This window comes from Chroicocephalus ridibundus, chromosome 7, assembly GCF_963924245.1.
Source record: "Chroicocephalus ridibundus chromosome 7, bChrRid1.1, whole genome shotgun sequence".
Classification (NCBI taxonomy): domain Eukaryota; kingdom Metazoa; phylum Chordata; class Aves; order Charadriiformes; family Laridae; genus Chroicocephalus; species Chroicocephalus ridibundus.
Genome location: NC_086290.1, coordinates 46,595,692 through 46,866,025, shown reverse-complemented (window position 1 = coordinate 46,866,025; position 270,334 = coordinate 46,595,692). Strand labels below are relative to the sequence as shown.

The following is a 270,334-nucleotide window of genomic DNA, read 5'->3' as shown; positions in this document are numbered from 1 at the left end:
ATCTGTGGGTTTGGAGCCTCAGTGTTTTGTTAGATCTGAGCTGACTGTCTCTTCGTGGTGAGTTGGGAATGGCATAATTTTTATTATCTCTTTATGTCCTCGCCTCTTCCCATACTCATCAGAGATACTTACCAGCTGTTGAAAGGCCCAAATAACCCTTAGTCTAGCTTCAAACTCTTGCTTAATCTGGTGTCTTCTTGAGAGCGTGTCTGTCCTCAGTGCGCTGTGTGTGTGGAGTAACCTTTCTGCATGAAGCAGCTCAGCAATGCCCAGCTGGTGTTGGTTATTCCCCAGTTTGGTGGTGCCATGGAGAAGCGCTCCTCTCATAAACTGGCCGTGCAAGGATCTAACAGATCCATCACGCTTGTAAATCTGCTTATGTGGGTCCTTCTCTGATTATGTTTTGTTTTGACCACATGGAGATGACCATTTGTGCTGGAGACATGTTTCCGTCTTTCCCTCAGGCTCAGGATCTTGTGTTCTTGTAGAACACCTGTATTTTAGGGTTGCTGTGGTCCTTTGGGTAAGTCATTGACTTGATACAGCTTAGTACCTGTTTGGTAGTACACTGTATACTGAGGGAACATGATTTCCTTACAGCCTTGATAGAACCATTTGTAAATTACTGTCCATGACTTAAAAATCAAGCTCTTCACTGATTCGTGATGAGTTCCTATTTGCACACTTCCCTGTCCCTGGACATTCTGGATGAGTTTTCATGTGCAGAGTTGTGTAAGACGTTCCTCTCGCTTTAGGAGCCTGACAACAGCAGGCTTGATTTGAAAGCTACGGCTGCCCTTGCAGCTTTTTTCCGTGTCGTGGTTTAACTCCAGTCAGCAGCTAGGACCACTCACTCCCCCCAGCTGTGATGGGGAAGAGAATCAGGAGAGTAAAGTGAGGAAAACCTCATGGGTTGAGATAAAGACAGTTGAATAAGTAAAGCAAAAGCCGCACACACAAGCAAAGCAAAACAAGGAATTCATTTGCCACTTCCCGTGGGCAGGAAGGTGTTGGGCTGTCTCCAGGAAAGCCGGGCTCCATCATGTGTAACGGTGACTTGGGAAGACAAACGCCATCACTCCAAGTGTTCCCCCCCTTCCTCCTTCTTCCCCAGCTTTATACACTGAGTATAACATCCCATGGCATGGAGCATCCTTCTGGTCAGTTGGGGTCAGCTGTCCCGGACGCATCCCCTCCCAACTCCTGGTGCCCCCCAGCCCGCTCACTGGTGGGGTGGGCTGAGGAGCAGAAAAGGCCTTGAGAGCTCAGCAACAACTAAAACCACCTGTGCGCTACCAACAGTATTTCTCATCCCAAATCCAAAATGCAGCACTGTACCAGCTGCTGATAAAAACGTTAACTCTATCCCAACTGAAGCCACAAAACACTGGCATTACATTTTAGGAACCTCTCCCCTGGTAGGTCCAGATGAACCAGTTGCATGTCAAATCAACCTCCACCCAACTGTGGAAGGCCATAATTGATGTTGGTGCGATATTAAGAAGGTAAATAGGCATTAAGAAAGTAACTGTTTGCTGGATCAGACCTTGGATAAGCACAAAGCAGCCAGGACTAGTCTCTATGAACCGGCTCCGAAAGGGAGCTCGTCTCTGCAGTGCAGAGGGGTCAGTACAGAGGGGTCACAGTGCCCGGGTCCAATGCGCGCACACGAGGTGCTTATCTTTTCCACGTGCCAGTGCAGGGACAGTGGCTGTGGACGAAGCTTTGGCTGCCTCTCCTGTGGTTGCAGGGAAGCCTTGGGAGAGCGGAGCAGCAGGGTGTGCAGTCACTTCTCTACAGTTTTCCCATGAAAGACAGGAGAAGATGAGTCCCTGGCTAAGCCAAGGGAGCAGAGAGCACAGCCAATGCCTTTATTATCATGCCTTTCCTCAGTTTCTTATTAGATTTTGCTGAGTCTTGTCCATTTTACTGCCCTTGGGGTTTTGATCTTGTTCTTTATGTTGCAGGCAACAATCAATGTGGTTTTATGGGTCCTCAGACCTCCCTGTTCCCTTTTGAGAACCTGCAGCTTTCAGTCCTGGCTGGAATTTAATATTGTTACTCCTCTTAAGTGATAGCTGCTTGAGCAAGGCCTGTCTTGCAGATGACGAAACTTGAAACTTTTGTTTTTCAGCCTAGTCATTGTACTTGTTGCAAAGATCCTTTTCATGCAGTGGCTTTAGGAGATGAAATGCAGCTGGAGCACTCCCAGGTTACACTTGCATTTTCATGATTTACTTCTTACGTATGCAGATGCTGTCTAAACATGTGCCTGCTTCTGGCCATGAAAACATCAGGAGTAGCTGCTGCTCTTGCTTTGTTTATCTTTTTGTCTAGACATGTGGCACTTTTTCCACTTTTCCCATTCTACTTGAGAAATGTCCAGCTGCTCAACTTCGTCCATCTAATGCCTAGATGTATGGGGCAGGAGCTGGCTGCTTGGATCACTGGTTCTATCTTTCTCTCCTCCTTAATACTAACTTCTGACTTCCTGGACATCTTGCAGCCAGCTCTCTTGTTGGTGAAGTTCAATGTTTGCACAGAGAATGAGATAGCCTGGTGTCTATGCTGTCTGACACGACCTGCTCCCTCCCATTAAAGATTTTCTTAGAAGGTCTCAAGGTTCTGATGCACAGAGCCCCTCCAAAGCGGGTCTGTGTCTCCAAGCAGTCATGGCTCTACCAGCCCAGAGCCACACACCCCCTTCATGTAGGCAGCCTTGCTATTGCGTGTTTGCCCCTGCTTGCCAGCCAGCTCCTACACACAGTGCTGCTGGAGATCCCTTGCTAAACCGGCTTTCCATGGTTAGTTTAGCTCTGAGCAGCAAACACTGCCTTTCTGAAGCATTGTTCCCAAATCTTGTCCCAGCTTTGCGCCACCCACATGTAGCTGATCAAGGGAGTCTAAACTCTGCTCCACAACATCGGGTGCTCGTGACTCAGTTACTGCTCTGTGCAACACTCCTCTGGTTAACTCTGAGCTGGAAGGATGGAGCTTTTGCTCCTTCACTACCCTTTTACTTTTCTGTTCGTCATGTTTCTAGTCCTTTACCAGGTGAATCCTGCATTCAGATACTTCTGCAAGATGACCTTCTACAAGTTGTGGCTCTTCACCCTAAGCATTCTGGTTATTATGTTGAGTATTCCTCGCGGACGTAACGTGGAAAACATGAAGTAAGTTGTCTGGCTTCTTTCTGCTCTGGGCATGGTTAGAGTCAACGCGAGCTCTGTTTTGGAGGGTCCTGGGAGTTGCACTGCAGTGGGGAGGAATTATTCGTGTATTGGTGTGGAGAGCTGCCAGGCTCTGCAACTCAGAGAAGGGACGTGGGTTTCAGCATCGAATGTGAGTGGATAGAAAGAATAACAAATGATGGAAGGAAACGATGTAAAATATAACAGAAATTTAACAGACTAGGTAATGCCAACAAACTGGATGTAATGCATAGGTAAAATAACTTACACATATCTGGTCCCCAGAGCTGTATTTCTCTCCTCCATGTAGCTGTTTGTTTCCTTCCTAAGTTGTGCTGGGAAAGCCTCTAAAGGTGCTCTTCCCTTTCTCAACTTTATTCGGAGCCAGTGCCCACTTGAACATGCATTTGGGCAGACATTACCATGGTGCAGTGCTGGCGCCTGTGTGGCCACTGGTGTCCCCAAGACTGCAATCACAGCCCGGTGCCCCCAGGTCTGGCAGTCTGTAAGCCCGTCCCCTTGCAGCACATCTGTTACTGCCCCTGCAACGAGCTGCCGGACTCACCTGGGGGCTGCGTGGCTGGGTGTACATGTGGGATTAGCAGCGGTGGACATTCGTAACTTGGGAGGTGGGTTGAGTAGGGGCCAGAAGCTGACCCTTCATTAGTCAGCAGCATAGTGCTTGTAGCCTCCTGAAGTGCTGCAGAGGCAGGATTGACTACCTCATCGTTGTATGCTGCAGTGGGAGTTCGTATCTCTTAATTGAGCACCAGCCTTTCACTTTAAGATATTCAGTTTTTTACTTTTGTGCCTGGCTTTTATTATTTTCTTTATTTTTCCAGTATCTGTTAAAATATGGCTACCAGAATTGCAGTCTAATGTCACCCAGAGGCAAAATCATCTCTCTTTCCACAGCGTGGGCAATAGAGGAGTTAGGTGCATGGCATGTTCACGGCAGCCTGTGTTCGCTATTCAGCAAGGCGGGCAGAGAGGTAGATTACAGGTGCACTATGAATTTGGGCATTATCTAATATTTGGCTGATCCACAGAATTGCTGTAGCTGCAGTTGTTTGGCCATTGGTCCAACCTGGCTTGAAGAAAACCTACCAGCTGTATTTGTCTTCTCTAATGAAGTGATGAGCCGAAGAGATGTACTAGTTGCTCTTCTCCGAGTCATGCGTCAAATCCAGGAGTGCAGAGCAACAGGCTGCTCTGCAGAGGCAGTCTCTGTGAGATGAGCTGGTTTGGAAGAATGGTGTTTGGTTCCTTTATCCAATTTCACCATCTCTTTTTGGCTTATGTCTGCTCCCCTTTGCCACAGGTATTTACGCATGACATTGCTGCCTCTCAAATACATCTTTGGAATCAAGATAGTGGTGAAGGGCAAGGAGAACCTCAGGACTAAGAAACCTTTTGTCCTCGTGTTGAATCACCAGACCTCCCTTGACATTATGGGTATGTGGTGATCCTGCTTCCGGCCCCAGTTGTCTGTAGGGGAGGGTAGTACAAAATCCCTAGTACCTGCAGGGTAGGAGCAGCTGCTACATGGTCCATTACCAGATAAGCCCAAGCCAGGGATGCTTTTCAGAGTATTAGAGCCCAATAGGTATTTTCAACCTAAATCAGCTTCATCCTTCCCAAGAGAATGGGAATGAGAGTATCGTTTGACCACAGATGTGTCATAACTGCTCTCATTTGGTGTCAGCAATAGTCCTCCTCTGAATGGTTGGTCCGGAGACCCCCAGAATCCCTGTGCCACCATGTTTCTGATCCGATGAAGCTGCATAAGTGCTGTAGGCATGGCATCTCCCAGAGCAGAGGGCTGTAGCCCAGAATCTGGAGGAAACCTTCGTGCAGATGACAACTTGTTCTGTTCTTCTTGTCCCCTTCCAGTGATGATGGAGATATTACCAAGTCGTTGTGTGCCCATTGCAAAGAAGGAAATCCTATATATGGGCACTTTTGGCCTAGCGTGCTGGCTCTCAGGACTCATCTTCATTGACCGCAAGAAGAGGGATGAGTCCATCTCTACCTTGACAGAGGTGGCATACTCTCTGCACAAAGAAAATGTGAGTGGGGAGGACTCTTTGGCGAGGAGCCACTGAAAAACATGAACCTTGATGCGGCTGGAAATGGATCTTTGTCTCTGGGCTGGGCACTGGGCAGAACAGAGTAAGAGCATCTCCGGTGGGTTCAGTGTGTTGTGTATCCTTAAAGTGCCTGAAGCAGAGGAATTGGGTGTCTCTGCATAGTCAGGAGCAGCCAGATCAGTCCCAGGGGAGTACATCCATGCAGTGGTTTAGAATAGTAACTGGAGGCCCCTCTATCTCAATGTCTTCTCTCTCCTGCAGTTCCGCGTCTTGGTCTTCCCTGAAGGAACTCGCAATCATGGTGGCTCCATGTTGCCCTTCAAACGTGGGGCCTTCCAGCTGGCCGTGAAAGCCCAGGTGAGAGCCACCTTCCTCCTGACCCTTGGGGCATGGTTTCCCTACCATGGTCCACCTGCAACCAGGGCTACGTGGCTTCTGGTCCCTGGCTTCCCTTTGGATCAAGCATGTGTCCAAGAGCCCAGCAGGAGCTTGTGGATGGCACAGGAGGGGGCTGTTCTGGGGACAGGGGAAAAATCTCATGACTCAGCTTGGGAAAAAAATAGGGGGACCTTGACAAGCGCCCTAGACCTGCCCAGGAGAGTTTCTGCTGAACAGGCCTCTGTACATCCTGATTTGGCAATCCATGCATTGTTGGCCTAAATACAGAGATGAAAGTGCAAAAACGAACAGTGAGGACATTGGGTGATACAGTTAAATGATCTAAAAGTGATCTGAGTGCCTACCATGAGGCTGACTGGGATAATTATGAGCAAGGTGCAGGTCTCACCTAAGAGCACCAGTTCTATTTCAGGGGAGGAATGGGGAAATGTGTAGATTCACTGTTGATTGCCTCCCTTCCAGGTTCCCGTTATTCCTGTAGTGATCTCTTCCTACCAGGACTTCTACAACCAGAAGGAGAAGAGATTTACACCAGGTAAGGATGACATGGTGCAGAGAGGGGGCTGGGGGTTGGTGCAAGCCCAGTCCTTGGAGGGAACCATAAGGTGGGCAGAGGACCATGTGCGATGTGGAGATAGCAGCAGGAAAATTTCAGTTTTTCTCTTTTCAGGAGGGCAGGAAGGGAGGGATTGGAGGATTTCAGGCACCACTTTTGCCTCTCCCCTTGGATTTCAATCATAGAATCATAAAATATCAGGTTGGAAGGGACATCAGGGATCATCTGGTCCAACCTTTCTTGGCAAAAACACAGTCTAGACTGTTCTCACAGCTTGTCCAATACCCATATGAGGGAACCTGGAGAAGAAGCAGAGTCCTAGTGCAGGTCCTGCCCTGGTCCCACCATGCTGTTCTTGGATCTGCAGGTGCATGGAGAGTTGGGGACCAAAAGCAAACACGGAGTTCTCAGCAAAAGTCATGCTGAGAACGTGTGTCCTCTCAGTTACCCTGTTCTTCCCATGCTTCATCCATTTATGTTGACAAACACTTCTGCTGGTAGCTGATAAAATTTTATGGGGAAAAAAGACGTAAGTCATGGGCTTCAGAAGGAAAATGCACAAAAACATCTTTCAAATTCCAACAGAGAAAAATAACCCACTCTGTTCCTCCACTTTCTTCCCTGACGCCACCCCAAAATGGGATTCTGCCACTTCCCACCCTCCCCCAGGCCAGCACTGCTCTTTCCCGAGGGGACGATTTACCCGTGAAATTCTCATTCCTCACATTGTTTGTACCTGGGTGCAGCCATTCCTTGCAGGCAGACACCTGGAATAGAGAGTCAGTGAAAACATGTAACACCACGTTTTCTGTTTCTACTCATCTTTCGCCTGCTGGGTCTGTCCTGTCTCTGTTGGCCACACACCAAAGGCTTTTGGTAGTGGAAGCATTGCCCCACGCAGGGGTTGGTAGGAGCGTGAGCAGGGGTGTCAGCCCTGCTCTGCTAGCCTGCTCCCTCCCCATCACACCCCTGCTCAGTTGGGCAACCGAGATAGGACACTCCTCTGGGAAATAGGAAAATGACGCAGTGGGGAGGGATCTCCGGAGCAGCTGAACCTTCTGCTTTAAGCAAGGCCAACTCCAAAGACAGACGAGTTTGCTCTTGTCCAGCCAAGTTTGGAGTAACTCCAAGGAAGGAGATTCCACAACCTCCCTGAGCTTTTTGTGAGAGACTGTTTGCAATTGCACATACATTTGCCTTTATAATAACCTCACCCTGGGAGTTTGTGGTTAGCTGACCCCTGAGCCCTTTTCCTAATTGCTGTTAAACAAGTAGGACCTTCACTGCTGGAGGAAGAAACACATTTAGCTTTTCCTGAACCTCCCCACTTTTCCCACCTGCAAGTTTCGCTGTGGCTGATTCTGAAGATGTGCTACACATGGCCAAGATTTCTGCACACCGAGAGGCGGCTCCTCAGGTCAGGACAGCTCATCAGGTCCACAGTGGCTCTGGGCATGCTGATGAGCTGCTGGAAAGCTCAACTCTGTGCCCAGTGTGTGCACACTGTCATGGATGGAGGAAGTCTGGTGCTTGCTGGAAGTCGTTACACCCCAACAGAGCTGTCTTTTCACACAGCCCTGTCATCACTCAGCTTCTTCTGCAGGACCAAGTGAAGCATAGTAGACTCCTCAGACACCAGACCTAGCTTTGTATGTAAGATATGCAGGCAGGGAGCATGCCCGCTTCTTTTGTGAAGCTCTTCTCTACGCTTCTGCTTTGCCTCCCTTGCATGGCTCCTCTAGCAACATTTCTGGATCTCATTTCCTAGAACACATGTAAAGGCATGCAAGGCAGTTAACAAATAACACAGACACTCCCCAGATACTTAGGTGGGTGTCTGCGCAGGCACTGTCTTGCCTCCATTAGCCAGAAAAAGGGCTACTGGGTGCAAGGGCAGAAGAGCATGTTGATAGCTCCCCAGTCCGTTGCTCAGGTGCTTCCCAAGAGGACTATTGACTCGCCTTGGCTAAACAGGGAGTCTTGGGTGCAATTTCTCTCATTCCAAAGCATGTATCTGGAAGGAGAAACTCTGCTGAATTTCGTATGCCTAGATCAGAGCATGGTCAGTTTGGATGTCTTGTATTGCAGATTGTATCACACCTGTATACAGATGTATCTCATTCTCTTGGCTGTGATCCACACAGATCCTGAGGTCTTTCCACTGCGAAAATTTATTCAATATGAATCATTGAGTTAAATGTACTTGGGGAGATATTCACCAGTTTCTGTACTTAGGATGTTTGTGGCCTCTGTGGACGGCAAAAGTCTGGTTTGGGTTTTTGCTCTGTGCATCTGGGACGTGGCTGGGTTGCTGCCCAGCTGTTGGTGTATGAAAGAGGGCATCTCCCTTTATTTCCGTCTTGTTCCTTTTTTTCGTACCAGTCAGTCTGCTACATCTTCTCTTGATCTTCTACCCCATGCATATATTTCCTTCCTCCCTCTCTGACCCTCCTGTCTTGCTCTTCCAGGGAAAAGCATCATCCAGATCTTGCCAGAAGTGGAGACCATTGGCCTGGGCCCAGACGATGTTCCCAAGCTCACCGAGCAGGTCCGTGACTCCATGCTCACTGCCTACCAGGGGATATCAGGAATGACGAATGGGACTTCCCATTAGCGATCCTACCTTCCAGCTCCAGCTGTGTGTAGCAGCTGAGGGGGAGGGCACAGCAACCACAAGAAGATCTGGAAGCAGAGTCAACCATGTGTTGCAACCTTGACATACCAGAGACAGGCAAAACATCCACGGAGGAAGAAAAGCTTGTAAGTGGAGGTGGTGAAATGGTTGCCATGTTCCTTCCAGAGAACTTTGCCACCTGTGCGGACAGACACACAGTGGGTAGCTGGACATTTCTTTGTAATCATAACCCTGAGAACTTTTCTCCAGCTGGACCCGAGGCACAGCTGGACCCTTCCTGTGAGCTTCTTATAATCAACTTTTGCTATTCCAAACCAACAAGGTGGAGGCATTTATCCCTGAGCCCATGACCATCCTGCCTGGGGAAGTGGCTGTCCTGGGGCTTGAGGGCTGCCACGTTCCCCCGGAAGCACACTCAGGAAAAGGCAATGTCTCCTGCCTCTTTCTGTGTGGTGGACTTTGGAGGTACCTCTGCCATGAGAGGGGAATTAAAGACCTTTCATGTGTCTCCAGGTGTTGGTGGTTTCTTCACTTTTCTTAGCCTTCCTTTTAAGCAAAGCAAGATTTTGCTTTCAGTGGTTGGGCAGATCTTGAAAGTCTAAGAGGAACATGCCTGGGGACTCAGAAACCAGAGGCAAACAGCAGAAATGTGTTGCTTAACAACGTTGCCATGCCCTGATAATCTTGTGATTTTTAACATAACCTATAAATATGTATATATATATATTTCAGTCCAAATTACACTCTGGGAACTGCAGCTCCAGATTTCTGAATATTGCCTGGTTTTGCCCTGTCTTCTATGTGTCTGAGAATGGCATCTTGCTTTCCTCTTCCCATGGTCACCACAGCCTTTCCCTGTTCCCAGCATGCTGGGGGCTGATGGATCGGCATGGTCCCCTTGCTCCATCGCTCACCTGAGGCCCTGGCAGCCCTGCGGGCCTCCTGTGGGCTCCCCAGCACAGGGCACTGGACTGAGACGGGCAGGACTTGTCATCACACACTCCCACAGCAAAACATGCATCTGATGCTGTAGCCATGGGGTTTTGCCAAGCCTCACCTTCATTAGTCCTCATAAGAGAGGCACCTACTCTACCCAGAAGCTTTACTCCTGGCTCTACCTTAGTCTGCCGCCTTCTTGCTCTCAGTTGCCTCCTTCCCTCCCGGTTGTGCCAAGGACAGATGGAAACTTAAAAAGATGTTTGGTAGGGTCTTGGGAGCGATCATCCCAGCCAGATGATTAATTTTTAGCCCTAATGCCTGTGGTTTACATGCCAGCCAGCTTTTGGTTTGCTTTTTTATGCTGATACGTTTAGCTATGAACCATAGTCAAAATGCTTTGGACATGTTTGACATACCAGAATTGATGCCAAATGTAGATGAGTGCATATAATGTATTTTATTACTGCCCAGCACACCCAAACACACACACTCGCTATAGGATTTAAATACAAGATGTCTCTAGGCTTCAAGACGCAGCTGCCGTTCTCCGGTGTCTCCAAAGGCTGAAATTTCACTGTTAATTAGAAACAGCCTAAACAGTTTACGCTCTTGTGCAAAACGAGGAGATAAGAAAAGTTTTGATAAAGATTACATGAACGTGTTAATTTCTGAGGAGGTACAAGGGATAAGGAATTTTATTTTGAAATGCAAACACACCAACCTCCAGGTTTGACATCCATTGGGGACAGGGACTAAAAGATTTGTCCTGATTGTGCCTTCAGAGAGTCATAAAGCATCCAGCACCTAACCAAGTCTTGCACACCTCTGAACTTTTTTTTTAGGGCAACAGACAATAAAATGTCACTACCCTTCTGTCTGAAATGTTACGTCATTGGAGGCTTTTACAAATGAATGAATGAAAATCACCGTACAGCAAATAAAAGAGTGGACGCGGTCTTAAGCGCCTCCAGGGAATCGCGTGCCGAGGTTTGGTGGAGAGCAGTCAGCTGAGCATCATGTACTGGCAGCAGTTTCCCAAGAGCGGCTCAGACGCTGGTCTGACGAGCAGAATTGGAAACTGTCAGTGAAGCAGAAAAAGCTACTGAGAGGCAGAAAGTCTTTCCAGGACACAATATTTCTCCCCACGTTTATATTTGACTCCATAGCCTAAAATAGTCCCTGATGAATGCGTAACTGAGTACCAGGTCACCCCTGTATCCTTCCACCTCTGAGCCGCTGCGGCACTTCCAGCCGTGTCCAAAGGTACCTCCGGTGACCTAACATCAGGCAGCTCTTTGGACAAGTGCTTCTGGGGCAATTTCTTGGCACTTGAAAAGGTTAAATTTTTAGCAGTTGCTTTTTAACACCCTGGGATTTCACCATCTCTGGGTTATGCAAAAGCAGCTCAGCTTCCTCTCAGCCTGGTGATAAAAAATCTGCAGGAAGCAGCTCAGCAGTTTTCAGTGACCATGAGACTAAGTTAATAAAAGGAATCAGGAAACCTCCATTTGTTTAGAGAGAAGGTGAACATAAACTGGGCTCCGTTCCTAAAGAATGGGGTGAGGTCATCATAATTTATCCTTTATAGCAAGTGCAAATATCTTTCTTAAATGGCAGTATTTGTCTCAAACAGTTTATCAAACTCTAGAGGAGCTGCATGGAGATGTGTTGTGGTCTGTGCCTTGCAGGACAGAGTAGGTGATCCCCAGGTATTGTTGGGTACTGGGTTGCCAGAAGGAAAATTTCAACCTTGTCCATTCTGCTCAGGCCATACCTGTCTTCTGCAAGTCTCTGTTCTCCCTACATCATTTTCAACTGGAAGAGCCCCTGCCAAAAGCGTATCAGTAGAAAGACACAGCTAGTGTCCACACCTCTTATATGAAGACGTTGTTTTACTGTCTTTCAGGATGTGGCACATCATAATCTCCAACTACGTGTGTTAAACCACTGGTGTGACAGGCCAGTTAAACTACTGGTGTGTCAAAGCAACTCCAGATGTGCCTTAAAATGCTTTAAAGCCTTAGGGAAGGCAAGGGGAGAGCAGGGGCTTGGAGCAGCCAAGAAAAATATTTGGGGCATGTTGGCTAATTCTGATTCATTTCTCTGTGGACACTCTTTCTGTGAAGGAAGATTTCCGTTGTCCTGGAATAAGGCGCTTAGAGAAGGATACGTCCACAAGGACCAGAACAGACTGGATTTTCAGGAATTTCCCTCCTAGTTGAAAGAGGAAGAGGCAGGCTAGTAAGGGATGATGAAGGTGATGGACTGCAAGAAGGGTAGGCTAACAGAACCTCAGTGGTGTCTGAGTGGGGCTGAATGTATGGTCAAAGTCATTTTGGGGGGCAGAGTCACTGTGATGACCTCAATTCTTTTATTTCTTTAGGTATGGAAGAGCCAGACCTTGTAGGGCATTTATTATTTTTGACAGACCTCAGACAACTGCTTACCTTTTGTGCCACACTCAGGCTCATCTTTCCAGGGTGAGAGGTCGAGCACGTCGATCTCATGGCAGTCAACGAAGTTCTCAGGATAACTGTTAGCCTTGAACACATCCCTGGGTATCTTTTTGATGTGAGTGTTGTCACAAATCACCCTCGACAGTGAGATTTTTCTTAGTGCATGCAACTGCTGCAGAGTGAAAACCCCCGGATTCTCCCACCAGAATCTGCAATGATATTTTCAGAAGCAGCTTTGAGCCTCCTTGAAGGCGTTTCGTTCCGGTTACCTGCCAAGATGGGAGTCTGACCAAGGTGAGTCTCTGCTCAGATCCACCTTGAGTCATCAGGCAGCAAGCACACCCCTTTGAGAAGAGGTTTCGCCAGTGTGGCCAGGTCTGGATTCTGCCACTCATCTGCCAGGCTTCTGTGATGGGGTGACTGATCCTCCCCTTCTGTACTCTGAGAGCAGATGTTACCCCAGGCAAAGATTACTGCAGACCACCCATGGCCTGCAGCTGGTGCTCCTCAACCCCATGCGTCTGTAGGAATGGGCTGCAAAATAGAGCCGTTTGGCAACTGAGCTAGAATAAAGGTGTGAGCCTTGCTGGGAGCACTCACCAGCATGTTGGAGATGGGCTGGATTAGTGTGTTGCATAAAATGTTGGCATTTTTTCCCATAATAAATGCCACCGGGAAGGTTTGCTCTCAGAGCTACCTACCTGTCCCCATCACGTAGGTTCCTGAACTGGGTGCCAATGATGCAGGCCAGGAGGGGTCCAACTCTGCCCTGGGGAACAAAGGGTTCTGCAATTGCTCCAATCCAGAGGTCAATATTGTCCGGTGTCCCATACAATTCCATGAACTTCTTAGCCAGTTTGGAATTGCCTAGCACCTCAGAGAATTCATCTAGGTTTTGAGGCTGGGAGAGCCCACAGAAGCGCCTCCAGGCATTGTAACCTTCAAAAGCAGGAACAGCAGCTCATCAGGAACGATGTCTCCCCACCATCTGCCTCGGCTCAGGGGCTAAACAGACCCCTTGGCCCATGAGCAATGTCTGCTTCTTCCCATGGCACTAAAGGATCTGGAAGACATTATTGTCTGGACAGCCACAGCAAATGCCATATTTTCAAAAGTCCTTTTTGTATGCACACACTAAACTAACAATTTGGGTTGTCTTTGCATGTGACTACAGGTTCATCGCATCCCATCGGTTAGAGCTACCTAGTGCTGAGGGTGAAAATTTCTAGGATCAAAGTCGTAGAAAAGACCAATAACTGGTTGTGCTTAACCCAAGAGCACCAGGTCTTCTCCAGCACCCCGGGGCAATCATACCTGTGGGTACAAGCCACTTCCGCTCAGAGCTCTGTGTTGTTTGAAGGCACAAAATAGGCACTGATGGGCAAAGAACAAAGTACAGATGGTCTGTCTGGCCCACGTGAAAGCTGAACTTTGTTCCTTGCATCTGTACCTTCTGTACCCCGCACGCTCTCCCATTGCAATACACCCTTGTTTCTACCCCTCTGCTACATTATCCCAACCAGCATCTTTGCTTTCCAAGCCTTTTGTCCTTGTCTTAAATCCCACGGAAAAAGATCTTTGTGATACAGAGACCTTTTCTCCCCTGAGCTTGACGTCTATCCATCCTTCACCCATAAATCAAGGTACTGTTTCTTCCCATTGGTATGGAAAAATTTTAGTACCTTCGTGGAACTACCATAAACAGCAGAATAAAAAAGAGTATTGTTCACAGGAAGTGTGGACTTATGTCTCCTTACCTGGAAGGCCATGGTCTCTTCCCCTTTGCAGGTTCAGGGCTCCTAGATCCAGACCTATTACCTCTGTCTGTTCAAAAAGGTGGTTCTGGAGCTCCTCAACAAGCAGCTGATTCTGTTTCATGAGTTTTGCGTGATCAACGACCATGCCCCGTATCAGTGGGTCAATGCCACCTGCATTCATTGCAAATCAAGAAAAGGCTTTTTATACCAGGTTCCAGCTTTGATGGTCCATTTTTTGCGGCTGAAACTGTGCTGCATTAGATGTCTTTTCTACTCTGGGCTGTGTGGGGTTCACCTAGCTCTATATTTCCATTTCAATGTATACTAGTGTGTATGAACATACCCGCGTATGCCAGTAGATGAGGCCTCCCCTTGGTAACTAGACTCCCTTCCCCATCTCCATCCCTCAACCTTCTGTTCCACAGCCCTAAATCCACTTGTTGCCCACCTGGACCTCCAGGTCACTTTCTGCAGAACTTCTCCTGAGCAGTCCCCAGCATGTACCGATACATGGGCTTCTCTACAAGGTTTAGGTTTTGCAATTGATTTTGTTTATGATTAGCTACTAAGTGACATATATTTGTTAAAACATTAAACAGAATGATAGAATCAATCCATGTCTGTTTGTCTATGTCTTTTTCATAGCTATTAAGGAGACAGTATTAGTAAAACACAGGAAAATTGGCTGCACATGTGTATTTTGGCATGTTTTCCATAATTAGTTAAATAACTCATTATGGAAGAGACATTTGTCTTTCTCGGAGACATTCTTGCCTGCAGATATCGGCTGTATAAGTGCAGAATCCCATAACTCCCTTTAGATTCATGAAGAGAGATGGCCACCACCAAGAAGAAATTATGCTGTCTTATCTCAGTTAGACTGGATGCATCACCCTCTGGCAATGCCTACTAATTGTAGGGGGCTATAACAGCTTAGACGGATGTGAATTTTGGTTGACTGACATTTTAGTCTCATGCCTCCTGGAACAGCACGAGCAGTTGTGCTGTTTGAGTGGACGTGCAATGCTCACGCTGTCAGGTCTCGCTGAGCTGAGAGATGCACGGCAACCCGAGAAGGAGGTTTTTGCCTGTGACGTATTCTGGTTATTTACTGACACGTTCAGAGTATGAACGCAATTATGGTGCGACGAACTGAGGAAGGCAACACTGAAAAACTGTGCAAAAGAAGCTACAGAACTAAATGATCTGAAGCAAAATCCCGCCCCAGTGTGTCTCCTTCTTCAGGAGCCGGTGCTTGATAATGTTCAATAACTGGGGTATAACAGCACATAATTTTTGGCGGGGGTCCTTTACCTGGGTACAATGCAGAACCAGCATTAGGCTGCGCTTGGTGACAATTCTGGAGGACTGTCCCACTGCCCCATATTTGGCAGACCACCGGTTTTACGGCCCCTTGGGTAAACGTGTCGTGAGCCCCCCCCGAGCTGAAAGGCACTGTAATTTGTGTGAGGCCAGTTAAATAAACGGAGCTAAAGCAGTATTTGAAGTCTCGGCTCATACGTCTTACCAGCTGACCTCCATCTGAGTGTCTGCTTAGGACCTGACCAGGACTGCTGGCTGCCCCATGTTCTTACCTTCCGTTATAATTCTCCACGTCGCGCAAAAGGTCAAATGAAGAGGGACATGGGAGACTGGACCCAAAGGCTGAAAACTGTCATCCAAGCGGGATACAAAAGGCTGCACTGCTGTATGACCAAATCGGAAAGCCAGGGAAAACACATTTGAGACTCTGGGATCCACTTTCTCCTTGTAGCCACTGTACAAAGGGATCCACTTGCTGGTCTCCTGCGCAAGCAGAAGTGGGAGGTAATCTCTGTATGTTATTATCTGAAAAAGCACAAAAGCAGAGGAAGTTGTCAGCAGCTGTAGCAGAAATGCCACCAACGTCAAGGGAAGAGCGTGAACCTGAACTTTCCGTCCAGTGGCAGTGAGTTCACAAGGTCCTCAGAATAAAGAGCTGTAGCAATGTTTGGCATAATATATTAAAACTATTTAATATAACAAATAATTAATAAATAGGTAAAATAATGGATAAAAAATGCTCTGGGTACTTGTGCTGTCTCAGATGGACCATCCCGATTCACAATTTTCGACTCCCGTAAATAACTCCACTAGATCTGCAAAGAATGTTTTTTCTGCTTTTCCTGGAGGAAAAACCATTCCTAAGCATGCGGATGATAATCGGTAAGCAGTGACCAGTACCTGGATTAGAGCAATGACAATCTTCCGACTCTCTTGGTAGAGCTTTTCTCCGTCCCAGTGAGGATTTAATTTCCTCAGCTCCGTAACCAGGCGGTTGTGTTCTCGTAGAAAGACAGTGTGCAGTGAGGAAAGGCCCAGGTTCTCAGTTACCCGTTTGTCACCTACAAATGAAAATATTTTAAGAATTTTGTAAACTGTTTTTTATTTCAGCAGCAGGTTTTGTATTAGGACAGATGAGTAACAGCTGACAGTGTCACTGGCATTAATGCTCATGGTTAAGCTTCCTGGCAGTCATCATTCCTACCAGGTATTTCTTCCCAACACAGACAAACCATTCTCTGTCCAAACCATTTAGCCAAAACCATTGGAGAAGAGGCTTTGGGCAATTTACACTGTATCACACATGTTTGTGAACCAGCTGTAAAGGTCTCATTTTGTGAAAATCTAATGTCTGCCTTCCTTTTGTACCTCAAGGATACCATCTCCTCTTATACCGGCACTGTGAATGTTTGGTTTTGAAAACTTGTCTCAGTTCACCCAAGTTGTAAACACCTGTGGGAGGTCTGTGAACGTGCCTTCAGCAGAGATGCGGCGAGAAAACCAGAGGGGATGCAGCGAAGACGCTCCGACAGCTGACGGAAGAAGCACCGAGTAACTCCTCACTCAGCAAGGAGCTCTTCTCGTGCGCAGGGAACGAGAAAATAATGTGCAACGGGAACACCTCGTATACTTATGATTGACTTTGCAAGCTTCACATTTATAATTTTTTTTGTTTATGTTGTGCCTATGACGGACCACTTCCGGTTTTAAAAAGATCTGCATTTTGAGTCATCAGTTTGTTTAAATTTCAGACAAACTTCTAGACTTGTCTTCTGATGTAGGTTGGGATATTTGAAATATTAAAAATTTAGAATGTGGCACCAGGGAGAGTTAACTACATTGATTAAGAGTGTTTAATTGTCAGTATTGATTGAGTTGAAAACTGAATGGTGAATTCTAGGTAGCAGAGGGGAAAACGTCACTGAGAAGTTTTAAACGCTGGTGGTTATTCGAGTGAAAATTTCTCCTACCTTTGAAAAGGCTTTTTAAAGGGAGGATGATATGCTGTAACTCTTTGGGGAAATTAAAATAAAATATTGTTTGTGTTTAATTAAACAATTGTTATTCAATTACTGTTCTTTTTTAATTTGGGGGAAGGTCCCCTGTCTTTCACCTTGCACGATCATGTCTTGTAGCACCTCATACACATATGAAGAGACATCAGACACCTGACCATAATGATCCTTTTTGAGTTTATGGGCCACTGAAAGCTCCACAGATGCAACTTACCTGCTTTAAAGCAGGGGATGTTCAGGCTCTTGTTGGTGAGAACACAAACACTACTCGTTGTGTTCTCAAAGGGCAATAATTCCAACCCTGCATCAGTAAAATTCTGGTTCACAGCCATCAAACCCAGCGGGTTTGTCTGATTTCTAATACTCTTTGCCACAGAGTCTTCACTGCCGTACACTGTGCTGGCATCAATGAAGGAGCTGACAGCGTTGATCTGCTCGCGAGTAAAGGTCCTGGGATTGCACACAGATGCCGACTGGATGAACGGCATGCAGGAGTTTGACCTCAGCATCCGTGGGTCATCGGGGGGAAACTAAAGCAAACAAACATAAGTGATGCCTCAAAAGTCATGTGGTTTTATTTTTACTGTTTTAAGATAGTGTGGGATGGAATGAAAGTCATTCCAAACCAGGACGCATCCCAAACCTGTCCTGGTTTGAGAGACACGGGACTAATTTCTCTTCTAATGCTTGGGAAAACCACACTTTTGGAAGACTCTAGTGTCTGAATTCTTGAAACTATTTACTTCATAGCCAGCTAGGCTATGTGGGATTCAAGGTCTCGGTGATTTCAGGCCTTGTCAGGTATGGGCATGAGGAGGAGTGAGAGCAGGGCACTTGACCCAAGCTGCCAACGGGATTATTTCATACCATGAATGGCACATTCAATAGAAATTAGAAAGTTTGCTGAGGAGTTTTCTCTCTGTCCCTTGATGTCTGGGATACTGAGCACTCCTCACCCCGGTGCCGGAGCCCTGAGCCCTTCCCTTCCTCTCGCAGCCACTGTGCTCGCAGGGTCCCACATTGGCTGTCCCTGCGGGGAGTGCGGAGATTCCTGCTGATATAATTCTTGTATATTTTATATTAGTATTGGGATCAATACTGGTTGTTTAGTATTATTAATGTGAATTATTTAGTCTCATTCTATTAAATCTGTTTATATTTCAGCCTTCACGTTTCCTTTTTTCCTGATTCCCCTTCCTGGGTGGGGAGGGGTCATCAGGTGAGAGAATAATTGTCTAAACGATAGTAAATTGTCGTGGGTTCCTCAAACCATGACAGTACCTTGATTGGAAAGCAAGGGGGCTTGAACGCACAATCGCAGTGAAGCTCCGGGCTCGCTCCTGCACCGCTGGAAGGGGCTAAGCCTATGTCGTGGTCGACCCACTGGCCCCACTGCGTGAAGACAAGAGAGAGTTCTTGATCTTGGGTGATATTCTCGTTGGCCGTGTGAGCAATTTCATTTGACACTTTTCGAACCTGCAGAAAATCAGAACGAAAATGTGTATGACTCTCTCCACCTCTCAATATAACACCTACTATGAGACCATGCATAAGATGATCTTAGATAAGCTCATAAGGGTTAATTATGGCACTAAATGGACCCGTGCCATGCCCCAGCTCTATCGAAACAGGTGTAATAAGTAGCACCCTCTTGACTCCACTGTTGCTCAGCCAAGCCCAGCTTCATGGAAAGTCTTTTATGGCTGAAAATGATGTATGTGCACACATTCAGAAAGTCAAGAAGATGGCTGAGGAACACCCAAGCCTTATGGTCTGTATAAACATCCTGGTGTATCTGAGCACACTGTCTGCACCAGACCTCGGGATGCACACTTCTGAAAAGGTTACCTTGTCCATGCTTTGCTAAGTGAATTTCTCACAACCTTTTTGTCTCCAACAAAAAAATATCATCCCAAGCCATAGCTCAGTTGTAGAAAACAAGCCTCCGACTAGCACCTGAGAGGAAAGGATCAAGTAATTTACACTCTAGATGTTGCCACTGTTTCATTTCTGACGGATGCAAGGAGAGCAGTGTCCACTACTGCTATCTGGACAAGAATAACAGTTCTCACCAGCGGGAGTGGAAATCCATTGTACAGCTTTCCTTCACTTGCTCCTCTGGGAACAGACACTCCATCTTCATATGCTGCTGGCAGCCAGCGAGCAAAGGCACGGTTCGAGGACCCCAGGTAAGAACGCTCCCTGGAGCATCACAAGAAGAAAAGCAAACACCGGTATTATTTCAGAAATTAACAGGCTTGTAGAGGCTAACATTTTGCAGCCCTTCAATCCATGTGTGATTACTCTGGTAAAAGAGGCGATAGCCAGAAAACACTGAGAGGTAAATAATACCAAGATTATTACTGCAGAGAAAAATGATAATTTTTTTTTTTTTTTACATTAAGAAAACATTCCTTGTGCTATTATATTAATTTTGTTTGGGATTTAAATCTCTGTAGCACCTCTGTCCCCACTGCTGTTCCACACAGAATCAGTCTCGCAGTAGGGCCATCACCAGTGATGAGGGTGGCCATGCTTTCGTCCAGCTGAGGGCTGGAAGCTTCCAAGGATGAAGATCCTCCACCTCTGCAGGGACCCGTACTGAGGCTACACTTTCAGCAAGTTTTTTTCCCCATGTCCAACACAGAACCTCACAAACTGCAACCTGCAGCCGTGGGCACTTGTTTATGTTGTCTCATACTGCCCAAAAGAATTTGAATCGGTAAACTCAGCAATGCTTGTTGGGAATAACAATGATGCTGGTTGAGCCAATGATCTGTGGCCCTAGGGACACAGAAACACAGGTTATTTGCAGGAAACCAGTTACTGAGTATCAGCTGGTGCACAGCAACTTTCTGTGTTTAAACTCTTAAACCCATAAAACCTGGACCCATAAAACCACCTGCCCCTACTGAAAAAGGAGTGTTATACCCAGAAATTACAGCAGTGTGCTGTGAAGTACGATCATGCCCTAGAACAATTGTCACACCACAGCTGAAGCAATTCCATCAAATATTAAGAGCTCAGTTTCACTGTGGCTCTTGTTTTGATTGCAATTACTGTCCTCGTCGGCAGATTTTTGCAAAACGTTCAAGTGCTATCTCACGGTCCTTGTCTCAAGCTGAGCAAGATCCTTGGAAAAATGTTGATATACCACAGAGTCCCCTCGCTTCTGAGTGCCTCGTTATCTAACTGACAGACCACACAATTAGGAAGCCCAAGGACAACCCTACCCTGAGTCTAAAAGTCAGCCTGAACACTGTGTCCTTGGGGACTGAAGGCTCCGGGGTCTGTGGGCAAAGGCACAGACCAGCACCGCGAGCGCGAGCTCCTGCGGTGCAGAGTTGTGCTATTTCCTCACATCTGGCACATCTGTTTCATGCCAGATGCACACGAGATGCAAGTCCTGCTCAGACTCGGGGGCTGGAGTCCGCCACTCGCCAGGCAGCAACTCTGTGGCAGAACAGGACAGCGAGCCTTGACTTCCAGGTATTAGGCAAGAAATTTTGCCATCTCCTGGTCAAAAAAAAAAAAAAAAAGCTAACAAGGAAATAAATAAGTATATATAAATATATGATCCTGGCTTGGAACCAGGAGGGAAGCTACACACAAAAAGCTGAAGAACTCATTTATTTCACATCAAGGATACACACTACTAGAGGAGCCAAGAATTAAACTCTTGTTTACTTCCCTTCCTTATGCATCAAAACACAGTGTGTATTTGGGTAGTCACTCAGGTGTGCTGAGCGCTGAATATTTTACATTAAATGAGCACCAAATCTAGTCCCCTGTGACATAACGCTTAGTAGGATAGGGTGAACCTATCCTACGTATATTCACAGTGCTTGTGAAACCTATGTTTTTAAAAATCTTGCTTGTGTAGTCAGCCCAAGACAACGGAAGTTCGAAATTTGACAGTCAATGCCCTTATCACATTCGAAGCACAGCGACTCCCTAAACCCAGAGGAATTAGAGGAGGGGTGATTCCCTGGAGCCTCACGCTGAGTGGGAAGCTGGCCGTCACAGCCCCCAAATCTGCTCCTCTCAACCTTTCACCTTCCTCCACCCGAGACGTCCTCTCCTTCATACAAAACAGCATAGGGAGGGCAATGGGCTCAAATCTGAAATTTGCAAGAAATTACATCTTTTTCCCACCAGGCATAGGTAGAAACGAAACATCTGTTCTAGGCACTACTAAAATGAGCATTTCATTCTGCTTGCCCTGTTGAAAGGTACTTACACAAGCGACCTTAAGCCATCTATCCTGGGCCAATGTACAGACTGGAGACACTCCTTGCCCACACACAAACCCTACCTGTTGTTGCACTCTCCGGTGATGGTTCGGTAGATGTCACACTTTGGGCATTTAATGGAACGAATCTGGTAGTCACAGCCGGTTTCTTTGGAAATCACCTCCTTCTGTTCTCTGTCTAGTAGGTCTGCAAAAGAAACCGTGCAAAATAACATCTGCTCTTACTCCTTTTCATTTAGCTTCTCAGTATCCTCGGTCAATGTTTGAGTCATCTGAGTCAGAGCTCAGTGGATATATCAGTGGATATACAACACCTGGAATTGTTAGTTTGGTGCCTAAAGCCTTTTTTAGATCAGCTCTCACCTCTGGGTTAGGGAAATGGGGTTAGCATGGAAAGGCTTTCCAGGGGAATATTGGGGAGCATCACCACCAGCAACCTTCTGCCCTAAGCTGGGAACAAAACTGTGAGCAGGCGGTGGTACAACCTGGGCAGGAGGGTGTGAGGACCAGGAGTGGGAGATGGGCTTCTGTTCTCAGGGGTCAGAGTCTCCTGGCATTCGGTGTGTTTTGTCCCAGGTTTACCACACTTACTGTTAGGCTGGTTTTATCATCAAAGATATGAGACGGGCACCCCCAAAGGCGGTGGTTAAACCACCAAGTGGTCTGGTCTGCCCCTGAGCATGCTTAAAGGGGGAGGGCTTTATCACCAGCTATTCGGATCACGGCAGAGCTGCTCTCTGGCACTCTGCTGTGATAGATTTCCCGCTCTTAGCTGTTTGTAAACCTTTTTGGTCTAAACCACACTACCTGTAACATTGAATCTCCATTTCCCAGAGAGATGCAGCTTTATTTTGAGGAGTTTCAAAGTAGTTTCCAAGTAATCGGCAGCGCGGACTGCAGATCTGGTTCTTCCTACTGGGTCCTTTAAGTGCTTCAGGAAATCCACTGGGTTAACAACCTTTTCCTCTAGTTTTCTCTTTAAGCTGAAACACAAAACAATCCCATGAAGCGCCTGCTCAGAAGTCAGACTGCCTCTGTCATGCTGGGCTGGGTGTGCTGAGGCGTGACAGTGCTGCTGGGTTCCCAGCAGGCTCTGCTCGCCTGGGACAAGCTGCTGCCCACCAGCTCTGCACATTACCTCAGGCAGATTTTTGGCAAACAAGTCATTATGATCCCCTGCTTCAAGTTTGCATTACGTCCTTGTCACAATGAATGTTTTATATCACATGAAAAGCTTATATCAGTGGAAAACTGAGTTATTCTGTGACTGGATAAAATTGTACGTTTCGTATGTCACAAGATACGTACTGTGAACAGAGAGACAATCTTGGTCCCATCACATCTCTTCCGGGTCCCACGGCTCTTTCTTACACAATGAAAAATCTTCCATAGGGTGGGTGGAGAGAAACTCCTCCCCAAAGCATCCTGCTGCCTGGAACGAGCCTTGTGGGACAATACATGGAGGGACACCTGGGGTTTGGCTTCCCCTGAGGCTTATTCATGACAGAGTGCTCATCTGCGCAACTGCCTCATGACTGTGGTCCTTCCAGGGAGAGGCAGAACTTCAGCAGCCAGGAGAGGACTCAACACGTGCCTGGTGTGCCCGTACCACCACGGGCTACCGAGAGGTGCCCATGTGGCAGTGTGGGTGAGGAGGCAATAGCTGCGTGTGGCAGAGGGTGGCCCTGGGGCTGAGACAGGACACCAAAACCCAGCCAAACTGGGCAAAAGAATCTCTCCAACTATGACAGGGAGAGTTCTTGAACATAGGCGTCACCGTAATAAATATGCACTGGAAAACAGAAGAAACAAGGGTATATTTTCTCTTATTTCCTTATAATCCTGGGGCCCTCGTGCAAAAAGGACTCACCTTTTTCGGGCAAATAAATATGCTGTGTCTACCAGCTGCTTGGCTTCACTAATGCTGCTCAGAAGAGATGAGTCGGATAGCACTTTTGAGTCCTCTACTGAAAAAAAGAAAAAGCAGAAACTGAGGGTCCTGCATAATGTACACCAGGAGCTACTTATCCCACCCCATCGCTGGGTGCAAAGGTGCACTGATTCACCTCACACGCAGTTCCCACTGCGTGTTTAGTGCTGCCTGGACACCTTTATCTGTGCTTCTCTTGCTCATCTGCTTCACCCCATTGCTGAGGTCCTGAAAGTCACAGGACAAGAAGTGTAAAGCAGTAGCTTATTATCCATTTCACAGAACTGGCTCTGACAGCTTTGGGAGGCTTTCAGGGAATTATTTTTCACCCTTCTTTTTGAAGCTATTCTTCCTTGTTAAGAGAACATTTCTCTTCTTGTGTTAAGAGAAATGCATAGAAGTCAAAGATATGGTCTTTGACCCAGTTTCCTTGTCATAAAATGATGATCTTGTGCTTGGAAGACCTGTTGGTTAAACAGGCAATTTCCTTAGACAAGTTTCTTAGGAATTGACTTCATTGTTAGTGGGTCAGTCTACAGGTTATTTCAAATTTATATTGGAACTATGTCTAACTAGGAACTCAGACTGAGTTTTGACTCGCGCCCTTTCAAGCACAGGAGTGGCTGAAGGAGAAACAGAAACTTACTATTTAATGAGGAGTCCATTGGCCCGACAAAGCAGAGAGTGATGATGGATCCTAAGAGAGTAATTCTTGGTTTTACGCCTAGAGAGAAATGCAACATAAATCTTCTGAATGGGCAGGGCTTCACTAAAGCATCAGAAGAGATTGACAGGTTTGCTTTGAATATTTATTTCAGGATCCAGGAATAAAATACAGCACACCTCTGATCAGGACCACAAGTGGGGCTCTGGCTGGGGAGGGCTGTAGCTGTATGTATTGGCAGGACACAGGGATGTCCCTGTGGTATGGGACATTCAGTAAACTGGGCTGAGTAACTGCCAAGGAGGAGGCAGCCACCCACAGTCCAGGCTTTAGTGATGGGGACTCTTGGGAAGGCGCTTTGGAAGAGGGCTGGTTCCTGGTGTCCTGCTTTTGTGGGGGTCCTTCTCAGAAGGTCCTTCTCAGTTAGACCGCACATGTCCCTCTCTGTCTTGTTACTGAGCAAAACTAGCAGCTACGCCTAGCGCTGGTCCTCCAGCCTTTGACCATCTCCGTTAGTCTTCTTGATGCTCCCTGAAATTTGTCTCTATTCCTTTTTCACATTAGCACTAAAAATGTCTATCATCTGTTCTCATTGGTGTTATATACACCGAGGAGATCTTCAGTCAAAAGGTTACACATAGATATGTTTTAGGTAATTCAGTCAAAGTTTTAACAGTTTAGAACAGGAAAGATTGACAAAATTTGGAAGAACTAACAAACTTCTCACAGCGGGGCGGGTTATCTTACATTTACAATCTGGAAATTCTTCAACCACCTTCACAGGGATCGAAGGCTGCTTATTCCTTGCAATCTTACATTACACGAGGCAGGAAAGCTTTCTTTTCTCGCTTCTCAAAATAAATGTATTTCACATACCAGGAGCGAAGTAACCATGAAAGACCACCAGCTCCTAACACCCTTCTCTGTCTCCTTATCTCCTTGGGCTCATCCATGGAGTGCACCAATACCCGCGCCAGAAGTATCAAATCATCCAAATACAGATATAAAATTAAAAAGCACTGATCTTACCTGCCATCTCTGCAGAGCTGGTAGGACTGGGAAACAAGCCAGTCCTTTATAGCACTTTCACCAGAGTAGAAATTAGCCAGGTCTGACCTGGGTGTGGCCAAAAAGGGAGAAACTGGGACCAGATTGATCCAAGAGGAAATACCGGCTGGTTTGCTTTCCCAGATTAAGCAGAGAGGTGCACGACTCTCCATTCCTTCTGAGTAAATGCTGGCTTCCTTTTTGACAAATCAATTAAAAGGGAAAAAGAATAAAGGCACACATTTCGGTTCTGCAAATGAAAGAGATCAGCTTAATTTTATGATGGTAAAAGTCGATGGTGGAATTTGTCCTCTTTTTCCCTGTTGATTGACATCTCTGATGGTTTGGGAAGCCAGAAATGGGTTATTTTGCCAACATGCATTTGTGGAGTATTCCCAGATCCAAACACAGCATGTCTGAATGGGGGACCTGCCAACATTTGTATCCAGGAAAACTGAATTTGTGTCCCATTTAAAATCGCTTAGTGAGGTGGTTTGTGTAATTAAACAGTAGCCAGATCATCAGTGATTTGGAAATACACATAAAATAGCTGCTGATAATTGTAGGTGACAAAAACTGGACAACGAACAAAGCAGTGGCCGAGAGCAAGCTCGAGCTGTCTCCAGTAAAATCATACGCATGGTAATACAAACAATCACAAGGTTACACCCGTGCAAAGAAGAACGGGCCAGAGGTGCAAAACAGGAGATTCCATCCTGAAATGTCTAGAAAGGAACAAAGTATTGGGCCAGCTGAGCACTCCAACGTGGATTACGAAAGCTATACAGTAGGAAAAAGGGCTGTAGTTCAGCGGGCAAACAGGAAGGTGGCAGAAATAATTCATGTCTTGGAACATTAATCAGGCTGATCACAGAAGACAATGCTGAATTCTTACCGACAATCAGTCATGTAAATCTCACAAGATTAGGTAGCCAACCCTTCCTGCTGTTTAAATATTTTCACAGTTTTTCTTAAGCCAACATAAATAAAAAGAAAAGATGAAAAAGGAAACGGCTAACAAACATGTATCATTTTAAATCAAAAAAAAAAAAAAAAAAAATTTGCAAAGGTAAGGTTTTCAGAAGCTGAAAATACAATGTCAATATTTCTCCCTTAAAGACAAATTAAAAATCAAAAGCAGAAGCTGGCCCCTAGTACCAGAGGCACGCTGGTCACCCTGGCAGGCACTCTACCTTCTCCGTCCAGCTTTCTGCGTACAAAATGTACGTAAGCAGAAGTGCAGGTACCTGAACTGGGGGTTTTGCTATTTCTTTTGTGGTTTTGACATGTATCATTGCAATTGCATTAGTGCCTCAGTGACAGTCTGGGAACCCTTGGTACAGGGACACCGTCTGCCTTCGAGGGTGTGGGCCGGCCGGTCACTGGCCGGTGGCCCGGTGCCTGCTCCTGGCTGGAGTCACCTGCCATGCAAACGCTGCATGAACACTACCCGTGTCCTAGCAGTAACTCGAGCCCGGGCGTAAGTGCAGTACCCAGGGCTTTCACGTGCAAGCTGTCCTATGTCACCTCCCACTAGGATTTACGGCGTTTTGGTGCAATCTTTTGGGCTTCAAGAGAAACCAAAGTATCCTGCCCACGAAGGCTGATGTTCATTCAGCGCAGCATGTAAGACATCTGGGCAGCCAGGGCATCAATTACACATTAATTAGCTGACCAAGCAGAAGATTCCTCCATCAGATCTCCTCTCTGTCTTGAGTGTTTAGAAGCTGCATACTTCTTCTCTTTCAGGCTCTCGGTATTACTATCATTACTTGTCGGTTTTACTATTCAGGCTGCAGATCTTCACCTGTAAATCCTAGTGTAAATCTGGCAGCCTGTAGCTATGTGACCGCTGAATCGCTAAATATATAATAAGCATTAGCTGTATCAACAAGATGATTAAACTTAAGCCCCACAAAAAAGAAAGAGCCCATTATTACAATCCTTATTTCCCATCCTAACGGCAAAAAGCAGCATCCACCCCTTTCCCGTTCGACACACCTCTGATTTTCCTGCAAGCTCTTCCAGCGCCCATTTTCATGACACAGACACATTTATGCTAGTAAAGCCCAGGTGTGAACCACGATGTCTCAAGGTTAACAGCAGTTAAGGGCTTCATTTAGGTACAACTTCAAACATACGAAGCTCCTTCTTCACCTGCCAATGGCATATTTTTCCTGTATTTCAAACCATGGATTTATTTACGTACTACTGAGAGCCAACAGCCCAATACAAGCCAAGCCTGTACTTGTCCAGGGCACGGTGGCATGGAAGAGCCACTACAGATTTACAAAACCATGTCCGGTCCATCTGCTGCTCCAACAGATGAAGGGCAGAGTTTGTACAGAGATGGAGCAAAAACGATAAAGCAGAAAAAAGGAAGAAGTGGTAGGTTAGCAGCAGAGAAGTCGTAGGGCAAGTGGAGGAGGAAAAGTTCCCAGCAGTTCAGGGGTGACATTTAAAATAAAATCATTTTGTCCATCTTTAAAAACATCAAGGCTGCAGCACTAAAAAGTGACTTTAACTGTTTATGGAGAAGGCCATCTGTCCTGGTTCCGGTGGGGATAGCGTTAATTTTCCCTGGTATTCCATGCCATGTGAGCCACGCCCACCCTGAGCTGCCGGGGGAGGGGGCAGGAAGTTGCTGCTTAAAAGCGGGCTGGGGCGTCCCGGGTCCGGCCGGTCGGCGAGCAGCGGGGAGCGGTGGTTCCGTAATCGCGTTTGTATATTCCCCTATCCGTGTTGTTGTTGTTGTTTGTTGTTGTTGTTGTTGTTGTTGTTTGCCTGTTCCCTTTGCTGTTCTGTTAAACTGCCTTTGTCCCAACCCAAGAGTCTTGCCTTTTCTTACGATCCTTCCTGTATTAGGAAGGCACGTGCGAGCGGCACGTGGTTCTTTGTTGCCATCTGAGGCTAAACCACGACACCATCTGGGTCTATGCTCAAGGCCAAATACAAGTAGAGGAGCTTCAGAAGATGGTGCACAGGGGAAAGCTGGTGATGAGAATACTCTGCCCAGCTCATAGTCCAGCTTCCTGGAACAGCTCTTATGGACTCAAAGGTTCATCCAGGGCCTGGACGCAGTCTTGCTACCGGATGCTCCCTGGGAATATGTAAGGGGTGAACCCCAGAGCAGCAACGTGGATGGAAAGCACATGAAAAACTGAGAAGTTGTGAGCTAAGAGATTACTTCCTCTTTGCTTCATCACAATGTAGAGCTGTAGCTCTCCCAATCAGAACACTTTGCCTCTGACCATGGTTCGACCAATCTACTCCCACCAGCCAGCAGCTCTGGAGGAGGGGAATTGGCACACCAGGAGGGTCTCACTCTCCAGCCTGGGATGGTAACCGGTGAGGTTTGCGAAGAAAAAATCCTCAGTCCCCCAGCAGGAGCTGGTACCTATCTTGCAGTAGCTGCACATGTGCTTGAGGACCCATGACCATGGTATGGTCAGCTCACTCCTGATTCCTCTCAGTGGGAGCTTTCACAGTATTGGTGCAGGAGTGACAGCAGCAGCAAGGGATGCTTGGGAGGTGCCACCACAGGTCTTTCTAGCATCACTGATGTATTCGCTTCAGGGGTTTCTCCAGCTGGATGGTGTCCACGGGTGAGATTATTACCTCTCTTTTAAGTCCTCCTTTAAAGGCTCACTACTCATCAACACCCAAGGCTATGGAAGCCTTCTTAGTGCAGCCCTCCATCAGCCACAGAGGCTACCTCATTGCCACCACAGGGTACTCCAGGCAAGCGCACAGTGGCTTTGCCTGCCGTGCAAAAATAGGTGAGCCCAACAGACTGGGCAGTGCCATCAGTGAGTACAGACTGCTTGGGGCCTCTTTCCAGAAGTGACACCCATGGGGTGACCATCTGTGGCCTTCTTGGGCTGTAGTCTGTGCTCTGCCTGAGCACTCTTTCTGCCCATGTCGCTCGCGGTGTCCTCGATGGTCATGGGGGCTATGTCAGCTCAACATGACTCAGCAGGGTAGGGCATTCAGACCTAACTCTGCCCTGAGCAGCAGGCACAGCTCCCAGAGCAGGAAAGCCGTGGAAGGCCGTCTGTGACTTTCTAACACAGTGGTAGGAACCACCGCACCCACCAGGACAAGATACTGCGAGGCTGAATACATAAGTAGATATAACACACAAATCTAGATTAGCACGAATGTTGCGGTTTGATTCAATGCTTATCCATGTGAAGGAACGTCTGCATGGACAGAGCTTGCAGGGGTCCATTAGTATTCCCAACGCACAAGTAGTAGTCTCCTCTCGAACATCACATGCCGTCATATTACAACCAGTAAGCACTGGTTAATGGTCAGGACAGCATGTGTTATTGCACCAAGTAATGGGACACAGCAGTGAATGGTGACCACTGCGTGCTGGGGCCAGCAAAGCCAGCACTCGAGCAAGGCAGTCACTATTTTCTGAAACTTGGAAGATCAAAGGGTGAAAACTTGCAAGCAGAAGTAGAGTCTGAACATTTCTCTGAAGAAGAAAAAGGTCTGCCTCGTGACAGATCTTGTGGTTTTCTATATTGCATCATACTGAAAAGTGCCATTTATTACAAGAGAAGGGCTGTCAGTTCTGTGTTGAACTCAGACTTTTTTACAAACACATCCTGTTCTTTCTACTAGGTGAGATTGTTTTGTCTGTAAATATCACAAGAATTGTAGATGAAAATAGGTGTTCACTGCGGATGACACCAGATTAGATAAGAAAAAAGGTCAACAACAAAATCCCAAACCAATGCTGAGAAATATTGTGAGAATTCTGGCCAGTGCAATGAAAGTCTGAGTTCAGCCATGCTGCAAGAACAAGTTGGAGGATATGGTATTCTCCAGACCCTTCTGTTTGGGCTCTGGAGCTCTCCAGACCACACCTTTTGCCCTCCTTGACCCCTTCAGGTCTCTCTTTCAAGCTCTGGTCCCCTCCAAGCACCTCCATTAGGGTACCACTACTCTCCAGGCCCCTCTGATCTCCCTCTGGTCCTCTGCAGGTCCCTCTTGCAGGTCCCCAGGCCCCAATGGTCTGGACCACCCCCATCCTTTCCTTATGCACTGTGAACCCCTCCAGACCCCTCCTTTTGGTCTCCAGTAATGTGCAGGTCTATGTGCTTTGGTCTGGTTCCTCCAGGTTCCTCAGTTTGCCACCTGAAGGATGTTCGAAACCTTACCCGGAAATGAAACCTCACCTCAACAGACCTCTTTGGATGCCAGATGCACAGTACTTCATCCTCAAAACGAGTAAGGAGAAATAGCTCGTTCCAGACCATAGACTTCATCTTTGCTAACTGCGCCCATCAGGACGTTGGTGGCTTTCTGGCTCTGAAGGCTCTCCACTCTCGTGCCGTACCCTAACCTGAACCCCACAGGCACTTCAGGAGATCCAGGGAATGTATCCCCCAGCTCTGAATGTCAACATGGTGCCTAGAAGAGGATATCACCTGGATAACTGAAAGGGATGAGTTTGAGTTTAAGTTCAGCCTCTCTCCTGAGTTTCTTCCTGAGTCTCATTTGCTGGCCTTACTCTACTCACTATCTCATGCGTCCAGTGATGGAGCTGGTTTGAGCACCTGGTTCCCAACACATCAGTGCATCCAAGCAGGTGGTCACCCATGCCTGGGCACTCATCCATGCCCATGGGACTGTGCCACTGTGTCAGGACTATAGGATGGAAATCAAACCACCCAGCAAGGCAGAGGCCGGGGAGTGTGACCATGCAGAAAGACCCCACTTTGGTCTGGGAGCTGAGCATGGAGGAGCAGTTCCTACACAGTGAGGATTCCATCCAAACTGCTCCCTTCTTATAAATGCCCAAGGGAGAGGCGTGGGGTGGCAGTGACATAGTAAAGTGCTTGCACAGCTCTTGGGCACAATTCCTGGGAACCCAGAGAGGGCTTTGGATATCTCAGGATGGGTTCCCAGAGCCAGTTCCCACCCAAACCAGGGATAGGCAGTCCTTCTAGGACTGTCCTCCAAATAGGATATTTGTGCTCCAAAGGAGAGGCCATGGTCACTACCAGATGTTGCTCAGCATGGATTTCTTCTTGACAGTCACCTTTTCTTCCTTTCTACAAATCCCCGCTTCCAAAAGCCAAAGGCAAGCAGCAACCTGGTGAAAACCACACAAGTCCACAACATCATCCTGCCAGCTACAGGGCAAAACGCTGCCTGGACTGTGCATCAGACTGCCGCAGTTAGCGAATCTGGACCTGTTTTCACAGAGGCAAACGTACCAATAGTTGGGGGAAAGGGGGCTGGAGGAGGCTGGGATGTTCCCAGACTAGGAAAGGAGGCTGGGGATGGTCATCCAAGGACAAGTTTCCTCTTGGATACAGGGAGACAAGATGGGACGTGGACTTCCCACCAAGTCCGTCTCCCACGTCACAGCACTGGTGGTGTGACTGGTGCCCAGTTCCCTTTCCCAGCACTGCTGGGATGCTGATGTCCTTACCAGCATCAGCTGATTTCCTTATCAGCATCCTTATCAGCTCTATGCAGGGCAGGTGGTAGCAGTAACAGTAGTACTGGTGCTGGGTGTGCAGCAGGGACCAGGACAGCAGAACCCACACTCAGGGTGGGATCAGGTCCTCTTGTGGCCCCTGGGGCAGGGTGACAGCCCTGGGCTCCTGCTGAGACCCTCAGTGCAAGCTGCTGTGATGGCCGAGCGGTGAAGGCGTTGGACTTGAAATCCAATGGGGTTTCCCTGCGCAGGTTCAAATCCTGCTCACAGCGGGAGCTTTTACTGTCTGGCAGACCCTGCCTCATTAAGGGACCCGGATTCACCACCTTGGCCCTCGCCCTGATTCCCCAGGGACCCCTTACCTTTAGGAGAGGGCCAAGGGAGTCCCCGGTCAGGAGGGCAGCCCTGCCACCACCACCTCTTGTTGTTACAAGAAATCTTGCAATATATGTCCACCCCACATACTCAGCCTGCTCCCTACAACCCATCACAGGCTCATGGCTGCCCTCCACCTGGGGTATTTTTCTGCTGGGGGCGTGCAGCCTGATGGCAGTTGGAGGAGAAGAGGCTGCTGCCGCCTCCCAAAATACATCCAACCCTGGCTCAGCCCCACACACCGGGTGTGAGAGCTCCCGAAACTGTGCTGAACCCCAGGAAAAGGCTGGTACCTGCAGGAACCCCCTTCCCTGGCTGGGAATCGAACCCAGGCCGCGGCAGTGAGAGTGCCAAATCCTGACCACTAGACCACCAGGGATGAGGTGGTGATGGGGGTGGACCTGTTGGTGGCCACCAACCAAGCCCTGAAGGGACAGGGACACTTGGGCCCCACAGCCCAAGGAGAGGACTGGATGGGATGGATGCCACAGCCTTTCTGGGGGACTTTGCAGGGATGCCTGCTCCTCTCTGAGAGCTGTGGCATTGGGAAGACCCTCTGCGCAAGAGGACCCCATCTCTGCCAGGCCTGGGAAGCTGGAGGTGGCTATGCCAGGACTTTGATCATCACCGAAGGCAGGTTTCGGGATGATGACGGTGGCCAATGGTTCAAGAAAAGACTTAGCAGTCCCCTGAGGTTTCACCAGGGAGGTTCAGTTCTGCTGATGATGGAGCATGGACCCCATTTGTGCTGCTATCCATTGCTGGGCTCACGTGACAGACATCACACTGGGCGCAGGCGATCCAGCTTCATGGACACAACAACCCTGACTCCCAGTGGGTGCACAGCCAGGGTTTCCCCGTGGTCACCTCAGGAGAAGCAGAACAGTGTAGGTGCAGGCTGATAGTTGTCAGCAGAGCCTTCTCTGTTCAGGGGAAACCGCGTTCTCAGCCTTTGTGCTGGTAGAGGGACTGTCTGCAGTCCCCATTCCTACTGGTTTTACCGTAACATTTGCACCTTGTTTTTCTAGGGGAAAACAGCCAGTTGGGGCCAGCTTTTGAGACTTCATCTGGAGCTGCGAAGAGTAGGTGAACCCAGTTTGCAGCGAGACCTTCTGAGGGAGCAGACACTTTCGCCTTTGTTGACCCCTCAGAAGGAAGCGGGCCCTGGTTGGGCAGCGTGCCCGGGGAGCTGCACTGCCGGGGGCGCTGGGTGGGAGTCACGGGCGGCAGCGATGTGCAGGTATCGCCCAGGCATCCTGCAGCAGTGGCACCTGTGATCCCCCCAGCCTTGCTCTGCATACCACACATGGCCTGTTTCCTTGGCCCCATACATTTCATTTAAGAAAATAAGACTTAAGGATACACTGCACTTAAGAGAAAAAAAAAATATAAAAGAGGCTAAGTCACGCTGGGGCAAAACCAAAAGCAGACTACTCCCCTACCACCTGCGCTCCCCTCCTATAAAAGAGGCTTTCTGCTGAATAGGAAGATGGAGAGGGACTTGAAATGGGCCCCCACTCCCCAGGTGGTTGCTACCAGCATGAGCAGGACAACAGGGGAGAGCCCAGGGCTCAAGGCGACAGTACAGCACCCAGCACAGCAGAGATGTCCTGGTTTGAGGGTTGCCCAAACCACAACAGGGGTTCAGACCCCAGGGGAATGAATGCTGACAGAGAGGATGACACCCATAGGGGTGCCCAGGGGTCCTGCCTGCCCCAGGCTGTGTGCACCCCGACCCGTGCACTTGGGCAGGCAGCAGGAAGCACTGCAGGGCTTCTCAGCAGATGGACCAGCCTGCGTGAGATGGAGATGAATGAAAGGGCTCCAGGAACATTTCCCACAGACGACGGCAGAGGGCCTGGTGCTCCTTGGATGCTCATGTGTGGTTGGGAGGAGAAGTAAATGGACAGAGAGAAAAATATCTCTGACTTGCAGGGGTCAGTGCACACAGAGTGGGGAAACCTCCTCGTGGCTTGTCTGGTACTGTGCAGCTCCCTAAAATGGCCAGAGCAGCTCCCCTCTCCATCTGAGGCCGAACCCCAGCACGGTCCACATGGTCCCTGCTGCGGCCCTTCCATGACATGGTCTGGGGTGACCGTGGGACATCTGGCAGCCAGCTCCCTTGTCCCCACGGTGCCCCAATCTCTGCCCAGGTTTCTCTGCAATGCCTGGTAGATCCCAGCTGCTGGCCACAGCCTTTGCCACCACCTGGGGAGCCGCATTGCAGTGAGCAGAAGAGGGCAGAGGGAGGCAGCGGGTAGCTTTGGAGGAGTGCAGAGCAGGACCAGGAGGAGAGCAGGGAGGAGTGTCACCCTCCTGCAAGAGCTGACGTGGAGTAAGGATGGAGCCACCATGAATGGTCTGGCATCTTTCCAACACCTTTCTAGTGGGAGGTGTCCCTGCCCCTGGCAGGGGGTTGGAACTAGATGATCTTTAAGGTCCCTTCCAACCCAAACCATTCTGCGATTCTGCAACACTCTGGCATCTCTGCCGTGATGGTCAGGGCTGAAGAATACGCCTCCAAAAACCTGCATAGGGCCAAACCCCCCGTGTGAGGGGCAAAGCTGGGCTGTGCAATGGTCACAGGGGACTGTGCCATCCTTGGGCACGTCAGGTCGGGGAACAGGGAGCTGTGCTGGGCTGAGGCACAGTCACCCTGCGCTTTCAGAAAGATATGCAGATGTTATGGTTTCGGTTGACTTTACAAGCTCTAACAGAGCACGAGCTCCGGCAGCCTTGCGGTTGGGGAAGCGTCAGTATGACTCTGTGGTTTCTTAGATCTTTATCTGGACCTGTCAGATATTTTGCCATAAACAGTAACAGTTCTTTTCTCTGCCAGCAGATCTGGGCACACCAAACCAGGTTCACTTGCATGTCCCATAGCAGGATGGTCTCAGTTGGTGATGGCAGAGGAAGGGGAGATGAGTGACCCCACCAAATGGCACAAGGAAGCCACGCAGCCCAGGAGCTCCATGTTGGAGTCCAGGAGCGTGCGGGGCCATGTGGTGAGGCAGGTGGTGGGGATATAAAAACTTACTTTCTACAGACACTGCTCCTCCAAAAAGAGAAGTCTCAGCCCCAGGATCAGCCTTGGGGCAGCAGAGACAGGTCAAGCCTCAGTACAAAATGCAATTGCTGTTAAAGGGAGGAGACGAGGCTGAGACACATTGCCCTGCTGTGCACCCCTACGTGGATCTGGGCACAAGCAGTACATAAATAAATTAGCCAGAAGAGTGGGATAATTGCAGTACTGGAATACATGCAACACAGCAGTAGCAACAAATAATCCCTCTCCCCATCTGTGAGAGTAGGATGTCCCTTGGAAAATTCCAGCTGAGATTTTGTCCCTTGCAAAGCCTGAGTACCTGCTAGCACTTTGCTGTGCTGCCCCAAAATGAATCCAGCTCGTGTTTGTGACAACCCCATGGTGTCAGTCACAGAATGACAGAATCACAGAATGGTCGGGGTGGGAAGGGACCTCTGGAGATCATCCGGTCCAACCCCCTGCCAGAGCAGGGTCACCCAGAGCAGGTGGCACAGGAACGCGTCCAGGCGGGTTTGGAATGTCTCCAGAGACGGAGACTCCACCACCTCTCTGGGCAGCCTGTGCCAGGGCTCTACCACCGTCAAAATAAAGAAGTTTTTCCTCAAGTTCAGACAGAATTTCCAGTGTTCTAGCTTGTGTCCACTGCCCCTTGTCCTGTCACCGGGCACCACAGAGTCTAGCCCCATCCTCTTGCCACCCTCCCTTTAGATAGAAGACAATCACCTGGTTCAGCTCCAGGTTCTTCACATGCTTTTGAACATCCACAGCGTCCTCAGGACACCAGAACCCCCAGCCCCATGAGGATGGCTCCTGGGAGGACTTGGGAAAGACATGGGCTCCTGCCCACCCCAGCAGGATCCCTGGCACAGCCCATGGGGACCCTCCTACAGTACTGGTCCCCACCTGTGGGGACACTGCGGTGGAGGAGACACTGGAGAGGCAGCCCAAATAGACCCAGACACAAGGAGGTCTCCAAGGGCCTCGCACAGACCCATGCAGTGTGGTGGGTGAGAGGGAGAGCGGGAGCAGAGCAGCGCTGCCCTGTGGTCCCCGCTGCATTACTGGGGCCGCGGGGCAGTGAGGAAATCCCGGGGAGAGGAGCGCGTGGTGCCTCGTGAACAGCAGATGTCACTTGGAGCCGGGCATGAAAATACCCGGAGTAACCACAATGCTGTGAGCTGGCAAATTTAGTGCCTGTTGCAGAGAAAAGGCAGGTGGAGAAAGGGGAAATGCTCCCTGGGGCATCCTGGGGAGCCCATCGCCTCATGGCAAGGGCAGTTCCGGGGGGCTCTGGGCAGCTCCATGACCGTGAGCGAGCACAAGGGGATGGGGGCGTGCATTTGGACGAGAGCTGGTCCCCCTCCATTCCCCGGGCAGGGGAACCTCCTGCTCTGTCTTTTGCATCCCACCTCATACCAAACCCATGCTGGCACTTGTGTTTGCCCCGTGTCTCTGGGAAAAAGATGGTATTTGTAGGGTCAGACCACCGAATTGGGCTTCCCAGGCAAGCACTCCCCTTCCCGGCTGATGCTGGGGTGTGTTAGGAAGGGTTCAGAGGTCCTGAGCTCCATACTGGAAGCACAGCATTGAGGATTTAGTTTTTTATGGTGCCAAGACTGCCAGCCCAGATCTACAACCAATCTCCAGGGTGCCATCCATCCTTGCTGCCTGCACAGGCAGCAGAGGTCAGAGCACGCCTGCTGCCCCCATTGCCCCCCTGCATGTCCCAAACCCACCACGGGAGCAAGGCCCCCCCATCTGGACCTGCACTGTCCCCAAGCGATTTTGAAGGCCTGAGCACCTTGATCCTCAAGGATAAGGTGATCCTCAGGGAAAAGGAGACTGAGCTGAGGTCCTCCTGGTCCTTCAGGGAGGATGCTGAGATGAGTTTGCTGAGTACTGCTGTCGTGTAGGTGAATCGAAGTGCGAAGGGTGGTTTCATATCCTGTCTTGGTCAGTATAGCCCTCATGTGGGTGCCGATTTGCTCAGACTTACTGCACCTCGCACTAAAGGCTATTCTGGTATTTCCTAGACCTGCTGCTTCCTTTTTTTCAGACGTTTCTGAGGCAAAGGTGCCATGACATCAGCTCTGTTACGCTTCGGAAACTCCGGGAGTTTGCCTTGAAACTGACTGACGGGGCCGGCCATCGTCCTTATAAAAAGCCAGCACCTCACCTCAGACACAGGAGGAATCTGCCCTGGTCCTGCCTCTGTCCTCACAGCTCATCCCCGTCCACAATGAAGGTCTCCGCAGCGTGTATCTCCATCATCCTCATCGTTGCCCTCTTTTCTCAGGCCTCTCCTGCTCCATGTGAGTACGGCATCTCTCTCTGCTCTCTTGGGGTGGGTTTTTACTCTGACCAGCAGTAATTTTGAAGTAGAACTGGAAAAGGTTAGCTGCAATGGTTGGAAACCCATGTGAATAGCTTCTCCTGTTTTCTGGTCTTCCTTTCCAGCATCCTTTTATCTTAGGGGTGAATTTTACTGATAAGTATCAAAGTTTTCAGGTTTCGCCTCCCCTGATTTTGTTGCTGAGCTTTAGGAGTGGTCCCGGTGTGGCTGAAGGGATTTTTACCATTGGAAGCAAGTGCAAAACATTTAACAAGCAATCCTAGCGATGGCTTTAATTAAGCTTTGGTGTTCACAGCAATTTCTTGATGACTTTCTGGGGAAACAGGAAGAGAAGAGGCCTCCACAGCTGACTAAGGGGATAGTTGCCCATGCTCTCAGCTGGGAAATGGTCAGTTTATCGAGTGATAGACTCATGCTGGCTTTTCTGATCTCTTCCAGTTGGAGCTGATGCAACTGTGTGCTGCTTCAGCTACACTTTGCGAAAGCTGCCCCAGAGTCATGTGAAGGATTATTTCTACACCAGCAGCAAGTGTTCACAGCCAGCAGTTGTGTAAGTACCAGCTTCTGCTCTGGGCTCTGAGGAGAGGCTCTGCCAGCCTGTGGGCTCTTTGCTTCGCATCCAATGGGGCCAAGAGCATGAGGGTCCGTACCTGGAGTAAGGGAAGGGGGCAGCCACCATGGGTCCCATGTGCAGCACGTGAGCACTCATCCTCCTCAGCTGAGAAACTGGTGGTCTCCTTCGTCTCCTTGAACTATACAGGTGCTGGGAATAAGGTGTGGGAAGGAGGTCCCTGTGTAGCCAGCAGGACCTCCCAGTGGTCAGGAGCCCAATGCACATAATGTGCCACCTGCAAGACTTGCACCCGGTATGCCAACCACCCCCACCCTGCATCCAGACTCACTTCCGCACTGAACATGGCCAAGAACATCTGAGCATGGAGGGGTTCTTCCAGGGAACCTTGCTCTCTCCCTGCCCTCTGGGTTTTAGCAGGCTCTGCAGCCCCCTGATGCTTGAGGGTTTGTGGGATGGGAGCCTGGAGGGGAGATGATCCCCTTGAGAGCTAGCCCTGGTCACAGGGCAGGTCAGCATGTGCCCAGGAGGCGACCCAAGGCCCTCATGTCCCTATCCCCCTCCGGGGCTGTAACAACTCCCTGCCTGATTTGACAGGTTCATCACCAGGAAGGAGCGGCAGGTGTGTGCTAACCCTGATGCCAGATGGGTGAAGGAATATGTGAATGCCCTGGAGCTGCAGTGAGCGCTGGGAGCTGAGAGGTCTCTGCCCTGGAGAAGTCCTGCAAGACCATCCAGCAGAATCTCGGCACAGACCTAGAAATCCTGCTGCTGAGCGCCAGGACCTGCTGAGCCACCTTGGGACTCCTGAAGTTCCTCTTGTCTTGCAAAGGTGTCATTTTTCCACCGTCATTTAGCCACCCTTACGGGCAACTGTGATGCTGGGGACCTCCTGGCCTTGCAGACCCATCTTGGCGTAGTCTGCTGCGTGACATGTGGCTAAACTGTCCCCTCCTTGTGCCTCTGCTGCTAGAATGGGAGGGGGATTTTACCCCCAGAGCTATTTGTGGGAAGCGGTCTGTCAAAACTGGGTATAAGTGCTGTCATGTAAAGCCAGGTTGACTTCCAAGTCGGATGGCTGAATTTTGCCATGGTACGGTGGATGCTGTGAGTCAAATCTGTCTCCTTAGCCAAGGAAGTGGTACGCCGGTTACTTACACGATGCTTATTGTGGAACCACATTGTTCAGCCTTGTTCTCAAAACGCTGTCTCTTGCTGGTGCCAAAGAATAAAGATTTTTTCTCTCTGTGTCAGCTCTGGAAGAGGCTTCTCCCTTTTTCTCCTCCTGCCTGAAAAAATGGGGCCAATAGGACCCCGCTACAACTATTCTGGGAGAGGCATGGGAAGAGTCCCAACTTCCTGGCTGTAAATGCCTCAGCCTCCTTAGCCCTAAAAGCCTTCCCCTTCCGCATCACCTCCCTGCTCCCACCACCGCGGCAGCAGTGGCCCCATCACGACTCCAGCACCTCCCAGGGCTGCTCCCTCCCAGCCTCTCCCCAGCCCTCTTCCCCCAGCCCTTTCTCCCCATCATATCAGGAGCTGGTGGAGCTGGACCCACTGGAAATCACAGGGTAGGGGTGCAGTGGCGTCTCGAGTGGCTCAGGGCTGGCCAGCCGGGACCACGTCCCCAGCACAGGCTCCTCTGGGGATGCAGCCTGAGCTGTGCTCAGCTCTGGGTACGCTGTTAGCGCTCTCCTGCAAAAGACACACGCCAGTTATCTGCTTTTCTTCAGCTGCTTTGGGAAGAAAACACCAATTTGGTTTAAAAAAGCACAAGAGATCTTTTGCACCAAGTAAAACCGACAAAAGTATCAGCCTATGGTTTGATGGTTTTGATGACAAAACTATCAGCCTATGGTTTGCATTTAAAACTAGTTGATATTTTTGTGGCTAGAGAATGAAACTGCCGGGTCTGCTGCTGAAGCTCTGTGGGGGTGACGGAGACCTTTGCTCTCTGTGCTGTCATCTTCAGAGCTGTCTGAAGCAAAAGCTCAGAAGCTTTTGCATCACCCCTCGGCCAAGAGTATCCCCACCTGGCAGCTCGTGCATGTCAGAACTTCACCTCCCAGAACATTTTCCACCACAAAACGAGCTACTCATCACCCCTGGGAATAATTTCTCAGCTCCCCCCCTCATTGCTAGCAACAAATGATTCTCCATAATTCGGGGCTAGCAAACCAGTGTGAGATATAGAGTCCGTAAAACACCCCCAAGCCCACTGGTACCACAACGGTCTGCAAATGCTCCGGTTGTCTCCTGTTCTCCCCTTGCTCATCACCACCTCTCCACAGGCCTCCCTGTTTATTAACCAACATTTCCTACTGCAGCTCCTTTTGAATTGCCTCAAAATCTCTATTTCTGGCAGGACCCGAGACCAGAGCTCTCACCTGCCGCTCCTGGGGCTCTCCACAGCCTGGGACTCCATCCCCAGCAGCAGCTGCCTGTGTCGGTGCAGGGAATGGGTGCAGAAACCTCGCAGAGCCCAAGGGCCACGTGGGAGGCTCTCAGTGCCCAGGATGAGGGTCCCCAGAGAGGAGGGGGCTGCCCCAGCCATGAGGCTGGGGTCAGCAAGGGGCCTTTGCAGCCGTGGTAGACCCCACTCTGCCAGGCTGAGTTGGCAGAGCGTCCTCCCAGCGAGAGCAGGTAGCGGAGGGAGTGTAAGGGACAGACTGTAAATTCCCTGCCGGGGGGCAGGAGACCCTCCAAGCCTTCAATGGAACGCCTCGAATGCTCGCAAGGAAATAAATAATGCAGTCCTGGTCTTCAAAGAACTGATAAGGCTCACACTTCTGGTGCCTGAAGGTGTGGGAGAACCATCTTGTGAAGACAAGTTAGTTCTGCCACTCATGTGGTGAGCTTGCTAGTTCTCGGTTCTCAAGGCCATTGTGTCCGATGAGTGACCTTTGCTTCATTATCCGCAAAATGCATGTGAAAGCGCACACCCTGCATATGCTAATGAAGATTATAAAGATCCTGCTAAACATGTATGACCATGGCACTCATCTCTCCACCCAAATCATGCTACACGTCACCTGGGAGAAGGGAGACACCTGAGACGAGGCTGTCCTCGGCAAGGGAGGTGGACCCTGCTAATTCAGCAAACACAAAAGGGGAAAACAAGTGCCCCTGAGGGGGACACACAGAAGATTGCTCCTACAAGACACACCCCCACCCCAGGTTTCAGCTGGCTCAATGCTGGAACTTGGGTTGGTGAACTCTTCATCTTTATCTTTTCCTTCTATCTATTCTCTTCTCTGCCCCTTGGTTTTTCTCTTTTCTTTTAGAGTTGTTAAGTAGGGATTAGAGTAATTAATGGTTAGAGTTGTTAAGTAATGACCTTAAGTATCCTAATTTGTCATATAACTGTTGCTAACTAATAGAATGCATACCTCACCATTTGCCATAATTTGTTATATACCTAACCAACTATCGTGGACTTGTTAAGACCCATACTAACCATTTTGGTAAGCTAATAAATGGAGTTGAGAATTTACGAATCTGAAGTCACTTACCCCCCCTCTTTACTGAGAGTGGGACTTGACAGGGAGCCCTGAGATATCTGTGCACAAAGAGCTGGTGTCACAACCTGAGCTGATCTTGTTCCTGCATCCTGTCATGGCACCTGCCTGTGCTGAGGGGTACTGAGGGGTGGAGGGGATCCCAAGAGTCCCAGAAATGGAGGGCATCTCAGGGATGGAGCGTGTCCCAATGGTCCCATGGATGGAGGAGGTCTCAGGGATGGAGGGTGTCCCAGTGGTCCCAGGAATGGAGGGGGTCTCAGGGATGGAGGGTGTCCCAACTGTCCAGGGATGGAGGGGGTCTCAGGAATGGATGGGGTCCTAAGGGTCCCAAGGGATGGAGGGAGTCTCAGGGATGGAGGGGGTCCCAGTGGTCCCAGGGATGGAGGGAGTCTCAGGGATGGAGGGGGTCCTAAGGGTCCCAAGGGATGGAGGGGTTCTCAGGGATGGAGGGGGTCCCAGATCCTTGGTGATGGGGCACAAGGTGGCACAGCCCCAGGCAGAAGAGGGTGGCTGTCCCTGGGGATGGGGAGGAAAGGTGCAGTGGAGCGGAGGTGGGTGCTGAGGGGTGGCTGCAGGGCACCAAGGAGATACAGGGAGCTGGGAGGATGGGAGCAGAGGACAGGGGCAGAGGAGGGGGAGGGAGGATGCAGTGGAGGAAGGGATCCCAGTGCTTTGGTCTGGGATGAGAAGAGCCCTGTCAGGTCAGTGGGATTTACAGGCAGAGGCGCTGGGGGACAGGAGTGCTACCCCACAGCCCGCCCTGACAGAAGCCTTACAGAGTGAACAAGGACTTGGCAGGAGGAGACGGGGGACAATGTGCTCCACAGGGAGCCAGGGACCAGCTCCATCCCAAACAGCTCATGGCTGGGTCCCCACACCTTCCCCTGTGCATCCAGGGGTCTCGGCTGTGGAGAGTAGGGTTTGGGGGTCCCAAAAGGACCACTCTGCTGGGGGTGAGTGGGAAGGGGAAGCCTGTGCATCAGGGAGGAGGTCCATCCAAGCTCTATGATGGAGACAGGCATTACGAGCAGAATGCTTTATTCCTTAAAGACAGCATAAAACCATGTCTACAGAATAAGGGTGAAAATTGCTAATTAAACAGCACACCTGAAATGCCCATTCCCTCAAGGCAGAAGGCGGTGGCCCAAGGTTTAGCTCTCAAAGGAGCCCAGATGCTCTGCAGGCTGGGCAGGTAGCTCAGCAAGAGGGGAGAGGGACAAGCTGCTGTTTGGCATCCCTGAAAAGCAGCTCCGGCACAGCCCACTGTGGCAGGAGGCAAGGGGACGCTGGGACACAGCCCCGCAGCGGAGGGAAGCAGGGAAGGGATATAAAAATCAGTCAGGTCTTTCCGAACGTGAGAATAATCAAATAATCATGTTGGTTTGCTTTCATACAGTGGCTCCTTGAGTACTTCACAGAAAGCTTTTAAGCATTGCTAGCCCTCCCTTACAGATGGGGAAACGCGAGTTCGGCTTTGCAGAGTCAGGCTGGGTGGGGTGGGCTGAAGGGGCCAGCACTCCTCACTGGGGCCACAGGTCCTGCTGCCCTGCGCACAGGACCCTGAGGATTTTGGTCCATTACACTGAAATCATTCCTTTGCAGGAGAAGTGGAAGAAGCTGGGAATGGCCCCGGGGCTCCCAGGTCCTGGAGCACTGGGGGACCAGGCGGGGGTGGCCATCTCAGTGTGTCCCCCAAAAAGTTCACAAATACCTTCACCCAGATGGCGTCAGGGTCAGCACAGACCTGGTGTTTCTTCCTGGTGATGAAGCTGGGAAGTGGGGAGGACCAGGAAACCTTTGTGGTGGGGAAGGGATGCACTGCCAGAGCTGCAGTGTCACAGCAGGGCTGGGGAATGTCCTTTTTGTGACTCTTGTCTGGTGTGAGGGCAGCCAGACAAGGGGAGGTGCTGAGAAACCAGAGAAGGTCCCTGGGTCAGACTCCTGGCTCTGCCTCAACTTGCCACTGACTCCCGCAGGCAGGGAGACCACAGATCCAAGTGGCCACCGCAGCGCGTGGGGTTGGTGTCTCCTGGGACAGGCACCTTCTGGGTATTTCTCTGCTGCATACCAAGCACCTCGCCTGGGAGTGCTTTCTCAGCTGTGCTGGGTTGGCTGCACTCACAGGGTGCCAGGAACAACCTCTCATCCTCCCTCCACGGGGATCATCCCAGCGTCAGCATCGACAGGTCCTTCTCAGCCTTCTTCTTGCAACGGGAAAGCATCTCTCCTTGCCAGGACTGAGAGATGGCCAATCCCAGATAACACCCCAACAAGTCCCACTCTTGGTCCCAAGAGGACGAAAGATCTGTGTGGCTGAGCCAAAAGCTTCCTGCATGGGCAAGAGCCTGTACCCACACAACAGCTGGCTGCTGGGACCTGCTGGTGGTGTAGAAATAGTCCTTCACGTATTTCCTGGAAGTCTTCTGACAAGTGTATGTGAAGCACCACACAGCTGTGTCAGGGACAGATGGAGACATCTGGGGTGCAGGACTGAATCCATATCACCAGGAGAGGACACAACGTGGATGTGTATGGTCAGCAGAGAATAAGAGCTCCCAGCATGTCATGCTCCAGACCAAGGAGTCAGAGCAGGTCATGCCTGTTCCTCAAGCATTACATGTCATCATCATGAGCTCTTCTTCCTCCAGGAGAGGAAAAACCAATCCAAAGACAGAGGTGGATTCACCCAGAGCAGAGCAGGATTTGGGACAGCAGGCAGCAACAGGGAGAGCAATAAGGTTCAAACAGAGACCTTCATGTTCCCATCAGGAGCTAAGCAGACGTATGGACCTTGGTCATGCTTAGCACTGATCCATCCAGTCCCCACTTTCCACAGGAAAGCACCAGTGATGGGACATATAAATGTGTGGATTTAGGAGAAAGGCTTCTTGAGTGACTTAGAGCTGTCAGAACATGTAGAACACTGGAATGTAGATCAGTGTAAGTTAGAAAGACAGAACTCAAAGAGGCTGAGCCGTGAGGCCAAGTTCAAGCCATCAGCTATCAAAGAGCTACAGGGGGAGGCCATGTCAGGATGTACATCCCTTAATATAACAGGTACTTCAGCAACGTCGGCTAGAAATAACCACAACCGCACTTCTCGTGTTGAGAAGAACCTCCGAGACCAAAAGGAGGTTAGAACTGCCCTGCAGGGGCTGATGGAGGGAGCAGCTACAGAATCAGGTTAGGAGCAGCTACAGAATCAGGTTAGGAACAGGGGCCAACAGGGAGACAGCATTGGGTCTGCAGCCATTGGTTCTGAAGGTCCACATGGCTCACCTCCCTTCCCAGGGCTGCTCCCAGCTTCCCTGGGACAAAGGGGACAGCCCCAGGGTTCATGCTCTCAAAAAGACCAGAGAGAACTGGGCTATCAGCCCCTTTGCCCATGGCACCATGAGGGTCTCCTGACCTTCTAGGTGTCTTCTTCCATAGCAGACAGTGAAGGAAAAGCCTGTGGTTCATGGGGTTCAGCGAATCAACCTTCCAGGCCCCATGGGAGCATCTGGCCTTGGCTTTTGGCCTCCTCTGTAAGTACATGAGAAGCCTGATGGCTGAGCAACCTTCCAGCAGGCAGCTGGGGAGCTGAACTCTGCCCTTGCCTCTCCACTGGAATTTCATTCCTTTGGCTCAGGTCTGGCTGGTGAACCACTTGGCCTTGCTGAGTCCTGACTCGGATCTCACGGCTTGATACCTTGCTCCACGTTTGCGCCCCATGTCCCACACACAGTCTCATGATGGAGCCCATCCCAACTCGCACCCCATTTTGCAGGACAGGTGCCCCTGAAGTGCTTGCAGAGCAAAGAAACCTGCAGGAAATGGAGTGCTGGGCTGTCAGGACTGACATGGAGAAGGGTGTTGGGGCCAGGGACTGATTTATAGCCAAGCCATCTCTTGCAGATTTCTGTGCAGCAGGCAAGAAAGGGCTGCTGCTGCTGCCCCAAGCCTCCAAGTAGGACCATCAAGAGCAGGCAATACATCCCCTGGATTCAGCAGTATCTCTCCCTTCTTGGCTGCTGCTCCTGGAGCTTCAGGAAGGAAACCAAAACCAGAAAGGCTGGAGAGGGAAATTCCCACATGCATCTGGGCTCCTGGCCAGGGACTGTCCAGAGAAGAGTCGGCTGCAGCTCCGAGTCCTCCTGCCTCTCCAGCCTGTCCATTGACCCTGGAGTAAACCTCAGACTGCCCCCCCCAGCCTTCCCTCTCACATCCTCCGTCCCCTCGCAGCACGCGGAGCCCCAGATCAGGGACTATTCTGCTGTTCCTCTGCAACACCAAACTCGCCGTCTCAGCACAAAAGGCAACTGAGCGTGCAGCAGGCGTGGGGGGGTCGGGATGTACTCGGGGGTATCCTGTACCTTTCCCAAAGCATCCTCCCAGCAGAGTGGTCAGGAGCTGTCCCTGTGGAGCTGGAGAGGAGCCCTACACGTGGGAGCTGGAGAGGAGCCGTCACCGGCACCGTCTCCCGGGACACAGCATGGTGCTGGGCTGGGTGTGCCCTTTGCTGGGATGTTGCTCCTTGCATGCCCCATGAGCCCTCCTGCCTGCAGCCAGCTCCTCAACCTGGAAAACACAAGGCGGGAGGGAAATCACAAGACAACGTGGAGGTGCTTTCCCAGCCTTGGGGTTGCCAACTCTGCTGTATAGCTGCAGGAAATAATGAAACAATAACAGAAAGGCTGCTTTTCATTAGGAAGAAGAAATACCGACTGGAACCGGATGGCTGCCAGGCCAGGTCAGCTCTGGGTGACCGTGCTGTTGGGGACATTTCTTCTCAGTGTGCAGAAGCAGAGGAGTTCTGAGCACGATTGCCATGGGCTTTTACCCTTGGGACCTGCTCCCTCCCATTCATGTTCCCATGCAAAGCCAGGTCTGGGGAATGACCGCAGCAGGTTTGCTGGGGGGGGGTTTTACCTCTGCAGCATAGCTGTACCCTTCCCTTTGTTTTACAGGTGGAAAAATGAGGAACAACCCCCCATTGGGGTGGTCAGAAGGAAAGCTGGGGTCCCTGCCCCTCTCCAGGCAGCGCTGACGGGCTCTGCAGGACCCGACTGCACGCAGGGGCCGGCGGGCAGGGACACGGTGATGTCTTGGAGGAGCGGATCCGTGGGAGGAGAGACGCCGCGGGGCCGCTGACAGTGCACATATGGGTGCCTGTGGGCTTTGTGCTGGGAAACGCCACTGCTCATCTGGCAGTGATGGCTCACAGGCTGGGTACGGGCAGGGAACTAGCCCTGCTCTGCGCCCCAGCACCCTCGGCACGAGGGCGGACAAGCAACCCACGAACCCCGGGTACTTGCCAGCTCCCAGGGCAGCCCCAGCACTGCAGCAGCTCCATGCCCTCTCCTTCCTCCCATCTGACTGTGAGCTGCTCTCCCTGCTCCCCCTCTCAAAGCCTCTGGCAGATTTTACCCCTGACAGCGACGTGTCCCGTCACCACTCCATTGCACCCAGGGACCAGCTTGGGGTGCGGCGTGTGGGGCTGGGAGCGGCAAGCAAGCACACGGGGTGTGCCTGGGGTGTGTGGAGAGCATATTCAGGTGTAAAAGACCCATATCTAAGATGTCTAATTCTGCAGAGGATGTGGGAGGCGGGGGTGTATGTGGTGGGGGAGTGAGGTATCGGAGGATATTGATGAGTCTGCAGTACGGAAACTTTATGGTTTTCCCTCAAACCATTTCCCATCATCACATGCCATATAGAGTGTGCAGATAGGCTCAGGGTGAGGTGAATACCACAGAGGCACATAAAGGGAGAGAAGAAGAGGTTTCGTCCAAATTCTTTATTCTCCAGAATCATGATTTCACACATGTAAGCCAGGGCCACCCATCATCCAACACTGAGACTCTGGAACACCCTCCCATAAATACCATTATTATCCACAGAATAAAGTACTGCCTAACCCATACGATAATTTCTTAAATAATTTAAAATAATATAAGAATAATAGGGGTGCAGTCCCATGGGCCTTCCCAGGCCACAGGTGGAGGTGTCAGGGCAGAGGGATGAGGTTGCAGACCGGTCTGTGCAAGCCGAGGGCAAGCAGCAGCACCCCAACACAAGGAGTCTCGTGGTGGCCTTTCAGCAGTCCCCTGGAGCCGCCTGCAGACGACGTGGGCTTGTGCAGCTCCTGTTGCCCCAGAGTCCTGCTCCATCACAGGAGCTCAAGATGACACAACCCATGCATGACAGCAGCTACGCTTGCCATCTTGGTTTGCTCAGTTCTGCTTCAAGTTTTGCAGGTAACTTTGAACCCAGGTGTCACTGGGATTGGCACAGACCTGGCGGCCTTTCTTGGTGATGAACCTGTGGAACAGGCATGAGACATGTTAGATCTCGGCTCAGACCTGCATCCCAGAAGAGCCTGGACCCCAGCTTCAGGGCACTGCAAGAGGTTGTCCCCTGTGCCCTAAGCTGATGCTGAAACCAGTGGCTGGCTGTGATTTCCCCAACTCCCATCCCTTTTCCCACACTGCCTCCTCAACTCCTCATCCCTGGGCATCCCCACAAGAGCATCCCTGGCACGCCCTGGGCAAGCCCTTTCCCCTTAGGGTTCCCCTCACCCTGTTCTGTTCCTGCAGACCCCCGTGCCCACAGCCACCCTGCAGAGCTGGTGGCTCACCCACGCACACCCCACAGCGCTGTCCCCACACTGCCCCAGCTGGTCTGCACCCAGGGGTCAGCGCTGGTACTTACACGATGGCCGGCAGGGTGCAGCTGGTGCTGGTGCTGTAATACCGCAGGATGCGCCTCTGCGGGAGCTTGTGCTGTGTGTAAGAGAAGCAGCAGATTGGGAGGTCGGATCCAACTGGAAGAGGCAAGGAGAGACAACGTGAGCGTGTGCTGGGCTGTGCATCGGGAGCAGCTAGCCCGTCAGCTCAGGGAGCTGTGCTGGCAGGGAAGGGAGAGAGGAATTAGAGAATAATTAAGGTTGAAATGGACGTTGGGGATCATTTGGTCCAATGCCAGGAACAGTATTGTCAGGTATTACAGGAGATTCCCACCCAGTCCTTGCTCAGAGCTTCATTTCCCCACCTGCCCCAGCCCCAGGGCAGAGACTGGAGTCTCTAAACTATAACCAGGAGTAAGTACCCCGAGCCCAGCATGGCTGGACAGATGGATGACGGATGGATGGGTGATTTTCTAATTCTGGGGTTCCTACATGTAAGCTGACCTCAGTGCACAGTGGAGCGTGGTGCAAATGCTGAAAATTGCCAGTTATCTGCCAGGGGAGCTCAACGGAGAAATGACGGCGAAGGCTCAGATCTGTTCTCCCTTCACAAATGAAAAAGCAGGACTCACCTGGGCCTGAGAAAGTTTGGGAGCAAGAGGCTGCAATGAGGAGAAGAGCAAGAACGGTTGCGGAGACCTTCATCTTTCTGTTGGGTGAGAGCAGTCGGAGCAGGACCAGAAGCTCTGGCAGATGCGGCTCGGACTGCAGCAGCTGGATTCAGCTCCCTTTTAATAGGGAGTCCTGGAGGCAGCAGGAGAAGCCTGAGTGGAAATTCCAGAATGATGACAGAGGATGTCACGAAAGTGAAACAGCCGAAGGGAATTAGGGGGAGAAAAAAAAAAGAAAAGTCAGAAAGAATGGGATACGGTTTACACTGGAGCCGAGTATGTTGAGCTCTGACTCGGTGCTCATTTTCGATTTCAGCAAATCAAAAGGAAACTAGAATGTGCCAAGTGGCACAGACACAAAGAGGAAAGCTATTTATCTGAATTAGTGGAGGGATTTTCCCTGTGAGTCTGTATAGCAAAAGACAGAATGTTGGCCTAAGATTATGCAACTCTGGAAAAAAAAAAAAAAAAAAAAAAGGAAAAAAAAAAAAAAAAAAACAAAAACCTGGCAAGCTCCAAAGCATGCTCGTGCTGTGGTGTGTCGGGTGCTTATAAAAGGTTGCCAAACTGCAGCACATGGAGCTGAGAGGTAGCTGGACTGCGGGCTCTGTGCTACCCGAAGCGCTCTGCCCACACCAGTCCCTCAGTGATTGGCTTAACATGGACCAGCAAGGAGCTGAGGCTGGAGGCAACCCCTGGAGATCATCCAGTCCAGCCCCTGCTCAAAGTAGGTCAGCTGGGAAGGCTGCCCATGACCATGTCCAGGTGGGCTTTGAATATCTCCAGGGATGGAGGCTCCACAACCCCTCTGGGCAACCTGTTTCAGTGTTCAGCAATCAAGTTTTATCTGGTGCTTAAATAGAATTACCTGTTTCCTCTTGTCCTGTCACTGGCCACCACTGAGAAGAGTCAGGCTTCATCTACTTTGCTCCCCACATACACTTTGATAAGATCCCCCTGGGCCATCTCTTCTCCAGGATGAACAGTCCCAGCTCTCCCAGCCTCTCCTAGGAGAGATGCTCCTGTCCCTTAACCATCTTCACGGCCCTTCACTGGATTCTCTCCAGTATGTCTGTATGTCTTTTATACTGGGGAGCCAGAACTGGACGCAGCACTACAGGAGTGGCCTCGGCAGTGCTGAGCAGAGGGGAAGGGTCACCTCCCTTGGCCTGCTGGCGACACACCTCCTAAATGCAGCCTGGGAGACTGTTGGCCTTCTTTGTGGCAAGGGTACATTGTCACTCATGTCCAGTTTGGTGTCCACCACAAGTGGACATTGGGTCCTTTTATACCAAACTGCCTTCCAGCTGGTTGGCACCAGGGCATACTGGTGCCTGGGGGTGTTCCTCCTCAGGGGCAGGACTCCTCAATCCTCCTTCTTGAACATCATGAGGTTTTTGTCAGCTCATTTCTCCAGCCTGACAAGGTCTCCCTGGATGGCAGCATGTCCCTCGGGTGTGATAGCCACTCCTCCCAGCTTTGTGTTATCTGCAAACCTGTTGAGAGTGCACTTTGTCCCATCATCCAGGTCATTAAGACATTAAACAATACCGATACCTAGGGTTTCCCACTGGTGACCTACCTCCACCTGGACTTTGTGCCATTGATCACAACACTCCAAGCCCAGCCGTTCAGCCAGCTCCCCGTCCCTCTCACCACCATCGATCTAATCCATACTTCATCAGCTTGCCTATGAGGATGTTATGGGAGCTGTACTGAAGTCAAAATAAACAACATCCAGCTGCCCTGCCCTCATCCACCAAGCTGGCCATCCCATCTTTGCTGGCTCATGGGAACTTCATGGCTTCTGCTTGCCAACCTGCCGCCTGCAAAGGGCAAGCACCACGCGATGCCATCTCACGGCAGAGCACGGTCGCTGTAACATCCACAGGCCTCCAAGAAGCAATCAGTCTGCAGGATCTCACCCTGGCAGGAGGGTCTTTTGCCACCCCCAACCTCAGCCCCGAGGGGAGCAGGGAGTTTGCTGGAAGAAGCGGTTTGGCACCCTGGAGACATTTTGTCAGCCTGAACCTCCCCTCCAAAAACTCTTTTGAGTCCAGGATGGATTTTCTGGCCCAAAAGGTGAGAAACGAGTGGTGAAGAACCTGCCTGTCATGAGTGAGAGTTTCAAGCCTGGGCAGGTTGTCAGCGCTGTGTGGTGGCTGGGGCAGCTCCTGCCCAGGGAGCCGGGCAGAGCAGAGCTCTGCAGGGAGAGGGGGGACCTGGGAAGTCCTGATGTCCTGCCGCAGCCGGGGGGTGCAGCTGGAGTTGGAGCCCCCTCCACTGCAGAGAGGATGCTCAAGCCCCTAGGTGAGCTCCAGGGCCTGGAGTTTCATCCCCAGAAGTACAAATTCCCCACTCGGCTACCCCGGAGCTGCCAGTGAGAGCAGTGGAGACACCGTCCTTCACCAATCAGCTCGTCTCTGACAGAGACAGAAAGAAGGATCAAAGCCCCTGACAGAGGTGACGATCTGCTCCCCTATGCACTCACCTCCCGGGAGGATCTCTTTTGCACTCCTGCTTCCCTGCAGGGCCGTATGCAGCGTTACAACCCCGGACACCGGTGCTGCCGGCTGCCGGCTCACCCTGCAGATGGGCAGAGGCATCACCAGCGAGGCCGAGGGTGTGCTTTTACTGGGGCCAAAGACTCTGCAAGTCCCGACCTGGGTATCGGGGAAGGTGTTGGACTTTGCCGGATTCATAGCAGGACCAGGTCTGCGTTCCCTGGGTAGCTCTGTGCAGCTCTGGGCAGAGGTACATGGCAGAACAAGAAGTGTCTCCAGCTTTCGGCTGAATTGCTGTAGAGCAAAACCAAATTATGGCTTTTTGCCATGGAAATAAATCATGAAGAAACCAACAGTGGGAGTTTTACGTTCCTCTGTGCTTGCAACTCACATGCTAGCGGGTGTGCGGGGAAGTGACAAAAGCTGGCTGCCGGTGCTGCATTGCTGGGTGAGAAAGGTTGTGGCTACAGAAAGACAGCTTTGTGGCTAACACCAGCTTTGCTGATGGGAACTTCACAGCTTCTGCTCTCCAGCCAACCTCCACACGGTGCCGTTCCGTTCGCTGTGCCATGCACCCAGGGGTGGCGGGGAGGTGCCATGGGGGTGGGATGTGACCTGCATCAGGAAGGACCGTCCATCTGGAAGCTCTGTCCTCCATCTGGACACCCTGAGACGGTCAGTGGAAGGCAAGGAGCCACCATTTACTGCTAATGGATTTGACAGAGCTGGAGGAGGAGGCTCTGCACAGAGCTGCTGCAGCTGCAGTCACTTGGATCTGTCATCGGCACACACCGATGGGCTCGTACAAACCTGCCTGTTGTCAGCTGGGGTGGTGTTTCCCCCACAGTGCCGAGGAGCCTCTGGGAAGGGATTGCCCCTCGTCCCCTGCCACAGGCGCCGGGTCATTGCCCCGCTGCCAGCTGCGGCCAGGCCATTCCCCCTCCCGCGCCTCCCAGGACGGCTTCTGTTTTCAGTTTTCTGTTTCTGGTTTTCACTTCTCTGTCAAATCCCAGAGACCTCTGCTGTCACAGTTCCTGCAGTTTAAGTATTTATAAGCTGACCTCTCTCAAGCTTCCTTTATAATTCCTGGAAACAAGCCATTTTTTATCATTTTAGCCTCACCAAGACTGGGACATGAGATTTGTTTGGGTCCAGGCAGAAAAACAAAGCTAAAATTATTCAAAGAGGAAGACTGTAGGGAAGGATGTTATAGAGGGTGCTGAGTCCTCGTGCTCTGGGACAGACGGTGACCAGGATTAGCCCAGCGGTTCTGGGACTCCTCCAACCCACCCAGAAATCCTGCCCTCACCAAGAGCCACAGATCACAAAGCACATAGCCTCAGGGTAGAGTGATGCAGATAGTGGTGAGGGTTGTCCCCAGGCTGATGAGGAAGTCTTGTCTGCTTTCCCCCTTTCCCTGGGGGTACAGCTCACCCATGTGGGCTGCACCGTTCCATTCCTGGCACATTAGCACTATCAGAAGGATGTTGGAGCTCATAAAGGGGTATTCATAGGATCATAGAATGGTTAGAGTTGGAATGGACCTTTAAGACCATCTAGTTTCAACACCCTGCCCTGGGCAGGGACACCTCCCACCAGACCAGGTTGCTCCAAGCCCCGTCCAACCTGGCCTTGAACCCCTCCAGGGATGGGGCAGCCACAGCTTCTCTGGGCAACCTGGGCCAGGGGCTCACCACCCTCATGGTCAAGAATGTCTTTCTAATACCTGATCTAAATCTCCCCTCTTTCAGTTTAAAACCATTCCCCCTTGTCCCATGGCTCCCCTCCCTGATCCAGAGTCCCTCCCCAGCTTTCCTGGAGCCCCTTTAGGGACTGGAAGGGGCTGGAAGGTCTCCCTGGAACCTTCTTTTCTGGGCTGAACATCCCATCCCTGTGTCCTAGTTTCAGGTAAAACAGAACCAACTTTCTGTTCAGTAATTTTACTTCTTAGATAGGCCTCTTCTAACTCTCTGAAATTAACAGTATGTTGTGCTGAAAACAGTTCATTCTCAGAGTGATAAGACCAATGTTTACAGTTTGTGCCAAGGAATGCTACGCAGAGAGGCTTTTGCGTAGACTTACTGCTATAACAACCAAGGTCAGCTAATTTTATTTGCCCCGTTGGAGGGTCGGAAGCGGAAAAGCATAGAGGGTTCCCACCTTCGGGAGGAGCAGACAGGACGGGTGACCAAAAATTGACCAACAGGGTATTCCATCCCATCTGCCCCATGCTCCGTGTAAAAGCTGAGGGATCAAAGGGTCAGCTCTCTCTTCCTTCAATGGCTGATGTCTGAGGAGGACGCTGTCTGTTCATCTGCCTTTGATCCCGATCCGTGGGTTTTTGATTCCATCTGTGGAATCCAGTTCCCACGCTTTGCTGAGTCCAGTCTGGGACTTCCCCAGTGCCTGACAGTGGTGTCAACCTGGGAGCTTAATATAGTTTTGTACATACTGTATGTATTTCATTATTTTCCTTTTTATTTTGTTATTAATATTTTCATAAAAGTAGTTTAGTTTCTTCTAAACTCGTAAATCTCTTTATCTCTCCTCCTCGTCTCTGTGTATGAGAGGTGGGGGGAGAGCATCTGTCAACAGCCATTGGCCAATTTGGCCAAAACCACGACAACCTGTCACTCCTGCTAGCCATTTGATCCTCTTGCCCATAAGCCCACAAGCAGGTGCGAGCTCTGGGGTGTGGGGTGCTCCGTCTGTGAGATGCTGGTGGTTTCGCCTGGGGCAGAGGTGCAGTGCCCCAGAGGTCACAGCGTGTCCCTCCACTCACAGCCTGGGGCAAAGGCGATGCCTGACCAAGTCCTGCTCTCCTCCGCTCCCACTTCCAAACCGTCCCCAGCAAGTCCTTCCTGCAGCTGCACCTCTCTGCACGGTCCCCGAGGGATGCCAAGGCCGCGTGGGGAGGCTGCGGGGCTGTGGCACGCCAGCGAGTGTTGCTGGAGATCCCCGAGCACCTCCCCTCTCCCCCAGGGGATGCGGGTGCCAGGCAGAGCCTGTGCTGGCGGGGGCAGCCGGACAATGGCCCTTTTGAAGGGCACAAGCCCATCTGGGGTGGCAAAAGCCTCAGCATGATGGGAAGCGGGATGGCTTCAGAGAGACACTGCAGAGCGCCCTGACCTCCAAACAGTCCCCACACGTGGGAAGTGGTTTGCAGCTTTTCAAGGAGCCCAAAATAAATCACGAGGCTAGTAAACATCCGAGCTCCACCGCCCGCCTCCGTGCACGACTGCCGCAGCTGGAAAGCTCGCACCTCGCTGTGAGAGCAGAGGCTCACACCTCCCGTGTGGCTTCCTACCCCCGCCAATGCTGGGGGGGACCAGGCACATCCCCGCCAGCATGCCACAAACAGAGGGACCAAGCCAGCGCTGGTGGACACGGGGTCTTCAGGAGGTCCGAGGGCCATGCATTAGGGGAGTCCCCCAGTTGTGGCAATGGCCCTGACACAAGTTTAAGGTCAACCCTGTCCTCAACCCCCTCTGTGAGCTGGGAGGGGGTGATGCTTGGCCATCCCTAGAGCACCCATGGGGTGCAGCTGGCCACTCTGCATCGTGCAGGCCACCCGCAGCCAGCCCAGCCAGACCTCCTGGAGAGCTGGCCTCCAGGAGCAGCAACGAAAATGAAAACAACCCATTTATGGCTTCCTTCTTTTCCTTTTTGCTTGATTATGATAAGCACACAAGGCCCAGTGGATTCATTTATAAACTGGTTCTGGTTTTCATTCTAGCAGGGCTCTGAATTTTCATCCTGTTCTTCCTTACTCTTTCTGACACACCAAAGATCCGAGTGAGCTGGGCTGTCCTCCAGGGCAGCCTCCTCTTCTCAGGCATTTGCAGGGTTTGTTTGAGGGATGCTGTGGGTGCCGGTAGTCGGGATGAGTCAGGAGCACTAAGACTGCCGCAGCTGCGCGGCCCCACAGCTGCTTCCCTATGGCTCAAAAAAATGCTAAAACTCAAGTTTTCCCTGTTTCTTTCTTTTCCTTTCATTACAAGGATGGAGAGGAGTGTGGAACAAGGAGGTATTTTTTTTCACTTCCATTTGGTTTGAAATACTGTACATTTAACCCTCTTTGTTTTGTTTTGTTTCAAAAGAAATGTAAGGAAGAATTTGATGCATCAGCCATTAGAAAGTTATAGTATTCCCTTGAGTATTTTTTTTCAGAAAATGCTCTCGCTGGAGGAAGGTTGAAACTTTAATGAGATACATTTTTCTTATCAGCTGGGAAGATCTTCCTGGCATGACACGATTTCGGGGAAACGCAAAGGTGTCTCTTGTGCAAGGTGGCCAGCGCTCGCTCCCACCGCCCCGCGGGGGTGGCCGCGCTCTCCCCTTCACCCAGCGCCGTGGAAACAGATGGTTCCCAGTCACTCCCCCACACCCAGGTTCCCATTGGAGCCAGTTCCAGGACATGACGTCATCTGAAAAATTCCAACATTTCTACAGATATGTCAAGAATGGTGGGGATGAAATTTCTGGACACTGGCAGAAAGTCACCAGCGCCCGAGCTCTGAGCAGGGCAGGATGGAGACTTGCAGGTGGAAGTGGAGTTTGTCCTACAGGCAGTTTCTGAACTCAGGACGTTTTTAAGTACTTCCTTTTCTGACTGAATCCTGACTCCTCAGCATTAAAACCTGCTATTAATAGCAACTTACATCATCCAGTCTCACCATTTTTTTCAGGGTTCCCCTTTCATTCAAGACCGAGAATTTCCCTATTTCTGCTATCACCCGGTTTATTTTGGGCATTTGCTTTACTTAGCACTTTCTCCTGGGATTTTTGGGGGCTTACAGAAAAGCTCTATCATACCTCTCTATGTAAATTGGTGCAACACCAACCAGACTGCCTCGGATGGCCTGTCCTGCTGACTCCAAGCACTGCCTGCTGGCGCTGGGGGCAAGGGTAGACCACGGACTGGGTCATGAATCCTGAAATCACCTGGAGCCACGGTGGGAAAACTTCCATCTTACACCACCATTTTGCTGTGCTATGAACCTAATTCCCCCTGAGATGCTCCAGCCCACTTTGGCCACTCTTCCATGGCCATCTCTCCATCTCAGAGCACCTCCTGGGCCAGGTGGTCCTTCATCTGAGACACGTAGCATCCTCTCTTTCTAAAAGGGGGAAGAGCTACTTTCTCATTTCATCATGACTGGAAGCGGGGTGAGTGGGTAAGGAAACGTTTTTTAGGAGCATGTTGCAACATCCCAGGGTATCACTGATATGACTATAGTCCCCCGCCTCCATCCAGCCTGCAATGAGCTGGCAGAGTTGAGGCTTGTCAGAATTATAAGGAAAAAACAGACCCCAGGGAAGCAAACACCCTGGGGGTATTTTTGGCTTTCAGCATTAGAAAAGTTTCAGCCCTTACTTGCCCTCTGTAACACACATTATCTAGGCTAAACTCATCCTAAACTGACTCAGCTAAACTAAACAATTTTTTTTTATTAATTAAAAAATGGTCCCCGACAGTCCAAAATAATTTGGCATCTGCTTGCTGACAAACATATAAAGGCATGGAGGTTTTCAGCTTCCTGAAACAGAAAAGTATCTAATTGAAAACATTTGAATAATCAACGCAGATTTCCAACTAATTCTTCTGTTTAAATGAAACTTGTTTTTTATCAGCACATTTCTGCACCATAAATGGCATTTCGCCTGCCTGCCCTGCCCACATCGTGTGCCTTGGGAGCAGGACAGGACCAGATGGCTGTAGGTGGCAGATCTCAAGACATGACCCATGAATGCTTGAAGGTACAATCACGGGGAACAGCTCAGAGGCGAACCACGCTCTTACGTACATCTACAAGTTATATTCCCCGAGCAACAAGACAGAGGAGCCAAGTAAGCCGATGCTAGCTCAGAGCTGATTTCTGGTCCAGCTGGCATCCGGCTTAACACCGGGTTCCCAGCTCCTGCCTGTCTGGGCACCCTGCACGCAGAGGCAGGCTCTGCCCTCATCCTCCCAGGGTGTTTGGAGACAAGTGGAGGTGGGGATTGGGGTCTGAACTGATGGATGAGCCTGCAAGGTGCCCCTCTCTGCAGTTGGCAAAGGGAAGGATGGAGAGGGGATCAGCTTGGCCATGGTGTGGCCAGGAAGGAGGTGATGCTGGGCTTGACAAGTGCCACCTTTGCTCCATGGGGCAGATCTGCCCTCCCCAGCCAGGGTGAGGGGCAGGAGCACCACCATGGCTCCCAGCAGGAGCCTCCTTGAGGGTGGGCCACCTCTGGGACTTCTCCTGTGCAAGTCCAGGAACACGTTGTCCTCCGGACCCCTCTCTGCCTGCACGGAGCTGAGTGGTTAAGCTGCATGGAGCTAACCTGCACGGAGCTAAGCAGCCCACAGCCCTGCCAGCCCAGCCACGGGCTGCCCTGTCTCCCCTTCTACCAGCCGCGGCTGCTGGAAGGCTGTGCACACTATGTGGCGTTGGAGTGATATTTGGAAAACACCGGGTTATTTACAGGAGGCGCCTGGGTCAATATCCGCCAACCTTTAATAGAAACACAGTGAGTCAGTGCCCAGAGCTGTGGTAGCAGTGCAAAGGTGCTGGTGGTGCAGTTTGGTTTCTGTGCTTAATGTTATAGTCCTTCCACTGACTTTCAGGCAGCATCTGCCAAGACATCGCCACTTGGTGATATCTTGAAAATGACAAAATGGAGACATTTCCCAGAAGTGCGTCTGCTTCCCTGTTGAGAAGAGATGTCCTTCTAGGAACACCATGTTATGGATGGGCAGCCCTCAGCTCTTCCCAGAGCATCCATCACCGCCCTGACAGGCCTTCCCTCTCCTCCTGGGGGACAGAGAGGTGGTTGGTAGACCTCCATGGCAGTCCATATGTAGGCTTGTGACTTCTTCCCAGTGACCCTGGAAGCCCTTGCCCAGCCCTCGGAGAGCTGTGAGCTCTTACTCTGTCACACAACGCGGTCATTCTGCGGTGTCTGTGGTCATCACAATATTATCTTTTCTGCTGAGACTTTTCTTGCCAGAAACCCTAGTTTCCGCCCTCATCCTTCAGTTAACCTGCTCCTGGTCTTCAGGAGGGTCTTCTTCTTCACCCTGCTCCTGGAGCCCCTCCTGCCTCATCTTCTGGGTCACAGTCAATGTCTCGATGTTTCTTTTGTCTCGATGACTCTCTGCATCTCCATGCCCAGCAACAATAGGCCTCACCTGTCAGTAGCCGCTGAAATTTAAGTGTCTAACTTAAATTTGACACTTAGCACCTCCTTATAGGACTTAGAGTGTGGCAGGCACCTCCAGGAGATGACACCCCATCTCAGCTCTTCCTTCCCTTAAATTGAGGAGGAAAGTCAAGTGCTTCAGCTTCTGAGACCCTTATTTCATGCCCACTGCTACCTGTGCTGGTGCCTCAGTGCTCTCACAGCTGCAGGACATGCCCTCAGTCCCTTCAGACTGTGTGAAGCACGTACAAGACACGGAGACCACTGGTGACAGCTCCCATCTCCTGCTACTGGGGCACCACAGGCTGTGCAGGTGTGGGAGAGAGACAGTCCAGGGTAGAGGAGACCGCAGCCCCTTTTTCCCTAACTGGCCTCATCCCATCCATGCTCTTCAGCCCATTTGCATGGCCCTTGGAAGGATGTACTCTCACCTCCAAGCTGCTTGGGCAAGTTGAGTAATGGCCTGTTGACAAATGCAGGAACCTCCACAGGGGAACTTCTTACTAAGGGACATGCATGAAAGAAGCAAAAATAGTAGCAATGGTGACTGTTTCATATCCTGTGTCACTGGAGAGGCTCTGAATCGAGGGGGGAGCGTTGCCCTTCCGGGGCTGGGTCTGCTGCTTTGTTCCACCATGAGACTGCACCATAAGCAGCCTCTTCTCTGGGGGAAATTCCACCATGCCTACGCAAGCCACTGCAGGGACATCCTCACCCCATAAATTGGGGAGTTGTTGATTGTCTCAGCACCAGACAGAGAAGAGGCTTTCAAGCTCCCCTTGCCTGCTTCAACTCCAGCCACCACTTCTCAGCTGACATGAAGGTCTCTGTGGCTGCCCTTGCCATTCTCATTGCCGCCTTCTGCTACCAGACCTCCGCTGCACCAAGTAAGTCCGGGCTCTCCCCCTCCTTTCTAAATGGGGACAGGAGAGATGTCACTGGTGGGACAGGGTTCTTCTGCCAGCTTTTCCACCCCTGGATCCATTCCCATGTCAGACCACCCGCTGGTAGGTGCTCCGGGGCCATTGGGGCTCTGCTGTCATGAGCAAGGCACAACTCAAAGCACAGTATGGGCTGTGTCATTGCCAGCTCAGGGAGAACCCAAAAGAGAAAGAGACAAAGGAAGAAGAAAGCAAGCCGTTGTCTTTTCTCTTCCTCCTTCATGCCTTCCCCACTGCCCAGACCCGAGGGTCTGCGGTCCCAGCTCGCTGCCCCTGCTTCCCATCCCTTGCCACTGCTGACCATCATCTTCACCCTTCACAGTTGGTTCTGACCCGCCGACCTCCTGCTGCTTCACTTACACCTCCCGGCAGCTGCCCCGCAGCTTCGTGGTGGAATACTATGAGACCAACAGCCTGTGCTCCCAGCCAGCCGTCGTGTAAGTCCTCTCCTCCAGCGCGGTGGTGGGCTCTCCCTTTGGGCTGAGGATCCAGAGGGGCAAAGACCCCTTTACAAAAGACAGGGGATGGAGGCTGGCCCCGGGGACAGGAAGGATGGGGGGAACAAGAGCTGCAAGGTGATGCTCCATGGGCTCCGCGCACAGGGGCTCACATGGGTCCTGCTCCACCACTGCCAACGTGATGGGCATCACATGCTGCAAATTTTGCTGATCCTCAGGAGAAGCTGGGTTTGGGGCAGCGTTCCCCTCCATGCATTGCACTGAAAGCTTGCCTCTTTGCATCCCACAGGTTTATCACTAAGAAGGGCCGCGAAGTCTGTGCCAACCCCGAGCAGGACTGGGTCCAGCAGTACATGAGCGACCTGGAGCTGAACTGAGGTCCCAGGACAGACCCTGCCACCCTCCATCCCCCGGCTGCTGGGATGAGCGAGCCATGGCCAGCTGTGGGCTCCGTTGGAAATGCTTCAGTGTCATTTAAAGATAGTTAGGAAAATGTTCCAGAATCTGACTTTAGTGGTTTCCTATTTAATTTTTTATAGGGGAGGGATTAGGTGCAATAACTCCACTCCAGGCAAATAAGAGTATTATTTAATAGATATATTTTTTTAAATGAAGACTCATGCTCAGGTTATTTTTTTCTGTATTTAATTAATTGCATTTTTGATGTCATATTTAATGCAAATTTTAAGAAATAAATATTTTTGTAAGAACTTTATGACTTTGCCTCTATTACTATTCTTTGCAATGACAATAGCTGAAATTATGAAAGTGACAACGTGTTCTTTATTCCCTTTTCTACACTGTCAAAACCCCCACAAGCTTCCCCTATCTAAACGTGCTGTTTTGCAAAATAAGAAGAGAAAAAACACAAAGGAGGATGTGTGAGAAGGGCATAGATTACATTCAAGTAGCTTGATTCACTCTTTTTACAAGATATTTAATCACTACTCATTATGACTACTGGCAGCTAGTTATATTCCATCGCTGGCCCCATTACAGTCAATTAAAATGTTACCTTTAGGGGCTGGAATTTAACACGCTGGCTGCTTCAGGGAAAGTTTTCTGAGAGCTGCAGCTAAAATGGATCAGCTATTCCCAGAGCTGAGAATGGGGGAAAAAAAAGTATCACTACAAGATTTTGAGAACTATTTAATTAAACTCTCATTTAGCTGAGACATGAGGCTCAGCAGATGTGTCCCTCTTACAAGAAAAGGTGCTTTTTCTCTGTGCCTCCAAAACCCGCCCGTCTCTGGAGAGATGCAGAGTCCGCCGGGGAATCGCCCTCCAAAACCCGGCCCCGGGGCAGGAGCCAGGGGAGACATCTCTGCTGCAGCCCTGGGAATGGTCTCCCACCGGCGCTGAAGGAGATGGAGCCCACACCACCGGTGGCATTCAGATTGCTCGGATCGGCTCTGGACTCCCACTGCTGGATGAACAACGCGGGTTTGGGTTCCTCCTACCTGGACCTCTGGTGCCGACAGTGCAGCCCAAGGAAAAAGGCCCAGGTCAGGGACTCGGGTCCCCCCACAGCATTTACATACTGAATTTGGGAGGACAGACAGGAACATCAGTGAGATGTTTGAAAAACCCATAACAATTTATTGTCATTTAGACAATTATTCTATCACCCGATGACCCCACACACACACGGGAAGGGGAACCGGGGACAACAAGGAAACACGAGGGTTGAAATATAAATAGGTTTAATAGGATAAGACTAAATAACTAACAATAATCATAGCAAACTGGTATTGATCCCGATACTAATATCAGATATACAAGAATTCCATCAGCAGGAGCCGTGCACTCCCCGCAGGGACAGCCAATGTGGGACCCTGCGAGCGTGGCGGCTGCGGGAGGAAGGGAAGGGCTCAAGGGCTCCAGCACCGGGGTGAGGAGTTCTCCGGACCACTGCCATCAAGGGAGAGCAAAACTCCTCAGCAAACTTTCTAATTTCTATTGAATGTGCCATTCATGGTACGAAATAATCCCGTTGGCAGCTTGGGGCGAGTGCCCGGGTCTCCTCCTCATGCCCGCACCTGGCAAGGCTTGAAATCACTGAGACCTTGAATCCCACATAGCCTAGCCAGGTATGAAGTAAATATTTTCATGAATTCAGACACTAGAGTCTTCCAAAAGTGCAGTGTTCCCAGGCATTAGAAGAGAAGTTAGTCCTTTGTCACTTAAACCAGGACACACAGGGTAGCGAGGCAGGAAGGGAGCGGCTGAGAAGATGGAGGCAGAGGCTGGGTGGGAGCCGCGCGGTGAGAGGAGCCTCAGGCAGGGCTGGAAGGGACCAGGGGAACGTGGGTTCATCAGGGGGAGGATGGAACGTGTCGGGTATGTCAGGAGCCTCGTCACTTCAGGAGCTGCAGCCCCCAGCTCCTCAGCCCACAGGGCAGCTTGCACCCCATCAGTCATCCCGCTGCAGCACTGACTGTGCCCAGCTTAAAATAGCAGCCAAGGAGGAGGGGAGGTGAAACGGAGAGCCGTGCCAGCGAGCAGGACCCGAGCTGCTGGGAGGGAGCCCACAGCCGGGTGATTCGTGTGGGCATCACCATGAGGGCGGCTGTGCCTTGGTGACAAGGAGCTGCTCCTGCGTGCGAGAGCAGTGCCATTGGTCACAGCCCTGGCTCCCCGGGCACTGCGTGCCCCAGGGCTAGCTCCTGGAGCAGGGTTCATCATGGCCATGCTGGAGGTGAGGACACCCTGGCCCTTGGGTTCCAGCCAGCCTGGTCTCTGGGTGCTGGAGCTCAGTAGCTTCACCCTGAGGCCTGAGACTGGCACAAAGCCGTGCCCAGAGCTGTCCTCCCTCCAGGGAAGAGCAGGAGCAGGGACAGGAGCAGGGACGCCTGCAACGGGGTCATTCCAAAGTGGCTTCAGCCTCCACAGTGCCTCTTGGAACACAAGCCACATCTCTCCCTGTGGCACTGGGAGCAGTTCCACAAGTGTCTTGTCGAAGGACACACAGCACAGGGTGATGTGGGAGCACCATCCAGCCCCTGCACTGTTTGAGCCTGTTGCAAAAAGCCCTATGCGCCAACGTCCTTAACAACCTGGGTCACACTCAAGCCACCCACAGCAGCCACCTACCCCGGGTACCTCAGCTAACTCCTCACTGCTATTCCGGGAGCCTGCAGGGAGTCCTGAATTGCTCATGTCTTTCTTGATCTTACACCCACCTACGCATGACAGCTCAGAGGAGCCCTCAAAGTGCGTGCGAGGGATGCAGCACGCTCGTTAATCCACACCCCCAGACACAGAGGTGTGAACGAAGCCCGCACGAGCAAGGCAAAGGCAGCCAGCAGCTTTCAGCAAGCTGGCAGCTGCCTCCAAGGCCTGTGAGCTGCAGTGTGCGCATGGAGAAAGCATGCCTGGCCATCTGCGGACCCGCCACGTTTTGCAAAGGAGGAGGAGGAGGAGGAGTGCAGGAAGGTGGCCTGGAGCATGGACAGGCAGGGGCTGCAGTACCTGTGTCACCATTACCTCAAATCTGCACTCAGGGATTACCCTGCACAGAGCAGGGGATATATTTAGAATCACAGAATGGTTTGGGTTGGAAGGGACCTTAAAGACCACCCAGTGCCACCCCCTTGCCCTAGGCAGGGACACCTCCCACCAGACCAGGTTGCTCCAAGCCCCGTCCAACCTGGCCTTGAACCCCTCCAGGGATGGGGCAGCCACAGCTTCTCCGGGCAACCTGGGCCAGGGGCTCACCACCCTCACAGACAAGAATTTCTTCCTGAGATCTCATCTAAACCTCCCCTCTTTCAGTTTGAAGCCATTATGCCTCATCCTGTCACTACATGCCCTTGTAAAAAGTCCCTCCCCAGCTTTCTTCAAATACTGAAAAGCTGCTATAAGGTCTCCCCGGAGCCTTCTCTTCTCCAGGCTGAACACCCACAACTCTCTCGGCCTGTCTTCATAGAAGAGGTGCTCCAGCCCTCGTATCATCTTCATGGCCATTTTCCATAGGACACCAGGCTGGGAGGGGTGGCTGACACACCAGAAGGCTGTGCCGCCGTTCAGCAAGACCTGGACAGGCTGGAGAGTTGGGCGGAGAGGAACCTTATGAAATTCCATAAGGGCAGCTGTAGGGTGCTGCACCTGGGGAGGAATAACTCCATGCACCAGTGCAGGTCGGGGCTGACCTGCTGGAAAGCAGCTCTGCAGAGAGGGACCTGGGAGTCCTGGTGGACAACAAGTTGCCCATGAGGCAGCAATGTGCCCTTGTGGCCAAGAAGACCGATGGTCTCCTGGGGTGCGTTAAAAAGAGCATGGCCAGCAGGTTGAGTGAGGTCATCCCCCTGCCCTGGAGAGGCCACAGCTGGAGCGCTGTGCCCAGTTCTGGGCTCCCTGGCTCAAGAAAGACGGGGAACTGCTGGAGAGAGTCCAGTGGAGGCTATGAAGACGATCAAGGGCCTGGAGCGTCTCTGTGCTGAGAAAAGGCCGAGAGCCCTGGGGCTGTTCAGCCTGGAGAAGAGCAGACTGAGAGGGATCTCATCGATGCTCGGCAATAGCCACAGGGCGAGGGGCAAGGGCATGGGGTCAGACTCTTTTCAATGGTGCCCGGGGACAGGTCAAGGTGTGACGGGCACAACCTGGAACACAGAGAATTCCATTTGAACATGAGGAAAAACTTCTTCACTTTGAGGGTGGCCCAGAGTGTCTGTGGAGTCTCCTTCTCTGGAGAAATTCCAAACCCGCCTGGACGCGTTCCTGTGCCACCTGCTCAGGGTGACCCTGCTCTGGCAGGGGGTTGGACTGGATGATCTCCGAAGGTACCTTCCAATCCCCACCATTCTGTGATTCTGTGATTCTACGACACATGTTGATGCAGCTCCTTGAGGCTGACCTTGCTGATAGAGCTGTGTGATGTTAGAAAATGCTCACACCGTGCAGCCCTTGGAGGAGCCCCGGGACATCCTAGTGCTCGTGCATGGGTCTCAGGGGCTAATCGTGATGTTCATCCCTCTCAGAAACAGCCTCGCGGGGTGCTCCGGGCACACCCACTGGAGACGGGGAAGAGGGTACGAAGCTGGAGGCAGCAGATGAAGAGGAAGGCGGGGCTGGGACGCAAGAGGGTGACTTGCAGGGGGTTTCCTCTGGATTCAGACCAAGACAAGAGCAATGGTGTCAAGGGTTTCAGAATTTGTAAACTACTAAGAGAGAGACTCATCCTGAAACCAGAGTGTCAATATTTTGTGCAAAAGTATGTATGAAGTAAATATTTTTAATGAAAATACTGGGAAAGTCTAGCTGTGAACAAAAATAAAATCATTGCTATGATAAGAATAACATCATTTTTATAATATACATGCACATTCTATGCATTTGTTTTTTCTGTCACCCTGGTGTGTCTGTAGGCATTTTGAGGTATAACGACAGCCAGTTGGAGGTCGGAATCCGGCATTGAACAGGAGGAGGATGTGGGCTCTGCTGTGATGGAGATTGGATTGATGGCAATCAGGGTTCATGGTCTGACAGCTTTTATATCTCCACTTTTTCAGACAGGAATTAGACATCCTGAAGGCAAAGCACCCATGTGCTCCAAAGTGCCAACCATTTGCCTTCCTCAGCATCCCAGGATTGGGTACCCACCTCAACACATGAAGGGGAAGCTCAGTCGAAAACCTGAAACCGCTCTTCCCAGAGACACCGAGATGGGGGACCATGTCTCTTCTGGAGGGCCAGCACCCAAAAAAAAGGCATGTAAAGGAAACAGTGCCTGGCTACTACCTTCCCCGTAATGGCCAACAGAATGCAGAAGTGGCAATGAAGACCCAAAGAACATTTCTGCTCAGTTCTTAGAAAGATGCAGACAACTACTCACATCCCCCTATGATGATGAAGTACTTTCCAATACACTAGAAGAGAAAGAAAGATGTAAACGTTGGTTGAGAAAACACATTTCTAAAGCTGCAGGTCTGTAACCTTTGCCGTGGAGGATCTTAACAGGGGACACAGTCAGCACCTCTGGGTGACCAAAATGCCACAGTAGATGAAGCTTAAAAATGCATCATTAATCTACTGATTGCTCAGAAAAACAGCTCCCTGATCATAGAATCATACAATCATACAATCATACAGTCACAGAATGTGTTGGGTTGGAAGGGACCTCTAAAGGCCATCTAGTCCAACTCCCCTGCAGTCAGCAAGGACATTTTCAACTAGATCAGGTTGCTCAGAGCCTCATCCAGCCTGGCCTTGAATGTCTCCAGGGATGGGGCCTCCACCGCCTCTCTGGGCAACCTGGGCCAGTGTCTCACCACCCTCAGTGTAAAGAACTTCTTCCTCACGTCTCCTCTAAACCTGCCCTGCTCTAGTTTAAACCATTGCCCCTTGTCCTATGGCTCCATGCCCTTGCAAACAGCCCCTCCCCAGCTTTCTTGGGCTGGAAGGGTACTGGAAGGGGCTCTAAGGTCTCCCCGGAGCCTTCTCTTCTCCAGGCTGAACCCCCCAGCTCTCTCAACCTGTCCTCACAGCAGAGGTACTCCAGTCCTCGGATCATCTTCGTGGCCTCCTCTGGCCCTGCTCCAACAGGTCAGTGTCCTTCTTGTGCCGAGGGCTCCAGAGCTGGACACAGAGCTCCAGGTGGGGTCTCACCAGAGCAGAGCAGAGGGGGAGAATCACCTCTCTGGATCTGCTGGCCACGCTGCTTTTGATGCTGCCCAGGATCACCCGACCTGTGTTTTTTCTGCCAGACGTGGTATCCCAAGGGATTGCTGCCTTCAATAAAACCAGACACCTTGAGCAGATCTGTCCTGGGACGCACCACAGAAAGAGACTGTCTCAACCCAAAATGTTCCTCCAAAATATATGTATGGGCATAGGTATATGCCCATCTTCCTTCAGCATACGTACATCAAATGGAAATGGTGTGCCTGTGATTAGCCTGGCACATACAGGTCAATCCTTCTGGTAATAAATAACCTTATGATGCCGTGTGAGGGTCACCAGCTTGCTTGGAGCTGGGGAGCAGGAGCACTTTCAGGGAGATGCTCAGGTGGGACTGTGCTGTGCCATGCAGCTGTCCCTCGTGACTGGAGAGGGTGGTCCGAGCAGGACCTGGTCCTTGCTGGGCAGGACCTGCATGGAGGCCAGAGCCAGGCAATAAATGCATTTCCACCCAGGACAGAGGCAAGCTTGACTTGTCATGACTTAAACAGAAAACCTGCTCGCAAATAGCTTTAGGAGCAGCTTTAGCTTTAAGCCATCAGGAGCTCTAAAAGCCAAGTCCCAGGGCTCCTGGCTTTTCTCTAGCTGCCCATTGCCAACCAGTCTGGGCATCTCAGAGCAGAATGGTGTCTGCCCCGAGCAGTTTCTTAGTTGCAGGTGATGTGGGGGATCCACCAGATGGAAAATTTTATAACATATTCAGAGCTACCTCATGCCTTCAACCCTTACTCTCCTTCCCGGGAGAGGCAGATGAATGATTTCTAGGAACGCTTTGGGTGCTGCATCGGGGTGAGTTCACATCCTTCCTGCTCATTCATTTCTTCCCCCTCTTTGCAAGATCTCCGAACTGTTGCGCTTCCTCCTGCTCGTCGTCCCCTGGCGCAATAGCGAGTGCCAGTCAGTTGTCACTTTGCCGTGGCCAGATTGCTCTTGCTTTCTGGAGAGTTTCCATCCCACCACCTCCTCCTGCCCCTGGCTCAGTGACATTTAGCTTGGTCCCTTCCCAACTGTCACCCTGCACAACAGGTTTCCCTGGCTGTCCTCATCACTCCCCCCCACAACTGCCTCTGCTTCCAGCCCTCTGCCAAGACTTCAAAGTTCATGTCCTTTTTTATCTTCTCAGACTCTGTAAACTCCTTCTGTAAGATCTCCATGGAGGTCAACGAGCTGCAGAGCCCACCAAGACCCGTTGCCCTTCTGCTTCCTGGGACATGACAAAGCTGGGACTGGGCTCTTCTAGTGGCCTCTTGTCTCTGCCGTGTAGCCTCCAAAATAAAGAACCTGCAGCTGAAGGGTGGAGGGTGGGACTCCCCAAAACTCAATGAAACTCAGGCAAGAACAACGGCTATCTCAGGTCCAATGTCATTTTTCACAAGGAGACTCCTAAAGGACCATTCAGGACACCCACAGAGAAACTGTGCTGAGCATTTAAGACTGTGCTTTATCAAATCTCATATTATTTGAACTGAATTGATTTTTAAATTAAGTGGCTTCATTATTTTTCTCTGAAGGGCACGCTCCGCAGCTGCTCCAGCTGGCAGTCCATGGCTACTGGCATCGCCTTCGCCCCGTCTGCCCCCGGGGCAGTGTCTCCTGCCTCCTGGCCCCGTGAGCCACAGGCGCTTTGGTTTAGATGAGTAGGACTGGCTGATGCTGAAGCTGATCTTAAGGTTCTGAGAGTCTTTCCTCCAGCAGACTGCTTGAGGCAAGAGGCTGGGGCAGCAGTACAGCCCTTCCAGGGATCTCCCAGGGGAGGGAGAAACCAAAGGTCACCTTTGGATGCATCAGCAGGGGCTGAGTTATTTTTCTTTCCCTGGGTTTTGCATCCCCCAAAGTGCCCCTGCCCTAGCGTGTGCAACTCACAGGCTTCTGACACTTGAGGATTTCCCACCCACGGGGCTCGTGAGGGGAGGTGGAGGAGAACCTACCAAACTGGATGTGATCTCCCTTCCAGGAGACAAGAGAGAGCAACCCAGGAGCCACCAGGCAGGGCAGCACCCACACCCATGCAGATGTCCCCTTGCCCTCACCCCAGGGCAGTAGCGTGGCCAACTACCAAATCCCTGCCTGGCGGGTGCCCAGCTTGCTGTGGTGTCCCACTGGTGCCACAGCGGCATCTCTCAAGGACCCTCTCTGGGCCAGAGAGAACCAGGTCCAGCAGCACCCTTTGCCCTCTGAAATGTTGGGTATTAGCTGGGGCTCACAAGCAGGGATGGACGCACCACAAAACCACACTGCTAACAGCACAAGGCTCCCCAAATCAACCCTTTATTGCCTTGTTTCAGCACAAATCACATCAAAATCAGCACTACAAAGCAGGCTGGGTGCCCACCCTTCTCCAGCAGCCCATGAGATGGGCATCAGGGCAGCGGTGGTCAGTGGGCTCCCCTGTCCCCATTATGGCACGTCCCCTCTGCAAAGCGCCCTTCCCAGCACGGATGTGGCATGGGGTGGGTGTCACTCTTGGCAGTCACCACCAGCAGCCTGGAGCACACAGGAACCTGCCATGACACTCACCAAGGCACACAGCCATTTCCCCGGAGCTGCCCCGCTCACGGGAGGAGCTGGTCGGGCTCTCAGGTCTCTGCCCGCCGGTGAGAAGCCAGGGCAGCCGCTGTCACAGGATGATGCACCCGGACCCCTGCGTGTCCCTGACCCAGGAGATCACCAAGGGCTCTGCATTTCTGCCCCCCAAAAAGGCACCCAGGAAGAAGAGAGGACGGAGGTTTCCCAAAAACTTGTCGGTGAAGGTGTAAATGTGGGAGCGGTCGGTCACGTTGTAAAAGGAGATTTCTCCTGCCTCATAGTCCAAGAAGATCCCAATGCGCCGGGGTCTCACGCTCATGGTCAGAGGGGAGACGGGCAAGGTGAGGGCCTCATAGTTGCCCCCGTTTTGCAGCCGTAGCACCCAGTAGCCATTGTTTGGGGAGAAAAGAATGTTGCCTTTCCGGCTGGCAGACTCCCTGCACAGCCCCAAGCCCCACTCGGGCTTGTCTCCCACCTGCACCTCCCAGTAAGAGCGGCCCGAGAAGAAGACCTGACTCCCCAGCACCACCGGAGCAGTGCTGAACCTCTTGGCGTTGTCGAAGAGGGACAGAATCAGCTTCTTACTCCCATACCGCACGCTCTTGCGGTCCTCGGACAGGGTGAGCTCAGGGTGCGCCGTCTCAGGGTCCAGAGTCACGTCCACTGGAGCGAGAGAGGGGTAGAAGGACAGACAAGGCTTCAGGGGTCTGCAGGCACAGACAGGAGCGGGTGCCTGCGACCTGGATGCTGGGCTTTTCCAGATCTTCCCACCTCCCACATTTATTTGCTCACGCCCATGGTTTTGCACAGCTTCCAGCGCTGCCTGGCAGTGGGGAAGTGCAACACAGAAAACCATACTAACCATAAACCACATCAAAACATTTGGCTTCTGGCTGCAGAGTAGAAACAGAATGAGGGCAGCTCCACAGCCCCTGGCACAGCTTCAGAAACAGCCAGCACTGAAAGCATGAGTTCGTGGGCAACACAGGGCCTGAAACTCCTGAGTGACCTCCTAGGCTTCAGGGTCAGCTCACAAACCCCCCAAGACCAGAATGAGGAAGGTCTCCACACCATGAAACCAGCCTGAACTCATCAGGACACAAACTGGGACCAGCTGGACAGAGCTTATTGGAAACACCTTCCTGTGCCCCAGGGCATGGCGGAGTGGACCAGAGGCCAAATGCACCAGGAGCTGGCATGAAAACAGCCCCCTTTTACCTTTGAACTTCTTCAGCATGTCCCTCATGCCCAGGCAGCGCTCAGGGATGCTGTAGTTTTCCTTCAGGGTCACAGACACAGCCTTGGGGGACTGGAGCTTTACCCCCTCGGACCTGAAAGGAGAGCGATGCCCATGGGCTGTATCCAGAGCCCACAGTACGGCCAGTCTCCTGCCGGGGGCAGGGGGTGGTTAACGCCTTTCTGTTGGCTGCACAGATGCATCTCCTCCCTCAAGCTCTTCAGCTGTGAAGAGCACTAGGGATAACTGCTTGCTTATTGGCAACCCCGATGGGATCAGAGCTAAACGGTGAGGGTAGCGGCAGTGCCAGTCCCTGGGAAGGAAGGTAGGAGCAAGGCCAGCCAGGCAGCATGTCCCTTCAGAGGGGACGCATCTCACACACCACAAGGCCAGGGAGGGAAGACCTTGGCTCTGGGGCCCTGGAAGAAGAGGATGGAGTCTCTTCTCCAGCCACCTCTGGTCTCAGTCCTTCCTTTGTCAGCCTCAGGGAGGACCAGACCAGATGCTGGGCAAAGAGGACAGGGGGTGGCTGGCATGGAGCAGACACGAACATCGCAGAGCCTGGAGGCAGCCAGGACAGTTGGAGGAACAAGCATGGGTACCTACCTGCTCAAGATGCTTTTCATGTCCTAGAAGGAGAAGAGAAAAACCATTCTGGGTGTGGGGTTCCAGTGCCTTGCACCCACCAGCCAGCCTGTCCCCAACCACCTGGCCAAATGGCAAAGGCATCGGGGCCGAGTCAGTGGGGCTGGTGGCATAGCCTGACCTTGAGCAGCCTGTCTGCCGGCTGCTGGGTCTTCTCCTTTATCTCCAGGATGAGCTCCTCGAGCAAGGACTTCTGCTCCACCAGCTTCGCCAGGTTTTCATTGATCATCAGCAGAATCTGCTTCTCCTCCTCCTCCAGCTTCTGGAGCAGCAGCTTCTCCTCATCAGCCAGCAGCCGATGCAACTTCCCGAACTCGCTCACAATCCTCTCCCGCTTCTTCTTCACTGCCTCCTGGCAATAAGAAGATACATGGGGTGAGGAGAGGCAGCATTAGCCAGGCAGCTGAGACAGAGCCGGATGCGCCGGCATCCACGCCTGGCACCAGGCTCTGGGAAACCACCGCATTTTTTTGATAAGTGCATTTATTTAAAAAAGCAGCCAGATGCTAACTGCCATGCTTTCACCTGGCCTGAGGTCCAACTCGACATCCTCAGTTTACCAGCAGTGGGACTTTGTCCCGGAGCATTTCTGCTCAGCTGGACCTCAGATGTCTAATGATGCCTCGTGCAGGGGGGCTGCTGGTCTGCAAGGAGATGCCATCAGGTGTCGGGGTAGGTTTTTATTAGATGTGGTACAACTCATCCCTCCAGCGAGATTCAGGCTAACCTGAATTTCCTTAGGCAGCCTGGAGGAAATGCCCCGTGTGCGGAAAAACCCCCAGCAATGGGAAAGAGGTGGAAGAATCCCTGGGGCTGAGGAGTGATGGAAAGGGGGAACTGAGGAGGACTCCCCGGGTGTCTGAGAGCTTTCACTACAGCCAGCAACAGGCAGGGCCTGCCAGTGCTTTAGGGTTTTTTGCCTGAGCCCTAAAAATTGTCACTTTGCTCGAAACCTGAAGCACCAGGGAAACACGCTGCAGTTAGCCAGGACCACGAAACCTCAAAACTCAGAAGATAAACTAAAGGAAACTGAAACGCAATATTTTTCTGTCCAAGCACATGATTTCTTGGACCTGAGTCACAAAGGCTTGATAAGCCAGGACGGTCACTACCACTTCCTCCTCATTGCTCGCAAGGGACATTTTTTCCTTTTTACTAAAAAAGCTTAACCAGCCGCCGGGCCGGGAGGAAGCCAGCAGCAGCTGAGCCATGATCTCAGAGCCCTGACTCAGGTGAGGGGGAAACAGTGATGTGGCTCTTTCACAACCTCCATCCCCGGCCCCATCCCAGCCTGAGGGGGATGGCGGGCACGCAGGGACGCCCCAAAAACTTGCCACCCGCTTGGCCGAGCGGCGGCAGGCAGGCAGGGGAGCAGAGCAAATAACTAGGGGAGTCCGGAGAAACCTGTTTTCCCTGCCAAAGCTGATTAATCATCAACTCTAACTCGGGGCTGGATAACTCAGTCCGGCAGTTTCGTTTCCTTTCCTGCAGTTACTTTTACTTTCCAGTTTCCACCCCGGAGGGACGTGAAATGCAGTTGTTTTGCTGGTGCCATACCTCCCCGGGACTGCCTGGAGTCGGGCAGAGGTGCAGTAATTCAGCTCTTTGGTTTTTTTCAATAGAAACACTTCTAGTTCCTATGGCTGTGACCTATTGCCCACACGTGGCTTGTACCTCAAGCACACATTGTAAAACAAAAGGCTAATATAAAATACCCAGCGTCTATTTGTTTAGCCGGCACACAAGCCCCCGCGGTTTCAGTGGAGCTGGTGTGCTGCTCTTTGCAAAGCATTTCTTTGTGAACCTTTTTAATCTTTTTTATAGAGCCGCACACCGTCACTGAGCTGGTTTCCAGCACCAGTCTCCATACAACCGCAGGACATGGGGACGTGTCCCACCCTAAGGACGATGCAAAATCCACAGCCCCAGACAGGATCATAATTGCTGATATCTCTGAAAGCTTGTTCTTTAAGAATTAAGCCAGGCACCTGCCTTGCACTCCTGGGTTTTCATTCTTTCCGCTGACTCACGCTTCTTCACCTCCTCCACTTCCTTCGAAAGATGCTCCAGGGATTTCTGGAGTTTGACCTGAAAAGAGAAGAAACGGGCTCAGCTCGCCCCAGCAGTGCCGCAGTTCAGCCGGGCCCCCTCTGCCGTGGCAGCCAGGGGACGGTGACCCGGCGGCGCCAGGCGGTGCCAGCCCTGGCACCCAAACCCAGCAGCTGTGCTCTTCACTCCACTCGCAGCATTAACCCTGTCCATACTCCTTGGCTTTTCCCCGTATTTTTCTCACTGTTTAGGTTTTGGAGAACACAGTGACTGCTCCCGGCAGCACAGGGGCGGCTGGCAGTGTGCAGTCAGGAGCATGGCTGGGACATGGTGCCCCCCTCCACCAAGGTGACACGTCCCCAGAGCAGGACCCACCGCCCCCCTTCTGCGGGGGGGTGATGGAGGAGCAGGGCGCGCGGCTGGCTCCATGAGCCTGGGTGGGCAGGGGTGACCCTGGGTGCCTCTGCAACCTTGGAAACAGCGCGTCTGGCCTCATCCCTGCGATGAGAGAGGCTGGGTGGGTGCCACCATCGCTGCCACCCCCTCCTCTGTTTTCCCAGGGCTACTGGGAGAGGTGCAGTGGGATCCCGGTGGCCGATCTCCCCGGTGCTGGCGTGTCCAGGGTGCATTGGGGCAGGACAGGGACCCCCGGAGCCCAACCTCCCCTACCTTGTACACCTGCGCAGCCTCCTCAATGGGGTAGACGGTGTGGGAGCGGTGGTGCAGGGACTCCCGGCACACCACGCAGATGGCCTCCTCCTCCTCCTCGCAGAAGAGCTTGAGGCGCTCATCATGCTGGGCGCAGAGCGGGGTCCCCGGCCCCGGCTCCGTCCCCGGGCCGCCCCGCAGCCCTAGCTGCCGGATGCTCTCCACAATGTTGGCCAGCTGCCGGTTGGGTCGGAAGCCGCTGCGGTGGCAGGAGGCCCGGCACTGCGGGCAGGAGAAGGGCCCATCGCCCCAGAGACCCTTCTCCTGGCAGTGCTTGGCAATGCAGCCCCCGCAGAAGTTGTGCCCGCAGTCGATGCTGACGGGCTCGCTCATGTACTCCAGGCAGATGGGGCAGATGGCCTCCTCCTGCAGCCGCTCCAGGGCACCCGTGAGCGCCATGGTGGCCGCTGCTGGCCGGCTGCGCTGGGCACGTCCTTCCCCTGGGGTCAAAGGTAGGCTGGCAGGCAGGCACGGCTGCGGTGGCCTCGTGGTGAGGCAATGCCAGCAGCCCCACGAGAGCCTGGAGGAGATACCGGCCTCGCCGCCGTGCCGCGCCGGCCGTGGGAGCTTCCGTGCTGGCTGGGGGAGGAGCGTGGCGCCAGCTGGGACAGCCGCCGCCAGCCCCAAAGGCTGGGCCTTCCGCTATCCCGGCAGGTTGAAGTGAAAGAAAAACCCTGCCGGGAGAACAGGACTAATTAGGAAGTGCCAGAAATAACACGGGCCCGAAGATAACCCCGAGCACTGGGATGTCAGAGGAGACGGTGTTTGCTTTCTGGTGTGTGCTGAGCCGAGCAGTCCCCGGTTGCAGCGGCAGCCCCGGCATTGCTCACCCGCTGCCCAAAGGCGCCGGGCGAGCTTGGTGACCCCCATGCCTCGCCATGCCGCCGCTCACCCCGGGACATCCCCCCACGAGACCCACCCACCCACTGCAAAGAGCCGCAAGCTTGGGCATCGACCAGGGCAGGGCTATGTGCGGGCACAGGGTGGGAGGTGCAGGCAGCTGCCCAGAGCCCCGCCGGGAGCCGGCAGGATCCGCAACGCTCTGCCGCACTGGGGACGTGCAGCACGGAGGGGCTGGGGGCAGCTGGACCCCTCCCAGCCACCGGACCCCTCTTGGCCACCCTGCCCACCACAGCCTCCAAGAGGCATCCCTAGAGCCAGTGGGAGAAGCTGCAGGTTTTGCTCCTTTTTATTTCACAAAATAACATCAACACAACCAGTACAAATTAGAATTAAAAGTTTCACCGAAAATGCCAAATAAATTAAAATTGCATTTGCATAAACTTAAATAAAAGAGAAAAACACTGCATTAAATAGTCTGCCAAATTCACAGGCAATACGAAAAGAGGGATGTGTCTTGGAGATGCCCATGAGAGCAGGTCCTTGCAGAGGTGATGCTTGGAGGGAGCAGGGCATTGCTCATCCACTGCCTGCCTTGTCCTTCTGGGCATTCACGACGTCCTGGACCCACTTTTCATCAGGTTTGCCACAGACCTTGTTGCCTTTGACTGTGGTAAATCTGGAGAAGGAAATTCAGTTAACAGAGGAGGAGAGGAGAAGGAGAAGGAGAAGGAGAAGGAGAAGGAGAAGGAGAAGAAGGAGAGGAGAGGAGAGGAGAGGAGAGGAGAGGAGAGGAGAGGAGAGGAGAGGAGAGGAGAGGAGAGGAGAGGAGAGGAGAGGAGAGGAGAGGAGAGGAGAGGAGAGGAGAGGAGAGGAGAGGAGAGGAGAGGAGAGGAGAGGAGAGGAGAGGAGAGGAGAGGAGAGGAGAGGAGAGGAGAAAACCACCTGTTCCTTGCCACTGGTGAACCCGACCAAACCTCTATAGCTGCAGAACAGCCCCAGGGAAGTACAGGGTGTGGGATTGGCTTAATGTCATTACAGCTGTCCTGCTCTCTGCTGCTTAAGCCACTTTGTCCCCAGCACACCTGCCCCGACTGGGACACCGTCCTGCCTGGGTCCCACTATCTGGGGAGGAGGGGGGTGACCAGCAGAAGATGTTTTGGCTCAAACCTAATAAGGAGTTCCAGAAACTGGCTGCCTGGGATGTGGGATTGGCCTCTGAGATGTTTCCAGGCTGTTCTCCTAACACAGGCAAGTCCAGCCTGGTGTATTGCCTTGCCAGGATGCGGTGTGATGTGGGGTTTCCTGGTGCTGCCACCCTTCAGTGGAGCAGAGCCCCCAAGGATTTGGGCAAGAGATCTACTCACATCACAGCTGGCTGGGGGCAGTGGCTGCCCGTGTGCTCATACATCATAATGCGGCTCAAGGGAAACGCTTTGGTCCTGTATTGGATGCAGCAGGGTCCAGAAAAGTTGATGGCAACTGGAAGAGAAGTTAAGTTTTTTGATTAAACCAGACCAGGAAAAGTGTCAGTGGGGAGAGAAGCAGGGTCAGAAGATCAGAAGGTCGCCACTGGAGGAGATGCTGCTCCCACCATGGATTCCCACCACAGCCACCCTTCCCTCAGGAAGCCAAGGAGTAGCAAGACATGCCTCTCCTTTCTCGCAGCAGATGCTTGGAAGGAAGAGTTGCCAAGCGTTACTAAACCTTATACGACAGAAAGAAAGGGAGAGATCCTCGGAGAGGAGAGCTTGGACTCACATGGAGAAGAAGAGACCTGGTAGCAGAGGACAGCCACAAAAAGTACAGCAAGGGCTGCTGTGGAGGTCTTCATGCTCCTGTTGGGTGGAGATAAATTGTAGGAGGCAGGCTAGACTGCTGCAGAGTGCCCCCGGCTGTGCCTGACGCGGGATCCCTGGGTTCAGCCCGCTTTATAGAGGGAGACAGTGAGCGAGAACGGAAACACGCCGGAAACATTGCTGAAAGCCATGACACAATGGAAGAAGTGCTGTGTCAAGGGTGCCGCGCAGTCCTGTGGAGGGAAGTGCCCAGAGCCCTGATGACAACAGTGCCCTGATGCGGCATATTATATAATGATGGGATACCATGAAATAACAAGACAACAGGATATGACCTCTCTCTTCCTTTCCCCTGACTGAAGGCTCTTTAGAGAACCTAGAAGTAACGATTCAGAAGATCATTAGATGGACCTCTTGCCTAGAAGTCACATGATGGCAAATGGCTTGGAGAACGACCGTGGCTGCCACACACTCGTGTTTCCTAAAATATCTGCATCGCAGACAAACTGGGGACAATTCACTTCTCCCACAGCCACTGGAGCAGGGAGGATCCGTGAGCCAGGCAGCCCTCCCCCCTCAGCAGGCCGGCGAGGCGCACGGCATCCGAGCCCTGCCCCGCTGCAGCACTGCCCCAGTCAGATGGGGGCTTTTTCCATGGGACCCAGAAGGCCACCAGTATCTAAGCATGCAGAGCAGAGGGTACACCAAGCGTGGTGCCACTCCAGGTCTGGGCTCCCCTTCTGTCCTTGACCATCACTTGCAGTGAGTCGTTAGGAAACTGGTTCTGTCGCTACGTTGCAGTTTCACTAATACCAGTGACAGATAAAATAGCCATGGACACGAGAATTGGCCAGCAATGCTTACAAAGTGCTTTAGAAGTTCATGACCGTGTTGGAACAGCAGACTTGCCTTAGATAATTATTTGGTTCCAGCAGCATAGAATCAACACCCTCCTGACACTGCTTTGTCATTGTCCCAGCAGCCACAGACACACACAGAAGAGATTTGCTGGTTTAGCTCATGTTGTTTGGGACAGGAATGGTATCGCCGTGCTGGCAGTGACTCCAGTTCCTGTTGGAAATGCTGCATCCCTACAGAAGGGCTCTGCTGACTTCCAGGCGAAGGCTTGTGTGTGAAGCCTCAGGAGAGCAGGGGAAGAGCAAGGTATTCATGGTGCTCATGAACGTGTCCGAGTGCCGGACAACCACAGCCACAGTGGGAAAGCCACATGGGCAGGCTGCCGTTCATGATGGTCCAGTGAAGAAAGGGATCTAGCTCCTCCATGGAGGAGGATTACAAAAGAGAAACCAGTGCCCAAAGCGGTGGCCTTGTAGGAACCCAGAGGAGGAACTAGAAGGGAACTTCTTGCATCAAGAAGAGTGTGGCCAGCAGGTCGAGGGAGGTCATCCTCCCCCTCTGCTCTGCCCTGCCCTGGGGAGGCCGCACCTGGAGTGCTGGGTCCAGTTCTGGGCTCCCCGGTTCAAGAGGGACAGGGAACTGCTGAGGAGGGGACAGCAAAGGGCTACCAAGATGATTAGGGGACTGGAACACGTCTCTTATGGAGAAAGGCTGAGGGATTTGGGTCTCTTCAGTCTGGAAAAAAGGCGGCTGAGGGGGGGTCTTATCAACACTTATAAATACTGAAAGGGTGGGTGTCAGGAGGATGGGGCCAGGCTCTTCTCAGTGGTGCCCAGTGACAGGACAAGAGGTAATGGGCACAAACTTGAGCATAGGAAGTTCCACCTAAACATGAGGAGGAACGTCTTTGCTGTGAGGGTGGCAGAGCCCTGGCACAGGCTGCCCAGAGAGGTGGTGGAGTCTCCATCTCTGGAGACATTCCAAACCCACCTGGACGCGTTCCTGTGCCACCTGCTCTGGGTGACCCTGCTCTGGCAGGGGGATTGGAGTAGATGATCTCCAGAGGTCCCTTCCAACCCTATGGTTCCATGATTCTATGATTCTATGAAATGAGGAGATTCCCTGCTCCGACTGAAGGAGAGGTGATTCCAGGCCTGGGGCTCCCGAGTGTGCCAGGGCATGATGTACACCATCACCACGTCTCAGTAGGCTGAAGTCTTTGAAAAACTGAGCCAGACTTGTTAGAAAGCGTGGGCTAGGTGGCATTGCAGGACTTGTTTTACACAGAGCCTTTTGTTTCACCAAAACACTCTGTTACCAAGCAGGAGCAAAACTGAGCCAGGGTGAGAGCACATGTGGGTGCTTTGCTGCTGCGGAGGCAGGGAGCTGCACAATCCTGGAGAGTGGGCAGCTGGTGGAATCACCCACAGAGCCCTTGGGACCCCAGGGCACCTGCTGCCAGTGGGGCTTTTGGAACCTAGCAGGGACAGGCATCTCCATCACATAGCAAGAAGGCAGCCCCCATGCAGCCCACGGTTCCTCGGCTGCCGTCATAGCTCAGTCTCCAGCTTTGCCTTTGAAGCAGTGAAGGCCCCGACACAGCCATTCGCTTCCCTGCACCTCTCTCTCCCCATTGATGGCAGCGCTGCCACCCCAGATCATACAGAGGGATTAAACTCCCCAAGCGAGAGGGAATCAAGACATCTCAAATCAAGGCTGAGGTTTTACTTGCCTGTGGCAGAGGACTCACAGTATACCCCACTCTGAGCAACGGAGGAACTCTGGATTCACCTGGGATCCTGCCTGCTCTATAATCCCCCTTGTCCTGTGCTCCAGAGCCCATTCAGACACTAGGATGAAACCTCGCACCTCCAGGGGCATGAGGTCCCACCACCAATGGCCTGGGATGGATCCACTCGCCCCTACACCACACAGAACAGAGCAGGGCTAGGAAGATGTCAGCCTGCTGCTGGTCCATCCCTTGAGCCATCAGGAGTTGCTCATCTTGCCTGAAGCACCGACCTTAATCTAGCAGGGGGCCTGGGGACAGTGGCTGTCCCGAGGAGCTCCCAGGAAGGGGCCAGCCAGGCTGCAGCACACTTGGCATGAGATGTTAGCACCAGCATCAGCAGGCCCAGCCTGGAAGGAGTGTGCCGAGCCATGATCCCAAATCCACAGCATGTCTGCACTCCCTCTGCCCTCCCGTCCCAACTCTTCCTGTGAGGTGGGTCCATCCGTGCTCCCAGGATGTCTGGGGCAGAGACGTAGCAGCTCCCCTCCATCCCCACGCCCATTTCAGCCATTGCTGCACCTCCAGCCTACCCACAAGCAACTCACCTCACCCTGCACCCACACTTCCCCCACCTCCGGGAGCTCTTGGCACCCTTTTTCCCCAGTTGCTGCTCAGGGGTGCTGGGGAAGTTGTAGGCGAAGCTGGGCTCCTGGGCAGGGAGCAGGGTGTATGGGCAGGAGCTGCTGGCACCATGCAGGACCTCTTGCATGCCCCTGTCCCCACGGGGCTGGCCACGGACATGCTGCCTGAGAGAAGAGACATGACAGTTTGATGTGCCCAAGACAACAGACCAAGACTGACACCCCTGCCTGAGGCAACAGATGGCAGATTGAGGCTGGGGGTGCGAGAAACAGGCTTGGAGACAGATCCAACCAAGCGGCAGACTGGGAAACCACATGGAGGGATGCGACTGAGATCAGATTGAGATGAGACGAGAGGACCATGATGACCTGCTAACCTAGGCACCACCAACATCTAGCGCTTTCATTCCCCTGCTTCTGCCATTTCTACCAGCGCATTCAGACCCAACATTTGTACACATTCCCCGTTCAGACCAATCTTAACGTTCCTGTTACAGATCTCCGCACAGGGACTAGAATAAAACTGAGAGGAGGAGAACAGGCTGGGGAATGAGCTGGAGACGTCCTCGCTGATGCAGCTCACACCAACACAGCCCACCTTGGAGCTGCTTTTAGCTGAATATTCTGGATGTTCTTGCAATATTCAAATATGGTCTTGATGGAAATGTCAAGATTCAGTCTGAAAAATCAATATTTTCTATCAGGAATATAAATGTACCTAGACATTTTCAATGAATTCTCTCTCCTTTCAGATATACCAGGCTGTGTTTCCTGCTTCCATTCATCGCAAAAGGAATTCTTGGAGGTTTTGACACCTCTGTTATTCCCCCTATTCACTGTTTTCCTCAACTGTGTTCCCTCCTTGAAGGAAGATTTTGTATTTCAGTCTTGGCTGCTCCTTCCTGCCAAGACAAATAATGCAAATCTCTAAATATTTTGATTTCTAAAACCTCCTCCATATCATATATCCTAAATAGTAGCTATTTATGGAATCTGTAAAACCTCTGCCTTATGGCGCGTTTCAGCTTTCAATAGAAACCACACATGGTATCTTTGGATCCATCACCAGAACAGATTTGGGATGCAGGAGGAAGTCTTTTCTTAGCCCTGAAGGCAGCCTGCTCCACCACACCGACTCTTAGGTTGGAGTCGCGTCTGGGGGATCACAGTATCACAGTGCCCCTGGGAGCTGCCAGATGGCTAATGTGGGAAACTCTGGTTTTAACTGGGAGCAAATCAACTGGAAACAGAATGACTGGAGGCAGCCACCGACCGCAGGGTGGTGGGGCTCCGAGAATGTCAAGCAAGATCTCAGAGGAGAATAGGTATTTTCCAGAGGGATCGAGACTTTCCAGCATGGGAAAGGGAACCTTGCCAGGGGGGAAATAATTGAAGTCTGAAAAATGATGAGTGGCCTAGAAAGAGAAACAAATAGCGATTATTCACTGTCTCTCCCAGAGCAAGAACCATGGACCATCAAATGGAGCTGGCAAGAGCTAGGTTCAAAATGAACAGAAGGAAGCAGCTCTTCATACGAGGAGCTCCTTGCCAAGGGACATGGTGATCGCAAGGAAATTTCCATGTGTCTGAGTCAGGGCTTGGATTTCAAAGCAATAAGCTTGACAAGATTTGTGAAATGAGAATGATTGGAGGCTGGGAGTGCACTCGAGGGAGGCAGCACAAGTATTTGCCTTTCTCTTCAAGGGGTCTGCTGAGGCTACATCTGAAGGTATTAAGGCTGGGGCAGATGGACCCTTCATCTACATCCTCTGGGACTGTTCATATTTGAGTCCCCAGGACAACTGGCCCTGCAGGACTGTAAGATCTATAGAGCAGCTTGTGAAACTGCATTGAAATCCCTGGACTGAAATTTATATATCAGGACATGCCTCCAGATGAATATTTTTGGTAAATGTCAGCAGAAAGACACCAGCAGTTTCTAAGCACACAGCAAGGCAGAAATATATTGCTGCAGTTTGTGCAATTTTCCAAGACAAATTTGGGGTGCCTGGAAAAGCCTTACTTTTCATAGAATCATAGAATCATAGGGTTGGAAGGGACCTCTGGAGATCATCTCCTCCAACCCCCCTGCCAGAGCAGGGTCACCCAGAGCAGGTGGCACAGGATCGTGTCCAGGTGGGTTTGGAATGTCTCCAGAGATGGAGACTCCACCACCTCTCTGGGCAGCCTGTGCCAGGGCTCTGCCACCCTCAAAGTAAAGAAGTTCCTCCTCATGTTTAGGTGGGACTTTTTGGACCAAGAGCCTGAAGGGCGGGAGGTGGCCAGCTGCCGTGTCAGGATGTGGCCCTCACAGAAATGTGGCAGCACTTCCAAGGACAGATGCTGGCTGCCTTTGCAAAATTACAGCCTTGCATATATACCTTTGTTTCCCTGAAGATGCCCTCAGCACCGAGCACCAGCCTGCCTGGAGCCGAGCAGGGTTTGCCCAGCAGCTCTAGCACTGCGCGGCTGTGTTAGCTACGGCAGCTGAGGTTCAGAGAAACTAAGAGAAAAACAGTTGGTTGTTGGGTTTGAGACACCCAGGACCTGACATTTCTGAGCACTTGGCATTACGCGGTACTTTGTACTTGCAAAGTCTGCCTCCTGTTGTCTTCAGCTGGAGGTACGTGTGACGCCTGCAAGCCAGACCACAGGATTTCAGGACTCTAGAAAACAAAGACAATGCTCCACAAGAGCACTTAGTGAACGTTGGGTTATGCTCATATCGTAAAGGGAAGACAAGCATAGACTGCATCTCCACGTCTACAGCCCGTGCCTTCCTGCCTCATTCCCTACCCATGCTCTTCTCCTACACACGCCAAGTCATACACAGAAAACCTTTCCTCGGTGATCACGTTCTGGCAGCCAAAGGCTGTCTCATAACACAGAGGCAAAGCAAGCTTGCCATGTGCAACCTTGGGGGAGGCCAGCCTTTCCCACCACCTGCTCCTGCCACAAGCAGCCAGCGCGAGGTGGTCACCCCCAGGGTCGCGTGTTGGGCTCGGTGCAATGCTCCAGCTGGACCTGCTGCCCCTGCAATGGGGAAGCTCTCCAGCAGATGGCAAACACTTCCCACCTCCAGGCCTTGCTCCGGAGCAAGTTTCTCACCTAGGCAGCCCCCCGGCAGAACCCAGCCCCAAGGTTGGGTTAGGGTCCTCTCCTGTAGATCCAGCTGGAAACCATGCTCAGCTTTGTTTTTGGATTCTTGGTCAAGTGCAGGCAGTTGCTGAAGCTTTATTGCAAAGAACACACCAGGTGGTTACATCCTTCCTCATAAAAACTGGGCAAGCAGGAGATCTTGTCAAGGACAGAGGTGAGGGCCCCATTTTGGCTCCTAAGATGTTTTTGTCCCAGGGTCTGAGCAAATAGCCCTGTCACCAGGTTGACAGGATTGCATTGGTGGAAGACTTGTCACGGCCACTGCCCTCCCGCTGCGTGGCTTTCCAGAAGGTGTGCCCTCCAGGGACAGCTCATGAGATTGTGCCTTGGGGTGCCTAAAGGGGCGACTGAAGGGGGTCCATTTGGGAGCTCACCTCCGGCAGGGAAGAGTGCGGGATCTTTGCAAAGAGCCCTGTGCCCGCCTGCTCTGGTGCAGCCAGCTGGATAACAGAGAAGGACTGTGGCGCTCTCTGTGCCTCTATTTTCTCGCTGAAACAAGGGGGATTTGTGCTCTCCCTGAGCCTGGGCCAGGCCATGGGAGGGTGAGGAGTGTTGCAGTAGCCCCCGGGACTCTCCCGGGTCTGGCTGGGGAGGGGAGTTGGAGAGGGAGTCTAGCTCCCAGCCCCTGGGAAAAGAGCATCCCTCAGCGCCAGTCAGAGCCCACAGCCCCTGCAGCCCCTCTGGCCCCTCTCCTGACACTTCTTCTTCCCCTTTGCTTGCAGGTCCTTTGGGTTGAGACCAAGAGAAGAAATGTCCTGGCAGAGAGGGAGCAGGGCTATCAGGGGCAGGAGCCTTGGAGCATGTGAGTAGCAAAGGGAGGCTGCCCTATGGAGCCCCACAACAGGGGGAAGGACCAGCTCCAGTCCTCCCTGCCCAGCCTGAGACAGCGCTTGATGGGTGTCACATCCTGCGGAGCACTAGGCTGCCCGAAGGGAAGAAGAGAGGGGACATACCACTGTCTCTCCACGTCCCAGTGGACGCCAGCCCTGTGGTCTCCATCCTGCAGAAGATACTGGGGTGCAGACAACCCAGGTAGCTACTGAAAGCAAGTAGGGTGACCGTGCTCCACAGCCCAAGCCCAAGGTCTCCCATCACAGAAAGTGGCTGCACTGGGGTGAGTGGCACTGGAGAAGGCAGTTTCTGTCTCTGTACAGGCCAGACACCCCTATGACAGGCTCTCCCATCACCCTTTGCCTCCAGGCTGCAGTCCAGCCTCTTGGACAGAAGTGAGAGGAGCACAGAACAATCAAGCAGATGAAACCCAGCCATGGCTTCTGAAAAGGACCTGCTGGGTGAGAGAAGGGGTGCCTAACCCACCTTTCCTCTGCCCTGCACACCAGCCCTTCCCCATCATCTCCCCATGGAACCTTAGGCAGAGGAACAGACCCCACACAGTGTGCGTTCCCCACTTCCAGAGCATCTCTCAACCTGCCTAAAAGCAAGGCACCCTCTCCCACCAGAAAGCAGCCCCCCCAGACCCTACAGAGCAGCCAGAAAATTAAGCACACGGTCCCACCAGAAGGAGTCTCCCAAATCCCTGCAGAGCAGCCGATCCTGGGCCAGAGCCCCACAGCACAATCCAGCAGAGCCCCTGGGCACATTGGGCCAGCCCAGGGTGGTCTGACTAGCTGCCCATGGCCAGGATCCTAGTTCCACCCTGTTACACCCCCTGTCTTGGAGGAGACAGGAGCAGCTGGCAGAAACAGCCTGTTCTGGCCCGCATCCAGCGTTCTCCTCTGCTCCCGCCCAGGCAGGAGTCTCCCAGTTGTCCAGCCCAGGTCCCAAAATGGGCACTCAGCCCTATCCGTGGGAGAAGAGGATGTAACTCCGCTCTTCAGTAAGAGGCAGCAGATAATACAAGCCCCGTGGTCCCTCACCTTGGGGTCAGCCCTGCCAGCCCCAGGCCTGCACGCTGGAGAGGTCATGCAGGAGCAGGATGCTTTTAGCCAGGCGGAGGGGTGGGAGAGATAGGCAGGTCACAAGGACCTTGCTGTCCTTTGTCGAATGCCCTCCTCTGTTCTTTCTTTCTTCCATCTCTATTTGGCAATTACTTCATTTCTTCAATTATTAATCACCTCGTTGCAATAGTGGATGAATTAAACCCATTACGCCTCCTCTGGGACCAGCCCCAAGGAAGGCGGCAGGTTTCCAGAAAGTACATTAGAGAGAAGGCAGACAGGGAGTCGAGACAAGCTGGGGTGGGAGGAGATGGCCTTGCTGCACACGGTGTAGGCCATTTCCCAGCAGCTGTGAATCTGATATCCAAGGCAGCGAGACGGGTAAGGACTATCACACAAACAGCCTGTTCACACATCCCACCAGGCCGTGACAGGAGAGTGCCTGTGTGGCAATTGTTTCAGCTGAAAAATAAGCCACAAAAGTGAGTTATACAGGCAGAATTGCTTGCACAAGATCTCCTGACATCCCACATCCTAAAGAGTTGTTCCCAGATTGCGCCATCACCCCTAGCAGTGGCAGACAGGATGGTTTTGCACAGCTACTCCCCACCTGAAGCAAAGACACAGATTTTGTGTGACTTGGTTTTAAGGATCCAGGAACCCAGCTAGCACGACCCAGCACAGCCCCCTTTGCCATCGCTGGGGACTCACCAGGGCAGCAGTCTTAGTGAGATTTCAGTCTCTTTGCAAAAATACTGATGTGTCTGAATTTTGCAGAAACGTTCAAGTCCTGTCAAAGGACCCAGTATGAAATTCACCGCCAGAGTGGGATGGGATTCCTGGTCAAATCCACAGGAGCCGGTCGCAGTCCAGCAATGTGCCAGTTGAGGGAGGGCAAAGTCTCTGACAAGTGAAGGGACCAGTGACATGAGCCCGGATCAGGTTATGCAAAACGGCATCTCAGCCATCAATCCGCCAGCTGTTCAGGGGACATGAAAACCTTCTCCCACTTCTTTTTCCTTGTTTTTCAGACATCTGTAACCATTTTTTTGCCCCTCTGCGGATGCTACCAGAGAAATGACCTATCCTCCTTGCTCTGCTCGGCCGCTCGTGCCTGCGGCTGCCTCCTCAGCTCTCTCAGCCACCTCTCCACAGCTCCTCACCCGCCTGGATGACACAAAGGACACAGCACACACAGCCTCCCCACAGGCCACCGTCGCCCTCTCCACGCTGGCACCTTCTCCCCTGGCTCCAAGCAGGGCTGGGAAGCCCCGAATCCATCCCATGATCCGAGCGAAGCCTGACAAACGCTGCTCAGCAGGATACGGGGAGCGGAGCTCGGCCCAGCCGCCGCGCAGCGGCCCTGGGGCGGAGGCTGGAGGGGAGGGGAGGGGAGGGGACGGAGACCCGCAGCCGGCCGGGCCGCATGCCTCCCTGCTGCCCTGTGTATGGTTTGGGCCGAGCCGCGGGGCCGGGACGGGGCCTCAGCGCCGCGGGAGCCGCGCAGGCCGCACGCCCAGGCCTGCGGGACCCCCCGGGCCTGTCCGCCCGGGCCGGCGCGGAGCACCCTTCGGCACCGGGTCACCCGAGCACCGGGGGGGGTCGCTCAGCCCCGTGGCCGGCGCGGGTCTCGCCGCCCACCCTGAGCCCCCGCTGCAGCCCCGGCCCCCAGCGGCCCCGCCCATCCCCGCCAGGGGGCGCCCCGCGGCACACGGGCGCGGCGCGGGGCGGGGCGGCCGGCTGTGAACGGCAGGCGCGGCGACCAATCAGCAGAGCGCGACGGCAGGGAGGCGTGACCAGAGCGCCGAGATGGGCGGAGCTAAGGAGGGCGGGACCCAAAGGCGGGGCAGAGGGCGGGACTCCCGCGGGTGGGCGGGAGCTGGCGTAGAGTGACGGCCCGACAGACCAGTGAGCTTGGCGGGGGGCCGGCCTTCCCGGGGGCTCCTCCCGAGTGGCAGCGCGGGCGGCCAACGAGAGCGAGGGGGCGGGGGCGGCGGGCGGAGCCGCCGGGGGGGTGGCCGTGCCGGTGGGGGCGTGCCCGCGCGTGAGTGGCGGGCGGGCGGGCCAATGGCGCGGGGTCCGGCCAGCGGCGGCGCCGGAGAGGAGCGGTGGCGAGGGCGCGGCGGGGCCGGGGCGGCGGCGGGAGCGGCGAGGCCATGGACCGCGTGAGCAGCTCCATGAAGCAGGTGTCCAACCCGCTGCCCAAGGTGCTCAGTCGGCGGGCGGGCGGCGGCGGCCCGGAGGCGGAGCGGGAGAGCTTCGAGCGTGCCCAGGTACGGGGCGGGACCGGCAGGTGATGCCGCCGGGTGGGGCGGGGCCCATCGGGGGGAGGGGCTTGTCGGGGAGGGGCCCGGCGTGTAGCGTGAGTTGGTTCAGCCGGGCAGGGCTGGCCAGCTTGGGCGGGGCTTACGTGAGTGGGGGCGGCCGGCCCAGGTGAGCTGGGTGGGCTCCAGTGGGCGGGGCTGCCCCGCCGGGGGGGGTAAGGGGGCGGGGCGGGGATGGCTCTGCCCCCCGGCGTAGCTCCGCCCCGCGGGCGGGGGTCGCCATGGTGGGACCCCTCGGGCCTGGGCCCCAGCTGTGGCCAAGCCTGATGGAGGAGCCTGGTGGGTGTCCCCTGGGGACAGCGGGGCGTGGTGGCACCCGGGGCCCTGGGGACAGCGGGGTGTGATGGCACCCGGGGGCCTGGGCCCTCAGCCTGCCATTCCAGCTGGGCCCTCAGCCCTGGCCTTGGCTGCAGGCCGGGGACAAACCCAGCCCCACTGGGACCACTTATGGGCCGGCTTGGGTTGCTGGCGTGGTACGGCCTCCGAGCCCCAGCCAGGGCCCTCTGCCACGGGCACCATCTTGCACCCCCTCCTCAGAGGCGCCCTCAGGACAGGGCAGCCTCTGCCCTGTGGGCTGGAGGGGACAAGGGGACGGTCACCCCCTCGGGTGCTCCCCCAGAGACCTCCCGTGCGCTCGGGGACACCAAGCAGGGCACGGGGCTGTCCCTGTGGGAGGATTTTGGGAAGAGGCACCAACGCAGTGAAAAGCGGACACCATTTGCTCCCCAGCAGCATCCAGTGTGCGGATGGGTCCTTTCCGCCCTTCACCTGTGTTTCAGTGACAGCTCGATGTCCTGCGCAGAGGGGAAGGTGGCAGCAGAGCTGGGGAGGGCAGCAGGGGTGCTGTGGGGTAAAAAGCTGGTGAACTGAGGAAAGGACGTGCTTGGAAGCAGCCGGGGAGATGCCCGGACAAGCCATGGGGAAGGGAAGAGGAGCTGGGGACAGGGATGGAAAGGGAAGGCCAAGCGGTGCCGTCCTGACCTGCCAAGGGAAACTGAGGCAGGAGAAGTGGTGGCCGGCGGGATCGGCTGCTCTGGGAGCAGGACCTGGATGAGACCAGGAGGGGAACGGCATGTGGGCGATGAAAATAAAGACCAAGGACCAGTTCTGAGGGCTTCTTTTTTCTAGAAAGAGAAACATGAAGAGTTAAGGTTGGGTGTGAGATTATGCACAGGGAGTCTTCTTACCTTCCTCGCTCAAGTTACCTCAAAAATTCATTATTTATAGCACTAGAAGTGGAACTGGGACTAGTTTGCATATTGCCTGCCTGGTCCTGTGTGCCAGCAAACAACCCCACGGGGTCCCCGAAGCTCCCACGTGCTCCCCGAGAGCTGCCGCTCCCTCGGGAAGGGCAGCCAGGCTCGGCTGCAGGAGCGGCACAAGCGGCACCTGGCTCCGCCAGCCCTCGTGCTGCCACCGCATCTGTATGAGCAGGATTTAATCTTCCTCGTCCGATTTGCAGACAAATAACACAGCATGTGTTTTTAGGAGTTCAGTCCCTGCTTGGCTTTTCATTCTTCTGTGTGTTCAGCTCTGTGCAATTTCCTTTCTTTGTTTTTTTTAAATCCCCCTTTTTTTTTTTTGCATAATTCTCTTTCTCTCCAGTTTAGGGAACTTGCCAGACACCCCTCAGATCTTCCACACATTGGTCATGAACAGTTTTTGTCAAACTTCTTATTTCTGAGGTTTTTTATAGAAACTTTGTGGGCTTTGTGGGTTTGGTTTTGGTTTTTCTTTTTTTTTGAAAGTGACTCTTCTTAAGAAAAGTTTAATTTGTTAAATGGCCTTTAAAATGAAGATTTTTACCTGTGTTTCTGCACTTACAGGCTCATTCCCTCCTTGCCTCCAAACCTGCCTGTCTTGTGACAGCAGCACATTCACCTGAAAGACTATTCTGGGCTAAAAGAGCCCAAATGGGTAGAAAGTGTGTCAAAGTGGGCATTTGGTGAGCCTGAATAACACCTGCTTGGGTTTGGAACCACCTGATTTATGTGGTTTGAGACTCATCTTGGAAAAATAAGAGCACTCTGTGAAGGTCTGGTGATGGTGGTGGGACGTTCTGGTAGTGGGACACTCGCATGGTGGTGGGAAACTGTGGTGGTGGGATGCTTTTGTGGTGGTCATCACATTGCACAACAGCTCTGCCCTGACAACGTCCATATGTTGGCTTGGCGACAAATGGGAATAAATTTCCCGGTGGCCTCTTTTCTTCTTCCATGATTGCTCAAGTGTCTCGGTTTTCCTGGTGATGCAAATGTGAGAAACACGAGGACATGCCAAAACACGGTGTCCCTGCCATTGTGTTGCTGCGCATGTCCTTGCTGCCTGCTGGGCGAGAGCAGCTCGGTGAGAACCGCAGAGATCGGGCCATCTGGTTTGGACCCACGCCCAAGAGCTCCCCTTTTCTTTTGCCGTCAACGCTGATGGTTTTCACAGGAAGTTGAGCAACAGGGACACCAAATCCTGCAGTTCTGCTGCCCTGCAGATGCACGGCTGTATGGGGTGCATCACTGCTGTGGAGGGGGTGGGTGCTGTGACAACTGTCTCCCTTTCGCTGGTGTTTCGCTTGCTGTGATTCACCACTGCTCATTGCCTCAACCTCGGTAGAATAAATCGTTGGGCAAAACGAAGGTCACCAAGGGAGGAGAAAAACCACCAAGAGTGAAAATTCTGCCATATGTTGAGATAAATGTTTGTTTCACATGGTACCTGAGTCTGACGTTTGCATCCCCTGCAAGTTCTCCTGGTTGTACTGAGGAGCATGTTCTGGTGTCAGAGCTCTGCAGGGAAGGTCTGAAGACCTCCTCATTTGTGTTGGTGCATTGGTGTCTTCCCTCCTTGGGTCTCCCTCCCCTTCTCCTCAACGCAGTGGTCCTCAGCGGGCATCGTTGTGCCACGATGGTGCCAAGGAGCGAATCTCGTTCTACACCGACTCGCTTGGCTGGTTCAGTGAAGACAAGATGTTCAGGGCTTGGATGAACCAAGATCTTGAGGGTGAAAACGGAGTCAGAAGGACACCACTTTTGTGGAGCATGAAGGATGCACACTGGGGTGAGACATCAGGCTGGCTGCTTCTTCACTCGTGTTTCAGGCTGCCATGGGGAATTTCCCTTCATTTCCAGCAGGGACGTGGCCAGCGAGGCCAGGCGCTGCTAGGCATCAGTGCAGGCAGAATTCCAGACTCACAGAGGTGGTGCATGGCATCCCCAAGCACCACAGCTGGCCCGTGGAAAGCTGAAGGCGTGGGAGAGTCTTCCTGAGCCCGTGTGATTGTGTTCAGCTGCTCCTGCACAGGTCACTTCCCCCTTTCGAGAAACCAAACACTAGAGAAGGACAAATGTGCTCAGAAAGTGAAGATGGGGAAAGTGTCCTTGGAGTCCCAGCAGGACGTGCACTGAGCTCCGGTCCTTGTTCCTGTCCCCGTGGCTTCTGGGTGGAAGGAAAGCGGTATATTGTCATTGCGTGTTGTGTTCTGGGCTGCAAAGATGATAACATAATTCTCCTATATTTCCCCCTGTCCTGAGTGTTGCTCGGCTGCCTTGGCCATGCTTCATCCTGAGCATGGGCTGCCCGGTCCAGAGGCGATGCTGGGTCCCGGCAGTGAGGACATCCATGTGGCGCCGGTGGAGATGGTGTCTGGGGTTGCAGAGGGGGACAGAAGTTTTGTGCTTGTCCCCCAGAGCTCGTGCCTGCTGGGGTGTTGGGCCAGGAGATGAGGTGCTGCCTTGTACCAAGGTTACGCGCCCATCAGGGTCCCTGTGTACTTGCCCCAAGGGTGATAGTTCTGATAGTGGTGAATGTTGGGAGAAGACACTTCTTTAAAATTCCTCCAGAAAATCTAAAAACCTTGCACTTTATCTTCTCTGACTGCAGTTTTTTCCTGAGGAAGTCACCGAGCAGCAAAGAGAAACGTGGACCGCCTGGGTTGCCCACGGCCACCACCTTCTCTTGCATGTTTACACGCTGCATCCTTAGGACCAGCAATAAAAGCAATTTTATGACTCAGAAATTACCCTGGAAAGACATATTTGTGGCAGAAGGTGATTGCTGAGCTGTCTGCATCATTGCTCCTATCATAAGAGGTCCCCGACGGGGTGCAGAGGGGCGTCAAACCCTGCGGCTGGAGGCTTCCTGGCAGGGAAGTGCAACGTGCTGAACGCAGCCAATGCCATGTCTCCTCAGAAAGGTTTTTAAGGTCCCCAGCATCCATGAACCATCCCACCACCGTCTTGGAGGGGCTGGAAAGCTGTTTTCTTTCCTGCTCTGCTGCTGTAGGAGCCCTCTCAAAAACCTGGCGTGCAGAGACCATGTGGAAGAAGGAGGAAACGTATTGGGCACAAAGTGATGTCAAACGAAATGGGCTTTTTTTTTTTTCTTTCCTCCCCCGGTGTTGGTGAGTAAATCCTTTTGATGTCAGAACCAGAACATTTCACAGCCAAATGCGGGTTGAAAGCAGCTCTGTGTGTGCTTCGGTCCTTGTGATGGGCTGTGCCACTCTGGGCACTGTTGCAGCCCGACCACTGCTATTAATGCAATTAATCCCTTTCCCCCATCATTTACGTAATTGGGAATATGGCACTGTATCTCCCGTCCACAGCAGCCCTGTCAGTTTCAGACCAGACCCGGCTCAGTACAACTCACAGTCGCGGAGGAAATACCATTTTACTACTGAAAAAAAAACAATTTTTGTGGTTCGGATGCTGCAGCCGCCGGCAGCTTTGCCAAGAACTTCAGTTCTTACACAGGAAATGAGGCTCCTTTCAAAGCACCAGAGTGGGGCTATATATATAGCCTCTCTGAAAAGATATTTAAAGAAACATATTGACACTAGCAAGAACAGGAAAAAATAGCTCCTGGCTGCGGGGAGCGAGGGCTGAAGGCAGCTGAGCCCATCCTGGGGGAGTAGGTGATACAGGGGATTAATTCATGGCTCTTTCATCTCCAGGAAAATGAGCCCTTGTGCTTTGTGCGGTGTGAACCCCCATGCTTTCAGTCTCCTGTCTTTTAATCGGAATTAGAGGTGCTTGGGATTGAATACAGCTACAGCAGCAAAGAAATGAGTCATCTCATCTCTTTTCAGCAAGTCCGTCTTAGGAACTTATTTCCATCCCCAGGGAAAGAAAATAGTTTGTCTTTTACCAGATTAGGGGCTGCTTTCCTCTTTAGTGCAACCTGGGATGGAGGGGGTTGGGGCTTTTTTTTAAATATATGCAGAAATAATGGAGTTTATTCCTGTGGTGATGGTCTTCAGAAGTGGCCGATGCTCAGGAGGATAAATAGGTTTGGTGATGGAAGTGGGGGCCATCTGCCACCGAGTCCAGGGGGCTGCGATGAACACGGACGTGATGTTTTTGGACCATCAAGTGACAAGGGGGGACCTTGCCCCAAATCCCGCCGGAGGCTGAGCAGGGATGACAAGGGGTGGGGGATGTTGCTGCCCCAAAAACCGTTTGCCCTCACTCAGCATGTGCTGCCCTGATGGTTACAGGAGGCTCTTTAAAATCTGATCTTTGAAATACAGATCAGCAGGAGCGATGCGGGCCGGGGCGGTTGTAATTCGGTGGCTCCGCAGTTAGGAGAGGGCTCCCGGCCGAGAGTGTCCTGCACTGAGGAGCATGGGGGCTTTTGCCCTCTGAACTTCAGCCTGTTTAACTCCATCCTCCTGCAAAGCTGGGGAGAAGCAGCCAGCCAGGTGGATTATTTTTACCAAATTCCCCATTCCCCATCAGAGGACTTTGAACTGAGTGCGATCCCCTTCGCCAGCACCAGCAGCGACCCTTGAGCCCAGGGAAGGGCAGGTAGGATGCGGGTGCCTGTACGCAGGGTGGCTCATCCCAGCTTGCTCTTCCCAGGGAAAAAGCCTCTGAAGCTGCAGGAGGGGCAATTTTGGCTGAAGACTGAGAAACCAAGGATGGGGAGAAGGTGCCTGTTGCAGCTCCCAGTGCGTCGTCCCATGGGTGCAATGAGGGAACAGGCTGAGCACTGCCTGCTCCGGCACCGTCCCAGCATGAGCCCCAGCACCCAAATGCCGTGGCCGTGCTCAGCCCATCACCCGCCTCCGGCTGTGTAACTCACTCGCTTTTCTGGCTGGTGGGCTGAAACGACTGCCCCAGCCTTTGGACGGATCCTGAGCTCGACAGACGCCCGGGTCCTCGGACACGTGTATTTCTGAACCAGAAAACCGGATGTATTCCTAACTCCAAGCAGGCAAGAACAGGGGCAGTGGGTAGAGCCAGAGGTTGCCACATCTTTGCAGGCTTGTTCTTGCGCGAGCCTGACACTTGAATTTTTTAAAAAAAGTTCTTATATACTAAAAAATTATTTTTCATTAAGAATATTGATAATTACGTTTAAAAAAAACATACTCGGCACACAGCGAGCAATGCTGGGAAAGCTGGTGAGGGCTGCCCCAGAGACACCCTGGTGCAGGCAGAAGAGGCTTTGCTGGCAGCCCCATGGCTCAGTACTGGCATGGGGTGCGGAGAATCGACTTAAAACCCCTCTGTCCTAACGAGATTTGGTCCCTCTCCGCTCTCCCCTGAGGCTGACCCACACCGGTGGTGGTGGGGGATGTAGGGCCAGCAACCAGACGGTCACGCAGCAGCAGGAGAGCTGGAGGAAGGGCCGGATCCTGGCCCTAATCTCTGCCACCAGCTTGGCTGATTTATTTCGCACAGTCACCAAATAAGAAAACTTCCTGGGGACAGACTGTTCCCCGGGTGACAGCAGAAACCAGCAGCGCAGCCGGTATTTTAGCCCGGATGCGCAAGTCCCAGCCCACGGCTGGACTAATTATACATTGTGTGTTGTTCCGGGCTAATCACGGTGGAAGGTAAATGATCCCTGGTCTACATGCAAAAGGTGAACTTACTTTGTCAGAGGCATATATAGACATTTAATATTTTATCATGGACTCACAGAGTGGTTTGGGTTGGAATGGAGCTTCAGAGATCACCCAGTGCCACCCCCTGCCCTGGGCAGGGACACCTCCCACCAGCCCAGGTTGCTCCAAGCCCCGTCCAACCTGGCCTTGAACCCCTCCAGGGATGGGGCAGCCACAGCTTCTCGGGCAACCTGGGCCAGGGTCCCACCACCCTCATGGTATAACATTTCTTCCTTATGTCCAGCCTGACCCCACCCTCATTCTGTTTAAAACTGTCCTAGCACACAGAGCTTCCTTTTGTAACTGCAGGATTTTGGTCCCTTCTTTGGTGGGTCACCTTGGCAGCTTGACAAGTCTCATGCCGATGGGAGAGCGTGTGGTGTAGGTTGGTTGTGGTCGTGGTGGCGGTGTACCGCAAGAACGGGATGCAGCAGGGTATGGCCCTGGCCATGGCTTCCGACAACATCTTCAGTCCAGCACAGAGGTGCTCCCAGGTGGTCCCAGTCCCCATCACAGGCTTTGAGGTGGGTATGCCCATCAGCTGTGTCTTGGAACCTGCGCTCTCCCACGGGGCTTGGCACATGCTTGCTGATTCCTTCTTGTCCTGCCTGGCCGTGCTGGTTTGGCGCTCAGGCAAGCAGACACCGTCGCATTCTTTGTTCCCACCAATGCAAAAGCACGGTGGCTGCAAAAGCTGTTTTACTGAGAAATGAGGTATCTCCAGAGCTCGTTCAGCTTTATACAGCTTATAGTGATTTTCCCAGGCTTTTTTATGGCTTTGTCATGAAACTCAAGTTGTGAGGTTGACTTGAGTTGCCCAGATCTGCCATCCTTTGAGTCCTGAGGTGGACAAGATTCTTTGTTTCTTGGCCGTTGAGAAAACGAACAAAACTCTGCTAGGCATGCTTGCAGATCAGATGGCTGAAGCTGTGGTTACTTTATTCCAGGACTTTCATAATTTCACATGCTATTTTTACCTAGGCTGACTGGTAGCCAGCTTGATGTGATTGCAATAAATCCCAATTTAACAGCATCAGCCTGTGCCCTTCCTGGGTGGGTTTTCGGTCCTGCTGCCCCAAATGCTGCATCGAAGGCTGTTGGCATCTGGGTTTCTATTCCCTGGGGGTCTCCTGGGGTCCAGTTGTACCACCCAGACCATCCCCACATGCACCGCTTTGCCAAGTGACCCAATTCCTGCATGGGATGGTGCAGCCCCTCGGCCAGCCCCACTGTGCTGCCGGAGATGAGCCCTCAAAGAGGGCACGTTAAATATTTACCATGCAGAAAAGGGGCAAGTTGCAGCAAAGAAAGGGTCCCTTTGGGAGAACAGGCTTCTCTCACCAGGGCCAGGCTGGAGACTTGCTGTTTGTTGTTACCATTTGTCGCTTCTATTCCGTGCAAGCAGCTCGGTGCTCCCTAGAGAGTGCATGGCATTGCTTTTTATTTTAATTAGCAAATGCTGGCTGGAAAATAGTATTTTCCAGTCATTGTGTTCACATGGAAGCGGACAAGAATGCAGGGTTTCTTAGGCGCAAATGGTGTTGCAAGGTGCTTGTGCCAGAACATAGAATCATAGAATCACAGAATGGTTTAGGTTGGAAGGGACCTTAAAGATCATCTAGTTCCAACCCCCCTGCCCTGGGCAGGGACACCTCCCACCAGACCAGGCTGCTCAAAGCCCCATCCAGCCTGGCCTTGCATCAACATCGGGAACACCTGGGAATTGTCCCTTCTCCTCCTCCTGAGAGCCCCAGAAAAGAGGTGATGGCATAAGTGCTTAACAGTGGACCTCACCAACTTGGTGATGTGTCCTGAGATACAGCTCCCACCAGGCAGCGTTCCTTCAGGATCAGGTGTCTGGGTGCAGGAGGGCTCTGGGTACAGTTGCAAAGAGCAATTTGTATCTCCTGCACAAGCAAAATGTGGCCCTCAGGTCCCCAACCTGCTGCTGGTGAAGGTCACTGTTCATCCAGGCGGGGACTAAATGCAATCTCTGCGATCCACTGGATTGAGCGCTGATCAGCACTTCTACATCTCAGTGGGCTTGGCAGCAGGTCACACTGGTGCAGGCCCTCGCCCTTGCTGGTCCATGGGCGTCGTGGTTGTCCCTTTCCCCCTGAGCCACAGTTACTGCATGCAGCAAGCATGCCGACTTCAGGTTGCTCCTTGCGGGCCACCGAGTCCAGCTCTACAGCCCTCAGAACTGCTCACAATGAAAGTCCCACCCCACTAATTAGTGGTGTGTGAAGACTTTGCAAGGTTGTAAGGCAACACTGAAGTGAAGGCAGCAGAAGATGGAAGACTTTCACCACTTCTGTGTTGAAGAAGTCAATGTAGACTAGGAATGGCTCCACCAGAAGAGATGACTTCTTTCACATTTAATAAGTCAATTAAGTCATTGAAGAAGACATCTCTTCTGGTGGAGCTATTCCCAGTCTGTGACCTGGTGGAGACCTTGTGTTTTCCCAGCCAGAATGGTTTTGTGTGCTGCACAAATGGGAATGAAATGTTCTGAAAGAGTCATCAAGGTTTGGCTGCTTCTGTGGAGGTAAATACTTGTCTGGAGAGTGCAAAGGTGGGTGTTGCTGAGTTTGCTGAATTTTATGGACTCATTCTGTTACCTGGAATTTGCACAGTCCGCACTGTCCTGCTGGGATCTGTGGAGCGGGTGTCAGGTGAGGCTGTTAACCCCTTCAGCAGCCAGCCTGGGGCGCGGGGAGCTGCATTTTGGTGTGGCTCGTTCCTCCCAGTGGTCCCGGGGGACACTTCATGCCCTGTCTCTGCTCGCCGTGGTACCTGCTGCAGATGTTGTCGGATGTACCTGTGCCTTCCCCCAAACACAGACCGTCTCATGGCTGCGGGGACCCAGGCTTGTGTTGGGGTGATGGGTGGGGAGGGTCATGCACAGCATGCACGAAGCTGGACCTTCACCTCCTCCCCTCACGCAGGAGTGGGGAGAGGTGGTGAGATGACTTGGGACACAATACAGCTAACGTTGCAGTGAGTGGGATCCGACCTGGAGTTTGCTGTGCCCCACAGCCATCCCTCCTTGTGGGCGCCCCAAAAGGTGACATTAGCTGAGGAGCTGGGTTGGGCAAGACCATCTCCTGGCTTCGCTCATCTCCTGGTGAGATGCTCTTGGCCTCCACGGGAGGACACGCTCCCCTCTTGTTTGTCTTCCCAACTATTGCAGTCCCGCTCCAGCTCTTTTTATAGCTCGGAAAGAAGTGCCTTGAGTTTCTGAGTCGTCTGGGAGGCCAAGCACACAGGGAGGAGTCGCAGCTAGAAATAGGGCTGCTCTCTGCTTCTGCATTCCAGTTTTATTATTTTTTTAGCTGAGATGTACAAATTTGAAGAGTCCCACTGCTGTGAGCACTGAGCTGGGAACCATGTCCTGCATTTTTTCCACTCGGATTGGGTCTTCTTTCTTCTTTGCCTTATTCCCAGTGCCCTCACACCGGCCGTCAAGCCTCTGCGAGATGGCTTTCCCAGGGGAATGAGGTCTTTCACCCCTGCCTGTATTTTCCGTAACCCCCGGAATTTGTGCCTCGGCACGGATGGTTTGGCAGAAGAGCTCCCTGTGGCTGGCAGCGTTGGGCAAAGCTGCTGAAATTAATAATGTCTGGGGGGTAGACAAGTGATCAGGTATTTGCTAAAGCTGCTGGGTGGTGAGGAAAGAGCTCAGCCAAAATGTCCAGCGATTTCTGCGCACTAGGAGGGAAGCGAAGCTTTGTCTGCTGCACGGACATGAATAAAGTGGAGCAAAAAGGAGAGGACACTTGGTTTGATAAAACCTGTGCTTTTCAGCCCCTTAAAATTAGCTAGGATTTCGGCTGTGGTGCAAAGCCAGGGCAGGAGCACGCGGGCACATCCCAGTGGGTCTGCTCCTCTCTGCCACGGGAGAGGGGTGTAATTAACTGTATCACCTCTAGACTTCTCCTTCAATCCCTTACTACTTGGATACCATCTGGGGGCATGCCATGGCTGCAATCTCCCCCTCCAAGGGTTTTTATCACACGGGAACCATTTTGGGTCCCTGCTGCCACTTGTCTGCTGGCCTCCGCGGTCCCATGTGAGCAAGGGACCGGCACCGCTGCTCGCTGGGAATGGGACATACCTGGGAAAAAACTCATCTCAGGTCAAATCTGAACCAATTCATTCTTCTAATTGGCCGTTGCGTGGAAATGGCAATCATCCAGACTGTCCCTGTTACATCTTGTATGATTTTAACCCTTTCTGCCTTTCTGCTGCATTCACTACCTCCAGGAGCAATTTGCTTTCTAGTTATCCAGCTTCTCTTCCCGTCAGCAGGGAAAAGAGATTTTTGCACGTTGTGGAAATGCTCAGAACTAGCACAATCTTCTTTATTTACCCAATAATGTAAAAAAATGTCCTGATTCCCCGAATGCCATAGGAACACGGAGGTTTTTCTCTGCAGGAGCACTGGGTGAGGCTCCTGCAGTCCTCGGGCTGGTGCCTCGCTCAGCCATCTATCTGCCTTCACCCAAATAAGTCTGGTCCCCGTGGCTTTTGTGTCCAAGAAGCTGGCTGTCACCTGCCAGCTTTCATGGGAGCCCTTGTCCCCGTGTCACGCCGGCCAGCCCTGTCCGCTTCCAGCAGAGCATATCCCGTGCAGGATGATGTCCTGGGTGAGGTGGGGACCATGGTCCCCTGTGCTGGGCTGGCCTGGCAGTGTCTGACAACCGCTGTATTGCTGAAAAAGAATGAAATTGGGTGTGTTTAGTAGGATGGTGCCCAGCGGTTGCCTGGTATGTTGCCCAGAGAAGCTGTGGCTGCCCCATCCCTGGAGGGGTTCAAGGCCAGGGCGGACGGGGCTTGGAGCAACCTGGGCTGGTGGGAGGTGTCCCTGCCCAGGGCAGGGGGTGGCACTGGATGGGCTTTAAGGTCCCTTCCCACCCAAACCATTCTATGATTCTATGTTTGATTTTAAGTACTTGATAAACTTCAGGGCTTTGCTGCACCAGCGGGACCCCTTGTTGCTGTCTCTGGGAGTTGAGTTGCTGCACGTGGCTCCTTTGCCGGCACGAGCGCTGTATCACAGATGGGGGTGACGGGTGGTTTGGGAAGAAGTGCCTGCTTGCACTTCAGTTCCAGCTCGGCTGTCGATACACGGCCAGGAGCACACGTTTTGTCTCTCAGCACCGGTCCATTGTTGGTTTGGCGTCCCGTGTGCCCCTCTGCCAGCGATGCATGCCCAGCGTCGGGCGGGCAGGAGGTGGTTGGCAGCAATAGCATCGTCCATGCTACAGATGCTGTGATTTGCTTTTGACAGCAGAGTTACACCCTCTGATTTCCTGAAACAACATGGAAATACTGGGGCTGCCCTTTCCTCTGCCCTATTTAACTGTGGCAGGGGCATCCTCAGGGTGCAGAGCCCTTCGGCCACCCTGTCCTGCCCCGGGTTGGGGCTGTGCTGCTGCCTGCAGCTGCAGTGTGCCAGCAGGGCTGCGTCCAGGGCTCTCCTGCCCCCGGGAGCCATGGGGACATGCGCTGCATCCCCCCGAATGGAGGGAGACCAGTGACAAGTAGCGTTCTTCAGGGGTCGGTAGGGGGACTGGTGTTGTTTAACATCTTTGTCCGCAACACGGATGTTGGGATTGAGTGCACCCTCAGCAAGTTTGCCAATGACACCAAGCTGTGTGGTGCGGTCGACGCGCTGGAGGGACGGGATGCCACCCAGAGGGACCTGGACAGGCTGGAGAGGTGGGCCTGTGTGAACATCATGAGGTTCAACAAGGCCAAGTGCAAGGTCCTGCCCCTGAGTTGGGGCAATCCCAAGCACAAATGGATGGATAGCAGCCCTGAGGAGAAGGACTTGGGGGTGTTGGTGGATGAGAAGCTCAGTGTGATCCAGCAATGTGCACTCACAGCTCAGAAACCCCGCACAGCCTGGGCTGCATCCCCAGCAGCGTGGGCAGCAGGGCGAGGGGGGGGATTCTGTCCCTCTGCTCCGCTCTGTGAGACCCCCCTGCAATGCTGCCTCCAGCTCTGGGGTACCAACAGCAGAAGGACACGGAGCTGTTGGAGCGGGGCCAGAGGAGGCCCCAGAGATGCTGGGAGGGCTGGAGCCTCTCTGGTGTGAGGACAGGCTGAGAGAGCTGGGGGGGTTCAGCCTGGAGAAGAGAAGGCTCCGGGGAGACCTTAGAGCCCCTTCCAGTCCCTAAAGGGGCTCCAGGAAAGCTGGGGAGGGACTCTGGATCAGGGAGGGGAGCCATGGGACGAGGGGGAATGGCTTTAAACTGAAAGAGGGGAGATTTAGATGAGATCCGAGGAAGAAACTCTTTGCTGTGAGGGTGGTGAGCCCCTGGCCCAGGTTGCCCAGAGAAGCTGTGGTTGCCCCATCCCTGGAGGGGTTCAAGGCCAGGTTGGACGGGGCTTGGAGCAACCTGGGCTGGTGGGAGATGTCCCTGCCCAGGGCAGGGGGTGGCACTGGGTGGTCTTTAAGGTCCCTCCCAACTCAAACCATTCTGTGATTCTGTGATTCTATGGTTCTAACTGCAACCTGCTGTGGAGGATGCATCATCCCGCTGACGGGGCTGGAGGAGGCAGGGAGCATGTTGGTGGGTGCAGCCCCGTGACCCCCCCCAAGCCCGGTCCATGTCCCCGTGGGGTCTCCCATGGGTGAGCCATGGCCCACCAGTGACTCCCAGCGTGGGGGCATCTCCTCCTGCTGCCAGAGAGGCTCACGACGGAGCCGCCTCTCGCAGCCTGTGCCATGTCCAAGTGCCTCTCATCTGTGTTCCCCACCCTGCCAGGAGGCACAGCCGTGTTTTCCACACACGGAGCTGTGTTTTACGCTCTCCATTCCTCTCCAGCTGCAGTGCCGGGGCTGGCAGGAGTGGGACAGTGCAACCCTTTCTTCATGGGCCGGGGAGGCCGAAGGGCGTGTTTGTTTTTGAACAAGGAAAATGAGTAAAAACTAATATTTAGATCTCAGGAAGGGGTTTCGCAGCCTTTCACACGGAATCATGCCTGCCATTCCCCTCTTGGTAAGCGTCAGACGCTGCAGCAATAACACATGAAACACAGTTTCCTTTATTCGCTGGGTTTTTTTCCACCTCGGGCTCCGCCCTGCATCCCAGCGGAGATCCCTGCTCCGGCTCCGCGTGCTCCCGGCCGCTTCCCACACCCAGCGAGCGGGCGGCACGCCAGATGCTCCCACCCGGCAAAGTCACGGAGCTCCTCGCAGGGAGCATCACCTGCGGTGGGGAGCATCCGCAGGCACCGGAGAGGTGTCGAACATGGGCAGCGCAGCCCGCCGGTACTTTTAAAAGAGCAGGAGGAAAGCTTGAGCTCACATACCAGAATGGGACTGGTTTATTTTCCAGTTATACATCCATCAGAGAACATCCCTCGTTCCTCCTCTGGCCCATCCTGCTCTTCTGCACGAGGAACGGACGCCCCATCGCTGGGTGCTGAGCTCCCGTTGCAGCCACCAGTGCGTGGTGGCCTGGGCACCGGGGGGGCTGCCAGGGGCCAGGGCTTGGGGACCGCAGTCGTGGCTTTAATGAAGCTGGACGCTCCTTTCTGAAGTCCTGGGAGATCCCAGAGGGATGCACACGGAGCTCCATCCTGCTAGAGTGCTGACAGCCCTCTGTTGCCTTCAGGCTTAGGCCCTATGTATTTATTAAATATCTGTAGGCTTAGTCCTGTGTATTTATTAAACCAGTATTTATTATTTCTAAAGGCCAAACCTTCCCAATGGCAGAGATTTGGATGCCGGGAGTGAGCTCTGTCCTTGCTGGGGGAGATAGGAGCAGGAATCAGCCAGGGGGTATCATCCCTGTGCTGGTCGCCTGCCGTATGTGGGGGGATACTGAGCAGTGAATTAAAAAGGTCATTTTTATCCATCATTTGGACATGAGTTTGCTCTGCTGTTTTCCTCCTGGCCCGCAATGGGCACCGTGATCCTGTTGGGTCTGGTGGGAGGGAGACGAGCCGGCTGCCCCTTTGTAAGGCTGCAAACCCGCAGCTCATCGGAGCCCCTGGCACTTCTGGCAAGCGGCTCTCCGGGAGACAGGGAGGTGGACAGAGGTCTCGGCGGCCGGGTTGGGCAGCGGGAGAGCTGGGAAGTGGCTTGCAATGCCAAAGCAAGCAGAAAAACCTCCCGGAGCACTCGGAGGAGGAGGCGGCATTGCTGCGAGCTGGCATTGCCCGCTTTGCTCCGACCTCTCCCTGCGACCGCGCAGCGCGTAAATATGAATATAGCCAGAGCTGGAAGCTTTCCCGGGGCTGTAAATACGTTGCCTATTTCCTATAAATACTTCTGCTGCTGCCCGTTAGCTAGAGGCAGGCTCCGCGGCTGCAGCCCTCTGCGTCCCTCCAGCACGGCTTTGCGGAGCGCCGGCAGGGGCTGGCAGGGGCAGGCAGGGGCAGGCAGGGGCTGGCAGGATCTAGCAGGGGTCTCAGAGTATCTGGCCCTGCAGGGTGGGGTCCGGCCGCAAGGAAAACATTTGCTGTGGCATTTCCCAACCTATTGCATCAGGTGGTTTCATTTCCGAACGAGTCGGTTCCTCGTTCGTTGTGCGGTCGTGCCGAAGCTGTTAACAATTTAGGGCTCGTCGGAGGTGCTGAGGTGTGTGGACGCGTCGCAAGCCTGCTGGGAGCATCCCCTCAGCCCCCTGCTCCCCCTTTACTCTGGGTCTGAGGCTGTGAGGCGTGAGAAGGTCCCCGGCGGTGGGTGTGCAAGTCCCGGCTGGGGATTCAGCTGAAGCATCACACACGTGGCATTTCTACTGGCTCTGCAAGTCTCGATTCAAGGGACAAATGAAAGCAGATAATTAAAATGATTGATCTGATGGGGCAATTCAAAGGCCACCAAAGGCAGAAGTTTGGAGACTACCCGAGGGAGGGGGCTCCGTGTGCTTTGGGGAGAGGGAGGAAGTCACATGGGGACAGATGCTGAAGGTATTTTGGCATGGCTTTGTCTCCGGCCCCATGGGCACCGGCCGTGCTCCAGGTGAAGCCTCCAGCTCCCCAAACATGAAGCCACCAGGGCAGGACTTAGGAAATTGGTGGGGAGCCGTGTTTTATCGACCATCTCCTGAATCATTGCCGGCACTGATCCAGATACAGAGGGGCTGCAAAGTGGAGGAACGCAGGCAAAATCAGGGGCCATTGATTGGGGTAAATGGTCCCATCGACGGGGATTGATGCTGGGGGCATTTATCCCCACAGACCTCTGGGGCTTGCAGGGGGGTGGGTGACAGAGGAGCTCTGGGCGCTGGCAGCCCAGGGAGCAGCGAGGTGGCAAACAAATGCAGCGCTGACGGTCCGGTAGCGCGGTGGTGACCTTCGCTAACCCTGTTTCCTTCTTCTGGGCGTTTTGCTTATCTCAATGGTGTCAGCGTTAGGCTTACAAGAAGGAAGCGGCGAACTACAGTGGTGCATTGTGCATGTGTAAAGGAAAACCGAGCCTCAGCTGCAGTCAAGAAGGGATTCCAGATAATCTGCACGTACGGATGGGGCTGCAGGGGCACAGAAGAGATCTGCGAGTGATGAACGAGCGGTCACGTACATATTAGCTGAGGTTAAACATGCAGGTTTACACACTCGCTCACACACAGTTGTTACTATGGCTGCTGAAGGCTGTCCTTTTTAATCAAGGGCTTCAGGTGGTGCCTTCCCCATCCATCAGGATCATGGTTTGGGTTGGAAGGGACCTTCAAAGACCATCCAGTCCAACCCTCCTGCCCTGGGCAGGGACAGCTTCCACCAGCCCAGTTTGCTGCAAGCCCCATCCAGCCTGGCCTTGAACCCCTCCAGGGATGGGGCAGCCACAGCTTCTCTGGGCAACCTGGGCCAGGGTCTCACCACCCTCCTGGTACAACGTTTCCTCCTTATGTCCGACCTAACCCCAGCCCCGTTCAGTTCAAAACCGCTGCCCCTTGTCCTGTCACTGCAGGCCCTGGTCAAAAGTCTCTCTCCCTCTTTCCTAGAAGCCCCTTTAAGTCCTGGGCGGCCGCAGGAAGGTCTCCCTGGAGCCGTGTCTTCTACAGGTTGCAGAAGCCCAACTCTCTCAGGCTTTCTCCAGAGCAGAGGTGTTCCAGCCCTGGGAGCATGTTGGTGGCCTCCTGTGGAGCGTCTCTGCCAGGTCCATGTCTGCCTTGTGCTGGGGAGCCCAGAGCTGGAGGCTCCTGGTGGGGGTGAGGAGAGCGGAGCAGAGGGGGAGCATCCCCTCCCTGTCCCTGCTGGCCACGCTGCTGGGGATGCAGCCCAGGAGACGCTTGGCTTTCTGGGCTGCAAGCTCATGTTGCTGGCTTGCGTCCCATTTGTCACCTGCCAGTATCTCCTAGTCCTTCTCTGCAGGGTACTCTTCATCCATCCATCCATCCATCCATCCATCCATCCATCCATCCATCCATCCATCCCCCAGTCTGTGCTTGTAGTGGGGATTGCCCTGATCCAGGTGCAGGACCTTGCACTTGTCCTGGTTGAACTTCATGAGGTTCACACGGACCCACTCCTCCAGCCTGTCCAGGTCCCTCTGGATGCCACCCCTTCCCTCCAGTTGACACAACTGCCCCGCTCAGCTCGGTGTCATCCTTTCTGCGGTTTCCTAGCCCTCCACACCAAGTGGGGAACGGGAGTTTCTTCTGCTCCAGGTTTGGACGGGAGGATCTGCCTGGCTCCTTGCAACACCGGCAGGAGGATGAAGCAGCGAGTGGGGAGGATGCTGCTTAGCTGGTGTCTCTCTTTCCCTCTTGCATTTTTAATCCCGTTGGCTTTGCAGAGCTGCTCGCTGAGCTCCTGCTAACCTTGGACCAGCCCCAGCCGCCGGCATTGTCTGAGCGATGCTACACGAGGCTCGTGCAGTTGCTGTAACACCAACGGGTATGGATTGAACAAGGAGCTAAAAATAACACGCGATCGATAATGGCAGCATGAACCCGGCTTTTTTTTTTTTTTTTTTTTAAAGAAAATCTGTATATTGACAACACAACAAAGCGGCTTCCTGTGAAGGCAGGAGGGATAATGGAGCTGGGCTCCCTGCGCCCTGGGGTTCTGCACCCCGGTAGCCCTGCATTTATCTTCTGCTGGGGGCATGTGGAAGGGCAGCGCTGCTCCCTGACCCCCCCGTGCTGGCCCAGCCGCTGCACCCACTGAAAGAACCCCCTCGCCGGGAGACCAGGGCTGCCTGCTCCTGCCTGCCCTGCCTGCTCCCTGCTCCTGCCTGCCCCTGCCTGCTCCGAGCTCCTGCCTGCTCCCTGCTCCTGCCTGCTCTGAGCTCCTGCCCATCCTGCCTGCACCCTGCTCCTGCCTGCTCCCTGCTCCTGCCCACCCTGCCTGCTCCAAGCTCCTGCCCGCCCTGCCTGCTCCAAGCTCCTGCCCACCCTGCCTGCTCCCTGCTCCTGCCCACCCTGCCTGCACCCTGCTCCTGCCTGCTCCCTGCTCCTGCCTGCTCCAAGCTCCTGCCTGCCCTGCCTGCTCCCGGCCAGCACAAGCCCTCGGTGCAGCCGCCAGCCCTGGACCTGTGCCTGCTTCAGACTGATCTGCTTTTTCCTCTCGCTTTCACATGCCCAGGAAACTGCCGCATTACAAGGATTTGAAAATGGCCTTGAGCTTTTTAAGCACCGCTCCGGAGCGGATATTTTGCCTAAACCAAGATTTGCAAAGGCATTTGGGCATTAGTCAGCCAGGGGGATTTCCAGAAGTATCGGGGCCCCCAAACACCCTTTAAATCTGCCTCCCATGCCAGTGCAGATTCGGTACTGAAAAAGCAGCTGGTTCACCAAGACTGTGATGATTTTGGGGATATTTTTTTTACATCACCAGTGTTAGTGTTTTCTGAAGGTTGGTGGATCCTTTCTGAAAATCACAGTGGTGTGGGATCAGCCCGGAGGGGTTTGGCCGTATTGCAGTGTCTGAGTCCAGAGAAACTGGTCACGCCTTCAGCTTCTGCCGATGCGGCTCCTCCATCCCTGCCTCCCAGCTAACCTGTGGTGCGATGCCGGCCGTGGGGAGGGTGCCCGGGGCAGGTCTCCGCTCTGTTTCAGCAGGACGTGGAGCAGCGCAGGGGGTCGGTCAGGAAAGCTGGTCAGGGTTATGGTCCTCTGACCTCCCAGCTCCATGGGGAAAAGAAAGCCATTGTCACAACCGGCGATGGCGAGGTGGGTTTTTCCTCTAAATCACGCTATTGCAAATACACCTGGTGCCTGGAATTCGCTCCCTTCTCCTAAAAACCAAAACTCCTCACACAGCCAGTGATGCTCACCCACCTCCATGGGCCAGAAATGAAATCCAGCCTAAGGAGTCCTCGAAAGCGCGTCCCCCGAGCGAGTGCCCCAGATCTGGAGAGATGCTGAAAAGAGCCGAAACCCACAAAATAGAAAAGAAATAGATTTCTAAGCGCTCGGTGGTTTTCCGAATGAGCCTGCTATTCTGCTTTATACCTAGAGCTCTGAAAACCCCAGGATCCTGGAGATCCCATGTCAGAAAGATGCTCCAGCAGCATTTTGCATGGTTAAGCCATGGGACAGGACTGGTTTATTGCGAGCTAAGAAAGCCGCTCGGGGAGGTGGGTTTAAACTGCTCCTGCACTGGAGCACCTGGAAAAAAATGCCGTTCCCAGAAGAAAATGAATTTAAGAGACTGTGAATCCGAGGGGTGGTTTGAGAGCGCGGCTCCTGTTTGGTTCCTTCCCTCGGGGAAGACTTGAGAAATGGAGAGAGATCAAGAGGGAGCAACAGATATTATTAGTCATCCAGGCGGGAGGCGGCTGCAGGGGAAGAGGGTTTAAAAGGCTTCGGAGTATTTTTAGACGTGGTAAAATGAACAGTAGGGGGGAAAAAAAGAGGCAAGGAGACCTTTGAGAGAGATGTAAATGCTTCACGGAGCAGAGTGGCCCGGGCTTTCCGCTCCATCCTGCCCCAAGCACCAGCTCCAGCGCAGATTTGCTCAAAGTAGGGGATGTAAAACCAATAAAGGAAAATGCCTTCAAGATCATTACCCGACGAACCTCGTCAAGCTGGCTGTAATGACAAAAGGCCACGTTTGCTGAGATGTTTTAGCCCTGATTCCCTTCATTTTAGCAGGAGTCAGCTGCTGAAATAGAGTTTAAAAGCTGCTTGCAGAGCCTCTGGCGGGCTCAGGGAAGATGCTGAACGTCTCTTCCTTCTTCATCCATCACAGTCTGGACCACATGTACCGTCCCGGCAGCTCGCAGGAGAATAATGGAGCTGCGGGAGGACGGAGGGTGTTTCCAGGGTGGCGTACAGGGTCCCAGAGCACAGCACCAGAGGAGGTTAAATACTGCCGGGGGAGAGGAGGGGGCTCTCCACCTCTCCGGATCAGCCGGGAGGATGATGAAGGTACTTGGGGGATGAGTTGAAGCAAGGGGCTGCCTCTCCCCTGGTTCTCCAGGGAAGCAGCCCTTGCATTGCCTTCCCCATTCCCTGCTGGGAAAGACCCCTTCCTACCCCCCCCGAGCCGGAGGGACTGGCAGAGGCAGCGCCTTTGATGCCCTGGGGTTTTGCAGCAGACCCAGCAGCATCCCACCTCCCCTCACTCCCTCCATCCCTACCGGAGTGCATCCAGCATCTCCGCCCGGAGAGGCCGGTCCTCCGCAAGCTCATCCCGAATCGTTGGGAAGGGATGCAGGACCCTGGGATGAAGCATGTGGGGTTGCACACCCCGCTGGGATGCTCTATATATCCCGCCCTGCTCCTGCCACAGCGGCACGGAGCTTTAGAGTAAGTTCTCTTACTGCACAGCCTTCGGTGGATTTGTGTGAGCAAGTTAAATATTTTATATATATATATATATGTGTGTGTGTGTATCTGTAGCAGTTGAAGGAAACGAGTGTGAAAGCAGAGCTGAGCTGATGCCAAGAGCAGCGGGTCGGTGCCTTTACGGGAGCCCCTGGGAATAACCCCGGGGCACCGCGCGGCGCAGGAGCGGCTCTCTCTCCTGTTCCGGCACCAGCATTTCTCCACGGCGACGCGGTGAACCACAGCAGGGAACTCCCCTGGGCTCGCTAAAGCGAGAAGGAAATTCCTTTCAACCCGATGCACCCCCGAAGTGGTGGGATTTGTCCCCACGCGTCACACTGGTCCCTCCCAAGCCATCCCCGCTCGGTGCTTTCAGCCTGGGGAGCGCAGCTTTGCTTGCACCTGGGGAATTTGGGTTTCCCTTTGCCCCGGGAACCCTCTCCAAATTGCCTTTCAATTAATTTTCAGGTTTTCTTCTAAAGCCGCCTTTGGGTCCTGTTTTTGCCCTCTCGCTGATCCCCCCTTTGCTGTGAGGCCGGGTGCACCCGGAGCTCTCTGCCCTTCCTCGACGGCTTCCCGCTGGCCCACAAAATCCGGGCTTTGTGAGCCCAGAGCGGCTTGGCCACGAGGAGCCGGGCAGCAGCCGTGGCCGTGCCGCACCAGGCGGACACTGGCGTGTCCCGGCTCTGCAGCATTCCGTAGGAGACCAGCAATAACGGCAACAACCATCTACTCTCTCACCTGGCTTCAGCACCAGCTGAGGTGTTTGGTTCAGGGCTGAGCTTGCCTGAAAGCTCGATTTTTGGAAAAATAAGGTTAATGACGATGAGCTGACTTAATTTGTGGGATTAACGGAGGGATGTTGGGAGCACAAAGCCTGTACGCGGGCGGTGGGGAGCTCGGCCTGGCTGCACACAGGTTTTGATGGTAGTACAGGGTGTTGCCAGTAAATACGGCCACAGGATGGACCCTGCGTATTATTTCCCAAGCTCTCTATTTCCCACGCAGGTGGCATTGTAGGAAAAGTCACATCCCTCCTGTCGGGGAGGGATTTGGGTTTTGCTACAGAGGATGCTCTTTGTTTTCAGCTATGCCCATGCTCTTTGCAATACCTGCCTTCAGGTCTCTTCATGCAAATGAGCCATTAAAACCTGATCGCCAAGCGCTAATTGCAGCCTCTGGAGAGGGTGATCTGGGAAGCATGGATGGACAGCATCCGCGGAACATCCCGGGACAGCAAGGCATCAGGTTCAGAGCAATGCTAAAGCCAGCTAAAGGTGAATTCATTAATTCCAGGATCCCATTAAGCCGGGGGTAACACCAGGCTGGGGGCTGTGCGGCGAGGACCCGAGCTCCCACTTTCGATGCCGGGAGCGCAGCTGGGAATCACTCGCCGTGTGGGGAGAGCACAAACCCCATTGCCCCTTCCTGGTGCTCGATTGACCGGGTTTGTCCCCTCTGCTTCAGGGTCTGGGTGCCCTGTCCCCGAGTGCCAGGGTTGGTGCTGTGCCTCCTGTTCCTGCCACGCACACGTGCTGTCACGCCTGTCGTGACAGGGGCTGCTGAGCCCCGTCGTGCCTGGCCACGATAGGGGCAGATACCTACAATCGGGACAGGTGCCTGTCCCCAGAGCGCTGCCACCCCCGGGCTCAGAGCACGGAGCAGAGTCTGCTCCCGGAGAAATTCAGCTGCTGTTTAAAACCATCTGGTCCAGCAAAACACGTTTGGTCCAGTGAAAAAACGACGAGCCGTGCACCTGCAGCGCTGCCGAGCCGTGTGGCTCTCCGTCCGTCCGTCCGTCCCAGGAATCGCCGCCACCTGAGGAAAACACGACCTGGGTCTTGGCCCTAAAAGCTGTCCCCCTCCTCCCCACCCCGGGGTTGGGATTCGGTGGTGGGTGCGGAGCTGGGTGCTGGCAGGGCGCGGGGGTGGCAGTGCTCTCCCGCAGGGATGCGGGATCCCATTATCTTATTAAGAGTGGCCAAGTCACCGTCCGGGAGTAAGTGGCTGAGCCGTGACTAGACTATGGTAATCCCGGGGGATTAGCGTGTTCGGCCAGGGCCAGCACTGCAGGAGCATTTTTTTCCTTAGAGCCGTGAAGCTTCTTCCCGGCCCTTCAGCCGAGGGGCGGCTGCGATGCTTTTCCTCCTCCCTGCTTTGGGGCTGCTTTTGGGGGGATCACAGAAGAATAGAATTGTTTGGGTTTCTTTTCGGAAGATGCTGAAGTGCTTCTTGAGCACGGGTAGGAGCTGGGAAAAACCAAACTCCCCGCCTGGGTGGTTGCCTGTCCCCCGGTGGGGCCGTGCCGAGCCTGCCCGAGGGCGGTGGACTGCGGCCGCGGGGGCTCGTTTACCCCCACCGCCCCCAGTTTAATTGCCTTTGTTGTTGGAACCGAGATGGCGACGGCTGAGCGGGTTCCTGGGCGAGGAGAAACCCCGCGCAGGTCACCGGCCAGACCCTCCGCCACCCACCCCCCCCCGGCAACCCCCGGGTGCAACTGCCCACCCCGCACCCCCGACCCAGAGATGGGGCAGGGGCTGGGACAGGTTGCCCGGGGGGGGGCGCGGACCCCGCACACCGCCGCTGCCCCGAGCCCACCCGCGGGGGGGGGGGGGGCCGCTCCCGGGGGCGGGCGGTTCGGTGTGGGCGGTGGCCTCGCCCCCCCCGCCCCCGCTCCCACGCGCGCCCCCGCGGGGCTCCTTTGTTATTCCGGCGGAGCGCGCGCCCCCCCGTCCCCTCCGCCCCCCCGCCCCCCAGCTCGGCTGTGCCGCCCCCCGCGGGAGCGCGCCCGTCCGCGGGAGCGCGCCCCCCCTCGCCGCTCCGCTCCGCTCCGCTCCGCCGCCGCCGCCCGGCAGAACCTTCCAGCGCCGCCGCCCCGCGGGGCCGCCGCCATGGGCGCCGCCGCGCCGCGCTGAGCCGAGCCCGCCGCCGGCCCCCGCCGCCGCCCTCCGCCATGGAGCTGGGCAAGGTGGTAAGTGCGCGGCCGCGGGGATCCCCGCACCCCCCCCCCCAACACCACCTCCGCGGACACCCCCTTGCCCCGGCACCTCGGCATCCAGGTTCGTTGCCGGAATAAGGGTTTGCATCCAGCGAAACTCCTTCCCCGGGCAAGTTTGGGAACCATCGGAGTCTCCGGGTGTAAAATCCGAGGGGAGCAGGGGCTGCGATTGGCGTGGCGGCGGGCGCCGGGAGCCCCCCTCCTTCGGTTACCGGGGGGCTCATCCCCGCGGTTAACGCCGATCCCCCACCCCCGGTGCTGCTGCTGCAGCCGGGGTCGGGGTTTGCTCCCGCCCACCCGGTTTCACTTGCTCTTCCCCGGTCTTCTAGTCGGCTGGGCTCAGGTGGCACCACGAGCACCGGTGTCCCCACGCACCAGTGGCACCACTTGGGGGCAGCCCCTAACCCCGCCGTTAGGGATGGAAACACGTTTGGGGTGAAAAGTGGGGTTTTTAGGGTCCATTCGTGTAGTTCATCCCTTGCGCTGCTCGCCTGGGCACCAGCACAGCCGGGTTCGGTTCGGGACGGGGAAGGTCGCAGGGGTGCAACGAGGGACCCGTGGGGTCCTGGCTGTCTTCGGCTCCCTTACAGGATCCAGGCATCCTGGAGGGAAAAGGGGCAAGGGACCCCCCAGGCCTGCCGGCGGGAGCTGCCGCGCGGTGGGAGGCGTTGCTTGGAAAGGTTTCCGCCAAAGCTACCTTGGCCACCCCCAGCCTCTGCATCCTCGGGGCATCCCGGCTCCGCAGAATTTGGGAGCATCCCACTGGGGCAATACCCCGCTGGGGTGACACTTTGGTCCTAGGATGGCAGCTGATGGAAATGCGCGTCCGGAGATGAACTCCTGGCGTCTGCTCCCCGCATCCTCCAGCCTCACTCCTCTGTTTCCTCCTGTTCTGAAAAATGCCCGAATGTTTGCGTTTGCTGGGAAGCAGAAGACTCTGGTTGGGACCATTTGGAATGTGGTCAGGCGTATTTGAAGGCGGTGGAGGACCTTCCTGAACCACTGACCCTGGAAAACACAGCCATCCTCCCTCCCCAGATAGAAATCACTGCTGCTGGAAGAGATTATCTTCGCATAAATCCCCACTTAAAATTAAAAGCCTGGCTAACGGGGCAGCCCGCGGGAAAGGCTCCGGCCGTGGCCCAGCTGGCTGGGCAACGTGGGGCAGGAATGACGGAGCGCCCATAGCAATAATTAAATGAGAAGAGTAACAAGTGGTTTGTTTTTTTTTTTGTGGGGAGCAGGCACGGAGGGGTGCAGGGATCCTGGAGAGCCTCCTGGTTTTCTGCTGCTCCTCGGATCCCGCCACTCGTGCTGGGGGGGATCTCCGGTTGCGGCAGGTCAGAAGTGCCTGGCAGTGGGAGCTGGGGTCCATTCTGGCCCTTCATGGTGCCGGAGGAGACCAAAGCACTATCCAAGCTCTTCTGCAGCCTTGGATGACTTCTCTTTTGACTGTTATTTCAGCCGGAGGCTTCGAAGGGATCCGAGTTTTATGGTGTCGACTTCCCCAATGGTCATTGATGAGGTTTGGTTTCTTCTGTAGCCTCGCTTTTTGCCAGCTGTTATCCCCCAAAATCAGTTTTCTCTCTGTCCTTTTTTTTTTTTCCCCCCAAAGGTTTATCTGTGTATTGGAGAAGTCCATATTCCTTAGACTGCATTTAAAAAACACATGTCCAAGTAATTAACCTGCATAAATTGTTTATGGCACTGGAGAAGCCCAGTGGCCCAACACTTTGGGTGCCAGTCCCCCGATGGTGGGCAGCGGTGTTCAATGTAGTAAGCTCTGGCCTCTGGTGTTTGGTGGAACCAAACCCTTCCAACCGCTGGTGACCAGCCCAAGTCCTTGTCTCACTCGAGTCCATGGGACCCACCACAAGTCCGTTGGCTGGTTGTCTTCATTCTTTGCCTGCCTCGAAGACGGGGAAGTGATGGGATTGCACCGTCTCATCCTGCCCCAGCTCTCACGATGGTGTTGAACTCACGATTTTTGCTGGAGGCTCTGGAAAGGCCAGGAGGAGCAGTGGGTTAAGTCCTTGCACATGCAGCTCACGGGCGCGTCGCCCTGTGGATCCCAGCCCCTGCTTTGATGCCACCCTGCTGCCGTCGGGAGGAGCTGGGAGCTGGTGGGGTGGTCTGTTCAGATACATTCAAAATGTCTATCCTTCAACCTTTTCTACCATGATAATGGTACTGCAGTTCACAAGGCGAAGGCCTTGGTGGGACTCAGGCAGCAGCTGCCGTCCTCTTGTGTCTCCTTGTGGAGTGGAAACCTCTGAACATCACATCACCCTTCCTGGCCTGGCCCAGGTGGTTTCTCCCCTGGAAGCACCATGTGTGCTGGAAGAGCTTCTCCATAACGTTCACATCGGGCTTTGCCGTGTGCCGGAGAGTGCTGACAGTGGGTAGACCAAGCGTGATGTCAATCTGAAGTCATCATCCTCCCACCCTCGGGCGAGCAGAACCGGAGGCACCGATGCCAGGGCAGGTCTCTGCCAAGAAGAGCCTGGTGGCGATGCTGTCAGCTTCCAATGCAGCTCGCAGAGCCCGTGGCCATCTTCCTGGTGACTCCGTTTTTGAGCGTCCCATGCGCCACGGGGTGGCGGGGAGAGAGCAGGGCAGGATGTGGGGCAAGGTGTCCCCAAACACCCCCCCCGAGAACCCCCATGCTGGTGTCACTTGGCTTTCAGGGCTGTCTCTGGTACACCTTGGTCCTCCTTCTCCTGCTGGCATCCCAGCTGGTGGCGTCGGCATCTCCTCCTAGAGAGGTACACCTCGAGCCACTGCCACTGGGACCAAACCCTGGTGGACACGGCGAGGTTTCAGGGTTTTTAAAGCTGGAGGCCAACGTTGCTTTGAGGGAAAAGTGGTTGTTTTTATCGCCCAGATGAAGGGAAGTCTGAGATTTGTGTGGTTTTGGGGAATTATTTCTCATCTGGCGGAAGCAGGAGGCAAGAAGGGCAGCAGCACCTTCAGGTGCTCACACAGCCCTGGTGCAGGTGCTTCATCCCAGTGTGTAGCCGGCCAGGCGAGGAGCGCTTTCTTTCTAAACTCACGTATCCAACAGCAGGTGCAGCCAAATAGGTGCTTGCCTCGGCATTTTGCAGGAGAAAAACCTTCCCCGAGTCCTGGCGAGGCGGTGATTTGCTTTTATCTGCCGTTGGTGAGCGATGTCCAAAAGAGACGTGTGCCCTCGGAAGAGCTCACCGCACCCCCGTGTCCTTCACACCTCCAGGGCCGGAGCGACGCCTTGCTACGCTGAGATTTGCGTTTTAGTTAAGCTCACGGATATTTTTTTCTAGGCTTGTTGCGGTCAGGTCTCCTTGCTCGCTCACTTCCCCCGGAGCCCCCGTGTCCGCAGGGCTGGGTTGCGAGCGGTTTTCCGGAGGTATGGTTCGTCCCAGCTCTCCATTTATAGAAAGGAATTAAGGAGAAATGAGGGAGCATTACTAAGAGGATTTGCACTGCGACTTACTCTGTTTCTCCAAATAATTTGCAATAGCTCTGGATTCTTTAATCAACACTCATTTCCTTTTGGAAATAAGCGGGAAGGTGCCGTGCAGCTCCTGAGCAGAGCCAGGCTCTCTGCTGCTGGACGGGAGGTTTGCGGTTCAGAGGAGCCTGAGAGCGTAATTTGGGGAGATGTGGCGGGGGGGCGAGGGGGTGTCTGTGCGAGAGAGGAGTGTTTGTGGGTGCTCAGGAAGCCTCGGTCGCTCTGTCCTGCGTCCCTCCGTGCAGTTTTGGGCTCCTCTGTCCCTGTCCGGACCCTGCTCTCCGCACGCCTGAGGAGGTGTTTTAGTTGACGTGAGCCAGGTCGGGGCGGGGGGGGTGGGGGGATCACCCCCGTGCAGAGCTGTGGGTGGCTCCGCTCTGGTGTTGCATCTCCCTGTGAGAGTCGGGAGTCGGGGGGATGCCATGGGATGTGGTCCAGCTTGCTCCTTGCCAGCGGGACTCCCGGAGTCCCGTGGGAACGGCGCTAAATTCCCCCGGCACGGGGCTGCGATGGCTGAAGCAGCCACAGCTCGGGCAGGTCCCGCTGCTCTGGGGCAGAGGTATTAGGTTGGATGGTCCCTGGTCTGCGATACCTGACTCTGCTCCTCCTCTGGGTGGCCTGAGCCTTTCCCAGCTAGTGGCAGTGGGGTGCCCTCGCCCCGACTCACGAGGTGTATGAAACGCTAACGATGATGCTCGCAGCGTTCCAGCCTCGGCTGAACGCCTGCAGCCCGGCGCTGCTCCGCCGAGCTCTCCCCAGCCCCGTGGCCCTGCTGGGGGGAGGCCAACATGGCGGTGTCACCTCCTCGCACCTCTCCTTGTGCAAACGGGGCCCCCCCACCCGGCCTCACCTGGCCCTGCCGCCGGCGTCGTTGCACAAGAGGAAACCGCGGGGTTTCCTTTCCCAGCATGGTGTCAGGGCTGTGGGGCCAGAGGAAGGGCCTGGCTGCCCCATGCTGGCTCCCTGCCCCACTGAGGTCCCGTGCCCAGCGCTGGTGGGGGGGCAGCAGGAGAGGAGCCCTTTGGGGACTGGAGGCCGGCATCCCTCCATGGGCAAGAAACGGGAGACGGGCCGGCGGCACTGCCGAGAATGCGCTCGTGGGCTGGCAGGTTAGAAACAGCCCTTGAGGTGTACAAGCTCGTAATAAAATGAAAATTAAAATCCCATCAGCTGGACGGTGTTGGGAAGCAGCTCCTGCGGGTCAGGGTGAAAGACCCTCTCAGTGGCAAAGAGGTTTCAGGTTTCTCTCCAGGCAGTCCCAAATTCCTCTTCTTGACCCGGTTTCACAGCCAAAACTCGTGGACAGGAGCGTATGCCGCTGTCACCCTCCCCGACCCGCCTCGTCCCTTGGAGGTGACACTCACAGCTTTGGTCCCTCACTGCTGCCCTACTCTCCTCCAGTTTGCTTGTGCGGGTGCCGGCAGCCAGTGGAGCGGCGGTTTGTGCATCTCCGGAGCCCCAGCGCCTGCCCCGAGCGGCTCCCGGGATGAGACCCTGCCCTCCCGGGGGATGCAGCGGGGAGGGGAGGTGCCCACGGCACCCGGCAGGACCCACGCGTGAGATCCGTCTTTTCCTCGGAAAACCTTTCTGCCATCCACACAAACGTCACCCATGCTTCAAAGGGAGTGGGGGGCTTGGGGATGGAGGCTCCTGGAGACCACCACCGCCTGTCACCCTCTCACTGTGTCTCCCCATGCTGGGGGGTCACTGCGGGCTTCTTCCTTTGGAAAAAAAGTGTCCTTGCTTTACCAGGAAAAGCCAGCAGGAAAGAACACTTAAACTGGGAGCTCAGTTTCCAGCTTTCCCGGGGATGCAGCAGCCCCCAGCACTGCTTCCCTCCAGAGACCACCCCTGTCCGGTCTTTCAAGGATGGCGGGAGCAGACACGTGCCGGGGTGAAGCCACCGGCTTTGGGACAGTGGTGGCCTCATCCTACCTCCGACTCCGAGCTTCCACTCGCCAGCTCCAGCTTTGCACTTGGCTTGTTACTTGTGGTCCAGGACTCCCATTTCAAGGCAGGGTGTGTGTTTAAACGCTGATCCAGGCGCTCCTCACCGTGCCGGGTGGCTCGTTGTGACCATCCTACCCATCTGCACCTTCATGGCTGTGGACTGGGATTTTGGAGGTGGACAAGCTGCACCTGGAGCCAGATCCATGGCGTGTGTCACTGATGGCTGGCTGGGATGTGGGCATCACCCTCCGGGCTGCCACTGCTGGCAGAGAGGCGCCTTCCTGAGGATTTTGTTGGAATTTTTAAAGAGGAAAATGAGCTGAATTTTATTTTATGGTTTCATGAATGACAAGGGGCTGCGGCCGTGGGGCCAGGCTGAGCTGCAGAGGTGGCTCCCACCTTGGTCCTCCTGTGTTGGGAACCTGCTTGTCTCCATCCATCCCCTCGGGAAGGGACGTCTGATGGGGTCAGGTTTCTCCACTGCCAGTGTTTCTTTCAGCTCTTCTTAAAACCGAGCTAAGATGCAGGTTCTGGTCCATGTCCTCCCCGCTGCTGGACCAGGATGCTCGTGCCTTGCAGCTGGTGATCTGGGTCCCTTGCCACCCCGAAATGAGCCTCCTGCATCTTACTGATGACCTCCATGGTCACCTCCGGGGTCCTTACCGGTCACCTCCATGGTCACCAGTACGCAAGGGACCTGGTGGTGAGTGTGGTGAGCAGCTGGGAGCGGCTGGAGACTTGCCGTGGTCCCCGGCAGACCCAGTGCCCTGGGGTCGGGGCTGCAAACACTGCGGGGCTGCGTGGCCTGGCCCTGCTCGAGAGCGACCAGCGCGGCCGTGTCCCCGCAGCAGAACTGGTTCGTAGCGGGACATGAGGACCCAGCCCCTGTGTTTCAGCGGAGGGGGTGCTCGGCCCTGGGATGGGGGTGCAGATGGCAGCAGTGGACGAGATCAGAAGCCATCTCAGCCCTTCAGCACGTTGTCCCTGCTCCGGCTGGAGGATGCTTTGGTGGCAGAGGGACATCCTGGGGAGGTGGCTTGGGCTCAACACTGGGGATTCTGGGCCATGCCCAGCCATGCGTGGGGTGCCAGTGGCTGGTGCCCATGGGTCCCCCAGCCCCGCTCAGCACAGAGTCATCAGGGTCGGCCATGATGAAGCCGCAGCGGGGCAGCCTTGAAGAAGGTGAGGAAGCAGGGGTGCAAAAAGCATTGCAGTGAGGAAGACACTGGGATTAATCCCACTGCTTTAATTGGTTTATATCAGTAATTAACTACTTCTGGCAGTGCTGAGCCACACAGTTTCTTCCCTCGGCAGTGGGATCCTCGCAGAGCAGGTGCCAGGCAAGCGCTCGGCATCACCATGAGTGATGCAGGAGCTTGGGGAGAGGGCGACCCTGTGCCAGCATCGCCGTGCTCCCCCCAAACCGCGGCCAAATAGGAGCAGCCATGGTGTCCCCCCACCGCCGACACAGCTCCCCAAGGGGCAGGAATGCCGTAGGGTTAAAAAGCCTGCCCAGCAAATGCTTCCAGAGGCCGAATGGAGCGCTGGCTCTGCCTCAGTGTGGGCTTTCCGTGGTCCCCGATATCTGCATGGCGAGTCTTGCCTGTCCCGGCCCAGAGCAAAAGGGCGGCTCGTGGGCAGGGTTGTGCCAGGGAGAGGCCACCGGCCCCTCGGGGGGGTTGCGCGGGAGCTGCGGGCGGTGGGCAGCAGTGGTGCCGTGGCTTTTGTGCCCGTTGGCGGTGGGGTAGCAGTGGGCACCAGCCAGGGCAGCTGCCTGCACCGTGGGCAGCGTGTCCGTCTCCTGCTCCTCTGATCCCGCAGCTGGAGCCATGTCCTTTCCTGCCAGACCTCTGTGCAGTCCTCTGCAGCACGCGGTGGTCTCACCATCCTGCTGCCGAATTCCCCGTGCCCCCTGAAATGCCATCTCCACTCAGTTACCCCTGAAAGCAGAGCAGGAGCCGCCGGCTGCTGCCCCGTGATCCAGAGGGATTTGCCTTCCCTCTGCCCATCCCATCGCTCCAAGGGCAGGAGAGGGTCCTTTGTGGTCGCTGCTTTAATTGCAGCGTTATTATGCCGAGTAAATGAGTCCTGGCAGCAGCTGAACCTGACGGATGCCAACCACATCCCAGAAAGGCATCCGGCAACGGGCAGCATCCAGCTGGCACGAGCAGGGGCCAGGGACCTGGATGGGACCCAGCCACCCACAGGTGCCGGCAGAGCCGGGGGGTCCCAGCGGGTGAGGGGGGACCAAAGGGGGAGCTCAAACCCTTCCCATCTCACCCCCCTTCCACCGCTTCTCTTTTGCAGACTGTCAGCATCAATAAGGCTATTAATGCGCAGGAAGTGGCTGTCAAGGAGAAACACGCCAGAAATATCCTTCCCAAAGTTGGCCGTGGGACAAGTGAGCGTGGGAGCGGGGCTGGGGCTGCCCGGAAAAGGGGCAGCGGCGAGGTGGCGCGTGGGGAGAGGTGCTGGCACAGGCGGGCCAGCGCCGCACGCTGGCTATTGGGATGCTGGGGCTGCTGGGTGGGACCCTGGGGGACTTAATGACGGTTGGGGGTTTTCCAGCACATCACGGGGTCCCTGCTCAAGCTGGAGCAGCCTTTGCTCATCGGTGGGGGCCCAGCCTTGTGCTCCTGGCGCTGCCATCCCACTGGAGGGCCGGAGGAACAGATGCTTGCAGGAGGTTGTCTGCCTGGGGCAAGGATGCCTAATCCCCGAAGGTGCTTGTGTGAGCGTGCTGCCATTGAAAGCGGATCGTCAGCATCCAGCATCCCGGCAGGGTAGCCAGGAAGGCTCGGCGGAGGCACAGCCGCAGCGCTGAGCGTGTGCTCCCCGGAGCAGTGATGTGGGGCTGGAGGAGAGAGGATGGCGTGTGCCATCCTTGGGGACAGCGTGTACCCGGCTTTGGCAGCTTATCAGCTCCCCGCAGTGGCCCAGCTTCCCTCGGCTCTGCGGGTACGAGCCGCTTTGGGGTGGCCACTCTCCGTCACCGCTGAGGGGGAGAGGAGCGTTTCCTTGACCGGCCACCACCATGCATCCTGGGCACACACCACGAGAAGGGGGCACAGACCTTCTGGTCGGTGGTGAACCGCCTGCCGCTGTCAGGCAATGCCGTGCTCTGCTGGAAGTTCTGCCACGTCTTCCACAAACTCCTCCGGGACGGCCACTCGAATGTGAGTGCTACCAGCTCAGCTCAGCAGCTGTCCCGGGGCCAAATCCTTTCCATGGTGGGGTGCTCGGGGTGGTGGGAGATGCTGGCAGGTCGGTGCCCTCCTGGGTGGGGACTGGCGCAGGGACTGCTGGCTCTGACGGACCCTTCCCCGCACTGCTCTGCTCACAAACCCCCCTGCGCTACAACCCCCGGTGCTGGAGGAAACGGCGGGGCATCGACATGGGTGCAGCAGCCATCAGCAAGGATCCTCCTGCCCCGTGTGCGGATGAGGAAACTGAGGCGCCCTGGGGCTGGCGGTAGTGACACCACTGGCAGGCTGCAGGGTCGGGAATGCGTCAAGACCTCCCATTCCTTACCCCAGTTTGCCGGTGCCAAGTTTAGCACGCCTTGCTCTGGTGCTGCTGTGCCTGCGCTTCCTGCTTATTTTCATCGTCGTTCCTCCAGGTCCTGAAAGATTCGGTGAGATACAAGAACGAGCTGAGCGACATGAGCAGGATGTGGGTAAGCGGACGATCCCACCAGCCATTGCGGTGGGGACACCCTGGGGGTCCCTCGGCGACACCTGGCGCCCTAGCTGGGCTGGGGGGTGCTGGGCCGGGACGGTGGGCTGGCCAGGCTCCGAGGGCTGAGCAGATGCTCATCTGTGGCTGACCCGTGACAACTGGGACCTCCCCCGGCAGGGTTTGCTGGTTGTGTTCGATATCCCCTACCATCAAAATCAAACGCCTCCTTCCTATTTCATGGCAAAACCCACAAAACTCATCTCTGGCAGTCAAACACAACATTGAAATCTGCAAAGAAGGTGATGAGAAGGTCTTGACCCAATCCTTTTGGCGCATTTCCTACAAGCCAGGTTGCAGCCCCTGTGTTGGCGAGGAGGGTTTTGGCTGTGTTTTTTGGGGAGCTGAGGGAGGGGTCGCTCACGCTGCAGGGGGAGAAGGCTTTTTCACAGCCTGCAACCAGGTCTCAAGAGCTTGTTGGTGTCCCCAGGGCCACTTGAGCGAGGGCTATGGACAGCTCTGCAGCATCTACCTCAAACTGCTTAGAACCAAGATGGAGTTTCACACCAAGGTGAGCATTGTCCTGTCCCTGTCCCTACGGCCACAGCAAGGGGTGGGTGATGGGGTGCTGGGGCAAAAGCGGTGTCAATGTTACGGTGCAGGACAGGGGCTGGCAGAGTGGTCCCAGTGCTGTCACCCCCGAGGGTCCTCTCCTCTGTCACAGCCACCCTGCTGCCTCCGTGCAACATGTCCCAGGCTGCCAGGGTCCATCCTTAGCCTGGTTAAAAAGTGGCCCAAGGACCAATGCCTCAGGGATGGATGGTTTCATGGTGGATCAGGGCTCCTTGGAGGCACCTGGGCTGGCTTGGGAGTTGGGGGGCTACAAGAAGCAGTAAGAGACCCCCCAGGTTTGGGGTGTGCGTCCCCTCCCAGGTATCCCAGATGGGCAGAGGTGGAAGAGGCCATGGGGTTCTGGAGCGAGGAGGGCTTGTGGGGGCCAAGCCGTGACGCACCGTAGGAGGCAGGAGGCAGCGCAGGCAGGGCAGGGATCAATTCTGAGATGTAAATCTCCCAGAAAACCCTTCGGCAGAGCCTGGCTTTTCTGCGTCGCCACAAGTTCGGCGGGGGAAGCTGGGGATTTGGGCTGGGGGGATGTCCCTGTTGGTGCCTGGAGAAGGATGAGCAGCAGCCCCTGCTCCGACCAGCGTGCGAGCATGGAGCATTATTTGCCATGGTCAGCAAAGGAGAAATGAAATAGATGTGTGTAGAAACCTGCCTTTGATCAGGACTAAAGTTTGGGTGTAGGGCACTCTAATGCCTTCTGAAATAAGGTTTTTATATGGGCAGGCAAAGTGGAGTGGGAGCAACAAATCAGCCTGGAAATTCAAGAATGATGGGGAAATAACAATTAACTTAATCTGAGCACCGCTGAGCATGCACAACTTAGTTCTTCTCAGCAGAACTTCAACGGAGTCACAGGTTTAAGGTTTCCTTATGAGCACCCAGTTCATCGCAGACTGTAAATCTCACCTTAACGTTTACCAGGAAGATCAGGACGAGGTAGCACAGAACGAACCTCTCGGTCCCCAGCAGCCTCAGTGCTGGGGAGGCTTCTGCCCTCCATCTCTTGCCCTACTTGGTAAACCTCACTGCACACTGCAGGGATGGTCCCAGCCGGAGTCAGCACAATGTCCCATCCTGTCCCACCCAGTGCTGTCCCCAGCTTGAAATAATCGGTGCTGGTCACCAAAATCCATTTTTAATCTCCTCCCTTTGGGCTCTTGGGCCATGGGTGCTGCTGGGCATGGGAGCATCCCGGGGAAATCCCATGGCACCATCCCAGAGTGGGTTTTCTCCCATTACCAGGAGCTTGTTCCCAGCCTCTGGAACAGCGCTGCTGGGCAGGTCCCTTCTTTGGGCAGGCCAGGGGATACCCTGGCTCCGGGTCTGCTCCATGCTGTGCCAGCTGCCAGGGTTGGTGGGGAGCATGTATGACAGAGAGGGAAAAGTGTTCCTCTCCTGCCTCAGGAAGCTGTGCTCGCAGCGATGGAGATTATTATCTAGGCAGATGGAATAGAAGGAAGGGAAGAGAGGAGGGAAGGGAATGGAGGGGAGGGGAGGGGAGGAGAAGGGAGAAGGGAAGAGAGGAGAAGGGAAGGCAAGGGAGAAGAGAAGGGAAGAGAGGAGAAGGGAGGAGAAGGGAAGGGAAAGGGAGGAGAAGGGAAGAGAGGAGAAGAGAAGAGGGAAGGCAAGGAAGGAGAAGAGAGGAGAAGAGAAGAGGAGAAGCTTGTGGCATTAAGATCACAGCATGCTGCCAGGAGGACAGTGGGAAGTCACTTAGAAGCCCTGCGCGGTGTCGAGGGCCCTCATCCTTATTGTCACCGTCTGCGGCAGGCTTGGTACCTTTGGTGTTTCCTTCCTTTCCGAGCTCTGCTGGCAAGAGGTGTTTTCTGAAGCCGGGCTGTACCTGTCATCCCCGATTTGTTTTGGAGCCGTGAGGTGACCTTCCCCGAAACCCCTGGGCAGCATGAAGAGGCTTTGCCCCTGGGAGCAGATATTGGCTCCTTCCCTGCAGCTCTCGGTGATGCCACGCGTGGGCTGGCAGCCCCGTCTCTTTCCACTTCAGCAGGTTTCTAAGCCCAGGGAGAGTTGTCTTTTCTTGCTGGGGAGAATACAGGCACCATGGATTGGGGATGCTGCAGTCAGCTGGGACTCGTGTTAGCCCCCTTTCCTCCCCACATCACTCTCATCCAAAAGCACATCCAAAGAGCCGTCCCTGTCTCTAGCACGGAAACTACTGGCCGGATGGGCAGCCCTGGTGCTCCTCGCGCTGTGGCCGGAGCTGTGGTCCTCTGAAACCCTTCCGCAACTCTTGTTTCCCCACGCAGAATCCCCGCTTCCCCGGCAACCTCCAGATGTCCGACCGGCAGCTTGACGAGGCCGGGGAGAATGATGTCAATAATTTGTGAGTGCGGGGCAGAGGTGGGAGATGAGGCGGGGGGGAGGTGGGGGGGTGGATGCAGGCAGGGTGACACGGTGCTGCCCAGCCTCACCGGCAGCGCCACCGAGCCGGGGACAGAACCTTGCACCTTCTCCCCAGCCCTGCCGTGGGTGCCGGGAGCAGGCAGAGCCCCTGGGCAAGGCTCGTTCCTCTGGGTTGGCACCTGGCACAGGCTGAGGTGGCCATAAGGATGCTCTCCAACCATCTTCATCCCTTTTTCCTTAGTTTCCAGCTGACAGTGGAGATGTTTGACTACCTGGAGTGTGAGCTGAACCTCTTCCAGACAGGTAAGCTTCTGGCGGTCAGGGTGGGGGTCCACGGGGGCTGAGCCAGCTCCAGGGAGGATGCAGTTGGAGAGCATCATCACCTCATCTCTTTTTCTGGGTGCTTCACCCGAGTTATTATTAGCTCACGCTTTTATTAGTCCCTGTGTGCTAGAGTGATGCTGCTTCACGGCAGCACCGTGGGGCCGGCTGTACCGCACCACCCTGCTGCCCCTGGCACGACACCCCTTCCACCGCCCCATCTTCGGGCTCTCCCGCTCCGGCAGTCTCCCCGGCCTGAATTTCTTCTCATCTTACTGGTGGGCTCGCGACAGGTTTTGGCTTTTATTAGCAGCAAACTCAAGCTGCCGTGGGTGTTTGCGGAGGTGCTGAAGCCAGGGGAGGCGTTGGGGCACCCTGTCGTCCTCCTGTGCGAGCGAGCCGGGGGGGTAAAAACAAGCCAGTGTCAGGACTGTCACGCACCTTTGCGCACTTGAGCAGGATCACGGTTGGGGTACGTTAAAGCAGTTGTGGGGTGAGCCTTCATCTGCAACAGGCCATGGGTGCTGGCGGGACGGGGTGGTTTGGAGGGCGCTGGAGCAGCGCCCTCGTCTCGGGGCCGTGTGCTGGCACAGTGAGGGGCTCAGCCCTTCCCGGGAGCGCTCTGGGGAGCTCTCACTGCTCTGCCTGTCGGAGGGGAGTTGCTGGATGGAGGGAGGTGGAGCCTCCATCTTCTCCAGCCGCCCTGCCTTTGAGGGCAGGCGGCCCATGGCTCGGGGGAGACCTGCGAGGCTGGACCATGAAGCAGTCACTTGGACACGGCTCCAGCAGCCCGGCATCCCGTGGCCCTGCCAGAAATGCCTTCATGGCCTGGAGTTGCGGGGCACATCCTGCACCCCCGGCACGAGATGCACTTCACCGTGATGCGGACAAAGGATCATGGATGCTGCCGGCTGCTCCCGGCTGTTTCTGGAGCGTCTCCCCGCCGGCACGCACAGCACACCCGAATGCCGGCGGGATGGCGGTGACGGGCACGGCACAGGGGCTGTGTGTCCTCAGGGACTGGGAGCTCTACCCGGCGAGGGCTCAGGACCAGGCGCCTCCAGCCCACGGTGCCAGGCTGAAGTGTTCCCACGCCTGCGGGGGAGTCCCGGGTGGGAATTCCCCCTTCCTGCTGGGCCAGCAAATGGCTACGGGGTGGTGGGCTGGGTCCCCGAGGGCCAGCGGGTGTCTTGCTCCCGGTGGATGTCTCTTGCTGCAGGTGATGTTTGCGGATGCGGCTGACACAGCGTGGCACCCTGCAGTGCTGCCAGAGCCTGATCCCGTGCTCCTTCCCCGCAGTGTTCAGCTCCCTGGACATGTCGCGCTCGGTGTCGGTGACGGCCGCGGGGCAGTGCCGCCTGGCCCCGCTCATCCAGGTCATCCTGGACTGCAGCCACCTCTACGACTACACTGTCAAGCTGCTCTTCAAGCTCCACTCCTGTGAGTGTCCCCGGCGCCAGCTTGGGCTTAGAGGGGACACAGAGGAGGACACCGGGGGTCCCCACCCTGCTCAGCCTGGGCCGTTCACCCCCCCATCTCCTTCCCAGCCTTTTTGGGGGAGTGGAGGGAGTCACCAGGGCAGGGGACAAAGATGTGCAAGCACTGGGGGACCGAGCCTGCCCTGCCAAATGCCCCTCGGCCACAGGGACGGTGCCCACCAGGAGCTCCCCTGGCTTCAGACAGACACTGGCTGCAAAACCGCATTGCCCGGGACCTCAAATTGTGGTGGCAGCCACCTGAACACCAGCTTGCTGCCTTTCCCTGCCCTGGGGGTGTCTGGGGGAGGATGTGCTCCCCTCCTGCAGGGGAACCCTGAGCCCAGAGCGTTCAGACCCCGGGAGGAGGGTAACCATCTGTGGGAAAGGCCTATCCCCAGATGGCCATGCCAGTGGGTTGTTCCCCGATTTCGTGCTTCTGTACCAGCATGGAGATGCCCAGTGATGTTTCTACCTGCTGCTTCTTCCAGGTTTGCCAGCGGATACACTGCAGGGCCACCGGGATCGCTTCCTGGAGCAGTTCAGAAAGTAAGTGCCCAGACCCAGATGCTCAGGGGCTGCTCCCGGGGCGGAGGGAACGTGGAGGGGGCACCAGAGCCCCTGTGCCGGGGCTCAGCACAGTCGATCTTGCTTGGGGCTCTGAAATCCAGCCCACTTCGACCTCTCGGCTTTCCCTGGGGCTTCCTCCAGGACAGCCGCTCTGCTTGGTTAATCCGCAGCTATTGAATTACCAGATAACGGCGTTATTAATTCTAACGAGCCGCTGACAGCACATCTGACAATTTAAAACCCTCAAACCCTTTAATTGCAATTTTAAATGCAGTTGGCGTGCTGAGATGAAAGTCTGGGCAGGGGCTGAGAAGCCAAGTGTGAGGGGTTGCTGGTGGGGACACCCCGGGCCGGGTGTCGGGTGAGCAGGGTGCTCAGCACCCTTAGCAGCGTTTTCGGCTTGTGATGGGTCTGTCGGGAGAGGGATGCGTTGATAGGAGCAGTGGGGTGGGAGAATACAAGAATACAAGCAGCACACGGAGGCAATTTGAGGTGATGCTGCAGGAGGGAGGGCCTACAGAAGCCCTGGGGAGGACTCATGGTCATGGCGCTGTGGGCGCGGCATGGGGAAAAGAGATTTTCCACCCAATTCTGTTGAATTTCCAAAAAAAAAAAAAAAGCCAGTTGCACAAACCCAGGGGAGCTTGGTAAAAGGGGGGGCAACCAGAGGATGAAACCTTTGGGTGTTGCAAAGCTGAGGAGGGGTCCTTGAAGAGGCCTGTGGAGAGCCTGGGTGCCAGGGATGCTGCTGGGTGGCTTTTGGGTGGGAAAAGCCGTTCTTGGGTGGGGACAGGTGGAAATGGAAAGGGTAAAGCTCATTTCACCAGTGTCCCCGTGTCTGTCCTAAATTAAAATATCAGTAAGAGATTTTAAAAGCAGCAGATAAAAGGTGGAGGACGAGACAGACAGAACTGAGTCGTGGTCACCCAGTTACCCAAGACCTTGGACGCGAGGGTGGCTGTGACGCTGCTGGAGTATTGCCAGCGCCCAGGGATGAGAAGTGTTGTGGTGCTGGTTGATAAAACGGGCTTCAGGGAGAGGGGAGGGAGGAGGCACAGGGGCTGACCCAGTGCCTGGCACTGAGGGAAAAAATGAGGAGTGGGAGAAGGTCTTCATGAAAAAGACAGGATGGGGTGGGTGCTGCCGCCTGCAGGAGGTGGGCATTGGGTTTGTGGGAGGCCATGAGCTGCTGCAGGGTGATGCTCAGTGGGAGCAAGGACATTTATTTCCAAAAGCTCTGGGAAAAAATGGAACTGTCCTGCGAAATGTGGGTGACACCGAGCTGAGTGGAGCGGTCAATATGCTGCAGGGAAGGGGTGGCATCCAGAGGGACCTGGACAGGCTGGAGGAGTGGGTCCATGTGAACCTCATGAAGTTCAACCAGGATAAGTGCAAGGTCCTGCACCTGGATCAGGGCAATCCCCAGTACCAGCACAGACTGGGGGAGGGAGGGAGGGAGGGAGGGAGGGATGGATGAAGAGCACCCTGCAGAGAAGGACTAGGAGATACTGGCAGGTGACAAATGGGACATCAGCCGGCAATGTGCGCTTGCAGCCCAGAAAGCGAAGCGTCTCCTGGGCTGCATCCCCAGCAGCGTGGCCAGCAGGGACAGGGAGGGGATGCTCCCCCTCTGCTCTGCTCTCCTCACCCCCCCCCAGGAGCCTCCAGCTCTGGGCTCCCCAGCACAAGGCAGACATGGACCTGGCAGAGACGCTCCACAGGAGGCCACCAACATGCTCCCAGGGCTGGAACACCTCTGCTCTGGAGAAAGGCTGAGAGAGTTTTGAACTGAACGGGGCTGGGGTTAGGTCAGATGTAAGGAAGAAACGTTGTACCGTGAGGGTGGTGGGACCCTGGCCCAGGTTGCCCAGAGAAGCTGTGGCTGCCCCATCCCTGGAGGGGTTCAAGGCCAGGTTGGACGGGGCATGGAGCAACCTGGTCTGGTGGGAGGTGTCCCTGCCCAGGGCAGGGGGTGGCACTGGATGGGCTTTAAGGTCCCTTCCAACCCAAATCATTCTGTGAGTCCATGGTCCTATGAGATGTGAGGGCAGGTCTCCCCTGCATTAGTAACTGCACAGAGGAGAGGAGACAAATGATGGCGTTTTGTACCAGGAAGTGTCTCGGGGTGATCCCAGTGACAGTGCCGGAACCAGTCCTCTCGATGTATTTTAAATGAGATTGAAAAAGGGCGAGCAGTGAAGTACAGTGGCCGCTGGTACACCATTATTTAGGGTAGTCAAAATGAAAACTGGCTGCCAAGAGCAGTGGGATGGTGTAACGGCACTGAGGGACAGCTCAAGTCAAGGTCACAAACTGCACACCAGCGCCTGTGGGGAAAACACCAGACAGGGACGTCAGCAGATAGCAGGGCTGTCCCTGGGCTCTGACCACCCAGGGCAGAGGCCCTGGGGCAGGTATTGGCAGCGCTGGGCTACCAACTGGGATGCCGGGGTTGACTGAAAGGGAGCGGAGCCGCGAGCGGCGCGGCTGGGCACTGTCGCTCCTCCCCAAAACTGGAAATCTTGAAGGATAGCCCTCCTTCTGGGGAAGACGTTCCCTCAAAGAACTGAAGGATGCTGCAGATGTGGCCTCCAGGCTGGAAGCCCCCAACCCACTGATGGCCGGGGCAATTACGATGTTTCGCAGCTGTCCCTTCAAGTCTTGGCTGTGGTGAGGACGGCACAGAGACGTGGCTGGATCTTGGCGCGACTCAGTGCAGCCATTCTACTGTGGTTCATGGTTTCATAAGCTCACAGAGTGGCTTGGATTGGAAGGAACCTTTAAAGGTCATCTAGTCCAACCCATCTGCCATGGGCAGGGACACCTTCCTCTAGATCAGATTGCTCAAGTTTCAGGTCCTACTCTCTGCTCATCGGGTCCTGGGTTTATGGGAAAAAGCCTCTAGCAGGCGGTTTTTGCTAGAAGTGGGAGGCTGGTGATGGGGTCTCCTCAGGATCTGCCATGGGTTTGGTGGCAGCACACACCACCCTCCCCTCAGGCGCAGCACGGTGCCCTGGTGACACCCCCCTGGAGCCAGGCGAGGGGTTGGAGCTCCCCGCCTTTGGGGTGGGGTGTTTGTGTTGGGCAAGAGCCATCCCTAACCATTCCCTGTCCCTTGCAGGCTGAAGGACCTTTTCTACCGCTCCAGCAACCTGCAGTACTTCAAGCGGCTGATTCAGATCCCGCAGCTGCCAGAGGTGAGACCCCACTGGTCCCCACACTCACTGTCCCCGTGGCTGGGGTTGGTGGTTCTGGGAGATGATTGTCCCAAAAGGATCACGCGCTGCCTTGCCCAGCGTCCAGGGGCCAGTGTAACGTGGGGCTCGTGGAGCCTGAGGCTCATCCTGCATCCCTCCCTGGGTGAGATGCTGCAGGATGGAGCTGCCCCTCCAGCCAGGAGCTGAGATCCTCTGCTCTCATTGACCCTCAGCCCTTGCTGGGATCCATCCCCGTGGGTCCTTGCTCCATCCCCGTGGGTCTGGGCATGGCCAGCTCAGTGCTGGGGCAGGATTTTGACCAACTGTACCCAAAGCCCTGCAGCAGTGCCAAGCCTCTCCACCCAGCCGTGCTCCCTTCCCTCCCCAGAACCCTCCCAATTTCCTGCGTGCCTCGGCACTATCAGAGCACATCAGCCCCGTGGTGGTCATCCCTGCCGAGGCGTCCTCACCCGACAGCGAGCCCATCACAGACCTGGTGGAGATGGACACAGCATCGCAGGTGAGCTGCCGCGGCACTGCCCATGCCCCTCGGGATGCAGAGGGGGCAGAGGGTGCCCTTCAACTCCAAGACCAGGGTTGTTTCTCCAAAACCGTGCCGTGGTGGAGGCTGAGACAGCGGGATGGCCTTGCGTGCTGAGGAGCATCGCTGCCGGGTGTGGTGTGGGTGCTGGGTGTCGCATGTGGGTGCTCCTAGGTCTGAGCCAGGCTGAGTTAGAATCATACAATCCCAGAATGGCCCATCCAGTGCCACCCCCTGCCCTGGGCAGGGACACCTCCCACCAGACCAGGTTGCTCCAAGCCCCGTCCAACCTGGCCTTGAACCCCTCCAGGGCTGGGGCAGCCACAGCTTCTCTGGGCAACCTGGGCCAGGGGCTCACCACCCTCACAGCCAAGAATTTCTTCCTCAGATCTCATCTCAATCTCCCCTCTTTCAGTGTAAAACTGTTCCTCCTCATCCTATCACTTCATCTCATGGTACTTCTCTCAGTAGTTTGCTGCCCTCCAGTGATGGCCAGCTAGAGATGTCTGGCTTCCCAGCGTTGCCCCTCAGCTCTGTGCGCTTGCCTTAGATCTTCACCCCACCCTCTCCACCAAGGGTTGTCCCCAGGCGCTGAGCGTTTCTGGAGGGGAAGGGGCATGTGGTGACATAGCTTTGGCGATCTTCCGTCCCTGGCAGTTAGGTGAGGACGGACCAGAGATGCTTCACGTTTAACATGTTCAATGCCCTGGGAGCAGCAGGGGGGATCCAGCCCCAGCAGCAGGAGCAGGCAGAGCCCTGCTGGCATGTGGGCTGGCTCGGCGGTGCCGCCGGGGGACGTGGAGGGGACAAGGGCTCCCGGGTGGTGGTGGGTTCACTCCAGGTCCGTGCTGCTCTCCCCACAGAGCCTGTTTGACAATAAGTTTGATGACATCTTCGGCAGCGCTTTCAGCAGCGACCCCTTCAACTTCAACAGCCAGAACGGGATGAACAAGGATGACAAGTGAGCAGTCCCAGTGATGCCGTGGAGGCAGCCAGGATGGGACCGGGAACTCCCTCCCTGGCACGGCACTGCAGCCACCTGCCAGGCTGCCGCGGCACAGCAGCCGTGGTGGCACAGGGGACACCTCCTCTCCCAGGATGCGTCCCCACAGCACCGACACAGCTGGTGGCACTGAGGATGGTACCCTGTGTCTGTCCTTCCCAGGGACCGGTTAATCGAGCAGCTTTATGGGGAGATCGCAGCCCTGAAGGAGGAGCTGGAGAACTTCAAGGCCGAGGTGGGTGACAACCATCCGGTGGTGTCACGTGGTGAGCGCTCACATGGCAGTCCAGGGGCAGGATGAGACCCGGCAGCTCACACTGGGAATGGGGCTGGCGGGGTGCTGGCTGTGTCCCTGGCAAGGCGGTGACCTTGTCTGTCTCTCTCTCCTGCCCCGTCCCCGTTGGCTTCTGCATCCCTGGTGCAGCCATCCCTGCCCATATGGGGGGTTCCCAGCTGTGCCAGGGGGGTGCATCCCTGCCAGGGGGGACCAGGCTCACTCCCACTGCCCAGCATCCTTAGTGTTTCACCCCACCGCTGTTGGGGCTCTGCGGGATGCTACCCACCGGGTGGCTGCCGGATGGTACCAGTGGGCATCGGCCGGTGCCGGCAGCCACCGAACGGTGCCGGGAGCTGCCCACCTGCCGTCCCCGCAGAGCGGCCGGGGTGCGGTGCAGCTGCGCGGCCGCGCCAGCGAGCTGGAGGCCGAGCTGGCCGAGCAGCGGCACCTGAAGCAGCAGGCACAGGACGAGAGCGAGTTCCTGCGCACGGAGCTGGAGGAGCTGAAGAAGCAGCGGGAGGACACCGAGAAGGCGCAGAGGAGCCTGACGGAGATCGAAAGTGAGCGGGGAGAGCCAGTACCCGGCTCAGGGAGGGAGGTGAGCCCTGGGGCGGGGGTCTCTCGGGTGCTCACCTCGGCATCCCTGAATGTGTGGCAGGGCGGGCGCAAGCCAATGAGCAACGGTACAGCAAGCTGAAGGAGAAGTACAGCGAGCTCGTGCAGAACCACGCCGACCTGCTGCGGAAGGTGAGCTTCCCCAAAACCTCCCTGGCATCCCCTTTCCCAGCTGTGCCCCCCGATACCGGGGGTCGCTGAACTTCCTCTCTGCCATCCCCAGAACGCGGAGGTGACCAAGCAGGTGACCGTGGCCAGGCAGGCCCAGGGGGACGTGGAGCGGGAGAAGAAGGAGCTGGAGGACTCCTTCCAGCGGGTGAGCGAGCAGGCTCAGAGGAAGGTGAGTGGGGACGGGGGGACGTGCTGGGGTGTAGCAGGGGGACTCCCCCATGGGGCGCTGGCAATATCTCTCCTTGCCCACAGTCTCAGGAGCAGGCAGAGGTGCTGGACACGCTGAAGCGGGAGCTGGCAGCCAGCAGACAGGAGCTGCAGGTCCTGCAGGGCACCCTGGAGTCCAGCACACAGGTGAGAGCCCATGGGTGGCCCCCGCCAACCCCCCCGCCGCCCCGGGACGGGCAGCCCGGGCCAGGGGGAGATCTGCTCGCTGTCAGGGTGCTCGGGTGAGGTGTTACCCATCCAGGCGTTACCCACTGTTGGCCTGATAACCAGCTCCCCGTCTTCTTCCTCCCCACCTCTAGATGGGTGTAGCCATTGTACCAGGGGGTTTAACACTCCTGGGTGCAAGAGCGTGCAGAGCAATGGCCTCCAGCAGCAGGGATCGTTGAACAAAATCCCTGCAAGGGCATAGTCAGGCTGGGCAGCTCTGCCTGCTGTAAAACCCAGGCAGGGAGCGTGCCATCACGTCACAAGCCTTCATATGGGCTTGCAGCCCTACCAGAGGGTCTTTCATGCGTGTGAGGCTGTGGAGGACAGCAGGCGTTTCCAGGCTCGTTGGTGAAGGCAGAAGCTGGCAGGAAAATGGAGCTTCCTGTCCCCAGGGTGGGCAGACACGCCGCAGCAGGACAGAGATGGGGCAGAGCCGTCCCTGGGGACGGCAGCCAGCGCCCTTCATCTGCTTCTCCATCAGGATTATAAACAGTGATAACAAAAGTCAATTTTCGCCGATAAAAGTGAAAGGGCCTCCCCAGGGAGCCTCAGCCGGCCTCAGGCGAGGCCATCAGTGCTGCAAGGATGCTGCCGGGCAGCGGGCGATGAAGGGCTGTGACCTGTGTGGGTGCAGTGCACCGAGCAGGGTCGGTCAGGGTGGCTCAAGCTTGGACCCATGAGCAAATCCCCAAACCAAAGGGTTCCACCTCGGCACAGCCCCAACCGCTGTTTTGTGCCCACCCAGGCAGGAGCGGAGCAGAGCACCCGGATTGCCAGCCTGGAGCAGGAGAGGGACAGCCTGAGCCAGGCAGCGGAGCGGCACGGGGAGGAGATGGCTGCCCTGCGGGCCGAGCTGCAACAGCTGCGGGACACATTCAGCCACGAGCAGGAGAGCAGCAAGATGGAGCTGGAGACGCTGCGGATCCAGCTGAGAGACAAGGTACCGCGGGGGCATCCCAGCATCCCCCACCCTGCAGAGCTGGGGACAGCGGTGATGAGGTGAGGTGCGGGGGTGATTCCCAGCCGGCATGGCAGGGGCTGTGACACCTGCACCGGCTTGGCAGGAGAGCAAGGAGCAGGCACTGCAGCGGCGCCTGGCCGAGGAGCAGTTTGCCCTGCTGCAGGGCACCGCGCGGGAGGCGGAGCGGATGGTGCAGGATGCCCTCGGTCGCCTGGAGGATCCTGCTCACATCGGCTGCACCGGCTCAGCGGGTGAGTTCCCCGGTGCTCACCAAACCCAGTGGTATCCCAACCTGCCACCGCGCCAAGCCCCGTTCCCCTCTGTCCTCTGGGTGGTGGAGAGCGGCTGTGCCACCGTGTTTGAGTCCTGCTCACTGTCTGCCTGCAGATTGCCTCCTCTCCAGGACGCTGGCAGCCTCTGAGTGCGTGGAGCGGCTGCGGGACGCACACAGCAAATACCTTTCCGATCGCGCAGGTGGGAGCTGGCAGACCCGGGCAGGGGCTGGGCTGAGGGAAAAGGGAAGCTCGGGCACCTGTGGGCCAGGTGGGCATCGCTCACTGGGGCTGAGGCTGGTGCCTGCTCTCCCGCCACAGCTGTGGGCTCCCTGCTGCCCTGCCTGGCCCTCTTCGCCCACCTCGTCAGTGACACCCTCCTGCAGGGCAGCGCTACCTCACACGTGGCCCCCATGGAGCCTGCCGACCGTGAGTGCCACCCCACGGGGTGGGCAGGGGCTGGGGCGGGCAGGGGTTACGGAATCACGGAATTTCAGAGTTGGAAGGGACCTCTAGAGATCATCCGGTCCATCTCCCCTGCTGAAGCAGGATTGCCCAGAGCACATCACTCAGGACTGCATCCAGGTGGGGCTTGAAAGTCTCCAGAGAAGGGGACTCCACACCCTCCCTGGGCAGCCTGTTCCAGTGCTCCGTCACCCTCACCGTAAAGAAGTTTTTTCTCATATTTGATCGGAACTTCCTATGTTCCAGCTTGTGCCCGTTGCCCCTCGTCCTGTCACTGGGAACCACTGAAAAGAGTCTGGCTCCATCCTTAAACCCACCCTTTAGATACTTGTCAACATTAATAAGGTCCCCCCTCGGCCTTCTCTTCTCCATCCCAGCTCTCTCAGCCTTTCCTCATAAGAGAGATGCTCCAATCCCTCCATCATCTTTGTTGCCCTACGCTGGACTCTCTCCAGCAGTTCCCTGTCTCTCTTGAACTGGGGAGCCCAGAACTGGACACAGTATTCCAGTTGTGGCCTCACCAGTGCAGAGCAGAGGGGGAGAATGACCTCCCTCCACGTGCTGGCCACACTCTTCCCTATGCAGCCTTCTTGGCGACAAGGGCACATTGCTGGCTCATGGATAATTTACTGTCTACCAAGACCCCCCACATCCTCTTCTTCAGAGCTGCTTTCCAGCAGGTCCCCCCCTAACCTATACTGGTGCCTGACATTCTTCCTCCCCAGGTGCAGGACCCTACACTCGGCCTTGTTGAACTTCATGAGGGTCTTCTCTGCCCAGCTCTCCAGAGCTGGGGGGGTCAGGGCAGGGTCAGGGCAGATGGTGGCTGGGGCAGACAGGGTGCTTGGGGCAGGCAGGGGGCTGGAGTGGGCAGCGGTTGCTGTGGGCAGGATTCTGGGCTGAGCAGAGGCTGGCACAGGCAAGATGCTGGGGTGGGCTAGGGCTGGGGCAGGCAGGGGTCGGGTGGGCAGGGTGCTGGGGTGGGCAGGGGTGGACAGGGCAGGGGCCGGGGGTCTCTGTGCCCGTGTGCGGCACCCTCAGCTTCTCATGTTGCCCCGCAGGTCTGCTGGAGATGTGCAAGCAGTGCGGCAGCGAGGCCGTAAGCTACCTCAGTGCCCTGCAAGACCCGGGGACGGTGGAAGGCGCCGACTGCAGCCCGGTGACAACCTGCCTGGGCCGGATCAGCGCCATCGGGGAGGTGGGTGCCCTGGGAGGGCTGGCAGAACAGGGTCGGGCCATGGCGGGAACTGCCAGAGGAGCTGTGCCGCCCCTGGACGGTCCCTTTCATCCCGTCCCCTCCCAGGAGCTGCGGCCCAGAGGGCTGGACGTCAAGCAGGAGGAGCTGGGTGACCTGGTGGACAAAGAGATGGCGGCAACGGCAGCAGCCATTGAAACAGCAGCTGCCCGCATTGAGGTGAGGGTCACCGTGTGCCGCATGGCACCCATGGGTGTCGTGCCTGCTGGGACCACCGGCACGAGGCCAGAATGGCACGCGGGGCTCAGTGCAGCCTCTCCATCCTCCACCAGGAGATGCTGAGCAAGGCACGGGCTGGTGACACTGGGGTCAAACTGGAAGTGAATGAGAGGTGAGTGGTGGCCGGGGCGCTGGAGAGAGCTGGGCAGGTGGGAGGAAACCCGGCGCCATGGGCAGAGCGGCTGCCCCACAGCTCTGGGGTCTCCCTGCCCCGCAAGCGGGGCTCAGTGGGGTTTGTCTTGCAGGATCCTGGGCTCCTGCACGGGCCTCATGCAGGCCATCCACGTCCTGGTCCTGGCCTCTAAGGACCTCCAGAGAGAGATCGTGGAGAGTGGACGGGTGAGCTGGGGGCAGGGGTGCAGGCGGGGTGCAGGCAGGACACGGAGCAGCGGGTGCTTGGCCAGCCGGGGGTCAGAGCGCGCTCGCTGGGGACGTGCTGCTCCAAGAATTGTCCCGTTGGGGCATCAATACCAGCTGCCAAGAGCTCCTGCCCCAGCCCTGGGGTCTTACCCTGGCTGTGGTCCCCAGGGTGTCACGGAGGTCCCTGATCTCCCTTCCCATGCGGAGGACACCATGGCCCCCCGCCCTGGGTTCAGTGTCCCCAGCTTCCACATGCATCCGAAATGAAACCCTGACTTGCTCCATTCCCCTGCAAGCCGGGGCTTAGCGGTCCCAGACCCTGCCGCCCCCCTGTCCCCAAGGCGTGACTGTGCCTTTCCCGATGGCAGGGTGCGGCGTCCCCCAAGGAGTTTTACGCCAAGAATTCCCGCTGGACGGAGGGTCTCATCTCCGCCTCCAAGGCTGTCGGCTGGGGTGCCACTGTCATGGTGTAAGTGCCACCGTTACTGGAGTGGGATGGCAGGGTCCTGTTGTCCCCACAAGGAGGGCCCGTGGGGTAGTGGGAGGATGCTCCAGCCCCTTTTCTGCCCTCCCACAGCGACGCTGCCGACCTGGTGGTCCAAGGCAAGGGGACGTTCGAGGAGCTGATGGTCTGTTCCCGGGAGATTGCAGCCAGCACTGCCCAGCTGGTAGCAGCCTCCAAGGTAGGAGCCCAGCACCTCGGGAGGCTCTGTCCCCAGGCAGGCAGCAGCGAGGCTGCTCCCCTGACCATGGTTTTGGGGTGACCTTGGGGCACCGTGTGGTCAACCCAAACCGTGGGACTGGTCTTCTGCTCGCCTGGTGGGGTATAAGCACAGCCCTCTTCGCCGCTCCGGCAGGTGAAGGCGGACAAAGACAGCGTCAACCTTTGCAAGCTCCAACAAGCATCCCGGGGAGTCAACCAGGCCACAGCTGGCGTGGTGGCCTCCACCAAGGCCGGGAAGTCACAGGTGGAAGAGAAAGGTAAGCATGGGGCTGCGGGAGCCCCGAAACCTCTGCTCTTCATGCTCGCCGCCTTCGGTGGGCTCTGCCCTGGTGGTCGCTGCCTGCGCTGCCCCTCGCTGCCTGCGCTGCCCCTCAGTGCCTGCGCGTCGCATGGGAACCCATTGGGGGCTCTGAGCTGGGAAGCAGAACTTGAGGGGGGCCGGTGGTGTCTTTCTTCACAGACAGCATGGACTTCTCCAGCATGACGCTCACCCAGATCAAGCGTCAGGAGATGGACTCGCAGGTAGGAGGTTCCCCTGTGTTTTGGGAAGCACGCGTGGTGGGTGGGGGGGCACCCTGCCCCGCTGTCTGACCCCAGGCAACACCAGCTGATGCGGAGAACCCAAGGTGTGAAGGCAACAGATGGGTTTGCCCAGGAGCCCTGTGCAGTTGGTCCTTGAGCCTTCCCCGACGCTGCCCCCATCACGCCACAACAGCCCATGACCTCGCCCTGCTCCTGCGTGCCCCCCCGGGCTGCCCCACAGCACCCACTTCCACCTGGCATGGGGCAGCCGCGGGGCCTTCCTCTGCCCTGGCTGCCCACAAGGGTCACTCTGCCTTCCCCTGCCTGCACAGGCAGCGCCCACCTGAGCTCAGTCCCCTCCCCAGGCCATGGGAGCACTCATGGGATGTACCTTGATGGTCTGCAGGCTCAATATCGGGGAGATAATGAGTGTGATAGGGGGGTGCCCAGCCCAGCACAGCTCCATGCCAGCTGGAGCACGTGGGTGCTGTGCCAGGGTGGGGGGTGGCCATGGCGTGCGTGATGTCCTTCAGGTGCGGGTGCTGGAGCTGGAAAACCAGCTGCAGAAGGAGCGGCAGAAGCTGGGGGAGCTGCGCAAGAAGCACTACGAGCTGGCAGGAGTGGCGGAGGGCTGGGAGGAGGATGGTGAGTGGATCCCAGTCCTGCTCCGGCTGGGAAGGTGCACCGGGCAGGAGTGGGGCAGGAAGGATGGGGAAGCCCTGACTGCAGTCCAGGCAACGCGCTCTAGCTGGCACAAGCAGAGCCTGGGGACAGTTGTCACATGCGAACAAAGCCACGGGGCTCCTGACCTGTGCAAGAGCCTGTGGCACCCGCATCGCCCCTGGGCTGCTGGGGCTCTGCTGCCCTGCGAAGCCCTGGGGTCCCGGGGAGGATGGGGCGGAGGGGCGCTGGGAGGCACTGCATTGCTCTGCGCCTCCTGACCCTCTCTCCCGCTTCCAGCTGCAGATTAACGCCCGTGGCAGAAGCAGCCCGCAGGGGACACCCCCATGGTGGGCTGCGACCCAGCTCGATGCAGCCTTTTGGGTTAAACTGGTGCAAAAGTCACCCCGAAGCACATGTTTCCTCCGTGTCCCCCCCCCCCCGCCAAGAGCCGCCTCCAGCGCCGCAGCACCGAGAGCTGCCTGGTGAAAGCCCAGGGCCAGGAGCGAGGCCTCACCGGCCTGACGCCAGCCGCATACCGCACGTGTATTTATTAGAGCTGCTTGGGGTTAGGGGGGGGTCTCTGGGAGGGGGGTCTTTAACCCTTTAGTTTTGTTTTTGCACAGATTTTCGGAACTCTTTGAGCCGGCTCTGGCTGAGCGAGAGCGGTCGGGTTTCTTTTCGCCTCTTGCTGCTTCTCCAGCCTTAACCCGGTCCCTGGCTCGGTGTGAACTTCCCCCCCCGCCACGGTGCCAAGGGCCCCGGGGGTGCCACCGGGTCGGGAGCCAGCTTTTGGGGTGCTGCTGGGCTTGGTGCTAGGTGTGCTCCCCGTTCCGGCAGGGGCACCGAGTGCCTTTGGCTGCTGCAGGGTGGCGGGGAACGTTCCTGTGGGACAACGCAGCAGGTGACACCAGGGTGCCGGCAGCGGTGCCAGGAGCAGCTGGTGGTGAGGAGGGGAGTGGGGCGGGCAGTGGGAGGGATGCTGCCATGGGTGCCTGCCCCCAACCCCGGGTCCCCAAAATGCCCCCCCCCCCCGCAGGAGCTGGGCTGCCTTGCCCCGACAGATCACTGTGTTCATGCCAGCAATAAACCCTCCACAAGGTGCTGGGCGTGGGTTTGGGCAACTGTGGTGCCACCGCACAAGCCACCGGCTCCTGGGGATGGGGAGTGGCTCTAAGGGCAGCAGCACAGAGGGCTTGGGGGCAGCCAGGGTGCCCTAAAACCAGAGCACCCCCAAGCCAGAGCGAGCAGCTCCCTGTACCCGCTTGCTCCAGGCTGGTGTCACCCCTGCGTCCTCGCCATCCTCTTTGGTGCATGGGGGATCAGTGCCGGCGTCGCCATGGGCAGGGGTGGCCATGGGACTGGCACTGGCCAGGGAACCTTTGTGCCTTGGAGCAGGGGGCTCGGAGGGCAGGGGGGTGTCTGCCAGCTCTGGGTCCCCCAGCTCATCTCGCTGCGGTGGGGATGGTGACGTCAGACCACGCAGCAATGTCCCCATTCCCCGTGGTCCTGCTGGTGCCCCTTGCAGGGCCAGGGTGTCCTTCCCAGCCCGGCAGCGTCGCTGCCTGCACCCTGCCTTCAGGCTGCCGCTCCCTGGGGGGGAGACAGCCAGCCTGGCCCCCTCAGGGTGCTGGGGGTGCAGGATTTGGCCTTTCTCCCTTTAGGAAGTGGTGGCATCGCCCAGAGTGGCTGGGCTGTCACCGCGTGCTTTCCCAGTGATGTCCATCAGCGCTTGGCTGGTGCTCGGAGCAGTGGGACCCGCCTGCATCCCCCTGCCCCACCGGGCCCATCACCATGGCCTCCGGGCTGCCCCCTCGGTGCAACCATCCACCGTGCAGGGACCCAGTGTCCCCGCGTCCCCCAGCCAGCCCTGCTGCCAACGCACCTGCTCCGTGCCCCCAGCCTGCCAGGGGGACCTTGGGGACCTCGAGGCTCCCCCCTGGGCCTCCCACTGCGTCCCCACGCCCTGCCGCCACTGTACCCCGACCCGTGCCGGCTCCCCTCCGGATGCAATACCAACCATCCCCTTCCTGCAGGACACAGGGAGCCCCAAAACCCTCCCTGCTCTTTTGGCGGGGGGGGGTCTTGCCTGCACGGGGTACCCCCAACTACCTCAGGCCTCCAGGTTGGGTCGGGGCCAGGGGGCGGCAAGGGGGTGGCGGTGGCGGCGGGGGCTTGGGGACAGCAGCACCACTCTCGGCTGAAACACTTCTCCTTTTTGTATTTCGGCCGGGCGCTGGTGGGGAAAAATGTCCCCCCGCGGTCCCTGGCACTGGCGGCTGGTGACAGGGATGGCAGGGGTGCCTCTCCGCTGCAGGTTGGATTGATTTTTTTTTTTTTCATTGTATAATAATAATTACTATGTTGTGTGTTTTCGATTTTTCAATAAAGCCTTCAGCCCAGCTCTGCCAGCTCCAGTGTGGGTGGCAGGGGACCTGTGTCACCACAGGGGTCCTGGGGCTCTGCCCTGCTGGTGTGTACCCCCAGAAAAATAACTTGAGGAGATGCTGTCGAGATGACCTGCGTGATGTTCTGGCGATGGTGTCCCCCTCCCAGCTCTGTCCCCAGGGCCACCCTACATGTCATGTCTGTTGGTCCTCGGGAGGGGACCAGGACCTGGTCCCTGCTCAGCTCCAAGGAGCAGGGGTGGGTCTGGGCTCCCCACCACCCCGGTGCCTTCCTGGGTGAGGGACACTACAGTGGCGGGGCTGTGCAGAGCACCCTGCCCTCCCTGGCAGGGCCATGGCACGGGGTCCTGCTGCTGGGTGGCCTGTGGGAGCCGTGGACAGAGGGATGCTCAGGGGAATGTCCCCTCCCTGGTGTGATGCTTCAGCAGGATGTCACCTTCCCGGGGTACCCTCCCACCCTGGGCAGCACCCAGCCCGGCCAGTGCCACCTGGCACCCTTGGGCTGCAAAAGGCCCTGTGACAGCCTGTCCCCACAGCCGTGTTCTGCATGGTCTGTGCCATCATCCCTGCTGCGGTCCCTGCCATGGTTCCCCGCTCTGCAGGACGCAGCGGGGCCTCAGAAGCTGGATCCCCATGTCCCCCAGGAACCCAGCAGTGCAGCCAGGCAGAGTGGCTTTCCCAAGGTCCCCAGCACTGTGTGGGGTGGCTCGTCCCCAGCCCTGCCCCACAGAGCGGGCTGGTGGCGGTGGCAGCCTCTAGCCAGGGCAGGGGAACAAGGGCTGGCCGTGCAGGTGACCGGGAACAGGCAGATGCCAGACGGTGCCTATGGGTCCCAGCAGCATTGGGTCACACGTGGGCAGGGATGGGGTGGGGTCAGGATGGGCGACACGCGGGTGACCGTAGGGGCTGGGACAGGGGGGGCACAGAGGCTGGGAGGAGGCAGGGGGCTGCAGCGGGGGACACAGAGGCTGGGAGGGTGTGGGGGGGCTGCAAGGGACAGGATGGGGATGGCGACGTAGGGGTGGGGAGAGCGGGGACAGGGGGGTTGGGGTGGCAATGGGGGCACTGCGGGGGACGACAACGGGGAAATGGGAATCTGGGTGGGGGAGGGGCGGGGACGGGGTCTGGGGACAGGAGGACCCGGACGGGGGGGGGCGGGAGGGTCAGAGTGGGGACATGGGCAGGTGGGCTGGGGCCGGAGGTGGGCGACACTAGTGGGGATGGGACGGGGACGACGCCGGGGTCCGGGTGGGGTCCCGCGTGGGTCGGGGCCGGGGCCACCAGGGGCCACCCAGGGGCCGCGGGGTGGGGGGCGGGACGGGAGGCTCCGCCCCCGCGGCGGGCAGGCCCCGCCCCGCGGCGCGGCGCGCAGTGCATGCCGGGCGGGCGGCGCGGCGATGGCGGGGGCCGTGCCGGGCGCGGGGCGCGGGCGGCGGCGGGGCGCGGCGGCCATGGCGGCGGCAGCGGCGGCGCTGGCCCTGGCGCTGGCCCTGGCTTGCCTGCTGCTGCGGGGCGCGCTGCTGGGAGCGGCGGCGCTGGGCGCGGCGGGGGCCTGGTGCGCCATGCGGCCCGGCCCGCCCGCGCCGCGCCCGCCCGGTAAAGCCGCCGCTAACGGTGGTCCGGCCGCCGCCTCGGGCCGGCCTGTTAGGGCCCCGCTGCGCCGCCTGGGCCTCGGGTAAGCGATGGGGAGGGAGGGCGAGAAAGAGGGAGGGAGGGCGGCCGGAGGAGCCCCGCGGCGCGGCGGCGCTGACCTCTCTGTCCCCCCCCGCAGGACCCCGCCGGCCGTCCCCCGCCGCCGGTACCCGCTGCCGCAGCCCCGCAGCGCGGTGCCGGTCGGTCTGCCCGCCGCTCGCTGGGAGGGCTACTCGCCACGGAGCGCGCCTTGGGCTCGCCGGGCCGCCCCCCTCCGTAGCCCCGTCACCGTGAGGATCGCCCCGCCGGCCGCCGGCGTGGCCCGCTCCCCAGCGTGAGTACCAGAGTGGCGACCGGGCCCAGCTGCGGCCTGGCCTCGGGCGTGGGCAGTCCCCCCCGTGATGGGACTGCACGGGGAGAAGGGAAAGGAGGGAGAGGGTGAGGGGAGGGCGCCGGTTACCTGGCCCTCAGCCAGCCGTGCTGTCCGGTGCGGTGCCCCGGGGAGCACACAGGGGTCCTGGTTTGGCAGTGACATCTCCATCCCCATCCTGAGCCTTGCGGGAAGGATTGCGGGATCCACACTGCCCGGAGAGGCTTTATGAGAGAGCCCTTCCCCCCCCACTGCTGGGGGGGGCAGCCAGGACACCAGGTTTGGGGGGGCAGATCTCGCTTTGGGGTTCCCCATGTTCCTAACACTGTGGTTCGCTTTGCATCGCAGCCTGGAGCAGCTGATCTCGCCCCTGGCCTTCCCAGCCAGCAGCAGCCCGGACCCATGTGCGAAAGAGACTGTGCTAAATGCCATCAGGGAGAGCAGGAAGAGGGCTGTGGCGGAAGAGGAGGATGAGGACCAGGCGTTTGGGAATGATCAAGAGAACAAGAGAAGGTAATAAGCCAGCAGTCCAGGTTGCTGCTAGGGTGTTGGGAAGGTCGTAAACGGGGCTCCCGTTTCAGTGGTGACAAATAGGATGTGTCCCAGAGAGCACGCTGGGCCCGGTGTGACCAGGAGTGTGGGCTGGAGAAGTGCTGTGGGAAGTGAGCCGCAAAGAGGAAGCACAGCCCATCACCCGGCCCTCTGGGCTGTGTCGGAAAGTCCTCCGAGACTTCGTTTTGTCCTTGAGATCAAAGGGATGTGGCTTATGTTTTTGTCCGGGCAACCTCCTGGGTCAAGTGTGTTCCCCTGCGTTGCTGGGGTTGGGAGAGGCTGGGATGTGGGTTGGGGAATCTTGGCAGGAAAGTGGCTTCTGTCATCACGGGGGTTCGCAGACTTGGGGAAGCGTGGTGGGAAATGCTGGTATCTGCTGTAGGTTTATCGGCTCTGTCCTTCGGTCAGCCCCAGGAGAGACGGGATCCCCAAGTCTTACAGCCCCAGTGGAAGCATCGCGCTTAAAAAGATCTGCGTGCTTCCTTCGTGCGCTGTAGCTAGCAAAAGGAGGTGAAGCACAAGGGTAAACAAGAGAGACTATCTTTTGCTTTTGTTAGTCAAGGTCAGCGATTTCCAGCTCTGAGCTCGAAGAAATGAGGATGCAGTGTCTTTGCCAGCGCTCTGGTAAGGACAAGGCATAAATCCTGGGTGCCGAGGTCTGCCGGAGCCTTTCTGACTTCCCGGGCACAGTGCTGCCTTGCCGTTCTTCCCTCCTATTTTTTGTCCTTCCCACTTGTGTGTACGTGGAGGCCGTTTGCCTCGCGCCCCTCTGCCCAGTGTGTGCCGGGGCTGCCTGCCTGGGCTTGAGCGGGAGCCGAGAGACCACAGAAGAGCAGTTTGGGCAGTGCCCGGGCGCTTTGCCCCAGGTGCCGCGCTGGGGCTGCTGCTGGATGGAGGTGGCCTGGAGGGCGCAGTGGGATGAGCGGCAGTTTGCAGGGAGCCGCCGGCTGCCTTCCTGCTGCGGCAGGGCATGCTGTCCTTTCCGCCGCCTTTGCTTCGGCTTGGTGAGTCTGAGCCCCATAAGATCAGAGCAGGACAGCAACAGGATGGGTGCAGAGAGAATCAACTTGGGTTTTTTTTCTTTATTCTATTTTTTAACATGCCGATACCCAGCTCTGCCCCGAAAGCCAATTTTCAAGGCATTAAAGCCTGGCAAGCACAAAGAATGCTTGTAGGCAGAAAATCCTGCGACCTTTGAGCACAGAAAGGAGCCTGCATCAGCTGGAGAGCACTGGATCGCCTGTGTGGTGGGGTCAGCGGGCTTGAGCTTGAGGGACGTGTCTGGGCTAAGTGACAGGCTGATCGTACACCTCGAGCTCGTGCTTCACAGCAGCGTTTGCTTGAAGACGTTCAGACTTCAGATCTTCGTGAATCATTGTGGGAAGGGGCATTTGGTTTCGGACTCAAACAGTCCAGGGCACTGGCTAGGAAGAGGTAGGAGAGCTGAGTTTCGGAGCTCAGGTCTGTTTCAGAAGTGAGCTGCTGAGGCTCTGAAATGTTTTGGCTTAGAATAATGGATTTGAGCAAAGATTTTGTTACGTCAAAACTACTCTGCCCAGCTCGGGGAGGATGGGACCGGGCGGAGGGAAAATCCACAGCAGCATATGGATGGGGAAAACCTCTGTCCGCGGGTACTGGGTGACAAGAAAAATGCAAGGTTTGTGCTTTCTCAGTGCTGAGCCCACCTGGAAGGGGTCTTCTCCCAAGGCTGGGAGGACAGCCCCTGCCTCTGCCGCCCCCACACTTCCACAGGCTTCTGCTCTCTCTCTCCTGCAGGCGCCATGACAGCAGTGGAAGTGGGCAGTCGGCATTTGAGCCCCTGGTAGCCAATGGTGCTCCTGCCTCTCTCGTACCCAAGTAAGTGCCCGTCGGGCCAAAGGAACTGCTGTGAGCTGGGTGGGGAGTCCAAAAGCCTGCAGGCTCTGGAAAAGGTGCTTGGCTTTTGCTTGCAGAGCCCAGCTTCAGGGGAGAGCAAGAGAGGCTGTGCCCATGCCTTCAGGCTGTCACCCTGAGTGCAGGCTGGTGGCCGTAAGGGCTGTGCCACTGCTGAGGCCTCGTTCCAAGCCCTGCGCTGTGAGAAAGAGCAGGGTTGCTTTCCTCCACCAGCCCTGCATTTAAAGGACTTGTGGGCAGAGTGGTGGGGAGCTCATAAAATCTTCTTTAATCTCCTCTAGGCCTGGCTCTCTGAAGAGGAGCCTTGTCTCGCACTGCTTGGATGACTGCTCAAACAAGAGGTCACGTACCTCTTCCATGAGCTCCCTCAACAATACGTACGCTGGTGGGATTCCCAGCTCCATCCGCAATGCCATCGCCAGCTCCTATAGCTCCAGCCGGGGCCTCTCACAGGTAGGAAACACCCTGCCGAAGGCAGCGCCGGAGCGCAGTGTGGCGTGGCTCCACCTTCCGCTGGGATTGCCCTGTGTAACTCAAACCGCAGGCTCGGAAGAGGAGAGCAGTGTCGCTGGGTGCCTGGCCACAATCACTGCGGGGCATCCCCGGCACAGCTCAGCCGGACAGTTTCGTCTCCCAGAGGGTTAGGCAGGCTGCTGGGCTGGCAGCGATGTTTTCTTGCCCTTCGGTGCACGCTGCTGGGGCAGTCCCCAGGCTGAGCTGTCCCGCTTTTTTTACACCAAAGAAAGGAGGAGGTTCTTTTCCCCTCCCTATTCAGCCTTGGCCGAATCTATCTGTTAGAGCAGATAGATCCTGGTGAAAGGAGAAAAAAAAAAAAAAAAATCACTTTGCTACGCTGCCACCTTTTCAGTTGGAGTCAGCAAGTATTGGAGCTGTGCACTCCCACTTTGACCCAGGTCCCCTCAGCAGCCGCTGAGCTGTAATAAAACACTGCGCGCATCCCGGGTCAGGCTTGCAGATGTGACAATGGGACGTAGCTGTGACTAGTGGAGCTCTGTGGTCTGTGTGGGGAATGGTTTCCTCCAGGATATATTGGTAGGGAAAGGTTTCCTCTGGCTGGGGTGAGTCTAAAATCCTTGAGATGGGCCCCATCCACTCTGAGCTCCCGGTGAGGAGGTGGTCTGCTCCTGCCAGAGCAGCAGCACGTGAGGGTGTCTGAGACAGCTGGGCGGCCTCATCCTGTGCCGCACGAAGTCAGGAGCCGGCATCTGACAGCAGCGTTCTCCCTCCCTGTCCTTTCAGCTAGGCTGAAACGAGCCTGGGGGCTGCTTGCTCCCAGAAGAGATTTGCTTTTGGGGTGGCCAGACTTTGTGCTCCATGGAATGTGGAGGAGGGGGTTAAGGAGTGCTGAAGCCAGAGAGGCTCTGGGCTCATTAGCCACGGCCGTGGGAGATGGGATTTAATCTGTGGGCAAGCAGGAGGATGGGAGGCTATGCTCCCTGAGTTACTGCTGGTCTCTCTCTTTGTTCCAGCTGTGGAAGAGAAGTGGTGTGAGCGTGTCCCCGCTCTCCAGCCCAGCATCATCCCGCTCTCAGACACCGGAGTGGCCTCTCAAGAAAGCCAGGTAACCAGCTGCTCGCCCAGCGAGTGCCCGCTTGTCGATGCCAGCCGGGAAGAGAGCAGTCGCCTTCCCAACCATCCCAGTGCCTGAGTCCTGCTCTCTACCGGAGCCAGGACAGTCCAGGCCCCTTTCTGAGACGTGGCTGCTGGGTCACCCACTGGTGTGGAAACCCCCTGGCGTCCCTGCCGCCTTGTTACACTGTGGTCCCGCCGGCAGCACTGAGCTGCACCGTCTCTGCCCTGCTCCCAGGCCGCGTTAGAGAGTTAACGGCTCAGATTGCCACAGAGGCAACGTTGCCTTGTGGCATTGGTGTGGCCTGAGTTGCTGGTTGCCAAAACATTGGGAAGAAACAGGCCCCAATTTTTTTTTTCCATTTCCTCAAAAACAATTCACAGGAGCTACAGTAGGGTTGTATTTTAGCACCTGCCTTGGAGCGCAGGCCCTTGTTCTCCTCTCCTGGCTCAGAGGAGGACCTGAGCTCATGTCAGAACTAAAACCAACACAACAGCTCTGGTGACAGGGTGGGTCCAGGCCAGGGACCTGTGAGGGGCAGTGGCTCCTGTCTGGGACCCCCAGCTGCCGCCCTGATGCCGACTTCTCCTGCGGAGGGTGCACAGGCTCTGCAGCCCGGCCGAGCTGGGGTCCTGAGGAGGGGAGCAGCTCTGCTGCCTGGAGCCGCATTCAGGCTGGTGCAGTGAGGGCAAGGCTGTTGTCCTGACATCTGTTGTTTGGTGTAGGCAAAGAAACACACCGGGGATGTTGGTGGGAGTCCTTGGTGGTTTTGGTCTCGTCCTGCTCCGTGGGGTTGGAGCCAAGCCTGGGGTTGACCCTAACTGACGCTCTCCCACTTGCGCAGGGAGGAGGAGTTGCATCGCTCCAACGCTTCCACTCCAGTGAAATCGGACAAGGAACTGCAGACAGAGAAAGGTGAGCGTAGGTGGGCCCCAGCTCTGTGCGCAGGTTGGATGGGCCAGCGGCACAAGCCAGCAGCAGGACTGGAGGTAGCCGAGGTCTGCAGGTGGGATTGCCTTGAGGTGTCACAAGGAAACTAGGAATGTGCTGGTCCCAAGGCAGTGGTACTTCTGCTGGCCTCAGCGGCTGCCCTAGAGGATTTCGAGGTGATAAGCAAGGGGTGCTGACAGTGGCGGTGTGCTAGCGCCTGCCTGGAAGTTGGCTTGCAAGGGGTCGGGTGTCAGCCTTGGGGCAAGACCTGCTGTGGTACAGGTAGCACCCTGATTCCAGGCTGAGCTAATTCCAACGCTTCCTCAGCTAAAATGGAGAGGAAACCCTTTGTGCCCATTGCAGATAAGGTCCTGTGGCACAGCACTAGATGTGGCTCACACAGTTGGCGTGGTTTGTGGTTTGGGTAGGCAGCGTGTGAGGCCCATCCATGGAGGTGGGAAGGGGCTGCTGCCGTGCGGAGCCTCAGTAGGCCCTTGTAACAACAGACTGCCCTGGGATGTGTTGCGTCCAACTGCTCTTCTAGGGCATTGCAGCCTTGTCCTCAGCTTAAAGCTGTGCTCCTGGCTCGGCCCTCTGAGATGGGTTATCAAGAGAGGTCAGAAGGGACAACCCTGTTGGTACAAGCCAAACGCCTCCTCTGCCCAGAGCCCGTCCTGACTTGTTTCCTTCTGTAGCGGTGGAGACGCCGGTGCGGAAGAAGCAGAATTCCCTGAGCCCGCCATCTGCGTCTGGGAGCAGCGGGAAGCGCAAGCGGAAGATCCCGTTGCTGTCGTCTCGCCGGGGGGACCAGCTGGCGCTGGTACGTCGCTGTCTCACAGCCCCTTTTGCCCTCCTCTGGCGATAGAATGTGCTCACTGCAATTTCTGCAGGGCTGGGGGGAGACTGACCTGCCTGCCCTCAGGAAGGAGGCCCCGTCCTTGGCCGAGTGGGAAGTGACGCTATCCCCAGCCCCAGTGTCTGGTGGGCTGTGCGTGATTGTGCTGCCTGCTGCCGGACCAGGTAATGGCCTGGGGAAGGTCTGCCGTGCCCTCAGCGCCAAGCCGGGGGCCAAAATGAATGGGAATCGGAGCTCCGCGGTAGCGTGCTGTGGCAGAACCACCTGCTTCACGGGTCTTGCGACGGCCAGCCTTCACCACACGTTCAGAGAGGCTCTGCCGGCTTCCCTGAGAAGGAGCTAAGCTGCTGCTCTCTCTTGGCAGCCCCCGCCGCCTCAGCTGGGCTACTCCATCACGTCGGAGGACCTGGATGCGGAGAAGAAGGCAACGTTGCAGTGGTTCAACAAAGTCTTGGAGGATAAGGCTGGTAAGGATGGATGGGGAATATGGAGGGAATGGCAAGGAGTAGAAACCCAGGGCCAGGGCTGGCGGGACAGTGGCATGTCTGTGTAGCACAGGCTGGGGAGGCTCCTGGGCCACACTCCCACCTGGTCCTGACATCTGGGGAAGCTCTTGGTGCCTTCAGACTTAGGAGAGCTCATGCCCTGGGGTCCCCAGGGTGATGGGTGAGGTTCCTAGGGGCCAGAGCTGTGGGTTGTTCATGCGGTTGCTGTACGCACTGGGGAAGCTCTGCTAAGGGGTAGTCCCCTGCAGTGAGCTGCAGATCCTGATTTCTTGCTCCTTCTGAGTAGATACAGTCCCCAGCACCACTGCAGAGACTACGCCCGTGTCCAAGCCGCTGGCATTCACCGTGTCCTCCCCAGGGCCTGTGCCTACCTCGACAGCTCCTGCCCCGGCCAGCACCAACTCGCTCCTGGACAGCCTGAAGAAGATGCAGAGCAGCCAGCCTGCGCCCACAGTGGCAGGTGAGGAGGAAGAGGGTCAGCAGAGCCGGACTTTGGCAGAGCAAGGCAGGTGCAGTGGGTGCTCTGCGTTGCCTCTGCGGGATGCAGGTAGCAAAACTCCCTGTTCAGATGCTCTGTTGGCAGTGGAGCTGGCAGGCAGGTCTTTGAGGGGCGAGTTTGGGGACACTGAGGCCTGTCGGGAGCTGCAGTAAGCGGGGAGGGCTGGGTCTGTCTGTCATGGGCAGGTGCTGCTCCGGGAGCCTTTGCAGCAGCAGGGTGGGAGCCTGGCAGGAGGGCTGGCTGGCTGTAGGTGACCCCCTGTCCCTCAATAAGCTCTCTGCTTTTTCCAGATTCCACTGGAGCTGCGGTAGCGTCCCAGCCGCCTTCATCAGCCGCACAGCCACCCGCTCCTGTTGTATCGCTGGAGTCAAGTTCTCTGCCGGCCACCTCTGCTGACACCAAGCCTGCGCCTGTGTTGAGTGTGCCTGCCCCTGCTGCCCCCCCTGCCTTGGGGGTGCAGGCCCCCAGCAGCCTGGCATCTCCTGCATTCACAGAGCTGGGCCAAACCCCCAGCAAGCCTCCCTCCTTCCCGAAGCCAAACATCGTCTTCGGGATGCTGAACACCCCTCCAGCCAGCCAGCCTGCAATGACCACGGCTACTGCGGTGCCCACCACAACCACTGCTGTGCCCACCACGACCCCGGTCTTCAAACCCATCTTTGGCGCTTTGCCGAAAAGCGAGAGCGCAGCACCCTCTACAGCTGTCGTCTCCGCTACAGTCACCGTGTCTGCGAGCTCAGGCCCTTCCTTAACATCCTCCACCACCACCATGTTCAAGCCCATCTTCGGCAGCGTCACCACAGCTTCATCTCCAGCGAAGGCCTCTCCTTTTGCCTTCAAGCCAACGTCCCAGCCGGCCTCGGCCGCAGATCTGTCAGCAGCCTCCACGACTACCGTGGCAGGATTCACAGGTCTCCCTAACGTCATCTTCACCACTGCAGCTACGACTGCCACCACACAGAGTTCCTCCACAGATGCCACCATTAAACCTGTCTTCAGCTTTGGACTCAACCCGCCTGCCTCCACCGGTCCCACCACCAGCCTGACCGTCACTGCTGCCACGTCTACCAGCACGTCACAGCCCTTTGTGTTTGGGGGCTCGGCCAGCTCAGCTCCCAGCACAGAAACCAGCTTTGCCACCCCAGGGCCCGTGTTCCAATTTGGAAAGCCACCTCCAGCAACAGTCACTGCCACCACCAGTGTCCCAGGAGGCCCTGCCTTTGGCCAAGCACCTTCAAACTCAACGGCTCCTACCACCACTGTGGGCTTTAGCATATTTGGGGGCACCACGCTGACCTCTTCTACCCCAGCCACCACGGGTCAAGCAACGTTGACGTTTGGCTCCTCCGTTTCAGCTTTTGGCAGTTCCTTCAGCGCAAGCGCGAAGCCGCCGCCACCGTATCCTGGTGCAGTGAGTCAGCCTGCCTTCAGCGCCGGTGCTGCGGAGAGCCAGCCGCCTGCCAGCAAGCCCGCTGCTGGCCCCATCAACTTTGCCCCCCCGTTCAGTTTTGGAGCCCCTGTGGCACAGTCCGCAGCTCAGCCGGTGTTTGGCAGCGGTGCTCAGCCAGCCTTTGGCACAGCCGGCGCCCAGGGCTCCTTCGGCACCGGCAGCACCCAGGCGGCGTTCGGAACCACCACGTCGGTCTTCTCTTTTGGGACAGCCACCTCCACCACCGCCAGCTTCGGTTCCACCACGCAGACCACGAGCAGCAGCACCGGCACTGCCGTCTTCGGCACCACCCCTTCTCCTTTCACCTTCGGGGCGACTGCCCAGCCAGGCCCCTCTGCCGGCGCCTTTGGGATCGGCACTCCTGCCCTGAGCACTGGCTCTCCCACCGTGGCATTCAGCTTTGGGGCTGGGCAGAGCGGGGCGGCCCCAGCGGCAGCGCCGTTTGGCTCTTCCCTGACGCAGAGCACTCTGGGCGCGCAGAATCAGAGCACGCCCTTTGCCTTCACCGTGCCCAGCACGCCCAACAACAAGCCCGTGTTTGGAGGTAAATCAGGGCGGATGGACCTTCTCGGGGGGGGTGAAAGGCCAGGGCTCGGTTTGGGCAACAGCTTTCCTACCAGACCTTGCTGGGCTCCCCAGGCTCAGCAGCCCGGGAGGGGCTGGTGCTCTTGCCGTGCAGGACCTTGTCATGCGAAGGCGCTTCTGTCACTGTCTGGGTCCCCAGCCCTCAGTGGTGGAGGGGGATCCTTAAATTCTGCTCCTTGGCCCCTCTGAATGCACGAGCTCCGTGTGGGTGCTGAGCCCAGCCGGGTGCCCTGCAAGGTCTCAACAGCGCTTAAAAGCGATCTAGAGCTTCTTGGCGAGTAGAAACGCTGCCAGCCAGCCATCACCATCACTTTTTTGCTCATTCTCTGAGGTTTTGCCTACTGCTTTGCGCCCTCACTGGGCCGTCTCGCCTCCCACAGAGCTGAAACCCACATGCTGAGCAACTACTTGATCTAGAAAGAGAGAGGCCTTTGTTTTTCCCTGGCCTGCAAATCCTCCTGTGCTGCCCTGCTGGCAGGAGAGTGCAGGGATTGCCATGAGTGTGCAACTTCTTGCATCAAAAGGGTTTCTCAGGCTGGTTCCGGGGGACTTGGTGCTTCAGCCCCCAGAGGGAGATCTGTGTCTCCTGCAGGTGCCGCTGGCTCCCGAAGGCCAGGCTCTTCCTCCTTTGCTGACCCCAGCTCATCATGGTGTGTTGCTTTCCAGGAACTCCTGCGCCTACCTTCGGGCAAAGCACACCCGTCCCGGGAGCAGTGGGGAGCGGAAGCAGTAGCCTTTCGTTTGGGACGCCCAGCACTCCTGCCTCGGGCTTCGGAGGAGTCGGTACTTCCTTCGGTAAGGATTTGGTGCTTCAGCCTTGGGAAGCTGATGGGTCGTGTTGTCCCCTCGGGTTGGGGATGGCAGAAGGGCCAGGCTGTGCTCTGGGAGCCGGCTCGGGTGGTACCTGCTGGGCTCCAGGGGGCGCGAAACCTTCCTTTCCCCCCAGGACAGGGATTACGCTACCCTCCATGCCAGCCCTGAGTGAGGCTGCAGAGACCTGAGCAACCTTTCTGCTTCCAGGTTCCTCCACCCCTGCCTTTTCCATCGGGGCAGGATCCAAGATGGGCGCTCGCCAGCGGCTGCAGGCACGGAGACAGCACATCCGCAAAAAGTAACCTCCGGTGCTGCTGGCCCCCGCTGCCGGCCTGCGCAGGGAGCCCCTGCGCGCGCCTTGCGGGGGCTCCGGGCCAGAGCAGTCCCCATGGCGGGGACCAGTGGTGACGGGGCCAGGCCCCTGTCTGATGCCAGCCAGAGACCATGCTGGGTGGCATTAACCAGGGTGGCATGGATTAAACCAAACTCCTTACTTGAACAGTTCCACAGTCAAGGCTGGATGAACCTCTGTACATATCTGCCGCGTTTCCTCCCCCACTTTATTTTGCCATGTTTCAAAACGTGTAAATTTTTCCCCTTTTGCTGCTTCTAGCTGTTCCCGTGTCCTCCTCCTCCCCAGCCCCCCAGCACTCAGCCCCCTGCCCCGCGGTGTGGCAGCCGGCAGAGCCACGTGTTCCTGCTTGGAGCCTGGCCATGCTTCCCGGGCTGATGAGGGATGCCGTCTTCACCGGGTCCCAAAATCTTTCCCCGTTAGTTTCATCCTGTGGCCTGGTGAACACGCTCCCTCCGGAGGGCTCTGCTTCGTTGCCATCCCTGCAGAACACGAGCTGGGGTTAGCACCAGCCTGGTGCGGGGCGTCTCGGTGCCATGGGTGACCAGCCCGGCTTCTGCAGCTGGGTGACGACCCCGATGCTGTGACTTAAATCTCTCATCGGACCTCCAGCTGAGGATGCGCCATAGGCTGGGCCCCTAGCCGGAGGTGTGGGGTGGGGGTCCCTCCACCCCTCTCCTGGGCACCGAGCTGCTCCCCACCAGGCCGCGGGCTCCCCCTGCCCTGCTCGTGTAAAATCCGCCCCCCTCTGTTTTGCTTTATTCGTGCTCCCGTTTCCATGCGCTCATTGAATCGAGTTTGGAGGAAGAACTGAACCGTGTGCGTGGCGGCATGTTGGTTATGCCGGATTTGCTGTTTGGAGGTTGTTTTTTTTTTGGGGGGGGTTGCCCGTCCCTTCGCGGGCGATGCGCCCTGGCTAATTGGGTGTTGACAGTAGCATCACTGCGTGGCTACTCGCGCTGGGGGAGTTCTCTTGTTGCCGTTGTAACTGAAAAGCAGGCAGCCGGGTCGGGGGGCACGGACTCCAGCCCTGGCAGTTTCTCCCCTCCCTTCCCCTCTCTCCTGGTGCCCCTTCCCCACCTCAGAGGGCTCTGGAGCCGAGCCGCTAACAGAAGGAATCCAGAGCAGATGGGTTTTCGCCCCCCCCCGGCCCCTAAATCCAAATTTTTTATTTTTTTTTTTTCATTTTTAGCTCATCCCCCTCCTTTTTGGGTTTTACCGGCTCTTAGGAGCTATGGTGCTGCCTCCCCTCTTCCCATCCAGCCGGGAGCGGGGCCCTTCCTCTGCCTGAGTGAGGGCTCCTAGGAGAAGAGACTGCCAGAGCTGGGGGTCATCCGAGAGCTGCCCCCCACCCTGCCCCCGGGCAAGGGACAGGCACCCCTGCCCGCAGGCTCCCCACCACTTCCAGGAGTGTTTTGCTGCCGGGTTTTTTACTCTCCGAGCCGTGTGAGTGTGTGTGTCTGCTGAAATCTAAATTAAAAAAAAAAAAAAGATAATAAAAAAAAATAATCACAAACAAATATTTAAACGTTTTTTAACAAAATAAAAATTTATTTTTATATTTAAGCTAAATTGCCTTTGAATTCCTTCAAGCTTGGTTCAGTGAGGTTGCCAGACCCCGCAGCGCTGTCAGTAGAGTTGAGCTGCGCCGTCGCAGCCCGGTGAGGAGCAGCCCCTGCCCCGGCTCTGCCCCCCGGGAACGAGCTGTACCGGGGAAAGGCAGCTCTGTCCCGCGGGCTTTGCCGCTGCGCCGCTCCTCCCGGCCGGTGACATCAGCTCCTTAATTTTAAAATGTGATGTACGTGGATGTGATTAAAACTTTTTTTTTTTTTTTTTTTTAATTCTTTCTCTGGGCATGAGGAGCAGGAGCTCTTGTGCGTTATGGTGCCGAGTCATTTTCCAGGAAGAAGGTATCTCTCCCAGCAGGCGGAAGGAGCGGGGCAGGTGACCGAGCTCTGTGTGGCACACAGGGGACACAGCCCCTTAGCGAGTGGGGACAGAGGTTGTGCAAGCAGGCACTGGTGCTGGCAGGGGATTTCTAGCCTTCCCCTCCCAGCAGGCTGTTAAGAGCAGGAGGAGCCAGCCTGGGCAAACCTGTCTGCAGGGTTTGAGAAAGGAGCTGAAAAGCTCCCCAGCCCTCCCGGGCGGCGGTGACACAAGGCAGGACAGTGGCTGTGGGGGCGCAGCGGCCAGGGCTGGGGTTTGGCCAGGTCAACTCCAGCAAGACCAGTGTGGCAGAGGGTGGTGGGGACGAGCAGGTGAGGTGCACCTTGGGGAGCAACTGGCTGTCGGTGCTGCCCCCCCCCACCCCCCCATAGCTGCCCCATTTCGGTGGCAAGTGAGGAGCCGGGCTGTGTCCCCTCCCTGCCCCACAGACCCTGCTGGGAGAGAGCCCTGGGCCTGGGCGGCCGTGTGTGGCCGGGGTGGGGGAAGGCTGAGTTTTAACTCAAACTGAAGACTTGGATCATTCCTGGTGTGGCTGATGAGGATTTTAGTGTGAATGTGCAATTTATTTTTTTTTTCCTTGCTTCTTATGTCCCTGGTTTAAAATAAAAAGACTGTGTTCACATCTGCCTGGACCGTGTTTGATTCCTGGGCCCGAGGCTGGTGCAGTACACATCGCCCCTTTCAAACCCCCTCCGGCGTGTGTGTTCCCCTGTTCATAGGCAGGACGAGATCATCGTTATTATTTCACTTCTCCCCCCCGCGCCCCTCACCGCCTTTGCCTCAGCTATGAGCTATGCAATTTCAGGGCAAAACTACACAAACGTGCTGGAAATGACAGAAGAAAGAGAAACTTTAATCCGTTTTCATCGTTACAAAGGCTTTTCTGAAACCCCGCACCAGGCCCGGGTAAGGATTTTTAAGGAAACAAGGCAAAGTAACACCCTTAATCCAGCTGGAGCACTCCAGCCCTGCAGGGGGCACACGGGGGCGGGGGGTGGGTTATGCTGAACACTGGCACTGCCTGCAGCCCTCCCGAGGCTGCCCTGGGTGAGGTGTTCCCCCTTCCTGGCACGAGGGCTGTCCCAGGGGTTGGCACTCGGTCCCAGGGGAGCAGGGTGTCACAGAATTCCACTATGGCTGCAGCTGGCGCAGAGGCTTTACTTGTGTTTGGAGGCCCCGCTGTCCTTGGGGCCGCAGTGGCACTGGAGGAGTGTTCCCTGCCAGCCCCAGCTGGGCACCGTGCAGTCCTAAAAATGTTATTTCACTCCTTCACCCGCTGCTTTTTCCTCTTCCTCTTCTTGGGAGCTGTTCCTGGCGCCGTTCCCTCACCGTGCTCTGGGTTCTCAGCTGCTGCAGGCAGGGAGCTGCAGACAAGAGCCAACAGCCTGAGCCACGCACCCGAGGTCCCCCTCCCCACACGACTGCGGCTCCTGCCCTCTACCCACACCCACTACAGCCAGAGCCCTCCATCTCCCCTCCTCCTCCTCGCTCCAGGAATGCAGTATTCTCCCCCCCAACTCCCCCTGCAGCCCTGCACCCGGCCATGGGCCCCCCAAAGCAGCTGGAGGCAGGCAAAGCCCCCCCCGCGGCCCTGCTCTCACCTGGGAGCAGCAGCTCCTTCCCTGTACCGCTCCAGGACGGCCACAAAGAAGCCATGGGTGAGTGTGTCTGCAGGAGAGGCACGGAGGCAGCACTCGGCTCCGGGGAAGGCAGCGAGTCCTCGGCAAGGCCAGGAAGGGAAGGCGTTCACCAGTCTGTGACGTGGGACAAGAGTTAGTGCCGAGCCCCGCAGCGTGTCCTGGCCCTGCGCCCCCCGAGGCCAGCAAACCTGAAGGACGAGCCCCACTCCTGCAGCACGGCCTGCACCACATCCTCGTTCTCCTCCCGGTGCAGCGAGCAGGTGGAGTACACCAGGCGCTGGAGAGCCGGGAAGCTCAGGGCATGGCTCAAGACCTTGCGCTGGAAGCCGGCCAGCGCCTGCAGCCGATCAGGGCTCGGGGCAGCCTCCTCCCTCGGCAGCCGGTTCACCATCCCTGCGGGGAGAGCAGCCGTCACCTGGGGTCCACGCGCCCAGAGACGGCTCCAGGTGGGCGGATGGAGCCCCGCACGTTACCTGAGCCGCTGCAGGACGGGTCGAGGAGGATGTAGGTCACCTTGCTGTACTTGGGGTCTCCGGGATCCACCGTCAGGAAGTCCTGCTGGGCCAGCTGGAAGCCAGTGACCCCAGCCCGCATCAGCATGGTGTTCATGGTGGCCAGGCGTTTGGTGTCCACATCAAAGGCAAAGATCTGTCTGAAGGCAGAGCCCAGTGCCCAAGAGAGGCATGAAGATCCCACCCGGCCCCAGGAATCGTACCGACAGCAGCAGGCTGCCCCAGCAGCCCTGAACACCGGCCATCTGCTGGGCAGGCAGAGCTCGGGAGCTGCTCCCCCAGGCAGGAGTTGGCCTTGGGAAGAGAGCCGGGGTCAGGGGCTGGGAAGTGAACCCCAACACAACTTCACGTCCCCTCAGGCCCTTCCAATGGCATGGCCCAGCACTACAGAGCCCCCAGCCCACAAAGGGAGAAGCAGGCATCGGCCTGAGTTAGTGGGGCGGGGTGACAGGCTGCTTCCTGCCACCTTCTCCTTGTGCTCTCTGTGGACTCAGGGGGACCAGGGCCACTTGCACCCCCTCCCACCCCCCAGCACACAAACCTGCCCTCACCCCTTGTTCTTCAGGATGGCAGCCAGGTGGCTGGTCTTGTTGCCTGGGGCAGCACAGGCATCAATGACGTGGGAGCCGGCGGCAGGGTCGAGGAGGAAGGCAGGGAGGCAGCTGGCCTGCAAGAGGGCAAAGCCCTGTGAGAGGAGCGGGCAGCAAGCACTCCAGGTCCCTCCTTGACATGGGGATTATGTGACCCCATCACCACCACCATCCACCACTGGAAGTCTCTGGCGGCCCACAGCCCCATACCCCTCCCAGCTGTGGGTCCCCAGCTCCTACACGGGCGTTTTTACAACCCGGTTCAGAGCAATTCATCCTGTACCTACAAGCTACAGAGCAAACTCGCAGGGGAGCCCCACGGCTGCAGGCTGCATTAACAACTTCTGCTTAGAGTTCAAGTGCTGCAGCAAAGCTGGCCCAAGCCCGGCCCTTGGAATGTAGGAGGGGGACAACCCTCCACCTGTCAGTGGTTTTCCTGTCCCTGCAGCCATCTGCTCCCCAGCTCCCCCACCTTATCCTGTAGAATTATGTGTCCTGAAGTGTACAGCAGGTTGTCGTGGAAGTCTGTCTGCGGAGGGAAAACCAGTAGCTCCGGGAGATGAAGATCCAGCAAGAATTTCTTCCCGGAGAGGGCTCTCAGTTCCTCCACGCTGTCCACGAGGCACAGGGAGGATGAACACACAGTCCCGCTTCACGGTGCCCACACCAGAGCCCAGGCAGAGAACCCTTTTTGTCCCAGGCCTCCTCTCCACTTTGGCACCAGGCAGCACCCGGAGAGGTGGAAAGTAACAGTGGGGAATGACGGAGACCCCAACCTGCCCTCCACAAGCACCAAGACCAACAACGCCTCAACCTCAACCCACAGGACCTCACCCCAAGCCCTTACCGCTCGCTGACATCCCAGAGAAGGTGGGACGGTGCAAGGAATCACTTACCTGGCTGCTTTGCCCAGGTAGGAGTAGCCCTGGCGCTTGAAGAAGTCAATCACATCATCCACACAAGTCTTCAGGGTGTTGACTCGGACATAGCGCGGCACCTGGGAGGCTGGAGAAGCTGTTCAGGTCAGACACAACCCGCCACTGCCACCCGCGACTGGGAGAGCACCCAGCCCCGAGGCCCACTCACCGCCAGGGCTTGCTGCCTGCACCGGGGCCAGGAGGTCCTCGTTGCGGCTTACTTTCTGCTGCACCTTCAGACGGGCCAGCTCAGCCTCCAGCCGGGCCCGGTGCCGCCGGGCCAGCGCCTTCCAACGGCCCCCGCACTTCAGACCCTTGCCAAAGAGCAGGTCGTACACCAGCACCTGCGGGGATGCGGGTGAGCCCAGCCGTGCCACCCTGGTCCCCGCCACCCAGGAGCGGCTCCCAGGCCCGCCCTACCTTTGCCAGCTGCGGGGGCAGCTTCTTCTCGGCCTGCAGCAGCGCGGCGCCAGCCAGCAGCTTCTCCAGCACCGGGGAGTAGCGGAGGGTCTCAGACACCAGGGCATACAGCTGCCGGATGTGCTGTGGGGCAGTCAGGGGCTACCCGGGGACGGGAACAGGGCCCGCCGCCGGCGCCCCCGGGCCTCCCTCCCCTCGGAGCTCCCCATGTCGGGGCTAACCGCCCCCCGGGCCTCCCCGCCTTGGGCCTCCCTCCCCTCGGAGCTCCCCATGTCGGGGCTAACCGCCCCCCGGGCCTCCCCGCCTTGGGCCTCCCTTCCCTCGGAGCTCCCCATGTCGGGGCTAACCGCCCCCCGGGCCTCCCCGCCTTGGGCCTCCCTCCCCTCGGAGCTCCCCATGTCGGGGCTAACCGCCCCCCGGGCCTCCCCGCCTTGGGCCTCCCTTCCCTCGGAGCTCCCCACGTCGGGGCTAACACTCCCCAGGCCTCCCCGCCTTGGGCCTGCCCCTCCTCGGGCCTAACTCCCCCTTGGGCCTCCCCACGTTGGGCCTAACCCCCTCGGGCCTTCCCGCTTCGGGCCCAACCGCCCCGTGCCCACCCTGCCTTTGGCCCACGCCGCCTCGGGCCTCCCCTCCCCAGGCCGCCGCCCTCCCCGGCCCCGCACCGGGAAGCGGCTGTTGTACACCAGGCTTTTGATGCCGCCATCGCCGCGCTCCAGCCCCTGCAGGACGGCGGCGGCCGCGCTGTACAGCGCCATGTTCCCGCCGCCGCTTCCGGCCGTGCGACCTCCCGGCCGGCAGGGGGCGGGCGGCGGCGCCCGGAGCGGCCCGAGGCGGGAACGGCGGCTCCATCGGCGCGGAGCCTGTATATTAACGTTAATTAATTAATATGGGTTAGTGACGCACCGCGATGGGGCTTTACCGGGGGCTCCGGCGTTGTTCATGCTGAAGTAAAGCAAGGTAAAGTGCGGCCCGGGCCTGGTAAAAAAGGGCTTTGCTTCGGGGCAGCTCCAAGCTGCCGTGAGGGAGAAGGAGGACCTGTCAGCTGAGGTAGCGCCAGTGTCCCAGGCTGGTGTCCCGCGCCGGTGTCCCAGCCCCTCTGACACGTCTTGGAAACCCTCCCAGCAGCCTCTGGCATCCCAGGTCGGTGTCTCCAGCCAGACCGACTCCAGGGACACCCGGCTGAGCAGGCATGCAGCGGGAGTGCCACAGACGGCGCGCTGCTTGCTGGGGAAGTTTCGCTGATGACACCAAACGGAGTGGGGAAGCGGACACCTTGGGAAGGCAGAGCCACCCTGCAGGAAGACCTGGACAGGCTGGAAGAGTGGGCTAACAACATGAGGAGGAACTTCTTTCCTTTGGGGGTGGCAGAGCCCTGGCACAGGCTGCCCCAGAGAGGTGGTGGAGTCTCCGTCTCTGGAGACATTCCAAACCCGCCTGGAGGCGTTCCTGTGCCGCCTGCTCTGGGTGACCCTGCTCTGGCACAGGTATTGGACCAGATGATCTCCAGAGGTCCCTTCCAACCCTATGATTCTATGATTCTAACAAGAACTTTATGAAGTTCGGCAAGGACTGGTGTAAGGTCTTGCACCTGGGAAAACATCACGCAGGAGTGCAGCACAGGCTGGGATCTACCCGGCCGGGGAGCCTGGGGGTCCTGGTGGACAGTAAGCTCAATGTGAGTGAACACTGTGCTGCTGCGGCAAAGAAAGCCAACAGGATCTGGGGTGCAGCAACATGGGCATCACCAGCAGAGATACAGAAGTCACTATGCCACTCTACTCAGTGCTTGTCAGGCCACACCTGGATTACGGTGTTCAGCTTTGGTCCCCGCTATACAAAAAAGCTGTGGACAGGCTGGAGAGGGTCCAGAGAAAGAAAGGCCACCAAGATGACCCAAGGACAGGGAAGCCTGCCATGTGAGGAAAGGCTGAGAGAACCGAGTGTGTTCAGCCCTGAGAAAAGAAGGCTTAGGGGAGACCTGATCACCACGTTCCAGTATTTAAAGGGTGGCGTCAAAGAAGATGGAGACTCCCTTTTTACAAGGAATCACTTGGGGTGATGGGGTTCAAGTTATTCCAGGGGAGATTCTGATTGGACACAAGAGGAAAATTTTCCACAATGAGAACAATCAGCCATTGGAATAATCTCCCTAGGGAAGTGGTGGATTCCCCAACATTGGACACGTCTAAGATTTGGCAGGGTGCTGGGCCAGCTTGTCTGGACCATGCTTTTGCCAAGAAAGATAGGACCAGATGATCCTTGAGGTTCCTTCCAACCTGGGATTCTATGATTCTGTGAAATACCGCTGCTTTGCAAAGTTTTACTCTGATTAGTAATAGGTGGTGCCAGTTTTAGGGATGATCCAATTGTGTTGTACTCGAACAACTGAAGAGTGTAAGAACCCCATGTAAAACCACATTCAGGTGCCCCAATTTGGTGGGGATGCCTCATGCGCAGGAATAGTCATGGTATATTTTGTGTCCTAGCCTCTCCTCGGCCGGCACAGGCCAGTTGTGACTTTTGGTGACAAGCCCTAGGAACGGATCCCCGGTGACTCTGCAATTAGGGGTAACACCAACTCACCGAGGGGCGGCTGGGGAGCTGCCCCTAGGCTGTGCGCAGCGTGGCCGAGCCAGTCAGGCCGTGCTCCCTGCTGTGTGGGGGTGCCCGGCCCTGCTCCCCTCACACTGCCTCAGCCCACGTCCCCAGGCACAGTGTCCCACCCGAGCAGGCTGTGCGCATGGTTCCCTGTGCCAGCTCACATCCCTGAGCCGCTGGAAGAGGCGCGGAAGAAGTGCTGCCCCGGGCAGGCAGTATCCTCCCACCGGGGGCTGAGGAGACAAATCACGCTCCGCCACTACTTTTTTGGCTCCCATTTTCCCCTCCCGGCAGCCCCTCTGCAGAGCATGCCTGCTTAGCCCTGGCTGCAGTGGGTTCCTCAGAGGCAGTACGCATGTCAGCCAGCAACCAGCTCACCTAACACAAACTCTGTTTATTCAGACATGTGAACAAAGACCCCTGGACACTCACAGCTCACGCTTTTCAGGCAGGCGCTCCTTTCCATAGGGAGATCTTCGCAGGCCAGCCATGATTTAGGCTTTTGGGTCAGCCTGCTATACTGGGGACAGGGATTCACAGATTGAGGCTGATATTTTATGCTTTTGGAGGTGAGCGGAAGGACCCTCCTGTGCTGCTAAAGCTCACTGCAGTACCACGCTTCCACCAGAGGACAACTCTGCATGCAGCCTGACTCTCTGCTGCTGCTGGCTCTCAGGACTCGGCCACAGCCCTCTCAGGCCACAGCTTCATCCAGCCGGCCAGGCTATGGCTTCATGGGTTCCTCTGGGGCAGGATGGTTGTATGGTGCCCAGGGGTGCTGGCTTGTGGCAGGCGCGGGCAGGATGATGGGGGGGGAGTAGGGCCCTCTGTCTGGCCAGCACAGGTCCACAATGGGGTAGAGCTGGCCCTGGAACTCTGCCTGGAAGGTGTAGATGTGTCTGAGCTCGTCAGGGCTGTCAGCATTGTAGAAGGTCAGCTCACCCTTCTCATAGTGCAGGTAGATGCCGATGCGCTGGGGCCGGGTGGTCAGTGGCAGGGTGGCCCGTGGGGTGCTGAAGGCCTCGTAGACCTTCCCTTCCTTCAGGCCGATGAGCCAAACGCCGTTCTCGGGAGACTTGCTCAGCTTCCCTTTGCGGCTGACCGTGCCCTTGATGATGCCCACGCGCCAGTGGTTCCTGGTGCCCACAATCACCTCCCAGTAGTGCTGGCCACAGGAGAAGCCCTTGCAGGTAAGGATGCAGTTGCTCGAGTTGAAACGCTTGGGGTTGCTGTCCCGGCGCTGGTAGAGCCCGCACTGCACCACCGTGTCACCTTTGAAGAGCTCCAGGAGGGGATGTGCTGTTACCGGGTCCAGCTTCAGTGTCTCTGGAGCTAGAAGGAAAGCAGGCAGGCTCCAGGCACACTAGCAGGCAGGGCTCCGTCTCTGGGCAACCCCGGGGGCTGGCACCGCTCGACAAGCTGGCACTGGCTGAGCTTTAAGCAACTGGAGTGTTATGCCAGAGCAGGCTGCTATTGGCACAAGACACGGCCAGCCACTGCTCCAGGAGCTCTCCTGGGGGTGAGGAGCGCACAAGCAGAGGGCAAGACAGAGGCTGGGGCAGCACAACGCTGGCTGGGCAGCCTGTCCCACGCGCTGGTGAGCCAGGGCACCCGGCACACTGCCAACAGGGCGGGTTGGTACCTGGCAGGACACGGCGGTGCAGGCGCTTCCACACAGTCATCTTGATGTCATCTTGGTGGAAACATGGTTTGAAGGTCACGGGGCTGAAGATGCCATCGCTTGGGTGCAGGCTGGAGAGCTCTGACCTGGAAAGATACAGGCAGCCGTGACACAGGTGACAGGGACAATGTGTGACCGGCTCTCACCTGGCTGCTGCATATGATGGAGCCACTAGTGTCTTGCTAGCTGCTCTTGCCCTCTTCTGGGGCTGAATGCATGGCCCTGGGCCATCCATCACAACAGCAGTGTCCATACGAGGCTGCCCCAGCAATGTGGAGCTGTCTGCTGGCCTGGAACCTGCAGAGGCACTGCCATCCCCATTGCTGCTGGGTCCCACCGCTCACCTGAACTGGGAGGAGCCATATTTCTGGAAAACACAAGAGAAGAAGAGAGTCAGTGGGTGGGAGACTGAGAGACCAGCAGCTCCTCTGCATGGTCACAGCTCTACACATCCGTGCTCTGGGCTGGAGAGGCCAGGGCTCTCCTCTCCTGGGAGAGCTAAGGGCATTGCCTCTTGCAGAAGGCAGGTCTCTCCCAACAGGGGAAGCCCTGGCAGGACAGAGGGCACCTACATCTCACTTCTCATGGTGTTCCATTTGTGCTGCCCAGGGCAGGGCTCAGGCCTATGAGCAGCAGGCTCAGGGCTGGAGAGCCTGGCTGACCCTTGCTGCCTTAACTAGCAAGTGCACTCACACGGATGAAATCAAGCTGGTTTTCGTTGCCGAGTGCCTCCAGAGAGCTCTGCATCTCCTTAAGCCTCTGCAGGGCGTCCGATGTCTGCTTGACCTGGCACTCAATGGAGGTGATGAGCTGGGCTGCCTTCCCCTCGATGCTCTCCAAGAAGGTGGCCTTCTCCTCGTCAATGTACCTGTGCAGCTCCTGGAACTCCTTCCGGATCACCCACTTGAAGACATCCGCCTCATTCTGCCGAGAGACAGCAAGCAGTTGTGCAGGACTGCCTTGCTCCATCCCCTTCACCCGCTTTTTAGTTTCAGAGATGCCACCAGCAATGTAAACATGTCCCACCAAGCCACGCCCCACTGGCTTTCCAAACAAAGAGCAGTTCTGTATAGCAGGCTAGATGTTGTTTCATCCTGCTGTCCTCAGCAGCTCACCGCCACGGCACCCCTGCCTTAGACCTCTCCTGCCCCAGATTTTGATTTCCTGATGTCCCAACCAGCTTCCTCAGGGCTTTGAAAGAGCTCTTGGATCCCTCTGCTCCCAGGGAACAACCTGTATCCTGGGCTAAGGGGCAGAAAGTGCAGCTCCGGTCGCATTTGCATTGAGCCCTTCTGAGGAGCCCCACTGTGAAGCTTTAGCCACAGAAGGGATGCCACAAGGTCCCTTGGAGACGTCTGCTGCATGGGAAATGGACACACAGCTAAACCAGGCATAAACTCAATGTGAAACCACCAGCGTTGCTCTGGGAAGCCTGCTCTGAGTGGGGTCTTTTCCACCTGTTACCTCCCCACCTCCAAGGACATTCGGTCAAACCAGCTCCGAGTGGTGCCCCTGCCAAGGTGCTCGGTAAGGGTTACATCACCCCTTCTGAAAATAGGGCTGTGCCACCAGACAGGGCTACGTCACCCTTCCCGAAAACAGGTCTATGTTTAATCCCTGAGTTTCATGGAGAACACAAACCTTAGGGAACAGGGTGGAAGATAAGCCCTGTCTGCTATCCCAGGGAAAGGGGAAGAGGAGAGGAGGAGAGGAGTGAGCTGGGGAGACCCAGAAGCAGAGGTTGCTCCAGGGGCACTGTGGGACACAGAGGACTTGGGGACACGGGCTCCCTTGGGATGTGACACTTACTGCGATGCGGCTTTTGTTGTTGATGAGCTTGCTGAAGTGTTCATCCAGGTTCTTCTTGTACTGGTGGACATCGGTCAGCAGCACAGACTGCTCCTCCTGAAAAGACACCACCTCTGGAGGAGAGACCTCTGTGGCAGCCTCCTCTATCGCAGGCAGTGCTTGTCAGCCCCTTGAGGAGCACGTGGCCCTCAGAAGCCATGTTCTCCTAAGCTTTCTCTAAGCTTTCTGGGGCCCTGCACATCCTGCTGATCCTTACCCTCTTGATCTAGAGGATTTGGGGTTGCCAGAGGCAGGAGAGCGCTCAGAGCATGGCCCCAATCTGGACGCTGCTGACCAACTACTCTTGCCAGGGACACCATGTCTCTGCTCCCATTTGCAGCCCTCCGTATCTCATACCCTGTGGCAGCTCTGCACTGGGTGAGCAGCACCCTCCCAGTGCTGGTGCCGGGAACCTGGCTGGGGAAGGAGTGTTTCTGGTGCCTCCTGCTCTTATCTTGCCGGTGTCAGGAGCAGAGGGGACGGGTGGCCTTGTGCTTTTCCATTCCTGGGGCTTTCATGTGATGCTGGGCAGGGGACACCAGTTGTTTACTCTACCTGGCTGGGGCTCCTGTTTCCCTGCCTCCCTGCTCTCCTGTGGCACCTCGCCTCAGCCCTTATCTCCAGACTCTCTTTGATGCTATTTGGAAACAGTCTTGAAAGGCCCCGCCAGCACTCCCCAGCCCCTGGCTCTCTCCATCCCAGTTCAGCCACCAAAACCATGAGACCGCTCAGCCAGGGATGTGCTCAGCCTGAGAAATGGCTGCCCCCCCCTCCCCAGCCCAGGGACCCTGCCCCACATCTGTCTGTGCCATGGGACCGTGCTTCCCACGCTGGCATCATTTCCAGCCTGTCCCTTGTAGGAGAAGGGACATTTGGCCAGCAAGCACTGCAGGTGCCCTCACCCCCACCCCTGGAGCCCTGGCCAGCTCTGCCTGCCAACCTTCATCCGGCAGTACGTGGTAGAGATGGGGACAATCTTGTGCTGGCGATGGTTGCCAATGGTGCCGCACAGCCCGCAGATCACCTCTTGGTCGGCCTCGCAGAAGAGGCTGAGGGGGTTGTGGTGCGTTGGGCAGGACTCTGGGGTGGGCTCTGCCTCACCCCAGCTCTGCAGCGCCTCAATGACGCGGGCCAGCGTGACGTTGGGTGGTGAGGCACTGCAGTCCACGGTTTGGCGGCACACGGGGCACAGGAACTGCCCGTCCAGCTCTCCGGAGAGTGACACCACGCAGGACTTGCAGTACGAATGCCCACACTGCAGCATCAGGGGCTCCTTGAAGACCTCCAAGCAGATGGGACAGAGGAGCTGGTCCTCCAGCTCGTTGATGCTCATCCTCCGAGCCATCCTGCCACCTTCCCATGCAGCAGCACAGACCTGGCCTGGGAAACACGGGTGGGAGATGAGTTCTGTTCCAAGAGCAAGATAAGCAGAGATGAGCAAAGACAGAGTGAAGGTGAAATGGAGAGATACCTCCATTCCCCCAGCAGCAGCGCAGACAGTTGCAAACTCATCATTAAGCTCTGGGCAAAGTCTGAGATGCTTGTTTTAACCCGTGATGGGTTTGGGCTCTGGAGACATGAGACCGCACCTGGACACGCCTGTTGGATCTGCCTAAGGTGTCATCAGGGACCAGCAAGCTGTTCCCCATCTTGGGCCTTTGCCTGGCAGGGGTGTCAGACTGCAGCCCACCTCAGTGCAGACCTGCCTGTGCGTCAGGGCTGGAGACAGAGCCGAGAGGGATTTTCTGCTGAAAAATCCCAGTATTGACCCTGACCTGTATGAATTCCTACACATCTATTTGGGCTCATTGTCTCAGTCATAGACATTCCTCAGAAGGATTGGCATTAGCTCAAGTGATGCATTGAAGCAAAAACAGATGCTCCCTGTCTCCCTGTCCGCCTAGGAGACAGGGACAACCACCATGCAGTAAACACGCAGGAGGCTGGATTTGACTGATAGGAGGGTTGGGAAGCTGAGGCACTGTGAGCAGGGCTGTGACTGCAGCTCACCCCCTTGAAACACACTGCGGTCTCTGGTGCCCACAGCGCTCCACATTCCTGGCCAGCACTCCCAAGAGAAGGAGCCCAAGTCCCTGCCTCTGCCGCCAGCCCTGCACGTGGCCAGCCTGTTGAACACCTATAAGGTTCGTGCAGCATTGCCTCCTCTGCTCTTCCCAGCACTGTGGGATACAACTTCCAAGATCCTGGGCAAGTCAAAGACATGACCTGAAGTTAAGGAAAATAAACCTTAAGTCAGAGACTTGGTAGTTTCTCAGGGGAAAAGGGAGGCTGCGACCTAAGCTCAGCTTTTATCATACATTGCTATAGGAGCTTGGTGAATCAAGGAAAGTTTGAACATCAGCCTGTGACCCATCAGACACCATAGGACCCTGTACAGGGGAACCAGCTTAGGCTGCTCCCTCTGCTCACACAGAAACACCTCCTGGAGACCCGAATGACAGCCTCCCGCTTGCCACACCACTCACGTGTCCTGCGCTGCTTCCACCCAGACCTGGCTTGGGCTCTGCTCGTCCTGGCGCACCAAGTCTGATGGACGTCACTCAGCTTCTCTCGACCAAGTTGAAGATTTCCACCCCATTGGAGGGGTGGATGAGGCAGGTGGTGGGACCAGTGTCCCCTTGGCAGGACGGGGAGCTGAGCCGCTCCCCTCCTGCACCCTCAGCCCAGGCAGGGATGTCCCTGCTTGCTGGAGAGAGCCCAGGCAGCCTCTTGTTGTCCCCTTCTGCTCTGAGGACAGTGACACACCCCCACGAAGGGCTGCCCACCGCCCTGCCGCACGGGTACAGGTACACACATGATATGACTGGAGCCTTGATAAGAGCTGGCAGTGTTTGCCTCTGTGAGTGGCTGTCTCCCTGAGTCACACTGGGGTTTCACTCATCCGCACTGCTTGGGTCAGCAGAAATGTTCTCAGCAAATGCACAAATCCAGGCTGGGCAGAGAATGGATGGAGAGCAGCCCTGAGGAGAAGGACTTGGGGGTGTTGGTGGATGAGAAGCTCAATGTGACCCAGCAATGTGCACTCACAGCCCAGAAACCCCGCACAGCCTGGGCTGCATCCCCAGCAGCGTGGGCAGCAGGGTGACGGGGGGATTCTGCCCCTCTGCTCCGCTCTGTGAGACCCCCCTGCAATGCTGCCTCCAGCTCTGGGGCACCAACAGCAGAAGGACACGGAGCTGTTGGAGAGGGGCCAGAGGAGGCCCCGGAGATGCTGGGAGAGCTGGAGCCCCTCTGCTGTGAGGACAGGCTGAGAGAGCTGGGCGGGTTCAGCCTGGAGAAGGCTCCCGGGAGACTTTAGAGCCCCTTCCAGTCCGTAAAGGGGCTCCAGGAAAGCTGGAGAGGGACTCTGGATCAGGGAGGGGAGCCATGAGGCGAGGGGGAAGGGTTTTAAACTGGAAGAGCGGAGATTGAGATGAGATGTGAGGAAGAAATTCTTGTCTGTGAGGGTGGTGGGACCCTGGCCCAGGTTGCCCAGAGAAGCTGTGGCTGCCCCATCCCTGGAGGGGTTCAAGGCCAGGTTGGACGGGGCTTGGAGCAACCTGGGCTGGTGGGAGGTGTCCCTGCCCAGGGCAGGGGGTGGCACTGGGTGATCTTGAAGGTCCCTTCCAACCCAAACCATTCTGTGATTCTATGAAAACACTTTCTTATCATCTAAAGCTCTTTTTCGGTTGAAACAGTGGGGTTTTTTGTTGTTCGGAGAAAACCTTTCATTCTTTTGGAAAAGACCAGAAGGAAAGCCAAAGCGTCGCTGATCCAGTACGGGGCAGGGCACGAGCATGTTTTTGTCTGACTGTGCAAAGAATGGTTTCGTGTAATTACTCTTGTTCTGGACTTACAGCCAGCCCACAGCTTCCATCTCAGCATCGCCCAAGGGGAGCTGGGGCCCAGGAAGGTTTCTCAGACAGGAGGGTCCAGCCATGGGGGAGGACAGAGGTTCGGGGACTGGCCTGGGGCGCACCCCTCAGCCTTCAGGCTGCAGGTCTTCGGGCCGCAGTAAGGCGCGGGTGCTCCGCTGCGAGGGCTGCCAGGGGAGGACGGGGACGTCCCTCCCTCGAGGGGGCCTTTCCTGCGGCCGCGGGAGCGCCCGAGCCCAGGCCCCAGGCGCAGGCCCAGCTCGGGGGAGCAGGCCCGGGCCCGCGGGTGCGGTGCTGGGGCTGCTACCAGCGCCCCGCGGGGAGAACCCGGCCCCGGCCTGCGAGGGGCCACGCCCGGCGGGACCCTCCGGGTGTCCCTGAGGGAAACAATGCCCGGAGGAGGCCGCTCAGCCCCGCGGGCCCGGCGGAACGGACTACATCCCCCAGGGTGCTGTGCGCAGCGCCGGGCCGCCGCCGTCACCCATTGGCCGGTGGCTGCGCAGAGACACGTCATCCCCGAGCGGCGCCGGCGCGTGGCTCTTAAGCAGCTTGTTGGGACGCTGTCGCTCCTCGGAGCGTGATTGGCTGAAAGCGCAGAGCGGGGCGGGCTGTGATTGGTGCAGAGGGCGCGCGGCGCGGGGCGGCAGGCGATGGCGGGGGGCGGCGGGGCGGAGGGCGAGGTCTGGCCCCGGCCTGGTCCCGAGAGCGGGCCGCAGCCGGCGGGGCGGGCAGCGGCCGTGTTCCCCTTCCAGTGGCTGTCACGGGCCTGCGACCTGAGCAGCGATGGCGGGGTGCGCAAGGAGGAGCTGCGACCTGGCAGCGGGCAGGCCATACCCCCGGGTGCCTCCTTGGCAGGTAGTGCTGGGCCTGTGCGGCCTGTGGTGCTGGGCAGACTCAGGGGCCCTGCTCACCTGTGGGCTGTGGGGGGCCGTGTGGCAGCAGCTGGGCATCCCCCTGTCATAGGGCCTGGCCTGGTTTTCACACCTTCCCCAGGGCCCTGTGCCCACTGTGTCTGCCGCCAGCCAGGCCTCCTGCAGCGAGTGCTGCGTGATCTCACAGCTCTGCTCCCTGTGGGTTTGGGTGCACTCAGGGGTAACGTCGTGTCCTGCCTCATGGGTATAAGTCTGCAGGCTCCACTGGCCATTTCCTGAGCAGCTTTCTTTATAAATGGCAACTGTTAATCTGTGGCTAGCAGGACTAAGAAAACCTAAAATCTTTGGAAGCATAGACTGCAATCAGGGTCTCGTGCTCCTCTATGTCATTTACGTCTCAGTGCAAGGTCCTTGCTTTGCTCTGTGTGGCTGCGCCTGAAGTGTGTGCTGGGGGAAACCTGTTGTAACAGATCCCCTGAACCTCTAATGTTGAGATGCTGGTGGCTGGCCAATCTGTGTGTTTTGGGCTTCAATGTGAGATCAGAACGAGAACTTAAAAGTACTTATATAGTAGTATGTCTTTCAGTTTCAGACACTGCTCTCCCTTATCAGTGTTCTAGCACTTGGGATACTCTGTTTAACTTTTTGTGGCTGACAGATTAAATGAAAGGGCATCCCGACCTTGAGAAAAGCAGGATTTCCCGGTCTCGCCTGTGTTCACCGTACAGAGAAGTTTGAAGCTGAAAGTGGTTCACGAAGTGCAAGGGCTTGGTGCTGTGTCAAGGGAAGGCCATTACAGTGGGTTTTGTAACTGAGTGAGCACTGGGGTTACCTGTACAGCTCTCTGGCGAGTGGGCAAGCTTGGAGGCGTACATTTCCCTTTTGTTTCTCTTTCTAGGGCTCCAGCTTTGGTTGGGAAAGGCTTGATTACGCATTTCTGTAGATAATTGGGGCATTTTAATTTCTACAGCTGAAGTTTCCATTCCAGTTCTTAGAAATACAAAATCACATCTCTTGATTAGAAAGGCATGAACACTGTGAAGTGGCTGGTTTATTTCGTGTTGATGTTAAAACACGATGAACACCAATTGGCTGCTTGGATATGACCAGGTTTTTGGTACAAAGACAAGGCAGTTTGTGCTGCCTCTGCTGTTTTGCAGCAGAAGCAAGAAAGAAAAGCAGGATAAAAGGATGATATTCCTGTTGCAAAACAAACTCCCAGTGTGGTTCCAGTGGTACTGTTACTGGTATGAAATCATACTCTTGCTTTTCTCTTCTCCTCGGTTTGGGCTGCAGTGAAGTACTCCGGGTACCTGGAACACTGTGATGAGCCCTTCTGCACAAACTGCTACAACAAGTCTCTTAGGCTGATGAAACTTGGAAAAGGTAGGTTTGAGTCAAAAAGTTTGTGGTTGGACTCGGGGTTATAAAGACCAGGCCATTAACATATGTCAATTTAAATGCTTTTTAGTATTTTTAGGTTAGTTGAAACCTTTAAAACTTATTAATCGAGTCGAAAAGCCTCCCGCTTCACACAGGTGATGGTGAGTCTGGAACTGATCACCCTCTGCCTCTCTTGACTGTGGGAGTGAGCAGCGGTGCCCGTGCTGTTGGTGGCAGCGGGGGTGCTTGCTGCCTGCCCTGAAGCAGCTGCTTGTCTTGGTGTTTTTTAAATCACCTGAGAGATGTCACTGTTTACTGTGTGCTTGGTCCCAGCAGCAGACTGCCTTGATAAGCCATAACAGGGCAGTTGACCCTTGTAGTTGCCGAGATATGAGGTACCAAGCACTTTTTCCTCCAGGCTTCTGCAGAAATTGTTGTTTCCAGGTTTGTGATTCTTATGACCTTCCATTTCTTGTTGCAACAGATATTACGCTGCTGGGCCTGGAAATTGGCCTGCTGACAATGAAGAAGGGAGAGGTGGCAAGATTTGTCTTCACGCCAGATTATGCCTACGGGCAGCAGGGCTGTCCTCCTCTTATTCCCCCAAACGCCACAGTCATGTTTGAAGTGGAGGTGCTGGATTTCCTAGACTCGGATGAATCTGACGCATTCTTTGAATTGACTGCTGTGAGTTGCCTTAATAAGGTTTGAGACTTAAATCTGGAGGCCAAACCTTTGTTGTCTTTTCCTTCCAGTTGCTGTTGCTCATGTGTTACGTATGTTTAGCTTAATTGCAGGTGCGGTTATCCAGACCCTGGGCTGCTAGCTCCACGCTGATATAAATGTATACCCTCTAACGCTGCCCCTGCATGCCTTGCTCTGTTTGCAGTCCTGTGCAGAGGGAGAAGTTGGGTGCTGCCTTTGTTTTCTCCTGTGTGCTTGAGTCAGTGGAATGATTTCCATTTATTTTTAGCTTTACAAGAAACCTCACGCTTTCACTAGAGGGCACCAGCTTCCAGGAATTTTTCTGAAGGAACAGTAATGAGCTATATGTAAAAACCCTGTTCAGTACACAGCGTTCAAGTGCCACCCCCCTCACCTCCCACCCTTTGTCTCTGCTTCTTGGCTGCTCTCCCAAGTGCTTCTTCACTGTTCACTTTCCTCCCTGGTGAGTTACGGTGTTATTGTTAATTCCCCCTTTTCATGTAAAGGGCTTTGGACTGTGGTTGTGGGTCAGTGAGTGGGGCACAGGCAGCAGCACTGGTGGGGGAGGTCCTCCTCCTTCCCTCCCGCTGCTGCACAGGCCACTTTGTCCGCACGTAGCCCTGCGAGCAAACCACACTTGTTGCAAGAGAGCTTAGTCCCCTTCTTGCCAGTTGCCTGCCCTTTTTGTCTAGCTGACCTCTCTGTGAGCTGGTTCAGACTTGGAAACCCAGAAGAAAACCTGTCCCTGGATTTTTATCTTTTTTATTATTGTTGGGCGTTTTTTGTTGTTTGGTTTTTTTTCGTTGATACCTCATGTGGGTGTCAGGCTGGTTCCAGAGCTGGCCTGAGGCAGCCACCTTGGGTGATTCTGAGCCATTTAGAGCGATGGAGCCTTTCAATCAGCTTCACCTGACCGGGTTGGTAGTACTCTTCAGCAGGAGTTATCAGCACAAGAATGGTGTCATGTTTCAGCCTGGCGAAGGGAAATGCCACGTCGTGGTGGCCTGGCTGGACACTGCAGGGGCCTTGGAACGGCCTGGCTCCTCCTCTGTGAATAGAAGGGGACTCTGCAAGACTTTCCTATCTGAGCTTTCTGCTTGCTTGCTTTTGTTTGAGCTGAAGTTCAGGTGTTTCTTTACACAGGAGCAGCAGGATACATTTCCACTACAAAAGGTGTTGAAAGTGGCAGACACAGAGAGAGAGTTTGGCAACTACCTCTACCGTAAGCAGCAGTTCGAGGGTGCTAAAGAGAGATACAAAAGGGTATGACACCAGAAAAAAAAATGTGTTTTCCATTGTGAAAAGCTGTGAAAGCAGCGATTATTAAGTGCTAGCTCACCACAACAAGTACAAGTTAGAGATCGAATAACTTCATTATATTTTCCAGGCATAATTTGTTATTTAAGAACAGATCTTAAACACCTGCTTTTGTGTGAGCAACAATGGTAAATGAAGGAGGAGAAGGGTTAGCAGAAATAGGCAGAACCCTTTTCTTTCAAGCTTGCTCCCTCTGGGCTCTAGCCGAGATGGAAGGGTACATCTCGGGGGCTCTGCGAGCCCCGAGTGATTTATGTGGCTGGCTGCTGAACTGGAGCCTTTCAGGTCACTTTCTGCTGGGAAATGGTATAATGCAGCATGGCCTTGCATTGCAGCAGCATGCTGGTTAATGCTTTGAGGAATAGCCTAGAATCCCTGCAATCTGGAAACAGAGATATCGCTGTCATCCTGGGCACCCTACTTTTAGCCTTCCCATTGGGAATCGCACAGTACTTGTGGATGATGGGAACCGCTGGAGGTTGTCTAGTCCAGTCCCCTGCTGAAGGAAGGTCAGCCACAGCAGCAGGCTTGCCAGGACTCTGTCTGTTCAGGTTTTGAACGTCTCCAAGGACAGAGACTCTGCTGCCTCTCTCAGTAGGAAAATACTCAGTTGTTCCTAAACTCGAATGCATCTGCCTTCATTTCAGAATCACAGAAGTAGTGAGGTTTTGTGAGATTTTTCTTGGTGTTTCTTTGTAACAAAAATAATATAAATTTCTTTTCTCTCCATAAGATTTCTTTTCTGTCTTTGGCCTTAAAATCTGGATGTAGTATTTTTGTTCTGCTGCTTTCAAGTCCCTTGATAGGTTCTTCAACCTGTAGTCTTATGGCTGAGCTGGTATCATGCTGATAATGCCATGCAGTATATTTAGAGTTTCGCTTATTACTATTTTTAACTGACGTAGGTAAACAGAAACATGGGTGTAGCTGGCTGATGAGATGGATTTCTCACTTTCCATAACAGATTTGTTGTGCACTAGTACTTTTTTCCTGTCTGCTCAGGCCTTCTCGATCCTCGGTCGCAGCCCTTCCAGCGAGGCAGAGCAGTGTCAGATTGATACTTCCAAGTTGCTGGTGCTTCTGAATCTCTCGCTTACTTACCTGAAACTGGAACGTCCTGCCCAAGCTTTGGCATACGGGGAGAAGGCCTTGGAGATTGACCAAAAAAACGCCAAAGCGCTGTTCAGGTGTGGCCAGGTGGGTGAAAATAAATTCCTCTGGTAGCCACATCAAGGAATACCCTGCTCTGACTGTGGCTGTGGAGAGAGCCTCGAATGAACCGAGGAGAACCACTAAATTCTGGGCCAGGCCTCCTAAGCCGTTGCAGCGGTCAAGGTGGTTTGTCTGTGTCTGACCTGTTGGAAAATCTGTCGCTCTGTAAATCTGTCACACAGATCTTTTCATGGGGGATTCCCGAGCTACCTGAATCTGTCTCGGAAATGTTTGTGGCTGCACGTGTTTCAGGCCTGAAGAATGGCGGTGAGGCTGTATTTATCTTACAATGCATCTGTCTTCTTTCAATGGCAGGCTTGTCTGTGCATGACAGAATACAAAAAAGCACGGGATTTCCTGGTCCGAGCTCAGCACATACAGCCATTTAACCACGATATTAACAATGAGCTGAAAAAGTTGGCAAGGTGAGAGACCTCCTTTCCATCCCAGTGGAAGAAAGAGTGCCTAGACAGGCTGGAACACCCACTCAAAAAATATTTAATATGTTTAAAAAAAAAAAAAACAAAAAAAAACAAAAAAAAAACCAAAAAACAAAATACAAGACTTCTGGGTTAGTAAGCAACTTGGGGAAAATACAGAAGGTTTCTCTTAGTGTGGAGACAGCTGATTCAAACATTTTGCAGACACAGGGGTTACAGGTGGTAGGTAAGAAGCTGAGAGCACCCACTCTTTCCATACAGTTTCTCTGGGGGGCTGTGGGTGCTCTGCTCACTGTGAGGAGGTAGGTCAGGGTGATGACAGGGAGACGGGGGCTGCTGAAATGCCTCGAAACCAATGAAATGCAGTAGGCTAGTGTTCAAGCTGGTAATGTTCTGGATTAATAAGTGTGACTTTCATTCCCTTTAAGATGCATTGATTAATTACAACAGCATTTCTGCACAGCGAGTACTTCAGTGTACAATGCTACAAATACTAACGTTCGTTAAAAGTGAATTTCATGCTGTCTTGGAGGTAATAACTGAGCAATCCTGAAGGCAAACTTTCCTTGCGCCCACAGGCTGAGTACAGCACAATCCTGCCAGCTTCAGTCATGCCCTAGCCCCACCAAAACATGACTAACGCCAGCCTCTGCCCTCGTTCTGTTCTTCCCTTTGAAGCTGGCAAAAGCGCTAGCTGGTTCCCCAAAGCGTGTGCTGTACTTCTGGCACTGCTCACAGACGCAGAAAAGGCGATGCAGTCTCTAGCTTCAGAGATCACAAAGCAGCCCTTGAATATGAGCCCTCTTCTTTTGTGTCGCTGCTAGGCATTTGCAGAAAGGCTTGTAGGCAGCAGTAATGTCTCTTGTTAGAGTAGTGGGTGCAGCTGGAAAAGCTGGTCTCGTGAGCTGGGTGTCTTCACCAGGTAGTGTTTTGGTAGGGGGTTGTCCTTGCACGTCGGTGTCCTATATATCCACCTTGTCTTTAATAGTCTGAGGTAACACCAAGTCTTCAGACTTGTTCTGTTACTTCTGAAGCACTAAGAACTTGAAGGCAGTATTAGCTGTTGGTCTGGAAATCTGAAATAAACCTCTTCTATTCATCCTGATTTGCCTCTGGGTACGTAGCTACCAAATTGTTAGGTAAGCGCAAGTAGTTATGAAATAGGTCTGGATGGCTGGCAAGCTGCTCTCGGGGGCTTGGTACGTGGGTAGTGTCAAAGATCCTGGTACAGTGCTAGAAGTCCTGATTCTGGTAGGCTCGTGTGTTTTCTTAGACTCGTTTGAAATACGTTGGCAGGTAAAAGAGAAATCTTGCTAATAATGTTGAGGTTGTGCTGCCAGGAAGCAACAAGGCATTCCGCCTTCGGGGAAGCAGCGGGCAGGCTCGTCAGCTCTGACTGGAGATAGCAGCACGTACAGCTAACGCATGTGTCAGTAAGCTGAATATGCGCTAAACCACTGTTTTGGAGTTTCTGCTTCAGTGCCACTTAAAATTGGTGTATTTTTTGCTTTGACTATGACAAAGAGTGGAATTAGTATAAAATAGACGAAGACAACGTTATTGGGTGGTGTTGATTATGCCATACCTCAGTCTAGATCCAGTAATGCTGCCAAACTGCCTTGCCTGAGAAAACTCGTAATGTGATCTGGTAAATGCTTCGGAAATGGAATATTCACTGAAAGGTGAAATAGTTGTGAAATATAAAATTTCACACTTTGAGGTTCTGGACCCAGGAGTGCTGATGGTAGGGGGTCTGAGAGAGCATCAGCCAGTGTCACATGTGTGCTGTTTCTGGTGTGGTGCACCAAAACCCTTGGCTTTTGACCTTATATGGTAGCAAATGCAGGAAAGCTGACCATGTGGGCAGCCATTGATCCCTGAGACGGTGCCCAAAATGAATCACCCTCTGGCTCAGGGATTCCTCACCAGTGAGACCTCATCGCTGGTGAGGTGAGAGCAGAGGGTGCAGAGGACGCTGTGCTTGGAGAAGCAGCGATTCAAATGGAGCAGTCTGGGAAGCTGTTGCCATGCTAACGTGACACTGCAGGGAAGTGAGAAGGGAGGAACCATCTGCCCTGTTGTCCACTTAGTCCGGACACAAATCACTGCTGTCTCCTACCCTTCCTCTGCCTGGATTTGGTGTCAGAGGTAGATGTCCTGGAGTAGGGTGCTTGGACGATGTCTCTTGCTAGGTGTTGAAGGAGCTTACATAAGGAGTGGCACAAATGAGGAAACACAGAACTAGATGGCAGGATACAGGTGGGGGTTTCTTTGCATCATTACGCGCTTGCAAAACTGGTGTAGAAAGCATCTGAACATCTACTTCACTAATAGTCGGCAGTGGAGCAGAGACCCAAGGTCTGGGGATGAGGCCCAGGGTTTCCAGCTCTCCTTCCCTGACATGGCAGAAAGAAAGGCTTGGAGGAGCTGCCTCTTTGCTACCAGCACACTCTTATGTTAGGCTAATGTAGTTATATAGAAAAAAAAAAATTATTTTCTGTTTGTGGCACTGATGGTTGGGTGGGCAGTCCGCAGCCTGTGATGCCATGCTCTGCTCTAATTTCCAGCTGCTACAGGGACTACATGGAAAAGGAGAAAGAAATGTGCTGCCGAATGTTTGCCCCTCTCAACTCGTCTTCTGGCTAACCAGAGAAAAAAGGTAATCAAGTTGTGACAAAGGCTGAGGTTTCTCAAAACCTCTGCCATGTATGAACTGTGTTTTCAGGTGGGGAACAAAATGTAAGGTAATGGGAGTGGGTGGAGGGGAAGGGGTGGGATGGTGGGGTGAAACACTGCTGCACTGTTGGCTTGGGGAATCTTTCCTACGAGGCGTGCTGGTGTGGGACAGGAACCTGAAACTGGCAGCACTTGAGTACGTTTGGTTTTGTTGTTTCCTGTGCTGCTCATCCCAGCTATTCCTTGTCAGACCCAGGGGGAGAAATAGCTGTGGAGTCTTGCTTCTCTGCCAATTAAAAGAAACAAACAAAAAAAAATTGTTCCTGTCAAACTTAAGAATTGGATTTCCTCCTCCCCTCCAGCGCTCCTGTCTGGAGCTGTTGGAGTGCCTCACTTCAGAAAAATCTAAATATTTTATTTCTGTTTTTTTTTTAAATATTAAAAAACCTGTTTGTATAGAAAATTTCAAATAGATGTTTTGGACTCTTTAAAGCCTTAAATCTTCTAGCAAAGTTGACAGATTTATAAATGCACAAAGGCTCTTTCATCATTCTTTTTTTTTTTTTTTTTTCTCAAAACCTTCAGGGGGTGTAAGGGGGAGTGGAAATCTTTGCTGGTCTCTTGCCTCAGGGTAAACCCTAGGGATAGAGTTGCAGAAAATGACAGCAGCCTTCTGTCAGAAAGCATCACCAGCACAGGGCTGTCAGAGTTTGCTGCTGTTCCCTCTCACGCAGTACAGGCAGTACTTCTACCTGTAGAAGATGAGGATTAGCAGCCTTTCTGTCATCAGCAGTGCAAGTGCAGGGTGCAGGTCGGTTATTTTAAGGTTGGCTCTTTTGTCTGTGCTTGTGAGGAAGCTCGGGTGGTATTAGAGGAGGAGGTTTGACTGAAGTGCTGCTTCCTAATGCGACGCAACCCTCTTCTGGCTGGATGTGCCTCCCTGCTGTAGCCTTCACCCCTGTGCCCCGCTCTGAGCTGGGCATGTTGTTAAACTGTCTCGGAGCAGAAATTCTTCTGCCCTGGGTTCAGGATGATGCTGATCACATCGGTGAGCAGGTGCCTGCCCCCAGGCAAGTAGCTGTGAAAGGGGATTTAAAACTGATGTGTGATTTTGCCAGCATGGGCAGGAAGTCCACAGCTCCGGACTTGGCAAGGAGGCTTCAATTCTTCACTTGCTGAATTTCAGAGACTTGCAGTTTGGAAGCCTGTAGGACTTGGCTCTTGTGTCTGATGATAGTACATAGCAGTGCCTGACCTGAGACGCTTCTTGTGTTGATCTGTGCATCAGTTGGCCCTGCTTTGTGGTGGGAACGCTGAAGGAATGTGCTGGTCTGCTGGTTCACCAGACAGGTCCTCCACTGGCAAGGTTGCGTGGCCTCTTGTTTCCCAAAAAGTGGCTTGCAAAGATGCTGATTTCCACACAGTTGGTGTGATGGCACGTAGCTGCTGTTGTAAGTAAAACAGTGTCTTCAGTTAGTAGGAGACTGAGAAGTGCAAAGGGGAAGAGAAAAAGAGAAACGAGGCAAGTTTAAAGATTGAGCTGAACTGTTCATCAGCCAGAGTTTCTCCACTGACTCCTGCCGATGCACGTGTACAGCGCTTTCCTGGAGTTCTCCTGCCTTACACAGCTGAGGGACAGTTGTCAGCCAAAAAGATTTCTAACCTCCTTTGAAGTTGATTTTACTTACAGCATTAAAATAAACTAAGTGTTCCAGACAAACATAAATCACTGAGACCTACACGAGAATCTACTATTAATTCATGGCAAGAAAAATCCCTTGCAGGAGGAGGTTCTTGCGGGGCAGAGCCTTGTGCTAGCTGGAGGTTGGTTTGCTGCTGCGTCTTGCTTAAAAACTTCATTACATATTTTGAGAGGAGCAAAGCAGTTCCAACTGGAGCTCCTGCTCTCTATCAAAGGCGCTGCTGATGAGTCAGACTTGAGGCAGAGCATTCTTTGGTGTTTTCTGACAACTTTGTACAAGTTCAGTTCAGGCTGTACTTGGTCAGCGTGACAGACCTGCTTCATCCTTTCTGTCTTACGCATTTAGTGAGTAGGTGGCCTGTGAACACTGCCTGTAGCTCATGTTTAATGATCCGGTGGAATCACAACAGCTATGGAAAACTTTCCTGTGTACCAGCTGGCAGGCACTTGTTAAGCGTTGACCTGACCCGTTGTCCAGCTTACCAGCTAAATGACTGGGAGCTGTAGTTGTGGCATTTTTCATCCTCCTGGCACACTGCGACATCCATCCCCCTGCTTCAGAGCTCCTTCCCAGGTGGGTTTGCTCTGTCTTTTGGTGAGTTCTGCAGTGGTTGCTCCGTCACAGGGACAAATGCTTCACTTCTCTGTACTTAATAGTCCAGGGCTGTGTTGTATGTTTCGCATAATGACACTCAAACCCAGACACACTTGAATATCTTCATTCTGCCTGGCGTTTCTGTATCCCTCTCGCTGTAGAGTCTGACCACAAACAATGTCTTGTTCAGAACAAATTGTCTTCCTTTTTAACAGAGTTTCAGGTCAGAATAAGTCTTCTTTTTAGTGAAATGCAAGGCCACTTGTGATGCTTCCCAGAGGAATTCAGAAATACTCAGAGGGAGGGAACAGAAGCACAGACACTTTCTTAAATCCATCCTGCTGCAGTTCCTTCCAAAACCAGTGGCTTGAATCTTGTGTTTACCCCTCGTTGGGTTTGGGTTATTTGTCTGACTCTGTACGCTTTGTGTGGTGCAGACACGTCAAGCCAGGTTACCTGGGATGTGCATAGCTGAAAGTCCTCCTCTGTGTACCCTAAATTGCAGGATGGATGGGCTGAGGACCGTGGGCTTATTGGATCTTTATGTTCTTTCTTGTTTGAAAGACCTGGAAGAAAAAAAAAAAAGGAATTTCATATTGTTGTGGTCCTCCATGACCAAGAGAGTGGGGATAAATTCCCTAGAAATGTCTGGATTCTAGTAGAGGGTCCTTGGTGATGGTTTTGTCCTGGAAAGATAAGTCTCTGAGGTTTTTTTATTAAAGGTGGGACAAAGTTGAAAGCTTGCCTCTAACGTGTGTCTCAGCTCAATACACAGGAGAAGTGGTCTCAGTAGTCGAGAGCATACAGGGAGGTGTTCCAGTGAAAACAAACAATACTTAAATTATGACAGGAAACTATGACTCTGAGGTCAAACTTGAGATTGCTACGAATAGCAGGGTCTAGGAATTCTGAAGCCATTAATTGGTGAGAACTGGCTGCGGAACTGGGGCTGTGTCACCAGGTAGAAGGGACTATAATTGGGCTTAAAATCAGCAGCGGTTGCCAGTTAAACTGACCTAATAAGCTGAAAGAGACTTGCAAATAAACTGAGAAGTATGTGCATAACACAGTCAAAACTCCTGCCTTGGGAAGGCTCCAGACTTTGATTCAACAGCAACTTGCTCCTTCCCCTCCTGCTCTCCCTTATTATTGAGCAGATCTAAAATGTGCCTCCTGCTGATGCTGTCCCTACCCACTGTGTTAAAGCTGAGCAACAGAGAACCGGCAATTTCACTTCTTCCCTTAGAATATGCAAATTATTGTACCACCGAGATGTCCTGTGCTGTGAAGGAGATTGTGAAGTATCTGCTTTATGCTGAGCATTGCTGTAGCGAGCGGGAAGCCTTGAAGGATGACTTAATTAAGCATTCTCCTTGCTAGGCAGAGGAAGGAGAAAAGCTTTAATAAGGTTGGGTTGTTGGGTTGTTGGTTTGTTGTTTGTTTTTTTTTTTTTAGTTTTCCCTCCAGATATCTCCTCTCCTAGCATAGCATCTTCCTTTCTTTTAGAGGAGTTCTGCAGTTCATGCCTGTGGTAGTACCTGTAATACCTCTCTGGAAGACTGGTAGGTTCTGGTCTCTTCTAGACACTGTCAATGGAGAAATGATGGCACCATCTCTGCTTAGGGATGCCCTGCCACACGTGCCTCCTGATCAGGTGTACAGGACACATATCCTTGGTTTGAATGCACTAGAGGTGGCTTTTCCCAGACCAGGAGGTCCAGCCTGGGCTTAGAAGTGAAAAGACGATGTGAAATGGATAGGAGTGAGACCCATGCAATATCTCAGTGCCCTACCGTGCCCATCCTCCAAGGCGTCAGTGAAGTGAGGGTTCTCCAGCCTCATCAGAGGACTGCTGTGGGGCCCAGCTTGGAGCCATCCTCTCTAAGACTTAGCAAGCGTCTAAAGTCTGGGGTTCTCCTTTGCGTGCTCAAACACGAAGCTCCCAGATCAGGTGGGAGCAGGTTCCTGGCTGTGTTTCTCCTCAAGCTCCTTTCTGCCTGCCCGAGGCCACCCAGCACACTTGTCCTGGAAAGGACGGGCTGAGCCCCCGGTGAATACCCTTGTGTGGGCTTTTATTTCTCAGAGCTTTCGGCAGAAGCAGGAACATAAAACATGCTGCTGTTACAAATAAGCAGAGAGTGAAAAAGATGCTGGTCTCTTTTCATTCCCATGATAATACTTAGTTTGTTGTGCAGGTAGAGCTTAAAGAGAATGGTCTGTTTGTAAGATGTGAATTTCTTTAAGAAGAAAGTTTTAGTTTTGCACAACGTTCAGAGTTACTGGTCTTCGCTTCCAGCAGCAAGGATACGCATGGTTATTTTAAGGTTTTCTCTGAAGTGCCATTTTTAAAGTCTCCTTTCTTCAACCGTCGTGTTTCAGTTGTGATAAGCTGTATGAAGTGTAAGTAAAAATGTTTTGTTACCTTGATGGGTAAAAAGGCAAATTGGATAAACCTACACCCAAGTAGGTGGTGACCAAACCGATTTTGGATGGGAGCTGGCTGCAGGTGCCTGTGACTCATATGCCTGCGATCAGGTTACAGTGGGCCTGTGCTGGTAGCTGGGGCACAGAAGTCCCCAGTGCCGCTTTTGGTCCTTGTGGCATTACAGACAGTGGTAAGCAGCTCTCCCTGCTGAACCAGGCAGAACTGGCACACCTGGCCACCAGTCCTGCTGCTCTGGGGTGCTCCAGGCTTTCTCTCTGACCTAGCAGGAGAAATGTCTTTAGCCTGTCTATTTCTTAGTCTTAAATCTGAGGATTTTAAAAGATCATTCCTTACTCAGCGAAACAAAGGGCCTTTTTCCGTACTTTACTGTTGTGTGCTGGGTCTTCTAGTCCAGTTTCTCAAAGGAGTGTTGAGTGTAGAGGACTGTTACTGTGCCTGTGTGAAGAATCCCGTATCCTCTTGGGCTTGGAGGACATTGCCACCTCCAGAGAGTGAAGGATGTTTTTCACTGCCTGACTTCAGAGACATCTTATCCTGAGCAGATAATCTAAATTATCTGCTGAGCTCAATAATCTAAATCACTGTGCATGGATGTGGGCCAGCTGTGGCCTGGCTGGTGTACCCATGTATCCTGCCACACTGGGGTTAGTGTCACCGAACATGGGTGTCCCTGTGTCTTGCCGCTTCAGCGTGGCACTGCACTGAGGACTCTGCTGCTGGAACCAGGTGTCAGAGCTGATAGCAGCATTCAGAGCAAAGGGGAGCTGACACAAGCAGAAGGTAACTTCAATACACACTTGGGAAGAAAAAAACTTCAGGTGATGGTGGTGCGAACCGTGCCCTCATGGCTGGTTTTTTTTTTTTGGGGGGGGGGGGGGGGGCCTTCCATGGGCTTTTTTTTTTTTCTTATTCCATAGTCTCCACTTTTTTTTTTTTTTTTTTTCAAATGAAACTACAAAATTTGAATGACTTGATACCATAGGCTTCAGGTGAGATCCTCTCCTGATTACGAGAGGGTGCTGGTCCTGGTCAGGGTCTCATGAGCCCTGCCAGCTTTCCGCTCCAGCAGAGTGAGCGGTGAAACTCTTGACAAACTTCGGAAGAGTTTAAAATGCTCTAACTGGACATTGCAGTAGCTGTGGTGATACAGAGACAGCTGAGGTTACCAAAAAGAGTGCTAAGTGCCCTCAACAGTGTTCATTGTGGTTTTGGGAAATCCTCTTCTGCACTGCTTGTGAGGTACCAAGCATTGTTGGCCAAGTGCAGCCCTGCCATGGGGTGTCCTTTCTGTCAGCAGCGACACAGAGCAGCTGACAGGGGACTGGGAGCTGCATCACCGCTTGAACAGCACTGGGGCATTGAGCGCTATGTCTGACATTGTGGCAACATCACTTCTCAAAAACACAGTGTTATGGTTGTCAGCACCAGGAGGCAGGAGATACTAACAAGGGCTTCAGATTTGGGGAATGCTGCTTTTGGAAAGACTTTTTGCTTAAGATGCAGGGAGTGTCTTGGCACTGCTGTGAGTGGGTTTGCAGAACTGCAGAGTTATTTCCAGGAAGGGTAGACATGACCTTCACGTGCCTCTCCCACTGCCCACCCTGCTTTATCGGGGACCTGTTGATTTGACAGAATGCTGAGTATTATTGACGTGAAAGTTATCTGAGCTCTTGAAGGACTGGGAGCTGCTGTAAGGATCAGTTTCATCCCAGACTTGCTGGATGAAGTCCTTTCTGAGTCAGAAAGTGTGTGTTGAAGAGTTCATCCTTTCTTTCACCTTCCCATAATTGTGCCTCTTCTGAGACCTCTTGCTCTCTGAACAAGTTGTTTTGTTGCTTTGTCTGGGTGCTGGTCTAAGGGGCTTTTTTTGGAAATGGTTGGGAAAGAGCTCTGCTTTCTGTTTTTCCTTTTTTGCTTTAGGTATCCTTGTCCCATCAGAGATCTGAGCAGGCTTGACAGATCCTTCTTCCATCAGCTCAGGTTGAGGATCGTAGTGTGTGTCATCAGCATTCAGGGTCTTTGGAGTTGAGACTTGTTAAAGATCTCCAGAGAATTCATCCTGCCACCGAGCTGTCTGTCTAGCTTACAGGCAGTGCTTGAAACTCGCTGAGGATCATGACAAATTGACTTGCAAAAAAAAAAAAAAAATCCTAAGAAAAAAGCACGTAAGTGCAGATCTTCAGATGGCAATGGATGTTCATATAGCTTGGTGTTATAAATGAGGAGTAGTGCATCTGCTCCTTGCACCGTCATCTGAATTTGGATGCCTGGTGCACCTGTGATGGGAGAAAGCTCGAGCTTTCAGCCACGGGGAGTCTCTGAGCATCTGTGTGTTTGTGTGCTGCCGCACTCGGAAGATAGCTTCACAGCCATCTTGGCCATAAAAGCGAGCCACTTGAACCACAAACAGCTGGACATCCCCAAACAACACGTTCGAGAAAGAAATGAGGGTATGGTTGACTGCAGAACTGCTTCCCTAGAGAGCAGATAAGTGGTACCCTAATCAGGCAATTTTCTGAAGGCACGTCGCGTTCTCAGAGACAGGCTCCCTGAGATGGCGATACGTTGCGTTCCCTCTAATAGTTGTCCAGATAAAACCATGATAGCCTGGTGTCGTAAATAGCTGTTTCTTCTCCTTGTATCAGGGTGGCTTGCCCAGCACATCTCATTATCAGCTAGCTGATAGCACCCTAGCTGTCGCTGGGCTTTCTTCTTGCCATTCGGGAGAGCTGGAGCCTGTCAGTAACCTCTCGTGGCACCCACGTGGTGCGCTTCAGAAGGAGCTTGGTCACCTCCTGGTAGTGGTGGTTTTTCTCCAAGCTGTCGTTTCGGAGTGGCAATTTCTTTTGGACTTGTCAGGGTTTGAGTGAAGAGCACTTCTTGGGCAATTGCTGTTCGAGGATGTTTTAGCTCCTCTGCTGATCCATGCTCCAGATGCCTGCACGTAACATCTTTTCCGAGTGTGCTCATCTGGAGCTGTGGTGTGAGATGGACCATATGCTTCTGACTGCCAAGTCAGAACTTTCCTTCCATTCTTCTCCATGGTCAGTGAGAATCCTATTTAGATTTGAGCAGAAGTGTTGGAAAAAAAGGCATTCTGTCTCCCGTAAGAGACATGTGGAAGCTACGTTTCCCTGAACATCCTTTAAAAGCACGTCTCTGGGATGGAACAGCCAGGCTGAGCCTTGCAGGCTGCCCTCCACGAAGCCGATGACTGGATTGCTTCTCTTGAGGAGTTCTCTTCTCACTGGGGGTTATCTCAGTGCTGCTTCAGAGCGTGGGTTTAATGAGGGCTGAACTGGCAGGAGCGGTGCTTTAAGTGCATGCTTCTTACTTTCCAGTTTTCCCAAGCTTCGGCAAAAATCTTGCCTGCTGTGTTTGGTGCCTACATGACACTTCCCTGCAGCCCTGCTAGAGATGGAGGCAGGAAAGGGGGAGCCGGGGAAGATGCGGCAACAGTTCTTTATGCAAGAAAGCAGCTTAAACAAATTTTAAAGCTGTAGTTAAACATTAACTGTTAATTATGGCTTTAATGCAGAGTAAAGGTGACTGTGATTATAAATGACCTGTGACCTGGCATGTTGCTTACTGTAAATTGATGATTGACTGCCTCGTCTTTCTGAAGCATGAATTAACATAGCGGGTACCGACAGACTTCTGTCTGAACTTCAAAGCGAGCGTGTGCCTCGCTGGTTTTGGTGGCTGAGCTGCTGCCAACCTGCTGTTAAGGGAAGGAAACAAATATTGGAGCGGAGTCCTGGTTGGAGCACGCTGTTCTCCTACCTGCAAGGAGCAGCGAACACTTTGAACGCGATCCAACTCTCTGCGTCTTCAGGGCCATGTGTTTCCCCTCCACTTCTCTTTTGATTGTGTAGCCATTAGGTGGAAATGAAAGAGATGAACTGATCAAACACTCCTTGAAATGGCTTTAGGGTTTCGGTTTGAATATTTTTTTAATTAGCTTCATGTAAAGACTTTATTACTTCAAATAGCAGCCATGAAACCAGAAGACTCACAGTTTGATCCTTTGTTTTTATGGTGCATGAGAAGTCTCAGTAGCTGTAGGTTTTATACCCAGCTAGACACCCCAAACCACAACTAACAGCCGGTGGAAACATCAAGTGATTATCTTTTAAGTATGCCTATCAGGGACACATAAAAGGAAGTGTTGTGTGGGGATAATATTAGACTGACAAGAAGCAGAGTAGAAGTCAGTTGCATTTTTAACAGGGGCAAAGATGCTTTTCTCTAATAACGCGTGGAACACTACAGCGCATCAAGCGTAATTATTTTTTTCCACCGTAGAAACCTTTCTTTCCTTGTCCTAGTTGCTAGAACTTTTATGCCGTGAACTGGAAAAATGATTTAAGCATTTCTACCTCTGATCCGTTTTCAAAGAGAAGAGATCAGCTGAAGTGTCCTCCAGTAGTTTTCCTTCTTTAGGGACTTCATCTCCCCCTTCTCCTGGTCAGGGTAGGTGTTAGAAAGCGCTGCCAGCCTGAAGCTGACTGGGACTGTCTTGCATTACAGTGAACCTCGTTAACTCCCAGGTTTGGAAGATTTGGCAATAAAAGGTGGCCTGTTAAATGAGACTGTAACACAGGATTTCGTGAGTCTGGGTGAACCGCGACAGTGACTCTGCACTGACTTGGTGCTGTCAGTCCTAGTTTGTGCTGGGGAAGGAGTCTTCACTTATGTGTTTCTGGCAATCTTTAAAGTTCCTCCACTGTTTTGTGCCTTTATTATCCCGTGCTTTAAATTGGGGGCAGCCCTTGAGAGAGGGACATTGTCCTGATTCAGGCTCAGTTTTCTGGCAGGGTGGCGTTGGAGTCACGGGTTTCGTGTGGCTCTGAGCATACAGACCGACTAAAACCCGGCTGCTTTGGGGTCATTGGGGGAGGATGAGTAATCTGGTCGACCTCATAGCTAACCCTGCTCTGAGCAGGAGGTTGGACTAGAGACCTGCTGATGTTCCTTGCAGCCCTAATTATCCCGTGATCCTGTGGTGCCTTTCAAGGATATATAATGAATGAGGTGTGGATTTTGAGCATCATGTGATGCTTCATCTCCTCATCCTTTAGTCTGCAAACCGTCTGTTTTCCCTCACAATTACTGCTTTTTTGCCTTCTGGTTAGCAGTCTGTAAATTGATATCCTCTAAGGAGCAGGCTTCCCTATTTTGCTACTACTAATCGGACTTAACATTTGCAGAGATTGCCACGGCAGCCGAGCCGGCTGAGTGAGCCGTAGTGGCTATGGCTGCTGAAGGAGTATCAAAAATTGGCTTGAGCTCCTGGTATTCTTGAGCTGAGAGGAGATAGGGCATCTATCGAATGTACCTCCTTTGATCCTCAGAACTTCTGTAGGAGACAGATAATGGGTTATCTTGTGGAAAGGTTTTGTTTTGTTTTTCCTTCTGCTGTTTATCCTGTGGATGACGGAGGGACGAGGCTGACTTTTTCAGTAGTGTTTCGGTGCCATCTGCGCTCTGACCAACTGGGGAAATACCCCCTGTATCAGTATTCCTCTGTGAGTATTTCAGGTGCCAGTTGCAGCAACGTTGCGAGCAGCAGGATGTTGAAATACGCAACAGGCACATCGGAGAGCAGTGGGAATGTGTGCAGAGTGTGTTTTATCTCAGGTGCTTAATGGCTTTGGGGACAAGAGGGAACTCCACGTTATGCTTGCGTGGACCACAGCTCTGCCGCAGATCTTGCAGTGTTTGACCAGCACTTGAAAACGAGCTCAAACAGCTTGTCGGGGACAGGAAGGAGAAGGTGCTGTTTCTGTCTGCAGGTGGAGGGGCAGAGGGGAAGCACAGCTCGGAGAGGCACTGGAGGAGCAGGCGAGCTTTTGGCAGCAAGGTTAGCGTAGCCATGTAGAAGGTGAGGCAGGCGAACCAAGTCAGGGTTGGAAAAGTGCAACTGCTGGGAAGCGTGGGGTGACCCTGTACAGGAAGGTGGCCTGAAGGGTGTTCTCAGGGTTTCTCTGAGGTGGACCTGCTAGTTTTGAGTTCCTAAAATTATGGAATGGTTTAGGTTGGAAGGGACCTTAAAGATTATCCAGTGCCACCCCCTGCCCTGGGCAGGGACACCTCCCACCAGCCCAGGCTGCTCCAAGCCCCGTCCAACCTGGCCTTGAACCCCTCCAGGGCTGGGGCAGCCACAGCTTCTCTGGGCAACCTGGGCCAGGGGCTCACCACCCTCACCGCAAAGAAATTCTTCCCCAGATCTCATCTAAATCTCCTCTCTTTCAATTTAAAACCATTCCCCTTGTCCCATGGCTCCCCTCCCTGATCCAGAGTCCCTCCCCAGCTTTCCTGGAGCCCCTTTAGGGACTGGAAGGGGCTGGAAGGTCTCCCTGGAGCCTTCTCTTCTCCAGGCTGAACCCGCCCAGCTCTCTCAGCCTGTCCTCACAGCAGAGGGGCTCCAGCCCTCCCAGCGTCTCCAGGGCCTCCTCTGTCCCCGCTCCAACAGCTCCGTGTCCTTCTGCTGTTGGTACCCCAGAGCTGGAGGCAGCACTGCAGGGGGGTCTCACAGAGCGGAGCAGAGGGACAGAATCCTCCCCCTCGCCCTGCTGCCCACGCTGCTGGGGATGCAGCCCAGGCTGCGGGGAGTTTCTGAGCTGTGAGTGCACATTGCTGTGTCACGTTGAGCTTCTCATCCACCAACACCCCCAAGTCCTTCTCCTTGGGGCTGCTCTCAAGCCATTCTCTGCTCAGCCTGGATTTGTGCTTGGGATTGCCCCAACCCAGGGGCAGAACCTCGCACTTGGCCTGGTTGGACCTCATGAAGCTGGCATGGTCCCACCTCTCCAGCCTGTCCAGGTCCCTCTGGGTGGCATCCCGTCCCTCCAGCACGTCGACCGCACCACACAGCTTGCTGTCATTGGCAAACTTGCTGAGGGTGCCCTTGATCCCACTGTCCATGCCACCAACAAAGATTTTAAACAGCACCGGTCCCTGTACCAACCCCTGAGGAGCACCATTTGTCTCTTAATACTCAGTTTCCTCCAAGTCCTATGTGAGGAAGCTGAATGAATTTACGGGGATTTCACTGCACCCGTTCCACTCGTGCTAATCCATAAGATTCTGGGTGTTTCAGGGCCACCGCAGACGTGTGCTAGTAATGAATGACCATTTAATGCTAAAATGGAATAAAATCTACAGGTGATCCCTGTGGGACACTGACTGTGTTATTTTGTTATCCTAGGACCTCACCAGCTGACAAAAAGAGTGGATCTTGGACAGGATGGAAACCTACCTCTGGGCACACGGAGATCTTGGCATCGTGTCTATGTTTTGGGAAGAGGTGCAAGAGCACTGTTTTGTTTTGAGAGCGTGAAATGGAGGTTCTGTGGTTATACACAACCTATTTTCTAGACTTTGGTTTGTTTGCCATATTCTGAGGCTGTTGCCGGAAGAACCAAGTCCTGCTGCAGAAGGGAAGAAGGTGTTCCCCCTCCCTTGCGTACTCTTTGAAGAAAACTTTCCTGACACCCTACTTCTTGCTTTTACAGGATCTGTAAACGGGAGTAGGATGCTGTGAAGTTCTGTATTGTTTATACAGGTTGTTCTTTAAAAAATTATGTTTGATATTTTTGTTCTGAGAAAATAAACTAACCTGAGAACTAACACTGGCAGGACTCATGCCGATTTATTGTGCAAGAGTCCTTTCGGTGTACGGAGCTGGAATTTGGAAATAGGATCTGGTTTGTTGCTGTATAGGTAGCTCCCTTCTTGGGCGACAGCATGTTATGCTCTTTGTTTTGGGTGAAGGTTCCTGTGAATCTGGATACTAAATTTCAAATTAAGAATACCAGCTTTATCCCCTGCAAATATTGCTGACTCCTCTCTGGCTTCTGTCAAGTTGGTTTCCTTTTGGAGCAAAATCCACTCTGTATCGCCCATGCCTCTCTGAACATACACCTTTATTAAACGCAAAAATCAAATGCTCCTTGGTGAGACAGTGGCAGGTAGCTACAAAACTAGCAAGAGGCCCTGAAGGAGGAGGAGGAACCTGGTAACATGAAACGATGTTTTCATGGCATTTTTCCTGCACGTATTTGACTAGGATGGATAATGTCTTCTAAACATGATTCAGTGCCTTGTTGACTTGCTGGGCAGGGAGGGTTGCCTGTAGTCACTGCGCGATCCAAGGCGGCTGCTTGCCAGGAGAGAAATGTCTGAAGTATTCTTGTTCTGCCAGCGTCTTTATGGCTTTTGGATTCCATACCAACACGCTCTGACTGTGTCTTAAAATAAAATGCCCTCTCGGTAGGATGTCCCAGAGAGGAGGGCGGGCTGGGGAAAGGTTAGGAAAGCTTTGGGTTGGCAGCACCTTGCAAGCACGCTTCTGGACCCCGCTACTTGTTCTGGTCCTCTGTGCTTTTGGAGAAAGGATGGCTTGCTCTCCGAGAGGAAGTCAAATCCTGCTGTGCTACTTAGTTTGAAGAAGAGAGACCTAAAGGGAGTGTAGGGTTTGGGTTTTGTCATCTGTCCCCTAAGAACAATTCCAGTGATTATTTTTTCCCAGATCTACTTTTTCCCAGAAGACTCCCTGAGTCTTCCTGATGATCAGAAAGGAAGAAATGGAGTTACATGATACTAATTATCTTAATTGTACACTGGTGGTGCTTCATCCCGATGAATAGCATCCAGTGATACTACGCACCTGAAACACAAGTGTTGCGCGGAAAGTTGTCGGTGAGACTTTTAACTGAGCTGAACAGGCAGCTCAAATCGCTCGTTCTGATTTAAATATCCCAAGCTTGGGCCCTCGCGTGTCCAGCGGCTGGCTTCTTGGGTTTGGACTTCCACTGCCATTGCGGCCAGGGCTTCCCAGCTGTCCTCCTGTCACAGGCAGCCTTGTCCCGTCTGCTTGGCATTGCTCTTCTCCCAGGAGGGTGTTAAAACTGTCCCCCCCACCAGTCCCCGTTGGGCTGGCGACAAGGGGAGGTGGGTGTCTGGCCGAGTCCTTTCTCCTGGGTCGACACTAGATGGCAACGCCTCCCTCGTAATGCGTTGCCGAAGGCAAGTGCTTCAAGGGTTCGTTGCTGATGGGCTTTAAATCTGGATATTGGTCTTTTTCTACCCAGATTGTTCTGATAACCTGCTTTTATCGGAAGCTGATACCTCTTCCCTACAAGCAACGGAGAACTTTGTGCTTCCTGACTGTGGGATAAGATAGTTCTGAAGACATAAGCGGGGCCCGGTTTCCCAGCAGGAGATGGCTGTGCCTTTCATGGAGCCTCCTCAGGCTCTGCTCTGACGCGGGGCGTGCTGGCATTTCTCTGACAGCCTTTAGGTGCTGGGGTTGAGCGAGCACAGGCAGCTGGATCAGCTAATGGAGACTTGGCGCATCCGTGGCCATTGATGACCTTGCAAAGGCCGGAGTTTCTGCTCTCCAAGCTGCAGGGACGAAACTCATTGGGGAAGGGCGTTGCACCCGCTCAATCTGAAACATAGAAATACATGTCAGTGGGATGGCTCGCTGTGGCACATTGTAAGCCTCTGGAAGGTCTGCTCCTGTCGTCCGCTGCCAGCGGTGCACGCTGCAGGAACAGCAACTGCCCTCCCCTCGGCTGTCGCCCAGTCCAGGCCAGTAACTTGTATTTGACCTAGAGTCTGCCTCCAGGTTGATGGCCAGTTTACTGCTGCGTGAGAGCCTTCCTGTGGTTAACTAGACTTTGATGACGTGCGTTTTTCAATTTTTTCTTACCAAATAATGGTGAAAAATTACTTTCCTGATTTTTTTTTTTTTTTTAATTAAAGGAAGAAATACAAACTTTCAGCCTCTGGGCAAAATCAAAGATGTGCTTGGATCTTGACTAGGCATTAAAACAGAAATACAAGTCCTTGAGCAAAACAGACAAAAATCTCTGCAGGGAACTTCGCTTTCTGATTGTTAATAAAAAAAAAAAAAAGTGGACCTTTGAGACGTTTGCTACTGGAATTTTTATTTTTGGCCAAAATGCCTCTTCTTCACCCCCCCTTCCCCTCCATTAAATAGTTTGAGGAACACCTTCAGGGTGTTCACTGGGAGAAACTGTTGCAAAGGTTGGTTACAGCTCAGAAGTGGTCTTGGTCTTGTATTTCCAGTTTGGGTTTATCAAATGTCAACTTGCAGCTCCTGAGCTTTGCCGAGTGTTTGCTCAATTAAAGTGTTATCTGCTATCATATGATGTTTTCCTGGCATCGGTGTTTAAGCGAGAGCCTGAGATGTTGTGTACCCTCAGCCCACCTTGCTCCTTGGGCTGCAAGACAAAGATAAAGCCTGTGTGAAACATGAATCACAGCCCCTGGGTGTCAAGCTGGGTGTCAGGTCTCCCAGCTCATTGCCCTCCCCTTGCAGCTCTCCTCCATACCGGCGAGCCCCCAGAGGACATGGTGGAGACGACCCTGTTCAGCGCCTGTCCCCTCCGGTGGCAGCTGATGCAGGAACCCTGGAGAGCATTGATGAGCGTTGATGTCCCCAGCGTGTTGTGGGCTGTGCTCTCCTGGGGCGAGGGTAGGCTGAGATCGCCAGCAGGTAACCAAAACACATGGGACAGCAAAGCTAAAGGTGGAACGAGATGTCCCGGGCACATGGGAACCCCGCAGCAGGGATGGGCATGCTGGAAGGTGCTCCAGGTTTTGGCACCTCTGCTTACCATCCAAGCTCGGCCCCGCAGGCTGGCCATGGCTCTCCTGCCCCCGGCACAGGCTGTTGGGGTGGGAGGTGCAGCTTCCCCCCCCTCTCAGCCTTCAGGAGATGTGTCGGGCAGCCAAACCTGGGCTCCCGTCAGCTCAGCCTGGCTGGGTGGCTCAGCACCCTCCCACCACAGCCAGGAACAATCCTGCTGGTCCCTTGGGCTGGGTGCTTGGCGGTTCCTACCACCTGCCCTGTCCCCTCTGCTGGTGGCAGTGTCCTGGTGCAGAGCAGAGGAGAGGCAGGACCAGTCTCTGTGGGCAGGGATGGAGGACCCCCGTGGTGCTGGAGCCCCTTGCCTCTGCCCGGCACCCCGTGCAGGGACAGCCAGGGACAGGGGACTCGCACCTTTTTATTTCGACGGCTGGCTTTGAAAGTCGGCAGAGCGGACACCCCTCGGTGCCGCCAGCCGCGGTTGAGCCCAACCGGGCACCGAATGCGCTGGCTCCGGCGTGCTCCGCTCCCCTGGCCCCTCGTTTGTGTTGGCATGGGCTGCCGAACGAAGCCAGTTTAATTGGCAGTTGTGTTTGTGGCCAGGGTGTTATGAAAAGGTTTTCTGTCTCCCTCTGTAAGTTACCCTGAATATGTTTTCACTCTTAATATAATATTCACTTCATTATTAGCTGAAAGAGGCTCTTTTCAGAGAGGGTGTGTTTTTTTTTTTTTTTTCCCCTTCTTCCAAAAATATATTAAACAGCCCCTTCATGCAGCGCTGCGCTGAGGGCCGGGATTGTCTGCTGGAGGGGAAGTGAGAAACCTGATGGTAAATGGGATTTACACAGAAATTCCTTTCTTCCCCAGCGTGCCAGTGGTGCGGGCTGCAGCGGCCCAGCAGCGCCCGGCTGCGCGGCTGCGGGTGATGGAGGAGGCGTCCATTGCTTAGGGAGTAACTGGGGGTGCAGTTACCTCCCTCCCCGCCTTGCAATGTGGTCACTAAGGGTTTTTTCCCCACCCCCGGCAGCTTGGGCTGGTGTTTCCAGACACAAACCCACCCGACAGAGGCAGGGAACTCCGCATGCGCTGCGCCAGCTGCTTGGGTCATGCCGGTGTCCAGTAGGGAAGGTGTTTTCACCATCTGCAAGGTTTCAGGAGCTTGTTCTCTGTTGGGTGGATTTTGGGACATGGGGTGCAGCTGGACACCCGTGTCGTCATCTCGCTGCACTGCTGCTCTTCTGGGCTTTGCGAAATCCATAAGGTTTTGTCTCCGGCTTTGGGAAAAACCCCGTGAGCTGCAGGAGCAGGGAGCTGCTCCTGAGGATGGTATCACACACAGAGCATCCAGCCCAGCTCAGCCTTCGTGGTTCTGGGGCAACAGCTCTGCTTCCCCCTTGCCTGAGCTCCTCAAAGGGCATCCACAGCCCAGGCAAGCTCTTTTTTTGGTTGTTTGACACATTTGGGTGGTTTTGCAGGGCCACAGCCCCCAAGCCAAGTGGGGCGGAAGCAAGCAGCTGTGCAGCCCCTAGTGCCCCCTCTCGGGTGTCCTCCTGGCCGGGGAGATCCTGTGGCCAGGTGAAGCTGGTGCTGCCCTTGGGCTTGTGCTGTCCCAGCAGCCCCGGCTCCAGGAGCTGCTGGCCTGTGGGGCTGCCCAAAGGCAGGCGGTGACAGTGGGGGCGTGACTGCCTGGGCTGGGGCAGGAGGGACCCCTGGGGTCCTTGTGCTGCTGCTGCTGAGGGGTGCTGGGGTCCCTCGGGACCCCCGCCCCATCCCTCAAGGAGCTGCCGTGAAAGCCTGGAGGAGCCCGGAGCATGTTTTCCTTTTCCCTGAAAGCAGCATAAATACAAATCCCTCCCTCCGCAGGGCAGGCGGCGGCAGTGGGACGCCTGCTCCGCTGCCACCATTCCTCACCGTGCTGCTAAACGCATTAGGGCGGGTGCCACGCGCTGATGAGTATTCAAGACCTGGCCCTAATTGGGAACAATTAGCAGTTGTTTCAGTGAACTTACGTCTGTTTGCTGTGGCTCCCGGGGCCAAGCACTGTCTGTCGGCTGACACAAGCATCCCCATTCGGAGCAGGGGCCACGGCCAAGGGAGGTCCCTACGGATGATGCAGCTCTCAGTTAAAGATGCTCTTGGGAGGAGTCCAGCTTAAGCGAGGCTGAGCATCCCCAGCCCCTCAGCTGGCCCTGCTTGTCCCTCTCCAGCTTGGTGGCCATCCCTGCTGCAGATGCCAGCAGGTCCCTCCTCTGTGACTTGCTCAGGTCAGGCTGTGGAGAGAGGTCACGGAAACACTGCTGGAGCTGGGCCCAGCTGATGCCATGCCGGACCCTTGGCACCTCTCCTCCCTCCTGAGTTCCCGTTGCAGCTCTGCTGTGCGGGAGTTTAACCCGCGTAAGATGCTGCTCTGAATCAACTAGATGCCAAGGACCAGTCTCTTAGCTAGGGCGGGGGACAACAACGCTTTGGGTGGTGGGGAGCTCATACCCTGGTCACCAACCTGCGCCCTGCCCTGTGGGGCAGCCCCCCAGCCCAGCGCCCCCAGCGGCTGGGGGGCTGTTCCCCTGCCACAGCACGGGGCTGCCCTGGTTCGCCCCGGCACCGGCAGGGAAGTGGGAACTCTCTGATGTTCCTGGACTTCTTTTTTTGCAGCTTTTGGGAAAAGGTAAATCAGGTTTGAACTCTTTTTCCAGGGTCTTGTTGGCTTGTCCTCCCCGTTTCCCACGTGTCCAGTGTACCCCAACGTCTCCGCTGCCTCTCCCCCAGTAAGGACCATCCTCTTGCGTAAAGCCAGACAGGAACTGCACCCGCTAGAAGGTAGGTAGAGGAGGTTGTGGGGGGAGGTGGACAAAAGGAGACTCCGAATTTGCTTTCAAATAGGACCGAAAGCTGAGGGTGGGATCCTGACCCAACTGGGGATTGAGAAGCGCGGGGTGCGCTGCGCGGGGTGGTGGGGAAAGGGCCATTCCCAGCAGGGAGGCCGGAGGGGAGAGATGCTGGTGCTTCCCTGGCCTGGCGTGCACCAGGGATGTCGCAGGCTGGTGGGGCCAGGTCCTGGCTGTGGAGGTCACGAAGGCTGGAGCTGATGTGCCTACAAAGGACCTGGGCTTGGAGCAACACAGGGAAGGGCGGATGGGGAAACCACGGGGGCTTTGCCAGCAGCGCCAAGCCTTTGTTCATAGACTCATAGAATGGTTTGGGTGGGAAGGGACCTTTAAAGGTCTCTACTCCAACCCCGCTGCCATGAGCAGGGACATCTTCAACTCAATCAGGTTTCTCAGAGCCCCGCCGTCCAACCTGGCCTGGAATGTTTCCAGGGATGGGGCACCTCCGACTTCTCTGGGCAACCTGGGCCAGGGGCTCACCACCCTCTGAGTCAAAAATTGCTTCCTTGTGTCTAGTCTAAATCTTCCCTCTTTTAGTTTCAAGCCATTACCCGTTGTCCTATCCCTACAGGCCCTGCGAAAAAGTTTGTCCCCAGCTTTCCTGGAGCCCCTTCAGGGACTGGAAGGGGCTGGAAGGTCTCCCCGGCGCCTTCTCCAGGCTGAACCCCCCCAACTCTCTCAGCCTGTCCTCACAGCAGAGGGGCTCCGGCCCCCTGATCATTCCTGAGCACTGAGCACTCTCTCCTTTTGAGCTCTGGCTGCTCCACAAAACCTTCAGCGAGCCCCAAAACCATCTTTCTGCAGCTTGGGGAGCTTGGGGTCACCCCTGCTGCGGCGTGGGGGGAGCAGACAGCCCGGCTGGGGTAGGACGCCGGAGGTGCCGGGAGCTGGGCAACCTGTGGTCTGCAAGACAAAGGGGCTGAGGAGGAGGAAGGTGGCCCGGCTGACGGGGACCAGCTTGGTTTTCCATGTCCTCACATTTTCCTGTGCTAGAGAGTTTGCAGCGAGGGCGGAAAATGCAGCAGCCGGGGAGGGGGAGAGAGGGTGGGAGGGGAGCGGGGCTGGCGGGGAAGGGTTTGCTTGGCCAGGGTGTTTGGGAAGTTACGTGTCTGCCAGGGCAGAGTCCGTGCCCCGAGGGTGGGTCGGGGAGGGGGTTTGGTGGGAGGCAGGGCAGCACCGCAGGCAGAGCGCCGCCTTCCCGTCCCGGCTCCCGTGGGACGCGGGCTGGGGATGCTCGGAGGGTGCTGGGGGACCCCCAAGGGCAGGGAGCATGGGGCTGGGCGCAGGTTTGCTGCTGTGCGGCAGCTCCAAGCTGCGTGTCTCGGCAAGGAGAAGCCGGGGCAGCGCCCCTTCTGCCACCTGAGGCCATGCAGACGTGCGGACAACCCCAATCCTGCTTGGGCACCGTGTTGCTGCTTCCAGGGGGGGTTCCAGCAAACCCAGCTCTGCTGGGCGCCGTCAGCTGGCTGCAGAGTGGCTCGAAGCCATCCAAGAAGGTAGCCAGCTTCTGCCCTCGGCACGGCCGGCGCGATGTGCGGGCGGCCACAGGGGTGTGATGGGACGTGGTGGTCCCTCAGGCCGGTCTCTGCTGCGTACCTGGAGACATGTTTGTTTTCCAGTCCTGGTTCTCAGAAGGAGTGAGAGCTGGTGGGGCCTGCCAGCTCTGCCTGCCGTCACCACCTCCCTGCCCTTGGTTCTCTGCCCGTTGGACAGGATTAGGGACGGAGAGGGGAAAAAAGATAACTCACGGATACGCCAGGACAAGGCAGAGAGCAGGAACCAAAGAGAGAGTTCAGCCGAACATCAGGGGAAGAAACTCAGCTCAGTTTTCATCCTCTGCCATGAGGAGATGGACTCCTCTTGTCACGATCTTTGTGCAGTGCAAGGGATCGCCTCGTCTTTAACCCTCTTGTTCTTCCCTCTCCTGTCCCGGCCCTGCGGCCGTCTCCATCTCTTCCCTCCTCCAGAGCTGCGGTCACGCCTGGGCATGGCTCTCCTGCCTTCACCGTGTCCGGCAGAAGCGGGCGTTTCACACTGGCTTGGGGAGACCCATCAGCACCCAGGGAGCTGGGACCCGTGGTCCGGGACAAGGTGTCATCTCCAGAACCCCCCACATCTCCAGGTGGACCCCCCCAATAACAGCGAATGAAACTTCGCTCTTCCCCATCTCCTCCAGCGACCCAGCACGTGCCCGGAGGGTTGGTGCCATTGGCAGGGGCGGGAGAGGGGCTGGGGACGGGGACAGAGCAGAGCCATCCCGCAGCCCAGCCCTGGCGCAGCTGGAAGAGCCCGGGGCTGGGCGGGGGGGGTGACCCACCTCACAGCCTCAGGGACACATCAAAAAAGCACCTTTTCCTAGCTCAGGTTGTCAGCTGGGGCGAGAGCCTTCGCTGCGGTTGCCTGACCTTTAAAGAAGGGGGCTTGGAGAGGTGGAAGGAGCAGAAATCCCTGAAAGATTATTTGTTTCTCATGAACTATATTTAGGCGCCGTTGGCAAAACCAAAAAAGTGCTGAGTTCTGCTAAATAAATACGGGAACTTTGTGTTTTTTTCCCCCCGAGGAGAACAGGATTAGTAAGCGAACGGTAAATAGTATTTTTGTTTGACATACCTGAGGGTTTCCATTCCGCGTTGCCGTCTTGAGCTCTTGATGCCGCGATGCTGATGGTGGACCTGAAGCGGCACTGCCCCATCTTGTGAAAATATTTTTTGGAAAAGAGGAGGCAGCCGTCTTACCCACCATGGTGCTGCTTTCTTTTTTTTGGGGGGGGGGTGGGGGTCATTTTTTTGGGGGTTAAACTTTGCGTTCTTGAGTAATTTTCATAAAAGTTTGCACATTAGGATGTTTTTAAGCTAGGAGTAGGTCGCGCTGGTGCAACTCTGGCAGCAAAGTCGTTCCCCGGTGGGACGCACCCCCACCGGGCTCCCTGCCTGCCCCCACCCACCAGTGCTGCCCTGGAGGGACGGGGTGCCTGGGCGGCCCTGGGTGTTGGGGTGGTCCTTGGCTGGTCCGAGCCCGGCTGCAGGGGGTGGCGAGGAGGTCACCTCGCTTGTCTGGAACACACTTGGGTCATCTTGGGTTTAATTCTTGGCTGTTTTGGATTCCCTGTGCTTGAAGCCCGTCTCCCCCAGGGGTCCCCACTGCGATGGGGTCCAGACCTCCCGGTGGAGGGTTTGCGGGTGGGCTGCGGGGCTGTGGGGGGGGGTGCCAGGCAGGGGAGGGACTGATTGCTCTGGGGTGTAAGAGCCCGTCTGACCGGCCGAGCGTGCTGAGGAGCACAGTGACCCATCAGGAAACACCCATTTGGATGAGAATCCAAAGCCCCCAGGCGGAGGGAGCCGGCCGGGCGGAAGAGCTCCAGGTTCATCTCGAGCGGAGCAGAAAATCTGTTGCCCCAAAGTCATCAAAATTCAGTGTCCCTCGAGCTGAGTCTGCCGGGATGTCAGCGTCTGTCCCTTGTAGAAATGAAGCGCTGGGGTAATTCAGGTCCTTGTTGCAGCAGCTCTTCTGCAGTAGCTCTTCTCCAGAGAGGGCCAAGTGGAAGTTGTGACGGAAGTTATTGCACAACAGCAGCACCCTGGTAAGCAGATCAGAGACACAGCTGAAGAAGTTCCCCCTGGTGCTGCTCCTGGGGCCAGGTTAGAGATGGTGGTCTTGTAGCATGCGCCATGTGGAGAGGAGAAGGTGAGGGAGGTACGCAAGGAGGAACCAGGTCAGGGAGGAAGATGCTGGTACCAGACAGTTTGTCAAGAGCAAGAAGTGACCCAACCTTGGGCAGGAACCATCAGAAAGAGGACTGTGACCTCAACATGGACAGATTTGGGGCCTGGGAAGAAGAAATGCAACACGGTGTTTCCCAGCACTGATGAACAATGTCCAGTACCAGGGAAGAGGACAGTGAGATCGCGGGTACGTGCAAACACACAACCTGAGGTTGCAAAGATGGGAGAGCTTCAGTCTTGGGCAGCTCCAGCCTGCTCACTGCTCTTAGTCTGAACCTTGCTGGAGAAGTTGAAACCAACCCAACCCAAAAGCACTGGGGAAATGCCAAAATTCTGCCCAGACCACCCTGATGAGTCCATGCAGCTTGGAAGAAGGTGTCAGCATCCAGCTGCCACGGCTCTGCTGAATCCTGCAGCGAGCACGAGGAGGACTTTGACCACGGCATCGACGGCGTTGACAGCAAGCGTGGGCCGGTGAAAGGCCACTTGTGGTGATGGGGCACCCAAGGGAGCCCGCAGGGTGACACTGCCTTGAGGCTGCACTGGACACCTTTGCAACCAAACGGGCAGCTCAGCCCATTCAATGGTACGATAAAAGCCAGTTCCAGTCCTCGCAGCTCTCTCCTCTCCTGAGGCAGCGCAGCGCGGGCTTGGGCTGGGCTCTGCTCGGGCTCCCCGAGAGTGCTTTGCCCGTGTCCCTCTGGAGGTCCGGCCTGCAAGCCCACAGCAGCATGAACCAGGGGTGGATTTGCTTGGCCCATGGTGGCAGAACAGTGCGTGAGCCACGCAGGGGATGCAGGAGCTTTCTGCCGGGCCGTGAGCAGCGCTGGCCTTGGGGGTGGCAGGGCTCGAGGGTGCTCCCGCGCTTCCCAGATTCCCCGGGAGAAGGTTTCTCCTCCAGCCAAGCAGCGGTGCTGGTGGCCAGGGTCCGTGCCCGGGATACTAAGCCCTTTGTTCGGGCACTTGTAGCGGCCCCCAGGCTGCGGAGCTGCCTCCTGGATTGCATTTGCTGGGATTTGGGCTGCTCCTCGGAGAGATGTGAGGGACTTTGCACAGACCAAGGGAGCACAGACGTCTTGGGGGGGCAGAGCCACCCTGGGGCATCCCAGGACCTCCCCGCCCCCTCCCAGATGCTCCCAGCCCGGGTGCCACGGGGCTCAGCCCCAGCCCACGTCCTGCCTGGCTCCAGGCTGCCCCGTGGTTCTCTCCTTCTCCTCTGGATTGTATTTATTTATTTATACGGTGAATGTAATAAAACTCCAGCAGGAAACGGAGGCGATTCCCTGCCATTCCCCGCAAGCCGGCCCTGGGCTGGGACGAACAAGGAGGCGCATTGTGCGCCACAGACCTGCCTGCCAGCGCCGAGCCGCGCGCGGGGCCGAGGGGCGAAGAAAGGGCTGTGTGTGTCTGTGCCTGCACCAGGACCCAGCGCCGGCACCGCGGGATGGGGTGTCCTGGGGAAGAAACTTCACTTCGAGGGGCAAGCGGGGCTGGGGATGAAAGGGCTCCTGTGCTGGCTCGGGGATGTCATCTGGGAGTGCCACAGAGCCTGCTCCCAGCACAAGGCGCCTCCTCTGCCTGTCCTTGGGCTGTCAGGAAATAGGGGTGGGCACTGAAGGTCAGCTGAGGGGCAGACAGTCACCCCATGGCTCGGTCTGGAAGCCATATGACCCGCCCTTCCCAGGGCTGAGCCAGTTTGGAGGGAGCTCCAGCCCTTCGCCCGCCTCTCTCAGGCAGCTGCTGCAAACTGCAGATGCTGCCACCAGTAGGGACTAGAGTGAACGCCTGCTGCCAAGGCTCACCTCCACCCCAGAGGGGTCTGTAGGGGCGAGCAAGGTGGCTGGGGGCAGGACATGGCTCGGTCCAGCTTCCCCTTTGATGGGGAGGGTGTCCCCACGGCCAGGGACATGTGTCCCAGGCCCCCCAGAAGGCTGTCAGCAGCCCGCTGTGCTGCCAGCTGCGCTGCCAGCCACACTCGCCAGTTAAAATACTGCAGGGGAGGAAGGGGGGACACGGACTGCCCAATGTCCCCTTGCTAGCCAGCTCCCCGGGGCACCCCACTGCGCTCCTGCCCTGTCCCCTGAGGCTCATGGCTGCACATGAGCCCAGCCACGTGCCGGTCCCTCGGGCTCCCAGGGTTCCTGGGGCGGGGGGGTGGGGACATGGCCCGCGCCGTGTGTCTTCTGCCTGCTTCATGTCAGTGCTGTCCCCTCGCTGCCCTTGCCAGCCCCCCCCGGGGCACCTGCGGCGGTGGCCAGGGAGGTGGGCTGGCCGGCAGCAGGACTGTCCCTCCATGCCACCCCCAGGCTGCACTGGCAGCCACCACAGGGTGCCCGTGTCTCCCCAGCTGCGGGGTGACAGGGTGACGAGGCTGCAGAGCGGTTCTCTGGGGAATTTGTGTCACCCCACGTCCCCGAGCCCTGGCCATGGTGTCCCCACACTGTGGACTGAGGTTGTCATTGCAAACGCGTGCACAGCACTTGAGGCCAGGCGGTGACCTGGGGAGCTCAGAACACGGCGCTCTCTGGGGACGCCGGTGTCACTCAACACCCCAGGATGGCAGGGGGACCCGGCTGGGTGGGCAGAGGTCCTGGGCAGGGGCGGGGGGGTGATGGTGGGGGTAAAAAACTCCTGGCTTCTGCAGGCTGTGCTGGGGGCAGCCGGGCAGGCAGGGACATCGTACTGCTGCCGCAAGGGCCACCGGGGCATTCAGGGGAAGGTTTCCTTCCCCGGGATGGGGGGATCGGCCTGGGCCCTGACTTGGATAGGAGGACGGCGGGGGGGTGGTGGTCTGCAGCCCCTCAGGGACCCTGCAGAGCCTTTGGCATGGCTGGGGAGTGTGCCAGCCTGTGCTGCGCCAGCCAGGACACGGGGAGCAGGGTGAGAGAAGGAGGGGACAGTCCTGTCCTTCAGGGGACAGGTGCCAGGGTCCGGGTGGCTCAGCACCAAGTGATGGAGCGTCAACGTGTGGCTGGGGGCCAGCGGGACCCCCCCGAGGACGTGAAGCCGGGATGCTCAGCACTCCCTGCCCTGCCTGATGCCACCAGCACTGCCGTGCCCGTGGTGCCTTTCCAGGAGTGGGTTCCCTGCCCAGTTACGCAGGCTGCAGAGTCCCACGAAGCCGCCAAAATAGCTGCACTTGGGTGTACAGAAAGTGGGGCTGGTAATTCACACCCACCAGGGCTCCTGCTGCTATAATTAATGCCAGAATCGGGGAAGAAATGGCTTTTCCCTTAGGTTGGCATTGGACGTGGCTGGGCAGGATCCGTGCTGCCTGTTCACCTATGTCCTGTCAACGTTGCGTTCCTCTGTCTGTTTTTTCAGGGTCTGTCCCCCCGCAAATCCCCATCTTCCCACCCCTCCGCCACCTGCCCGTGGCAGGGAGCCTGGCAGGTCACTCGCGAAGGCCGCAGGGACAGGGCATCCCCTGCCCCATGGCGTGATGGGCTGGCGCACGCGCGGGTGCCTCTGAATCGGACAGGACGGTGCCTGGGGGTAGGAAAGGTTTGGGGCTTGAGGATGACACCTGCCACTGCGCCGGAGGGTGTCCCTAGCGAGGTGTTGGTGGGGGCAGGGGGCAGCCGCCCCTCCGTCCGGGTGGATGCCAGCCTGTGGCCCCGTGCAGTGCCCGGCGTGGGGTGCTCTCAGGATGGACCACCCCCCTCCACCTGCTCACCAGCCCATCCGGCCCCGGCACTGGCATCCCTTTGAAATCAAACCCACAGGCTTTTCACGCCGGCTATTCCTGTGAAATTTTTTGGGAAGGGAAAATTATCCAGTTCCCCGTAGCGCTGTGCCATCTCCCTCCCTCCGGGCTGGCAGGGAGAGCTCAGGGTGCTGCGGAGCCCACGCTGGCCCCTGGGCATGGCCAGTGGCCTGTCCTTGCTATCTGGGCTCTCACTCCCTGCCCCAGACCCTGCCTGCGAACCTGGTGCTGGGGGGAGCCGGGGCCACCGTGGGTCCATGGGCTCGGCAGGGCAGGGGCAATGGCAGCACAGCTGACACCGGGCCCCCCCACCCTCAGCAAGTCCTGCCTGACCAGCAAAGGCTCGGTGGGACAGCACCCACAGCCCCCTCCCCAGCTACATCACCCCCTCCCAGGCTCCATCACCCCCTCCCCAGCTCCATCACCCCCTCCCCTGCTCTATTGCCCCCCCTCCATCACCCCCTCCGCAGCTCCATCACCCCCTCCCAGGCTCCGTGACCCCCTCCCCAGCTCCATCACCCCTTCCCCTGCTCTATTGCCCCCCCCTCCATCACCCCCTCCCCTGCTCCATCACCTCCTCCCCACACCCATCGCTCCCTCCCCGCCTCCGTCATCCCCTCTTTGGCTCCATCACCCTCTCCCCAGCTCCATTGCCCCCTCCCTCCCCGACTCCCAGTGGGGCTGTCCCCATTGCTGGTGCCAAGGGGGATCCCCCAGACGCCGACGCCACCACCCTGGGAGGACCCATCCACGGGGGGCCAAGAGTGACATCGCTGCAGCCGCTCTTTACCCCCGGGGCTGCAGCGGGAGTTTTTTTCCTCCCCCCCCCCGCCCCCGTGGCCCTTCCTGCTCTCCTTCCCCCTCCCCTCGCTGAGGCTCTCGCACAGGTTTGCAGGCGCTGTTGACGGGAAGAAAGGAAATGGGGCAAAGCTGCTGCCAGGAACCACAGGCTCCCGGGCTCCTGTGATACGGCCCCGCTCCGCCGGCCTGGCCGCTTCCTGGGCAGGAATTCTGTGCAGCCTCTGTGAGCCCTTTCTTCCAGCTATTGATATTGGATTCCCAGCCCAGGGCCACTTCCAAGGCCGTAAATCTGCTGTGTTGCTCTACCTGGTGTTCTTGTTTTCACTTGTGAGGCTTACAGTCCGGCTGGAGATCTCGGCTTCCGTGCGCGGCCGTCGTGTCCCCGTCCCAGCGGCGAGCATCGCGCTGTCCCCTCCCGGCCGTGCCCCAGGGGTGAGGGCACGGGTGGGCCGGTCACTCCCCAGTAGTGGTGCGATGAAAGGGCAAGACTTGGCCAAGGGTTGGGGTGGTGGGGGCACCCCCTCCTGCTCCCCTGGCCAACGGCGGGTGGAATGAAGCTCCAGGAAGGGCTCCGCGGGCCCTTTGCTGTCCCCGGTGCAGGTCCCCAAGGTTTGGGCAGAGCTTGGGCATCCCATGTGGCGGGGGGGGGGGGGGGGGGGGGGAAGGAGCACCCCAGGGTGTGGGGCGGAGGTGAGGGGCAGACACTCCTCTAGGTTAAAAGGAGCCCCTTGACTCCCAAAATCCACATGTTGCTCTTGGCCGGGCGGCAGCGCCTCCTGCCAAGAGCAACAGTTTTACATATTAAAGCAAAATTAAATTAGAAGACATTTATTTGTGCGTCTGCCATCCCCCCCTGCCCCGTTAACCCTTCACAGCCCAGGTGGCAGGGTTGGGAGGCACAAGGGCACCTGTTGGGGGTGAGCCGGGGTGGCGGGGCTGGCACCTCGGGGGTCTCATCCAGCCCCTGCCCTGCCATGCCCGCACCCGCCCAGAGAGCCCGCTGGGCAGGCAGGGCTGGGCGCGGAGGCATCTGGGGGCTTCCAGGTGCTGTTTCCAGGCTTTCCTTAGCAAACCGCTCCTTGAAGGCTGGCAGGAGCTGGGCTTTAGGGTTTCCTGGAGCGGTGGCAGTGCCACCCTTGGGTCCCTCACCCTGCGCGGGACACGCATCCTTCGGCTGGGGGGGGGTGGGGGTGGATGGGATGAGAGACCCCAGGGACAGGTGCCAGCACCCTGTGGGTGCCACCCCCATCCTAGCTGTGGCAGACACGGCTGTGGTTGCCAGCTCGTCCACGGGTGATGTTTTGCCCCTAGACCTGCGCTGCAGCACACAATAGCCCCAAACCACCCGTTTCTGAGAGCGCAGGAGGAGAAGCGTGGCCTTAACCCGGGGCGTGAAGCCCCCTGAAGCTGGCGGCTGCTCCGGGCCACCCAGGCACACGGGACAGTGCTTTCTGAGACACCCAAGAGCTGGTGGCCAAGGGGAGAAAGCCCCCTCCAGCCCCCCCAAATCACCCTTTCCCCAGGGTCCCAGAGCTGGGCAAACAGTCACCCTCCGCTAGAGGGAAATTCCAGGGTGACGGCTTATCTCCTGCACCGTTACAATAACCGATAAGCGGCTCCCATGGAATTTCCTTATAGTGCCGAATTGGGGATGTTTAAATAATGTATGGCGGGGGTGTCAGCGCACGGCTGGCGATTAGGAGCCGCGTTGACAGGTTGTTATGTTGTTACTAAAGAAATCGCAGGGCTGTGGGAACGCCTGGGGACAGCGCGGCGCCTGGACCCTCAGGCGCCAGCCCGTGCCCGCAGCCGGCAGGTGCCAGGTCTCTCGGCAGGGCACCCTGGGGATCCAGCCCTAATCGGCCCTGGGGCAGCTGAGCCACTGGTCGCCGTCCCCCCGCCCCCCCCTCCCCCCCCCCCGCCCCGTCCCAAACGGGTGCTGGGGATGGGACAGAGCACCCTGCACCAGCACGCCAGGGCCAAACGTGGGATCAGCAGCTCCCAGGCATGGAGGACAGCTGGTGGCATTCTGTGATGGTGGCTCAGCAGCAAAGCCCATCCCAGGGGTGTTGCCACCCCCAGCGTGTTTTTAACACTGGCCTGAGCACCCTTGGCTGCTCCAGCTGGGCACCCCCAGCCTCCCCTTGTCCCCAGCATGGGTGATCCGTCACCCTGCGAGTGGGACACTGGATTTCCAGGGCTGGCAGCCCCAGCTTGGCCACGCTGACTTGTGTCACCAGCGGGAGTTGCCCTGGCCTCACGCATCACCAGCGCTGGGTGGCATTGCCACCCCCTGCCCACAGGCACAGGGCACCCTGCCATCCCTGGGTGACACCTGGGGATGGGGGGTGGTGGTGCCAGGCAGGGCCGTGGCACTCCCAGGCCATGCCATCGGTGCTGGAGCTGAGCCACTGTCCCCGCTGTCCCACCACGGCCCCCAAACCCCACGGGCACCGTCACCTGGGTGCGTGCAGCTGCTCACCCCGCAAACGCTGCCGTGCCTCGGGGAGTGGGTCCCGGTCCCGGGTGGGGTTGGGGCACTGGCGAGGTCACGCGTGTTCCTGCGGCCGGGCGCTGGGGCGTGCAGGGGGTGTGCACACGCATGACGGGGGGTGCGTTACACGTGTGCCAATGCACACGATGGCTGGCCCCACGGGCGTGCGTGAGCCCGGCTCTGTGTGTGTACGTGTGTACGTGTGTGCATGCCCACGCGTGTGCCAGCAGGGCTGGGGGCGCGGGGCGTTGCGTGCCGCGGGGCTGTGTGCGGGGTGCCGGGTGTAGGCGGGGGCTGTGCTGGGCGGTCACCCGCGGGTGCCCCACGCCTGCGCTGCCGTCCTGCCGCAGCTGCGGGGCCCGGGGAGGGTCCTTGCGCGTGTCTCTACGCCCGTTCTGGACGCGGTTCCCGTTCCCGGTGCGAGTTCCGGTGCCAGTTCGGTTCCGGCCCGGTGCGGGTCCCGGTCCCGGTGTGAGTGAGTCCCGCTGCGGCTTCGGGTGCGCTCTCGCTGCCGGGGCCGGGAGCCCCCGCCCCGTCCCGCCTCGCCCCTCCCCGGGAGAGGCGAGTCCCCGTCGCCCCGCCCCGGGGGCGTGTCCAGGGGGGCGTGGCGGGGCGTGGCGGGGCCGTCCCGGGCGCTGCGCGGCGCGGCGCTGCCGGGGCTCGGCGGGCGCGGGGCGGTGCGGGGCCGCCGCCGCATGGCGCGCGGGGCGGCGCGGGCCGGGGCCGGGGCCGGGGGGAGCAGCCCCGGCGCGGCGCCGCCGCCGCAGCGGCGGCAGCAGCAGCAGCAGCAGCAGCAGCAGCAGCAGCAGCGATCGGCCGGCCCGGGGGCGCGGGGGCGGCGGGGCCGGGCGATGGCGGCGGCGCTGTAGCCGCGGGGCCGGGGCCGGGCGATGGCGGCGGCGGCGGCGCGGCTGCGGGTGGCCCTGTGGGTGCTGTGGCAGCTGGCGGCGGCCGGGCGCGGGCTGGAGCTGGGGGGCCTGGAGGGGCCGCGGGGCCGGGCGGCGCGGTGCCAGCCCGTCGACATCCCCATGTGCCGGGGCATCGGGTACAACCTGACCCGCATGCCCAACCTGCTGGGCCACGAGAGCCAGCGCGAGGCCGCCCTGAAGCTGCACGAGTTCGCCCCGCTGGTGGAGTACGGCTGCCACGTCCACCTCCGCTTCTTCCTCTGCTCCCTCTACGCGCCCATGTGCACCGACCAGGTGAGCGCCAGCATCCCCGCCTGCCGCCCCATGTGCGAGCAGGCCCGCCACAAGTGCGTCCCCATCATGGAGCAGTTCAACTTCGGCTGGCCCGAGTCACTCGATTGCGGCAAGCTGCCCACCAAGAACGACCCCAATGCCCTCTGCATGGAGGCCCCCGAGAATGCCTCAGCCGCCGAGCCCCACAAGGGCCAGGGCATGCTGCCCGTGGCTCCCCGGCCCTGGCCACCGGGCACCGCCGAGGGCCGAGGACCCAATGGCCTGGGGGCCTGCGACAACCCCGAGAAATTCCAGTACGTGGAGAAGAGCCTCTCCTGTGCACCCAGGTGCTCCCCCGGGGTGGACGTCTACTGGTCCCGGGAGGACAAGGACTTCGCCTTCATCTGGATGGCTGTCTGGTCCACCCTCTGCTTTGTCTCCACTGCCTTCACTGTCCTCACCTTCCTGCTTGACCCCCACCGCTTCCAGTACCCCGAGAGGCCCATCATCTTCCTCTCCATGTGCTACAACGTTTACTCCGTGGCCTTCATCATCCGCTCGGTGGCAGGGGCTGAGAACATCGCCTGCGACCGGGAGAACGGCGAGCTCTACATCATCCAGGAGGGGCTGGAGAGCACGGGCTGCACCATCGTCTTCCTCATCCTCTACTACTTCGGCATGGCCAGCTCGCTCTGGTGGGTTGTCCTCACCCTCACCTGGTTCCTGGCTGCCGGGAAGAAGTGGGGACACGAGGCCATCGAGGCCCACAGCAGCTACTTCCACATGGCTGCCTGGGGCATCCCGGCCATGAAGACCATCGTCATCCTCACCATGCGGAAAGTGGCTGGGGACGAGCTCACGGGGCTGTGCTACGTAGGAAGCATGGATGTCAGTGCCCTGACTGGCTTCGTCCTCATCCCCCTCTCCTGCTACCTGGTCATTGGCACCTCCTTCATCCTCACGGGCTTCGTCGCCCTCTTCCACATCCGGAAGATCATGAAGACAGGCGGCACCAACACGGAGAAGCTGGAGAAGCTGATGGTGAAGATTGGGGTCTTCTCTATCCTCTACACTGTCCCGGCCACCTGCGTCATCGTCTGCTACTTCTACGAGCGGCTGAACATGGATTACTGGAACCTCAGGGCCCTGGAGCGCGGCTGCCTGCACCTCCCCGGCCGGCGTGCCGCCAACTGCTCCTTGGAGGCCTCGGTGCCCACCGTGGCCGTCTTTATGCTAAAGATTTTCATGTCGCTGGTGGTGGGCATCACCAGCGGGGTGTGGGTCTGGAGCTCCAAGACGCTGCAGACCTGGCAGAGCCTGTGCAACAGAAGGCTGGGCATGAGGACGAGGGGCAAACCCTGCAGCGGGGTGAGCTGCGGGGGGGTGCACTGCCACTACAAAGCCCCCACGGTCATGCTGCACATGACCAAGACGGACCCGTATCTGGACAACCCGACGCACGTCTAGAGCGGGGGCTGCCCCCTCCCCAGGGATGGCGGCGCCGGGGGAAGCCGGCCTCACGGGTAAGGGGCGAGGGGATGCCGCGGGGGGGGCTGGGGCAGGGGCTGAGCGGCGGTGGGAAGGGGGGATGCACACTGGTGGGGGGTGGCGAGGCGTGTTGGATGCCCCCCCCCAACCCCGCTCAGCCCTGACAAGTAGCTGCTTTTTCCTAGAGGTTGTTTTGTTGTTGTTGCTGTTGCCAAATCCAGTGACTCTTCTAACGCTTTCTTTGGGGGGGGTGGGTGGTGGGGACGGGGCAGGGAGGGGAATAATCCAGTCGGTGTTTATTTAATTCTGTAATTTATTTTAGATTTTTTTTTTTTTTTAATCATTAGCTGCGAGGAATGGAAAAAACAATAAACCCTGGATGTGTTATTTTAACCGAGCCTGGTGCTGTTTGGAGGAATGTGAGGGGCTCGCGAGTGGCCCCGTGGGATAACCCCCACCCCCGGCCCCGGCTCAGCAGGTTGGGACCGCGTTCCCCGTGGGGCTGCGTGCCGGGCCCGGGGGGCTCTCGCTTTCCGCGTGCCGGTGGCAAGAGGGGCAGCGCGCTGTGCCGGGGTGCTGCTGGCTGCGGTGGGAGCGCGGTACAGGGGGGCTCCCCCTGTCCACCTCCCCCTGGGGCCGGGGCTGGCACCCGCTGCCTCCCGGCTGGGGAGGAAGGTTTTCTCGCGCTGTCGCCCTAACGAATCATCTTTTCCACTCCGGGCTCTGTAGGTGATTGGCGTCGGTGCCATCGGTGCAGGCTCGGGCACAGGAGGCCGGGAGCCAGGGTGATGGGCTGGGGGCGCAGGACCTTGGGGCGGAGAGGGCTCGGCTTTGATGTCCCACGCCGGACGCCACGGTGCGAGTAATGGAAACTTCTGGGCAGCTTTATTTATCCCTCGCTCCGGTTACAAGCCCAGCTCGCCTTCCCCATTGTCCAGAGGGAAACCCAAGCTCAGCTGGTGCTCACCGGGGCTGGAGGGGGGGGTGGGGGGGCACCAGGGTGCCAGGCAGGCGGTGGGTGCCACCGTCCTCCCAGGCAGGGTGGCTCTGCTGGGGGCTCAGTGGTGGGGGCTGCTGCCCACCCTGCCCCACACGCCTTTGGGCGGGGGCAGCTCATCTCCGCAGAGGGTCGGTGGGGCCGGTTTGCCCCCAGGGATATGTTTGGTGGGTGCCCAGTGCTGGGCGGGGGGGGGGGGGGGGGGGGGCGGGCTCTGCGGGCAGCACGGGACCTGCGGCAGGCAGGGGGCTGGAGCAGGGACACAGGCAGCCCTGGTGATGCTGACTTGTCCATCGTCTAATTGCCCGTTAATTAGCCAGCCTGCAGGCTGGGGCAGTGCTGGGCCCCAGTGAGGGTCTCGGGGCCCTCCGTCCCTCTTACCCAGGCAGCAAGAAGCCAGCAAGGGACCCTCCTTTCAGCACCCAAATTAGCACCCGCTGCCTGCCCACACCGACAGCCCCCGGCCCCTGCCCTGGCGAAGGCCTGGTGGCTCAGAGCCCCGCTAGGAGCTGCAGCCCAAGGAGAGAGGTGCGAGACCCCCTTCCCCCGAAGCGAGGGTGGCAGCAGGGGCTGGGTTTGGCAGCCCCTCGCCCTCCGCAGGGGCTTTGTACTGCCATGATTGATGTGGTGAAGCCCTTTCATCCACCCCCCCCGCCACCACCCCTGGGACAGCGGGAGAAGCCGAGCGACTGATGTGAGAAAAGCCTTCGCCTCCCCTGGGAGCAGGGGCAGCAGCCGAGGTGCAAAGGAGCTGGTGGCGGGGGGTGGGCGCTGAGGGGCTCACACCTGATTTGGGGTGCTGGGAGGCAGGCGTGCCCCTGGCCGGGCTGGGGGACACCCAGTCCCTTCCCTGGGATGATGGCGGTGGTGGTGGTGCCAGGGGAGGGACCCCTCTGGCCCCCAACTGCTGGGGGGGTGTGGGGGTGTCGCAGCCTCGTGGGCTCCCCCGGCTGCTATGGGAGGGTTTGTTTGGGCAGATAAAAGGGCCGTGACCTGAGGCAGGAGAGTCAATATTGGCTGCGGGACAGGCTCCAAAGTCCAGCCCGGGGAGCCTGGGGAGGGGTGGGCCCAGCCGCATCCCTGTGGCAGGGGTGCGGCCTGTGTGTCAGACCCCCTCCGGGGCTGCAGGCAGGCTGAGCCCTGAGCCTGCTCGGTGCATCTTTGGCTGGCGGGGCCAGCCCGTGGCACAGCGATCGATGGTGCCGGGGCGTGCGCCTGTCACAGCCCGTGGCAGGGACAGCCTGTCCTTGAGCACCCTGGCTCCTGCCAGCTGCCTCGCGGGTACTCGCCTGGGTGACCCGTCCCACCGGGCCCCCGCTTCGGGCCGCGGTGCCAGACCCCCACCCGCTATCAGCCCCAGCAGCCCAGTTGGCTCCACTGGAGGCAGCCAGCCCTGAGACAGAGCGTTTCTGTGGAGCTGGCCCCAAAACAGAGCTGCCCATTAGAAGGGCACCATGCAGGGGACGCTGCCTATCCCCTCATCACAGCCACTTTCAACCCTGGGCTGGGGAGGCTCAGCTCTCCCCCCTATCCCCTCCTCCCAAGCTCATCCCTGCATCCCAACTCCATCCTATTCGGAGCAGCCCCAAGGCAGCCAAGCCCCCGGCTCCAGCAGGGTTGGGGCAGCCACAGAAGCCCCTTGCAAGGGGCAAGCAGGGCTCAGTGCTGCCCCATCCCGGGCTGGCGGGGGTGGGGGGCAGCGCCCCAGCTTATGCACTGCTGCCTGGCCCCAGCAGCAGCAGCAGGAGGGAGAGTGCAGAGGCTGAGCCAGGGCTGCCACCAGGCTGGAGCGGGCTCAGGCCACCCACGGTCCTGGGCCAGCAAAGGGTCACTGCGCCGGGGCCGTTATCCCCCCTCTCAAGGCAGGACGAGGCCTCCAGGGTTTGAGCAGCAGAAGGAAAGTCACCGTGCTTGAGGAAGGTGGCAAAACTCCCAAGTTAGCCGGACTCTTAATTGGTTAATATTAATGATTAAGCCATCAAACCAAGGGTGGGGGGGGACCAAGCTCAAGCCTCCTGCACCCCTATGGCCTCTCCCTGAGGCTGTGCTGGAGCTCTAGGTGCCCCCCCGAGAAGTGTCACAGGTCAACCGTGGTGACATGGTGGGTGCAGCCAGGCTGGCAAGGGTCCCCCAGCCCACAGTGCCAGCGGGGAGCAGGGCCACAGCCGCCCGCCAGCCCCACATGCTGCCTGTCAGGCCTGGGGACAGCTATTTATAGCCCTTGCACAGGACACTAATGCCATGCTGAAGCCACTATAAAAAGCAAGGCTCCAAAAAGGTCTGGGAGCAGATGCTGGTGCGAGGTCTCCCCGCTGAGACCTGGAAACATCCCAGCATGGGTCACGCTTCGATTGGCCCAGGTCCTGTTGCACGCCCAGCAAGCCCAGCCACCTCTTGTGGAGGGAGGATGAGTCTTCTCCGGGGAAAGCAGCATCTCTCCATCACCGAGACCCTTCGAGCCCTCAAAACCCAGCAGGGAGGTTCCTCAGCCCAGCAGAGCTGGATGTATCTAGAGCACTCCCAGCTCAGCTCCTGAGCAAGGATGATGAAGACACCCAGAAAACCATCACACTCCGGGCAGTGCAGACGGAACTTTGGCCAACACCTTTGTTTCACAGCTCACAGGTTGCCCATCAGCACAGGTCCATCGCCTCCTCAGGGCGTTGCTGCCTTTGTATCTCGGTAGGTCAGAGTGCCCAGCGTGGCCTCGCTGGGCTGCCAGAGACCAGGATGGTGGGCGAGAGTTGTGCCTTCCGAGACACAGTGAGGTCCTCGCTGAGCCGCAGTTGCAAAACACACATGACCAAACTGAGGGAGGCAGTTTTGATGGCCACGCAGCCAGGCAACCCTGGGGTGAAACAGCAGAGACATTTCAGCTTCACCACCACCCCCTTTTATTCCCTTCAGGAGAGCTCCCCAGTGCCGCCCTGCATGCTGTGGCAAGAGGACAAGTGTCACGCTGGCAGCCAGGGGACCGAAAGGGCTGGCCAACCTGTCCTGCAGCCTGGTGACCTCCCACTACCCAGGGGCAGAAGGAGCAGAGCCCCATCCCTCGTCTCCGGGGAGGCCGATGAAGAGGGCCAGCTCCAAGCACACACATCCCCAGCAGCACAGCCGAGGAAGGGTGGCGTGCGAGGGCAGCCCCACCGCAGAGGGCATGGCACAACCCGGCTGCGGTAGCAGGAACGGAGGCAGGGCCCAGGTGCTGGTATAACCAAACCTGAGCAGAGCGTGGCCAAGGCAGCAGCTCTCCGGAGCTGCAAGCTTACCTGACCAGGACTCGCCGTTCCCTTGATCCCTTGCCCTGTGGCTCCCTTTTCCCTCCGTAAGGCAGCGACAGCACGTTTTGATGGGGGCTCCGGGGAAGGCAAAGGCAAGACATCCTCCACCATCCCACATGAACACAGGGCACCCACAAAGGACTCGCTGCAAGCCAGTTTTACAAACACAAGTACATAATGTTTATTTTTAAGTTTCCAATTTATTACAAGTACAGCCCTTAGCAGAAACTCCCTCCCCCCCAAAATGACATTTATTTTTTAAAAAACGTACAGTTCCAAAGGTTTCACCGTGTAAGACCTGCAGAAAGTGTTCTCTATGAACGGGACAAAACGAAGCCTCTGAAGGGGACGTGCGAAATACAAACGTCAGTGCTATTCTGTGGGGCAGGGAGCTGAGGCTGGGCAGAGGGGAAGAGGGAAGTGGCTGGAAACCTGCCTTGTCTCTGCAGCCATCGACAGTCCGGAACTGAAACAAATACCTGTTAAAAAAACAAAACAAAACAAAAAAAACCAAACAAAAACCCACCCTAAAAAGTTCATAGAACTAGGCTGCAATTTTTAATCAATGATTCTTTTCTTCTCAAATCACAGGAGCTTCAACAAGCTGCCTTTGCTTTTCTGTTACAAAACCAGTACAGAGCAGCCCTGTTGCTGGTTTGTTCCAAATTGAAGACTTCTATAATAAAAAGTTCGAGCCCTGACTCTATGATCAAAATGTGTCACAAGGGAGAGGTGATAAAAAAAACCAAAAAACCAACAACACACCCTTTTCCTAGAGAAAAGGCAGTATCTTGGGCAGCAGGACCCGCTGCGGGGGCCGCGGCAGAGCAGCCTCCCAGCAGGATTGAGCTGGTCACTGGTGCGGGACGGTCCTCATGGCGCTGGGGGAGTACGAGGGAGGTGAGCCAGGGAAGGTATTACTATAAAACACGGTGAGAGCGTGGCTAGAGAGGGACTGGGAGACCCCCGGCAACAAGTCCCCTGGTGTAACTCCAGCTACTGGTAGGAAAATGAGTTTTAAGGGGGGGGAAATATAAAGCAAACACGATTTCATATAAACTGTACATGTGCCAAAGCAAGACAACGGTATCTTACAGGTGTTCTTTGTACAAGATCACAGCTAGAAACAAGCCACTTTTAACTAGAAAATTAATTTAAAAAGTTACACAGACTGTGTTTCTGCTGCTCCCCTTGCCCTGGAGCTCCCTACGGGGCATGCAGAAAACCATGCTCTCCAGTACGCTTCTGGCACTCGGTTCATCCAATGGGCTACGTGATTGTGTGCTGTTCAAGGTGAGCAGGGAAGCCAACCGCCTCCTCTTTGCTGTGTACATGTGAAGAGCTGAGCTCAGAAGAGCTCTCTTTGGAGCACAACCTCCAGAGATCGCTCCCCGAGAAGGGAGAGTGGGGGAAAGCAAGAGCACCGTGAAGCCAGTTGTGTCGGGATGCTGGTGAAAGCCGTATCTCCATAAATGTAAGTGCTTGCTTGCCCTACGCAGCCCTTCACTGGGGGCTCAAAATTAACACCATATAAATATATACATACAAGAACTAGCAGCCCATTGGCCTGATCGCACCCAGTCCTTCCGTGAAGCAATACGATCCCTCCCTGTACCAGCTCAAGGCTGGTTTCACATCACAGGCAGCAGACGGCACCCGCCAGGCTCCGGCGCTGGCTGCTTGTCGAGGGGAGGAAGTGGCTCATCCCAAGGAAGCCGACAAGAGCCTGAGCTGGAGTAGGCTTCGTGCTCCCCTGCCCAGCCAGGCTTTGGCCAGGCCTTCCCCTCCCCTCCCACCTTCCCCTCCTAGCAGGACAGACTCATTCAGAGCTTTGTGGATTTTGCAGGAAGCAGTAAGTCATCTCTGCTCACTCAATGGATGACCAAATACTTGAGGAAATTGCAGAAAAATTAAAACTAGGACGGGCCAAAGGGAAGGCTGGGTTAACAGAAAAGTGCCCGCTGCTTCCCAGCTCCCTCCAGACAACCCATCCTGCCGCCCGACAGCACCAGAAGGCCTGTTCCAGCTCTGGCTCTCCCCCCAGTCTCCCCATCCCTCATTTCTTCCTTTTCCGCCCCCGGGAATGTTCAAGGGGCTCTGACTCACTGTCCCCTTCTTGCTCCTCCAGTCCCTGGCACCTGGCAGAGAGCTTCTTGCGTTTCCTGCGTGCATACGTGTGGCCAGGCAGGTGTTTGTGCACCATGTCAATCAAACACTGTTCCGTCTTCTCCAGGCAGGACAGTACGTGACTCTTGTTCTGGTTGTAGCACTCGGCATTGGAGAACACTTGCTTGATGTCGGAGAGGAACTCCTGCACGGAGCGGTAACTGCCACAAGAGCACTTGCTCTGCATAGTCTGGAAGTCCATAGGGTTGCTGATGACCTCAAAGTAATCTTCGGCTTCCTCCGTGGTCACTGGCTCCCTGCCGAACGAAGAGCCACAAAGATAGGAGGAAAATGACAGCGCCGGCCGCACGCAGTGCAGAGCTAGAGAGGAGTGACAATCACCCCTACCCCCTTTGCTTGAGTGGCAGCCCCAGCCTGCACCCCCCCCAGTGCCACAACAAACCCAAGCAGCACCTCGACAGCGCTATGGATGCGTCAGCCCCATGGAGGCCACAGCATGATGACAGGAAGGACAGCAGCTCATCCTTCTGCCCAGGCACAGGGACTGGCACGTGGCAGGTACAGCTGCCTTCTCTGTCACGCTGCCCACAGAGCGCCCTGCAAACCCTGGGGGCTGCAGAAAGCACCCACCCCAGCCTCCCCTCTTCGGCCCATAGCCTACCACCCCGTTCCACCACCTCCAAAGGGTCCCACTTCTTCAGTCCAGCAGAGGACTGACAGCGTGTGGTGGTTTCTTTCGGAGCAGAAACTCCCCTTCTTCCCATCCACAACTTGGCTTTTGAAACCCCGGTCTCGCAGCCAGCAGGTGGATCCAGCAGGACTGCAGCACGGCCAGCCCACACCTACACGCTCCTGCAGACAGTCCTGCACCCGCAGAGGAGGCGGCCACCTGCCCTCACCTGAAGGGCCAGCTAAAGCGGTACTTGATCAGCTTGCTGAGGATTTCCTCACATTTCTGCAACTCGAGGTTTTGGCGACGCGCTGTCTTCTTTGTTTGAAGGACCTGCCCACACAAAGGATGCTGTTAAAGGGAGGGGAACCCACTACAGGCTTTAGTGTTCAGCAAACAGTTTTGAGGCCAGAGAAACTGGTTCTTAGCAGAGCTTTTCTTTTCAATCCTCTCGCTTACAAGCTAGCGTCTCAAGGGGTGGGCGATATGTAGAGCTGCCGCAGAAACAAAGTTCAAGTCTTTCAAATGCAGCCATCTTCCACAATAATCAAGAGGCAAACTGCTCTGCTGTGGGACCTTTGATGGTAACAGCCAAGACATGCAGTGGCAGCTTGAGTTACAGAACGGGAGCCACATCCAGAAGCTCCGATGGGAACAGCTCACAAGCAGCCTGTTTTTTCTCCGTGGGCAGCAAGCTTTTTCAAGATGGGTTCAAAGACAGCACGGTCAAAACAAGCAGCCAAAGAATAAATGACAGCAAATGGAGAGCGTATATTCCCTCTCCCTGCCTCCTCCGAGCCCCTGGCGGACAGCACGCGAGAGGGAGAAAGCACTTGTGCTGCTGTACTGACACTGCCGAGCCAACCATGCCATTTTAAATACCAAAGAGCAGCTGATGCCTGGAGCACTGCTGTCCCACACACGGGCTGAACACAAGGTCAGCTGTTCGCCCAGGGATCCGCAGTGGGTCAGCCACCAGCACAGGGACATCCCTGCAGCTCGGAGCGCACAGCTCACAAGGCATTGCTGCTTAGGGTACGTCAGATGACGGGAAGGCTCCACAACACAGGGCGCTATTCCTGAGCCAGCTTCGATCTATTCTCAGGACAAACAGCAAGTGCAAGAGCCTCAGCACAGTCCCCTTGCCTAAGTCAGTGTTTTGTCAAAGACCCTGACCCAGCTGTTCCACTAAGATTTTCCCCACGTGAACATCCCTCTCAGCTGCCTGTGGCAGCCCATGCTGTGCTCGCCGGCTGGGTTGCTCTCCAGTCTGTAACACAGACCGACTAAAAGGGCCCACCAGACAGCTCACCCCACCCAGCGTAAGCAGCAGTGAACCCAAAGGCTGCGATCAAGAGCACTCTAGAAGAGTGAGAGGATTCACCAGCACTAGTAGCGCTGCTCAGTGGACAGATGGCAGATCTAGCACAGAGGCTTGTGATGTGGGCTACGGGCTAGAGTATCCTCACATATCCTCTGCGGTGCGTCCCTCCCCAGGACAAGCAGCACAGCATGCTGCAGCTCCACCCTGCCTAGAACGCACAGGATTGCTCTGTTCAGGAGCACAAGGCTTTATTCTTTAAATGTCAAGTGAAACCTAAACCAGCCAAATTATGTCCTGGAGGTTGGGGAGTGACCATACGGACAACAACTGTCAGAAAATGGCCAAGACTGGGGAGCAAGGGTCCAACATTGCTGGCATTCTCTGACCATCCAGGACCCCCTCAGTCCCCCCACCTCTCTGTGGAGACATATGGAGACTATTTAAAACCCTTTAACAAGCTGCAGGCTGCCTGCTACTCAAGGGGGACAATGTGTGAAAGCGGCTGGGGAAAGATGCCTGGCATATCTGCGCTCTGTTTGTACCGGGCCCTTAAGGATATGCCTCCTTTGTTAACCCGCTCCCAGCCCAGCCCAATACAATTCAGGGTATTTCTTTGGGAAGGGGAGGAAGCGTGACACCTGTTTCATTTATAACTCGTGATGTGAGCAGCCTCGGGGGAGCAATTTGGCTCTTACCAGCTCATCAATGTCTGCGCCGTTGACAGGTGCAGCCCGCTGCCGGGGTCCCCTGGCAGGGTGCAGTGACTGCTTCTTCCTTTGGTGCCTTCCTTGCCTCGAGGAGTACATGGCTGTGCTCTGCTTGCCCCGGGCTGCCTTTCTGGGTCTCACTGAAACATATAAGCCATGGGCTTAGAGGAATGAGTCAACCTGGAAGCGGAGATCACAAGCCCTTTGCCCAACTGTACACACCAGGCAGACCCTGACCCCCAGCGCAGAGGAGCTAGCGAGCCCCCAGCTGATGGCAGCTCCTCGTCAGCCCGTCCTCACTCAGCACATGCTCATGTCAGCTGTGCTCTCGATACCCTCTCCAGATGAGATACGTGGGTAATCGCCTCCCGCCCAAAGAGGCTGCTGCTGTCTGGCAACAGCCTTCTGCTAAAGGGTGGTCACGCACGCCAGCCAACGGCACTGGCAGACTCTCGAGCTCCAAGGGAGACCCGGGAGCTCCCAGCCCCTCTGCCGCAGGCAAGGCTTGCCCAGGGCTGTAACAGCAAGCCCCCTTGCCTGCAGAACCAAGTGCTGAGACCCCCGATGCATCGAGACTTGAGGGAGGGCAGGGGAAGCAATGCAAGGACAGACGGTCATCTCAAATATAACTGCAACATCCTTTCTGAAAACATCCTTTCTGGGAGCAGAAACTTGCCATTTCCCTGGACTCCTGCTGCCCCCTTGCTCCTCACCACTTTGGGAATGGGCGCTTTTCCGAGCATTTACAAGTGGCCCACACAGCAGGATAAGCCAGCTGCTAAGCCCCCCTGAAAAGTGAACTGTGTGCAGGGGGAGTGTCAAGTTACTGCAGCCAGGAGCTGCTCCACGTGCTGCAAGTGGGAAACAATAGGATTTTATTCCCCGAGACTAGGGCTGCTGCATTATATCCCACAGAAAGGCAGTCGCCTGTTTGTTAGTCTGCCTGTCAGAGCTTCCCACTGATGGAAATGCAAGCGTGCTGACGCACTCCCTCGTCTTAAGTTTCTCCCATGACCCCTCTGTATCAGGAGAATGTGGTGCTGGTCGTCTTCCCCAGCCAAGCTCCTTCCACCTGGTCACAAGTGTTTCAGCAAGCCGCATCCAGCACACTGTAGCACTTCATCTGCGGCCTCTAATCCAGCCCTGGCCAATAAATCATCTTGCTGGGCCTCCCGCAGGAGCAGCGTGCGTCGGGGCAGTGGGACGTCTGCCTGCTGTCGCTCTGCTTGTGTGTCAAGCGTGCGGCACGTGTTAAATGTCTGACAATCCAACATTCTAGGATATAACCCTTAGGATAAACGCCACGAGGATTAATGGGACTTCTCTATTAAAACAAAAGTTTTCCACAGTGACCTTTCCATGTTAATGCTCTTTAAAACCAGGGGTTGCATTTAGCACTTTATTTTTAGTGACTGTAACCCTCTTTTGCTATTGTTTGGAAACCTTGGCTCAGCTCCTGACTTGGCCAAGCAACATAGGCTGAACACACTCCAAGTGTGGACATGGATACACCGCAGGACAACAAGCAGCGTACATGGCCAGGGTATCAGTGCACATCCCCGAAACCAGAATAAAGCAGGGGAATCAAGACTGATAGACCTGGATGGAAACCCTTGAAAGAACATGGGATAATCCTCTGGGTCCCACCATCTGCCCTGGTTAAGACATCGTGAAGTTAATTTTACGTCAGTCAAGGGCATTTTGACAGACAGCAAATGCTGGCAGGGCGCCATTTCAAGATTGATCTTTTCAGTGCATGAAGTTGCCCAAATGAGACAGAGTCAAATTCCCCTAAAAACAAAGTGGATACACATACTAAAAAGCGGTTAAGTGGAGAAACAGTCATCGAGGAGTCTAGAAAATGCTATTTTATTCCACTCAGCTGCCCAGGAACGAGCCAGTTAGGCGTCCCGAGCGGTCTCTGTGTGCAACCAGAGGGTGCTGGCAGCCCAGGCCACACTGCACGTCGAGTGCTGTGCCTTCCCACGGGAATGGGGACAGGAAGTGCTAGTCCTACTATTTGAAAATGTCTCCTTGCCAAATCACTAGAAATCCTGCATTTAAGAGGTTATGAGCTGGTGGGAAGGGAAAAAGCAAGGAAGAAGGGGTTGTAGTTAAAGCTCCGCAAGCACCTATTAACAGCATTCAGTTTACCAACAAACCCCACAGGCAGCGACTGCCAACAGCGGTAAGTGCCAATGCTGTTGCCTCACCCTGCCCTGCTCAGAGGCCGCAGCACCTCGCAGCAACCGTAACAGTCTCAGCAGCGTTCCCAGGGGAGTGACTGGGCAGCGAGCGAGAGCTCACTGCAATTTCAATCTTTGCCAGTGCTGCCCCTACTGCAAAGGGATGAGGAGTTTGCTCCAGCTCCCCAGGTAACGCCCAGCACCACCACAGCCTTCCCCTGTGGCATCTCCCACTGTCTCCAAGTAAGAATCTGTTCTGTGTGAGGAAAACCATAACTCCCAAGTAGGATCCATACTTTAGACACTGAAGGCAGAGCCTTAATATTTTCTGTTACTTTCCTGTACAGTCAAAGCCTTACATTTCAGTCCAGCAACTTCATAATCTTCTTCCTCCTCTTCTTCCTCCTCAGCATCTGGTTCATCAGAAGCTTCCTCACCTTCTCCATCTTCATCTTCAACAGAATCCTCTGCATAGTTCCTAGAGTAAGGCAGGTAAACACATTTGTTGTACCAGAGCCTGAGCATCAGAGGCCCTGGGTGTACTATTTGTTCATGGGCAGAGTTAGCCACCTCAATATAAAATAAACACCCAGTCTCAGAGTGAAGCAGTCTGCCCTGTTTCAGAGGGTATCAAAAGTTGTAGCTACAGTTAAAAGGGCACTTCCCAGGCTACTGTCTGCATATCTGGGCTGAAAATCCCCAGCAGCTGAAACTGTTTTTTTGCTGTTCTAGGCACCTTGGCCAGGTGGTAACAGATTTTGAGAGTGTGATTGCTCTGCAGTTGCTCCACCCCGAGAGGATGTGTTGCTGTTTTACCGAGGTCTGCAGGCCTGGCCTAAGGAGTTTCAAAAAAAAAAAAAAAAGGGGGGGGGGGTTGTTTCTGCTGGAATATTTTCCCATTATCTCCTTCCACTGTCATGCCACTTGCACGTGCACTACAGGAAACCGACCTCTTTTAGTATTATTCACAGCTAAGCTTGTATTTATTAGTGAGCAGAGTGTCAGACTTCTGTGCTGATGTCAGAAGCCACAGAGACTCTGCCCAGGACAGTTCCAACTTCTCGCATGTGTCTGTCAAAGCATTCAAACAATTACAAAATCAGGAAAACCAAAACTGCATTCATAGACAAAAGGGGAGAAAGGCAAAGCTGTTGTGGGAGTCTCAATCCTCTGGAGAAAGTGGATCTTGAGCAGTAAAAGGAATAAGCTCCCACAGTACGGGAAGGGGTGGGGGGGGCAAAAGTGCTCCCAGCCTGACATTTTTTCCCTGCCTCAGCTGAGATAAGAGCAGAAGGCAGATAACAGGACAGGTGTTACCCCACCTGATGGCTCTCGTCCAGGAGCCAAGCAGCTTGCAGGTGACTCTGCCACATCAAAGTAAGTATGATCTCAGGCTAGAACAGCTGCATTGAAGCCCTGTCATTTTTGTGCAAGCCTGATGAACTCTTAAATGGTGCCCAGGGAGTAAAGTAATACTTTTAAGGCCATACACCACCTGTGCGTTACAAGCTAGTACACCTCTTATTGTGCTGCCACTCTGGAAGGGAGGATCTGTTGACTGCTTATGCTTCAGATGCCATTTGATAGCCTCACCTCGCTGACAAGCGGGTACGTGAAAGCACAGAGTCACAATCAGCAGAAGACATAAAATTGTGAACAGAAAAATACATCGCCCAAACATGTAACTTCCAGTGGGCAATTCAAAAAACAATTCAACCCCTCGCTGTCAGGAGGCAACTACTAATTTCTGCTGCACAGAACAACATGGATTCCCCCTCAAACCCTGTTCCCTCCGTAGCCCTATAAAACTTAAGAAGGCAGGAGTCCTTATCAGGTCTAGAAAACCATCAGAGCAGCATTTTGTAGCCTGATTTTTAGTAGCACAGTAGGGGCCGAGCGGCAGCCTGGAGTAATGCCTGCTCTAACTTGACAAGAACACAACAGTAACTCAGGCCAGCAGACTATAGAGCTGCAGTGCTACCAACTACACTCCCCACAATGAAAAAACAACCTCACTAACTGCTCGGCCAAAGAAAACGACAGCCCTTAGCGCATCCGATTTTGCCTAATGTTTTGTGCATGTTTTCACTGCCAAACTGAAGTTATTTATTAAAACCCCTGAAGCTGTCATGGGTCAGTACAACACAGGTGTGCTAGAGTTACAGCCTGAAAAAAATGGCTTTTCTATTGTTCCAGTGCTGTTAAGTTAACTAGGCTGTTTCAAACCTATTAAAGGGGCTCTGTCTCAGGCTGTTTTGGTCATCTCGTGAAAGCACAGCTAGAGCTGTGCAGCAGCGGCAAGGCAAAGGAAAGGAGGGTCACTCACCTGTCCCGTGAGCTGCGCCGGGCAGTAGAAGGCTGGCATGCTGGGCACTGCCATTCACCATCTGGAATCTCATAGAGCGCTGGTCTCAGACAAAAGAGGTGGAAGGCTTTGTTACACTCGTCACACAGGATCAGCTTGTCATCCTCACCTAGGAGAGTACAACTTACTTGTAACCATGTGCCGCAGCCTCGCTCAACCTGAGAAGCAGAAGCTGCTGCAGTGCTGGAGGTCAGGACAAAGCGAGAGAAAGACGCAAAGTGCCCTCTGACGGCAGGGACCCTTCCTTCTCTGTTCCACCATTGCAGTGGAAACCAGCAGCATTTAAAAAACCAACAAAACAATGCAAAGTCCCGTGCCCTGCAAAGATTTTGCTTGAGGCAAAGTTAGAAACCTGCCCAATAGGTCCCACCTCGGCTAAATCTCAAGCCAAACACAGGGAAAGAGAAATTCGCTGCAAAGATGCCCAAGAGCCTAGCAAGAAGCTATAAATGCAGCTATTCTTATTCTAGCCTTAACCTGGTCAACCTGCACAGCATCTTCCTTCTACTTAAGGCAGGAAGCCTACAAAGAAAATCAGTATGCAGCAGAATTAGCCTCTCTGTGCTCCTCACTGATGCAGGGAAACGGGGAGCCAGTCCTGAGCCAGCTATTTCATTTACTGAAGAGGAAAAAAAGGAGAGTGCAGAGAGCTTGCCAGCATGTCTCTTTCTCTAACATCCCAGTTCTTAAATTCTGTTAAACTATAAACCTGTTAAGTCTCGGGTGAGCCCCCTCCTACATGTGCCTAGAATCCCCTCTTGACAGTAGACAGGACACTTTTTGCATTGGTTTGGAATATCCCTGAGGCTCCACAGTGAAGGAGGATATTGCGCCGTATTTCTCTGAAGAGGTGGATGGCATAGCCTTTTGGTAAACAAAAGTGGCCCAGCATTCCCCCAGAGGTCTGTCTGCCCTCATTTCCCACTACTATTTCAGCAAATAGAAAAAGTGAGACAAAGAGCACACGATGAGGCAGAATGTACTACCAAGCTCTTTCCTCCAGGCTTCCATCCAAAAGGAGAGGTTATGGCAGAACAAATACTAGTACTCCATCACTGGTGACACCCCTGCTGCTTCCCCCTCCGCTTGCAAGACTCTAAAGCCCTTCGTCCTATAATGCATACAGAGACGGTGATCCCTTGGCACCTTTTCGGTTACTTTCCCAGCCTTAGCAGAGCAGCAGCCAAAGGCACGTAGCTTCATTTCTCTGCTCTCACACAAGAGGCAGAGTTTCCTGCTTGCAGCTCCTCAAGCCCACCCTAGCCTCAAAGTAGCGTCACAGAATCACCATCCCACCTCGCTCTCTCCCACGTGACTACAAAGGATAACAACCTTCCCAACCTCTCCTCGCTCATTTCTGCTGTAAAAGATGGGATTAACTGACAAGGCTCAGAGACTTGAAAACCATCCCAACTCAAAAATGAAACCAGGGAATGGACAGTGGCACAAGGGTTCCCAGAAGGATTTGTAGATGACTTGTGTCCAAGTACCCTAAATATCCAGGGGATAGCAGCTCTGCAATGTTCTGCAAGACTGTGTACTGGTTTCGTAAGAATGGTTTATTGGAGCCAGGGTCAAACGCTTCTGTGAGATCAATGCTTCTGACTGTAAATCCTGATGTCCAAAACTCAAAATACAGCCAAAGACAGAATGACAGACTACAAGGGCATGTTGCCTAAGCAGGGCATGGAGAGGTGACAGCGTCCGACTGTTACGCAGGCTTGGGGCAGGAATGCATACCTTTCTTGCGACACACTTTGCATCTGGCATTCTCTGCCGACATATCCCACTTGATACAGGCATCCAGCATCCCGAGCAGCACGTGCATACGGGAGAAGGTCTGGGCCTCACGGATTGCTGTCTTCCACTTCTCCATGGCTGAAGCAACCTGCAGACAGACCTAACAACTTACAACGAAGCACACAGACAGAGCTCACTACAGCCCGAAGATGTTTTTATATCCTTTAGCTGGGGCCCTTAATAACCAAAGCTCGACTCTGTATTTCTTTCCTTCTATATAGCCTCAGCAGTCCTATTTGTGGTTTATCCATAACCAGCCTCACTGGATCAGACAGTTTGTTCTTAACAGTAGAGCTCTTTTGCATTTCACGGCCAGGTTGAAACAACCTACGTGAGCTCCACTAAATTCTTGCTCTGAAAGTCTAACCCAAATAATCATCAGGCTAAGAAAATAAAAGGCAGAAATCTAGCACTGTAAAACACGGGATGAAAGTTAGGAGACAGCTGGCAACAGCCCCCGAGCGTGGGGGCTCGGAGCAGCCTGTGCTGCCCTCCAGTGGGTGCTGCAGACACGGAGAGCATCACCCAGACGGACCACGCGCTTGGTCCTCCTGGTCCTCCCAGCTGCTCAGCTGGCAAAGGGGACCGGGACATCAGCGACAATCAGGTTTGACAGGCAAAGCGTTTGGAGCACCAAATATGAAACCAGCCGCTTTCCTGAGACAAGATGACCTCAGCGCACGTGAAATCCCAGAATTAGCTGCAACTGAGGACGAAAGCTTTAAACCTGAGATTTGCATCAAGGCAACCGCTGGAGTCTGCAGACAGCAAGCCACATGCGAAGTCTCCAACTCAGCTCTGGAGGTTTAGAAACAACACTGGAGTAAATCGGAAGTGCACCAGAACAGAGAAGTAATCCAGAGCCACCGCATGCTCAACTCCAACGTTAATCCTTTGCTTTACAACAATGAGGCGGTGGCCTAGACATGACAGGGACATAATGGGACTCGAGTGAATGTTCTTCTACCCAGAAGAATGAAAAAACAAGCAGTTAAGTGTCAGATGGGAAAATCTAAACTCTGCAGCTGACAGCAATTTGGGAGCCAAACAAAACCCAGGATTTTTGCAGAGTTGCACATTCTCCTCCCACTGTATTTGAGGAAGCACAGCATATATTAGATGCTTGGAAAAACACACAAACTGTTCTAAAATGCCAACATCCTTGCTGCCATCACTAGTGTGGAACCTGGAGACCAAGATATTCAAGACAAATGGAAACCTGCACAACCTACTGTGGCAGATTACACAGCGCTGTGCTATTTCTTTGCAGAACATTGTTGAGGTGCTTCACATACTGTGTAATTTATTTTCCAAGTAACCGTTCCATGGGTTTTGCTTTTAACATACTGGGTAACTGCTGGGCCAAGATAAATCTGCAAAAGCTGTTGGCAAGTTTTGCTTAGATTTTTCTCCCCAAGCCTGTGGAATTTAACAGATTTTTAGCCTTGCTTCCCAAGCATCATGAGACTATGGCATTTTAGCAGTACCATTATCAAGGGAGTTCAGACTGCCAACTAGGCAAAACCGGGGACAGAAAGAAGTCACTTAAATACCCCTCCTGACTGGAGAGGAGCGATCTAGCAGGGAAAACAAAACAAAACAAAAACACCCACAAAAATACTAAAGGAGAAGTCCTCAGTCACATTTCAACTTCAGAGTGACAGAAAACGTCTGCTTTGGTAAAGGTGGACAAACTTCCAGCTCGAAATCTCCCGTCTGGTACCCTAAGATGACAGAAATAAATCCCTCTGAGCAGCTAAAACGGTAATTGCTCGGCTGTGAAGCTGAGCTATTGTCTGCTGACCCCCCCCCCCCCCCCCGCCTCCCCAAGCCTTTTCCCTCACAAACGCCACTGAGAGCCTGGAGCAGGGGTGGAGAACCCACCCTGCTGTGCTCAGGCGCTTGTGCCACAGGCAGCGTCGCGCTGCGGAGAGGTCAGATACTCCCTGTCCTGTTCAGGGACAGTCCAGAGTGCTACTGCCACTGGAAATGGGAACATTCGCATCCACACAGAGGCATGAGACTCATTTTTCAGGAACAGCCATGACCAGGTCTACACTGCAACTTCTCGCCACGCGGCAGTGTGATCTCTAGCTGTGTAGCTGAGCCAGCAGGAACCCTTCGTATAGACAATTAGGTCAGCAAATGGGTGCCTATTAAGCCATAACTTGTTTCTCACAGGAAAAATGAGACATAACCATACCGCAGGACTGCGTTTTCGCTCGCATAGTCTGTAAGTACATTAGGTGTGTTTTTCCAGTATGGTTATGCTGTATTTTACCTGCCAGGTACTCTCAGTGCCGTTCTGGCTCTAAAAGACTTCATCATTCTTGGCCTATGCAGGAGACTTGTCTTTAAAAGCCTAACAGTCAGGTTTGGTTTTTTTTTAATTGGGTAACTACATCTAAGATCTGGGCTGCTCTTTAAAAGTCATGGATAAAGGTTTTCCGCTTTAGCAAAACGAATGCTCATTCCAGGTAAACTGAGGCAAACCCCCACCCCAAACAAAACCCAAACCTAAACAAACCAACAAACCAACCCCAAAACCCCACAAAGAAGTTGCAGATTGCTTGTACCACCACAAAGGTCTAGAAAACTCTGAGCCAGATAAAGCCGGCACTACGCTGCATAAATAAGTGCCCCGGAGATGCGGGCACGCCACGAAAGCGCTGGAGGGAGCCCTGCCCCACCAAACCCTCAGACTGGCAGGACCGAAGTCTGTGCCCGTCCACCCACATGGTGGGTGGCTGTACTGTATGGTACTGTACTGTACGGCTGCGCTGTACGGTTAGGTATGCAGTCACATTAGACAAATTGGGTAATACTAGAAAAAAAAAATAATTCAAACTAACTCATGATTACAAGCCCAGCAATATTCAGAAATCCTACTGTTCCAGCTGGTTTACAGAGGCAAAAGAACACGTCGGGATGTTTCAGTCACATTTTCTCTAACCGGGCAGCTGTAGCCGAGAGCTCTGCAACTGCTAGAACGAAGCCTGGCCTTGCTGCAACGAGCAATGCCCCGTAACCATGTCAGTGAGTACTGGACCAATGCTTAAGGGAGAATGGAGAAACCAACCAAACATTCATGATCAAAATGGCTCAGTTTTCAGGCAAAATCAAAAAGCTTGCGTTTTAAATCTGATATAACGTTGGCAATAATAGAGAAGTGACCAGGGTTCAGCCACAGAGCTACGCTGCTGAATTACTATTCATTTTGATATTGTAGTAAATCTCACGTTACCCTTAAAGTATGCCCTACAGGTATAACTCTGATGACTATAGTTGTAAGAGACATGAGAGTAAGGCATATAAGGCATTGCTGTAGATACAGGAAATGTGATGATCAAGGTCCTTTTTGTCCCAGACATAACTGATAAAACTAATTTTTACAGCTCTGTATTCTGCTGATAGCTTTTAGGGCTATTATTCCCTTTGCACTAAAGACTGGAAGATTCAAACGTAGCAAAGTTTAAATACTTCAGGACAACTGAGGAATGTGACAATTTCTAGTGCCTATCCAAATATCCTGCTAACATGGCAATGCCACAGCACAGCAAAGACTTGACGTTCAAACAAGGGTTCAGCATATACTGACAGGAGCTTTAACCAAAAAACTACAACCAGAAGCACCCCAACACACCCCAGCACCAGTCAAGCATTTAAGTTGGCAATGCTTCTGTTGATCCAATTCTGATCTTGCTACTTCTGCTAAAGTCAGTGATCCATCGGGGCAGAGCACTTTGAAGGGGGAAGTGGGGAAAGTCTTGTCATGGGCTGCTAATGTCCCATAGAAACTACCCCGGAGCACTAGCGTCCCTCCTAGCACGAAACACCGGTACAGCTCAACTGCCTGTCAGGACCGTACCAAATCCTTCGCAGTTCTCCACCCCTTCTGAGCTTTGATTTGGAACTCTACGTGTTTACCCTCACAATACCACTTTTCTACTGCAGGCACACATGGCTTGTTTGCCCAGATGTCCAAACAAGGTGTGTGCAACCCCCAGTTATCCATCTTCTGTGGGCATCTCCACGCATACAATGGTATTTACCTGAGCCTAACTCCCTTGCAGTCACCAAAACCTCATCATGTTTCTCCTCCTCTTTACAAATCAAAGGCGTTAAGCCACCATCAGTCCTCTCCGATGGATGCAACTCCTGTTAAGTACTCTAAAAATGCTCCCTAATATGCTTTTATTAAAGCATCCAACTTGCGTGAGGAACTGCACGAAGGACGTCAGATATTTCACTTGACCCATTTCCTGTTCATAGAGAGAAAATTAACCGTGATTTCACGATGTGATTTTCATTTGGCCAATACCTTTACTCTTCAAAATAACCAAGGAACACCTGGCCCCATAAACAACAAACCCATCGCACTCTAAACTTGGAATGGGGGCAAGCTGCTCAGGATTTAGTACCCGATGAAACACGTTGCCCCTGCTCAGAGAGTTATGTTACAAGACTGAAACAGAGCCCTGAAGTGAACAATACCTTAGCTTCTTCTGCCATTTTCTTGTCTTCATCTATCTCCTCTGCCTTGGCAATGTAGTCTTCCCCTTGATGTTTCCTTCTCTTCTGCTTGGGGGCCATGAAACCTTGCAGAAACTTCTTAACCACACCAGCTTGGAGTGCAATCACACACTCTCCAAAATCCTTCAAGCTCTCTAGTGAGTATACCTGTTAGGAAGAGCATATGATCTCATAAAAGTTGGACTTCACTCTCCGTGCTGTTTTAGGTGGTCTGTCCTGCAAATGGATACACGTGATACTTAATGCAGTGTTGCTATCTACCGTACGTCGTTAAGGAGCCAGCACATGCTGCTGATTCTGCTAGAGTTCACAGACAGCTGATGATCATGCATAGCACAGTTCAGAAAAAAGCATCATGCCTTGGAAAAAAACCAAAACACCAACCCGCCCCCAAAACCGAATCCATGATGACCAAGCACCAAGCCAATTCTTCCACTCCTTTAGTGACTTCACTTTTCCCCTCCTCTGAGCGCTTATGGTCTCATCTACACGGGAAAGTCTCTGTAGTGACTCGGGATGCAGCTTAAACCATTTCAAGCCAGACAATGTCATTGCTTTGGTAGGAGGATCATAGGCTAGTCACAGAAGCATGTACTCTATCCACACCCAGCAGATCTACCCCCTCCTAAAGACACTCAGTGCACCAGTAAAGCTCATGTGAGTTACGCTGAATCAGCCAGAGCACTGAAAATTCATACTTTAGTTCACTGCACAGTAACTTCCTTGTGCTGACATCCATGAACAGAACATCCTTCAGGTCCTGGAACTGGGACACAATCATTACTCCAACCCTAAGCTGGTCTGAATTTATGAAAAAACCTCCAAAATGTACAACTGCTGTCTTGACAAGACATGCAATCTTCAATGCAGAAGCTAAAAATCAACTACAAAGAGTTCTGTTAATGCTCTATAAAGAAGTCTGCTACCAGATGAAGGAAATAGGACAATTTAACAGCTGTGCAGGACACCTAGCTCCAACACCATGGCCCACCTACACCAAAAGGACCTCAAGTCAGTAGCTGTGTAATCTTGAAATAATAGTTTAGAAAGACAGGACACATGAGAAAACCTATTTTCCTGATCCTCTTGTCTGAGGAGAACAAAAGACTTGAGACCTTCCACAGAAAGTATCAGCTCGCGCTCGTCTGGCTCAGTACTATTTTGCCTGTTCACTCACTCTTGCTTCATATTCTGGTGTCACATCAACATATCCCAGGCCTCCTTTTTGCAGCCGAGTTGCAACCTCAATTAGATCACTTCGGAGGTAGTTCAGCAGTTCCTGGTTGCCATCACAGGATTTGAGGCCCAAGTTCTGTTTCCGAGCCAAATGGATAGAATGCGTGATGTCCTGATACCTGGAAAAATCAAAACCAACCTGATGTCCTGATACCTGGAAAAATCAAAGCCAACCTTTGAATACATAAGGCCACTGCCCTGTGAGCTGCGCGGGCACTGGCGCAACAATGGCATCCATCGTGATTCTACATGCTCCACCAGTGCAGAACGTTCTTTGAAAGGCACCTGAAAGCATGTGGTAGTTCTGGCTCTGTATGTAAAACAGCACTGCCTTTGTTTCCAGTTGCAAGGAGCAATTTCAAGACTGACAGAACCTCTTCACGATTTAGAGAATTACTTGTCAAGAACTTGCCCAAGAAAACTGCGATTTACTGCCCAAGAAAAACAGCGATTTCTCATCCTCGGTATCTCTTCAGCACAGGCACGACCAAAGCAAAGCGCAGAATGTGCCCCAGGAATGGAAAGGCTTGCTGTGACGAGGATTCACTTTGACTTTGAGAAGGCACTGGGGGGGAGACGGGGGGGAGAGTAGGCTTACCTTTTCTCCAAGCGCTCCTTTAGCTGGCTCTCTCTTACTCCTTGTGGGTGCAGGCAATCCAGCAGCTCATCCAAATCCTTCTGACTGTCACAGAGAAACCTGAAAGATACAACAGGCACCAACATCAGCTAACGTATCTCTGGGTTAAGACAATTCCTCCTTCTAAATAGTTCACATGTATTAGTAGGCAGGGATGGCAAGTAACCTAGATCCCAACCCCATGGAGCAAGGTGAAACACTTCCCGTAAAGCCAGCATAAGCATTCCGACTCATATTGGCCTGGTTTCAAGGTCCCCAAACGTAGCCAATTCCAGGGTAGGAAAAATAAAAACAAACTAAACACAGAACTGATTTATAGATTATTTTTTTTCCCCCATTAAGTTTATTAAAACACTGGCATTTGAATTTAGTCACCTACCCCGGGGATTAGATTCACTAAGTTGCAGTCAGTTGAAGTAATCTGAACGTCATTTTAGATGCACCAGAAAAGATTAACATGCTATGCACTGCATAGCACGGCAGTTTAATCGTCCTTTCTGCAGAGCCTTCAACTTCTTCTGTTAACCCAAGGAGCCCCGAGATTCACAAAGGGTCTGTCCTAGCTTATACCACAACTGCTGATGACAGAGATTCGTGACTGTGAAGGCTATGCCCTCTGTGAGCGCACAAGTCCTTCTTCCTACGAAGCCTGCCTGAACGTGAAAGCTCAAACGCGGTATGCAAACCCCACGTTCATTAGCTTGAAACCTTTCTGCTCTGAAAGCCCTTCAGGACAGCAACAGTAATCGACAAGTCAGCTGAATCTAAGAGGGGAAAACTTTTGCAGAGTTCTCTTACACAAGGCGTTCTCCCTGCAGTTCCAGAGTAACCAAGTTTTAATGTTGGATTGTAGATCTAAACTAGCTTTAAGACTTTAAGAAAGTTCTGTTCTTTTCCTCCTCCCTCCGCTTCCCCCCCCCCCCCCAGCTCTATCCTAGGATGTCATGAAGCCTCCTCACCTGATGGGGACGGGGATTTGATCTGAGCTTCAGAGCTCATTTACAGAAAATCAAACTAACTACGTCTCTTCTAGAAGAGGATTGCTCCGGAGCAAAGGGAAAAGTGAGGAAACAGCAACATCAACCTTACACGGAAACAACTGCAAAGGACCACTATGTGATCCTTACCAGCCACAGAGAAGACTCCAGATCTAATTTTTCTTCTTGAGCACAAACTCAGATAAGCCAAGCAACAACTAGAGAAAGATGCTGTTATGGCTCCTCTTGGAATAACAGTATCCGCAGGGCTTATTTTCTGGCAGAAATACTTACTATATATCATATCTGAAAAGAAAATATTTCAGAGTTCTAGTATGCTTGTATTAGGGGAATGGCCTCACAATTTGCATTCAGCTAGTAAATTAACTACTCTAATAAAACATAGGATTGATTGTTTAAACACGGAAGAAAAATAGTTTCTTGTTGGTCACCTGCTTCAGTATACCCCAACCCTGTGCAACGCCCTCACTTTGCACACAGAGATCAAATCTTTTGGCCCCTGCTGTCCTCCGCACACACACCCCCCCCGCGAGAAACAGCACAGGGCAACTCCGAGCATCTTTCACCCACTAGAGCCCAGCACAGGCACGTCAAAAGCAGTACCAATTAAGGGCTAATTTGGCGTTCACCCAAATCTGTAACAATATAACTTGTGTCTTTTTCTTATGGATGCCACTTATGGTGACTAATTAGCATTCTGACAGTCACTGAAGGTCTACAGACAGACCACCGCAAGGACTAGCATTTCTAAGTTTTCTGGACTTCTGCTAAATAAAGAGAAATTTCTCTAGTATATTTGGTATCAAACTGTTTCCAAACCCTTGGGGCAAATCTTGGGCTTGGTCCTAAGCTGTATTTCAGTACGAAGAGTCTGACACAATATGGGAATAAACCAAGCTTCAAAACAGTTGCCCGCCGATACCCAGCAGAGGACTATCTCTCAGGTAGGTTGAGAAGGGTGCCTAGGTCGTGACAAACAACAACCAGTCACTGCTGGTGATACAATACAGAATCCAGTCGGAAAAATACCCAAGACCATGCCCCAGCTTTCTCAGCTTTCCCCTGTGGCTGCAAATCTAAGGAGGGAATTCCCTGCACACCTTTGTCTTACCATAAAAATGAAAAGGGCACTGGAAGCAGTTAGCATATGGCACTTGGGTTCTCCAGTGTTACATGGTTTAGGGAAAGACACCACAGGCTGCTGGCCGGTGTGAGAAAGCAGATACTGTCCTTTTAAGAAAACTAGGGTTAAGCCCTGGTACATCTTTGCTCCTGCTGAAAAGGAAATGGGACAGGGAAGGGAGAACACGAGTCTTCCCAGTTCGCCCTGAGAGCAAGAACTAGGATTTCTGGGAGCGGGATGTTATACATCAACTTGAACTCAAATGCGCAAAAGAAACATATCACAGAATGACAGGGGTTGGAAGGGACCTCTGGAGATCACCTAGTCCAACCCCCTGCCAGAGCAGGGTCACCCAGAGCAGGCTGGACACAACGCGTCCAGGTGGTACAAGAGGTACTTGTGTCAGTTTGACTGGTGACACCTTGCTGCTCGTGCAGCCACAGCCTCTGGTTCTCAACCTAGCTCTAGGCATTCTCCGCCATCTGAAGGAACCACCTGCACCTCCTCCAACTAGGGCTCAACCAGCACGAGCCTGAGAGCACGGATACAGCAAGACAGGGCTGGCCTTTTATCCAGGGGAGGCAACAGGGCTATGAGCTTGTGGGTCTTGGTAAGAGGGAGGGGAAGGCACTTGGTGCCATTCACGTGGCCTGATGCAGAGCTTAATAACGCAATCCGGAGGGATAGGAAAGTTGCCTTTGGGAGAGTCAAGACCAGATGGAGGTCTTCAAACTGATCTGAAAGGGGAAAATCCCGACTGGGGTAAGGGCTTCCCGCATCCCTAAATAACAGCCTAGATTCTCTTCTTACAGCACAGGCCAGCAGACTGGTCGGCAATGAAAACAGAAGGGGCAAATGGCACAAACATCAAGCCAAAAGGAGCTCTCAGTATTCACTCGGGCTGAATATTCCTACCTGTTCTCAGGCTACAGGCTGCAAGGGACAGAGAAAGGTATCAAATCTGGACTGCAGACTACGGAATGAAGAAATCAAGAGACATCTAGAGGAGCCCAGGATCAGTACCTGCTCTGGAGGGCTGGTGGAAACAGGGGAACTCCATCTGTAGAATATAGGCGTGAGAATGGAGTCTGTCAGCACCCACTCATGGTTAACTCAAATTGTCTGATGAGGGGACCCGCCATATCATGGTGTATTCCTAATAGATGAAGAACAACGGGAGTTACTCTGCAGAGATGCCACTGTTTCCAAAATTCAAGTGCTTTCTGACCAGGATGAGCAAGAAGTCTCCTGCATTCTAATGTACTGCAAAGTCTGTGATCATCCTGTAGTTCTTGCAGGAAAGCCCAGTACGTACAAAGCTCACAAAGCACTACAGTATGGACAAAAGACTTCTGCAGGGACCACGTGCCCAGAAGCTTTAATGAGGAGATATTTTAATAAGCATTAACATCAGTGAACATGGTGCACGTTAGAAACAGGACTGTTCCATCCGTCTGGAGAAGACAGAATAACCAAGCATTCAGGATTCTGAATGAGAGCAATGACTCAGCCTCTGCACTTCTAGGACAGAACATCAGTCCCTCTCCTTTTTGGGGACAAAGTACGGAAAGCAGAAACCACTTCCATGAGATACTGTTTCTGTAGCTCTTGGCAGAAGTATGGGACCTATTTCTCCCTTTATCTACATCCATCCAGCTTCCATCCTCAAGGAGAAGAGGGGCAGGACTGTGAAATACAGCCATTTGTGGAGTTAATTTGGTGTTCATTTCAAAGTCTCATCACTCTAAAGTATAAAAGGCTAAAGCTAAAGATGCTCTATGTGCACTGTGAGGCTACTCTCAATCCCGTGTTAGACGTAGTACTAGGAAAAAGAGGCAGCTGGCAGGAGTTAAAGCGGAACACAAAGAAACAAAACTTCCTGTGCGCCACATTCATACTGTGCCACAAGTATGAATTATAGCTGAACAAAGCCCTTGTATCCAAACAACAGGGGGCGTAGATATCCAAGGACTTCAGTGTGGTCTCAGGGCTTCTCAGGGTGTGCAAGGACATGTGCAAAAACCAGCCAAGGAGACTCTTTCACAACCATCTATGCTCATGGGAGTCCTTGAGACTGAAGAGATCGATGGCAATGGCCACAGAGGAAAATACAGTAACAGGAATATGGATTTCCTAAGAGGGAACCCCTAGTTACTGTCTATCCCCTGAAATAACGGCTCTCGGGTTGTCACTTGTCTTTTTGTGGAAGCTTACCTGGAAATGGTGACAGCTGTCAGATAGGTTCTTAGCCAAGAGGCTCTTTGCAGTTCTAGAGCTTTAGCTGAGGAAGCTTACCGCTTCTGTGCGGAAATGGCTTTAGGTGGTCCTGTCAGTTAGGAGAGTCATGCAGACAGCACAGAGGAATGCTAAGTTAGAAATGGTTATGTTTTCTTTGAAGAGCTGCTGCTGTGCTCGCTTGAGAGGCATGAAGGCCTACACCTGGCTCACCTCTTCCATTTGCATTGCTTTACCTCGACATCCTGACGCCGCCAGCCTGCTTGGCGGAACAACACACACAGGCACGATGCTCTCAGTAAAAAGTCAGCAAGTGCTGCGACTGTTAGCAGTCCTTCCTAGCAGGTACCAAAAAGGACAGAAATCAAAGACACTGTGGCATAAGAGCCAGGCCAAAAAACCCCCCCACCCAGCTCAGTATCTTATTTCTGAGCGGCAAGAGGGCAGAGCAGGCACGCAGTGACCTTTCTTCGACCTGCCCATAAAGACCTGGGGTTTAGCATCTGCTGGTTGGAGGTCTTCCTTGTGTGCCATGACAAGAATCTTTGTGCTTAATACCCCTCAATGAACTCCTCTCCCCGCGGTTTGTCCAACCGGTGCTTGGAACAGGCACAGATGTGAAGATCCACAGCAGGTGGCAGCAGTGAGTTGCAAACACCAGCTGCACGATCTCAAGTACTACTTTCCTATTTCAAAACTGCCATTTGCTAGTTTAACTTCCTGAGCCCTTTTTTCCGTATCAAAAGAAAATCCTCTTTCTTCAGGAGACTTCCCTATTCTCCTCTAGCATTCCTCTTCATCTCCCTGCTGAACATACAAATTAGAGTATTTCTGTAATTTGTTTAGTATTTCTTAGCCAATTATTCACTCATGAGAAGTGCTTCCCTCTTATCCTGAGGCAGGCCCTGTAAGAACAAATCTTGTGAAGCAAGATTCTTCCCCAAGGAAAAAAAAAAAAAAAAAAAAATTGTTTTGCCCTTAGTCTGTACTTCAGTTTATCAGTTTATCATCCTTTTTATTTCCTTCACTTAGGCTCAACCACGGTTTTTAAGTAGGCCCTCTTTCTTTTAATGGCTTCCTTATCCTGATGTGAACCATACTGAGAATGTTTTGATATTGCTGCTGCTGTTTTGTTTCCAAGTTTCCTCAAACCCTTTTTCCAAAGGTAAGAGGCAGCACTTGCTTCGACCATCTAGTACGGAGACTTTAAGACAATCTCTTTGAAAGCGTTTTAGGCTTTTGGCTGACAATTTAGGCTTTTCCTTTTTTTTTTTTTCCAAAAAGCTTTGTAAATCTTTTTGTTCCCCTCTCCTTTAAAAAAGAATATCGCGTATTATGGCCACCTCATATGAAGCAGCTCTTAGTAACAGAACACAGTTCAGTTCTGAGTGTACAGGGCCTGGTTCAAGGAGCTGCTTCTCCTGGGCTGTACGACTAGCTCCTCCAGAAAGCACTCCTACCCTTGTAACCACTCTGATCTCTCTCAGCACGTCCTTGAGAGTTGCCAACCTGACTGAGCAAATCAACACTGTAATATCAAATACTACGCCTTTTCCAGTTTGGCCTGGAATTACAAGCTGCAGGGATTTTGTGTTACTTGACTTACCCAATTTGGCTCTACATTGTCTTCAGCTTATAGCAATAAGCACTATTAATTTAAGCTACTGTTTTCCTTATATAATTTGCCCTTCTACTGGAACACATCTTGCCATCTCTGCTAAATGAAGATCAAGTATTACAAGAGGCAGCTAGAAAGAGCAGAGAGGACTTCCCTGTGGATGATACTGTCCTCTGTGACCTCCTGTTCAGCACATGTCCCAGGAAAGCCCAATTGCTTCAATTCTGGCCACGTGACAAGATGTGCAAAGGACCAGACTGAGAAAGGGGTGGAGATTTGTCACGGCAATATTGGACAGAGGAAGCTCTGCTATCTCCTATGACCTGCTAGCAATGAAAGAGAAGGGGCAGAGCAACGAAGAGCCAGCCCTCAATGCTGATGCTTTAGATGAATCAAAACATCCACAGTTTTCAGTCTCTCCGACGGTTCCTGGTGGGGGAGCAGGAACACCTTTAGTAAAGTACTTCTGACTTGAGGCAGTAGAACTATGCTATGGAGCTAAGCTCACAACTGGTGATGCCAAAGACCAAGTAACCTCACTTTGTGTGTCAGCAATGGAAAACTCTGGGGAAAAGCCACTGCTAATAGGGGAGCTGCAGGAGCAAGGACTTTGTGACAGTTACTTCTCAGGGTTATCCAAAAAAAAAAAAAAAAAAAAAAAAAAATAACGCAGAGTCCTTCACAGGGAGTTTAGTAGGTAAAGCTGTAGTCAGAATTTTCTGGCACGAGGACACAGCTAATCATTCCTTACCACACAATGCAACAGTCGACACAGATTTTCTTTGAAGACAAAAGACACTGGTAGGGCAAATTACTGGAGCAAGTCACAATCAAACATGCTCAAAAGGTAGAGAACTGAATCACTTAGACACATTGGTGGCTACTGCTTGGCATTGGGAAGTGCTGAAGGGATAACAGGCTGTCAATACGGAAGAATAATTTTGCTAAGCTACAATTAACAATAGCAACAAAAATCAGTTCCATGATATGGTGGTACAGGATAACAAAAGGACACCAGCACAGCCTGCTGTGAAGCCTAGGAAGACGACACTGAGGAACAGCTTGGGGATGGCTCTGCATGTCTCGCATAGTACAAGAACCTGCAGGATGTAGGCCTGTCTCCAAATCTTTCAATGAAGACTTTCATTTCATGTGCTCGAGGACCCCAGGTGTCACAATTCAGGTCTTCTGAGATGAACCATGAAAAAAACCTAGGCATGCTTAGCTAGGTCACTGCTCCCCTCCTGCTATTTTTTTTTTTTTTAAGTACCAATACTGAAAAAAACGCACAGCAACTCTTTTAAATCAACAATTTTTCTGAATATAAAATATTTAAAAAGCAATACATCAGAGTAGCATTTTACCAGCTTAATTTATACTGGCCTTAAGTCTGATTGATTAGGTTGATTACAATGGTTCCACTGGCTCTTGGACTGGTTGCCCTATCACTTCTAGTACTAATATCAGTAACAGAGGCCTGGAGAGCTACTACGCTAATCCAGCTGTTAAGTACTGAAAGAGTAATAGGTATATAGTGGGGTCTATCAAAAGAAATCCATCTAGTTTCCTTGACCTCTGCTTTGAGTACTTTGCAGCAATAAAAGCACGTGTTACCATAAGTTCTGTCCCTGCTTGGGCACAGTGGTCTCTGTGGGAAGGTCTACAGCGTGCACAAACCGGTGAAGCTTGCTCGCTCTGCCATCCATGGCTGCGCTCTTCCGCTTGTCTGTAAGAGAAAAGCACAAGCTCAAGTGTATTCTCATTCGTCTTCCTCCTCAGCAAGTGTTTTTATTTTGCAAAAAATAACTTATCTCCAGTTAAGTGTTTACATTCAGCATCCGGGTGAGCAATACATTTGTCAGGGAAAACTAACCCAGCTTGCTAAAGCTCACAGTTATACGAATTTACAGAAATACAAAAAAAAGATAACTGATTTTTAAAGAAATTACTGCATCATAAAGCACATACATGAAATTAAGAAAAGCAGTCCTACTATTTCAAATACATAAAACGAGTTTCACTTTTTAGCTATACTGACAGTATGAATGAATTATAAATAGGAAGTATTTGTATTTCTGAGCATCTTAGATGACAGTCTGATGTGAATTTAAACCTTTGCTTATTTAAGCCTTCACTTAAGTTTCAAAGAGAGCTGAAATCTTGCACACTGGCTGTGCAGATACACAGGCAGCAGTTGAGAAGTTAATACAGGTGGGAGCAAGCTGCTGTACAGGAACATGACTGGTCAGTATTTGAAAAGGTTCATGTAAGAAAATACAACCCATCGAGGGCCACCGAATGGTACCGCCTCCAGCTCAACAAGCCACCAAGACGCAGATGGCTGGAGAGTTACATGCCCGATGAAGTATCTCAATGTAGGTTTGCCCTGTTCCATTCTTCTACAGATGTCTACTCTGCCCATTGTCTAAGACAAAATACCAGCAGGTGAGGGCTCTCTGGTTCAACTCAGTACAGTCCCTCGCATGCAGTGTTGCTGTAGATGGACTCAGCATCAGCCTACGATGCTTCAAAAGAAGCAAGAAATGATCAGGACTGGAACTGCAGCTGGGGTGAGATTACAGCATGCTCCTCTGTACCAAGAACTACATAGAATTGTTAAGTTTCCCTCCCCACAGACTGATTTTTGTGCATGTCCAAGTTCTGCCTGCAGGCTCCATCACCCAGGCTCCAAGTCAGCCCTGCAAAATTACAGAGGAAGCACTAGGACTTCAGCTGGTCGTTGCACCTCACCTGCACGTTCAGTACAAGGTGAACAGCAGGCTGAGAGGACACGTCCAAAGGGGCTGTTTGCCAAAACGGCCTCAATCACCAAAGCCACAGATTTCTAGAAGACCATCCTGCTACTATTTCACAGGTTAACGAGGGAGTCTTGCCGCCAGCGGAACATTAGCATTGTGATGGATACCCTCACTCTCTGCAGCACACAACTGACCGCATGTACACAGAGTCTGGCACGCTGCAACTCATCAGGATCGGAGTAAACCAGAGGGATTAATCACAATTGACAACAACCTCACTGCTTTTAAAAGAGAGGTGATTGTATCCCATGGTCCTTATGTGGTACATTGCAGGCAGTCTCGAGACCTGCCGCAGTAGGAGGGAGATCATCATGACCATCAGACTCCCTTTGTGGAGGCTTCTAGAGTTTAAAGAAGGCTTAAATCAGAGTATCCCCATGAAAACATTCAGACTAGACAGTTCTCTCTCACATTCACAAAGCCATTCTAACAGGCAGACAGCAATGAAAGAAATACCCACAGAGAAGCAGGCTGATCATACCTCCTGGGCTGTAGTCCTTTTTAAAATCATCTCTTTTCTGATGGGGAAGGATGAACCTGTAGTCGATACTGTCATGTACCCAGCCTTTCTCAATGAATAAGCCAGGAACCTCATCCGAAAACAGCCAATACCTGTAGGAAACATACATGTTAATGGGTATCTGTCTCCTCTTCCGGCTATTTACAGACATCTGCCTTTATTTGCGTAGAGGGGAGAAGCATCTGTGTGCTTGTCTCCATAAAAACTGAATGCATGCATATCTTTTACATTAGCACAGTTGAGAAACATGAAAAGCTTTTATTAGAATCCATTCTAAGACCATTCCTGTGCAATAAACATGAAAAAATAAGATGGTAATTAGGTTCTTCAGTACTGATGCAAGCACTTGAAGTTTCCACTGGCTAGTGGTCCTGACCTCCACAGGAAGGCCATGCAAACCAGTGAATGCCGTTACACTCTATATGCACAAAAAACTCACTTTGCTCTCTTCCACAGTTCAATGCACAAGGAGGGAGTCCTCTCAACACTCTGTCACGTCTTGGAGGCTGCTATCTGATAAAGCTCCTCTCAGAGGGGACATCTGGCAGCTCAGGATCTTTTCCTTTCTTACCTGTTATGGTTACGATCGGTGCCAACTGGGGTCCTGCGCATCACCAGCTTTGCTTTGGCAATTCCATCCTGGAAAGTTTTCTCAGCTGCAGCTTTATGCTTCCGGATTCTTTCTTCCTCTGCTTCTTTCTCCATCCTCACTGTTGGAATTAGCACAGAGAAATATTAGCTATCTTTTATTGTAGCCAGACATCAATATTTTATTTTGTTTTACTACACTAAGGGGGTTAAAAAAAAAAAAAATTATTGCTGACTTTGGTTAATATTCTTTTAGCGCAGCCATCCACCCTTCATCTTAATTCCCATTCACCATTCAAGAACAAACTCAAGAATTATTAAAACGTCAAGGCATAAGGATGAACTGGGCTGAGGAAAGAAAAAAGCCTGCATAAAAATTGTCTGGAGAAATTAGTCCTCACTATTGTTCAAAGTGGCACCCCTTGCTGTGCAATCCCATGTAACAGGGTCAAAGACCTTTAACGACAGCACAAAGACTTCAGCTCTGCCCAGCTCCAGTGCTGGGAGCAGTCCAGCCCCGACACCACAGAGGTCAGCGTGGGCAACGGACACCTGCATTTCCACAACTGCAGCTACGGGGAATGCTCTCCCCACAACCTTACCTACTGGGAAAACAGATCTGGCACAACAGAGGCCTCTTCCAGGCACAACTGTCTCACAACAGCAACCGAGTCACATCTCCGAGCTCCTCACACTTTCCCCATATATGCTATGATGTGGAAGAGCATTAAAATGGAAGCCTCAGGTTTCCCACTCATGACAGAAGTATTGGAATTTCAGTAGCTCTCAACATCCCTGGCTATTAACAAAAAAAAAAAAAAAAAAGAGAGGAAAGAAAAATACGAAGTGGCCTAAATCGTGGCATTGCAGGCTCCTTGGCAGGTTTTACAGAACAAAACATGTCATTTCTTATCTCTAGGTAAGGAGCAAGAAGCAAGGCAGCTTCTGCCAAGAGACAAAACATTAAGACCAACAGGATTTATGCTTCTCACAATGGTTCAAGAGTCTCTCAACACCTTTGCCCATCTCTGAAGAGCAGGCGTACTTTCACCAAGAACTGCCTGAACAAAAAGGAACAAAATGTCAAACTGAGTCGCCCTGGCTCTTCAGAGCCTGATCTCAGCCTAACAAAAACGTCACCCCTTCAAGACTTGCACAAAAGGCTATGGGCAACATTTTTCTGCATCCTGAGAAAGCTTGAGGGGAAAAAAATAAACAGGATGAAGAAATGAAGACGTATCTTTGCATCACAAAGGAGTGTCTGAAGCAGGTGGAATGAGATCATATGGAAGAGGTGAGGTGGAGCGAGGCAGGTAGAAGAGAGCATACAGAGGTGGTACGCTGGCTGCTGGCTCAGGCAGAAACATAACTTCTTGCTAGGACTTTTCGCAAGGCTACTACCTACTCTGTCTGTATCACGATAGGTTTGATAACAGTTGATTAGTTAATACCTGGTAAGTCTCTGAAGTCCTGCCAATGTAATCAGTCCTGACTGATTAGAAGGAGACAGGCTGAAAAACATACTATTGCATTTGTTACACCAACTCGATATATCGACTTTTAGATAATAATATACCAGTGATATACAGTAACTGCAGCATGGCAAAATTGTCCTGTTAATCCCTCCCTGGCAGACACATGCACGTGCACAACCCGTATGTCTGCAAATAAACTCCTCCCTAAACCTTATGACCAATCCCTGCGTCAAAGGACTGAAGTCCGAGCAGCCGCTCTCACAGTGCTAAAGCCTTGTGTCACCTAAACCTGAGTCTCACAAACCACATCAGGAGACCCAGACTACAGCAACTACTGTTCTCACCTTCCACTGGAAGGAGACAGAGGCAATGCAATTCCCCCAGGATTTCTCTCCTTGACACCTTGACTTGCTGCTGTCACCTGAGGCTAGCACAAGCTGCACTTCCCTCCTCCTCAGTACCCTCCCCTCAAGAGCCAAGACTCCAACCCAAACAAGCCATTCTGCCAGCAAACTCTTCACTGCTTACAACATGGGATACCAGGGGCGCTCCTGAGACGGGTATTTTTTCTATCAGACTGTAAAGACCAGTTGCAGCAGGTACCATTAAGTGCTGGAACAAGGAAGAGGTAAGAAAGAACAGAAAACACTAAACTAAAGGGTTCCTCCCCGCATCTCATTTTTAATTGTGACGGTAAGCCAGTCTTAGTTGGTACTTTCCTGTTCAGCAGGCTTTGTTAGCCGTACAAGCTTCCAGCTCTTCATTCTCCTCCAACAGACTGTATGGGAGCTATTGCTTCGTGGAGTGGTAAGGCAAGAACAATTAGCAAGTACTGCTGTAACATGGAAATGGAACTGACTTGACTTTTGCTATCAAGAAAATACAGATATTAATCACGTTATCTCAACAGGAAGTTCTGTATTAACTTCTTTTGAAGGCAAGAAAGAACAACAACAAAAAGTTTACGCTTTCTTATAGTGGGGTCTTTTTTGAGCTGAGACTAACTAGATAGCACTGGCTGCAATCTTGATAGGTTTGACTTGAAAGAGGTTAGGGCTCCCAGTGTTAGAGATGTTACCAGAGTGGTGAAAAAGAAACCTCTGACTCTGAGATCTATATTTATAGATATCTAGAAGTGTAGCTGCTGACAAGACACCTATGGTGCATTGTGTGCACAAAAAATAGGTGTTTTGTCAGCAACTACTCTTTTACTTCCCCCAGAGATACTAACATTATTAAAAGCAAACGCAACCGAAGCGGTGTGAAAACCAGCGCGCTGAAAAAGCCCCCAGAGCACCTGTGTGATGGTAGGAGCACGCTGATGCAGTTCTCACTGCGGTTATGCAGAACTATTTTTCACACACTGAAACCACACCAGCCTCCGAGTCTGTTAGCTCTGAGCTGCTAATGCTGCAGCCCCAACTACAGCAACACCAACGTTAACCAAGAGCTTTGGTACTCTGAGGGTACCTTTACGCCGGGTAGCAACTGCTTAACAGGTAAGAGTAACCCTGGATGCCTGCAATGCTGGGGTTTGTTATGTGGAAAGGAAGCAGTATGAATTCAAACCTTAATGAAAGGTTTAATCCTTCCTTCCCAGTTAGAGAGACCTAGTTTTCCTTGCGGAGTTCAAAAGAATGAATTAAACTTCCTTAGCACAAAAGCCAAATGATTCTTATCCCCATCAATGGAATATTGCTTTTCTTCATATATAACCTAGTACAAACTATCAAGTGAGAACAACAAGCAGCATCCCAAGGAAGAGCGTCCAAACGGCATTAATTTTGCAGTAAAATCTTATCGTGAACTTGAACTTGCTGTGAAACAACTGGAACACGGCAAGAACTGGGGCCAAGAGGCCACTCAGCTACAGCACGTTAGATATTTGGTATTTTGTTTCTCTGGAGAAGCAGGACAGCACTCCGGATCTTCAGTAGTTTATTGATACTTCCGAGACTCATAGTTCTTAACAGAAGATCTGCAAGGTCTACTTACTTCCAATGTGAGGCATGGTTGTGCCCAGTTTACTTCCTCAGGAGCCTCAGGGTATTCCATGTTATTTACCTATCCGGGTCTCCTAGAACAGATGCTCCCATATTCCAGCTAAGGCACATAAGCCAGGCTCCCTGCTGGACACTCATCCCTCAACTATTTCAGAAGGGAAATAATAACCTAGATGAGCTATGCTGTCCACTTCCATCTGCCCAGTACCCACATTTACAACCAAAAAAAAAAAATCCCCGAGTGCAATTCCAGAGTATTTTGCTCTTCATATTCCATACTCCTTAGCAAAAAGCACTGCTCACACAGAAACACACCAAGTTTGGTATTGCAACTCACGATTTATAGAGGTTTGAGTGGACAGTTTATATTTCTACAACTCCATAACTAATTCTTTAAAGTGAGAAACTCAAATTTATTGCCTAAGTCCTTATCTGGGAGACGGCCTGCTAGCATCAACCCGACAATGTGCATGACAGCAAGGCCAGCAGCAGCTGCAGGAACTAGCTTTTAGGCAGGAATTATCTCCTCTGTACGTAAGTCAGAAGATGTTTGGATGCATCCAAATATTTTTTTTGTTTTCTGTCCCCAAAACACATTTGATGTTCTCCAACCTGTCCAGGCCTGACAGAATTAGAAGAGTATTGTACAAAAGATGCCTGCAGATAAAAAACCTGAAGCAGTTATTGCTTTTTCTTAACATTCCAGATTTTGAGCTGCCATAGGAACGACAGCAGCTGAATTATACTTCTCCAGGGAGTAAATCCCTTAAAATCAGGTAATGCTTTTGAAAATAGGCTGCCAATTTTGCCACTAACTTCTTCCCTCTACTCCACAACACCCAAACACTCTACTCTCCTGGTATTTTTCTTACCTCTCATTTGTATTTCTTGTTGCTCCCTCTCTTTTTTGGCTTGGATGGCAAGAAGCCTCCTGCTCTTCACAGCACTGATCATATCATCAGCTTCTATTTCTGCCCGGTGCTCCATTTTCATCATCTCGCTTTTTTTCTTTTCATTTCTTCCCATCATATTCTCATCTTTCCCGTTCTCCTTATTCTTGGCCACCATTTCTTTTCGCTTCTTTTTTTCTGCCCTCTTCTTGTCATTTTCTTCCTTCAGGACAGCTAGGCGCTCCTTCCACAGTTCAGCCGATGCCTGCTGCTTGGCCTCCACGTGGTCCTGCACCGAGTATGTCATTAGAATCCGGTGGCACAGCGCCCCAAGTATCCGCAATTTCTCTTCAGGAGTCAACTCAAAGAACTCCGATGTCTCCAGTTTCTCCAAAAACTCATCCTGTACTTCATTATCCTCAAAAGCTGCCGAATCCTTGCTTTCATCTACATTATCCGAGACCTCACTTTCCTCTTGCACATCTGACTTGCGTAGGCACAGGCGAACCAACTCAGAAGCAGAATGCAAAGTAAGTGGTATTTCAGAAAGCTTCATCCCCAGCTCAGCATAATCTTCAGCAATTTCATCCTGCAGCAGGGTCTGCAAGAGAATGACCAGTACTCGGTTCAAATAAAGGAAGCCTCCCTTTTCTGCGCAAAGCGCTTCCATCAGGGAAACTGCCGTAATGGGATATTGACCATCTGGCATCAATAACCCTGAGTAACAGCTCAGGAACTCCACAACCATGGCAACATCCCCAAAGAGCGTATTAGGAAGTCCTTCTGGAGTATCAACCAGTTTAAAAGTAGGCAAGCTCTTCCCTTTAAGGTCTTGGTCCTCGTATCTTTTTTGTTTTTCCAGTTTTTCCTTCATCTCCTTCTCCTTCCGCTCCTTTGCTCTCTCCTTCAATTTCTCTTTCAGCTTCTCCCGTTTCTTCTTCATGTACTCCTTTCGCTGCTCCTCTGTCATGGTGGCCCATTTCTTCCTGTGCTCTAGAAGCTCATAGCGTTTCTGTACTAACCCTCGCAAATCCTCAGGGAGACGGGCACGATCCTCATGTGAGAGTAACCTAGCTGTTTTGGAGATGATGCAGGAAAGAGCACTTTTTTTGTCTTCCCGGTCTTTGTTTTCTTTGTAATAAGCAATGAGGTGGAGTGCAGCAGGAGGCAGATGTTTCTGGGGTTTGCTGGAAGACCTAGGAGTGCCTCCAGAATTCCTGGGAGCCCTGGACACCTTAGTAGTACCTTTAGCCATGTCCAGTAGTGTCATTTGTTTCATTTTCATCTTAGGTGTCTTCAAGCCTTTCCTAGGAGACTTTGATTTCCCTGATGACTTTTGTCCGTTCAGAACCCTTTTGCCTCTTTGCTTCTTGTCCAAGGATTTGTTGCTGCCCTTCCCCAGTTGGCTCCTCTTTGGAATGTGAAAGTTAGAACCAAGTTTAGCAGGTGACATGATTTTCATCACCTCTTCCAGCTCCTCTTTAGGACATTTTGAATTCTTGGAGTTTTTCACCTTCAGTGGAGAGTCAATAATAGATTTCTCCAAATGCACGTGGCACCACAGAGTAGGGCTCAGCGGATGGCCCAGGGATGATCCATCAGCTTTGGATTTCTTAGAAGGCTTTCTGTCAGGTGATCCAGAGCTCTTCCTCTTTGTTGAGGGGTTGAGAGTCATATACTGAAAGATAACGAAGGAATGATTTTATATTAATATTTAAAGGTAAATAAAGGTTATCTGGATCCTTTTCTGCCTATTATTTTCCCCTATGTTTATTTTTAATGTATTTTTCCAGTGAACAAGGAGTACTCAATACCTTAAGGGTAACAGGCTTCTGCAATTCAACTTTCAATATTCTGCATCATAGTCACTATGTTGGTTATGAGGTCATCAGCTCATTACAGAAAGTTCACATTTAACTTTATGAAATGAAACACTACAAAGCATTTTAAATGTTTCCTACTGTATTACATAAACCCACTTTGTTTCTACTTACAAGGTTGTGGGGAGGGGGTTTGCCTGGAAAACGCTGACATTAATTTCAAAAACTATCCCCCTGCTCAAGAGATTTCTTAGTGAGTCATGTAGGATTCAGTCCTGGCCCCCCCCGCCCAGCTCACCACCCAGAGGAAAACTGGAGGAGCACAGAAGCGACGGGTGACAGGAGTTCAGAGACTGGTTTCTGAACTGCCTGAAAGCATCTGGAACGAAGGCCAGACAGGATTCAATTCTGAAGTAACATGACTGAATATCTGACTTTTTAAGCTGCTGAAATAACCTACCTGACAGCATACTTATAGCACAGAACAGTTTAACCCAGAGCCAGAGAGAGAGTGATTTCAGGACTATCTCAGCATCTCAAACCCAGTTTCAGAATGCACCCAGAATACTAATGTATTATAAGAAGTGAAAAATAAAATACAAGGATCAGGCTTATGGGTTATGGATAAAGTTACCAGAAAACAGGGGTTGAGATTCCTTAGCAATAAAAAAATTCCACAGTGGGAAGTACAGCAAAAGGTGCAAGCATCTAAGAAGCATTTATTTAACAACAGACATACACAAACATGACCAAGTTAAGAATGCCATAGGAATATTCTGGTTTTCTGGCTCACAGATGTTCACTCTTGAAGGCTTTAGTTTAAGAGCCCTCATTAGCCCATTAGAGAAATTTTTACTGAAGGTTGCACGATCACCAAATCCAGTGTCTGCATAACTTCATTCTACAAAAATTCTGTCTTGAAATCTCTGCTGGAGAGAATTACCTAAGCCAAAAGCATCTGGCATTGATATGAATGGTGACCATTACAAATTCACAAATCGAAGATTTACAACTCATACCGTATATCCAACTACCACTTATAAAAAGTTACTTTGTCAGAGTACTAATTCTGGATTAATAAGTTCTCCAGCCACTTCCCAAAATTTAAAAACTCAACATAAATTCAATCTCTATGCCAAGCTGGAGACATGCTACAGAAAGTGCCATCCCTAAATATAAAGCTAAGGACTTCAGTAGGTCAAACCAAAGAAGTTACAGTTGCGTATATTTTTTTATACCATCCATCAGTGCGCTGAATGAAAGAATTTGTACACCACCAGCAAATACTTTCATTTCTATTGAGGCAGTGACCCCAAACACTACAGCAAAGGTAAACACAGCTCAAATATGAAGAATTTCTTTTTCCCTTTAAGCAAATTTACAAGCATCCACAAGAGTCCACAGAAATTTGCTAGAAAAGGGTGTTCTCCTCCTGATGAGGAAAGAGGGATACAGCAAACACTTCTACTCTAGTTTTAGAGCAATGCTTGACAAAGACTGAGCCCATGGAAAAGTGAGTATACTAAATGAACAAAATAGTGCGCTCTACAGCCAAACATGGATTTTAAAAAAGCAGATTTTGTGATTTGGCATTTACACAGTTAGCAGTATATTTGGCTGGTCATTACAAAGGGCTGGGGAAAAAACCACCCCAGCTACTTACGAGTATTCGGTACAAAATTGGTGGTACCTGCCATCACTCAATCCAGCGCCATAGAAGAACCGAGCATCGAAGTCAAACACATCCAGCTCTTACACTCTAACCATGAAAAGGGCCAAATAACTGACATTACCAGGTAAGGACTACAGCTTTTCCATTTGTCTTACACCAGGAAATTATGTCTTTACTTGTAGACCATTAATGCAAACTATCGGAAAGATCAAGAAAAGGCAGTTACACCTCAAATTTTCAAAGTAGACCACTGTTGTAGATATTCAAGCTGTGCCACCTCACAAAGGGTCAATCTTCAGAGGAGTGGGCCTTCCTGCTCTGCAAGTCTCTAAAGTTGATGTAAGCTTGGGAGCACAAAAACCCAACTGGCACACTGAAGTTTCTGCCAAGACTGTTTAAAAGTAGGGAATGGGTGAGAAAGCAAAGGAGGGACTTTTAGGAATTCTTACCTTATGTGGGTCAAGCAAGAAGTCACTAAATTTACTGGGGAGAGAGTATTTCTTCACTAGCTCATCCTCCACTACCCACGGGGCGTTCTCACACGTGCCGGCCCGTAGTGCGTTGTGACGGATGAAGTACCTCAGGATCTCCTTGTTGGGAGGACGCTCTGTACGGACTAAGCTATCTGCTGGTACGTTGCTGATGATCTTGGAGATAACAAACAGACTGTTAACATTTAACTTCTAACCACATTATAAATACCTATCATATGGCTAAAAGGAGCAAGGACCATTGTACTGCTTCACGTCCACAAACTCATTGCTCTTTCAAAGCTCTCTTGCAAAGACTCAAAACAAAGCAAACAGAACTTGCAGAGCCACGATGCACAAGACCAGTAGGAGATTCAGTTAGCCAAAAAAGTAAAAAGCGTTAGTTTATGTTGCAGATTTCCTGCCAAAGCCCAGTGCTTTATCTCTGGCCTTCCTCCAGTGTGTGCTTGCTACTACCTTAAAAGCTTTTACATATTAATTTTTTTTTTTCATTTTTATTTTTTCATGGATACCAGAAGAGTAACTCTGTGAGTGGTACTCATTAAATTGAGGTTAGCACTGCCTCTCTTGTCAAATTAGCAAACAGATGACAAAAAGCACGCAGCAGTGCTGCAGTTACACAGAGCTTCCCGAAGAACAGCCACCTCCGACTCTCAGAGAAGCTCAATTACAACAAGAGCAGCAACGGCCGCTCATGATTTAACTAGTCATCCTCTGACCAAGTTTCATTAACTGCCTGACCAGAGATTAGCTGGTTAGCAGCAACCACTCTAAAGGTACTGTAGCACTGTGACTCTGTGTGTGGTACCAGGGAATTGTCAGGTGTCTCCACGCACAAAACCCAATTCTATATTGAAACAGCCAGGCTAGCCAGCCTCACCGACAACTACAGCCATCCCGCTTCCAATACCATGACTCTGGCAGAAGGTACTACATTGTGCTGTACAGACACACCAATAGTGATTGTTTAATTAAACATGCATGTTCATGTTATAATAGAAAGGATTCAAGCAGACAACTCACCTTATCTTCATTTTTCAGCTTGACATCATATTTGTGTGGCAGGAATTTAGGTGGAACCCACTTCCTTTCTTCCTTCTTCAAAGAAGTGGGAAGCTTCCGAGGAGACCTACGTGCTCGATCGTCTGATAAAGCAAGGTGAGACATTAAGTATCTTAGTATTAGAGTTAAAAAAAACAAACAAACGGTAAAGAATCCAGACCATCACTGGACCGGGCACCCCACCCCTTGCTACCTATACAGTGTTTGCTTAAACTAGAACATCAGGAAAAAGGCTCAAATTGGGTTTAGAAATATCCTGAAGATGCAAGCTGGGAACGCAGTCCCTAAACAGCTCTGAAGTAAGAGGCAACACCTATCTTCAAGGAGTACCAAGGACCACTTGTAATATTTAAACCCACCTCTCTACGGACGGTAAGCTGCAACTACCTATGCAAAGGGAGAAAATTCACGAAGGGGAGACAGGTTTCATAACCTAAGCAGTAACCTGCTTAGGGAGCTCCTGCTGAGAGCCCTAGCTGTCTCTGCCAGGCCACACTTGAAATAATTCTACTGCAGGAATTACTGACTCTAAATTAAAGTAACTTTTAAAATCATTTAACTTTGGTGGCCATTAAGCATTTTACAGTTGTGAGCTCTATGTGTGCCGGCTAGTTTAGCTGGAGATCTTAAGCACGCTTATACAACCAGTCTTTTTATTCCTGAGAGAGATGGAACTGAAAGAGCACAAAGGCATCGCATCATCTTGCCAGCTGGGGTTGAGTCTATTATTTCTATATTCAGGTTGCAAATGTTAATGATTTAAGACAAAATCCAAGTGAACCCCGAATGTTGTTATGTTTGTAGCTATGACTCAAAGAAAATGCTAAAGCAAGCATGATAGAGAAGAATAATTATCTACTAAGTATACGCAGAATATCAGTAGATGCTAGACTTAAGTCAGACTTTTAGAGAGGTATATATACACACGACTATATATATATATATTTACAACTATATATAATTGTCGCATTGTAAGTCCTATAGAATTTGAGCTTCAGCAGCATTATAGCTTACATGCTATGAAACCAAGTTCTGCCCACCCCCGCCTTCCAAAAATCAGTCACTCTGGTTTAGGAACAGATCACAGATGCTACGGGCTGACTGCACCGTATACACAAAGGGGCAGCTGCTTCCCACATTAGTGCTACATTTCACATAATGGAATGGAGAACCCTCTCCTCCAAACATCACTCACTATAGAAGTTTTTCTTTAAAAACAAAGAAACAAACAAAACCCAACTGAATTTCCTAACAGCGATAGTATGCGTGAAAGGAGACTAATCCTCTTATCACAAGTCAGGCTGAGACATAACTTTTGCCTTCTTCGGTTCAACATTTCTATTAAAAAAAATCTTGATAAGTTCAAATATTATGAACTACGCTTTTCTGCTCTACAGCACAAGCACAGTCACATACAAGACACTTCACGCTCTGTAAAAGGTCTGCTTTCAGAGATCAGCCTCAATGCCTTTGAAGTGCTGAATGTTACCTTTGCTGGATGCATGTGCCATGCATAGCAAATTTTTATTTACGAAATAAGTGTGTTGCTTAGTCCTGGCTCTAACCTTGAAGGAATCTTGTTACACTGCTGCCTCTGCAACAGGCCTGTAAGCAACCTCTGCTTTCTAGATTCTAGAAATGGGGATGACTTCGCTGAATTCCATCAAACAGCACCTGGATGCTCAGGGGTGGGGAAGAAGAAATCACCATACGTTCCTTCCTGAAGTTCTTTTACAAAAAGCATGTTTCACTTGTTGTTGCATTCTACCGTAATAAACTTATATTCACTACACTACTGGAACCTTATAAAGCACCCATATGCTGTTGTCTCCTAATATTCACCACTTATTTTGGATCTTCCAAAGCAGTATTAGTTCCAAGTACAGCTCAAGCTGCAGAACCTGCCTTCAGTAGTTCACCATCCATTTTCAGGAAAAACTAGCCTTTCCTCTCACCTCTGCAGATTTTCCAGAGTTCACTCCTTAAGCAACTAAAAATACAAAGCCACTTCAGACTGCACATATGATGCAATAAAACTGGTATAAAGCCCTATTTTTAGTTTCTGAAGCACAGTAGGCTCCTAACCAGAGAGACTGAAGCTCTCTTTCTCTGCCCCTTTTTTCCTCCAACAGAATCACCAGGTTTGACATGAGTATTAGTAAAAATGCTAAGGTTAACTCTGCCCCCTCGTGTGCGCACAGAAAGATACAGCTCGTCCGTCACACACTGTTACGTAGAACCTGTTACTGCTTCTAAATGCTCAATCTTGCACAGTGACCTCAACCCGTATTGCCAGTGGTCAAGTATGCAAATTATTAGAAAGAAAAAGTCAAAGTCAGTGTGGCCAGACATCTCCAGATGCTGCACACAGCCTCCTGCAGGTGCAGTTCAGGGCCCGGGCCCACTCAATGAAAGCAAGTCTTTACTACTTCTGTAATATGCTGTATAAACATAACAAATGCTACGGAGTTATTTTAATGGACTCTGGAATATAGATTCAGGAATGAGTTTACTCTGAAACTATGTTCTATTATAACACAGAATATTGCATTAGCAATAAAATATCCTTTTAATAAACGCGTATGTGCAAGGAGAAGAGTCAAAAGAATGAGCCCTTACTGCATTTACTGATTATGTTATGACTCTGCCAGCTTCTTTGATTTGAAAGTGCTGAGGTTCCGTTCCTCTTTTACAAAAAGGGTAGGACAGTCACAGTTTAGAGAGATGACTAAACACAGACCAGATAACCAGCCCAGTCAGAGACTGGAAAAGGCGCAGGAATCCCCATTCCTGCAGCATTCTTCCAACCACAGAGCGCCACACTGGCAGTGTCAGCAAGAGCACAGCTGACCACAGCTGGTTAAATACCGCACACCAATGAACAAAATATTATGGTAGACTTCACTAAACACCCAAGCCCAAAAATGCTGCTGTAAATTTGGCCAGTGAGCATTTCTAAAGTAAAAAGTACTTCCCATGCCTTTTATGAGGTAGTTTGAGAGAACTACCACTCAAAAACAAACAAAAAAGAGTGCATGCATTAGCCCCTCTCCTAACTACTGTTCTAAAGGATAAGGCCAGATCATTTCTGCAACACTTTTTTCCTTCCTGGTTATACTGTAATGAAATCAAAACAGCTCATAACTTTTTCCAGTACCAATCAGAAACAGTTGACAATTATTAAGCTTAGGACTAGAGCTTGATATATATAACTTGTTTTCCACTCCTGATGTTGCTATTAGTTTGCCAAGCTGTTTTCCAAGTTTCCTATTCTCCACATTAGAGGAGGCTATATACACCCTCCCCAGATGCTGGAGTGGCTGTTTACAAATGTAAACAGTTTATTGCATTTATGTGCCTGTAAAGTTAAGCTATCCGGATTGGATCTACGCTGTGGGGTTGGGTTTTTTTTTTTCCCCTTTGTTTTAAAATACTTATTGAAATATCTTTTAAAGAATCTTATCGTTCCATTTTTAAGAAGTTACACAGGACATAAAACTATTTTTTTACCCCCTCTTTCGACAGTATCTTCTAAGAGTCAAGAAAAGCCTTGGACATCCACTGTTTAGTTCTGCAGCACAGCAGAACAGATATGAAAGAGGGGAACAATGTTTCCAAGCAGGTTTTATTTTGAACTGTTAGAAAAAAAATTAGTATGCATTTTTCTGCATGAATTTTGTCTCAGCATTTGAGAAGTGAAAAGGGGATAAACTAAAATAAAAGAAAAAAAAAAACCACTCTTGTTTTTTATGTCAACTGGCGACATGAGAGAGAATTAGAGCTTGTCTCTGACTACAGAACAGGCTTTAGAACTAGCAATTTTTGTTCTGAGGATGAACATCACATCAGAACTTTATGATTCTGCATGAATCATTGCTGTTTGTCCCCTCTCCCCCCCCCTTTTTTTTTAAATATACTTGTTTTGTTTTCGAAGCTTATACATTTCATGCATAGCTTTTGGTATTACACCTTAGAATGACAGCACATTTTCGGCTTTAAAACAGTTGAAAGCCAACAGTACTGATGCCACCAAAGCTGCACACTAACAATGACAATGTCAGGATTTCCATCCCATAACACTGTTTAACCGTCACACACAACATTCACAGCCCAGGCCCAAGATGCACGTAAATTCAAATATTCACTTGCAGGTGCTACCTGCAGGCATGCTGTCTTACTACTTACTCATACTTTCCCTTCTGTTGTCGTCCTCCTTCAGGACAGCTTCCTTCTGGTTTTCCTGGGCTGCCTGGCTGGAGTTCTCCTTGTCACTGGATGGGGAATCACAGGCTCCATCAGATTTCTTTTCCGAGGCCTCTTCATCAGCTTTCTCCAGGGGATGTATTTTCACAACTTTCACGGGCAACATTTTCTGCTTACCAACCTGCATGGAAATATTGATGAAAACCAAACCTGAGCAAGACATGTGAACTAGTGAGCTTTAACACTACAAGGAAGGAAAAAAAGCAGCTAAGACAACCTACAAACCCCAATTTGGCAAAACACTCAACTGACATCCTCCTTGAGAGAAGCTCATGATCCCTCTCATGAAACAATTACAGGGTAACTTTCTACTACTGCTACCGGGAAGTTCTGTACAAATTGCTAAGAACGAGAGAACTGCTGATCCCCAAGTTTGTCCAGTGTCTAATAATGCTGCTTTCTCAGCCAAAGGAAAGAGTGTGTGTGCAAGGTGCAAGCATGCTCTCTCAGGAGCCCCAGTTGAGAGAATATGGCATAAACAGACCGCGAACAGAGAACGTTTTAGAACTTTCCCTTATTTTTAACAATTTTGAGTTCCCCCCGTCATTCCCAGTTTTGGAGGCAATTTTCTCATCATCAGAGCATTGTTAGAGATTTGCAAGCAGTAGACTTCAAGCTACATTGGCTTCTGGGAACATGCTGGGTGAAAGGATTACAGCAGATTATAATTTATACGTTCTTTTAATTAAAATATGTATTTTTATATATATTTAAATATATACACAGACCATCACATATTTAAGCAGTATAACAAACGTATCTCTATTTCCCCACGCACACAGTCATTTTTCTCTTGCCATCAGCGTGGGTCATCCACGTGCTTTTGCTCATGGAACCAGTTTGCATTCAAAAGCCGGTGCTGTCACTGGGATTCTACAGAAAAGAAATTCTCACCATCTATGTGATAATGTCAGTGGCTAACATATTCTTCCCATCTACTGCCTTTAGTTATCCAAAATTAGCTCTGTGCAAAAGCACGGGTTCAAACGGAAAACAGAACCTCACCTCAAAGTCACACTCTTCTCCCACTGCAAATTTTGTCATGATCTCCAGCCAAGCTGCATCCACCAACTTTTCCAAAGATACAGTGTTGTGGTGGACTATTTCCAGTACCAGTTTCTCATACCAGATGGGGAACTCCTCCTTCAAGCTGAGCAAGCACACGAGAAGTTTTCATTATCCAGGGAATAAAAGTCAAAATGCAAAGTAAGTAGCCTCCCATTTCGCAATTCGGAGAACTCGCACAGCCAGGACAATGTTTGAGGCAGATGCCCCATTAGCATGCAAACATCCAAGGGCTTTTCCCTGCCCTCCCCCCAAAGTGTTAATTGGCATGACAATACAAATTGTACTTGTCCTTCCCAGAAGGAACACCATTAAGCGTTCTGGAAGAGCAGCGCTGATGGTGAACCCTTGCCGGTTATTACCACCTCTCTATTAGATGTTAAATATATACCAAAACTATGTCATCATTCTGGGGCTTGTTACTTTAAGATTTTTGCTTCCAACAATAACATACTGCTGATGAACATTTTGCATTTTCTTCTTCCCAAACAGACGGCTAACACAGTAAAGCCTGCCTCTGTCTTCTTACACAATCAAATCATCTTTCCAGAGAAAAATATTTTGTGTGTTTCACCATGTCATGATCTTCAAATTTTTTTATCCAAAGAGAAAGGACTGTTACAAATTTACTTGACTGATTTCCTTTCTAAAAGATCAGGTCAGATAGCTGATAGGAGTACTAAGAAATATACTGCATAAAGCTTTCTGGCTAAAAAGTAAAGTCCATTTCAAGTTACTGTAAGGAGGAACAAAATACTCCACTTTTCCAAAACCCTTTCAGCTTCCTAGACTCAGGAATCCGTTGCTGACAATCCTCAGCTATATTTGCTGTTCTACAACTGCCATGAACAAATGTATCCCTTTAGCAAAATACCTAAATGAACTTTTTTTATTCAGGCTAGTCTCAGGTATTAAAGCAGCCAGCAAATTGCTTGGGAAGCTTTTAATGCCGTTTCAAAGAAGCAAGACCAAAATCTCATTTCAGAGAGTCTTTTCCCTGCCCCCCCACCCCCCAAATTTAGAAAGACTGTAGCAAAATTTGTTACTGAGAAATCTTCCACTTAGTCCATTCCACTTCCATTTACATTTCTGAATGTTTTCAGAAGCGGCCAACCAATCCAACATTGTTAACCAAAAGCAAGCAACACTAGACCAGTGGTTTTTGACTCAGGATTATAATTTTACGGAGCTGGCTCTGCACCCGCCTCTCACACAGGTACACTAAGGAAGAAAGAACGAAGGCAGTAGTACTTCAAACCTCACAGAAATCAGGACTATTAGCAAATAGGTTTCTTATTTGTTGCTTTTAAGGATGTGTTCAACCTCAAATGATGGGGCTTTTCTCCTTAGGCTAAGGCTATTAACTCTTTTGCCAATGAATCAGAAACATGGATTCTTCATGAAATCAGCAGCAGAAAATGCCACCTCTTAGGCAGCACTGCTGACAAGCTCCCCAGTTTAAATCCAGGGGAAAAAAAAGTCACAGAAGTCCAAGGGATCGGTTCACAGAACAGAGAATGACATTTGTTTGGCATAATTTCTACGATTTGGTAATCACAAAGTAATAAAAAGGTAATCAAACCAAAAATACGTTGGTTGAACCAAGGACTCACACCTTTACAGAAAATTCATTTCTACGGCAAGGGTCGTGCCGGATCCCAGCCCAGGATCACAGGCCTGTGCCGTGCGCTGGAGGGGAGGGCAGGGTCACGGCAGCCCAGAGGAACAGTGGTGGTCTGAACAGAGCACTGAACAGAGCAGATCCCCAAAATCTCACTCCAAAATAATTTTATTTAGTACAACAACCGATTCCAGTGCAGATCTGGAAGAAAGAACTACGGCTGAGGACGTGGCTGACATGAAACACTTCAACGGCCTCTTTTTACTGTATTTTTACTTTAGCTCCTTCAAGATTTATTTTTTCCCCTCCTCTGAAAAATTCCTGTTACTCAAGGGGCTTTAAAATATGCCAAGTACCACATGCTGAACTATTTTGGTTCAAGTAATACCAAGATACAGCACTAAATAAGTACATTACTCAACTGCATTAGTGATGGCATCAAATTTGGATTTCATTTGCTTTCAACTCCGGAATTCCCACAACTCCTTACACCCAGCAAAAAAGCTCCTCACCTCACCTCATAAACCAGCAATCACGTATCATTCCCAAGTCCACCCTTCTGCCCCAATGCCTATAGACAGACACATACCAATTTCTTCACTGGTACTTACAGCTCGGCAACTTCCTGCTCCTCCTCCCAAGCTTCTTTGTGCGTCAGCTGGCTGCTTCCTGTGCTCTTGCACGTCCATATTCGCTCGCTGTATCTCTCTAAACGTGCTTCATATTCTCTGGAGAAGTGGCAGCTCAAGAAAACAGGATTTGCACAGTGGAGAGCGTCATCACAGTGGCACAAGACCATCAAATTCAATTAAAGCCTTACTTCTGGAATGCACACTGGCGTACAGAAGGTGCCACACCACTGTCACTTCAGCTGAACGTTTTGCGGCATAGCTAAGTTACTCCTCAGCTTTTCCAGTCTGATTCATTGGAAAACAGCACAAACAACACCACAGACACATGCGGGAGATGTGGCATGGACTACTGCTAAATAACCGCTGGGGAACTACTACTACTACTAGTGCCCTAGGGTGGTGTTACAAACTCTAAATGCAAATTACCAGTCTACTCAGTGCACCCAGTCTTTTGAGTAAAAAATCCAAAAGCTCTGAAACTGGAATGACTAGAAAGGCCACCTTTCATTTCGTTTCCAACAAGAGCAGCCTCCTGCATTAGCATAACATTACGACCTTTCGCACCAACCACATCACCTGCTTCCCGCACCAAAACCACCCTCAAGGTTACCTTATTCTGGCCGTTCAGATTAATGGGTGCACAGGTGAGGCACCGCGGTGCAGACAGCATTATGAATTACAGCATTAGCTACTCTGCTGTAAGCATCTGTGTCTATGCTCTACACATTGCACCTAAGCGGCAATTCACTGTCAGTGAAAAAAGATATAAGCTACTTCATGCTTTCTGTGGATAGAACGTGTACAGGCACAATTATCAGAAAAGCTAGCACGGTGTAAATTCATACCAATTTACCCTGTGGCAGCCTGCTTAAGTTGCCATATGCTTACTGATGGTAATTTAAGCGGAGAAATTATAACAGAGAGGCAGGAAAAGCATCTTCCCTTCTCCATCAGCATGCTCTCCAGCAGAAAAGCAGGCGCAGAGTACAAAGCACACTTGTAACAACTCCAGTAGCTCAGCCTGCTGCAGCACAAGTGCTAGTTATGAGAGTCTCTGTGGGAAACAAACAGATTGCTCCATGCTCCTGCGAAGGCAGAGTCTCCAGCCACCGCAAATAGCTCATCGTATCCTGCATATGCTTTGTGTTTCAAGAAAATTTTAGCGCAACTAACCTATTTTCATTATTATTCGTTGTTGGTTTGTTGTTTGGTTGTTTTTTTTCCAAGATTCCTATTAGGAAGACAAATTACAACTCCAAAGCCTCATTTCCTCACAAGCCCTGAGGTAAAGCGCAACAAGGTACGGAAGCTGCACTGTGGACATTGATAGACAGGTATCTCACAACACAGCAACCGGTGCTCTGCAAGAATATAAGCCAGGAACAGAGCCACCTCCAGAGGAGCTGCCGCTGCTGACAGTACTCCCTCTGCCTGGAGCAGATCTCGAAACCAAGGAGAAATCCCACAGTTCCTCAACTTTCCCTGCTTGTGGAGTCTCCGGCTCTTCGGCAGATCAACAGTGATCTGACAAGTCATCCCCCAGATAAGTTTTGAGCCCTCTGGCCAGTTCTAACCCCTCCCTGAGGTTTCAAAGATACTTAAGTTTCCACAGAAAGGAGAGGTGCTACAGGGCAGGGGCAGGAAGTGCCATCACTGCTGAGAGGCAGTGGCAAGGAGTAACCACAGCTTACAGAGGAACTCATCTGCAGAGCACCGCCAACCAGAAGAGAAGTGTGATTTTAACATATTTTGTAGTGATACTAAGATAAAAGGCGGGGGGGGGGCGGGATTAGTGGTGTCAGGGAGGGGGGAATCAAACAAGAAACCAGGAGTCCTCCTTGTATTTACAGCAATTAAACATTAATAATGACTCCACTGCAATCATAATGCTATTCCTCTCCCACAATATGAGTTAAAAGCAAATCACTGCCATAGACAAGAGCCTAAATGCACAAGCAGGAGCAGTGTTCAGCTTCATTCAGCAAGTCCACCTCCACTCTGCCCCAGCCCTTCTCGCGTGTCCCTGGACACCACCTAGATATGAAGGACCTGCAGCTGCCATAACACAAGTGCTAAAGGAAGGACACAATTCTTAAGGGTTCAGCACATTGTCTTAATAAACCTTCAGTAGTCTAAATAAATATTTGAGATACCGCTGGGAAGTAAAATTACGGTCTACCTTCCTTCTGCGTTTATCAACTTAACTTTCTTAGCCCTGTGAGGAGATTCCTTCCCTTTCAGCAAGGGGAGCAAATAAATGCTGATCTCCAGTTGAAAAATAACTGAAAGATAGGTTTTTTCCTCACACCATTACCCATATCGACAGGAAGATCCACAAGAAATTTCCCTATGAGTTTTCCCCTCCTTGTACACACCTATGAGCACAAGCTCAATCCCACTATATCAGGATCCATATTTTTCAGATCAACACCAAATTTAAAAGGGGCAGGTAGAGCAACTTCCCTGTCCAGCTCCACTCTGCCTCTCCAATGCAATTTAATTCCACCTACAGCCGGTCAGCTCATCTAACGCTGACCCCTGGCCACATTCCTTCACCAGCACTCAAAACTCATGCCCGCAGTGCCCATCCTGCCTTTGTGCTCTGCCACAAGCTCCCAGGTCAGGTCCTGCTTTGAAATCCTGGGGCCAGCACAAAGTCAAACACAAAATGTTTTTGCAAAGTTTACTATAGCTCAAACTTTCCACTACACATACACTATTTGTCCTTTCTATGCAGGCTGGAAACAAACCCAACAAATTTCAGACTGTTCAGGACTACAAGCAAGGGCTTACTGGTATGCCATAACCAACCCATCTCTCTACACAGTTGGAACTGCCATTGCCACAAATTCCCAACACAGTAATAAATAAAAAACCCTGGACACCAGCTACTTGTGAGCATTCCCAAAAAAACCATGAATAACACATATGTTAAATAAACAGATGACTACCCACTGTGTAACAGTTAATACATCACATCTGTTTGCATCACACTGAAGAACACAATGTTGAAAGGCAAAAAAACAATTACATTTAAAAAAAGGGACTCTTTTAAAGAAAAATGTTTAAAAGTAAACAAGCTAACCACTGCACAAGATGACTGTTAAGTGGATAGAGTTTACTTCTTCCTGGGTTATTGATGCTCTCACAGAAATGAGTATCAACTCCAAAATAGCTTGAGCATTTTAATTGTTCCCACTGGTATTAGCTAAGACGACAAGCTTACCAGGAAGGTCAGTACATTTATAAGACGTTAGGCCCTGGGTGGGTGGCAAAGTTTTCCTGGAACTAGGGTGTGACACGACCCTGCTTTGGTGCTGCCATCTTTCAGCCAAAGTTTAACTGGCCGGTATCACAGATGAAGATGTGAACGCCAGCCTTTAACTTGCATGCCAAACACAGCCCGGTTCCTCATGTTCTCTGTGCTACTTACCATACAAAAACACTAACCAAAGACAGACAGCAAGCTTTTATCTAGGGAGCAAAGCAACATAGCTTCCCAAAACCGTACACTGATGGCTCAAGGAAAGCTTTGGCTGGACTAGCACCATCTCATGAGCCCAGGTTGGTTAGCTCTCTGAACCAAGCACCTCGCTTGAGCTGGCAGCATGGTTTTCTGAACTGCAGCCGGTAGAGCAGAACACACACTTTAGCAGTCCTACCCGCTAACGGAAGAGATGACCTGCTCACCAGGGAACAAATCTGGTGTTTGGTAGACTCCAAATGCTCAGTACATGTGCCGCAGACCAGGGGCACAGGTAACATAAACCTGAAAGCGCGTACCACACATGAAGCATTTGCCTGACACCTCACGTATCTCAGAGCAGACCTACAGAGCTCCTTCAAGGACAAGTCTATCGCGGCCTGCCCAGCCGTCTGCCATCCCCACACAATTAGCAAGGCTCACTCTGAGTCAGACACCAGAAGCCCAAGGCTTCACCGGGGCACAAGCCAGGACACAACAGGCTCCACACACCATGGTTTCTCTTAAAAGATTCTAGGGGTATTTGGCAGTCAAAGGAAGCCACATAAAGATACAGAGAAATGTCAGATCCAAATAAACACCTGAGCTCTCATCACCAGCTTATCCATCTGTCCACTGCTTCTGGACACTTTCTTAACACAGGTCCATGGGGCAGATGTCTCTCCTCATATACAATACCCCAATCGCACTTTTTGTTCAAGCCAATCTACAGCTGCAAATCCTAACAAAAATCCCCAAAACAAACAAACAAAAAAAAGGAGTCTTAAGAACTTCTTATGTCTTTCAAATACTTCATTCGTTGCTGGGCAGAATAAGAACCTGCACACCCTTTAGGGGAAGAGCTGAACAATAGTTTTTCAAGGTGGAAAAAGGAAAGTCCAAGAGATCATATTCTGCCAGGCTTCAGCATAAACAACACTGATCGCTGCTCTGGTCAAGGACTAGGGTACTTCTTGACACAGCCCCTCTGCAGCCATTCCTATCCACAAAAGCCATTCCTCTGCACTATCTAGGATAACCAAAAGTGACCAAAAAAAACCCCTCCAAGTCTTGCTTAGGTAAAATCTCTCTTCAACTTACTGACTCATTTGCAATTTTCTGTTCCACTTTTTGCCTAGCTTGTACACGGCCAAAGCAGCAAGACAGAAACCCAACATTACTTAGTTTCTCTTTTTAGCTTCATGACACCTATCTGCCAAGATGAACTTTCTAGAACATGCTAGGCTGTCCGCCTCCCACGGCAGCCCATGCTGTACTTTCTCCAGGAGAAGCACACCTCTCTAGAACCTCAGTGGTTTCCTCTTTCATTCTGACCCTGCAGCTAATGCCATCCCCTCCGAGGATGAGAAACCGTCACTTTTCTTCCTTAATGTTAATACCATCCATGTGTCTGCAGAAACATCTCCTACATCTACTCACAGACCCACAACAGCCACACCAACAGACTGGTGCTCTCAAAAGGTGCCCAGTAACTCCCCTGTGCTGTTCCTACAAGGTAAACAAACCTTAAAGCCACATCTTCTTTTACAAACCTAGTAATTAGGCTTAAGCTCTGTCTTTTTGATCACTGATTGTTCCTCACAGGGCAAGAGAGAGAACAGGTCTTTGCCCGGTCAGATGGATGACTGAGCTACTTTCAGTTTGCACACAGCAGAACAGCAGGTTTTTGAGTCACAGACTGAACGCTTTAAAATACTGTTAAAAAGCAAGTATCTAACACTCTACACAACCTCATTTTATAGGGCTGAATGCATTAGCAATGTCTATCCGCATTCAGATAGGCACTTCCTCTTCAAAAGCTACCTAATCCTTCCTAGGGGTTTTCACCGGTTGTTCTGCATACTGAAGTAATAAGACACTCTCCAATACAGGGGTCTGCATAAGTTCTGGAGTTCCTTTGTCTTCCACGCCACCAAGATCTCTGAGGTATGTTCCTATAAACGAGGTGCGTTTCCGCCTCCCTTCCAGTGCTTCCTTCAGTCTTCAGTTCCTCAGATTTTGAGCCTTGTAACACAAACAACAAACCAGCCTCCAGCACGAGCAGCCTGCGGGTTACAGCACAGAACTCGGGCCCCTCCGGTCCCACACGGGACCCGACTGGTAGTTCTGCCTCAGTGGCTACACATCGCCTGTGACAGTTGCCCGCCATGGCCCACCTCCGCTTCCTGCCGCTCGAGGACCGTCACACACCGACTCCCGTGGAATCATAAAAAAATAAAACGCTTTTCATGCAAAAGCAGCCCAGAAGAACATACTTACAGTCAGACTGAAAACCTGGGTTCTCCCCTGGCGAGCTACCTCTGTCATTATTTTATTCTCTTCCCTGTAGGAGTCTCTGGTTTCAATGCCACCCCTCACCCACGGGACGCACGCCACAAATTGCTATTGCAGCCCCCCTCGAGAGTTGCTCCTGCGCTAACTGCATTAATCAACCCCTATCTACCGGTATTTGCTGAACACACAGCCGGCTCCCGCTTCCCGGCAGCCTTTACACGTTAGTCCCTTCCCACGGCCTCAGACCACCCCCACTTGCCCTGCGGAGCTGCCGTCTTCGCTGCCCCTCGGGTCTGCCGGGAACCGCTTCTAAACAGAGCCACAAACTTCTCGGGGAACAGCCCCCCCCCCCCCCCCCCCAGCGCCAGGGCCGGGCCGGGCTCCCCCCTCACGGGCCGGCGCCGAAGCAGCCGATCAGCCCCGCGGCAGCTTTGTTCTGCCCCGCCGCCCCCCGGGAGGCCGGTTCCGTGCCCGGCAGAGCGGGCCTGCTCGGCGCGGGGGAGACCGCCGTGGCAGGTGACAGCAGAGCAGCGCCGCCGGAGTCCGTGTCGTTCCCCCCACCCCCGCCGCCTTGTCCCCGTCCCCCAGTCCGGGCGGATACTCGCGGGTGCGGAAGGCCTCTTGCGTGTGTGGGATGACGAACCGCTCCCCCGGCTCCCCAGGCGGCAGCGGCTTGACCAGCGGGAAGGGCTTGCGGCCCAGCAGCGGCGCCATAGCGGGACGAGGCGGGGACCCGCCCGGAGCCGGCGGATCCGCGCAACGACCCCAGCGGCGGCGGGACCCGGGCAGCAGGATTGAAAAATGGCGGGAGATTCCCCTCCCCCTCCCGGGCGGGCGGCGGGCCCGGCCGCGCCGCGCGCACCCCGACCTGCCTCCCGCCCCGCAGGGGCCGCCCCCGCCCCCACGGCCCCGGCAGCCTACTGGCGGGCCGCCGCCGCTGCCGGCTTCCGATTGGCTGCGCGGCGCGCCAATCGCGCCGCCTCGCCCCGCCCGCCGGCGCGGCAAGCTGGCTTGCCCCGCGCGCGGGGTGAGAGGTCGCGTTATGTAAGTGGTAGAGAGCGCGACTCCATTTTGTCTCCCCGTTATCCGCCCCCCGCCCCGCGGCGGCCAATCGGGGCGCGCGCCCCCGCCCATCCGGGTACCGCGGCGCGGGCCGCAGGCCCCGCGCCGGGCTTTGTCCTCCGCCGTCGGCTCGTGCCGCCCACCGTCTCTTAAAGGGGCAGCGGTGCGCAGGGCATTGTGGGACTGGGGAGGCTGGGGAGGAGGCCCGAGGCCCTGGGGCGGGTGAGAAGGGGAAGCCGCGGCTCGGGCGGTGCCGGTGAGCCAGTCCGTTAGCGCAGCCGATGCTGAGCGGCGGCCAGGGCTCATCCAAGCGGCCCTAGCACCGCGGCAGCCCGGCGCGGCTCCGGTTGGCCTACCCGCTGCGGCGGTGAGGGCCGGGGGAGGCTCCGGTGTGGAGAGGGGGTGGTTCGCGGCAGGAGGCCGTGCCGAGGTGGCCTGGGGGTGCGGTGGGAGGCCCGGGCATCCCGCGGGTGCTGCTCCTCTGAAAGGAGGAAGGACAAAGCCTTGAGAGTTGTGGTTTGGGTTTTTTTGTTTTGTTTTGTTTTCTTTATAAGAAACTATGTATGTCACAGTTTTATATCGTCAGCGTTTACTAGGGATCGGAGAGCTCAAGCACTGCCTGCCAGAAGCAGTGAGGATTCCGCACAAGCCCAGCGGTGCTCCCTCTGACCCCTTTCTCGGTGATTAGCAGAGTAGATTTGTGCGTTAACGCAGTATGTTCTAGTGACCCTGGGTCGCTGCTGCTTCACGCACTGAGGAGAACGTCTGCTTTGTGTAGCCCTGCTGTGGCCGCCTTGTGAGGAAAAGCGTCAGCCTTGACAAACTCGTCAGAGCCGTCTGGGATAAATTCAACTCCCCAAGCTACCCTGAAGTTAGGTACAGGCTTTGTGCAACCTAGAGTATAAATGTTATATACTTCCATTATGAATCTCCACCGAAAACACGTAAGTGCGTAAAACATACGTGTTGGAGCTGCTGCTTTATCCCAAAGGCTTCATCGAGCACTGAAGAGAGCGGGTAATGACAGCAGATGTCCCCCCAGTTCTACCCCGCCAACCGTTGTGAAAACACAGGGAGGTGTACCTGCTCCCTGGGAGTTTACCAGCAGCTGGAGCTCTACCAGGCCCTGCATGTGGGACTTCTCCACCTCCTTGGCCAGTGAAGTCTCAGTCTCGCTGCCTTGGTGTCCTGGCCAAGCCCCTTTCCCCTAAGCATATGGGAAGGGCAGGGGAAAAGGCATGAAAAAATGTGGTAAAGCATAATGCTGCTTCATTGAAAGTTAATCTGGCTGTTTTGAAGAGTTCCCTGACTTTCAGAGCCATGTGTATGAATGATGAGGTAGGTCATGGCCTTGCTAAATAGAAGATGACAATTTTTTGGAGGGAGATTGTTGTGGTTTAACCCCAGCCAGCAACTAAGACCACACGGCCTCTTGCTCGCATCCTTCCACCACCCCCCACTTCCCTCCCAGGAGGGTGGGGAGAAGAGGGAGGAAAGGAAAGAAAAGGGGAAAAAAACTGTGGGTTGAGATAAAGACAATAGAACAATCATGGAAAAGGAAAATAATGGTGAAAGAATATACAAGACGTAAGTCACGTACTGCCTGGTGAATTGGTTGCCCTGCCCAACCTGAGCAGTGATTGTGGATTTCCCCCACCCCGGCTAACCCCCATTTCTGTACCAAGCATGACGTCTATAGTAGGGAATATGCCACTGGCTATTGCATTGGTCTGTCTATGCTCCTTCCAAGCTTCTATGGGAAGCTGAAAAAAGTCCTTGAATAGTATAAACATCACTTAGCTACAACTAAAACAATATGCATTATTGACATTCCTTTCATATCAAATCTGAAAACACAACAACTGCTAGAAAGAAAATTAATTCTATCTCAGCTAAAACCAGGACAGGAATTGAGGTGGAGAAAGGTTCATGAGGAATTGGTTTTAGAGAACAACATAATTCTGTTAATTTATCATGCAGCATACAAGATTGAAAGGGGCTGCAAGTACAGAGAAGGGCCCAGGTACAGCAATTGTGGGGAGTTTCATTCAGAAGAAATAAAACAGTGCAGAATACAAACTCGTGTACTGAAAGAACTTGGAAGCTGAAAGTTCCTCGGCTGGAAATAACAGGAGGAAGAAAGTCCAGGTGCCTTTGTGGATCACAGTGTGGCTAGGGCCGTTAACACAACATGGCCATTAAAAAGCCAAATCTGAGCTGGAGTTGTTTTGGCTGCGGTATTTCTGTAAGGCAGCACATGTGGCACGGCCGTCCTCATGGCTGGAGCCCCGCTCTCACCCCAGGCCCATGAGCTGCGAGGCCAGGCTGGGCTGGGTGCAGAGGAGCAAGGAGCCAGCCCCACAAGAGGAAACTGAAACAGCAGAGCTGGAAGTCTGCCAGATGTTGCAGCATTTACGTATGGTCAGAGAATAAGAAAATCCCTCTCTGCGTGACCCTACCTATTCATGTTTAAATCCAGGGACTACACCATTGAACACCAAGCAGTTCCCCTGGGTAATTCAGCCACAATAGTTCAACACTGTCCTGCTGGGTATCAGCGCGGTTCCTTTTGCCACAGTGTCCTGACGAGTGCAGCACAGGGGCCCCGCAGCTCTTGCTCGTGGCTATCGGCGCCTGGTCCTGCTGCCACTGGCTTCCTTTTGCTGCTGGAGCTGTCACCCTGCCTCTGCCACGCTGGCTCCCACAGCACACTGTGGTGGTTTTGCCTCTGATGGGTGCTGTTTTTTCTCCGTGACTCGCTCCTGGGCTGCAGAATGGGAGCGGACTGAAGTGTCCTGCCTGAGGAGTGCAGAGTGAGAGGGGGTATCAGCCTTTGAGCTGATCTGGAGAGAAGCCTGACAGCCTGCGGGGATTTCCCTGGAGACCAAGCACCCGCTTCCCAACACCGCCCATTGCTTTAAAAAACCTGAGCAGAGAGAGAAATAAGTGAATCCCCAAACATAACAAGAGCTCATTCTTTTCCATTTATCCATCTCCCAAACGAACCAGGCATGTATTCAATATCCCCGTCTTTCAGACCAACAGAGGCGTTCCCTTCTTGCATGATTTTCTCTTCCGAAGTCTTAGTTTCTGAGCAGGTTACTAGAAAGACAAGTTCTTTCCTCAGGAAGAGCGAGCAGATGTGAGAGATGGGGTAAATGCATCGCTCAGCTGTAAGCAGATGCTCTCTCTTCTGGTGTAAAGGGGTCGATAGCAGCAGTGGAAGTCATGCATCAGGTACACGCAGAGCACATCCACTTGCTGGTGCATCCGTGCTGCTGGAGAGTGCAGTTAACACCATTTTTCAAATGCCAGCCTCCGTATCTGTTCAGCTTATCTAACATGCTGAACCGGAGCTCCAAACGTGATCTCACTCCAGCAGCGTGCAGGCTGGGGAGGTTGTTGGAACAGATTTAGGAAGGCATTGCTGCACAGCTGCCGCTCCAGGATTGACTTTGGTTCTGGTTTTCCTGGTCTGCTTGGTAGTGACCCTGCAAGTCCTCTGGGAGCGAGAGTGCTGGTGGCTGCTGCTCGCAGCCTGAAGAGCCTGGTTTCTGGTTGGGAGCTGGTTTCTGTCTCAGCCAGTGCTCAGAGGGTGGACTCTACAGTTACTGTGAGAAGCAGATAGTATGTACTGGCATTTCCTTTCCATATCGTGTTTGTCTCCAACACTTCACATTTCCACTGGTAGAAAATACCTGATAAAAACGTCTGCTCCCGACATTTCCCTCTGTAGACTTCTGCGCTCTGGCCCAGCCTGGAGCCTGGACTAACCCCACTGCAGACTTCCAGAGCACCTTCTGTGGGAGGCTGAGCCCCTTCCTCTGTGCTGAAGAAATGATGCTGTGCCCTGCAGCACACACTTTCAAGCAGGAGAGGAAATGCAGTGTGTTGAAGAGCCGTGCCCTGCTGACTCACAAACACATCTGGGTGTGTGTCTGTGCTCAGCACCTCAGCTCAAGCAGGAAAGTTTATTCTGGGCCCATTGCCTTTCTGAGAGCAATTGCAACGCTCGTAAGGCCATCAAGCCAAACGTCCCCTCATTTTCAAGGACAACACCACCTTGTACACATCCGTACCATATGCCTAAAGTGGTGTATGGCATCTGTGCGGGGCTCAAGGAACAGATAGCCCCTCAAAGACGCTCCAAACCCCTTGTGTTGGTAGATGGTATTGCATCTCTAAGAGCCTGTGATATGTTTTTTGCAACCTTCTGGGAGCAAGCATGCACCCGGCTATGTTGCTGCGTCAAGGAGCCTTCCTGGTTACTGTCACTGTAAGACGGTTGTGCTTCTCCTGATCCCTGCAGTGCCAATTCCCCGCATCCTTAGCTGAAGTGAAGACACACCATTTCCTGGGTGTACTCTGCAGGGTATGCTTAGCAGGTGTTTTAGCTCTTCACACACTCCCAAAAGCTTTGAGATTGCATTTTATTCCCATATGAAATCACTCTGACAGCTCTCCTGTATTTTTGCTGCACTCTACAAAGTGACCTTCCTCAACCTCTTCGCATCCCTGAAGCCGAGGCACAAGCAGAGCTTCCTGTGGTTCTTTTTCCATATTTGAATAACCTACGAAAACATTCATTTCTTTCAAAATTTTTCATAGTAAAATGATTCTTAGCAATCAAGGATTTTCCTTTTCCAGTTGAAGTCTTTTCACATGCCTAGCCAAAGCACTTTCCAAGTATGCAAAACTCAAACTATCTTCTAGGATGGTGTTTGATATCTCTGACTCTTAGGAAAGACTCCCTCCTGTTATCACAGCAAGGAGGATCGGGAGCCTCCTACCTGTCCACAGCCTCAGCAATTCCACCGCTGCTTCTAAAATGAGCTGTAGTGGCAGAAAACCTTTTGGATACCAGAGCCAGGAGCCTGGTGCTCGGGGGAAATCCTGCCATATCAACCCAGGGATATGGGAGCTGGTTAACACCCTACAGGTTCCAGGTTCCTGGATAGCAGCAAACTCCGCTGCTGCACCTTCCCCCTTGCCTTCTCAGCCCTGAAATCTTTGGTGCAGGCTGCTGCTCAGCTGCCACAGCCAGCAGTTTGCAGCGTTAGTCAAACGGAGCCCTGAAGAGCAGGAGGATCTTTGCCAGCCCCCCCACTCTAGCCTCCTGATGGTGGGAGACCTCTTGCTAGTTATGAGCTTCTACAAATGATGGCATGTGCTTCCCGGAATACAGGAAAGCCTGAGATAGCCAAGAAACTATTATTACTGTTTTAATAGCTGGCAAGGGAGGACAGGAACCACATCCAGCCCAGAGAATCCCTCGGCTTAAGGTATTAGAAGGCTAAAAGGTTCTCATGGAAATTATAGCATCTTGTTGCCCTGTTCTTGCGCTTCTCTAGAGACTCATGGCAGCTATCACAGAGATGATGCTGGTGGCCTAAGTAGAATCACAGAATCATAGAATATGTTGGGTTGGAAGGGACCTCTAAAGGCCACCTAGTCCAACTCCCCTGCAGAGAGCAGGGACATCTTCAACTAGATCGGGTTGCTCAGAGCCTCATCCAGCCTGGCCTTGAATGTCTCCAGGGATGGGGCCTCCACCGCCTCTCTGGGCAACCTGGGCCAGTGTCTCACCACCCTCAGTGTAAAGAACTTCTTCCTCATGTCTCCTTTAAACCTGCCCTGCTCCAGTTTATAACCATTGCCCCTTGTCCTATTGCTCCATGCCCTTGCAAACAGCCCCTCCCCAGCTTTCCTGGAGCCCCTTTAGGGACTGGAAGGGGCTCTAAGGTCTCCCCGGAGCCTTCTCTTCTCCAGGCTGAACCCCCCCCAGCTCTCTCAGCCTGTCATCACAGCAGAGGGGCTCCAGCCCTCGGATCATCTTTCTGGCCTCCTCTGGCCCCACTCCAACAGGTCCATGTCCTTCTTGTGCTGAGGGCTCCAGAGCTGGACACAGTGCTCCAGGTGGGGTCTCACGAGAGCAGAGCAGAGGGGGAGAATCCCCTCTCTGGATCTGCTGGCCACGCTTCTTTTGATGCAGCCCAGGATGCGATTGGCCTTCTGGGCTTCTCGTGGTTTTGGCCAAATTGGACAATGGCCGGCGACAGATGCTTCCCCCCATAACCTCTCGTACACAGAGAGGAGGAGGAGAGATAAAGAGATTTATGAGTTTAGAAGAAACTAAACTACTTTAATGAAAGATTAATAATAAAATAAAAAGGAAATAATGAAATAGATACAGTATGTACAAAACTGTATTAAGGTCCCAGGATGACGTCACCATCAGGCACTGGGGAAGTCCCAGACTGGACTCAGCAACGGGTGGGAACTGGATTCCACAGATGGAATCAGGAACCCACAGATCAGGATCAAAGGCAGATGAACAGACAGCGTCCTCCTCAGACATCAGACATTGAAGGAAGAGAGAGCTGACCCTTTGATCCCTCAGCTTTTACACGGAGCATGGGGCAGATGGGATGGAATACCCTGTTGGTCAATTTTTGGTCACCTGTCCTGTCCGCTCTTCCCAAAGGTGGGACCCCTCTACGTTTTTCTGCTTCCAACCCTCCAATGGGGCAAATAACAAAATTAGCTGACCTTGGTTGTTATAGCAGTAAGTGTAAGCAAGAGCCTCTCTGTGTAGCCTTCCTTGGCATGAACTGTAAACATTGGTCTTATCACTTGGAGAATGAACCATTTTCGGCACAACATGTTGTTAATTTCAGAGAGTTAGAAGAGGCTTATCTAAGAAGTAAAATTACTGAACAGAAAGTTGGTTCTGTTTTACCTCAAACCAGGACAGGGCTGCTAGGGCACATTGTTGGCTCATGTCCAGCTTTTCATCCACCTGTGCCCCCAAGTCCTTTTCCGCAGGGCTGCTCTCTATCACCTCATCCCCCAGCCTGGATGGATAACGAGGGTTGTCCCCACCCAAGTGTAGGACCTTGCACTTGGCCTTGTTGAACTTCATAAGGTTTGCTTGGGCCCACCTCTCTAGCTCGTTCAGGTCTCTCTGGATGACATCCCGTCCGTCTGGCACATCGACCGCACCACTCAGCTTGGTGTCATCAGCAAACTTGCTGAGGGTGCACTTGATTCCACTGTCTATGTCATCAATGAAGATATTGAACAGCACCGGTCCCAGTATGGATCCCTGAGAGGCACCTCTTGTCACCCCTCTCCACCTGGACATTGAGCCATTGACCACTACCCTCTCAATGCAATCATCCAGCCAGTTCC

At 53.8% G+C, this 270,334-nt stretch overlaps 14 protein-coding genes and 2 non-coding genes across 22 annotated transcripts; 8 read left to right on the top strand and 8 right to left on the bottom strand.

The window, feature by feature from the left end:
- Positions 1-2,981: 2,981 nt before the first annotated feature.
- On the top strand, positions 2,982-8,968 carry LOC134518599 (1-acyl-sn-glycerol-3-phosphate acyltransferase alpha-like). The gene is made up of 6 exons (XM_063341573.1): positions 2,982-3,173; positions 4,513-4,646; positions 5,085-5,260; positions 5,543-5,638; positions 6,143-6,215; positions 8,705-8,968. Exons 1-6 carry the CDS (start codon positions 2,989-2,991, stop codon positions 8,848-8,850), a joined length of 810 nt encoding a protein of 269 aa, XP_063197643.1. The 5' UTR covers positions 2,982-2,988; the 3' UTR covers positions 8,851-8,968.
- Positions 8,969-11,905: 2,937 nt separating this feature from the next.
- LOC134518398 (eosinophil peroxidase-like) lies at positions 11,906-24,286 on the bottom strand. The gene is made up of 13 exons (XM_063341140.1): positions 24,190-24,286; positions 23,484-23,577; positions 22,421-22,596; positions 21,677-21,800; positions 19,434-19,563; positions 18,643-18,837; positions 17,576-17,891; positions 16,247-16,407; positions 15,619-15,871; positions 14,024-14,194; positions 12,968-13,205; positions 12,258-12,475; positions 11,906-12,024 (listed from the first exon to the last, which is right to left on the bottom strand). Exons 1-13 carry the CDS (start codon positions 24,284-24,286, stop codon positions 11,906-11,908), a joined length of 2,292 nt encoding a protein of 763 aa, XP_063197210.1.
- Positions 24,287-31,904: 7,618 nt separating this feature from the next.
- TRNAS-UGA (transfer RNA serine (anticodon UGA)) lies at positions 31,905-31,986 on the top strand. The gene has a single exon. It is a non-coding gene; the product is annotated as a tRNA-Ser (tRNA).
- A 410-nt stretch (positions 31,987-32,396) lies between these two features.
- TRNAE-CUC (transfer RNA glutamic acid (anticodon CUC)) lies at positions 32,397-32,468 on the bottom strand. Its single transcript has one exon. It is a non-coding gene; the product is annotated as a tRNA-Glu (tRNA).
- Positions 32,469-37,122: 4,654 nt separating this feature from the next.
- Positions 37,123-39,313, top strand: LOC134518385 (C-C motif chemokine 5-like). Its single transcript, XM_063341125.1, has 3 exons — positions 37,123-37,447; positions 37,927-38,038; positions 38,657-39,313. Exons 1-3 carry the CDS (start codon positions 37,375-37,377, stop codon positions 38,742-38,744), a joined length of 273 nt encoding a protein of 90 aa, XP_063197195.1. The 5' UTR covers positions 37,123-37,374; the 3' UTR covers positions 38,745-39,313.
- An 8,085-nt stretch (positions 39,314-47,398) lies between these two features.
- LOC134518387 (C-C motif chemokine 4-like) lies at positions 47,399-49,010 on the bottom strand. Its single transcript, XM_063341127.1, has 3 exons — positions 48,880-49,010; positions 48,274-48,385; positions 47,399-47,883 (listed from the first exon to the last, which is right to left on the bottom strand). Exons 1-3 carry the CDS (start codon positions 48,950-48,952, stop codon positions 47,796-47,798), a joined length of 273 nt encoding a protein of 90 aa, XP_063197197.1. The 5' UTR covers positions 48,953-49,010; the 3' UTR covers positions 47,399-47,795.
- Positions 49,011-59,254: 10,244 nt separating this feature from the next.
- On the top strand, positions 59,255-60,627 carry LOC134518386 (C-C motif chemokine 4 homolog). The gene is made up of 3 exons (XM_063341126.1): positions 59,255-59,494; positions 59,871-59,985; positions 60,296-60,627. Exons 1-3 carry the CDS (start codon positions 59,425-59,427, stop codon positions 60,381-60,383), a joined length of 273 nt encoding a protein of 90 aa, XP_063197196.1. The 5' UTR covers positions 59,255-59,424; the 3' UTR covers positions 60,384-60,627.
- Positions 60,628-68,944: 8,317 nt separating this feature from the next.
- Positions 68,945-74,408, bottom strand: LOC134518760 (E3 ubiquitin-protein ligase TRIM39-like). Its single transcript, XM_063341933.1, has 6 exons — positions 73,811-74,408; positions 73,085-73,180; positions 71,214-71,444; positions 71,054-71,076; positions 70,429-70,541; positions 68,945-69,873 (listed from the first exon to the last, which is right to left on the bottom strand). The coding sequence occupies exons 1-6, from the start codon at positions 74,246-74,248 to the stop codon at positions 69,302-69,304; spliced, it is 1,473 nt and encodes a 490-aa protein (XP_063198003.1). The 5' UTR covers positions 74,249-74,408; the 3' UTR covers positions 68,945-69,301.
- Positions 74,409-75,125: 717 nt separating this feature from the next.
- Positions 75,126-76,585, bottom strand: LOC134518762 (C-C motif chemokine 4 homolog). Its single transcript, XM_063341935.1, has 3 exons — positions 76,451-76,585; positions 76,057-76,171; positions 75,126-75,368 (listed from the first exon to the last, which is right to left on the bottom strand). Exons 1-3 carry the CDS (start codon positions 76,521-76,523, stop codon positions 75,269-75,271), a joined length of 288 nt encoding a protein of 95 aa, XP_063198005.1. The 5' UTR covers positions 76,524-76,585; the 3' UTR covers positions 75,126-75,268.
- A 10,274-nt stretch (positions 76,586-86,859) lies between these two features.
- Positions 86,860-137,384, top strand: HIP1 (huntingtin interacting protein 1). 3 transcript variants are annotated; one of them, XM_063341929.1, is made up of 31 exons: positions 86,860-87,049; positions 118,459-118,522; positions 119,185-119,327; positions 119,771-119,827; positions 120,317-120,397; positions 122,715-122,791; positions 123,053-123,114; positions 124,432-124,572; positions 125,099-125,156; positions 128,299-128,374; positions 128,763-128,894; positions 129,779-129,876; positions 130,081-130,153; positions 130,572-130,755; positions 130,854-130,942; positions 131,034-131,150; positions 131,234-131,335; positions 132,162-132,356; positions 132,481-132,628; positions 132,765-132,851; positions 132,971-133,078; positions 134,176-134,312; positions 134,418-134,528; positions 134,642-134,700; positions 134,834-134,927; positions 135,317-135,417; positions 135,526-135,631; positions 135,806-135,929; positions 136,133-136,194; positions 136,728-136,839; positions 137,155-137,384. In XM_063341929.1, exons 1-31 carry the CDS (start codon positions 86,933-86,935, stop codon positions 137,163-137,165), a joined length of 3,126 nt encoding a protein of 1,041 aa, XP_063197999.1. In that variant the 5' UTR covers positions 86,860-86,932; the 3' UTR covers positions 137,166-137,384. The 3 variants fall into 3 exon arrangements, with proteins under 3 accessions (XP_063197999.1, XP_063197997.1, XP_063197998.1); XM_063341927.1 differs by having other exon boundaries at positions 122,613-122,791; XM_063341928.1 differs by lacking the exon at positions 86,860-87,049 and adding an exon at positions 110,535-110,684 and having other exon boundaries at positions 122,613-122,791.
- Positions 137,385-140,659: 3,275 nt separating this feature from the next.
- POM121 (POM121 transmembrane nucleoporin) lies at positions 140,660-153,858 on the top strand. Of its 2 annotated transcripts, none has more exons than XM_063341925.1 (13): positions 140,660-140,937; positions 141,034-141,228; positions 141,613-141,777; positions 143,593-143,673; positions 143,991-144,162; positions 145,200-145,291; positions 146,145-146,215; positions 146,926-147,050; positions 147,451-147,553; positions 147,879-148,052; positions 148,382-150,085; positions 150,793-150,921; positions 151,147-153,858. In XM_063341925.1, exons 1-13 carry the CDS (start codon positions 140,660-140,662, stop codon positions 151,239-151,241), a joined length of 3,384 nt encoding a protein of 1,127 aa, XP_063197995.1. In that variant the 3' UTR covers positions 151,242-153,858. The 2 variants fall into 2 exon arrangements, with proteins under 2 accessions (XP_063197995.1, XP_063197996.1); XM_063341926.1 differs by having other exon boundaries at positions 140,702-140,937; positions 147,951-148,052.
- A 377-nt stretch (positions 153,859-154,235) lies between these two features.
- On the bottom strand, positions 154,236-158,134 carry NSUN5 (NOP2/Sun RNA methyltransferase 5). The gene is made up of 10 exons (XM_063341932.1): positions 157,980-158,134; positions 157,318-157,440; positions 157,067-157,241; positions 156,877-156,985; positions 156,453-156,591; positions 155,942-156,057; positions 155,352-155,530; positions 155,067-155,271; positions 154,840-154,992; positions 154,236-154,602 (listed from the first exon to the last, which is right to left on the bottom strand). The coding sequence occupies exons 1-10, from the start codon at positions 158,070-158,072 to the stop codon at positions 154,500-154,502; spliced, it is 1,395 nt and encodes a 464-aa protein (XP_063198002.1). The 5' UTR covers positions 158,073-158,134; the 3' UTR covers positions 154,236-154,499.
- Positions 158,135-160,351: 2,217 nt separating this feature from the next.
- TRIM50 (tripartite motif containing 50) lies at positions 160,352-164,909 on the bottom strand. Its single transcript, XM_063341936.1, has 6 exons — positions 164,385-164,909; positions 163,406-163,501; positions 162,290-162,520; positions 161,941-161,963; positions 161,558-161,682; positions 160,352-161,247 (listed from the first exon to the last, which is right to left on the bottom strand). Exons 1-6 carry the CDS (start codon positions 164,787-164,789, stop codon positions 160,640-160,642), a joined length of 1,488 nt encoding a protein of 495 aa, XP_063198006.1. The 5' UTR covers positions 164,790-164,909; the 3' UTR covers positions 160,352-160,639.
- Positions 164,910-167,884: 2,975 nt separating this feature from the next.
- On the top strand, positions 167,885-190,603 carry FKBP6 (FKBP prolyl isomerase family member 6 (inactive)). 3 transcript variants are annotated; one of them, XR_010071973.1, is made up of 9 exons: positions 167,885-168,174; positions 169,488-169,577; positions 170,059-170,261; positions 171,423-171,542; positions 172,599-172,793; positions 173,124-173,233; positions 175,816-175,907; positions 187,878-188,234; positions 189,763-190,603. XR_010071973.1 is itself a non-coding variant. In XM_063341310.1 (8 exons), the coding sequence occupies exons 1-7, from the start codon at positions 167,970-167,972 to the stop codon at positions 175,892-175,894; spliced, it is 1,002 nt and encodes a 333-aa protein (XP_063197380.1). In that variant the 5' UTR covers positions 167,885-167,969; the 3' UTR covers positions 175,895-175,907; positions 187,878-188,299. The 3 variants fall into 3 exon arrangements, 2 of the variants coding, with proteins under 2 accessions (XP_063197380.1, XP_063197381.1); XM_063341310.1 differs by lacking the exon at positions 189,763-190,603 and having other exon boundaries at positions 187,878-188,299; XM_063341311.1 differs by lacking the exons at positions 171,423-171,542; positions 189,763-190,603 and having other exon boundaries at positions 167,888-168,174; positions 187,878-188,299.
- Positions 190,604-205,711: 15,108 nt separating this feature from the next.
- On the top strand, positions 205,712-212,284 carry FZD9 (frizzled class receptor 9). The gene is made up of 3 exons (XM_063341957.1): positions 205,712-207,600; positions 207,913-208,043; positions 211,470-212,284. The coding sequence occupies exon 1, from the start codon at positions 205,787-205,789 to the stop codon at positions 207,542-207,544; it is 1,758 nt and encodes a 585-aa protein (XP_063198027.1). The 5' UTR covers positions 205,712-205,786; the 3' UTR covers positions 207,545-207,600; positions 207,913-208,043; positions 211,470-212,284.
- On the bottom strand, positions 211,997-262,976 carry BAZ1B (bromodomain adjacent to zinc finger domain 1B). Of its 2 annotated transcripts, none has more exons than XM_063341954.1 (19): positions 262,683-262,976; positions 256,303-256,419; positions 254,011-254,155; positions 252,928-253,126; positions 248,704-248,825; positions 247,639-247,836; positions 243,680-245,375; positions 239,313-239,451; positions 238,703-238,833; positions 237,017-237,128; positions 229,390-229,488; positions 228,733-228,910; positions 227,517-227,702; positions 222,963-223,122; positions 221,184-221,331; positions 219,217-219,335; positions 216,660-216,811; positions 214,870-214,973; positions 211,997-214,266 (listed from the first exon to the last, which is right to left on the bottom strand). In XM_063341954.1, the coding sequence occupies exons 1-19, from the start codon at positions 262,793-262,795 to the stop codon at positions 213,900-213,902; spliced, it is 4,485 nt and encodes a 1,494-aa protein (XP_063198024.1). In that variant the 5' UTR covers positions 262,796-262,976; the 3' UTR covers positions 211,997-213,899. The 2 variants fall into 2 exon arrangements, with proteins under 2 accessions (XP_063198024.1, XP_063198025.1); XM_063341955.1 differs by having other exon boundaries at positions 222,963-223,110.
- Positions 262,977-270,334: the final 7,358 nt, after the last annotated feature.

Excerpts from the sequence above, each read along its gene's own strand:
- LOC134518599 (XM_063341573.1), top strand. The coding sequence starts at position 2,989 with ATGGAGCTTTTGCTCCTTCACTACCCTTTTACTTTTCTGTTCGTCATG. Across the intron at positions 3,174-4,512 it reads CGTAACGTGGAAAACATGAA|GTATTTACGCATGACATTGC; the intron begins GTAAGTTGTCTG and ends CCTTTGCCACAG. Across the intron at positions 6,216-8,704 it reads GGAGAAGAGATTTACACCAG|GGAAAAGCATCATCCAGATC; the intron begins GTAAGGATGACA and ends TTGCTCTTCCAG.
- LOC134518398 (XM_063341140.1), bottom strand. The coding sequence starts at position 24,286 with ATGTTGCATTTCTCTCTAGGCGTAAAACCAAGAATTACTCTCTTAGGA. Across the intron at positions 23,578-24,189 it reads AATGGACTCCTCATTAAATA|AGGACTCAAAAGTGCTATCC; the intron begins GTAAGTTTCTGT and ends TTTTTTCAGTAG. Across the intron at positions 12,476-12,967 it reads AACCTACGTGATGGGGACAG|ATTCTGGTGGGAGAATCCGG; the intron begins GTAGGTAGCTCT and ends ATATCATTGCAG.
- LOC134518385 (XM_063341125.1), top strand. The coding sequence starts at position 37,375 with ATGAAGGTCTCCGCAGCGTGTATCTCCATCATCCTCATCGTTGCCCTC. Across the intron at positions 37,448-37,926 it reads TCAGGCCTCTCCTGCTCCAT|TTGGAGCTGATGCAACTGTG; the intron begins GTGAGTACGGCA and ends GATCTCTTCCAG. Across the intron at positions 38,039-38,656 it reads TGTTCACAGCCAGCAGTTGT|GTTCATCACCAGGAAGGAGC; the intron begins GTAAGTACCAGC and ends CTGATTTGACAG.
- LOC134518387 (XM_063341127.1), bottom strand. The coding sequence starts at position 48,952 with ATGAAGGTCTCCGCAACCGTTCTTGCTCTTCTCCTCATTGCAGCCTCT. Across the intron at positions 48,386-48,879 it reads CCAAACTTTCTCAGGCCCAG|TTGGATCCGACCTCCCAATC; the intron begins GTGAGTCCTGCT and ends TGCCTCTTCCAG. Across the intron at positions 47,884-48,273 it reads TGCACCCTGCCGGCCATCGT|GTTCATCACCAAGAAAGGCC; the intron begins GTAAGTACCAGC and ends CCTGTTCCACAG.
- LOC134518386 (XM_063341126.1), top strand. The coding sequence starts at position 59,425 with ATGAAGGTCTCTGTGGCTGCCCTTGCCATTCTCATTGCCGCCTTCTGC. Across the intron at positions 59,495-59,870 it reads CCAGACCTCCGCTGCACCAA|TTGGTTCTGACCCGCCGACC; the intron begins GTAAGTCCGGGC and ends CACCCTTCACAG. Across the intron at positions 59,986-60,295 it reads TGCTCCCAGCCAGCCGTCGT|GTTTATCACTAAGAAGGGCC; the intron begins GTAAGTCCTCTC and ends TGCATCCCACAG.
- LOC134518760 (XM_063341933.1), bottom strand. The coding sequence starts at position 74,248 with ATGGCGCTCACGGGTGCCCTGGAGCGGCTGCAGGAGGAGGCCATCTGC. Across the intron at positions 71,445-73,084 it reads TGAAAACCCAGGAGTGCAAG|GAGGCAGTGAAGAAGAAGCG; the intron begins GCAGGTGCCTGG and ends TCTTATTGCCAG. Across the intron at positions 69,874-70,428 it reads CATGCTGAAGAAGTTCAAAG|TGGACGTGACTCTGGACCCT; the intron begins GTAAAAGGGGGC and ends CTCTCGCTCCAG.
- LOC134518762 (XM_063341935.1), bottom strand. The coding sequence starts at position 76,523 with ATGAAGACCTCCACAGCAGCCCTTGCTGTACTTTTTGTGGCTGTCCTC. Across the intron at positions 76,172-76,450 it reads CCAGGTCTCTTCTTCTCCAT|TTGCCATCAACTTTTCTGGA; the intron begins GTGAGTCCAAGC and ends CTTCTCTTCCAG. Across the intron at positions 75,369-76,056 it reads TGCCCCCAGCCAGCTGTGAT|ATTTACCACAGTCAAAGGCA; the intron begins GTGAGTAGATCT and ends TTCCTTCTCCAG.
- HIP1 (XM_063341927.1), top strand. The coding sequence starts at position 86,933 with ATGGACCGCGTGAGCAGCTCCATGAAGCAGGTGTCCAACCCGCTGCCC. Across the intron at positions 125,157-128,298 it reads TTCCTGGAGCAGTTCAGAAA|GCTGAAGGACCTTTTCTACC; the intron begins GTAAGTGCCCAG and ends TGTCCCTTGCAG. Across the intron at positions 134,928-135,316 it reads AGATCGTGGAGAGTGGACGG|GGTGCGGCGTCCCCCAAGGA; the intron begins GTGAGCTGGGGG and ends TCCCGATGGCAG.
- POM121 (XM_063341925.1), top strand. The coding sequence starts at position 140,660 with ATGGCGGGGGCCGTGCCGGGCGCGGGGCGCGGGCGGCGGCGGGGCGCG. Across the intron at positions 144,163-145,199 it reads CCAGCCGGGGCCTCTCACAG|CTGTGGAAGAGAAGTGGTGT; the intron begins GTAGGAAACACC and ends TCTTTGTTCCAG. Across the intron at positions 147,554-147,878 it reads AGTCTTGGAGGATAAGGCTG|ATACAGTCCCCAGCACCACT; the intron begins GTAAGGATGGAT and ends CCTTCTGAGTAG.
- NSUN5 (XM_063341932.1), bottom strand. The coding sequence starts at position 158,072 with ATGGCGCTGTACAGCGCGGCCGCCGCCGTCCTGCAGGGGCTGGAGCGC. Across the intron at positions 155,272-155,351 it reads CCCGTCCTGCAGCGGCTCAG|GGATGGTGAACCGGCTGCCG; the intron begins GTAACGTGCGGG and ends CTCTCCCCGCAG. Across the intron at positions 154,603-154,839 it reads GAAGGAGCTGCTGCTCCCAG|CTCCCTGCCTGCAGCAGCTG; the intron begins GTGAGAGCAGGG and ends TCTTGTCTGCAG.
- TRIM50 (XM_063341936.1), bottom strand. The coding sequence starts at position 164,789 with ATGGCTCGGAGGATGAGCATCAACGAGCTGGAGGACCAGCTCCTCTGT. Across the intron at positions 163,502-164,384 it reads CCACGTACTGCCGGATGAAG|GAGGAGCAGTCTGTGCTGCT; the intron begins GTTGGCAGGCAG and ends GTGTCTTTTCAG. Across the intron at positions 161,683-161,940 it reads TATGGCTCCTCCCAGTTCAG|GTCAGAGCTCTCCAGCCTGC; the intron begins GTGAGCGGTGGG and ends GTATCTTTCCAG.
- FKBP6 (XM_063341310.1), top strand. The coding sequence starts at position 167,970 with ATGGCGGGGGGCGGCGGGGCGGAGGGCGAGGTCTGGCCCCGGCCTGGT. Across the intron at positions 169,578-170,058 it reads GCTGATGAAACTTGGAAAAG|ATATTACGCTGCTGGGCCTG; the intron begins GTAGGTTTGAGT and ends TTGTTGCAACAG. Across the intron at positions 170,262-171,422 it reads CATTCTTTGAATTGACTGCT|GAGCAGCAGGATACATTTCC; the intron begins GTGAGTTGCCTT and ends TTCTTTACACAG.
- FZD9 (XM_063341957.1), top strand. The coding sequence starts at position 205,787 with ATGGCGGCGGCGGCGGCGCGGCTGCGGGTGGCCCTGTGGGTGCTGTGG.
- BAZ1B (XM_063341954.1), bottom strand. The coding sequence starts at position 262,795 with ATGGCGCCGCTGCTGGGCCGCAAGCCCTTCCCGCTGGTCAAGCCGCTG. Across the intron at positions 229,489-237,016 it reads AAGCAGGGACAGAACTTATG|GTTTCTCTGTGACAGTCAGA; the intron begins GTAACACGTGCT and ends TGTATCTTTCAG. Across the intron at positions 219,336-221,183 it reads CGGCGCAGCTCACGGGACAG|GAACTATGCAGAGGATTCTG; the intron begins GTGAGTGACCCT and ends GCCTTACTCTAG.